This window comes from Mytilus trossulus, chromosome 1 (assembly GCF_036588685.1).
Source record: "Mytilus trossulus isolate FHL-02 chromosome 1, PNRI_Mtr1.1.1.hap1, whole genome shotgun sequence".
Lineage (NCBI taxonomy): Eukaryota > Metazoa > Mollusca > Bivalvia > Mytilida > Mytilidae > Mytilus > Mytilus trossulus.
Genome location: NC_086373.1, coordinates 12,323,530 through 12,555,760, shown reverse-complemented (window position 1 = coordinate 12,555,760; position 232,231 = coordinate 12,323,530). Strand labels below are relative to the sequence as shown.

The 232,231-nt window shown below is 31.5% G+C and overlaps 8 protein-coding genes and 2 long non-coding RNA genes across 11 annotated transcripts; 7 read left to right on the top strand and 3 right to left on the bottom strand.

The window, feature by feature from the left end:
• The first annotated feature begins 15,182 nt into the window (after positions 1-15,182).
• LOC134713523 (VWFA and cache domain-containing protein 1-like) lies at positions 15,183-49,365 on the top strand. The gene is made up of 23 exons (XM_063575196.1): positions 15,183-15,359; positions 15,828-15,890; positions 16,221-16,385; positions 18,332-18,540; positions 19,642-19,807; positions 20,783-21,011; positions 21,763-21,888; positions 23,747-23,820; positions 24,486-24,630; positions 24,918-25,197; positions 26,650-26,662; positions 29,365-29,545; positions 30,748-30,881; positions 31,417-31,583; positions 32,182-32,292; positions 33,168-33,266; positions 33,750-33,852; positions 34,193-34,288; positions 39,703-39,837; positions 41,810-41,913; positions 42,909-43,028; positions 44,931-45,064; positions 48,994-49,365. Exons 1-23 carry the CDS (start codon positions 15,219-15,221, stop codon positions 49,263-49,265), a joined length of 3,267 nt encoding a protein of 1,088 aa, XP_063431266.1. The 5' UTR covers positions 15,183-15,218; the 3' UTR covers positions 49,266-49,365.
• Positions 49,366-55,391: 6,026 nt separating this feature from the next.
• On the top strand, positions 55,392-108,693 carry LOC134715489 (VWFA and cache domain-containing protein 1-like). The gene is made up of 24 exons (XM_063577696.1): positions 55,392-55,479; positions 75,012-75,151; positions 75,666-75,728; positions 76,826-76,990; positions 78,057-78,265; positions 78,951-79,116; positions 79,546-79,774; positions 80,590-80,715; positions 82,458-82,531; positions 83,200-83,350; positions 85,438-85,717; positions 89,801-89,912; positions 91,160-91,331; positions 91,718-91,851; positions 95,388-95,554; positions 96,081-96,191; positions 96,515-96,622; positions 97,366-97,468; positions 98,221-98,316; positions 98,824-98,958; positions 102,765-102,868; positions 104,325-104,444; positions 106,714-106,847; positions 108,258-108,693. Exons 2-24 carry the CDS (start codon positions 75,014-75,016, stop codon positions 108,566-108,568), a joined length of 3,408 nt encoding a protein of 1,135 aa, XP_063433766.1. The 5' UTR covers positions 55,392-55,479; positions 75,012-75,013; the 3' UTR covers positions 108,569-108,693.
• An 8,245-nt stretch (positions 108,694-116,938) lies between these two features.
• Positions 116,939-119,204, bottom strand: LOC134715483 (uncharacterized). Its single transcript, XR_010106731.1, has 2 exons — positions 119,083-119,204; positions 116,939-118,067 (listed from the first exon to the last, which is right to left on the bottom strand). It is a non-coding gene; the product is annotated as an uncharacterized LOC134715483 (long non-coding RNA).
• A 2,514-nt stretch (positions 119,205-121,718) lies between these two features.
• Positions 121,719-126,401, top strand: LOC134712505 (uncharacterized). The gene is made up of 4 exons (XM_063574553.1): positions 121,719-121,965; positions 123,689-123,773; positions 124,948-125,074; positions 126,195-126,401. The coding sequence occupies exons 1-4, from the start codon at positions 121,719-121,721 to the stop codon at positions 126,291-126,293; spliced, it is 558 nt and encodes a 185-aa protein (XP_063430623.1). The 3' UTR covers positions 126,294-126,401.
• A 24,637-nt stretch (positions 126,402-151,038) lies between these two features.
• On the top strand, positions 151,039-153,169 carry LOC134706736 (uncharacterized). Its single transcript, XR_010105654.1, has 2 exons — positions 151,039-151,153; positions 152,815-153,169. It is a non-coding gene; the product is annotated as an uncharacterized LOC134706736 (long non-coding RNA).
• Positions 153,170-154,595: 1,426 nt separating this feature from the next.
• On the bottom strand, positions 154,596-167,210 carry LOC134715477 (NADH dehydrogenase [ubiquinone] 1 alpha subcomplex assembly factor 2-like). The gene is made up of 6 exons (XM_063577676.1): positions 167,023-167,210; positions 162,330-162,425; positions 156,788-156,828; positions 156,298-156,378; positions 155,952-156,006; positions 154,596-154,740 (listed from the first exon to the last, which is right to left on the bottom strand). Exons 1-6 carry the CDS (start codon positions 167,153-167,155, stop codon positions 154,685-154,687), a joined length of 462 nt encoding a protein of 153 aa, XP_063433746.1. The 5' UTR covers positions 167,156-167,210; the 3' UTR covers positions 154,596-154,684.
• LOC134711146 (uncharacterized) lies at positions 167,200-194,351 on the top strand. Its single transcript, XM_063571968.1, has 31 exons — positions 167,200-167,293; positions 168,246-168,302; positions 169,521-169,650; positions 170,535-170,640; positions 171,318-171,520; positions 172,107-172,272; positions 172,653-172,740; positions 173,416-173,536; positions 173,893-174,012; positions 174,462-174,609; positions 175,036-175,127; positions 176,453-176,704; positions 177,227-177,283; positions 177,754-177,828; positions 178,639-178,776; positions 179,154-179,252; positions 179,984-180,157; positions 180,351-180,491; positions 180,942-181,081; positions 182,504-182,628; positions 183,042-183,235; positions 183,953-184,064; positions 184,871-185,092; positions 185,763-185,856; positions 186,122-186,256; positions 188,314-188,357; positions 189,177-189,279; positions 189,511-190,768; positions 191,426-192,666; positions 193,098-193,152; positions 193,982-194,351. The coding sequence occupies exons 2-31, from the start codon at positions 168,267-168,269 to the stop codon at positions 194,098-194,100; spliced, it is 5,988 nt and encodes a 1,995-aa protein (XP_063428038.1). The 5' UTR covers positions 167,200-167,293; positions 168,246-168,266; the 3' UTR covers positions 194,101-194,351.
• A 1,915-nt stretch (positions 194,352-196,266) lies between these two features.
• LOC134715472 (ATP-dependent Clp protease proteolytic subunit-like) lies at positions 196,267-205,205 on the bottom strand. Its single transcript, XM_063577662.1, has 6 exons — positions 205,104-205,205; positions 203,192-203,362; positions 201,517-201,613; positions 200,813-201,000; positions 197,560-197,665; positions 196,267-196,633 (listed from the first exon to the last, which is right to left on the bottom strand). Exons 1-6 carry the CDS (start codon positions 205,125-205,127, stop codon positions 196,524-196,526), a joined length of 696 nt encoding a protein of 231 aa, XP_063433732.1. The 5' UTR covers positions 205,128-205,205; the 3' UTR covers positions 196,267-196,523.
• LOC134715462 (amyloid protein-binding protein 2-like) lies at positions 205,166-220,531 on the top strand. Of its 2 annotated transcripts, XM_063577651.1 has the most exons (10): positions 205,177-205,304; positions 207,415-207,456; positions 208,634-209,306; positions 209,796-210,485; positions 212,887-213,011; positions 216,576-216,681; positions 217,491-217,695; positions 218,344-218,524; positions 218,941-219,113; positions 219,901-220,531. In XM_063577651.1, exons 3-10 carry the CDS (start codon positions 208,659-208,661, stop codon positions 220,185-220,187), a joined length of 2,415 nt encoding a protein of 804 aa, XP_063433721.1. In that variant the 5' UTR covers positions 205,177-205,304; positions 207,415-207,456; positions 208,634-208,658; the 3' UTR covers positions 220,188-220,531. The 2 variants fall into 2 exon arrangements, with proteins under 2 accessions (XP_063433714.1, XP_063433721.1); XM_063577644.1 differs by lacking the exon at positions 207,415-207,456 and having other exon boundaries at positions 205,166-205,304; positions 219,901-220,528.
• A 4,617-nt stretch (positions 220,532-225,148) lies between these two features.
• On the top strand, positions 225,149-230,399 carry LOC134715453 (uncharacterized). Its single transcript, XM_063577634.1, has 5 exons — positions 225,149-225,271; positions 226,085-226,289; positions 226,860-227,040; positions 227,454-227,626; positions 228,715-230,399. The coding sequence occupies exons 2-5, from the start codon at positions 226,193-226,195 to the stop codon at positions 228,999-229,001; spliced, it is 738 nt and encodes a 245-aa protein (XP_063433704.1). The 5' UTR covers positions 225,149-225,271; positions 226,085-226,192; the 3' UTR covers positions 229,002-230,399.
• The last annotated feature ends 1,832 nt before the right edge of the window (positions 230,400-232,231 follow it).

Here is a 232,231-nt window from a genome sequence, read left to right as displayed (position 1 = left end):
AGGAAACAATAGTGTAACTTTACAATATAAAATATATTTAAGTTTAATGAGAGTATTGATGTTGATTTTATGATTAGCACATATTTTGGTTCACATTCTTCTCAATGAACATTTGAAATTTTGACACCAGTAAATGACGAAATATACATTTGAACATATTCAGGATGAATTTGATTGCTACTTAGTAAATTCATTTACATAATATACTTTTTCATATATTGTTCATCCACTTATTTGTTAGATTTAGTTCGATCTATGTGGTGTTGTTTTTTTAGAGTTTAGTTTCATTTTATTTCTTTAAATCGCAATAGGCAAACCCAACATCCATATTGTTGAAGGCAGTACTATTATTTATACAGTATGTCATTGCCTTTATACCGTAATATATCGGGGCTATGAAATTCTTATCGGTTTAAGACTATTGCACATTGGGTCACAAATTTATCTTATCTTCTTATCACACCATTTATTTATCCTTTTTAACATGATAGATATCCTTTTAGTACGCTGTTTACCGAATTTATCCTGATTTTTTTTAAGCCATACCTTTAGTAATAAACATAGGGAAGCAACCAAAAAACAATGGGCTTTTTATTAAGTCACTTGTATAAGGGATATAGTTAGAAGTTATTGTTTAAAAAAATGCTCTTAAATATATTAGAACAACATCAGCCAATCGAATTGCAAAAAATAATTTTAAATCAGGATTATTTAGGTTTTAGATATATATTACTCGGGATTCAGCCAAATTTTACAACTTGAATGAATTGCGACACAAAACAAAAACAAAAATTGAGGAGGTCGGATCCTTACATCAGGTCAAATACAAACTAATGAGATTTGTAGAAATTGAGCTTTGTCTTGCGAAATTATCAGTGCTGTAACATATTAATGCTCTTTTTAGACACCAAAAATCAAAACAAGCAAGGTAATCTATGTATAAATAACTGGCGATTATACAAAAACACAGAATAAATATCTATACCCAATTTTTCAAAACTTGTTCTATTATTTCATTGACTCACTATACTAAGGGTTAGAGCTAAATATAAAGAATAAGTTGTCAAAATTAACTGTTTTTAAAAAATGATTGTTGCAAGCACCTGTTTACTGACAATGTAATATTCCCGATATTTTAATTATCAGCCTAAAAAAAGAATAAAGAATTCAAAAGATGTCTATTCATGAGATAAACATTACATGAGTTTCCAAAAAAATGAATTATACGAGTAAATGCTTTAATAAGTTGATGTAGCTTGTATTTGTAATAAGTTTTAATAAAATACATGAATGATATTTTAAATGTTTTTAAATTTCGAGTTTCGATTTGCTAAGATGTTTAAAACATTTATTCAAGGCCATTTTCAAATTGAAATTTAGAAAGTAAAATAGCATTACAACCTTCAAAGGTGTTTTATTGATCATACGAAAATAAACTCATCATAGATACCAGGACTAAAATTAGTATTTACGCCAGACGCGCGTTTCGTCTACAAAAGACTCAGCAGTGACGCTCGAATGCAAAAAAGATTAAAAGACCAAATAAAATACGAAGTTGAAGAGCATTGAGAACCAAAATTCCTAAAAGTTTTGCCAAATACAGCTAAGGTAATCTAAGCCTGAGGTAGAAAAGCCTTAGTATTTCAAAAAATTCCATATTTGTAAACAGTAAATTTATAAATATAACCATATCAATGACAATTCATGTCAGCACAAAAAGTGCTGACTACTAGGCTTGAACGTATTGATTTATCTTATAATCATTGTTTTTTCTCTAGGGTTATTTTAATACTGAAGAAATAAAAATCAATATGTGTATTTCGTACTTTGTGTCGGTCTGTTTTCTTAACCGTTATTCGTATTACAGAAAATAAAACAAACATATTAATTGACTCACTGATTATCAGGTTGTCCGCACGGTTATAGTGTATTAAGCTTAGTGTCGATGGAACACACGAACCAATAAGAAAAAGGCTTTATACTTAGTCGAACAACTGCTATTTAACAATATTATTAGTATGCAGACAACCAGATAATCAAATTGATGGGGTTATATTTGCGTATTTTGCATGATAGAAACAAGTGTTTTCTTTGTTTCAATGGCAAAAGAGAATAGATCTTGATAAGTTCTGGTCAAACTTTTTAACGTCGGTTCATTCATTTTTATGTCGGTGATATTTCTCGGACAGTAGGACGACATATAAAACTTGTTTTCAAATCTATATTGTACCGCTAGATATAATAATCAGATAGCATTATAATGTCAAAGCTTTTCATGGAAGGAAATGACTTCGGACCATAAGTAAGTGGAAGCCGCATTCTATTCTGCATATGAAAATGCCTGTACAAAGATAGTAATATGACCCTTATGATCCATTCGGTTGATGTGTTCCAGCTTTTAATTCTGTCATTTTTGGTCTGTTTGTTTTATTCAGATATTGTTGTCAATAAAAAAGGGAATTTTATGTAACCGTCATACAAACGAGATATTTAATTCGCTATGAAACAAGGTTTATTCTACCACTTTCTACATAAGAAAATGCCTGTACCAAGACATGATTATGGCATTTGTTATCAACTCGTTTGATGTGTTTGAGCTTTTTATTTTTCCATATATGTCTGGGGTTTTTTGTTCACACATCGTGTCAGCATAATTTAATTGTATGCAACTGTCATATAATTGAGAGGTTAGCTAACTATTTTACTAGGTTTTTCTCACCATTTTTTACATTAAAAAAATGTCTGTACCAGGTCTGGAAAAAGACTGTTGTTATGTTTTCGTTTGCTGTCTTTTAGCGTTTAATAATGTTTGTTAGTTTTATTCACTCTTCTCTAGTAATAAACTATAACTTTATGCTCACTGTCATACAATTAACTAATCATAGATACCAGGATTGAAATTTTGTTTTTGCGCAAGACACGCGTTTCTTCTACAAAAGGCTCATCAGTGACGTTCGAAAAAACAAAAGTTAAAAAGGCCAAATAAAGTTCGAAGTGGAAGAGCATTGAGGATCAAAACTTTTAAATTAAAGTTTTGCCAAATACAGCTAAGGTAATGTATTAAAAATTTCAAATTTTGCCAATTATGTCTGTTTGTTTTTTTAACTATAGTTGTCAATACAATGGAAGTTTATGCGACTGCCATACAATTATAGAATAGGCTAGTTTTGATGCACCAACTTTAACATACAAAATGCCTATACCAAGTCCGGAGTATGACAGTGTTATCAATTCGTGTGGTGTGTTTAGTGAGATTTAAATTTGCCATTTAATAAAGGATTTAATGTTTTGAAATTTCCTCTTCGTTCGGTATTTTTCTTTTTATATGCAGATTAAGTTGAGTTTATTGTTTGAGACAACTATTAAAGTATATACATAAAGAATATAATGTGCACTTGTCTGCATTAGCATATAGCTAACATGATTTATTGGTCATTATAATCTAAATATACTACTGATTTTTTTCGGTATCAAGAGGTTTACAGAACCTTACTTCCTTATTTTGTACGGAATATATAAACGTTATTTCTTCTTTTATATCCTTCCATAAAGGAAATATTAATGGTTGAATAAACAGAATAAGAAATTAAGTTCTATTCATTTCGGTCAAGCATGTTGCTTGACCTTGGATAAGTGTTTAGTCATTTGCTTCTACGCATTTTACTGTGAATTAGAGGACATGTGGGGTTATACCAATGAGAAAGTAATCGATTGGTACGAAGTCAAAAGGTGTTGAATATTATCTCACATAATAGTTCTAGTGACAAAAAATTTATATCGCTTTATCAAAAGACAATCCATCAAACGGTCTGAAACTCGGATATCGATGAATGTCCGTCACAGTATATTTCATGCATTCTGTATAAGCATTACAAGACTTCTTCGTCTTGTACAATAACTCAATACAGTGAATATCCGCACGACAGATACAATAGGATTTTTATCTCCGATTGCTATTAAAGCAATTGTTTTTTCTATCATGTGTTCGTTCCAATACAATGACAGTTGTAAGTGTGTAAAACAAAATTCAATATGTGTTACCTACACATCAGCTGTTCGATGGTCGGTCATAGGGTGTGTACAATCGTCATCAAACCTATACAAAATGTTAATGCTGTAACAGGAAAATAAACATGTTAGTACTCATTACTGCATCATATTAATTTTGTATTTATTAAATCATATATTGACGTAAACGATTATCCTAAAAATAAGAAAATAAATACCATACAACAACATATATATTTTTGGTCCATTGAATTTTTATATTTACCTTACTTGTCACCGTACAACTTTGAAAAAAAGTATAATTATGTTCTAATTCATAACTTCAAATCAACATACACTATTTACAAAAATAAACTCAACACCTTTGTATGAGATCAGGTGGCCGGACAGTGTGCAGCGAAGCTTTAATTGTATTAAAGCCAAAATATTAAATGTCCATTTGTTACTGCCTGCTTGGGCCGCCGCAGGTAACGAAAACAAAAACCAATGTACAGAGATAAAGGCAATTTTCATTATGTACTCAAAGACATATGATGAATCAATTTAAAGAATCTGTTTTTTACACACATTATTCAAAATAAACAAAAATAACATAAGAAAAATACATCAAGTCGGGTGGGAGGGTGGGAAACTTTACTGCACCAAAAGCGAACCTCGAATGACAATACCTTAAATTCGCACAACCGCCAAAAGTATAGCACGAAGTATTTGACCTTTTTCAAATATTATGGTCAGTTCTAACTCGACCAATGAAAAACATTTAACATATTATATACTTTTCTTTGTACATCATAGTTCATCGAAGCGTTTTTTTCTATATCTTTCAAGCTCTAAATCACCATTTTTTTTTAATTTTAGGTAATATTACCATTAAGAGTTAGATGGAAAATGAACCTTCATGTTTTATTTATTTACGTGGAATTTTAAATTCTTCTTGAGTAATAAAATGTTGTTCACATTTTTGTTGTACACATTTTGATGTTTTTATGATAGCTTTATGACAGCAGTAAAAAAAAAGTGTTTTGTAAATATTTGAATAATTGAAACAAAATTCAATATAAAACCAAAATAGCATTTAGTAGGTGTATTGTGATGTTCAACTTTCCAGATTTTTCGGTATGTTGAATATTAACTTTCAAGAATGATTTACTTTACAAAAAGTTAGATGATACCAGGGCAGCAACTAAAACCAAAGGGACATTTTGAAATATAAGGTATACTATAATTTAAACTAAATATTACGTAAAAATATATTTTATGGTAAATCTTCCTTTGGAAAAATATACAGGGAAATATTTAGTCAACATGTTCAACAAAATAAAATTAACGATAACAATTCATGGTTGACGATTCGCGTTATTTACATTCTTAAATCGAGAATTTCATGGTACATTTGCTGATGGCAGAATTGTAACTTATACAAAATTCATACAGATCTTGTAAAAAATCCCTTTCCTACCTTTTAATAAAAATATATGTTTTTGATTTAAAAATTCAAATGCTGTATACTTCAACTTGTTCTCTCTGCCTAAGTCGATACGTGTCATATTTTAAACATGTGCCGTAGATTTAGAAATGTATTTTTCTTCTCAAAAATGTACTTTTTCATCCGATTTAAGCATATCATAAAATGTCCTTAAACTAAATGAGTAATAACTTTGATAATTGCAATTCAGTTTCATTATGCATTCATATGTCACTGGTGGTAAGCGGATGGTCGTAACTAAAAGTTACGACCATCCGGAGATGGGAGACAACTCTAGGGATAAGTTTTTCTTTTCCGATTTTCGTGCACTAAAAGGTTCATTTGAACCAAACCGCTTGTCTCGTACATACTATTCGGCAGTCCGGTGATATTCAAACCAAATTTGATGCATTAAAACATTCCAATTTTCGTAAAATAGTCATTCATAAATTCAAGCATGATGGTCGTAACTTTAAATGTGTGATGGTCGTAACTTCAACTATAGTATTTTTAATGATGGTCGTAACCGACACAAGATGGTCGTAACTTTGAAAGATGACCGTAACTCGAGTATTTAGACAAACTTGTATTAATGTATTTTAATTGTTAAGGTAATAAACTCAGATGTAATATATGATGTGCTACAAACAATATTATTTGTTACTCTGGTAATGATATGCAGAAATTTAGCTCGAGAATTATTAAACATACACATTTCTGATGGATTTCAAACGCTCATTTTTTAGGAGCAACAGTGAAAACTGATAAATGAAAATAAATAAATAAATAAATAATCTTTATTTCAAGCCGATGATCCCATTAGTTAAAACTAACCTTCCTGAGAGTCCTCAAAATAATAATAACATAGTTATAAGTACACACAGAATATAAAGTTATATTATACACAATATACAATTATTATTGAAATAATAATGAAAAGGCATATTAATTTGAACAATTGATGAAAAATGTGTAACATTTTGTTTTAAAAGATACAAGTGTATCACTCATTTTGATTTCATTTGGTAAACTGTTCCATATTTGAGAACCTGAATATGTAAATGTTTTGTTTAAAAAAAATGATTTTGGTTTTGGAAGATTTAATAGTTTTTTATCAGCTGAACGTAAGTTATAGTTTTGATTATCAGTAAAATGAAAATTTTCTTCTAAATAGTTAGGACCCATACCATTAATTGATTTAAGTACAAGTATTGCCTTTTGGTATTGAATTCGTTTTTCCACATTTAACCTGTGTAAACTATTAAACAATAAACGGGATGATGTCATTATGTCAGCTTCTACTATAACCCTAGCAGATTTCTTTAATAATTTATTAAGTTTATCTATTCCACTTTCACAACAACTTCCCCATATATTGCAACAATAATCAAATAATAGCAGAATATAAACATTAAAATAGATAATACGTATATGCATAGGTAAATATTTTCTTATCTTTTGTAATAAGTTGATTCTATTTGATATAGTAATTGACATTTTATCTTTTTGCTGACTCCAATTTAAGTTTTTGTCAATATATAAACCAAGTAGTTTTTCACAATCTACATTTTCTATTTGTTCATTTAAAATATTGATATCTAAACTGTTTCCAGTTAAACAAAGCCTTTGTTTTGAACCAATAATCATTGATTTACACTTTTTGGCATTTAATTTCATACAATTTTGCGAGCACCAGTTTTCAATTACATGAATATCATTTTGATAGTTAGAAGCTAATTGAATTACATCATTACCTTTACAATGTAATGTAGAATCGTCTGCATATAAATCTATTAATGAATGTTCTATATTAAGTGGCACGTAAATCATTGATATATAAAATAAATAACATAGGGCCCAGGATAGAACCTTGAGGTACAGCAGTTTTTCTGCATTTAGTATTAGACATGACGTTATTGACCTTAACTTGTTGGCTTCGTTCAAACAAGTATGACTTAAACCAGTCTAGTATACTATTAGAAACATTATAATATTCAATAAAATTACATGATTAACCAGATCAAAAGCTTTCTTTAAATCTAAAAATATAACTCCATTTATCTCTCCATTATCTTTTTCTGCTAACCATTCATCTACTTATTTAGTATATGCACTATTATACGAATGTTTAGTTCTGAAACCTGACTGTGTAGTATTAAGAAGGTCATTACTATGTAAAAATATGTTATAGATAATGCATATTTTAAGTTTTTTCTAGTTTTTTCTTGTCGTAGAACACACCGAGGGGTGTCAGGATTGATCAAATGAAAGACCGACCGGAGGGAGGTCTTTCTTTGAACAATCTTGACACCCCGAGGTGTGTTCTACGACAAGAAAAACCTTAAAATATGGATAATGCATTATCTGACTTATATACCGTCAAAAAATATTAATCTTATAAAGATTTGTAAAATTTAGTATCCTTTTTTACCGATAACACTAAAGTGGGATATTCCTTTCTAATGCGTTCAGATTTTAATACGCCCCGCGGCTCATTTAAAATGTGAAATAAAACTCACTAAATAATTAAGATATAAACCTTTTAAAAATTGTTATCCATACACAATAAAAATATTACTGTAACTGCACGAAGTAAGACACAAATGTATTGTTACCATCCGATAACGGTGTATGACAAATACAAGACGCATTGTAAGTAACTTATTGTACCACTTAGCTTATGGAAAAGGGGGAGGGGTATGTTTTATCGTTTCGTTTTGTTATGTTATTTCTATCGCGGAAAAGTTGTTATTTATTTAACCATTTTACTTGAATCGAATGAAAAATTCAGAAAGATTGTTTTTCGAATAGCAATACATTTTATTAAAAGATAATCAGGATAAAATTATATCCCCTTCGCACACGACCCTTTCGTGAGTTATGTTAATTTTATTCAATAGAATATAAGATTATTTTATTAGTTGATCATTTGATAGAGTAAAAGGTACACATAAATATTAAAAAGTTACGAACTGACACGAAGACGAATATAAATACATGTAGGTCACAGTATGATTTCCTATTCAGTGTGTATCGTTCTGAACATGCATGAAATATTTGCCACTGGACGTTAAGCAATCAACCTATTTAGATTTTCAAAATCTTACACATGTTAAATCTGGATTTATTTTATGAAAGTCTACATTAAAATTAATCTGACCTATATGATAATGTTTCTTTATTATAGCGGTAAATCAACAAAACTTCTCGTTATTTGTTTCTAAAATTAAATTGGGGGTCTACAATGACGTTTTCTTTTACATCTATCATCGGTTGTACTTTAGAAAATAAATTTCCAAATCGGCAACAAAAAACTATTAGACAAATAAAATTTTGAAGTAAATCATAGATTGCATGTTTATCAAGGAAAATAATGACCCTACACAGGTAATTAATTTATGCCTTGGAGCATATACCATTGAAACATGGTATCGTCCGGGTTGATTCTGAAAAAGAATGACCTGACGTTCTGAAAGAAAATAACTCCATATAGGTATATAAATACAAACTATTAGCTATATAATACGTTCTATAATTTTAGATAGACAAGGCTATTGGTCTATAATTATCAGGATTACAGGCACTGCCACTTTTAAAAATTGGGCATACTCTTGCAGTTTTAAAAATACTTGGAAATTTACCATATTTGATGCTTAGATATATGTCAAAGCTGGTAAAATGACATTGCTGCACATACTCAAAATATTTGGTCCGACATCATCTAAACCAGTTGCTTTCGACTTGTCAAGTTTTTTTAAATACATATTTACATCTAAAATACTCATTTCTGGTATAATGAATTTTTCACTACCCCTTTGTAACTTTTATTTTACAAATTTATTTAGTGCATCAATTTAATCAACTCGCATTAAGTCAAAAAGTATGTTAGGGTTGAGAATTGATATATTTTTTTCTGTACGTTAAGGCATTAAATTATTAAATGCACGTGTATTCCCTTATATTTGTTTTTAGTAATTTTTATTTACGACTTTTTTTTTTTATCTGTATCATGTCGGCAGATGAAATTATTAAACGTACAGTCTGAACAATCATTTATTGCAGCTCTTATGTCTTAGAGTCTTTGAGTCTTTGTTTACTCCTTGACTTTAAATTGTTATTGTCTTATAGACTATTGGCCTTCAAATATTCGTCTTTTGGTCGTTCATGAGGAAAAAGAATCCACAAATGCACTTCTGAGTCAGGGTTGAGTTCAATATCGTAGCTGCTACGTAGTGCTACGTAGATCTTGACGATTGAACATGCAGCTATAGGCTAGTTGTTACATAGATATTGATAGCAGCTACGTAGCCGCTACGATATTGAACTCAACCCAGGATTTTATTACGTGTTGTCGTTATTTTTTATCGATTACATAACAATTATATATTGCTGTATAGTATTGATATTAGTTCTAAGTATTGGTACGAAATGAAAACTGAATCCATGGTGTCGCAATAAACATTGTGTTAACCTCGAAAGTAGGAATATTGTTGATATATATTTTACACTGCTACATGCACTGAATTTAAGAGTAAAATAAAATACTTGTTTGTAGCCAGGATAATGTTACAAGGACTTAGGTCAAACTAAATGTACTGCGGCAATTATTACATACAAATCCCGGTATGCAGGTTGAAAATCATGTGTAAGTTATATGTTTACATTGTATGAAAGGCTACAAGCTACTCATGGACTTCGTCATTGGACATTACTGTGCACCTGATTATCAGCTTGATTTCACCAAACAACAATATGACGTCTAAGCATCCAGGCTAAAAATAAAGCGTATGTTCTTTAACTCAGGTACGGACCTGCGAATTCGCGGGTATGCTCTAGTCTCGATGACGACCTTCATAACCTATCAATATGTTGAGCTTATTTTGACTCCTTATTAATGCTTTTACGACTTAATGTATCATTCTTAAATTGAAGATTTAAAAAAAATCAACTAGTATGTACATCCTCAAAAAGTTTATGTTTTCAATAGATGCGAATTCCAAACGGAAAAAAAATTAGGATACTGCTATTTCATGTGATGTCCAATTTGTTAATTTGTTTCTTAAACTCATTTATTTTGTAATTAAAACAATTACATATATTTGATACATTTTGTGCTTTTTATTTCTAACAAAGAATTATCATAACCAGAACTGTGTTTCTTGTTTTAAAATTTATTCTCCACTTTTGAGAAATTTACATTGTTAATGAATTTAACCGCTTACATTAATTCAACTATTTGCCTCTTTATTAATTTTATACATTATATTTTAAGAATATATGACTGTTCATTTCATTTTGTATTGTTTCGTTCGATTCGTTTCAATTTTCTTCTTTACAGGTATCCCTCTCTCCATCTAATTTTTATTATTTGGTGAAAACAACTTCACAAATATATAATATGACATATTCATATAACAAAAGACACGTTTAGAACTTTTGACTGGTTCGGTTCAAGACATTTGAAAAAAATGGAATTTTAAATCGAACTTTAATCAAAATTCCTCAAAACTAATATTTGAAAACTTAAAATTTCTGAATTGATAAGTGTTACACGCATTGAAATTGCTTTATTTTACATTGTATGTAAAAAATGAAAAAAAATCTTCAGAAGTACATCATATAAAATACTAGTATGCATATAATAAAAGACACGTTTAAAACTCTTGACTTGCCTTATTCGGTCGTATTTAAAACAGAGTTACGACCATCACAAATTTAAGTTAAAAAATGTACGACCATCCTCAATATTTTGTTTTTTTAGTTACGACCATCATGCTTGAATTTTTGAATGACTATTTTACGGAAATTGGAATGTTTTAATGCATCAAATTTGGTGTAAATATCACCAAACTGTCGAATAGTATGTACGAGACAAGCGGTTTGGTTCAAATGAACCTTTCAGTGCACGAAAATCGGAAAAGAAAAACTTATGCCTAGAGTTGTCTCCTATCTCCGGATGGTCGTAACTTTTAGTTACGACCATCCGCTTACCACCAGTGATATGTGTATATAGAGGCATTTGTTCTATATCTTAAATGAAAGGTTTAATCAACTCACGGCCGATGCTCGGCTAACCGAGAGATAGGTCGGTTAATCTATATTGAGTATGCGGCTATATCGACGGTGGGTCTGTTAATCGGGTTGGCTATACGTCTGTTTAGAGTAAAACTCACAATTTAATGTCAAACTCTGTTAAATATCCAGATTTGTTGGCATATTATGAGAATCACATCAAAAAAAGAAAAGTGTCTGACAAAATGATATATATCATAAAACATTTTCCACCATTAAAAAAAATGCATAGCCTGCGCAATTTTAAGTAAAACGAAAAGGCGTCGCGCAAGTATGTGGTTTTTATGCTTGTACGTATAGCAATATTTTAGATAAAAGGCCAAAAACCATATTTAGATATGATTTAAAGGACACAAAGTAGTACTTTGGTTCTAAAAAATCAATTGTCGTTGATAAATATTTCATATTTGTTATATAAGTTGAGTTATACCACATATTAATGAATATTAGAGGAATACAGTCTGTTAATGGGTTGGACAATTTAAATCGTGTCAGTTAAGAGTTATTTAGCCACGACAATAGTCTTACTACCTTGAGTTTATATTTTCACATTGAAAAAAATGAGATGTACTTGTGACGAAAAAATTACAATACGGTGCAACAATATCCTTATAGAAAGAGCACTTTTTTTCTCTCTGCATTTCATTAAAAGGGTGTAACACTTCAAATTAGCGTTATATGGACTGATTGGCCGCTCGAATTCGCATGAATTTATTATTTACGCCAAGTTATCAATCAGCCTTATTTTTTTGTCTGTTCAAAATCTGTTACATCTTTGAATCTGTCATGTGTTGCAATGGAGCTGGTTAAATTCCATGCGTTTTCTTTGGAATACTAGTACTAAGGCTTTTCTACCTCAGGAATAGATTACCTTATGCCGGCGTCACACATTGGCGGATAGACCGGCGTGCACCAAACTTACAGAGAAAACTGACAAAGTCGGTATACGTTATTTGCACGCCATAAGAACGCTTAGCAATCGTTTTAACCGCGTTGCATAAGTTTGAAATACGTCGAAATACAAAGGTAAAATTAATAAAGAAAATGGGGAATGTGTCAAAACGACAACAACCCGACCATAGAACAGACAACAGACAAAGGCCACCGATGGTCTTCAATGTTGAGAAAAACTCCCGCACCCGTAGGCGTCCTTCAGCTGGCCCCTTAAAAATATGTATACTATACAGTGATAATGGACGTCATAATAAAGTCCGAATTATACACAAGATAAAATTAAAAATCATATAAGACTAAAAAAGGCCAGAGGCTCCTGACTTGGGACAGGCGCAAAATTGCGAAGGGGAAAAACATGTTTATGAGATATCAAACCTCCCCCTATACCTCTATCCTCTGAAGGAAAATAAATGCGCTTCATGAACGCTACAATCCGAGGAATTTTTTTTTATGCAGCATAAAAAGCATACAACGTTACGCCAACATACGTTTCTTGAACGCCGGATAAACGCTTAGCCTTAGGTACGCTTCTAGTACACCCAACACACGCTTAAATAATATTGGCAGCGTAAATGATTGTTAACACGCCGGAGCTATACGCTGATGTGTGACGCCGGTATTAGTTGTATTTCCTCAAAGCTTTTCAACTTTGTTTTTGTCCTTTTAAACATTTTTCGAGCATCACTGATGAATTTTTCGTAGACGAAACGCGTGTCTGGCGTAAATATAAGGCGCAAATATCAAATTTCAATCCTGGTATCTATGAGGAGTTTATTTTCGGTATGTATTTTCCTTTGTACCGAGTCATCATTCTTATTTTCTGCCGCCTAAGGAAATGTCTGTTGCAATTAAGTTCTAAACCGTGGTTCTAAACAAAAAATAGACATTAGTAAGTTTTTTTTATATTATTGTTGGGTGCTGATTTAATGTGTAACAACAATGCAAATTTATATTCCTGTAAATCACAATAAATGTATAATATTAATTTTATTTTTCGAGTAATGATGTATTCCTATGATATCGTAATTCATTTAGCCGACTCGCAGTCCGCAAATGTGCTTGTTTTTCTATCGAGTGACATTCAAGGTTGTGTAGAGAAAGGTTGTTGTTGAAAGGTTTTTGTCTATATTTGCTTGCTTTATAAACATATTTCAGTTCATTTGATAAAAAAAAAATCAAAACATTACGAAGTTTGTCTCTGATTTATGTACTTATTAACTATGTAAATGACAAATGGGTGCCATTCATATCAATGAAACAGAATCCACATGATATATGCGACCATTCTTTGATGAAATTAATATTACTTTGATTTTACACTTTTTAAAATCATTTCTATCAATTTTCAGATTTCATTGTCTAAACTTATGTTTCATTGTTCATGTTTTGTTTCCATTTATTCTAGCCACTAATCTTGAGCCTATGTCTTTATTCAGATAACATCCCATATAGCATTTAAATTATACTTGTAATGTCCTTCATAACTCTTAACAGACCAATTAACAGACCTAGTTTTATACATCCGACCCATTAACAGACCATATTTTTATCAAAAATTGATTTATGTCACAAAAAACAGTTTTTCGTGTAGATTTTTCACATATTGATGTTAATATGGTAAACACACATTATGCCAGTCTTTTTTCGATGTGCAAAGATTGCATGCAAGTAAATTCAACCAACTTGTCATTTTTGTGTACATTTTGTGTGTGTAAATGTGTATAAATTTACTGATGAGTAACTCGCCTTTTCATTTTATAGATCGTTTATTGAAGCTAGAAAAAAAAGAATTACACCACTGGATTCAGCACTCCAAATCATTTTGTCAGACATGAATAGTTTTTTATGATATAAATATAATTAAAAAGTTATACAATGAAACATAATGACCTTGCACTGATTTTCACTATAACACCTGATTAACAGACTTTAACCAACCCGATTAACAGACCCACCGCCGATATAGCCGCAAACTCAATATAGATTAACCGACCTATCTCTCGGTTAGCCGAGTGTCGGCCGTGCAACTGTAATAACCCAATACAATGTATTGTTTCCAGAAATTCAAACTTTCTATTTCAAATACTTACGTACCTTATATAATTCCTTCAAGCGAAAATGTTTTTTTAATAGACAAGAAGTGTGTTTGTTCACCAAACACATGTTCATGCGAAAAGCCGTGACAATTTTCTAAAGAAAAAACGAAATAGTAACTCGAAAAAACACAATGTCAACCAACACTTTGAGTTTCTATAGGATGATACCACTTAACAGGGTTCTCGCTAAGGCGAGTCCATGAGTCCTGGACTCATCAAAATCTGTCTGGACTCACCATTTTCAAAACTGGTGAGTCCACAGATGCATCAAGATTGAAATATTTTGTATAAACTGAACACAGTTAAACACAAATATCATCATTTTATAGCAAAAGTTTAAAAGTAATCTGAATAAAATGTCATTTCATTGCTCTGTTAGGCCATGGAGACTAAAATATTTCATTATATTGCAATAGAACATATTCTTCTTGCTGTTGGACTCACCACGGCCAAAAATGATGAGTACCTGGACTCGCCTTCAAAAATCCTTAGCGAGAACCCTGCCACTATATATAGTATTACGTAATATTGTTTTGAGTATAGATCGTCTTTTTGTTTTATCAAATACAGAAAATACATGGACCATTTTATTTAAAGTTTTAAAATCGACATTTCAATATAATATGAAAATCGAAATTGTGTTCATCCTGACAATACTAGTTGGATCACAGATTGGTGTAACAGCTGTGGATAGCATAGATGGAAAATTATTAGCAGACGAATTGCGAATGATCAAAAGAGAAATTGGTGTAAATGTTTTGCAGGTACTGTTACATACTATTACATATAAGAACGCCTTTATATATCCTATTATTGTCCGTTTGGTTTTTTTTTGTAACATGACGTGTTTTATTTGTGATTTTTTTCAAATTAGTGATCGTTGCATGACTAATGTAGTACACTGTTGATAAGCGGATGATGGTTACCGAAGTTACCATGATCCCAATATGGCGGAGGGGAATCCTATTAAGATGTTTTCTTTTTAATTTCTTTGTTTCACCATAAATTTGGCTAACATTACTCAGCTGTTGTTTGGTTATTGATATTTGAGTCTGTAAAATAATAAACTCAAACAGTTGTCCGTCACTGAGAAAATTGAACACAATGAAAATGCGTTGATGATGGTTACTCTTTTGATATTTTTAATCTCAATTCTAAATCTCAAAGATCTTTTCAGGTTGAAACACATTCAATTGTTTTATAATTAAATTTATGATTTTTTTCTCGAGTAGGAGCAGTTTGATAAATTTCCTTACGTACGAATATCAGACACTGGAAATGAAATACTAAAAAGAGTAAGTAGAATTGTATTCTCTTCTGAGTTGATAAGTAATGATACCTTTTTCATCTGTATATTGCAACTTAATGACTTTGCTGAATTTAAATAATATTCACAATATATGAACTTGTAATGTCTGATTTTTTTTCTCAATCTAGTTCATTCACTTATCATCCGTATTTAAATATACTTATTTATAAAAATGCTGTATCACATAACTAGTAATTGTAAATATTTGATACTTCGTGTGTCCTTTTTATACAATTGTATGACTGTTATCATACTAAAAAGAAATATATTATTAAAAAAAAAATTAAAAAAATCATTCCGAATTTAACTGTTTTAGATACAGTCCAATCTTGATTCTGCACTAGAAAGTTTAGACACAGTGTTAACAAATGTTAAGGATAAACTTGTGTCAGTTAACCAGGATTTTGATTCAATGGATCTTCCAAGTTGTTGTGATTTACTAGACAACACGCTAACATTTGCACTAAAGTTTCAGACAAAGGTAAGAAAAAAACCTAAATACAGCTGATTCCTCAAATGTCGTTGGTACCAAATCTCATGGATAGATAAAATATTGTATTTTCGTTTCCAGTCTACATTTTTAGACTCAAGACACGAAAATGTTTTGCTTTAAAAAAAATACCTGATTTTTTTTTTCTTCAATGGAAACACTTATATAACGTTATTGCCCACACGTACACAAACAAGTATATTGAGTTGCTTTTATTTTATATCGGAGTTTAAAAATAGATATAATTTACAAAAATGTAAAACGCTTCTTTGAAATGCCTTTGTGTTTTATAAAAAGAATATATCAGGGTGCCGGATGTCACATGTGGAGCAGAATCTTCTACCCGTCCTGAACACATGTAATCATCTCCTAATTAAGGAACGACTGTTATATGTTTCTGTCTATGACGAAATAACATAAAAATGGGGTGCACACTGAATAACACGCGTAGATGATTATTAAAAGTGTGCACCACATTTATCAGATTTTTTCGAAAAGTCAAAAACAATATTACAATCATTCTTTATAATTTAATTCTTAATTCCATTTGTAAGTAATATATTAAAAAAAACATCGTTGCGACGTCACAGTCAAATGACAAAATTATCTTTATGATTTGATAGACTAAAAACGTCCAGCCAATCAGAAGACCTGTTACATCCAAAATTAGGTTACTAGAGTATATATAATTGAACGATTTAAGGAGGCTCCAGGTATAAGATTTTCAAAAAAAAATCAAACATTAATTTTCCTTTACAAATTTTATTAATTACCTTTAGTAGTTACTACTTTATCTTATGGTACAAGAATTTTTAAAAAAAAATCAATACATGTTGGCCCCAGGTGACTTTAAAATTTAGATATCATTGAAAATGCTCCAAATTATCTCCCTTTGGTGCAAAAATGCCATTTTTTGGCTCTAAAAATGAAATATCTTTTTTAACTCATCGGTGACCTATATTTTTTATTGTTGTTTTTCAATAGGCTGTACATAAACTGAATAATTGTAAAATTTAACCAATTTCTGTAATTTAGTTCTTTTTTTATTTCGATATTACCAATATTTCTCCTATTAGTTCAACAGAAAAAAAGGACATTAACAAAAATGTATGCTTTTTTCGAAAGCAGATTGTGAGCGTAAACGCACGGTGACCCCATTTTTTTATTTCATATTTCCATTAGGTATAAGATAAAGTTGATTTATAGAAAAATATAGAAAAATCCTATATTAAATAAAAAAAATTGATTTAGACCCGCGAGCCCCCTTAACGTATTAATCAACAGAATTCAATAGTAAGATCATTTTGCTGTAGAATTTAAATTGTTTTCTGAAACATGTCGACAGAATTTTTGTTCTTAATGTACGAATTTACAATTTCAAGATTTAAACACGAAAAACTTAAGTACAGAAATGGTATTTTTATAGAATTACTTTGTAAATTTAAAAAAGAACATTGTAAATCCATTGTTGAGCCATGAAGTACATATGTATATATAACAATATCTTTTAGTTGTAAGCCTTTGTTTTGAAATCTTTACATTTTTTTTACTTATTGGATTCTTTTAACTGTTTCTTAAGTAAATCTCAAACACATTTTAAGGAGAATTCAAAACGGAGAGTCACTAATCGAATGGCTAAATAAAAATTTCAAACACATCAAACGAATGGATAACAACTGTCATATTCCTGACTTGGTACATGCATTTTATATGTAGAAAATGGTGGATGAAACCTGGTTTTAAAGCTAGCTTAATCTTTGCAAAAAAATCCATTATTGACAACGATGGGTGAATCAAACACACAGACATAATAGGGTTAAATGTCACATAGAGATACATTGTAAAAATTCAATCTACAATGACGTGCAGATCCAAGAAAAATATTTGAATACAACATATTGTGAAACCATAGTAATTTGCATTTTCTATATGTTCAGGTCAATTTCAATCAAGCATGTGTTACAACTCCCCTGATCAAAATTGATAACTTAAAATATCCTACCAGAGATATCAGTGCTATAATGAAGAAGAATTATGAAGACAACAAAAACGTCTTGTGGCAGCATTATTGTACTACAGAAGGTGTGTTTGTTTTATACCCTGCTACCAAGTTGAAAGACTGTGACAACTTTGATCCAAGATTTACGTAAGGTTTTTTTCCAAAACATCTTACAATTTGAAATGACTTTAACAAATATAGATTAGTAATATGAACAGATAGGGAAAGATATGGCCCTCATTTCAATAACATGAATATCTTCAATAATTCCAATTATTGAGATTTTGCTAAAACTGCGAATCGTAAAAAATGGTAGATACATTGTCCTAGTAGAATGTCATTCTTCAATATCAAATCAAAGATGTTAAAAGAAACAGAGGACGTAAATTTGGTAAAGTAGATATATGAATAGTTAAATTAGCACTACCTAGTTGACAAAATATCTTTGGGATTTTCAACAAATTTTAGCCTAGGAAACATAGAATGTGTGATATTTTTTTCCGGTATTGAAAACGAATGTTCGTAAAAATATTTGGTAGATGATTAAAGTTGATGTTACTGCCATTATAAAGTTACCGCCGTCTCCCCTTCGTTACTTTGATTTAAAAATCGCACAGTAAGAGTGAACAAATTGACATAATATTTCCTTTGCTTAAATTATTCAACAGGTATTACACAATTCACCACTCCATTATAATCTTATACTATATGACAAATTTTGACGTCAACAATGAAAAACCAGATCTAAATAGTTATCAAAGGTACTAGGATTATAATTTCATACGACAGACAGATAAGTCAGATATGAACTGCTCCTATATAAAAATGAGAATCAATTAAAAACAAAAAAACAAAACAAAACGACAATAGATATCTATGAACAAACGCACAAACGCAAAGAACAGATAAATTCATGAATGGAGAATTCATCATATCTGACAAAAACAAATGCTTAACTATATCATACATAGCAACAAAAAGAAAGCAACAGTCACATTCCTTTTGTATTAGAGTTATTCTTGGATCTGTTATATGACCGAACAATCCGATCCGATCTAGACATAATTGGTTAACAAATACAATGATTAGGGTTCAGTATGTTTATGTCTTTCATATGGCAACGCTTATCAAAGAAAGGACTTAACAAAAATTATAGGCAAAAAAATGCGGGGTACAACAAACTATTATTTGTCGTCTTCTACGTATCTATAATACATTGAATTTCTATATATTTCGACTTTTTTTAAGGACTCCATATGCTTCAACAGCCTCTCCCACAGACAAAGATGTCGTTGTTGTAATTGATACAAGTTCATCAATGAGACAAAATTCCGGAGTGCCACTCAAAACAAAAATCGTGATTGCTAAAGAAGCAGCAAACAATGTGATTCAGACACTTAAACCTAATGACAGAGTGAGTAAAAATTTAATATTGTAAATACTATCAAAAAAAAATTAGAATATCCTTTTTCTATTCTTTACCAACCTATGTCATTTATCACATTTCTGATACTTGGTCTATGTTTACATAATTTGACATATTATGAACTCGTCTGAAAACATCTTATGTTTTATATATGAGGGTTGCTTGTAAAGAGCCCTCCTGTCGTGGCATATAACATTTCTTGTTAAATAATTATATTTTATAAGCATTTTCTTGGATTAATTGTAATACAAAATAGAAATTTCGACATAAGAACCCTATGCTTCGGCTTGACTTAACTGTGATGTTGTTAATATGTTCTTTGTGGTCTTCGTGGTCTTGATTATTTGCGATAATGTAGCTTAGGAATTATGTTAATGCATCATTCATCAGAGTAGGTCCATGAAGCCTGAGGTCAAATTTGTGACTGTAAGGACATTGCATTTTTCAATATGAATCCCTATTTTACAATATTTTTCAAATTTTTACATTTTGTACAGGTTTCCTGGAAAATGTAACATTTGTTGTCCGAAAAAATTGTCAAATAGACAGAAGAATACAGTTTATTAAACATCAGTGTTAGTGATAGAGATAGTCATTCCGGAAAACTTAACTCTCTGACCTAAAAGATCGGATATATAAAAGTGTGGCTCCAAATGCAATTGCACACGAAGCCGAAATTAGTCCTCGTATCAGCCTTCCATATCCAACAAGCAAATATATCACACATGATTATTTTGATAAATTGATGTTATTTTCCGCAAAGTTATAAAACGTCTCCTAAAACGTATGAATACTAATTTATTTTCAAAGTGTCAATACAAAAGTCATTCTGTAGATCCATTTTTATTGTCACACGGTGACCTTCAAAACTTTAATTATATCATGAATGCACAATGTACAAATTGTATGTTTCAACACATTTCACTACATTGTTAATATATTGCATTTTGTACATGCTTTTAGATTGCAATTATTACATTTGACCAAGATGCATCTTCTCCTTCCGGAGATTCGTATCACCAATGTTATCAAAGACAGCTGTCATTTGCCACGAAAGAAAATACAGACAAACTGAAAAATTATATATTTTCTATAGACACTGGAAGTGCAGATTCTAACTTTGAACAGGCTCTAGTTGCTGCCTTTCAGTTTTACAATTCCTCGGTCGACACTTTAAAAGTTCAAAATAGAGGTAACCTTTTGCATAATAGATACTTACAGAAATATTAGTCTTCAAATTAATCTAAAATAGCGAATATGTATTGCAAAAACATAACATGATTTAAGACTGACTAATTCGTGTATGCCTGCTTGTATGCCTTTAACTTCAAAAATTAGTTGAGTATGTTGTCGAATTTTATTTTTGCGTTAAACTTTAAAGAAACGATACCCCAAACAGAAAAAAAACCTGATTTGTATTGTAAATAGAACTTGAAATTTTCAGTATTTTTTTTAATATACTTATTTATAATGGATTGGGAAACAAGTAATTGCAACTAATTGTTAATCTCTTGTCACATTGCGGGTGCGAGTGCTGCCTTGTAGCGGCATTAGTCTGATCCTTTTCGAAATCAACAAGGGTGTCTTTTACGTGCAACAGCTATGGCTCTCTCTTAACACGGGTCAGTCATTTATTTTACCCTTCTGACGGAACATCGTCGTTTCCAAATGTTAAGTAAATAATTAGACAAAAAGTGAGGGCACAAACGCTCTTCTCCTTTTTCAAAGTTATATCATACTTATTGTTATATTTTTTCCTGCAGAAAAGTAATCAAAATAAATTTCATAATTAAAATACAAAATTAAAACTCAGATATGTACCGATTAATGTTCGGCCAACAACATCGAACTAGAACCCAAACGTTATAAATGTACTGTTAAATAGTGAATTTTGAGCACTGGCATATATATCAAAGTCTTGTTAAAGTCATTATTCATTCTAGATCACGTTATTCTTTTCATCACCGATGGAAAATCGTCATCCAGTTGTGATCCTGTACAGGTTATCAGCACTGAAAATTCCAAACTTCAAAATAGAATTGCAATATTTACTTACCTGATTGGAGAAGGTAGTTTTATTTATTAGTTTATAGTTTTCCATTTTACATATGATAAAGATATGAAAAAAATTGATGTGTTCATTTTCTGCACATTTTCGGTTTTCAAAATATCTAAAAAAGGGTTCTCAATATTATAAAACTGCGATATATTTTCGACCTTCAAGCTGTTGAGTTTTGTTTTAAGGTAGCACGTGTTATATCATACAAAACAATAACATTCTTTATTGTCTTACAAATGGGAGGTTTTTCTAGTTATTAAACTAGATATAACCGACCATGTTCTTAGGGAAATGTTTGTATCAAGGCTGAATTTGCCTTAGTGTTAGGTAGTTATACCTTTTCTTATCACATAGATGATTATATAGAATAAAATAATAAGGAGATGGTATATGATTGTCAATGAGGCACCTCTCATCCAAACACCAAATTGACATACAAATTAGAAAATATAGTTCATTAGTAGAACTTCAACAATGAGCAAAACTCGTATCCCATAATAAGCTATAAAATGAGTCGACATATAAAATGAAAAACAGTTCAAACGATACAACTTAAAACAAATATGATAAAACACCAACACATTACATACATTGAATAACAGGTTTCTAGACTTGAGACCAGCTCATACAAACTGTGACAGGATTATACATTTTGCAGTCACCCCACCATGTCCTAACCTAGAACATTGATGTAACAGCACAGCGTAAGAACAAACTATAGACATAAGTTGAAAACGGATAAACGCATCAGACCGATACAAAAAATGTTATCTGTTATTCAATCGCGTTTAGTTGAAATTCAATTTTGCTATTTCAAATGACCATACTTAAACAAAATCTGCTGTTAATGCTGTAATAACAAATTATCGCTGACACATATTATGTTCATCAAAACATACAAACAAAATCAACTTGGTTTTAGTATGTAATGTTAAAAAAAAAAGTGACAATGGGAAGGGGAATGGGGAAATGTGTCAAAGAGACAACAACCCGACCAAAGAGCAGAAAACAGACGAAGGCTAACAATGGGTCTTCAACACACAGAAGAAATCACACACTTAGAGGTGAGCTATAGCTGGACCTTTTAACAGCAATATGTATTAGATAACTAAAAATAGACGTCATACAAAACTAATAAACATATAAATGCATGTTTTTGAATCTAAAATGTGTCTTCATAATTAAATGTTCAAAACTGATTATATTTCACAGATGCCTCACCCTTTTGACCGACAGATAATACTCACATTATTTTTTTTTGTTAATACAAAATCAAAATCAAGCTGCATGACTTCCGGGTCTCGCCTCGACAACTAGAGGGTTAATGTTGTACATGTACATTAATAGAAATTATCCTAATCGTTACCTGAATAGAGATAACATACTGATGATCGGTAAATACCCGTGAAAATCCCGCACCCGAAGGCAGGCTTCTACTTGCTTCTAAATAAAAATGTGCTCTAGTTCAGTGAACAAATACACATTTTGTAGGGACCAGCTAAAGCCCGTATCCAAGTTCGGGATTAACTTGCAGTGTTTAAGACCAATTGATGGCCTTCAGATGTGTTCTGCCTTTTGGTCGAGTTATGTCTCTTTGACACATTCCCCATTTTCATTCTCAATTTCATCTTATCTGTCTGCTTCAGTCGTCAAAATAATCACAATTCATATGTGTTTTAATCTATAACATGATGATAATAAGATCCAATTGACAGAAGTCATTTGAGAGAAGGACAAACAAAAAGAGACAAACAGTTTTTAAGAAAATCTGTTTTTCAAGATAGAATTACCAACACCTAGTATGATAAATAAAATGGTATAATATTGATTATTCATTAGTCTGTAATGTATAATATCAAACTTTTCAGATGAACAAGCAAAACTTCAGTTACAACATATGGCAAATCAGACCTTACATGTTCCATCCTATGGACCTAAACAAGTATGTTCGTATTACAATTGAAAAAGAAAAAGGCTTAAAAAAGATAAATTTGTAATGTCGTCTTTATCAAATCCTTTGAGTATGAACTTTTTTTACAATTTTATGCTCTTCAACTTTGTACTTGTTTGGCTTTATAAATATTTTGATTTGAGCGTCACTGATGAGTCTTATCTAGACGAAACGCGCGTCTGGTGTACTTAATTATAATCCTGGTACCTTTGATAACTAATGATGCCCCTACTTCTTTATGTACCACGTCATGAGCCAATTATACTACTGTTGTCATTTGCTGTTGTCGTTATATTTGGCTTTTTCTCTTGTCATACACCTGACTGTTGATTTTGTCGTTAACGTTTTTTTATTATTATTTTTGTAGTCGAACTCCGTACGATGACATTTACTTATTAATCTCCAAGTGATTTGAATTTTTGTAATAAGAGTCTTATAGATAATAATGCTACATCCCTGAATAATGTGCATATGTAAGTTGCAGTTTCTAATTTAACTGTTTGTGTTGGTGTTTTTTTTAGGTTCTGCATCCGTTTTCTCAAATCTTTGTTTTAGTTGTTGCTAAATGTCAGAAAAATCAAACACATGTTGTACGGACTATTACAAAAACATCAGATTTATAGTACATGTACCTTCAATTTAACATTTATTTTCAGGTAGGACATTTCGAACACTTTACTCTATCCACACAGAAGTTTCTTTCTGTCAAGTTGGCCACATTTTATGAACATCTGTCTACTGATGGCCAATCCGACCAGTCGACATTTACATCACCATACGTTGATCCATATTCTGGAATAGGTACGGTATATTCTTAATGAATTTTTATATGATCTTTTATTAGTGACTAAATAAAAGAAGACAGACCGAACAATTTTTCAATGACATTAATATTTCTGCTATGTTATAACAAGTTTATGAGTTAAGACATTATGGATTAAAAATGATGATTAAGTAGATATTTTTTTTATAAGTATAAAATAAACTGCATGATGAAAGCCTCGTTCATGTTGTTCCTTTGTAGGTTAAATTTGGCATATTTAAGACATGTTGAAAATATATCATGTCTAACCATTTTGATTTTACAGGATTGATAACATCTCTTTGTCGCACAGTTAAAGTTGCCACAGGGTTTCACGGAGTTATGTGCACTGATGTTAAAATAAGTGAACTACTGTCTGAAATAGAGTACTTCTCTGAAGAAGAATATTCCTACGGATTTATGATAGATGGAACTGGGAGAGTCGTTATGCATCCACTGTTACCAAATGCTGCGTTTGTCAGATCTAACGAAGATCCTGTACTAGTTGATATTAGTGTTCTTGAACGTGCACAAGAAGCTAATGCCGTTATTGAATCAATGAAAAGGTATAACTACCAGTTGTTTTTTTGTTACCAATAAAGGCAATATGTATTCATGATAAGGTCATTATATGCAGTTTTCTCTGAGTCTGCCTACTCTTAAATAGCTATTCTATAATTATTTTAAGCAGTCACACTTGCACCCCTAAAATTTGTATACCAGTCATATCTAAGAATCTTTGATAAACTTCTGTTTCATTCTCATTTGAAAGTTTATGCCAACGTTTTCGTTATCAATAGAAGGACTACTGTCTGAATGATTGATAACAACTTTCGAGAATTTGTTGAAGGAATCAGATGTTCCAGATCATTAATACATGTATGTGGACCGTACACGTACGGTCGGACTTTACTCGTACAGTCTGTAAAATTTTAAGAATTCGGTCGAGTTTATCAGATAGAAAATTACAGATCAACATATCTAAAATCTCGAATTAATATAATAAGTTCAGACGTAAATGAAATAACTTAATTTTAAAAACTTAACTTAACTTTTAAAAAAAGACACGGTGCTGTAATCTGTTAATCTCCTGTATTTAGTATATCAGTCATACATTAAATATAATTATACTAACTGAAACTGAAGTTATTGGAAAATGCAATTATAATGAAGGAGGAACTTTTATTTTTAATAATTATGAACTTTACTACAAAAACCGTCGCAGATCGATACTGGACTGAAATCATGAGAAAAAAATGTGTTGAACGCACAATGAGAAAACATGATATAAACGTGTCGAAAACAAATGTAGTTTTGTGTTACCATGAGAATACTATTTATTGGTAGGATCCTACCCTATCATTATATAGGGTTGATGATATAATTGGGAACATTAATATTGTGTACAAACTGACTTGTGATCATGAAGTTCAAGTATTGTTATGATATGGGTGGTATAGAACTTTTAAAGCACAAAATTGAAACTGAACATTAGAAAACAGAAGGATACATTAATTGAATGTTAAATTATACACTTTATTCATTTAACTGTAATAATATTAATATGTACAACTCAATAACAGATTTTGATAGATATCTTTTTTCCAGTTAATCTATTTTGTCCAAATACATATATAGTATAATAGCTCGTAATAGAGGTTTCTCAACATCTTACGAACGAACGAAAATCGCCTAAACTTGACGTAACTTGCCGTAACGAGAAAAGAGGGAGCAGTAATTTATCTTATAATTTTGGATTATCGGCTGAGATCTTCTTCCCTTTGAAATGTCTTTTACATGTAAAATATGCATGCTTGATTTTTTAAAACCATTTTGAATCAAAAACATATTATATTTATTTGATATTATATACTAGTAATATATAATATACAATTTACTGTTCAATCAACACAGTTGAAAGTCTTATTGATCTATAAATTTAAGTGAAGAATATTTAATCAAAGGACAGTAATTTTAAAAGAAATTTTAATAAACATGATGACAACATCACTATTTAGTATATGTGAAAAGGTAAATATAGATTCATGTATATGGATCGAAAGGGACAGGATTTTTTTTCTTAGCTAGAAGCTGATTAACGGTAAAAAGAAATTCGTGGACACGAGGTAAAATAAATCTAGGAGTGAACGCCTTTCGATTTAAATTTGAAAAGAAAACATTCCAATAAGTCCCGGGATAACTTCTTTGCCCCAACCACTAACATCCAAATGATGTCTTCTTATTGATATATTGTTATAAATTGGTAGACTTAACAAGAAAAGTAAAGGAAAATATTGAAATACATATTTTAACTTATATATACTGGGTTTTTTTTTGTTATGATGGCCTTTCTTATTCTATGTGTGTAGTATGTTTCCTCTATAGTATAATTATGAGTATATACATAAAAAAAAATCTTGTTTATTGTTTCCGTTAAGCTTCTATGGCATACTGTGCATATTCCTCTATTTTTCATATTTCTCATTATTCTTTTTAGTTAGGGGTGTAATATATAAAAATATATATTTTGATAATTATGAGACTACCAGTTGTGTAAAGGCTGTAGCACTCATACTTTCAACAAGAACACACACCATTCTATTTCTAACGAAAGATCGAGGACACCTTTGAATTTCTTTAACTGATTCCAAATAAATATTTGAAATAAAAAAGCTATGTTACGACATATCTATTCAAGATACTCTCCGATACGAAATAATGAAACTCATAGTAACTCAAACCGATTGGACCCATAGAAGGGACGTGTGGATATATGAAATATATTAAAGTTGTGTTATCTCGATCACTTATCAATCCTTTACCAAACGTTAATTCCGCAATGAAATGAATGGAATATTTGCCACTGGACGTTAAACACCAAACAATCAATCAAACAGTTGCAAACTAGATGTGTTGAATTTTTTAATCAAGGACATTATAAAAAAAACTTTTTGAATGGATAAGGGAGATAAATCGAACGCATGTGTACGACATGTCAACAAACGGAACTCAACGTAAGAAAACGAAACAGTCAACAACAGAAAATAAATTGAAACACGGATGTTTAATGACAGCAATAAAATGTAAGGTTGCAAAAAAGGATATTAAGTTGTTAACTGTTGTCTTTTAAACACACTGCAGTATTGGTAGACATTTATTATGGATTTTATTATAACAAAATTGCTGTTCCATAACGATACGTTCGTAGAGTTTCGTCCGTTCGTAAGATGTTGAGAAACCTCTAATAGACCGTATGAGCATACTGATCCGGACCGACCTTACGAGTAAACGTTTACGTTGCGGACCGTACGCCTACGTTCCAAAAACTCATACGGTCTGGAACATATACAACAAATCATATAAAAACAGTTAAAATAGTTTGATACAATGCGGAACATGACTGCAAGACAAAGACAGCTCTGATAGATAATACACAATCAAGGATTAAAATAAGTTTACTGGTGAAATGAGATAAAAAAAAAAAAAAACAGGTTTTTGTCGTTTAGGAATCTATATTTTTAAATTCTTACACAAAACCGTTAAGACCAGGTAAAAAAAATCTATTCACTAGGAGAGAAAAAAAGTAAGAGAATATTAATGGGTAACTTTGAACATGTATACTGTTTTGTTTTATTCTATCAAACAGTTGAAGGGATAACCTTAAATTATTTAGTATATGATCATAGAATAATTCTATCATAACAGTGGTGGTTCTGGATTTAAAAATTTCACCAAAGTGTTCACAAAGCCACGTTGAAAGCTTATTAATGACGGCAGCAAGGATGTTAGTCTAAATGCCAATTGTTTCTGGGGTCCAGTAAGTAAAGATATATTTTCTAAAGTAAAAAAGTAAGATATCGGGAAAATCTGAAAATACACTTAGTTATTTGTATTGAATAAATGATCGGAAATGACATATACTTAAGAATTGAATGCTTCTTTTTGTAAATTTATTGGGGTGTAAAAGCGTTTACCGAAGTACATTTTGTATGAAGCGCGGAAGCTCTTCATTCTAAAAATGTACGCACGGTCAACGCTTTTACAACCCTATAAAGTTACAAAAAGAAGCATTCAATACTTATAATTACATTTTATAGCTAGGATCATGAAAACACACTTTTTATCCAGTTTTATTTAATTCACCTGTGCACTTTATTGTGGAACCTCGTGTCATCATGCATGATAAGTGTTATTGTCTCTTGCAATTGTTTACGGAATAACATGTGATGTGCCGTTAGCCAATCAGAATAACGTATCATAATGAAACATACATCTAATGTAATTATATTCAAATAACAGCATGACACGTGCAATAATAAATAATACATGTAACCAACTGCTGTAGTTTCAAATTATGACCATTGCCAATTTAACAAAGTAAGACCTATCAAGAATTCATAAATCAACCGTCCTTAATAATCAATAAGAAAATAACTGGATTATATTTGAAGCTTGGTTTACGTAAAACTTATGTTTTAATGTCGCAAATTGAGTGTGCCTAGACAATCATAACAGACTGACGTCTTAGAAACCTTTTTTTGTATTTCTTCTTGCCGCCAAATTTTGTTTGAGAAAAGTTGAAGAAGAACGTTTCAAAAATACGTTTCGTGAAACTTATAATGTAGACAAAACACGCGTCGGCGTATTAAGTTATAAAATATATCATATGTTGTCTTGCTTTATATAAAATATCATATAAAAAGGTGACAAAAGATGAAATTATATGTATACAGGTACCTCGGAGTAACTTCTCTTTGTGTATTGTTCTTGTGGACGAATCGTACTCGGAAATCGACGAATCACAGTTCCCGCCCAGCAGCATAGATTTAAACAATCTGTTCATGTTTCATGATCGGAGTCTTTTGAGGGATGACTTTGAGAATTGTAAATTCTATAGAAGACGTGCTACACTAGGTATGTAACATGTTAAGTCAAAGCAAAGTCAAAAACATTCCTATCTTTGTGTTATGTAAGATATTTAATGTTTGGTGTAGCAAATACCTTTCTCAGACATTTAAAATCTCTCAAGCGAAGAATAACGAATTTTACAGTATATTCTTGTTGGGTTATATTTTATACTGAAAAGCACAGCTACTATTAGAATGTTGCTTCACAGCAATTGAAACTTAACAAGGGAAAAGTAAGATCATGTCTCTGCTGCCTTTTGGATTTTTATTTTTTACATTAATGATTTAAAATATATCAAAAGTACGTAAGTGTAAGTATTTCGTTTTATACAATGTTAAAAATCAGACATATAATGTCAATGATTTTCCTTGATCTGATACTTAAAGGACATTTACATGCAACGGTCAACCCATAACATTGGAAGCCTGTGTGGATGTATTAATATGCAGAAACGTTTGGAAAACACGACTAAAAGAGATGAAAATAAAAAAAAGTTAAACGCATCTTTGGTAAATTTACATGAGTGAGATTAACGTAGTTTCTTACTGATTTTTATGTTTTTAAGAGTGTTTTTGGAATGTAGGTATACATCATGAAGTAAAGTCTACTGGGCAGATGCCACCCATATGGAATACATTGGAACATTCCACCATTGTAACATATCGACATGGGCAATATCGAAGCAGCTATATAGATCTACATAGATTTTTCGGATCTTAGATTAGCTCTATAAAACAATGTACCACCATTTAGTACGTTTCTGCAAAATGCCATTTAGTCTTTAGATAATTTGTTATTTGGAGTTTCATAATTGAATAATTACATTAGATGTATGTTTCATTATAATACGTTATTCTGATTGGCTAACAGCACATCACAAGTTATTCCGTAAACAATTGCATGAGACAATAACATTTATCATGCATGATGACACGAGGTCCCACAATAAAGTGCACAGGCGAATTAAATAAAACTGAATAAAAATCGTGTTTTCATGATCCTAGTTTAAAAAATGTAATTATAAGTATTGAACGCTTCTTTTTGTAACTTTATAGGGTTGTAAAAGCGTTGACCGTGCGTACATTTTTAGAATGAAGCGCTTCCGCGTTTCATACAAAATGTACTTCGGTCAACGCTTTTACACCCCAATAAATTTACAAAAAGAAGCATTCAATTCTTAAATAACATCATTCAATTTGAACTTTCAGAGCACAGTTCTGTCAAGTTCACGCAGTCTGCTTTTCAGAATCCATTTCAATTTCTAGACAGTGATGAAACAGCTGAGGATGTCACCAAATATGCAAATTATATAACGTCAATGGGAAGTAACCCAGGGTTTAAGGTATATATTTATAGAAAATATGTGAATAATGATTATATAAAAGAAGAAGAGTTGGTATCATTGCTAATTAGACAACTTTCCACAAGAGACCAAATGTTATCAGTACGAAAACTATGGCATTGTCTAGCATTGAATCAAACTTTGTAGACACTAAATATCAAAATTATTGATGAAATGAATTGTCAGACTTTTTTTTGATAATTTTGACATACTATTAAATATGTTTTAGTAAAAAAAACGCTAGATAATGTTCGGATTCTAAACAATAATGTCCTATAGCACACAATATAGTATAAAATGTTAAATTAATTGTCGGACGAGCATGCGATAATAACCGACTTTTTGACTCTATAATTAATGTATAAGATAATGCTTTTCTATTTGTTTAACCGTCTTTATATCTTTATGATTTTATCGTAATATATACATTGCATTTCAAGAAAAAGAAATCTGTAAAAATAAATTATTTCAACAATAATACTATACGATTAATGTCTTAAACTTTACATTTAAGAAAGTTGTACTTCTTTCATAGCCAACTGTGCGCTCGTCTGTCTGGGCTACTTATAAAGCTGATCAGTTTTGGAAGCAAAACCCAGTCAGTTATGTGTCTTGGCGGTACATTGGTACAAAATCAGGAATCATGAGAACTTATCCGGGAATTCTGATGCATAAAAACTTTGACCATGAAAAGAGGCCTTGGTGAGAAGGATTTATTAATGACCTGTGCTTTGTATGTCGGAAATTATTTCGGATATAGTCATATTAAGCTTTAATCTAATATCATGAATAAAAACAATTAGTTAGCAATAAGAAAAATATATCAAATAATTCAATTATCGGTTAGTTCCCATAGAATCAATACTAAACCTTTAGATTGATTTTTTTTAAACGCACATATGCTGAAATAATAAACAAGCACATACTGTTGTTTAAACTTCGGACACTCGGGCATTATAGTCAGATTTCAGCAAAGCACTTTGGAAGCATTAAATTCATCAAGTTCAGTTTTCTTTTTGTTTGTAGGGAATTTTATTTATTTTATGTCATATTTCCTAATTGTTTTGTAAATTGTTTTTTGTCAGTATATTAACCAATGGAATTTAAACAAAATTTGTATTAAATTCATCAAGTTCAGTTTTCTTTTTGTTTGTAGGGAATTTATTAATTCATCAAGTTCAGTTTTCTTTTTGTTTGTAGGGAATTTTATTTATTTTATGTCATATTTCCTAATTGTTTTGTAAATTGTTTTTTGTCAGTATATTAACCAATGGAATTTAAACAAAATTTGAATTTTTAGGTGGCGCCAGGCTTTAGGACATCCGAACACTATGTATCTAACAACACCGTATGTAGATGGCTGGGGATCCGGTATAGTTCTGACATTTATACATACTTTACATAAAGCAAAGTAAATAGTGTTATTTTCTTCATGATATAAGTTTTATTTCAGTAAAGAAAAATGAAGAAGTTTTGTATCAAAGACGGAAACATCTGATGCTAGAAAAGAAAGATTAATATCGCCAAAAGAATTCATCAATTAGTATGTAAAAGATAGGTGAAAGATACCAGAGGCAATTTCAAACTCATGAGTTGAAAATAAACTGACAGTACCATGGCTAAAGAAGAAAAGGCAAACTGACAAACATTCAAACACAACATAAAAAAAACAAAAGACTGAATAACATCGATCCCACCTTAAAATGGAAGATATCGCAGGTGCTCCGGAAATGGTAAGCATATCTGGTTTCGCAGGTGTCATCTGTGTTGTTCATCATGTTAGTACAAAAACGGTTATAAGTCTAATTTGGTTGGTAACACTTGTAAAAAGGGGTTTGAATTGTACTATCGAAAATAGGAACATATCCGTTATTATCTGTGAAACGGGTATTTCATAACGGGCAAGTAATGGTTCTTTTTTCAATGTGAACAGCCAGTGATTTCTCATTTAATTTGAATCCAACGTCACTTATGAATCTTTTGTAGACAAAACACATATATCGTTGAGAAAATATCTCTGTTGCATCTAATCCTCGTGCAATGTTATGAATTTTACATCGTTAGGATGATAATTATAGTGCCACTTAATATTATTTTACCACCAGTAATAAAAAAAAGGTGACAGCAATCGAAAGTAATCGAACGAAACAAAGAAACTCGTTTGCAAAACATTATGTACAATGTATAAATCAGACATGAATTAGTATTACAATTATTTTTAAAAAGTAAATATTCTGTAAATTACATTTATTTGAAAACCCCAATTATTAAATTGATCTATTTTAGTTCCAGTGCGGTAACTGCCACTGTCGCTGCTGATTTTCCGTTACAGTATTTTAATTGGTTCATTAGTAAGATATATCCTTCCTGTGAAGACGGGAACAGGTAATCTAATATAATGCATTTGAAAGAAATTTGGAAAAATATTAGTGTAAATTAAGTTATTTCTTTGAACCGATAAAAATGATCTTTTGCAATCAGCATTATAAGTTTGGGAATTATTTATTACCTTTCATTTTTAAATTTATAGAGATCCAAAATTTATGTTATTTTGTGTAAATGGCGTTTTCCTTGACAAATTTGAAGATTTGAGGATACTTGTTTTGTATTGATGAATTGTTAAAGAAATTTAATATCAAAAAAAGAAATTTCTTCAAAAAAGTAACACTAAGATGTCTCAATCTCATTAAAAAACGTATAAAAATCCGACTTTTGTTGTGCTTTTGTGGCTTTAAACTCGAAAAGACAGCAGAGGTCATCTCTATCTCTTGCAGTAACACTTTTTTCAGCGTTGTCGTATTATCGGTCGATGCTTTCATACATGTTTGCCAATTCTTTCTTCAAGATTTTTCCATCGTTTCCTTTCAGCTGCATTATTTTAGACAATAGTGGATTTATCGTGATGCACCCGAGACTTAAAGACACTACAGATGAATCTGACTTTCATGAACCGAAACATATTACTGTCGAGGTATGCCTTGAATAAATGAACCGCTAAGGCATACTTGATGTTATTTGATAAACAGTTATTTGAAATCTAAATATGTAAAATATCCAGATAAATACTTCTGTATTTTCTAATGAGGGAAAATATACGATAATCATAAATATTTTTATCAGTACTGCATAATCTATAATTTCTATACAACATCATTTCTGATATCCCAATATTTCGTTATCTCTAGATTACAAAAAAACATGATATAAATCTCTTGCCCTTTCACTTTGTTACTTGAATTTCTTATAACCTAAAATGGCTTCATCAAAGAATTAACTCATCAAAACCATAAAAGGATATTATTATGTTGTAGGAACCTGGTTTTGCTGAAATACTGAAGAATAAATTAGTGCTGAATTTCAAAGAATGTCAAGATTTCTCTGAGAACACAAATCTTCGATCATATAGGGTAAACATAACATATTCTAATACTAACAACGAGATTTACCTGTGCCAATCTATTTTAGTTTTAGTCCACACTTTTCTATAGAAAGTTACAAACACAGCTTGTTTCCAAAAAAAGAAAATGCAAATTCAGTTCAATTTGAATAGATTTTCATCATGAATAGTTCAAGTTATTCTGTTGGTTTTAAAAAAAAAACTAGCGTGACTTCACAGATTTTTAGCCAAACAATTACAGAAATATCATTATATTTTTCCAAATCATTAAGCTGTTATTAGATTATGAATGAAAATCTTTTCTTATTTGGTAATTCGTTAACAGGCAAACGATATTGCTTAAATAAAAATTACACAAGGCAGAATACAGAGAGCATCATTTACATACTTGAAAAAAGCGTTTGGATTTTTAGAATAAAAGTGCATCTTGTAAGTTGTAAAACACCGTCTTAAAAATGTATTTGTTGTATCAGCTGTTGAATATATATCACATCTAATCTTAACCAAATGTTGAAACGGGAAAAAGTATTCTTGCACTTCCTGTTGAGCTTTTCTGGTTCAAAATATTCAAAATAAACACAGGGTAGGTAGAATTTTCGTCATTTTACTGAAAATCAATGATTTTTTAGTAAAATAGGAGAATGTCATGCCATAGATAAATGATAATTGTAGCTGATACGTCTCTTCTTGGTTCAAAATATATGAAATTGAAGTAAGAATCCCTTTTCCTTTTACGGATTATCATGTTTACTTTCTTTTAATCCGATAGAACTGCTATGATATTAATGACTTAGCAAGAAAATATGTCAATTATTTGTGGGGTTTTATGCTTTACACAATAACCACGTCTGTAAATTGCAAAAAACATATTTTGTAAGGCTAATCTTAGCAGAAAAATAAAAATTCTAAACGGTCGAGCTATAAAGGAATTGGTTGAGTTTTTCTGTCACAATGTTGAGACTTTCTGGTTACTTTGTGTCATAAAATATATTACTGTTAAAACATGGGCGCTGAGGTTTCAAAGTTCAAGTTAACTACGACTAGCAATCCAACACGCGTGCATTATTACTAAATACAGATAAAATTTGAAATAGCTATGTTAGAGTTTAATTCAACTAAATGTAATTAAAATGTAATTTATATTGTAAAAATAAAGTTATTTCCCAAAATGAACAAAGAAACTTTATCAGTGCGCGTTACCATTCTAGTTTGCCTGTTTACGGTTAACCTGATTTATGTTTTCTGTCTGTGGTAAGTTAAAATCTAAATACTGATACAATTTCAAGAATTGTCGATAGAGAAATGCATGCCTTACAAGTATAAATGAGGTTATTTTATAATATTTATTCATTAATATGATTTGGATGAATTCGATTCCTAACAGACAATTTTGACGAAAATGCGTACATTTATAGGTTTACTTTTTCGTACACATTATTTCAGGATGGGTTATAAATGTTGGTGATTATTGATTTGTGAGGAAAATATGTCAATTTTGTCATTATAATTATACTTATCACAACAACAAAAATTATGATTCGATAAAACTGCTTTGAAAGTACTATAAGTGACAAACAAACTTAAATAGTGTAATCACACGTGTTGTATTGAAATAATTCTAACTTACATTGATTGTTCACAACTGCATTCAGGACACATCCTTAATATTTAGTAATTTTCACCAACATTTATATTATACCCCGGTCCCCGTCACACTAGGCCATGATCGCACTACGATCTCTAAAAAAATAATGCTTTTGACAATCGTAATGCGACTTCACGGCCGACACTCGGCTAACCGAGAGATAGGTCGGTTAATTTAGATTGAGTATGCGGCTATATCGGCGGTTGGTCTGTTAATCAGGTTGGTTATACTTCTGTTAAGAGTAAAACTCACAATTTAATGTTAAACTCTGTTAAATATACAGATTTTTTGGCACATTATGAGAATCAGATCAAAAAAAGAAAAGTGTCTGACAAAATGATATCTATCATAGAACATTTTCCACCATTAAAAAATGCATAGCCTGCGCAATTTTAAGTAAAACGAAAAGGCGTCGCGCAAGTATGTGGTTTTTATGCTTGTACGCATAGCAATATTTCACATAAAAGGCCAAAAATCATTTTTAGATATGATTTAAAGGACACAAAGTAGTACTTTGGTTCTAAAAAATCAATTGTCATTGATGAATATTTCATAATTGTTATATAAGTTGAGTTATACCACATTTTAATGATTATTAGGGAAATACAGTCTGTTAATGGATTGGACAATTTAAATCGTGTCAGTTAAAAGTTATTTAGCCACGACAATAGTCTTACTACCTTGAGTGTATATTTTCATATTGAAAAAAATGAGATGTACTTATGACGAAAAAATTACAATACAGTATCCTTATAGAAAGAGCATTTTTATTTTAATATTTTTTTTGTCTGCATTTCATAAAAAGGGTGTGTCCCTTCAAATTAGCGTTATATGGACTGACTGGCCGCTCGAATGAGTTTATTATATACGCCAAGTTATCAATCAGCCTTATTTTTTGTCTGTTCAAAGTCTGTAACATCTATGAATCTGTCATGTGTTGCAATTCAGCTGGTTAAATTCCATGCGTTTTCTTTGGAATACTAAGGCTTTTCAACCTCAGGAATAGATTACCTTATGCCGGCGTCACACATTGGCGGATAGACCAGCGTGCACCAAACGTACAGAGAAAACTGAAAAAGTCGGTATATGTTAGTTGCACGCCATAGGAACGCTTAGCAATCGTTTAAAGCGCGTTGTATAAGTTTGAAGTACGTCGAAATACTAAGGTAAAATTGAGAAAGGAAATGCGGAATGTATCAAAGCGATAACAACCTTACCATAGAACAGGCAACAGACAAAGCCCACCAATGGGTCTTCAATGTAGAGAGAAACTCCCACACCCGTAGGCGTCCTTCAGCTGGCCCCTTAAAAAATATGCATACTAGTTCAGTGATAATGGACGTCATAATAAACTCCGAATTATACACAAGAAACTAAAATTAAAAATCATATAAGACTAAATAAAGGCAGCAGTAGTATACCGCTGTTCAAAACTCATAAATCCATGGACAAAAAACAAAATCGGGGTAACAAACTCAAACCGAGGGAAACGCATTAACAAAGCCCAGAGGCTCCTGACTTGGGACAGGCGCAAAATTGCGGAGGGGATAAACATGTTTATGAGGCATCAACCCTCCCCTAAACCTCTAGCCACTGAAGGAAAGTAAATACGCTTGATGAACGCTACAACTCGAGGAAATTTGTATGCAGCATAAAAAACATGCAATATACGCCAAAATATGTTTCTTGGCAGCGTACATGATTTTTAACACGCCGCAGCTATACTCTGATGTGTGACGCCGGTATTAGTTGTATTTCCTCAATGCTTTTCAACTTTGTTTTTTGCCATTTAAACATTTTTTTCGAGCGTCACTGAGGAGTTTTTCGTAGACAAAAAGCGTGTCTGACGTAAATATAAGGCGAAAATATCAAATTTCAATCCTGGTATCTATGAGGAGTTTATTTCCGGTATGTATTTTCCTTTGAACCGAGTCATCAATCTCATTTTCTGTCGCCTAAGGAAATGTCTGAACCAAATTCTAAACCGTGGTTCTAAACAAGAAATAGACATTAGTAAGGTTTTTTTTATATTAGATTAGGGTGCTGATTTAATGTGTAACAACAAGACAATTTTATATTCCTGTAAATCACAATAAATGCATACTATCAATTTTATTTTTCGAGTAATGATGTATTCCTATGATATCGTAAAGCATATAGCCGACTCGTAGTTTGCAAACGTGCTTGTTTTTCTATCGAGTGACCTTCGAGGTGGTGTAGAGAAAGGTTGATGTTGAACGGTTTGTTTATATTTGTTTGCCTAATAAACATATTTCAGTTCATTTGAAAAAAAATCAAAACATCACGAAGTGTATCTGTTATTTATGTACTTGTTAACTATGTAAATGACAAATTGTTGCCATTCATGAAACAGAATCCACATGATATATGCGACCATTATTTAATGAAATTAATATTACATTGATTTTACACTTTTTAAAATCATTTCTGTCAATTATAAGATTCCATTGTCTAAACTTATGTTTCATTGTTCATGTGTTGTTTTCATTTATTCTAGCCACTAATCTTGGACCTATATCTTTATTCAGATAACACCCCATATAGCAATTAAATTATACTTGTAATGTCCTTCATAATTCTTAACAGACCAATTAACAGACCGAGTTTTATACATCCGACCCATTAACGGACCAATTTTTATCAAAAATTAATTTATGTCAACAAAATACAGTTTTTCGTGTAGATTTTTCACATATTGATGTTAATATGATAAACAAACATAGTGCCAGTCTTTTTTCGATGTTCAAAAGATTGCATGCAAGTAAACTCAACCAACTTGTCATTTTTGTGTACATTTTGTGTGTGTAAAATGTGTATAAATTTACTGATGAATACTCGCCTTTTCATTTTATATATAGATCGTTTATTGAAGCTAGAAAAAAATAATTACACCACTGGAATCAGTACTCCAAATCATTTTGTCAGACATGAATTGTTTTTATGATATAAATATAATTAAAAAGTTATACAATGAAACATGCTGACCTTGCACTGATTTTCACGATAACACCTGATTAACACTTTAGCCAACCCGATTAACAGACCCACCGCCGATATAGCCGCATACTCAATATAGATTAACCGACCTATATCTCGGTTAGCTGAGTGTCGCCCGTGGACTTGTAATATGCCGAGAAATGGTAGGTGTGGAAAAGAATTATACGAAAAAAAATGTCAGAATAGAATGCCAATAACTTTGCCTGATCATGATTTAGAAGTTAATATTAAAAAGAAGCTGTGGTATGATTGCCAATAAGACAACTCTCCACAAGAGCCTAAAATGACACAGAAATTGACAACTATGATTAACCGTATGGACTTCAACAATGAGCAAAGCCCATACTGCATAGTCAGCTATAAAAGGCCCAGAAATGACAATATAAAACAATTGTAACGAGAAAACTAACGGCCGTATTTATATAAAAAAATAATAACGAAAAACAAAATTTTTATATTTAACACATAAACAAACGACACTCTCCTATTTTACAAAAAAGACGTATTGATTTTCATTAAATTGACGAAAAGTCGACTTACCCTGTGTTTATTTTGGATAATTTGAACCAGAAAAGCTCAACAGGAAGTGCCAGAATACTTTTTTCCGTTTCAACCGTTTGGTTGAGATAAGATGGTTTACCAGGCGTGTTACAAGTCATAACTAATTTCTCATATTTTTTTACGATCTAAAGATGACTCTCATATCTGTTAATGTTAATCCGTAAGAACATTCCAAAAATGCTTTACTTGATTATTTTAAGGTAACCATGCCATCAGGATTTTTGGGTGGATTGGATTTTAAGGATACGGATGACAAATTTGAGATAAGACCAGTTGCTGACAGTAACTTGTTTATTATAAGATTCAAGTCACGACCATCAAGCACATGTTCTTGTGTAAGTTTAGATAATAACCTTGATGGTATTATTTCACTGCACTGATGCTGAGGACAAAATATTAGAAATACTAAAACTGATAATTAAAGAGCAGATAAAACCAAAACGTACAAAAGGTATTACCAAACCTGGGCAATGAGCTTTGCAGGAGGGAGATACATTTCTAAGTTTAGACTGCATTTTGCATACTATGTGTACCTTTATATTGTGCGATTCAAATTTTTAATATCGTGTAAAGTTATTGAACATTGTATATTGCTGGCTCATCTTCATGTTCCACTAAAGAATTGTCCATTGACTAAAATTCTGTCCACAGTGAAAGAGGGTCTTCAGAAATACTGTGAAACTGTCTATTCGCGTAGTGGTATTAACCATATGTGGATTCCAAAAATTTCTAAATAACTTCTTGACAATTTTAAATCTTGGTCTTTTTCTGAAATAAGTTCTATCAAAACTTTTGATTTTTCAACCCTGTAAACCCCCATTCCCCATGTGAAATTAGAAAATCGCATATCAGATATAATCAACAACAGAAGAACCTGTGGTCAGTATGCTTGAGTTTCATATATATCAACATATTTGTTAAGTTTGGAGGTAGACTTTTCCAACAAATTTTCGGCATTCCTATTAGAACAAATTGTGCGCATCTTCTTTCCGACCTCTTTTTATTTCAAATGAATCAGAGTTCCTTCACACACTTGTCAAAACAAGAGGTTCAAAGAAGCCAGATTATTTAATTTCACTTTCAGATATATTGATGATGTTCTTTCCATAAACAATCCGAACTTTTCTGATTGGGTTCTATTAATATATCCCTAGAACTATAAATTAAAGAAACAACAAACACGGCTTCCTCCGCCTCATTTTTAGACTTATATCTCGAATTTTACTTACACAGTCATATCAGTACCAGAATCCATGGAAAAATCGATTTTAATTTGGAAATTATAAATTTTCCCCACCTTAGTAGCAATATACAAACTTCACCTGCATATTGGATATATATTTCCCAACTTATTCGATATTCAAGAGCTTGCAGCTTCTACTCAGACTTTGTAAAACGTCAACAGTGTCTGAGTAGAAAGATGATGAACAAGAGGTATGTCACAGAACGTATCGTCCTTTTTCTTAAAAAAGTTCATTGGAAGGTATTAAGACCTTGTCGATAAGTATTCCGTATCAACTTCACAAATAATACATGATGGTATTGTTGTATAGATTCTACGTACTGATGTTGTTTATTAACAACGTGTTATATCGTTCTTTTATTTGTCTTTGTTCTATTATTAATATTACTTTTACTGTTGGATTGTTTATATATATCAGTACTTTTGTTATTTAACTGTTTACCCTCATCTGGTTTAAACTTCCTTTACGAAAAATACTATTATTCCATATTGATGAAATTGTAGTGGGTTTTTCTATATGAATGGGATTTTGAACAAATAAGCATATTCACCTGCTGAAAAAGGATATTCACCGCGCAAAACGTCGCGTGCTTTTACGTGTATAATTTTGGTAAAAAAAAACGTTTGATGTACAATCGGTTTTGGTAAGTATTTTCTATAAAATTTATTTCTCTTGGAATATGGATAAAAATATTTACTGTCTTTTGTTTCGGTAAATATGTGGTTTAATTGACTTTTGAAAAACTGATATTCAGTTCTTCAAAAGTCAATAAAACCACACATTTACCTCATCAAAAGACAGTTATTGTATAATATTCTCTTGAAAAAAAAGTAGCTCTAACCATTCGAGGTTTAATAATAAGAATCGGACAAACATATTCTTTAGTTTTCTATGTTGTGTCATTTGTACTATTGTGTGTCTGTTTGTCTTTTTCATTTTTAGCCAAGGCGTTGTCAGTTTATTTTCGATTTATGTGTTTGACTGTCCGCTTGCTATCTTTCGTCACTCTTTAACATTGTTATTTCCAATTTGTTACACTTTGTTTTTACTTTTATAAATTTAGGATGGATCACAGTCACCGGATGTCGTTAAATGCCAAGGACCCTGTCAGTGTTTGTGTCATATACCAATTATCTATGACGTTTGCGCAAACAGATACAACACCGAGTATGTCCAAACTTCATTATTTGTTTTATATACTATGACGTAGAGAATCAAACAACAAATTCAAAATTCCCGAATTGTATTTCATATAGTATCGTTCACTCACAACCCTTCTTTTCACTATATATATTATTATATATGCAACATAAAGAGATCTCTGTGCGTGCTTTTGACAATTTAAAGAAATATATTAGTTATAAATCATAAATATTTAATTTATACTAAGCCTTTCTTTTAAAATGAAGGTTTATGGAGATAGTAAAATCACAAATTTAAAATAGACTCACAGAAACAAAAAGAAAAGTCCCTAATCAAATGGCAAAATCAAAAACGCAAACACATCAAACAAATGGATAAAAGCTGTTATATTCCTGACTAAGTCTAGGCATATTCTCATGTAGAAAATGGTGGACTAAACCTGGTTTTGTAGCTATCTAAACTACTCACTTGTATGATAGCCGCACAAAGTACAATTATATATTAAACGATGTGTGAACACAACCAAAAACATAATCGGTATGAATATAAAAAATAGAGGTACAGCAGTCAACATTGTGTTATTATATTTATAACTATAAAAACAAACAGATAAACAAACAAAGATTTATCATTGCACAATAACACAATGACAGGATGTTTTAGTACGGAGCATCGTCATATAAAACTAAAAAACACAAAAAGGCATGTATACAAAAATTTAATCCCAAAAAAACTCCGAGGAAATTTCAAAGTGAAAGTCTCTTATCAATGGCAAAATCAAATGATAAAACACATCAAAGAAATGGACAACAACTGTCATAGTCCTGACTTCGTACAGACAATTTCAAAGCAAATTAACAAAAATGAAAAATAAGAATACAACAATTATCAAAAAACAATGACGACATGTGTAAGAACAGAGCCAGAGAAAAAAGAAAAGAGAGAAGCATATATGATAACGATGACTTGTATTCTATAGTTGCATTAATTTGGTCAAAAAACTACATTTATGTTTTCAGATCAGCCAGTTCACCATGTAGTGCTAGAATTCCAGACACATCTGGTAAAAATGAGCCTGATGATACCGATGGACTGAAAGCATGCTATGCACCAATTTGTTATAAGAAGACGAACAAACAGTGAGATTTAGACATATGGAACATCACAGTATTATGCAATTCTATTACCGTATAGCGGCTTATATTCGCGAGGTGTTTTTTCACAGATAGAACAAGATGGCCAAATTAAGTTCCGCAAATGGTGAAGTTGAAATCTTCTCTTCTTAAATTTTACGAACGCCATCACGAGTTGGTTGACCGTTATGGAATAACCGTTTACCAAATGATATCGGATATGTTCCTTACGTCGAAACTACAATCCCCTTCATTTTCATGAAAGTGACCTACCGAATTAGACTATTTACCGGATTTGTTATCTCATAAACAACACGACGGATGCCACATGTGGAGCAGGATCTGCTGACCCTTCCGGAGACCTGAGATCACCCCTAGCTTTTGGTGGGATTCGTGTTGTTTATTCTTTAGTTTTCTATGTTGTGTCATGTGTACTATCGTTTGTCTGTTGTTTTTTTATTTTTACCCGTGGCGTTTTCAGTTTATTTTTTATTAATGAGTTTGACTGTCCCTCTGGTATCCTTTGACGCTTTTTGCACATGCAAATATATTGATAACCGTTTTGAGTCCGCCAAAATAATAACCGACAAAATATTTCATATACCTTATTCAATTCGATTATAATCGAGAAATTTTACACCGAAAATATACGGTATTACTTATACTATATCACTCTGGCAATCCAATTAAGACAGTTAAAAGGTCAAATCAAATTCGTAGAAGGCTAAATTGGATATGAAATCATGGAGCATGAAAAATGCTACAGAAATTGTGACAAGCACTGTTCAGGATATACAAGTCATAGTGTTTCAAACAGTTCAAACAGTAAGTTTACCGAAAATAAACGATACTTCATATCAGCAGAAACATTTGAGTTGGTCATAAACATGGCATTGAAAACAAAAAAAATGTTTTACTTAAATAATTCCAATGAAAAGGTTTCCAAGCGCCTATTATATGTCAAAAACGGTTCACCGTACGGATTTCAACAATGAGCAAAACCCATAGTCAGCTATAAAAGGTCCCAAAATGACAAAAAAAATCAACTGAACTTACGGCTTAATTTATGTAGTAAAAAGGAACGAAAAACAAATGTGTAACACCGACATCAACAAACGACAACCACTGAATTACAGGCTCCTGACTTAGGATAGGCACATACATTCAGAATGTGGCGAGGTTAGACATGTAAGCGTTATACCAGCCTTCCTCCTTACATGGGACAGTGGTGTAACAGTGCAACATAAGAAGACTATAAAAATCAACAATGTCGGTATTTTCTTGCCATTACTGCAGTATTTCAAGAAGTAATTTCTCTCCAGTTGTACCAGTACCAACTAACAACTTGAAATCAAACCTATGCTTGAGAGGATTTATAACATCAAATTTAAAATGTCGTGTTTTAAGCCAGTACCATCGTCGCAGTGACATAGTTTTTCGTTGGTCACCTTTTGAAAAAACTTACTTTGAATACAATTGTTAAGTACTCTCCTAGACTAAAATCAACATATTATACATACACTTTTCTTAGTTCATTATTGAAGAATGCATAGTTACATCTGTGTTTAGGGCGGGTGTAATGTGTGCATAGGGGCGAGTGTCTTTGTTTATATTTTCAACTCAATGACGTTTTACTATTTCATTTCTGTTATGCTGTCTAAAGATGGACAATGATTTGGTCGATTACTATCATAAACACTTTTATATTGCATTCTAAATTATCCTCATAGCGTATATTCATAAAGTATGGGGTTTCCTTATTGTTCAAGACCGTACAGTGATATTATAGTTGTTAACTGCTGTGTAATTTGTTTTCTTGTTGAGAGTTGGTTCATTCGCAATTATATATTCTTTTTTATATATTTATTTGAGGGAGAACGCTGTTAAATTATTTACATCTTATTTTAGGGACTGTTATAGCGAAGCTGAGTGCACGTGGTGCGAGTATACAGACCTTGGACAAAAAATTGCTACGCCTTGTTGTAGACTAAACGAAGATTGTTATTTTGGAAAAACAAAGCCTGATAAAAGAGATACATGTGGTAAGTGTTATATCTGATTTCGAAGAAGGCTATTCCGTTAAACGCTGACATCATAAAATTTGTATTCCTGGAACATAGGGAAAAAACACTTAGAAACACTTGGAACAATATGAGTTCAAAAAAGCAACTTCAAAATTATAATCAAGTGAGAAATGTAAACTTGGAAAAATACAAGGCTTTTAATTTCGTACACCAGACCCAACAGTGACGCTCATGTATCAACAGTTGAAAGTCGAACTGATTGTTAATGAGAGATCTTCACAATATAAACACACAATCAATTTAAAACGAACACATGTACAGCCTTCAACCACGATACAAAAGAATACGTACATAAGGATGATTTATACCTCTTTGTCGTATTTAGTATTGAAAAATTCAAGGCAGGCACAACCATCTTTTTTCCGACGTAGTCGGTATAGTTTCGGTTTGTGCTCTTTGAACTTGAGGACGCTTAACTATGGCAACAGGATACGCGAAAATCCTGTTTGTGATTGGACAAAATGCTGTCATGGTGGGTAATTTGGTTGTGTTTGAAAAAACGTCTCGAAAATTATGTCGTGATGGAAAGCGAGTGAAAAAACTATAAATATTTGAACTAGATCTTACAAAGATTTATATTTTTATCAAAATAATTGTTTCTCTAATAACTCTTTGCATCCATGACAGCTGTTTATTCGGGACAATTATATAATTTTTAATGTAAACTTTTTTGTACGAACGTACATGACTTTTAGAACGCACCTACGCATGTGAGATTTCCGCGGGGTTTTGGTGAATGCAAACAGAACGATACTTCTTATACTACCAATAGTTTCTAGCTTTGTTAACCATGAATTAAGTTAATGTAAACAGTAGTGTATTTGTTTCTTGTTATTTGCACTGTTTTTTTTGACAAATAAAATTTGTAGGTGTCATCACAATATTCTATAAATTATACTGCCTTAATATAACCAGAGTTAGCAAAGAATGTCTTGTAGTTACATTCAGATGGAGGTTTTATTAAAGAGGTCCTGCATCATACCAAAGCTTCATAAAATTCCGTACAAACAACGGTATATTGCTGGCTCATCTTCATGTTCCATTAAAGAATTGTCTATTAGATTGACTAAAATTCTGTCCGCAGTGAAAGAGGGTCTTCAGAAATACTGTGAAACTGTTTACTCGCGTAGTGGTATTAACCATATGTGGATTCTTAAAAATTCTAAAGAACTTCTAGACAATTTCAAATCTCGGTCTCTTTCTGAAATAAGTTACATCAAAACTTGATTTTTCAACCCTGTTTACCACCATTCCCCATGTAAAATTGAAAATTTGCCTAAAAGAAATTATCCACAATGCCTTTCAACATAAAAATGGTAGCATACGCTATAAATTTATTACTTTGGGATTTCATAAAGCATATTTCGTTAAAAGTGACAAACAAAAAGGTAAATCATGCTACACAGAAGAACAAGTAGTCAGTATGCTGGAGTTTCTTATCGACAACATATTTGTTGAGTTTGGAGGTAGACTTTTCCAACAAATTGTCGGCATTCCTATGGGAACAAACTGTGCGCCTCTTCTTGCCGACCTCTTCTTATTTTCATATGAATCGGAGTTCCTCCAGACACTTGTCAAAAACAAGAGGATCAAAGAAGCCAGATTATTTAATTTCACTTTCAGATATATTGATGATGTTCTTTCCTAAAACAATCCGAACTTTTCTGATTGGGTTCCATTAATATATCCCCCAGAACTCGAGATTAAAGAAACAACAGACACGGCTTCCTCCGCCTCGTTTTTAGACTTATATCTCGAATTTGACTTACACAGTCTTCTCAGTACCAGAATCTATGACAAACGAGACGATTTTAATTTCGGAATTATAAATTTCCCCCACCTTAGTAGCAATATACCAACTTCACCTGCATATGGGATATATATTTCCCAACTAATTCGATATTCAAGAGCTTGCAGCTCCTACTCAGACTTTGTAAAACGTCATCAGTGTCTGAGTAGAAAGTTGATGAACCAGGGGTATGTCAAAGAACGTCTCGTCCTTTTTCTAAAAAAGTTCATCGGAAGGTACCAAGACCTTGTTGATAAATATTCCGTATCAACTTCTCAAATAATACACGATGATCTTGATGTATAGATGCTGCGTACTGATGTTGTGTATCATCTTAACAACATGTTTTATTGTTCTTTTATTTGTTTTTGTTCTATTATTAAGATTACTTTTACTGTTGAATTGTTTAATAATCCATGTGTTCGTAGATAGTAGATGTTTTTGTGTCCTGTTAAATTAAAAGTTTTGGATTCTCATAAATTCTACTTTTGGACTAGTTTGAATCTCGGTCTATTTCTGTAATTTATTTTTACATACTTTTGATTTTTAACCCTGTATGTGTACATTGCCTATGTAAATTCTAAAATTGTTTGTATGCACATTGAACGACAAATTTATGTGACGTATATATTTTTTCTGACGTCAGACACTCAAATCAATCCATGTGTTCGTAGATAGTAAATGTTTTTGTGTCCTGTTAAATTGTTCCTTTTAAAAGTTTTGGATTCTCATAAATTCTATGTATAACTTTTGGACTAGTTTGAATCTCGGTCTATTTCTATAATTTATTCTTACATACTTTTGATTTTTTAACCCTGTATGCGTACATTGCCTATGTAAATTTTAAAATTGTTTGTATACACATTGAACGACAAATTTATGTGACGTATATAACTTTTCTGACGTCAGACACTCAAATCAATCCATGTGTTCGTAGATAGTAGATGTTTTTGTGTCCTGTTAAATTGTTCCTTTTAAAATTGTTATACGATGATGACTGATGTACCCATATTTTGACTATTTTATTAATTGTGACTGTTTATTTAACGCATCATGTAAATGTAGCGGAATTTGATGAGACTGTTATTAAAGTGAGAGGGTTAGCGCTATAGAACCAGGTTTAATCCACCCATTTCTACATTTGAAAATGCCTGTACCAAGTCAGGAATATGACAGTTCTTGTCCATTCGTTTTTGATGCGTTTTGTTTTTTGATTTTGCCATGTGATTATGGACTTTCCAAATTGATTTTCCTCTGAGTTCAGTATTTTTGTGATTTTACTTTTTAGTCATTGTGCTTCTGAAGGTTATCGAAATGATAGTTTTAAACATAATTATACTCAATTTAAATACGTCGGATATCTTTTTTAAAGATAGTTCTTGTTATTTTTAAGCCAACTCTAAAAAAAAATGATGATACACGAATGATCTGAAAATGTTTAAAGTAACAACCCTTCATCCAAATAACAATCTATAAAAGCAAACCATTATAGGCCAATGTACGGCCTTCAACACGGAGCCTTGACCAGAAGAGAAAAAAAAATCACGAAGAAAAATCTGAATATCAAGGCTTTAACATCATTGTGATAAAACAAACTAAAAAAGCTAACAAACACATACATTTGTTTCACAGATTTTTTTAATTCTAAAAAGGTTTTTTTTTCTGACGTTTTCTAATAGTCTCTTCAGCAAACTGTGGATATAAATGATTGGACAAGGTATAGCATCAATTGCAACTAGACCTGTGTATTAAAAGTAAAGCCCTTTAAACAATTGTATTAGTGATTTCGAGAACATAAATTGAAAATACAAAAGTATTATTTTTTTCTTCTACAACGAGCAATATGTCAAGTCATTCTGAAATAATCTTTTCTTCAACATTATTGAAAAAATGTATGTGCTTTTTAAATACTTCCATTAAAACAGGACAAAGACGCTGTTGAAACCTCTTATTCGTTCATAAAATGCCATATAAGCATAATCAATGTCCGTGTGGTATCGTTTTGTACACAATAAAAGATGCCATTAAAATGCTTATAACATTTTGAAACTGATTAATTTTTCGGAAAATTTAACTTTTTTTTCTTTATTTATTTCAGCGCCCCTTTCGACACCAACCCAAGCTAAAGGACATGATTCATATACAATAATTGGGATAGTAAGTGGATCAGGGGTTGCTGGAATAATACTAACTCTTATTGTGTTTGGTGGGGTAAAGTACTTTAAAATTTGTGGTAGAAAAGATGAAATAGATCCATATATAGATGCTATTGATGATCTGGAACTCCCCCAATACACAGAAAAGCAAGAAAGTAAAGGTTCAGAGTTTACGGGCAAGGCTAATCAAAACTTTTATAATGGCTTTAATTAATGATATATTCGCATATTGTAGCTTACATTAACCATTTAATACATGATGATGTGTATCTGATAATCGGGCACAAAACTGTAATACATCTATTTTTTTCATGTTAAACCTCTACAATTCCAATAAAATTATTATGACTGTTGTCTATTAGAATGAAAATAAAAGTTTCAAACATCTTAAATAGCAATAAATATTTCATCCAAATGATTAGTCAAATATGTCAGAAAGCACAGAAAAAAACGAATTATACAGTAACTAATAGCATGGTGCATTCAACTGTAATCAATCCTTATATTATATTGTAAAGCTAGATGTACTATTTTTGTCCTCTCTCTCTCTCTCTCTCTCTCTCTCTCTCTCTCTCTCTCTCTCTCTCTCTCTCTCTCTCTCTCTCTCTCTCTCTCTCTCAATATCAGAAATGAGATTTATATGTGATGTTTGATTCATGTTTAATATTCACCTTTTATACATTGTGACAGGATGAAGAGTTGTCTTATTGGCACTCATACCACATCTTCTTCTTCATATTATTACTTGTTTTTGTCTGATTGTATTATTGAGTACTGCAATTTTATGAGTATTTGACTTTAGTTAAAATGTGTTTTTTTTATGTCTGAATTGGTCTATTTAGTATTATGATTTGATAAGTATTTCACTTAAGATAAAACTGAAAGTGTCCAAGTAATAAACAATCGTTGCAATATAAGACTATATATGTATAATATTCTTTATGTTGTATGCTTTTTTGAAATGTACTATTATTTTAAAAATAAATACAGCACTTAGTATTATGTTGAATTAAATGTATGTGTTTTGTGTTGCTTAGCGTCATATGACAATCAAGTTTTCAGTATTATGTTTCAATATGTGGTTTGTTTTGCTTAGCGTCTTGATTCTTGATGAAATCTTACATTGAATTCAAACACATTATCTTATATTCTGCATAATTATCTACTTGAATGAAGGATGGGAATTTCGATAAACGGAAACTAGTAAATGAAGATATTAAAAAAAAGTTTAATTTGTTTGGCAATAAGTCTTCTTAATATCCCACCAAAAGTTTGTAGAAGATGTGTTTTACCTTTCCACGCTTCTTTCATGTATAAATAGATGGGTACTTGAGACCTTAGTTCAACCGAATTTATTCATCATACTTAAGACAAGGGTATATCCTACACTTTTCTTTTTTTTTTCTTTTTAAATCACCTGGCCCATTGAACCAAATGAGCTTTTATCATCACTTGCGTCCGTCGTCGGTCGTCCGTCGTCTGTTGTCTGTCGTCGGTCGTTAACTTTTACAAAAGTCGTCTCCTACTGGGCCAATTTAACCATACTTGGCCACAACCATCATTGCGGTATGTAGTTTAAAAAAATGTGTCCGATGACCCTGATTGCCAACACAGATGGCTGTCATGTCTAAAAATAGAACATAGGGGTACAATATAGACTTTGGCTTATATCTCTGAAACCAAGCATTTAGATCAAATCTGCCATTATGATTTTTTTATAAGGTCATCATATATCTGCCCTGCAATTTTCAGACAAATCGGACAACCCGTTGTTTGTTTGCTAACACCTGAATTGGTTTTTTTACTAAGAATATTTTGCAGTTTTTATTTATTATTTTGAATCATATCATAGATAGAGATAAACTGTAAACAGCAATAATACTGAGCAAAGTAAGATCAACAAACAAGTTACAATGACCAAAATGGTCAATTGTCTCCTTTAGGTGTCATTGTCCTTTATTGTAAAAAAAAAATTAACAAGATATTGTAAAAGAGTAGGTACAGTAAGACCCCTTTTTTTGCCCCAAAATATACAGTTTTACAAATTTGTTGAAATGTAAACGTAAGTTATTTATTGGAAAGTAGAATGCTTCTGCTTTATATTGGGCTGTTTTTGACAATACAAAAAAAATTAAGAATGGAAATGGGGAATGTATCAAAGAGATAACAACCCAACCATAGAAAAACAACAGCAGAAGGTCACCAACAGGTCTTCAATGTAACGAGAAATTCCCGCACCCGGAGGCGTCCTTCAGCTGGCCCCTAAACAAATATATACTAGTTCAGTGATAATGAACGCCATACTAATTTCCAAATTGTACACAAGAAACTAAAATTAAAATAGTACAAGACTAACAAAGACCAGAGGCTCCTGACTTGGGACAGGCTAAAAAATGCGGCGGTGTTAAACATGTTTATGAGATCTCAACCCTCCACCTATACCTCTAGCCAATGTAGAAAAGTAAACGCATAACAATACGTACATTTAAAATTCAATTCAAGAGAAGTCCGAGTCTGGTGTCAGAAGGTGTAACCAAAGAAAATAAGCAAAAAGACAATTATACATAAATAACAACAGACTACTAGCAGTTAACTGACATGCCAGGTCCAGACTTCAATTGAACTGATTGAAAGATTATGATTTCATCATATGAATATCAAGCACAATCCTTCCCGTTAGGGGTTTAGTATCATATCATCATAACATATATGAGGAGAACATAACCCGTATGCATATATACCGGGTATTAGCATCATTGAGTCATGCTAAATTACTGAAATCTTGAACATTTGAGTTAAATTCTAGACGGTTTCCGTCTTAAATGAAAGTGACCGAATTTGTGTTCATTCTTTATATTGAATTGTAAGTTGTATTTGATAATAATACATAACATATATAAAGGTTGAGGATGAACACGGATGTAGCCATTTTCATTTTTGACAAAAAAACATCTTAAAAGTGTCATTTTTTGGCATATTTGATTGATTTTTCATATTTATGTTTGAATCGGAGCGTTTTTAATGACTAAATCGGTTAAAATCTTTCACATAAACTAATTGAATCACTTGAATAGACTTAAGTGTTAAAAAGTATCCAAAATTTTTCGTCAGATGAACCTGTGATTTGAGGCCAACACCGGCCATTGTCGGACCTACTCCTTTTTTGTTATCTTCTCCTCTGAAACTATTTAAACAAATTAAACCACACTTGATAACAATCAGGATTAGGGTATGTAGTTTTAACAATGTGTCTTATGACCCCGCCATAGGGGTAACATGCAGTTTTGGGCTTACATCTCTGAAATAAGGTAGCACTCCACAGTTTGGCGTGTAGTTTCGCATTCTGATCCATGTCGATTTTTCAAATATAATAGTGTAAAATAAAATTAATTTTTGGATAGCTGAAGATTGAAATAGCCTTTATTGTGGGTTTGTAGGAATATCCAGATTATGTAATAAATGTAATATGGGCTGTTTTCTATATGACAGTCCATATTTTCATATCCCTACCAAATACTGGTCCGGCAATTATTGTAAAGTTTTTCCCAATTTTTTGTCGCACGAACTTTGCGATTAAATTTTACAATAAAAATGAAACGAAAGACACCCATTTTTTATTTTATCTGAAAATGTATCACTAAAAGGCATTGAAATTCTAGTCTGAATCAAATTTTTGGGGAATATGTGACATGTTTAACCCTCTTTTTGCAATATTCTATGGTAAATAAATACAGACTGTTGCCATGGATACACTAAAAAGGAATTATATTTCACCATTTTAACTTTTAAAAATCAAATGTATTGAAGATACTTATTACAAACATATGCACAGGTATCACACAAACAGTTTAGTTAGCTGAAAAAGAACATGATAAAACATTTTGTGGTTCAATTTTAATGTTTTTTTTTATCTAACTGTAGAGTGCATTTAGAGAAAATTTGACATTGTATAAAATTTCCATCATGAACTTTTCAGACGAATCAGACTAACCGTTGATGGGTTGCTCCCCTGAATTAGTAAACTAAGGAAACTTTGCAGTTTTTGGTTATTATCTTGAATATTATTATAGATAGAGATAAACTGTAAACAGCATGAATGTTCAGAAAAGTAAGATCTTAAAATAAGTCAACACGACCAAAATGTAAATTGGCCACCCTAAGGAGTTATTGCTCTTGAAAGACAAATTTAACTGTTTTCTTAAATGTTTTGTAATCTTTTTCAAAAGTTCTCCAGAAGCAACTGAGACAAATTTAACCAAACTTTGCCACAATCAGCATAAGGATATTTAGTTTTAAAATGTGACCAACTAGCATGACAGTCATGGCTAAAAATAGAACATAGGGGAAAATGCAGTTTTTGACTGATATCTATGAATCTAAAGCAAATTTAATGTAATAGCTGCGTTATTTCATGCACCAATTATAAATAAAAATATCAGGTGAGCGACATAGGCTCCTTGAACCTTCTATTTTTATCTCGTTATAGTTTCATTTTGTATTATAATAGATGAACCAATAAAGATTTTAAAATATCAAGCCGTAAACCTTACAACATACTTCGTGGAGTATGAGACAAGACTAATAATCTGTCAATTGTTTCCCAGACATAAATAAGCATCCCATCTACAAACAACTCATCAGTGACGCTCGAATAAAAAAATGTTAAAAATACCAAATGAAGTACGAAGGTTGAAGAACATTGAGGACCAAAAATTCTTAAGGTAGAAATGCATTAGTATTAAAAAAAAAGTTTTGTAAGCATTTGATTTATAACTATGAACATATCAATGATATCTGAAGATAAATCATTCATCTCTTCCCTATAAAGTAGACAGAATCTACACCTAACGTCTCCGTTCACCCTATTGACCGAAACATTTTCTTTCGTTTTATACTACTCAGCTTATAATGATACTATTCTCAGAGTGAAACTAATCGGCGTTGGTCTACTAACCTAAGCAGCATGAAGAATGTAACATTAGAAGCAGGATCATATTACCTTTCAAGCTTACATGAATTCAGCCCCGATGTGTTTTGAGTTTCATAAAGTTCAATGTTTAGTTTTCTGTCAATGTTTTATGTAGCCTTGTTTAATCCTTGTGTCGTTTGTTGTCATGGCGTTGGCAAGTTTTTTATATTTTGGAGTTTTGGATGTCTCCTTCGTTCGCCTTTCTTGAGTCGACACTTTTACAGTAACTATAATGACCTTGTTGACTGGTGCGATATATAAGTGTCCCAACTCACTAACAACATGGTATCGCAGGTATAGATCTTGAGTTACCAAAAAAGTTGTCTAATCGTTAATTTTATGTTTTTGTCCTATCCCCAATTGGAATATTCAACTTGTTGTGAACTGGCTCCTATTGGAGCTCATACAATTGCTTCTGTTTTATTTGTTACCTTGAATTGTCTTCTTGGTCGATTTATGAGATTTGTGTATCGATAAACCACATATAAATAATATTTATCAAGAAATGTAGACGGTCAATTTTATAACTAATTACATTATTTCTTCCCACTTGAGTATGTGCTGTAAGACTTGAATTTCTCAATGAAGAGTTAGGTGTAATCTTGTTTTTATAGTTTAGAGGTTTGTTTGAGTCAAGTTCATTCAAGGTTTAGTGGTTTACATGATCATACTTTTCATCATAATATATATAACTTTGAGATAATCACGATTGTAAAACAAGCAAAATTATAGTGTTTTTCGAATTTGAATCACATAGAAACGCAAAAAAGAATATCAATCAAAAATACAAGAATCTAAAAAGTTCTAAAACTTAAAACAGAAGTTTCAAAAAATATTAGATACCTATAAAAGAGAAGAAAAACAGACAATTCTAAAAGAACAAAATCGAACGAAAGTCACATATCAAATAGCAAGAAATAAGAACATCATGGTGTATCCTAACTCTTCTGTCAGCAACTGCATGTGTTAATAACAATGACTTTTAAAAATTGTAAAACTAAATATTTGATGTCAACAGAATTGGAAGATGTTGTTTGATTAAAGATCAAAATAGTATCTACTATTTAAACATTCGGTTAAAATCATAAATTCTTATTTATTAAATAACGTAAGAGCTTTTCTTCTATGTAAGGCAGTGAAATGTGTTGGTATAGTAGAAAAACCTATTCAATGAATCATGAGATACAAATTGTATATCATCAAAATCTTGGAAGGTAACAGTAGAGAAAATTTGGGTTTCCCTTGACAAATTCATTCCCTAAATAATCTTCACATGAATAGTCGGAAATATATCACATTACGTTAGCGTTTAACCTATAGAACTATTTTTTTTAAATTTACCCGTACTCTACTTTATATTTCGGTCCGATGCACATTTAAAGATTCTAAAAATAAGTTAACATAATTAGGATTTTGTATAATAAGTTTTGATCATTTACATTATTTGCAGTCACCCAAGGTAATTCAATTTTTCATTGAGATTTTTGAGATTGCTTTTAAAAATTATCAAAATATTCATGAGAATCTGTAATTTTTTTTAACCTTTAACCTACCAACTGTTTGAATGATGTAAACAAAATGTTTGGTACGCATTGGCGGGTCCGGGAATCAAAGGGTGTTTTTCGTTTTTATTGTTGTTTTCAATTGTCTATTCCTTTAACCTTTAGTACATTTCATGTTGTTCCGAGGTTGGAACCCACTTTTCAAAACTACCGTATCCGCGCTTGGATACGTGTATTATAATATGTGTATCCATAGCTTTTAACTTAGTTTATCTCTCTGAAGGTAGCTAGTCACCAGCAGATATCGAATGAGAATTTTCTCAAAACTTTCCCGTCTTAATGCAGGGACTGCAGATTGGTATAATGATCTAAATTGCAAGACAATTTTTATACACATAAAACTAAAAAAATCGAAAACCTATATCAATAAATCTTCGTTCATGCTGTACAACGTACTGGAATTTATTGGCAACTTTTTTTCATAAGTCAACAGCTTTCGATTTATAAAATTAACATAGCATATTTTCTGAATTATGTAATTGCTTTATTGCAGTGGTATCTGAATATTTAAATAGTCGAAAAGTACCGTGTTTAATACAATGTCACATGTCCTTTGCCTCATATTGCTATTGTTTAAAACGTGCTCTCAACATTTAAATTTAGGACAAACCTTTTTTTACAGATATAAAAAATCTTTTCTCATAATCAATTTCTCATTAAATAAAATTGAGAAAGAAAATGGTGATTGTGTCAAAGCGACAACCACCCGACCATAGAGCAGACAACATCATGCTTATATTTCTTATATACAAACTCATCATGAAAATGTACCTTGAAGGTAGATTATCTATATACTTTTTTACATATAAATTGTAAAAGCTTGAGATGAAAGATTAGCTTTTATATCTTATCATATGTGGAAGCCATATTCTGTAAAACAAACCTCAATGTTATTTTCTCTCATTGGATTGTTAGAGAGGAGCAATGCTCACCACTTAGGGAGTGTGGTTCTCGACCAACACCAACCCTTATTGTTAATTTTAAGTAGCTAATTTCAATATTATAAGGTTTATAATTAGTTACTTCTTTATTTTGCATATGTAAATGTGATTTCCTCATGTGTATCCTTGCATAAAGAAAATAACTGGGAGATAATATTCAAGTAAATGTTGTTTATTTCGGTCAAGCAACTGATAGCTTTTGTAATTGCTATAAAACCCTTAACTATTGTCTTAATACAGTGTCAAAGAATGAATGAGTTGAAAGTAAACTTACATGACTTTAGTTGCAGAAATGTAACATTTTTAACGGGAACTCTTAAACCAGCAGTTGTCTTTCTTCTATAAAACATTGATCTCACATGTGAGACGTAGAAAAGCCTAAGTTAATTTATAATTATGAACATATCAATGGTAATTCAAGATAAACCATTCATTTTTTCCCAATATAGCAGACAGATATTACAATGAATGTCTCCGTCAACCCTATTAACTGAAAGTTTTGCTTTCGTTTTATACTACTCAGCTTTAAATGATACTCTTCTCTGAATGAAACTAATCGGCGTTGGTCTACTAACCATAAGCAACATGAAGGATCTAACATTAGAAGCACGATCATCCTACCTATTCATAGTACCTATGATCAGCCCCGATGTGATATGAGTTTCATGTTGTTCCATGTTCAGTTTTCTTTCAGTGTTTTGTGTAGTCTTGTTCAATCCTTCTATCGTTTGTTGTCATGGCGTTGTCAATTTTTAGACTTTTGAGTTTTGAAGGTCCCCTTTGTTTGCCTTTCTTAAGTCGACAGTTTTACAGTCACTAGCATGACCTTGTTGACTGGTACGATTTATAGGTGCCCCAACTCATTAACGTTATTGCCTCTGTTTTACTTGTAACCTTGAATTGTCTTCTTAATCGATTGTTAAGATTTGTGCATCGATAAACCATATAAATAATATTTATCAAGAAATGTAGACGATCAATTGCATAACTGATGCTAGTATTTATTCCCACTCGAGTATGTGCTGTAAGACTTGAATTTCTCAATGAAGAGTTAGGGTGTAATCTTGTTTTTATAGTTTAGAGGTTTGTTTGGGTCAAGCCCATTCAAGGTTAAGAGGTTTACATGATCATACTTTTCATCATATTATATACTTTGAGCTGGTCATGATTGTAAAACAAGCAAAATTATAGTGATTTTAGAACTAGAAAAACATAGAAACGAAAAAAGAAGATCAAGGAAAAATACAAGAATCTTAAAATTCTAAAAATTAAAACAGAAGTTTTAAAAAATGTGCAATACCTATAAAAGAGAAGAAAAACACATTCCTATAAAAAAAAAGAACGAAAGTAAAAAAGCAAAAAATAAGAACATCATGTTGCATGTCCTTGCTTCTCTGTCAGCACCTGCATGTATTACAATGACTTTCAAAAATTGTAAAAATAAATATTTGATGTCAACGGATATGGAAGATGCTGTGTGATTAATGACCAAAATATTTACTTCTATTGAAAACATTATGTTTTAATTATAAATTCTTATTTATTGAATTACGTAAGAGGTTTTCTTCTATAGAAGGCAGTAAATGTGTTGATTTAATAGACAGACCTATTCAGTAAACCCAGAGATCTAAATTGTATGTCATCAAAACTATGGAAGGTTACAGTAGAGAGAGTTTGGGTTTTCCTTGACATATTCATTTCTGAAAGAATCTTGACAAAAATATCCGGAAAGATATCACATTACTATGGTGTTTAACCTATAGATTATTTAAATATACCCGACCTCTATATTATATTTCGGTCCGATGCACATTCAAAGATTCTAAAAATAAGTTAACATAATTGGGATTTTGTATAAAAAGTTTTGTTCATTTACATTATTTGCAGTCACCGAAGGTAAGTGATTTTTGTTTTGATTATGTAGAGCGCTGAATTCTCACTAAATTCATTGAAAAATATCAAAAGTTGGATTAAATTTACTACATATTAAAATTAACATTAATTTCTAGTTTGAAAGGTTGTTATTTAAGTAATTAGAGCGTATTCATATAATGATGGTGTTTCCTTCACACTGGGTAATAGATAAATGAACTATCTTAATTGCTTAGACATATTTCATGGATGGGTGTCCTTCTATTTCTGACAGTATAATGGTCGTGTTTGATTTTTCTCAAGTACAATTTGTGTGAAATATTCTTTTTGAATGGTGATTTTATATGGTAAAGGAACTGGTGTTCTGTTTTCTTAAAAAGTTTTTACACGTTGTCTCCAAATTGTGATTTTATTGTAGGTTTTCAATATTCTTTTTTTACCCTACCATCTATTTGAATGATGTTAACAAAATGTTTGATACGCATTGGCAGGTCCAGAAATCAAAGGGTGTTGACTCCCCTTTTTTCGTTTTTATTGCTGTTTTCAATAATCTATTTCTTTAACCATGTGCACGTTTCATGGTGTCCCGAGGCTGGTATCAACTTTTCAAAATGACCGCATCCGCGCTTGGATACGTTTATAATAAGATGTGTATCCATATCTTTTAACTTAGTTTGTCTCTCTGAGGGTAGCTAGTCTCCAGCAGATATCGAATGAGAAAACTTATTTTCTCAAAAATTTCACGTCTTAATACAGGGACTGTATTTTGTTATAATGATTTATTTTGCAAGAAAATTAATCAAATTCATACATTTAAAAACTGAAAAACAAAAATGAAGACCTAAATTAATCAATCTTCCTCATTGCTATAAAACACACTGAAATTTATTGGCAAAAAGCATTTGAAGCAATGATAACATATACAGTATCAAGCTGTTAATACGATTTGTATGTACTTTTTTCATAAATCAACAGCTTTTGATTTATAAAATTAACATAGCACATTTTCTGAATTATGTAACTGCTTTATCACAGTGGTATCTGAATGTTAAATAGCCGAAAAGTTTCGTATTTAATACAATGCCGCATGTCCTTTGTCTCATATTGCTACTGCTTAAAGCGGGCTATCAAAATTTAAATTTAGGACAAACCTATTTTTACAAAATTTTTAGATCTCATAATCTTTTTCTTATATTAATATTTTTATAAACAAACTCATCCTGACAATTTACCTCGGAGGTAGACTATCTATATACTTTTTTTTAACAAATGTACGCATTGTAAAAGCTTGAGATGAAAGCTGAGCTTTTACATCTTATCATATGTGAAAGCCATATTCTGTAAAACAAACTTCAATGTTATTTTCTCTCATTGTATTGTTAGAGAGGGCAATGCTCCTTAAAAAGTTAATAGAAGAATTTTCTAAATTTCAATTATTGTTTTGTCATAAACAAAAGGTGATAGAAACCATACGGATATTAAATCGCACAAGTCGAAAAAAAAGCTTACAACACTATGAGAGAAATAGCAATATACAAGTTACATATTCATAATAAAACATAGAATTCTAAAGTCTAAGCAACACGAAGCCCACTAAACATTTTGGTTATCGCATGTGCTCCGGAATGGTAATCAGATCCTGCTACACATGTGCCATCCGTTGTGTTGCTTATATTAGTTCAAACCCGATGATAAGTTTTTTTCGGGAGGTCATATTGCTGAATTTTGGTTACGACGATAGGAACAAATTCGTCGTCACCTGTGAAACAGATATTAAGAAACAGTAACTAGCATGTGATGGCATCCGTTAATTTGCGTAGGAATGAATTCAACCTCACCAATGTAGAAGTTTGTACGCGACAAATTGTAAGTAGCTAATTTTCAATATTATAAGGTTTATAATGTGTTACTTGTTTATTTTGCATAGGTAAATGGAATTCCCTCATTTGTATCCTGGCATAAAGGAAATAAACTGGTAGAAAATATTCAAATATGTTGTTCATTTCGGCCAAGCAACTGATAGATTTTGTAATTGCTATAACGTCCTAAACTATTGCCTTAAAACCGTATCATAAAATAAATAAGTTGAAAGCAAGCTTACATGACTTTAGTTGCAGAAATATAAAAAAAAATATATAACAAGAACTCTTAAATCGACAGTTGTCTTTCTTGTATAATATATTGATCTCACGTGTACACAATTTCAAAGCAGAAATACATAACGAACATTTTTGTTCTGTTTGAAACTATATATTAGCGAATTGACGCCCGATCATCCGAAAAGAATTCACAAACGCTTTAAACGAAAAACACTAATATGGTTATCCATAAAAACAAATCTTATAATCAAAAACTTTTAAAGCTGAACAAACGCATATGAAAGCGGAGTTTATACTTCTGTATTCAGGATATTTGTCAGACAAATATTTCGGAGTAAATGGTGTGGCTATTTTCATGATATCTGTACAACTGCTTAATTAATAAAAACCTACTCAACTCATAAACCAAATTTGTAAATCAGAAGGCCGATGTTTGTAAATTAGAAGGCGGATATTAGTGATCTTCACCTTCCTTATTATTCGGTATGTTGAAATGATTTAAAAAGAAAGCCGATACTAACAAGGCAATTAAATTTAATGTATATCATTCAAAAAATTGTATGTTGATCCAGCGCCAACTTTTAAATACGTAGTACACAAAGAAAATAGAATTCCTTGAAAAACCTTTTATAAGTTACCTCGTTTCTTGATAAAAAAAAAAAAAGAGGTAATGGACGAACGATGCTGTTAAGGATAGCAAAGTAGTGTGTGTTGCACTTACAGACTTGAATGACCAGGAGCTGAATTTTGAATCCTAAAAATGATAATATCAAAGAAATGAAAAAAAATAGTAGCTTAATTATTAATGAATACTAAACATGCTAAAGAAAATGTAAATACCTTCAATAAAACAAAAAAACTTTTTTTTAATATGAAACCAGAATAACGGCAACTGACGATATTCCTGACTAAACACTTATACATAATTATGTTGATTTGTTCAATTTTTATGTGAGCAATCCTCTACTAATGAAATCAGCACTTTATAACTTGCATGCGTCCGAAGCACTTTTCTGGATTAACCAGTGTCAGTAAAATAAGTAAAAACAAAACGTTTAAATTTTGTTTTCGTCCGAAGCGCTTTTCTGGATTTACTTTTATCAAGAACGCTTAAAGCCAAACTTTCGAAATCCGAAGATGTATAAGTAACGAAACCGTTGAAGAGCTATGTGTCAAAAATCCCCCAAAAAACAAATAGCCAAATAAATCTAAAACAAACTTTGCCTGATGGAGTTGAAACGGACAATTTTAGTAAAGTTTGTTAAATCATGTCAGTACCTAAGTACTGACTTCTGAGTTGATGATACCCTCGGGGACTGATAGTCCACCAGTAGAGGCATCAACCCAGTGGCGTGAAAACAAATGAAAACACGTTAAAAATTTCTTGCGTCCGAAGCGCTTTTCTGAAGTAACGTTCAATGCCAAATTTTTTAATGGCATCGATGTATAGGCACTGAAACTGTTAAAGAGACAAATCACATAAAAGGACGGATAAAAGTAAAAATAAAAGCCGACTTTTCATTTAAAGTCAACTTTGCCTGACGGATTTAAAACCCTAGTTTCCTAATCATTTTATATTTTTTAAGCGGACAAGTTTCATAGAGTTTTTATAAATAATGTCGTTATCGAAGTAATGATTACTGAGCAAATGATATCATCGAGACTAATAGTCCGATTGTCACTTGTAACAACAAAGAGCTGTTTAAAGAATGTGTTATTATCATCAAACAAAAATTTCGTACTAGTATTCTGCATATACTGCAACTACAGAATGTTTTAACACGACTAAACAAAAAAAGTACAAGTATAAAAAAAAAATATTCTCGGAACAACTTAAATACGACTGAGAATATTTCATTCGTTTTGTATGAAACATATTCTTTAAGTATGAAATAAAGTCAAAATAGTTAACGACTGGTATGTTGACTGACTAGGCATTAATGCTGAGTTATCATAAAGTGATAACGGAATGTAAGACTTAGGTCGACGTAGCAAAAACGGACGGATTGATGGCGGTCTGAATAAAGTAAAATGCTAATCTTATAAGAAAACGTTTGTTAAGGGAGTATGCTGCTCAGGTTGATGTAATTAGAATGCTTTAAAATGGCATAGAAAATAAAGATATAACACTTTTTAACATGTTTTCATGTTTAATTAAGAAATCCATGTCAAAATTTTTTTTTATCAAACAATCAGAAAAGGGAGGTAATTCTTCCCATTCTGACCAGCAAACTCCCTTAACAAAATAAAACTTAAAATATAGGTTGCCATGCACATGAAACATGTTTCATGGGTAACCTTTAACATATGTACCCGAGATCAAAAGTTTGGAATTCTAAGTTAGGGGCCTTATTATCATAAAGACAATCTAGAGCAGATGCCTTATAATGGTCCCTGCTCTCAATTGTGATTTTCATATCGATTTTAGACTTGCTTGTCGATCTAATTATATGAAAGTCAGTCTTTATCAATATAGTACTCGGAATCGGAGCTTTTCATAACTTGAAGATTGTATGTTGACCTCTAAATATTTGTTTGTATCGTCATTTTGATCTCTCACTTTACAGTTAATATCAGATATGTTCCTTATGTCGTAACTACAATCCCCTTCCCTTTTCACAAATGTGCCCTGCCGAAATTGACTACTTACCGGAATCGTAATAACATAAGCACATCTAGAGTAGGATTTGCTTACCCTTTTGGAGCACCTGATATCAACCCACGTTTTTGGCGGGGTTCGTATTGCTTAGTCTTTAGTTTTCTATGTTGTGTCTTACTTTCACTATTTGAAATCTTTAAAACAGCCAGTAGAAGGGTGTTTTGGGAAAAGGATAAAAATATAACGTATTAAAGAAAAACTTCTTTATGATTAACCAACAAGTTTTAAAATAGTTAAACTGATTAGATCCATACAATTCATCGAGACGAAGCGTTTGTCACCTGGCACGAATCTATAAAATCTAGATATTCTTAGATGATATCAAATTGATTATAAATACTTAAATAGATCGTCAAATTGTTATGTCTTATTAATAAAGCGTAAAATTAATTTTATAGTATTTAAGTAATCATATACCCATTTAGAAGAGTAATTCGGCTAGCGTAAAATTATTGTAATTTCGTTACTTTGTAGTTTTTTGCCATGTCATTTCATAGCTGTACGATTCATTCAGCTTACAATAAATTCACCAAAACAATAATTTAAAAAATCAAAGTTGTTAGACAAAACTTTTAATATAAAATGTGTGCTATACATGTACATATACAATGTAATTGTGACAAAATAGTATTCGTTTGTTAAAAGCATGAACTAATAGATTGTACAATAAATGTAAAGTGCATTTCTTAAATTCAAACGACATTGACCCAAATAAATCGAATTCTTCATAATATAATGACCATTTTTAATTTTCTGTCAACACATTTGTATTTAGCCACGCAATTTGACATACTTCCTTATAAAAGATGGAAAATCCATTACTAACTGGAAACATATGGAAATCACCTCAGTTTACAATGTTTACAAAGTAAAACCCAGGCTTCCAATGAAAGGGTATATTCAGATATAAAAAGAGGTATTTAAATAGTTAAAATTGGACTATGTCGGTATTTAAAAGTTTTGTTAGGATATTTATTTACATTTTTAAATTTTGATACAAGTGTTTAATTTCTTTGAAAGATTTTATTCGTTTGTATTTAAAAGAAATTGAATGAGATTGTCGAAACAATTTTATTTTCCTGAAATACACAGGTCACGCTCGATGAAATTAAAAAAAAATTAAAAAACGACTAAACGAAAGAATTGGAAACGTATGCAATTCAATCGTGGCAGAAAAAATCATTTATTATTGAATAAGCATAAAAAAATAGTTTTTAAAGAGGAAATATTTAAATACAGAAAAAGATATGACTTAAGTAGCTGCGTATTCTATGTTTATAAAGTCAATGAAACTATTGAATGGGAGTACATAATTTATAAGCATTTCTTTTGGGTGATGAAAAGGCATGTTTACCATTGAATAGTAATATTACTCTCTGGTGATGCTCTCCGGAAGCATGACTTATCTTGGATTAACAACTCTTTATTCAATGTATTCCCATGGAGCAAAGAAAATAGATATAGTCTCAAATGTAACATTCATTAGAATACCTTGTTATGAACGTAAAATTATTCTATTTTTACCAAATGACTTCCTTATATTTTTAGCGTTGTTCAGTTCTGCTTTGTTTATAATTGGTTAACCATACGAAATATTAGTATGTCTAATCATTGTCTTTTTAATTTAAGATAATAGTCCTGTTCGACTTGTTTATTCGGATGTCATGAGATAACAATTGTATCATATATCTATCACAGTTACATTGTTCCTAACTGTCATTCTGTTCAAAACAACACGAAAATCATCAATTTAGGTTAAATCTCTATCTTTTAGTACTTCAAATTAATTTTTGATTAACAATTGTTGAAATAAAGTAAAATGTTAGAGCAACAGACACATGAATTACCTAAAACTAATCGACACACTTCCTAGGTCAATCTTTCATTTTTAACAATTTCAAATTTATTAACTGCTTATTTAAGAAAATCAAATGTGTCCATGTCAGAACCAGCAACTACTGAGGTTAGGGAAAACAATCCAAAGCAGTGGTTTCAACACAAATAAAAATAAAAGTTTGTAAGTGTTTGCTTTTACAGAGATGTTGGTGGTTAACTTCAACTGTTTCCTGTCCTAGATACTAGTACATGTTTTGATAATTGATTTAATACTATTTGGAAACATTGAGTAGCGTCAAAAATTTAAATGTTTTTCAAACTGTTCTAGTCGTCAATTTCATGTTTAAACTGTCAATGTTGGCAGTACTTCCACATCCTTATTATGTACAGAGTTTGTAAACGATTTTTTTTTTTTTTTTTTGTACCGCTTCAATAAAGACTGTCATGACATTGAATACGCCTTTAGTTATTTTCTTTCATAACACACAATCGCCATCAGTCACATATTATCATAAATCAAAGGCAATATGGTCATACAATATGACATAAATCAAACGACACAAATGTCAAAAGACATCTAGGTGTTCGAATACGGTCTTCAAAAACAAAAGTTTGCCTAAAAATATGTCAGACGATGGTAGCATCAAGTTGTAACAAAAAATCCAACAACACTGTAATTCCCCAAATGAAAAAAAATAAAAACAAAAACATGAGTGTATTCGGACTGATTTGTCATCTCGTTTTGTCATAGAAAGCTTGAAGGTACTCGAAATCAATCTCAAAGTACTTTGCTTGTTGATATCAAATTATTCTGTGGCATTTATAAAATCGCTGGTTGTACTTCAGAACAGAATTTCAGCACATGCATTACAACCCGTGTAGTTAAATTCAAAAGATGATTTGATTTTTTTTTTTTAAATATATATAGTTCTTCATCAGCTTCAAAATGTAAAAACACAAAAATACTGAACTCCGAGGAAAATTGACAAAGGAAAGTCCTAAATCAAATGGCAAAATCAAACTTTCAAACACAACAAACGAATGGATAACAACTGTCATATTCCTGACTTGGTACAGGCATTTTTCTTTTGTAAAAAATGGTGGATTGAACCTGGTTTTATAGCTAGCTAAACCTCTCACTTGTATGACAAAAACCCATCTTTGCGATTTGATGAGTATCAGAGAAAACTATAAGACGCTTTGATTGAATATAACAGATTGAACAAAAAACATTTCGAGTAAGTTTTTAAAGTAATATCATAATGTTTCAGACGGAATGATATTTTCACAATAAAGTTAACAGGTTCAAAAATTTCTTTTACCAATATTACAGTTATTTGGAATTGAAACTATAATCAATGTAAAACTTAATTGAGGAAAAACAGCGCCGAATGATCAAGGCTAAAAACAAAAAAGGAAAACGTCAGGGCAGACAACAACCAACCATAACCTAAAGTAGCAGGTTCCTACATTAAGACAGAAACATACATAATATTGCAAAGTTATTCATGTTTGTTATCTTTCAACCCTCTTTAACTTTATCCCATCTAGTATGTACTAGTGCAACCATCGATTAAACATTAAAAGGAGCCTTATCGATTAGATTGGTATAAATGACACCAGGAAATGACAAAATAATTACAGGTTGAACTTCTAGAGGGGTTTGCTACTAAGGATTCCTACAACAGAAATAGGTGTCTTATATACCATGGATTAAGGCACTGAGGTCGTTGATACAAATTACAATAAAGAAACTGAAGGCGTCTATCAATGCCCATGCTACGTCAATCTAGACCCAAATGTTGCAAAACTTCTATCCTACCGCCATGACAAATATGTTGTTGTCCCCGCAGATAAAGCCCCAAAACAACATCGTTTTTGTTTGTTAAACTCATTACATCAACTGCTTGATAAACGAATTAGGTACTGACAATTCACTTGGAAACTCAACATATTGCTTTTTAACTGATTTTTATAGTTCGTTCTTATGCTGCACTGTTATACCACTGTCCCAGATTAGGGGAGGCTTGGGATCCCGCTAACATGTTTAACCCGCCACATATTTTATGTATGTGCCTGTTCCAAGTCAGGAGCCTGTAATTCAGTAGTTGTCGTTTGTTTATGTGTTATATATTAGTTTTTTGTTAATTTTTTTTACATAAATAAGGCCGTTAGTTTCCTCGTATGATTTGTTTTACATTGTCTTATCGGGGCCTTTTAAAGTTGACTATGCGGTATGAGCTTTGCTTATTGTTGAAGGCCGTACGGTGACCTATAGGTGTTAATGTCTGTGTCATTTTGGTCTTTTGTGGATAGTTGTCTCATTGGCAATCATACCACATCTTCTTTTTTATATATACCCTCACGACCCTAAACAAAGTGGAAATCCTGGATAATCATAGGTCTGTTCAATGTTCCTTTGGATTTCAACCAAAGATGAAGAACTGGATCTTTTATCACTGTATTGGATACCAGAACTACGTAAGTGTCCTTACAAACAACGGTATATTGCTGGATCTCAAAGTGCTCCACGAAACCTCTTTCTAAATTATTAACATCTATTTTATCAGCAAAGACGGGCTTCAAAGTTATTGTGAAACTGCCTATTCTAGAGGTGGCGTGAATCAGATGTGGATACTAAAAAATTCCAAAGGTCTTTTAGAGTACATACAATTTATCTCTTTCATATTGTAACAGTATTAAAACATTTGTCTTTTCAACTCTTAACACAAGTATTCCACATTCCAAACTAAAAGACAAATGAAAGATTTGGTATTCCTTTGCTTCCTAAAAAATCTTATCTTAGGGAGGGATAAATTCTACTTTGTAAAGGATCACTCTGATTCAAACAAAACATTCTCTGAAACTGATATTATCAAGATGCTTTATTTCTTGTTTGACAACATATTTGTTACGTTGGGAGGACGTGTTTTTCAACAGACTGTCGGCGTTTCCAACTGTGCCCCTCTACTTGCCGACTTTTTTATTATGAGGCTGACTTCATGCAGGAACTTCTTAGGAAGAAAGACAAGAAGTTAGCAATATTCTTTAACTCTACTTTCCGCTATATAGATGATGTCTTTCGCTAAATAAAATTTGGTGACTATGTGGAACGTATCTATCCCATCGAAGTATAGATAAAGGTACCAGATACAGTTAAGTCGGCCTCATATCTTGACTGACATCTAGAAATTAACAATGAGGGTCGGTTGAAAACAAAACTTTACGACAAAAGGGATGAATTCAGCTTTCCAATAGTAAACTTTCCATTTCTAAGTCGCAACATTCCAGAACCACCTGTATACGGGATATATATCTCCAAATTGATACGATACTCCCGAGCTTGCATTTCCTTTCATGATTTTCTTGATTGAGGGTTACTGCTCACAAGGAAGCTATTTAAGCAAGAGTTCCAAATGGTGAAGTTGGATCATCCCTTCGTAAATTTTACGAACGCCATCACGAGTTGGTTGACCGTTATGGAATAACCGTTTCCCAGATGATATCGGATATGTTCCTTACGTCGTAACTACAATCCCCTTCCCTTTCATGAATGTGACCTACCGAATTAGACTATTTACCGAATTTGTTATCACATAATCAACACGATGGGTGCCACGTGACGAGCAGGATCTGATTACCATTCCGAAACATATGAGATCACTCCTAGTTTTTGGTGGGAACGTGTTGTTTATTCTTTAGTTTTTCTATGTTGGGTCATGTGTTCATATAGTTTGTCTGGGTTTTTTTTCATTTTTAGCCATGGCGTTGTCAGTTTATTTTGGATATATGAGTTTGACTGTCCCTTTGGTATCTTTCGTCCCTCTTTTGTAAATAATTAAATGTAGCTTTAGGAAACATCAATGAAGTTGACAGCAGTGGATTCTAAATACAGCGGAAGATCCCAACGGGGTGTCATATCTAAAAAAAAAAAAAAAACGGCTTTGTATACCTTTGTATTTTCTAGTAGAAATAATGACTTCAAGTGTATATTTCAAAAAATTAAACTCAACTGAATGAATAATCAATGTCTTTATAAGAGCATTATCTGACAAACTTATGCACTCTGATTTTACTCAAATTTTAATATTTGATTTATAACACACTGCAGCCAAAATATAGAAAAAAAAATATGAGGCATGGGCTTAATAGTATGTTTCAAAAGTGTGTGTATTTCAGCCTTGACGCAATCTAATTTACCGATTAACCATCGATGACACCTGCCGACGGTCATTTAAATCAATATAAACATATCTATCGTTTAAATACATAGCGAACCCGTGCATCTTAGGTCTCTAGATTCTTATAATGTGAAAACATATGTATATCATTGTTTTTTCCTGTATTAGAACGAGTTGTTTTTGCTGATCAAATCAGACAATTACATGGTGTACCAATATTCAATGTTAACGCTCATTTTTTTAATAACTAAACACACCTTATTCATGCGTATTTAATCTCTAGCTAAGAGTTAAATTGAAAGTTACGTGAAAACGGAATCGTTGAGTTCGAATTATAAACTTACATGTGAATAAACTCATCATTTTAACACCGCCACATTATTTATGTATGTGCTTGTCCCAAGTCAGGAGTCTGTAATTCAGTGGTTGTCGTTTGTTTATGTGTTACGTATTTGTTTTTCGTTCATTTTTTTACATAAATAAGGCCGTTAGTTTTCTCGTTTGAATTGTTTTACATTGTCTTATCGGGGCCTTTTATTGGTGATTATGCGGTATGGGTTTGCTCATTGTTGAAGGCCGTATGCTGACCAATATATGTTCATGTTTGAGTAATTTTGGTCTTTTGTGGATATTTGTCTCATTGGCAATCATACCACATCTTTTTTTTATATATAGATACCAGGACTAAATTTTGTATATACACCAGACGCGCGTTTGTCTACAAAAAACTCATCAGTGATGCTCGAATCCAAAAATTTAAAAAGGCCAAACAAAGTACGAAGTTGAAGAGCATTGAGGACCGAAGTTCCTAAAAATTTTGCCAAATACAGCTAAGGTAATCTATGCCTGAGGTAGAAAAGCCTTAGTATTTCAAAAAAAATTAAATTTTGTAAACAGTGAATTATTCATCAGCGACGTTTCTATGCTTATTTTGAAAAATTATAATCAAATTGGCTGCTTAAAGCAAATGCATTCTTCACTGTTTTACCTTCAACAAATATTTGCTTATCCCTCGTAGCTTATAACGAGTTAGATAAATAGGAAAACGGTAATTACATATTTCGCCCAAAAAATTCTTATAATGATTTTTGTGGGATTTTTGTGAATTTAAATAGAAAAATCAAGATTTGAATGTTTAAAAAGCATATACACAGTATGGTATTCATTTTAAAACGGTTTTATATTCCACCAAATCTGTTTCAAAAAATAGGATGCATGCGTTGCCTCAAAAACTTTACAGGTCCCATTAATATTGAAACAGTAAAATCTTTAATCCTGAAATATTTTTCGATACTTTTTTCAGATCAATATCAAAGTATATAACTTTTGCAAAACTGTTTCGTTTCAAACAAGTATTAAAAATAATTTATCGTTCGAAAAACAAACAGACAGTTGTACAGTGACAAAAATTGTAAGAGGAAACAAATTGTAATGTCATACTCAGTCCATTATCTTAATTGTTTTGCAAGTTTTAAATTACATATGAATTGTAACCTTGAACCAGTTCTGTTTTTAGCACCTATACATAAACTTCCCTTCAAGTATTCAATACACGATTATTCTTTTCAATAGTTGTAGCGTTTAAATGTATCTTTTTGAATAATATTTTGACAAAAAAGTATAGATTTTTTTATTTTATTGTTCTATATTGAATGCCCTGATATCCGGTTACATCAGTGGTGTGTCAATCATTCACAGTTGTATTGATGGCATCTGCAAACATAGTTTTAGAATAAGTATGGAAACACGAACATCTTTGTTAAATAATGAAGAAAGCACGATGACCTGTTCTTTTTCACATTTCGTTTTTGTTTTTAATGGATGGTAATCTCCGTGTTATCTTATTACTTCTCCTCTAACATACTTTCAATTGTAACAATGTATCAAAGGTTTTATTTAACAATGTGATATTGATTCATAAAAGTGTTTACAAACGTAGAACAACTAGTAATTGTGCACCTGGTGTCGACGTTGGAACAGGGTCTTTAAAACAAAATAAGTTATTGGTATAAAATGTAAATATAGATTCTACCACTGTATCGAGAGTGATACGTTATTTATCCACTATAGACAGTTTGAATTCAAATATGAAACGCAAGACTCGACAAGCGTTTAAGATATTTAAAATTGAACTGTCGAGAGTGAATATATATCGTTTTGCACAAGTTTGGAAGGTGGAATGTGTGTATCGTTTGATATTTAAACGATAGGCAGACAAATTCAGTCCGTCATTTTATATTATCCGTAAAAAAAATGTGTTTCTTTTTTCATATCTAATCGAATTTTTTAAGCATCAAAAAAAGGCTTTAAGCAAAAATTTATATAGGTCAATTTACTAATTAAAGACTACAGTATAATACCGCTGTTTATTAAAAAGATGCGTAATGCTAACAATCGACACAACTATTTCTTTAGAGCATTATATGACTATGTACGGCCTTAAACAAAGAGCCAATTCAAGACAGGACTAATCGTACCTTATCTTTTTCTTTTGTGTACTTTTCTGTTCCTTGTATGTCTAGTTGTTTTTTAAGCCATTTCAATTGCTATCTTATAGTATTTTTAAATGTGAAGAAAGTTTCAAACACGTACCTTTGTTTGCTCTAGTCCTAAGTTAGGAATCTGTTGATCAGTAGTTGGCGTTTGTTGATGTGATTCAAAAGTTTTACTCGTTTCTCGTTTTTTATAAATTGGTTTGTTGGTTTTCCTGTTTGAAAAGTTTATATACTTGTCATTGTAAGGCCTTTATATCTTGTTGGTTGGAGTGAGCTACATCTCCGAGTTAAGGCCATACTATGATCTATAATATTTTACTTTTTTCAAATTGTGACTTTGATGGCGATTTGTGTTATTGACACTGATACCACAACTTTTTATATTTATGATGTGCAATCAATCTCATTACTGTTTGTCAAATTAAGAACAGTAATTAAGTTGGTGTGGTTCAAAAAACGTAAGAAGAAGTTTTGTGAGGTGATTTATAATTTATTATTGTGTTAGTCAGAAATAATTCCTTTGTTTTATAACAAGACAGAGCAAAGTTTTAAAAACAATACAATTAATAAGGCCAATACAATTCAGACGGTTTATCTCAAAGTATTTGACAGTTGATATGCATCTATAAATTACAGATATATTTAGATGATATCAGATAATTTATTTATATCTTTAAATTATGGCGTCTTATTGTTGGCGTACTGGTTTTGTATTTTAGTATAGAAACGCTTCTTGTAATTAAAATTAGGAAACTAACACATGGAATATTAGCAGCAAAAAAAGACAAGGGAAATCATTTAATATTTTAGAATATAGATTTCTTTGTAAAGAAAAAGGTACTTTTTGCTAAACCTCCACATATATCCAAGCGCACCTTTAAGTCTCACTTTGTATTTTGTACTTCCAGTGAGTGCTTTCTGCAGGTATAAGATGGATAATTATTCGGGAAGGAAGTACACTTCAAATCTTTAACTAGAGCGAGATTTTTGTTTATAAACAACTGTACAAGGGCAATGTTCTGAATGTGGAAGTTTCAAATTTCTTACTAAAAACTTCCTTGTTTAAGTTTTGGGTTGTATATTTCTATTTAGTTAAAAAAGGTTAATTACACGAAATATAACTGTGTCGATTCATTGGTCTTTTTTAGATTTAAATCTTTTTAAAAATAATAATGTTATTATGGTGTCACGAACAAATAATTTTCACACATTCATATTAATTTCTTTATTCCTTTTCCCATTCTTATTTACATAAAACAAAAACTCAAAACATGTGTTGGCATGTAAGGAGAACATAATTGGTGCTGTTTATATTTCTCTAAATAATAATATATCAAAGTTTTATTATCATAATTATTAGTTTTTAAAATTTATATAAACACATTAGTTATGAAGATGTTCCCTACTGCCGCCTCGTCCTATATATTTGTTTATCGAGTACCTCAATTATTCCACCACACCATTCACTCATCAGTGCATAAGTAATCATAGTGGCACAATGCTCCTATAGATTGAAAAAATATGTTTATTATCGTTTTTAAAATTGTTACACGAAGATGTCTGCTGTACCCATATTTTGACTATTTTATTTATTGTGTCTATTTAGTTAACGCATCATTTTAAATAAAACGGAATTTAAGGAGACTGTCATAAAAGAGAGAGGGTTAACGCTAAAAAACCAGGCTCAATCCACCATTTTCTACATTTGAAAATGCCTGTACCAAGTCAGGAATATGACAGTTCTTGTCCGTTCGTTTTTTGTGTGTTTTGTTATTTGGTTTTACCATGTGATTATGGACTTTCCGAATGGATTTTCAGTATTTTTGTGATTTTACTTTTTATCTGTATGAGAATATTTTTTAGTGGATCGGATCAGTTAATCAAATTATTTACCCCTGTTTCTCATTCAATGTTGATATTCTTTTCCTTATAATAATCTAAAACACACATTGCATGCGTTATTTATCTCTAGTTATGGGGTTAAACTGAAGTTCACATAAATACGGATTCAACGAGATCGAGTTATGCACTTGCAAGTGACTAATTCATCATCAATGTTTCTAAGGTTAATGTGACAACATTGAACTATACTGGCTGCTAAAATCGTATTATTATTTCATTATTCATTATTGTTTATGTGGTTTTTTTTTAAACATATCATACTTTTATATATATCTCGTAATGCCCCTTTAAAGTTTAGAGGCCGAAACCACATGCGTAATGTTTAGATATATATGCAGTTTATTTCGAATATTATAAAGTTAAGCTTTACCTTCAATATAAAAAGGCAATTGAGTACATGAAAACATTTCACAAAACTGTCTTTGAACAAAGCCATTTCTGATGATAATATTAAGACATGTCTTAGTCGTAAAAAGTAAAATCACAAAAAAATACTGAAATCCAAGAAAAATTCAAAACGGAAAGAACATAATCAAATAGAAAAATCAAAAGCTCAGACACATCAAACGAATGGATAACCACTGTCCTATTCCTGACTTGGTCCAGGCATTTTGTATTTTAAAAAATGGTGGATTGAACCTGGTTTTATAGCTAGCTAAACCTCTCATGTGTATAACAGTCGCATCATATTCCATAATATTGACAATGATGCGTAAATGGATTTACAAGGTGGTCGTAACTTAGGACATCTCTAAAAATGGTCATAAAGTTAGAACTAGATGAGAGGTTTCTTATGATCGTCTTAGGATAGATATATATTTTCCCGAATCGAATCGTTTTTTCGGCACTATTTGTGATCTGTTTTGAAAGTTGTCTGAAAGTTACTGAGTTGATCTCTTAACGGTATCCAAAACAGTTTGAAAAATCCTGATTCTGTGAAATTGGGAATATTGAAATGTCAATAGCAAGCTACATAGGATTAGAGAACGAAATTTTTCTCTCTGGTCAAATATTCTAGTGCAAAAGTGTGAGTCAGAAGTACCCAAAACAATAAAGACAACCAGTGATATCCAAATTATTTTTATATTAAGTCAATTCTATAGGGTACATTTATGCAGTGTAATTTTAATTACATTGCAATATTTTTTACGAGATAGTGGACATTTTTTTTATTAATTTATACAATCAAATACCATATTTCATATTTAAGGTAGAGGAATAAAAGTTTTAAAACAAAGTTTTTTTTACATAAATAAGGACGTTAGTTTTCTCTTTTGAATTGTTTTACATTGTCATTTCGGGGCCATTTAAAGCTGACTATGCGGTATGGGCTTTGCTCGTAGTTAAAGTCCGTAAGGTGACATATAGTTGTTAATTTGTGTCATTTTGGTCTCTTGCGGAGAGTTCTCTCTTTGGCAATAATACCACATCTTCTTTTTTATAGAGATGATGAAAAGTTTACTTATACTAGCAATACTTGTTGGACCACTTACTTCTGTGTCAGCTGTTGATAGTATAGATGGAAATTTGTTAGCCGAAGAATTGCGAAAGATAAAGAAAGGCATTGGTGTGGATTATTTGCAGGTAATAATTTATAACACGAACATATATACCCTATTTACTTCCTTCTGTTTGACTAAGTAATTATTATAACATTTAATTTTTTTTGCTCGTAATAGTTATGAACGACCATCACAAATAATAACAGTTGTCCTATAATATGTGTCATGCGATAATATATTATATTTATATATGATAAAAAAATCCGTTTTTCAGCATAATTTTAGGGTTTTCATTTCTATTTTATAATTAAAAATAATCGTTGTTGATTTAGGGACACATTTTACTGATTCGGGCATGTCTTTATTTTGGTAATACGTAAAGAGAGAGTAACACTTGTTCAGGTTCATATGCGTGTAATGTTCATAAGTGCATATGCCCTTTATGACAAGTTTCTTTTTACAGTTGCAATATGCTTTAAAACCGTGTTTACACCGCGGATTTCAACATTTTTGTATTTTTTCTTCCAGTCGAGGAAAAATGTTGATGTCTGTCAGATACTAATTATTAAATTAATGTTGGGTTTTTTTTCATGTAGGACGAATTTAATAAAATTCCTTACGTACAAATACCAGGCACTGGAAATGAAACATTGCAAAGAGTAAGTAATAATAAGTATGTTATATGGATCCCAAACAGAAAGTAAATCTAATGTATTTCTGAGTATTATAATTCGGCATTCGGATAAGTAATAATACGTATGCTGTGTGGATCCTAAATGTAAAGTAAATTGCTTTCACATATTTATGAGGGACTTCGTTTAAAATATGTTTGTGTATTTCTGATTTCTGAACATTCCAATAATAATTTGGCATTACTAAGATAACAAAGAAAAACTAAATATGTTCAAGAAGACACAATTAGAATTAGAAAAAAAGTATTTTAACATCAGTTTAAAAGTTGGAAGACATACAGAAACACTCGAACACATCAGTATAAATAAAGGCAACAGTAATATACCGCTGTTCTAAACTCATGAATCGATACAAAAAAAACAAATCCGGGTAACAAACAAAAACTGAGGGAAACGCATTAAATATAAGAGGAGAACAACGACACATTAAAATGTAACACACACAGAAACGAACTAAGCATTATACAAAATCCGATGAAAATAACAAATACAATATCAAAACTAAATACATGAATTTGGGATAGAAAAGTACCGTGACACGTCTTATAATAATGTGAATTCATACTCAAATATAAGAGGAAACAAACGACACAAAAAACACAACGTTAAAATGTACACACACACAGAAACGAACTAAGTCTATGATATTACAATGGCCAAATTCCTGACTTGGTACAGGACATTTAAAAAAATAATAATAATGGTTGGTTGGTTGAACCTGGTTTTGTGGCATGCCAAAACTCTCGCTTTAATGGCAATATAAATATAACATTAAAATGACAACACACCATTGCAGGACTATACATACAAATAAATAGTATAACATATTGGACAAAGAAACACACGAAGGCGAACTGATAATACCATTGCATATTACCAAAAACAACGAGAAATAAACACAAGTTTGTATAACACATTTTTTTTAGTTGTTTTAATTGCAGTTGAAGTTTAAAACATTATCAAAAAAGCAACAATTAGGCAACACTGATCAAAAAGAGTATGTCGTGTTCATAAAATATTTGATGCATTACACACATTTATACGGATCATTTTCTCTGTTTTAGATACAAACAAATTTAGATACCGCCCTGACCAATTTAAATAAGGTTTTAGATAGCGTGAAAGCAAAAATTGTGTCAGTTAATCAGGACAGTTCTTCAACGACTCTTCCGAATTGTTGTGATTTATCAGACGATAAATTTACGTACGCACTAGAGTTTCAGAAAAAGGTAAGTAAAAAATGTAAAAGAAAAATTATTTTCAGAAAAAATAACATTGTGCTTTGAATAAATATATTAGAGCATATTTTATAAAGCGAGGGCGACTGTAGTTTTCCGATGTTAAAATCACAAACATAGATAAGAACGATGGTGGTAATAACGTGAGTCCATTCATCCAAAAGGAATGGGACTTGGTACGTTGATATGGTTATCGTCGTTGGCTACACATGCCAAAAACATCGATGTTAATTCACTTTCAGTCAAAATGACACAATCGTTTCCTGGTTCTATAGGTGCGGTTCAAAGGTAAACAGGTCATTTATTTAACTGGAAAATGTCGTTCGCTTAAAAGGTCCTCTTCAGTTTTCAAATCAGAGATGAGAGACATTTCTCTTTAAAAGTTTCAGAGGTTTGCAGGTATGAGTTTATAACGTGAGGGTACACAAATTGAACCTATTTTGACAATTTTATTTACCTACGTTTATTTATGCTTCAGACAAAAGTTTTCATTATGTGTTTATTTTGTAGATGTATCATTATTTTCTATATGGTTTCACCAATTTAATTTTGAATCAATGTGGAATCATAGAAAAATTGGTCTGAACTGACCTCCAAACCACCAATGATTCTGTATTGAGGAGTACCCAAATTGCATCCATGCTTAAATTCGCATCGTGAAAAGTCGCATGTCAGAGCTTTTATTTAATGTTTTAAAATATTTTGAACAATTGGATATTAGTCCAAGCTTGCTCTTCATTTTTTAAGAAACGGATACTTGTAACATATTGAATTTGCAAATTTTAAAAAGATGACGTTTTGATGACGTCGCATGGCGACGTTTCCGTACATTCTGCTTTTTCAGTAAACACTTCATCTGTTGATAAATTATAATACTGTGAACGTTTTGTGTATATCTAAATAGTTTACCTATGTTGTAAGACGTGCATAGTATCAAAAAATTAATAAAAAGACAAATTCTTGCTAAATAAGTGCAATTTGGGTACTCGGGTGCAATTTGGGTACTCGGTGCAATTTGGGTACTGTAACGTTATATTTCGTATTTTATATATTTTAGGTAGATTTTAGTCAAGCATGTGTAACCATTTCTCCAATCAAAACAGATAACCTAAAATATCCGACCGATTTAATAAGTGATATAATGAAGAAGGATTACCAAGACAACAAGAATATATTGTGGCAGCATTACAGTACGAGAGAAGGTGTATTAGTCTTATATCCTGCTACGAAGTTGGATAACTGCAAGAACTTTGATCCAAGATTTACGTGAGAGTATTTTTTGAAACACCTTGCATTATTTTCACTTTTTCTTCATTGATTACTAGTATCTGAAATAAGGAGATACAAAGAAGGTCACTTAGACTATTTTGTGATTCCCATTTAAAACATAGTCTTCCAATCCCTTTCCAATGTGTGTATAGTTATGTAGCGAAGCCGTGATCATAACAAAAAAACTACTAATATCAAATGAGGTTCACTGGATATATATGATCCATGATGGGTTATCAGCTTATTTGCTACATTTAAAGGATGTCTTTTAAAAAAAGAAATCGGCATTTCAATGGGGACAAGTTGTGCATTTGCCAAATACTCATTTATTCTCAGAAAGCCTACGTCATTCAGGTATTACTAAGAAGGAATTAAAAGATGCTACAAAAAACACTTAACTTCATGTTCTGCTATGATGTCCGGTCATTCGAAAATATAAAGTTTGAAAACTATATTGAACGTATTTGTCTACATGAATTTAAAAATGAAACAGGCAACAGTTAAAACTGCCTTATATCTTGACTTACATCTAAAAATTGAGAGTAAGGGTCGGTTGCAATCTAGATAAAACGACAACTTTAAACACTTTACATTTCTATGAAACAATATTCCAGCATGTAGAGTATATTATATTATTTACAATCAATAATACATTCATAGCATCAATATTTCCTTTTTTCAGGACTCCATATGCTTCAACAGCTTCTCCTTCGGATAAAGATGTCGTGATTGTTATTGATACCAGTGCGTCAATGAGACAATCTTCTGCCGTCACACCAAAAACGAAAATTGTCATTGCTAAAGAAGCGGCAAATAATGTCATTCAGACTCTTAAGCCTAATGATAGGGTAAAATAAAAATTTTGTTCATTAACTACAGATATTTAAAATCATAGTATCATCATTCATGAAACAAATCGACAATCATGCATTTGAGAATGGAACTGTAAAATATATCAAAGAGACAGCTACCCGACCAAAGAGCAGAAAACAGTCCAAGGCCCCTTATCGGGTTTCAACAAAGCAAACAAGTCCTGCATCAGTAGGCGGGCTTCACCTTGCTCCTAAATAATGTGTACTAGTTCAGTGAAAAGTGACGTTACACTAAACTCCGAAACGTATTAATTCCAAAATTAGATAAAACATGCAAGACTTACAAATGTCTGATAATAAACGTTCAGTATTGTGCATTATTTAGATATATGGCATTTGCAAATGAGTATATTTCATCAGTAATCACTACATTCTACATGTACTGTATTGCATATCTATTTTCAGGTTGGATTGGTAACATTTAACCAAGATGCATTTTCTCCTTCCGGAAATTCATATCATTCATGTTATCACAGTGAGATGGCATTTGCTACAAAGGAAAATACAGACAAGCTTAAGGATTATGTCTTTTCCATAGACACTGGAAATGCAGTTTCAAACTTTGAAAAAGCTTTAGTTGCTGCTTTTAAGTTTTTCAATTCCTCAGATGAAGTTATTACAGTTCAAAATAGAGGTAACGTTTCAAACAAGTTACGTTTAAGAAAAATAAGTCAACCAATTGTGCATAAGCGCATAATAGTTGTAGTCAAGTCAACAGTAGTTTAGAATTTTAAACCTTCTAATATATCTCCCAAAATTCACAAAAATCATACCGAACTCCAAGGACATTTTTAAACAATTTTGTTAGTCTCGTACAATTGTAAAGGTACTACACATTATAACGCAGAACCAAAGACGAAACACTAAAATGATGTCAGTTATGGTTAATTTGCTATTCAATATAAAAAAAAGAATTAAAAAAATGATATATTTTTTTATATTAATTTATGATAAAGATCAACTCATACCTCCAAAAATACAACTAATAATGCGGAACATAGCAACAATACTTAATCCATAGCAAATTGCAAGAGCTCAAGTACGCGGCACAAAGGATGAAAACAAAAGCAGATGGGTAGATCTGTTAATAAGATACATAACATATAACAAAACTGACCACACGATATCATAATTTTGAGAATGTATAGATAAATGAAAATCAATATTATCGCTATTTTATGCTTTTTTCTTTGATCTTTTTTTGTGATATTTTTTCATCTCATGCTTCTCGCTTAAGATGAGAAATTATCGCTAGAAACTAAGCAGGCACGTGGCCTTGCTAACGAAATTGACATGAAATTGACAACGTCGTCATAGGTAAAATAGCGATAAACAAGGTATCATTGGTCATCTCAACTCGATTGCCTTTCTCGCTGGAGCCGGGATGATCAACGATAATCTATAAATATATGGTGGAGTCAAGTATCGCTAAGTTATTATATATTTTAGATCAAGTAATTCTTTTCGTCACCGACGGCAAATCGACATCCGGTATTGATCCTGTACAAGTAATCAGTACTGAAAATGCAAAACTTCAAAACAAAATTGCAATATTTACTTACCTGATTGGACAAGGTATGTTTATATTTATTTGTATTTAGGCTTGTTTATACCTATTCAGCAGTCTTAAAAGGGGGAAACATTTGAAAAATAAATGAGGAAAGACTTTTAGTCTGAAACGGTTATTTTGATATTCACATTATCTGCAAAATCTAACAAATAAATTATTCAGTGAAGTACAGTCATTAAGTTTATTTGCAATTCTCATTATCACAGCTGTATATCTTCAGTACTAGTGTAGATTCATCATCATGCGTTGGATACCAATTTTCGTGGATTTCGTGCATACTGAAGAACCGCGAATTTAATTGTTCAACGAATTACAAAGTTTCTAAGGTAGTGTATGCACACTTGTGTTTTTTCCTCAAACCACGAAAATTGGTTCCTAAGAAAACAAAATGAATCCACAGTATAGAGTATTCCTTTGCAATTAATTCAGAACTACTCAGTAGCTTATAAAGTATAGCGTTAAAGAACGTAGTCTGAACTGATCGTATTTGACAAACGCATAATTGTTTGAACAGTTCAAAAAATATCGAATTGGAAAAATTTGAAAATTGACCGAAAGACTGAAAATTAATTAATAATTTATTGTTCAGTCTGTCGATATCTCTTCAAACCGAGATGAATCGTAATGACAACATTTCCGCTTTGAACGTGCTTATGCATCTGTAAATGACCCAACATTCACAATAATCAGAATATAAATATCTGAATTGTTTTGTCGCATTTATCCTCTAGCAGAAAGGACAAACAACGTTTCTTTTTCCTTCGTATGACCATTAAGAACGTTCTGTTTTAATAAGGTTGCAGATTTCCTGAAACTGAATTAATAAATTTTTGGTGTCTTTTTGCATTTTACTAAGCATTGTGGAGCATAGTAAAACAAAGAACTTTAAAATGGACTCATGTAGTTCTGTCATTAATAATGAAGTATAGCAAACTATATAAGACTAAGAGTGCATTTCTTTCGAACACAAACAATATAAACGGCTAAGCGCACACATGTTTTGACATTTGTTTTAAACATACGTTTGCAAAGTTTACCTGAACAGGGAATGATTGTAAGTACTTCAGAATGGAAAGCAGATCCTGCTCGGACATAACACCCGTCGTGTTGCTATGTTAGTGCAAGCCATTATTTGTCTAATAAGGTTGTTCACAATTGAGAAAAAGAGGACAGATCTATTGATGCAATAGTTGACAAATATTCGTCCTCATCTATATCGTATAAATCGATATATAATCAATATGAAGGTGCTGCTGGAATGTCCTTATATAGAAAATGAAAAGTTCGCAATAAGGAAGCTGAAATTTTTACTTCTGTCGTAAAGTTTAGTTTTCAACCTACCATCGTTGTCAATTTCTGGATGTAGGTCAAGATGTAACCTCACTAGTTTGATAAATATAAAACAATATAAATCAATGTTGTATAAGCCAAACGGGATAGGTTTCGCTTGAATTAGTATCGCATTCGACTATATTCTGGTCTTTTGTTATTCTAGATGTATGGCTTTTTTCAGGCAATTAGTTGTGTAAAAGAGGGACGAAAGATACAAGAGGGACAGTCAAACTCATTAATCGAAAATAAACTGTAAATACCATTGCTTACAATGGAAAAAAAAACCAACAATAGTACACATGACACAACATAGAAAACTAACGAATAAGCTAAAGTTATTCAAATACATTTACCTATAGTGCTGCAAAGACTATATTCTAAGTCAGATAATAATAATTGAACATCTTTTTTTCAGATGAATTAGCCAAAATTCAGTTACAAAATATGTCAAGTCAGACCTTACATAACTCGTCCTATGGACCGAAGCAAGTATGTACTAATAACATTTAAAGTTATCAAAGAGAGAATAAGGAATAAACATTGGTAGGCAATAAACACATGCAACACCTGAAGAGCTGCCTGGTGTGTAAATAAACCGATTGTGTTAAATTTCTACCGTGGCATTTGAATAAAAGTCCAAATTTGTTTATCTTTTCGACGCCTGTGATTTCGCTATATTTAGACTTCTGATTCCCTCAGCTTCTGTTTAGTTTGGTTATTCAAAATCTATTTTGAATTGAAAAACCGACAAACAACTTTTGCACGAAAAGCCTTCACTAATATACCTTTCTGGATGTGCTCGATACCGAATTGCTGTGTCTTTTTCTTCTTGATATTTCAAAACTGTACATTTTGAGACCAAAAATATAACTTAAGGAAAGCAACACATTATAGATTAAATATTCAACTCAAATATTACATTATAAAACTATTGTCAAGAAAGTAAGGACCAAATAACTGCTATGAAACATTCCCGATTTCCATTCCAATTTTATTACTTGTGAAAATGCCGATGTGTACGTATAGTACAATTTTTTTATGTTTGCAAGCATACGACCAATATTTTTCATCCCTTTTCAACCTTCTTTTGAAACTCCAAATATCTATACGTTTTTTATTCATTAAACTTTTGCTTTAAATTATTAATTTTGTTTTAGATTGGACATTTCGAATACTTTGATTTTGCTGAATCCAAACAGAAGTTACTTTCTGTCAAATTGGCAACATTTTATGAACATTTACCTACTAGTGGCCAGTCTGATCAGTCAACCTTTACATCACCATATGTCGATCCCTTTTCCAAAATTGGTATGTACGAGTGGTAATGTTAAAATATGTTTTTTTTTATATCCTCTTAAGGGTAAAACAGGGATGAAAGATACCAGAGGGACAGTCAAACTCATAAATCGAAAATAAACTGACAACGCCTGGCTTTAATGAAAGAAGACAAACAGACAAACAATAGAAAACTTAAGAATAAGCAACACAAACCCCACCAAAAACTAGGGCTGATCTCAGGGTAATGTATACGTAGTCCAGCCATATTTCGTTTGTGTTTGGAACTCGTTGAACCGAAACTGAATATATAAAACAAAATATATATGGCATTTACACATCCAGCGATACAACTAATATATTGTGAATATGGCATTCAACCATATTTAATGTAATTTACAAAAAGCTGCATAATGTTAATTCTTTTAACTTCATATTGCGATATCTCAAAAATCTGAAATTCAAAAAAAGAAAAACAGCGGTAGGATTACGGTTAATGTTAGAATTAGCAAAAACAAAATAACGTGGAAACAAATCGTTCGAGATATCACAATTTAAAGTGAACATTTAATTCATTATAAATAACAATGAGTCATTCAATAATTTACAAAGGGGGTGTATACAAGAACAAAGGAAGCTGTTCTGTGGTTATTGTGAGGACGGAAAATCTATGTTAAAAGAAATTCAGAATGTGACAACGCTATACAGTGTGTTAATGTTTTCATTAATCAATCATCAATTTTCTATTTACTCATTTCTTTTAGCGGGGTATCAGTCGTGAGCAATAACTCTAGAAAAAAAATTCATCGATATTGAATCATGACCTTTAAATTATTATGTAGTTTCTACCATTATCAAAACGCCTCCAATTTTGATGAATGATCAAATATGTCTTTAATCGAACAAAAAGGTATTGGGTCATATATTAATATTCTAGGTAGTAAAAGAAAAGGTTTTGAGACTACAACGGTTGAAATCATATGAATTTTAAAAAGTCAAAAAATCTTATCACTAAGTTTGTGTTTGATTCAATGGTTCAGAGTACTAAGGTGTTGCTCACATTTTAGAACATGAATTTTTCTGTTAATGTATATACAATGGCATGTACTCAACAGTAGAGCTCTTTTACTCAAATGTCAGAAATCAAAAACTGACGAAAAAAGAAAATAGCCATCTTTTTATTGGCGTCGTTCTAATGACAAATATAAGTAGTAGTACTTCGATGTATTAACAAGTGTACGAAATATAAACAATAATGACATGAACACAAATTAAACTTATTTACTTCTATGAAAACTGATGAATGAAGGATTTTTTTCTTTCAAAACCGAAGTATAAACGAATCTTAAAAATAGGTAAATGTAGCTTACGTCACCTTTTTCTCAAATGCTAGCTTGGGTGTACTTTATACATCTATTATTTTTCTTCACTTAGATATACGTAACAAGCAATTTTCCACATTATAAACATGGACAAATTTTGTCAAAGTGACAATTGCAGTCCTGAATTTAAAACGAAAAACTGTCGCCAGATACATTTTGATTTTGATCATGGCTTGGTGTCTGTTTGTCATGACATATTCCTTACAAATCGTCGAATGTATGTAATATTTTAATGGTAAAATATTTCTAAACACTCACGGTAGTCCTTTAGATCAGGACTAGAAAATTCATTAAAACTGAATTTAAAACAAAAATATGAATCCTAGAAATTAAGTACCTAGACATCTTCCTATGATAAGTAAGATGTTGTTGTACTCTGCTTCATTAATAAATATCTATTTAAAGTCTCAGGAGTGCCTGTGCTTGCGCGGATAACTTTAAGATAGTTCAAAACGTTATATTCGAGCCAAAAGTTTGTGGAATAATGAAGACATTTTAAAATAATATCATCCTTTTTTCAATTACGAATTACTGTGGATTCATTATTATTCGTTGGATACCAATTTTCGTGGATTTTGTCAGTACAGGTAAACCACGAAATCAAAAGCTCAACGAATGACAAATTTGCTATAGGCTTATATGCAGATATCGGCAAAAACGACGAAATTAAATATCCACGAACATACAATTTTCCCCTTATCCACGAAAATAAATGAATTCACAGTATACTTGTTGTAGGATTGATTACTTCACTCTGTCGTACTGTTAAGGTAGTCTCGGGGTTTCATGGAGTAATGTGTACTGATGTAAAAATCAGTGAACTGTTGACTGAGATAGAATACTTCTCCGAAGAAGAATATTCCTATGGATTTATGATAGATGGAACTGGGAGAGTTTTGATGCATCCATTGTTACCCAATGCAGCTTTTGTGAAATCTTCTGAAGATCCGGTATTAGTTGATATAAGTGTTCTTGAACGTGCAGCAGAAGCACACTCCGTTATTGAATCCATGAAAAGGTATGCATTTCTTGTAATAAATAAGCGATAATATCAAATAGTTACAGCATATGCATAGTCTTTACTAGCGTTAAGTCTTGCTGAAGCATACACTTAGGAAGTCGATGACGCAATGAACATGTAACAAAACCGTGTGTTTCCCCCTAAACGTGTCATATTCCCCCAAAGGTGTCTATTTTGCCCAAAAAAAGTTCTTCAAAACACAAATTGCACAAATGGGTCCAATAAATGTTATTTAGTTTAGCGTGTTCATTTTTTATATGCCAAAATCGTCTCAAAACTTTCAGCGCTAAAATGTCGTCAAAGAAACACACGGCAATTAAATGATGGGGGACACGATAGAAGAAATATCAGGAGTAAAAGTGTAATTATTCGTATAGGCAAATTTCCAAATATGATACACTTTGCACAGTGACTTCTGCTTTCGAATAACTAGACAACATTTAAGAAAAATAATGGATCAATAAAAAATTATGTTAACTTGAAGCGGTTATATGAATTTTACTCTTAATATTTACATGCTTATTTAGAGAAAACAAAAACATTGCAATTCAATATAGTTTTATACAGTTTGTATCATCCTTAACAAAGTGAACTCCTTTATTCTTATACACTCCGGTGATGCCTAAATACTTTATAATGTATGAGGGTATTGATCGACTAGAAATTAGTTTCTGATGTTTTGGATTATAAGCCTGGACACGTTCGAAGGGATTGGGCACGATTGGGCATTCATAAACAGAACTCTTTTAAATAGAAATAGGAAGATGTGGTGTGAGTGCCAATGAGACAACTCTCCATCCAAATAACAATTTAAAAAGTAAACCATTATAGGTTAAATTACGGCCTTCAACACGGAGCCTTGGCTCACACCGAACAACAAGCTATAAAGGGCCCCAAAATTACTAGTGTAAAACCATTCAAACGGGCAAACCAAAATGACCATTTAGATTATTACTTGAACCTTCAAACACTGATACAAACATTATTATAAACAATTTATCGGTGTTCACACTTGGGTGTAAACAATTTAAGATGATTTATAGTGATGTTTCAACTTTCAGAATTATTTTTTATAGTTACCAATTTTTTTTATTATGAATATGTAATCTGACTTTTTACATGTCTTTCTAGTAAACAAATAGGGACCGGATATACGTCAATAAGACAATTTTACAAATACGAAAAACTCTTCATTTTCTGAGTTACAAGACCAAGAATACCTTTGTGATTAATAAAAGACGGACGAAAGATACCAAAGGGACAGTCAAACTCATAAAACTAAAACAAACTGACAAAGCCATAGCTAAAAATGAAAAAGACAAACAGAAAAACAATAGTACACATGACACAACATAGAAAACTAAAGAATAAACAACACGAACCTCACCAAAAACTAGGGGTGATCTCAGGTGCTCCGGAAGGGTAAGCAGATCCTGCTCCACATGTGGCACCCGTCGTGTTGCTTATGTGATTACAAATCCGGTAAATAGTCTAATTCGGAAGGTCAGATTCATGAAAGGGAAGGGGATTGTATTTACGACGTCAGGAACATATCCGATATAATTTGTGAAACGGTTATTCCATAACGGTCAACAAACTCGTGATGGCGTCCGTAAAATTTACGAAGGGATGATTTCAACTTCACCATTTGGTAAATCTCGGTTAAATAGCTTCCTTGTAAGCAGCAACGCTCTATCAAGAAAATCATGATAGGAAATGCAAGCACGGTAATATCGTATCAATTGGGAGATATATACCCCGTATGCAGGTACTACTGGAATGTTGCTACTTAGAAATGGAAAGTTCACAATTGGAAAGCTGAAATCATCTCTTTTGTCGTAAAGTTTTGTTTTCAACCGACCCTCATTGTCAATTTCTAGATGTAAGTCAAGAAACGAAGCCGACTTAACTGTATCTGTAGTATCCTTTATCTCTAGTTAGATGGGATAGATGCGTTCCACATAGTCACCAAATTTTGAATTGTTTAGTGAAAGAACATCATCTATATAGCGGAAAGTAGAGTTAAAGGATATTGCTAACTTCTTATCTTTCTTCCTTAGAAGTTCCTGCATGAAGTCAGCCTCATAATAATAAAGAAACAAGTCGGCAAGTAGAGGGGCACAGTTTGTTCCCATTGGAATGCCGACAGTCTGTTGAAAAACACGTCCTCCGAACGTAACAAATATGTTGTCAATCAAGAAATCAAACATCTTGATAATATCAGTTTCAGAGAATGTTTTGTTTGAATTAGAGTGATTCTTTACAAAGTAGGATTAATCCCTCCCTAAGACAAGATACTTGTATCTACGTTGGCCATTCTTTTTTAAGAAGCAAAGTTATACCAACTCTTTCAATTTGTCTTTTAGTTTGGAATGTTGAATACTTGTGTAAAGATAAGAAAAGTCAAATGTTTTAATACTGTTACAAGATGAAAGAGAGTTAGATTGTATGTACTCTTAAAGATCTGTGTAATTTTTAAGTATCCACATCTGATTCGCGCCACCTCTAGAATAGGCAGTTTCACAATAACTTTGATTGCTGATAAAATATATGTTAACAATTTAGAAAGAGGTTTTGTGGAGCACTTGGAAGACCCAGCAATATACCGTTGTTTGTAAGGACACGTATGTAGTTTAGGTATCCAATACAGTGATGGAAGATCCAGTTCTTCATCTTTTGTTGAAATTCCAAAGGAACATAGAACAGACCTATGGTTATACAGGATTTCCTCTTTGGTAAGTGTCGTGAGGGTATATGTTGAGTTTTCAAGTGAATTGTCAATACCTAATTCGTTTATCAGGCAGTTAAAGTAATGCCTTTTACACACAAAAACGATGTTATTTGGGGCTTTATCAGCGGGGAAAACAACATATTTGTCATGGAGGTCGGATAGGTATTTTGCAACATTTGGGTCTTTAAATATTGACGTAGCATGGGCATTGGTGGACCCATTCAGTTTCTGAATTCTGATTTGTATCAACGAACTCACTGGCTTAATCCATTCGGAAAGAGTGTCTACGTCTGCCTTCTCGCGCTTAGCCCATTGCCTGGCATAATCCTCGATTGAATCCATCAAAATTTTAAAGTTGTATTTCCAATTGATGGATTTAGGCTCACGATATTTCGGACCTTTCGATAACACATTTCGTAGAGAAGTGTTATTAACCATGTTAAGGTCATCGATAATAACGTGGCCAGCAGGATTATCTGTGAATTGGGAACTAGCACAAGTGCAATCAGGAGGTTTAGACTTGAAGTCGTCAATATTGAGATCCTACAAAACTCGTTTGTAATTGAAAATTTTAGTTGCAATAGGTTTGGTAGAGGTATGAGAAATTATTGTTACAGACTGGTCTTTGAAATAAGGAGGTATTTTCGATTGAACTAATTTATGATGAAGGATATTGCCTAGGTTGACGCCATCGAGACCTTTGTGGCAAAGGAAAGATTTAGAAAAGATCTTTTCTCTTTTTCATCTATTCCAATGCGAACTGGCTTTAAAAGTCTGTGACTTGCAATATCCGAAATTATAGCTCGAAGTTTGTATTGATTTGAATGAGGGTTTGTAACAGTGGATTCAAAACATAAATTAATTGAACAGAGAATGAAGTTTTGAAAGAGGTAATGAATAAAGTTTCGTGCAAATGTGATGAATACCTTACGGCTTTTGTATGAATGGCAGCAAGTCATTAATAGAGACATTATGTAGAGAAGGTGATGTATAATGACGACGAGCATGACTGCGTCCTCGTCGAGGAGTCGAGTTGAAAATATTCATCACATTCACCGAGTTACACGAAGGACTAGATAGAATACCTATACCATCAATTTTTTCATTGCAGCCATAAGGTGTTGCAGTTCCCAATTGTCTAATCTAGTAGTCTCCTTTAGTCTACGGAGAGTTGTTGAAAGATTAGGATTGTTAGAGCATATATCTGACCAAGAATACCCTTGCGATGAATAAAATATGCTCGCGTGTAAAGATAGCCATTAAGATTGCTTCGAATGTGTCTGAATGTACAATATCCGAATTATTCGACAAATATGTGAATAAAGGAAACCTCCCATTATATATTTCAGCGGCGGAGAAGGATCAAAAGTTTTTAATAAGTTCTTCATAAAGCCACGTGGAAAACTTCTAAATGACGGCAGTAAGGATGTAAATCTTAGAGCACATTTGTTTTGGGGCCCGGTGAGTTCAGACAACACATTTAGCAAAGTACTTTCAGATATTCCAGAATTTAGAATGCATATTAAACTTCTTTATTTTAATGTCTTTCACTTTAATCAGCAGGAATAGTCATTGTAATTATGAATAAGTATTAGCTTCACACACGAAAGCCCTAAAAAAATATGTTCCTTCAATGTGGTTTTGTAATAGTGAAACAGATTAATTAAATATGAAAACATTCGATTTGAACATGTCTAACCTCAAGGGAAAAATGTTTGTTAGTTCGTACAGTAGTCTTATCTAAAAAAAAAAAACGTACTGGAACATTGGAAGATATGATGCTAATGACATTTTGTTGAGGATTTGAAGCTGAAGTATTAATTGTATTTTGTCTCTTAAAATTGTTGAATAGATCAAACATTAACGTCATTACGAAATTCTATTTCTAAAGAATCTTGCTCGTGTTTTGCTCTTAAATCTTTATCTGGTCTTTTTCTACATGTCTGTTATAGTTTAAGCGAAGAAGTTTATACAACTTGGTATCTTTAAGATTTCTTGTATCCAAACCCTTTTTCTTCAAACATCGGTGAAAATATATTATTCGTTTTATCAATATTTGAAAACAAACAATCAGTTCAAAATGAAATCGTATCAACAATGTAAGGCATAATCAAAATAATATATAAAAATTGCACAATTGGTCAAAATTCAGAAATATAATAATTTACTTGTGTTTAAATGTCCTTATGGCAAAGAAATTGGCTCTTGTCTTACTATTAAATAAATGCACAGCTACTATATGACAAGGATAGTTTCTTGTTTCAGTTTTAAGTGCCAATCCGCCAAAGAATTAATCAGTAGTGAAAACATGGACTTATAAAAAAAAACGTTCAAGTTTACAATAATTTAAGTCCAGAATCTTTAATAGTTCCCAAATAAAACATGTTTTTTTCATTTTCCTGTTCTGGTATTTCCTTATATGATTTGGCTGAAATGCACTAGAAATTTACAATTAAGGGGAGCTTACTCCGTAATTTTGGATCATTCAGATCAAAAGTTAGAGAGAGACGGAGTAACGAATCAAAAGACCTACTAATTCCAACTGAGGATTCCTGATAGTCTGAAGAGATTGATTTTTTTCTTCAAGAAACACATTTCTTAAACAATACAAATGTATCAAACATGTATACATTAATACTTTTTCATAAACCCACAATGTATTGGTGCATAAAAAGAAGTAAAATGTGTTTGAAATATTTCTTTTGTAGATACCTCAGAGTAATTTTTCTTTGTGTATTGTTCTTGTGGAAGAATCGTACTTCGAAATCGACGAATCAAAGTTCAATACAGATAAAAGCAATGTCTTTATGTTCCATAATAGAAATCTTACGAGGGATAACTTTGAAAATTGTAAATTCTACAGAAGAAGAGCTACATTAGGTAAGTGCCCTAGCTGTTTGGTTTTTTTTTTACGCAGAAAACATATAGTATGTCTTTTTTAAGTAGATTTAATTTTAATTTTATATTACTATTATAAAAGTTTCAAAAATAAATATCCCTAGCTTGCACCGATTTTAATGAGCGATAATATGGTGGGGTTTTCAGTTTTTCAGTTGTTGAGTGTTGTTCCCATGTTGATTTATATATCTAATAAAAATTAAGCCTCAGATATAAAATTGATTAATAGATTTGAAATTCATTCATATAATTTCTCGTACATAAATGACAGTGCATCATAAGCCTCTGAAAGCTGGTTGGTATAATTATACATGTTTATTGAATGCTTATGTTTAAAACTGTAATATATTTTATTTCATACTTTTCAGCTCACAGTTCTGTAAAGTTCACACCGACTGCTTTTGAGAATCCATTTCAATTTATAGACAGAGATGAAACAGCCGAGGATGTCACGAAATATAAAAATTATATCACGTCGACATCAAGTAATCCAGGGTTTAAGGTATTTTATGATAGTGTTGATTTATAAATAACGATACCAGTAAAACAAGATGTTCAATTTCAAGACAACAATCCAGTCAATGATTGCATTAAAAAACACATACTCAGCTTATTTTATCTATGACAAAAGCTACCAGTGTCAAGTTTTGAATTGTTTTTACTAAATCCTGCTTTTTACAAATGTGTATATCTTTATACATTTTGTTCAAGTAAATCTATGCCAGAACCCTTATACTAGTTTAACCCGGCGATATTCTGTATATGCCTGTCCCAAGTCAGTGGTTGACGTCAGTTTATGCTTTTCAATATAAAAATGGTAGCATACGCTATAAAGTTATTATTTTGCAATACACATGTACCAAAAAAGTGAAACAAACTACACAGAGGAACAAGTGATCAGTATACTGGAACTTCTTATTTACAACATATTTGTTTAGATGTAGACTTTGTCAACAAATTGTCGACATTCCTATGGGAACAAACTGTGTTCCTCTCTTTTTGATCCGTTCTGTTTTATAAGAGCTGGAGTTCCTTCACAGGCATGTCAAAAACAAAAAGATAAAAAAGAAACCAAATGAATTTGTGTACATATGATGAGTTAATAGATATAGGAAGATGCGATATGAGTGCTAATGAGACAACACTCCATCCAAGTAACGATTTATAAAGGTATAAAAAAAAGAAGATGTGGTATGATTGCCAATGAGACAACTATCCACAAAAGACCAAAATGACACAAACATTAACAATTATAGGTCACCGTACGGCCTTCAACAATGAACAAAGCCCATACCGCACATAGTCACATATAAAAGGCCCCGATAAGACAATGTAAAACAATTCAAGCGAGAAAACTAACGGCCTCATTTATGAAAAAAAAAAAAAAAAAAATGAACGAAAAACAAATATGTAACACATGAACGAAAGACAACCACTGAATTACAGGCTCCTGACTTGGGACAGGCACATACATAAATAATGTGGTGGGGTTAAACATGTTAGCGGCATCCCAACCCTCCCCCTAATCTGGGACAGTGGTATTACAGTACAACATAAGAACGAACTATAAAAATCTTTTTAACTCATCTGATAGACAAAAAATAAAAGTGGAAGTGGCCGGGTACTTATACATCCCGAAACAAAAAGACACAATGAACAGATCTGAGAGTACTCGCTGTTATCTGACAGCTAGTTCAAAGCCCTTAACAACTAATAAAAAAATCATGCCTCTAAGACTGAGCAATCAATCCGTACACATCCAACATACAATGGATTTAGTGTTTAGTGTAAAGACGTCATAAACAGCCAGAGAAAAACATGACCTTGTGCAATGTCAAGTTACAGGTATCGACAGATTGTAGATCCACGAAAATGTATATGTATATAACATACTAGTAATATCTAGTTAGCTTTTAATCTACTTATAACACAGTCAATATTTATACCAATAAAAACAATATTCAATGATCTTATCACAGTGTTGAATAGGTAACCTTTAAAAATCAGTTTATTTAAAGGAGCAACAAGTTTACATGGATCATTTCTAAATTTCCGAGCACGATTAACAACATTTCTGTAAAAATGAGGATGTGCTATCCCGTTTGAAATAAGTTTTCTACAGGTACAACCAAACTTCAAAACCAAATCTTTATATCTATGGAAAAATTTAGTAAAGGTTTTAAGTAATTTATGGTAACGATATCCCTGGTTTAATAATTTACCAGTAATACATAGGTTGCGTTCGTTAAAATCAAAAACGTCACAACAGACACGGGCATAGCGAACAAGTTGTGAAATAGAAACACCGTAAGATGGTGCCAAAGGAACATCACCATCTAAAAATGGAAAATTAACAATAGGGAACGAAAAATCGTCTTTTTTGTCGTAAATTTTAGTGTGTAGTTTCCCGTTTAAAACCGAAATATCTAAATCCAGGAAAGGACAGTTATTACCGAATACATTTGATTTATTTAAAGTAAATTCCTTGGGGTAAATTTCAGCAGTATATTGAGAAAATTCTTTGATTATTTAACGAACAAGTATCATCAAGATAACGGTAAGTGTTCATTAGAGAAGAAGGCTTTAAATGAGTTGCAGCAAATATATCTACATTCAGCTTTACCAAACGACAATTTAATTAAATAGGAAAACTTTTGTTTAATAAGATAGTGTGGAAGTGTAGTGTAAAGAGAAGAAAAATCAAAACTATTAACAGAATCAAAAGGACCATCAAAAGCCCGCAATTTATCTAAAACATCCAAAGAATTTTTTACACTCCAAAAATGGTTTATACCACTATGTTCATATATTTTATTACAATAATTTATGATAAGCTCTTTAATAGTAGTTAATGAACTAGTTAAGAGCACTGACAGATTAGTTGTAGAACACTTACTAGAGGCCGAGATGAAACGATATTTAAATGGTTTTTTGTGTAGTTTAGGTAGCCAATACATAGTAGGGACCTTCAAATGTTCAGAAGAAGCCTTAAGCTTTGATGTGGTTGTGATATGCTTGTTTACTATATGACTCTCTGTGAAGCGGATGGACTAACATGTAGATGAATTTTAAATTTCATTCTTAAGAACGTCCGTGTAGTATTTACGTCATACCACAACCACATTGTTGGCTGCTTTGTCGGCAGGTACAAACACAAACCGCTTTGAAAGTATTTGAAGTTTATTTCTTATTCTGGAAATAGGTGTTTTATGTACTCTATTACTTACTTCTAAATTATTTTCAAAATGTGATATTCTCTTGTCTACCACATTCATACATTTATTTAAATAAGAATCAAGAGATTTTTTATCAGATTTTTCCCGTTTGCACCATTTTTTACAAAATGAGGAAAGAGCATCTTTGGTGACTTGACGACACTCTTTCCAATCTATTTTAGATGTATTATTATATTATTATTAAACCATTATAGGTCAAGGTACGGCCTTCAACACGGACCTTTGTCTCATACCGAACAGCAAGATATAAAGGGCCCCAAAAATACTAGTGTAACACCATTCAAACGGGAAAACCAATGGTCTAATCTTTAGAAAAATCTATGTAAGCCTTTTGCAATTGATTTCTTTAGTTAGTTCACAAGTTGTATTACTAAACCACTTTCCCAGGTTAGAGGAAGGTTGGGATTCCATTAAAATGTGTTACCCCGCTTAATTCTGTATATATGTGCTTATCCAAAGTTAGGGTCCTATAATCAGTGGTTGTTGTTTGTTGTTCTGTTACATATTTGATTTACGTTTAATTTTTTTTTTACATAAGATACACAGTTAAACAACAGCTCCTGAAAACTTTGAACAAAGCCTGAAAAGATCTTAATTAACTGCAAGAGACCTGCCTAAATATTTATGAGTTTACCGTAGTGGTAACGCCTGAATAGTTACAGAAAGTCTGAACATGACTTATTTTCAATACGCTGTTAAATGTAATTCAGTTACAAATGCTCGTTTCAGTTGAAAATATGTTTACTTTGATCGAAGTTTACCCTTTTAGAATTTATTAATAGTACTTTAAATGTGTTTACAGTCAACCGTTCGATCATCAGTTTGGGCTACTTATAAAGCAGAGCAGTTCTGGAAGGAACATCCAGCCACTTATGTATCATGGCGGTACATTGGTACAAAGTCAGGAATCATGAGGACATATCCGGGAATAGTGCTGCATAAAAACTTTGACCATGAAAAGAGACCTTGGTAAAAGAATAAAAAAAATACTAATTTTCGCTTTATAAATTAAAATCAGCTGACAATAACTTTTTATCTCAGATCATGACTTCCAAAAGGCGGTTGGTTGATATGGTAACAAAACAAGTGTTGTTAATCATTTTAATAAGCACATACTTTTACCAAATACTTTTTGACAAATATCGAATGACCACAATAATATTTACAGCATATCCTTCTCTATCACTAAAGCCAGTTAGAAACATAGAAAAAAGAATGTTTTTTATCACTGGTGTCGTTGATGTTAATGGATTCATATCCTTAAATGATTAAATAACTGCTTGTTAAATTGATATCAATATAGTTCGTTTCTATGGGTGTTGGCGTTTGTTTTTGTTGAATTTCAGTGTTTCTGTTGTTTCGTGTTTTTTTCTCTCTTATATTTGATGCGTTTTAGGTTGTTCTCCGTATTGTTTTCTCTCAATCGATTTATGACTTCTGAACAGCAGTTTGCTACTATAGCCTTTTTTAATCTTTTCAAAACATCCTATTTTAGGTGGCGTCAGGCTTTAGGACATCCAAACACTATGTATCTTACCACTCCGTATGTTGACGGCTGGGGATCTGGAATAGTGCTCACATTTATACATACATTACACAAAGCAGGGTAATTAGCATTATGGGTTAAAAAATCTTTTCGTGTTGCTGATGCCATGCTTTTCCTGTGGCTTTTAGTTTTTAATCTCAATACATAAAAGACAAAAACAGGAACAAAGAAGTAAGATTCATTTTATTTTTACAAATGATAAATATTCATTTAATCCATAACAATTAACCAATGTTTTTGTAACTCTTAGCCATCAAGAATGCCACGCGTTGAATGAAAATCTTGATTAAAAATCATAGGTTTTTCTAATTATGATCGTGAAGTATTAGTTTTCTTTCAAAATAGCATTTGTTAATAAATATCTATGCGTTAAAATCTTTTAGAACTGATGGACTTGGCGCAGTAACTGCCACAGTCGCTGCTGATTTCCCGTTACAGTACTTCAATTGGTTTATTAATAATATTTATCCCACATGTGATGACGGGAACAGGTAATATGTTATCATGAATTTATATCAAATATATTTGTTCAGTGATCAATGTGGTCCAAGGAAACGGAAGTTTATTTTCATCCCAAATTCCTTGTAAAATAACATCGTTATAAATCCTATCGTAGATACATGATTACTTGTATCTGAGACTAGTATAGTAGCCTCAGCTTGTATGAACATATGAAAAGTGATTATAAAATTCTTTTTTAAACATTTCTCCAAATTTACCATTTTTGAACTGGGTATTAAAATGGCAAACTACTCGTGTTATAACAAGCATGTCCTCATATTTGTAAAGAAAGCAACTAATAAATATGATTCGCCTGTGATCATTGAGTATAAAGTAATACATGTGTAATAAAAGTTGCAGGTGAACTAGTACGACCAGATCAGCAAGCTGTTGAACGTAGAAACTATGTAGATTATATATTGAAATTTAAGTTGAAAACAAAAAAAGACCAAATAATCACATACTGGTATGTTTGGACCATGTCAGTGTTTTCATAGTTACAAGAATGCAATTGAATACAAAATGTGCACTTTAAATTTAGTTATGTAAAGTTAACTATTAGCTAGAGGTATAGGGGAAGGGTTGCCGAGATATAATAAACATGTTTAACCCAACCGCATGTTTGCAATCGTTTTTTTATTCAGAAAAAGTTGGGTTAATTTTTGTTGTTGGCCTGCAGTTTATTGAGATTAACCTATACATATTCAAATATTCTTCCTTTTTTTCATTTCAGATGTATCATTTTAGATAATAGTGGATTTATTGTCATGCATCCAAGACTTAAGGACACGACAGATGAATCTGATTTCCTTGAACCTAAACATATTACTGTCGAGGTATTACTATTGCATACAGAAATCTGAAAAGAAAATGAACCATTACATCTGCTTTCAAACATCAGCAATCCCATCTTACATACTATGATGTCGTAGTATCTACTTAATTTATAAAATAACACCCATGCCCGCGTTTGTGTTGGGTAACTTTTAAATATACCATGTCAGTTAACTGCTAGTAGTCTGTTGTTATTTATGTATAATTGTCATTTTTTTTTCCTTTGGTTTATACATTTTCTGACATCAGACTCGGACTTCTCTTGAATTGAATTTTAAATGTACGTATTGTTATGCGATTATTCTACATTGGCTAGAGGTATAGGAGGAGAGTTGAGATCTCATGAACATGTTTAACCCCGCCGCATGTTTGCGCCTGTCCCAAGTCAGGAACATCTGGTCTGTGTTAGTCTCTTTGATACATTCCCCATTTCCCCATTTCCATTCTCAATTTTATTTATAAAATTAGGGAGAAAAGTGACTCAACGTATTTAACATCTTTCATTAGTTCTCCCATTATGAATGGAATGAGTTCGGAGTTTTGTTTTTTTAAGAACCCATACGTGAGCATTCCTGACTGTTCAAGGTTATAATAAAGTATATGATTAAAAATAATTGTTACTAGTTTCTTCTGTCTGTCGTCTTTGAACTCATTTTCAAATAATTATTTCGTGATAATCATTCATTCAAGTCTTCTTTCAGTTACATAATATATCAAAATATAAAATACTTATACCGAGTCTTGTTATTTGAAGGAACCTGGTATTGCAGACATGTTGACCTCTAAAGGAGTGCTGAATAGCAAAGAATGCCAAGATTTCTCCGTGAACACAAATCTTCGATCATATAGGGTAACACAATCTTATCTTAAAAACGGCAATATATTGTACATATATAATTACTTTTTGCAAGTATTTAAATCTTTGTACCTCAAATAGCTCAAAATGTATGTTTGAAAATGATAAAAAAAAACATTGGACCTGAACAAAACACGTTATATACAAATTGATTGTATTGACTGGAATACATTATATTATTGAATACACATTATAGTAAAAGCAAGTTAATTTATACTAATGATTTGAATTCAGATTTATGACTAATTGAGAACATTTCGAGGGCAAAATTTCAAGTTGTTTTGTAGCCACATCGGGTTAAGTGCATAGTAACTAAATAATCACTGGAAATGACTGCTCAATTAGTACGCACTTTCAATGCCTTTAATTATCAATAAACATGCTTTATTTCAATATATTACTTATAATAATGTATGTTTTGAAAAGACACGTTTATATTCTTATTTCGTGTTGAAATCTTGAAAGTATTGACATATTGAAAATCTTTTTTACTAATTATAGGTGACCATGCCATCGGGATTCTCGGGTGGATTGGACTTGAAGGATACGGACGATAAATTTGAGATAAGACCAGTTACTGACAGTAACTTGTTTATTATAAGATTCCAGTCGAAGCCATCAGGCAATTGTGTTTGTGTAAGTTAAGATAGAAACAAAAAACGGTAGCAATTCAACTGAACCAGATTCGCATTTGGATAATACCTGTCTTATCAGTCATGTTCGAGGCCAACTTATTTGAGAATTTACAAATAAATATGAGCTAATAGAACCGAATAGAGCAAAAAATATAGCCAATGCCGTTTAATGAATAACAGCTTTATATAAGGAAGATAAAATAATTTTCATAACAGCGTGGACACCCGCGATACTTCTGTTGGTTATAATACTGAATCATTTACCTTTAACTTATTTGTCACCCGCTTTCGATAACTGCGAGTTTACGATCACTCAGTCTGTCAGATGCCTTCTGATTGGGATTTAAAAAGAATACACGTGAAAAGTACATGCAGGTGCACGATAAGAAAACAAAGTTTACGTATTCAGCATTCAAATCAACACTTAAAGTTTTAGTCCTCTGCTAGTTTTGCGTATCATTTTATATAGGCGTTGAGAATCTTTGGAATCCCCACAGTTTAAATATCCATGACACGTATGATATGACAAGGCAGTGGCGGATTCAAAGGGGGGCGTAGAGGGCTTACGCCTCCCCCCCCCCTTTGCACGGACTTTTTTTTTTTTGGTGAAAATTTTTTTATCAGACTAGACTTCGTGAACATTGCCATTTCGCAAGTATCTAATTTGTATACGACAATTCTTTACTTATAAAGATATTTTTCGCTGGTATTAACTGATTGTCAAAGTCATGTGATTTGTTATGGCGGAGTTGATTAGTGCGTTGAAAAAACGGCACTCGGTCATTTTGAAATTCAAATTACAGTAATACACATTGCTTAGGCTGAGAATGTCACATGTGACAATCAGGAAACCTTCAAAGCGACACAGGATTGAGCAAGAACGTATTGACTTCAATTTCACTATCCGCCAAACAGAAATTAATAGTATATACTCTATAGACTATTACACTCTCATGAAAGAAAAAAAAATTCACAATATTATTTAACTACGAAAACATGTTTATTCCAAATGCCCCAGCTTATTTTATAAATAACAAAGTTGAATAATGATCCCAAGTCACCCCGCCGCATTTTTGCGCCTATCCAAGTCAGGAGCCTCTGACATTCGTTAGTCTTGTATTATTTTATTTTTAGTTTCTTGTGTACAATTTGGAAATTAGTATGGCGTTCATTATCACTGAACTAGTATATATTTGTTAAGGGGCCAGCTGATGGACGCCTCCGGGTGCGGGAATTTCTCGCTACATTGAAGACCTGTTCGTGACCTTCTGCTGGTCGGGTTGTTGTCTCTTTCGCACATTCCCCATTTCCATTATCAATTTTAGTATAAGCTCTAGAAAAATTACAAGTCTCAGGTACGAACCATTTGATTTGAGGAGGCAGTCTTAGATATTTGAAAGAGAAAAATTAAATTGACTCTGATTCTTGCCTTAAACAAAAATTCTGGCCGTATCTGGATTGAAAACTATAGTCTTGTCCACTTTTTTGCTATTAAAAACGAAAATTTCCAACAAAATTATTTAGCATGATATGAACATGATGAATAAAAAAGGGTGTAGTATTTTTTTTGTGGCCGGTCTTTGCATGTCTGACTGGAATGTCTGTTTCGCCGGACTTATTGAATACTTTTTTCAAGTCAAGACCAGACTGTAATCTGCCTGCTGGGTGTGACCTTTATGTCTCCATTTGTCGACCGTCATTCTAACTTCGTTGTCATTTCAGACACTTTCGTAATCTTTGGATTTGGAACCCCTAACTTTGTTTCTATAAGTTATGTTGGGTGAAACATATCAATCAAACATTTTGATAAAAACTGCTTGTTTGTCTGTTTTAACTCGTGTCAGTCGTATTGTAAATTTCATCGAATTTCCATGTCTATTTTTTACTGACAAGTCCTACAACAAATATATCAGTACATAGCTTTGGATCAATACTATTCTCTTATGAAAGACAATTAAGGAGGCTCGCGGGTATAAGATTTTTAAAAAAAATAAACTTTAATTTTTCATTACAAATTTTATTTACTGCCTTTAAGTAGTTGTTACTTTATCATATGATCCAAAAATCATTTCAAAAATTTAATTCATGGTGACCCCAGGTGACTTTTAAAATGTTGATATCACTGAAAAAGCTTCAAATTATCTCCCTTTGGTGCAAAAATGTCATTTTTTGGCATTAAAATTGAAATATTTTTTAACTCACCGGTGACCTATATTTTTTATTGCTGTTTTCGAATAAGCTGTACAAAAACTAAATAAATGTAAAATTTAAGCGATTTCTGTAATTTAGTTCTTTTTTTATTTCGATATTACCGATATTTCTCCTATTAGTTCAACAGAAAAAAAGGACATTAACAAAAATGTATGCTTCTTTCGAAGGCAGATTATGAGCGTAAATGAACGATGACCCCATTTTTTTATTTCATTTTTCTATTAAGAATAAGATAAAGTTTGTTTATAGAAAAATATAGAGAAATCCTATATTAAATAAAAAAAATATTTAGACCCGCGAGCCCCCTTAATAGGGAGAATATACAGCATAAACAATGTCCAACCCTTATACTTTACAGCAACTATAAAATATACATGCCCCAAGCCAGGAACTGTTTAAACAGTGCATATTACACTTATTTTATGTTTTTTAGCCAAAAAAAGGTCCAAAACATTTTTCGAAAATTTTCGCCCCCCTCCCCCCTTTCTAAAATCCTGGATCCGCCCCTGACAAGAGGGCGTTGCAGACCCAATTAATTGATAACCTCAGCGCGCCAAGAAATAGTCTTTTGTACACTGTTATAAAAATGATTCTATTTACTTTTTTATCAAACATATTGTAACAGCTAATCTTGATCAGTCAATACCCATATTTCCATTTGCATGGTGTTTCATTATTTGGCTCATAAACCTGTTAGCACTCTTTAGATTCAATGTGTTGCTATTATACACATACATAAAATTGTTTTGGCTTCATCTTTTACACTGATGAGCTTTTTGTAGACGAAATGCGCGTCTGGCGTACATAAAAAAATTAGTTCTGGTATCTATGATGAGTTTATTATATTGTTATACTTCTTATTAACGAACTCTAAGACATTAAGTATTAAAAAAAGGAAAGGTTCATTAAAACTTTGTCTGTTTGAACTGTTTGGTCAGTTTTAAACAGACATAGTTTTAATGAACCTTTCTTTTTTTTAATACTAGAGTTCGGTATTTTTGTAATACTTTTTTTAGCATACGGATTTTTCTCCCTTCCAAATTGTATGTATACAATTTATGGTTATACGTGTTTGGATGTTGATTTTGTAAAAAAATGTGTAAATTATAAACAATTGTCAGACAAGTGGGAGGTTAACCTAATTATAAAACAAGAATACCAACCACTTTCTTTGGAAAATGCCTTCACCTAGTCAAGTAAGTCACACTTGTTTTCCATTCGTTTGGGCGGTTCATTAACTCTCAGGTTTTATTGTTTTAGTTTATAAGGACGTCCTTTCTTTTACCATTGATTTTTGTAATATTTTGATGGCCATTTCCTTTTTAATTGACATCGAAGTTGGCTTCTTGTTTTGTTTTTGTTATACACTTTAGACTGCAAGCGTAATGCATTACATGAGCAGCAATGCAGTGGATAATAGTTTTGAAAATTAATAAACAAACAAAATGCGTCTTGTAAATCGTAATTTCAGGTCGTAACAGTAAGTGCAATTATAGTTTTATATGGTTTTAAAAGCATTGATCGTGCACTCAGTAAAATTAAGTAAAAAAAGAAAATTTTATATTTAGGTGAATATATTTTCTTTTATTCATTTAGTATGGATCAAAGTCCCCAGATGTAGTTGAGTGCGAGGATAGCTGCGACTGTTTGTGTCATATACCAATTACATATGACGTTTGCTCTAACAAATATAACACCGCGTAAGTTCATATAACTTAACTGCTATATATGATAAATTATATGATGCAGACATACCCAGATAATCATCACCATTTCACTATTCATAAAATGCGGCAATTGTTTAATTTGTTAATCAACTCCTTTTCATTCAACAATTATATTATGCAATTTTAAAAATTACTCTTTTAATTTTGTTATTTCAGAGCATTTTATTATATAGAGGCAGGCCGGGATCGACTGACACCTAGAATATCAAGAAACTCGCTATTTATTCAATAAACAAAACAATAATTACAATATAATTTCAAAGTACACCTTTTGAAGTCAAAATAAGTTGAAAACAATAATAAAATACTACAAACAATTCAAGTTAAATACGAAAAAATAACAATAATAATTACTGTTAAAATAAACCTCTGAATTAAAATATTAGTTACTTATAAACTTTTTTTTTTCCAAAAATAAGATTAAAAGAAAATAGTTTTAAATCTAAATTATTTTCAAAACTAATAGACTCACCTAGAATATCAAGAAACTCGCTATTAATATCATAGCGGCTTGATCAGTTTATATACTAAGTTCTGAATGTCCTAGTAACCCTTAACTGACTGTAACAAACAAAAGATTTGCTGACAAAGGCTGACCTTTGTCCGAACTCTTAAGATGCTCTATATAACTTTACTAGACATATATATAATTTGTCAACTGCTGAAGTCTCATTGTCCAGACAAGTTCAATAGTTTATAAAAGTGCTTATTTGACATATTTGAAGTATCCTACGCTTGAAAAATGTATAGAACATTTAAACAATAATTTCATATAAAATAGTTTACAGAGTAGAACTTATATACATTAACTAATAAACTATATGAAATAAAATAAACTGCATTTTTCTATTACAATACAACACGTATTTCATTTAAGTTTAATTTATTGAATGCAAACGTGTTAATCGTTAGTATCCAGGATAGTTTTACTTCATCATTTAAAAATGCCTTTTATACAAAGTATATAAAGTGCAAAGATCATATCTGGGCATTATCATATTGAGACTTTATTTCCATCATCAATTCAAGCAATACAATAAAATGTTTCCAGTAAGCTTGTTCATCTTAGAAAATATTTAAGTAACAGATAAACAAAAAATAGTCATTATTAAGAGATGGTATTGAAAAGAAAAATGTGTCTAAAAATGAATGAACCCATCATGACAGAAATGCACAATAAACAGGAAACCACAAGTACCATTAATTGATTAATGAAACCAACGATTGAGTGCGTCCGAAATCCTCTTTGGGATTGACCTTCATCATGAAAGCTCAAACTTTCATGTTAACATCTTTAGTATTATTATAGTTTCTTACTCCTAATGATTAAGTCTCCTTAAGATAGTAAAGTGAGTACGACCAAGATAACTCGTTTTTCGCATCTGTCGTTATGATGTATGCTTTATCCTTCTTGAAAAAAAAATTTCAGATCCGCTCCATCACCATGTAGTGCAAGAATCCCTGATACATCTGGTAAAAATCCCCCTGATAAAACTGATGGACTGGAAGCATGCTATACACCAACATGTCACGGGAAGACTTCAAAACAGTAAGAATGAGATATATGTTGTATTGTTTAAATGTATGTAGAAATGTTTTAATAACTTTAATCATACGACCTTGGCTTTCAATGGTGACAACTTAAGTCTGAAGTTCCTAATATTCAACAGCAACGATCGGTAGATATCCAAAGTAAGACAGGATCTGATCGCATTATTCATTTAGCAAATGGAAAATAAAAAGGGAAAGGGGAACGACTGTATATATATCAGGAGGACGGGTAAAAATTTTAAAACGAACCAAAATAACCGCAAAATGAAGTTTAGCAATATCAATCAACAATTTAATGTCAATTTCAAAATCTTAAAAATACCATCAAAGACCAAATTAAGACCGAGAGAATGTCAACCTTAATGTATACTTGAGGAAGAGAATCATAAAATTTGTTGTATGATCCATTGGAGACATCAGTAGGTATTCAAAGAATAATTGATGGATTCAGTACGATCATTTCGATTGGATATGTACAGTAAACTCATCATGGATATCGACATTTTAATTGTGTGGAGCTGTACTTATACTGTAAACCAACTTATGTTCGCGAGCGATTTATATTTCGCGACTTTTGCGAGTATAAATATATTGCGAATATAAATCTTCGCGAATAAGTAAATCTTATTAAACTACAACAAGAAAATAAGAAAATCACGAATTTCAAAAGCCGTAAAATGGACTAGAATTGGTATAACGCAAAATTATTATATGGGGAAATATGTTAGTTTACAGAAGATCCTGTCATTGTGTTATTGTTCTATGATAATTTTTGTATTCTTGTCTTTTATTTTATGTCTATATACCTTTATGTGTTTCTTTGATACATATGACGTGACTTTGTAATTATACATCTCGTCATTGTGTTATTATGCTATTATACATTTTTTTATACTTGTCATTCAGTTTTGCTAATGGGCTTGGTCTATTTGCCTTTTATGCTTCTTTGTTACATATTTATTTGTTTTTATAGTGAACAATATTATAACACCATTTTGACTGCTGTGTCCCTATTTTTGACATTTTCATCAATTATGTCTTGGGTTTTTTTATGAATACACATCGTTGTCAATATAATGGATATTTGATGCGACTGTCATACAAGTGAGTGGTTTAGCTAGCTATAAAGCCAGGTGTAGTCCAACATTATAGGTGATGTTTGATGTGTTTGGGCTTTTGATTTTGCCATTTGATTACGGACTTTACGTTTTGAATTTTCCTCGGACTTCAGTATTTTTGTGATTTTACTTTTTGTCTTAAAACACTCATAAGTAATGCCCAAATCAAAATCGTAAAAAAGCAAAATAAAGTACGAAGTTGGAGAGTCTTCCGAAACGTTTGCCAAGTAAAAAAAAGGAATTCCTAGGGTAAAAAAACCTTTAGAATCACAATGTATTAAACTTGGAACAATGCACTTTAATTCAAAATTCTTGACAATCTTTTAAACAAATAAGCAGTCTTCATTAATCACCAAAGACAAGTGTTTCTACCATTACAAGCACCTAGTCTATCCCAGTAACTAAATAACAGTTATCAATTAAAAATAAATTCCCTTCTGAACAAAATATTAAGTTATGGCTCAAATTATATAGATACAGTTTTAAAGGATAAAATTGAGAATAAAAATGAGGAAGGTGTCAAAAGGACAACAACCCGACCAAAAAGCAGGGAACAACCGAACGCTGTACTGTTAATGCTGACAACTAATATTGCACATCAAAACTAGCACAAACAATTCGTTTAGACGTGAAAATAGCATGACAATGTAAAGGTCTTTTGTCTGATTCTTTGTTTTATTCGTTCCAGTGATAAACACGAGTACAAAAGGTATAAAAAAAAATCTATCCTCACCACATGTGTATATGTATGTTACAGACGTCGGTGTTTATTTTTATTCTTATGTTTAATTTTCTTTTTCGATTAGCGGATTTAGTTTTGATTGTGGCTCAGTGATTGTCTGTGATAACTCAATTACTTGCAAAATACAGGAGATGGACATGGGTTTTGGTGAAGGCTGCATACTAAACATAAATGGGTGTGAATTGGACAAATATGTGTTTTGGGGAGATTCCCGATTTTACTCAAATAAATGTTTCATAATACGTTTATTGACACTGTCTACAAATGGATAAAAATGGCTACTACACAACTCGTATAGTGGATTTGAAATCATTTGTGGCCATTAACAAATAAAGCATTCATATTCTCGTTATATTATTAGCTATTGATGAAGTCGTTATTTTCAAGTTATTTACATCTTATTTTAGAGACTGCTATAGCGAAGCTGAGTGCACGTGGTGCGAGTATACAGACATTGGACAACAAATTGCTACGCCATGTTGTAGACTGAAAGAAGATTGCTACTTTGGTAAAACAACACAAAAAAATAGAGATACATGTGGTAAGTGATATCAATATCGAACTGACTTAAAAGAATATCGGTTCCTTTTAATTTTATTCAAAATTTTGAACTCAAAACAAAATCAAACTTAAACCTTTTCAATGCGTTGAAGGCATTTTATTTTAATCATAGCACGGGAGAGGGAAAAAATGCTGACGAAACAGTTTTATAAATAGTATATTCTAAATATTTTAATCAACCTTAGTTGAGCCGTGTGATCTCAACTATCATAAGAAATATTTCAACATGAAAAAAGTAAAATAACAAAAAATACCGAACGCCGAAAAGTCTCTTATCAAAAATCAAAAGACCGAAATAAATCTAACGAATGGATGACAATATCTGCATGTTACTCAATTACGGTTGATCTCAACAATTAGTATCAACCCAAAATAATCTCATCATAGATACGAGGATTGAAATTTTTTATTTGCGCTTACAAAATCCCGCAAAATGACGCTCGATTAAAAAGTAAAAAGGGACAAAATAAATACGAAGTTGAAGAGCATTGATAATCGAAAGTTCTTAACATTTTGCCAAATACAGCTAAGGTTATCTATTCCTGAGGTAGATCTATTTAAAAAAAAATCAAATTTGTAAACAGTTAATCTATAATAATGACCATATCAAAGATAATATAAAAAAAAGAAGATGTAGTATTATTGCCAATGAGACAACTATCCACAAAATAATGGCAAAACAAATGTCTTTACTTCTGGCCGGACGATACCCACGGACAATGATCCATTTTTGTTTGTTAACTGGAATATTGTGTTCGAACTTATTACGATAAATCGTCTAACACTTGCATCGGACGTATACAATTTTGTAAAAAAAACATATATTCAATTCATTTATTTTTTTTAATTTCATTTTTTTATTTATTCTATTATTTATACTCATATTATTCGTTTTTCTAAATGAAAATGTGTGCCTTGTCTACAGCGGGCTAGAAGGTGAACAGTTAACTGGTAAAATATTTCCTAATGTCTATTACGCGACATAAAACATATTATGCTAGTACAGTTGATACAAATAATTCTCTCTAAAATACCAAAATTATAATAATACTTTTCAAAACAATACGTTTTCATCGGTAAAGCCTTCTATATAGGAAATGAACATATGAAGAAAACAACACTTCTGTTCTTTTATAATTTGTTTTCTCTAATGAGCATTGACAGATCGGGTGAAATTAAATAATAAACAACCTGTAGATTTGTATAAATGAAACTGAACCAGTGAGCAGATCGTGCCGCAACGCATTTTGTTCTTACCATGTGTAGAATGTATGCGAGATATTATTGTAGTTTACAAATCAACCCACACAAAATTACTCTGGCTTTATCATATATTTATACCTAACCATTTAAAAAGGAAATATAAGTTCAAGGTTAATATTTTTTGCAGCACCGATATCTACCAAGCCCCCTAGCTCAGGCGAAAGCTCAGGCGAAGGCGAAGAAGGTAAAACTGGTTGGATAGTTGGTGGATCTGTGGTAGCTGGAATAGTACTTACTTTGATTGTGTTTGGTGGTGTAAAGTATTACAGACATTGTGAAACAGAAGATCAAGTAGATCCATATATAGATGCTGTTCCTGATCGTGGTGAACTTCCTCAATACACAGAAAGAGAAGAATGCACCGGTGCAGAATCACCAGACAAATTCAGTGATAGGGCTGATCAAAATTTTTACAGTCAGTCAAATAAAGGATTTTAATGAGATAAACAATACATTATAATTAACAATCACAATATTTAAAAGTATGTACTTGTCCTTATTGTTCACAGCTGTCATTCAGTTTAACTAGAAATATTATTTTAAATGAAGAAGCACGGTTGTCATGTCTTGAGATTAGGTTCAGAAAATTCGGGAATCGATAAGTGAATGAAATTTTCAGCTTTAAAATCTTTAAAAAATAATCTATTATCACAAGTCAGAATACAATATAAAAAAAACCATGTCAGGCAAAATATTTGAACATGTGAATAACGACGATTATCAATTTACGTACAAAGATGAGCCCAGTGACTTCATTCATACATGTAAACTTAAAGTAAATAAGAACATTAAGCGTAGAGAAGTCCAAAATGTTCAATAATTTTGATCATGCGTCTTTTTCAAAAAGCTTTTTTTAAGTTTTAAAGTATTAACATTTAAAAAAGTACACCAATTGCCGAATAAACTTTCTTACTTTATACTTTTTTATATCTGTTTTATAATATCTCATAAAAAAATAACATCTTTTATAGTTTTGAATAGATAAAATGTATATTGCTGTTTACGCTCTATACTCGCATGACTTTATGAAAGTAAGAAAAATACAATATACTTTATTCCGATTGCCTAGCAAACATTTTTGAAAGTGTAGTTTTTTAATAAGCTGCATTTATACGTGTTTTAACAACAAAAAAAATAGCATAAACTTAATCTGAGATGCGCGTTACGGAATTTAAGATCTAAAATTAAAAAATAGATTGATTTAAATATGACTGACATGAAAAACTTCAACGGAGACAAAAAAAAAACCAACCAATATCTAACAAATCGACTAAATATATGATATATATGTATATTCGTGACAAAAGTTGCACTGGTTTGTAATACAATAAATTCTATCTATACTATCAAAACGTGACAAATTATTCTACATAGGGTCTTTCCATTTTTACCTGTCAAAACAATAATGGTATACTATTTATTAGGGCTTTTGATCATCATTTTTCTATTTATGACAAATACTTGCGATTTATGACAGATAAGACACTTTCAATAACAGAAAAAAACTTGCAACACAAGACCTACAAATAAGGCGGCATGGTCGAAATCGTCAGTAGACTGTTCACCTTGTTAACGATTTTTACCAATTTCTCTGTGTTTGCCTGTCATTAAGATAGATAAATTCTTTTAAAAGTAAACATGACCAGCAAGACAATATGTGCATAAAGGTCAGCATACTTGAAAAAAAAAATTATTGTCTTATTATAGGAGTTATGGCCTTAAAATTACGAATTACACACTTTAAAATATCAGTAATACAAGTGCAACAAAATGACATGTCCGAATTATATTCTAATCTGTACTGTTGGTAAGTGTCCATTGTTAAAGATGCAGAGACCTATGTGAACGTCAAAGGTTCTTTAAGGTATTTAGTTCCTTCGTGTAATAGACTTATGTATTATTTAAACACAGAATGTTGTTCCTTTCCATTGTTATGTACCGCATTTTATATTTATGTAGTTACTTTGATCTATTTTTTTATATGACCATTGAACATTAACCAAACAAAATTCAAATAATGATGTACTTTGCTATAAAAAATTTATAATTTTTAACGTGATATACTTGTGCTATTATATTGTAAAGATGAACTTTTCTAATCACTTTGCGTCTGTCGTCCTGTCGTAGTCGTCCATCGCGTCAGTTAAATATTACAAAAATCTTTTCCTCTCCAATTACTTTAAACAAACTTTACCATAATCATCATTAATGTATCTAGTTTGAAAAATGTGTTCTTTGATCTCGCTCGCAAATCAAGATAGCTCACATGACTCAAAACGAACATGAGGCAAAATTCAAGTTTTTTCTACTATTTTGAAAACCGTTATGAATAGATTAAGTTGTACAAAGCAGAAATGTTCAGAATGTTGAGTTTGCGTTTCATCTGTAACTGTAACAGATAGAGAGAAGCTGTAAATGCAAAAATGATCAAGACGTGTGCTACAAATAAGCATAATGGTTTCAAATCGTCAGTCGACTCCTAATTAGAGTTATGGCCCTTTGATGTCAATGTTTTATCAAATGTTTGCGTTTTGCCTTTGACTTAAAAATTATAATTGACAGACAGAGATTTAAATAGGCAAAAATAATCAGACAAGATCTACAATTAATACATTGTACAATATGGTCCACATTGTTCAGTGACTCCTTATTGTAGTTATTGCCCTTTAACGACGAATTTTATCTATTGTTTTTGCGTGGTGCCTTATATGATACAAATTATAATATATATAAACTTACATAAGCAAAATTATAAACAAAAGATCTACTAACAAGTCAAATTTTGCCGATATAGTTAGTAGACTGTCACTCTTCATTGCAGTAATTGCCCTTAATCTGATTTTGTACCCTTTCTTGTGTCTTGAGCAAAACTAAAGGAGGTAGAAAGAAACTAAAGGGATAAAATGATCAGAAACACAAGGTCAACAAAATAAAGATTTTTGTGTTGAAGTCTTTCTCGTCTACAATGTTGGAGAGGATCCTTTGCTGATTATGCATATAGACAAAGATTTGCGACACAGGTTCTTTAGAGCCTCTAGTTATGTTGTGTGTACTTTCATTATTTGTGTAAGTAGTTTCAATTTATGAGATTATATCATTGTTTTTTCTTTGTATGATGTACATTTTTTATTTATATTGGGTATTTTATTACCGATAACATATATATTAACTTTGTTATGTTGAACAGATACTGTCTTGTGTGCAGATCTTTATCAATATATATACGTGTTAACTTTATGATGATAATTTAACTTTTTTAACATTGATATATAAATGTACAAGGGTCTTTTCATTTAAGATTTAAGTGATTAATAAAAATTGAAAAAAAGAAATAGAGAATGTGTCAAATAGTGTTTTAAGTTGATAAAATGGAAATATGAAAATTGGTACAGGACATTTTAAGAAACAAATGGTGGTTCGAATCTGGTTTTGTGACATGCCAAGCCTTCCGCTTTTATGGCAATGTTAAATATAATTAAAATGACAACATTGCTTGACAGGGCTACAAGACACATAAATGGGAGAACATATAGGTCAAATAAACACACGAATGGCCGTTACATGATGTCGCATTAAACATTTCGTAAGATTATTTTGATAAAATCAAATGTACATGTATGTATATCGTTTCTTTTTACAATATATCTACTATGAACTATTTTAATCTTTTAAAGAGATATGCGACTACAGTTACATGTGCATATTGTGTAATAAATAATAAAACTGTAGTTGTTTTTTTCTGTGCCATTTCGTCTCGTGTGAAGAGTTGTGTCAGTGGCAATCAATTTTTAGAATCTCACAAAAATATAAGAGGATACTACAAAGACGTTACAATGTCAAAATAAATCGACAAAAACAACACATGGTTCATAGATGATGAAACAAAAACCAACAAAACTGTTCACAGAAAATAGTTGGATATCAAAAAATAAAATGACTCTAGACATACATGTGATAATGTGGCGGTATGATTCTAATTACTTCAAATCTCAACCTTTTCCTTTCAATCTCGATCAGGGAACTACCACTAAAAGTATAAATTTTTCTTTTGGTTTCTGATGACAAGTAGTGTCATTGGCAATCATAACATATCTCCCTTTTTATTGGAAATAGGTACAAAAGATGCCGTTAAGGAAGATAAACAGGAGTGCAAACGCAGAGATGGCTCAGCTGCTTTTACATCGGAAGGTACCAAGACCTTGTGGATAAATATTCCGTGTCAACTTCACAAATAATGCATGATGGTCTTGATGTAAAGATTCTGCGTACTGATTTTGTTTATCATTTTAACAACGTGTTTTATTGTTCTTTCGTTTGTCTTTGTTCTATTATTAATATTACTTTTACTGTTGGATTGTTTTATGCAATATCCATTTAACGTGGCTCGGTACTTATACATCCCGTCAATGTGTTTGTATTATTTTTCATTTTGTGCTGGTGTGTTTTGTATATGCGACTTTTTGTATTTCTTTGGTTCTGATAGCGTGACTCTCTGCTTTGGAGGATCCCGTCAGGATGATATTATTCTATTTTGTGTCATTATGGTATATTTCTATTATGAATTACAAAATACGTTGAACCATAAACGTCAAAATTATTCAAATGCGTAGTGAAATTTGCAATTTGTGGATTCTTAACGATTCTATATAACTTTTGGAATGTTTTAAATCTCGGTCTGTTTCTGAAATTTATTCTTGCATACATCTATTTTATAACCCTGTGTGCTGGCATTGCCTTTGTTGAGTTTTAAAATGTACGTATGTACATTGAACGACGGATGAATGTGACGCATAAAACTTTCTGACGTCGGACACGTGTTCGTAGATAGATATTTTTGTGTTCTGTTAAATTGTTCCTTTTAAAATTGTTATACGATGATGACTGCTGTACCCATGTTTTGACTATTTCATTTATTGTGTCTGTTTATTTAACGCATCATTGTAAATATAACGGAATTCGTGTATTTAGTTTTGGTGTTATATTTGTTACTCGCATCGGATTTTGTCTAATACTTAGTTCGTTTCTGTGTGTGTTACATTTTAATGTTGTGTTATCATTTTCTTGTATTTAATGCGTTTCCCTCGGTTTTGGTTTATGGCCCGGATTTGTTTTTGTCTATCGATTTATGAGTTTGGAACATCGGTATACTACTGTTGCCTTAATTATGGACTTTCAGAATTTATTTCCCTCTAAGTTCAGTATCTTTTTTATTTTACTTTTTACTAATTTTGATTAAATTATGTAGAGAGTCTTAGAAAAAAGAATAGACAACAAGTATAACATAAAATTAACGTTATCATTGATTCGCGTAAATAAGGTATATGTTAGATCAGTTGTTATGCTCATCCAAACTAGTTATCATTATGCGTAAATGTATTAACAAGTAGCAATGTAGTGATAAATCACATTGATCAATTCTATATACGATTTTTTTTTTTTTAATCTGTACATAAGTGGTCTTCCAACGATCTTATTAAATGGTAGGAAATCTACAAATAAGGAAGATAAACAGGAGTACAAAAATAGAATAAGAAAATAGTAAATTGAAATCGAATATGATTTTCGATAGAGCCGAATTACGAATGGCGTGTAAAAAAGGTATACGCCAAAATTAAGAAAAAAATGCATTTTCTTTTTCTCTATGATCATACGAACATAAGAATTTTCTAGTTGATAATGCGTAAACAACGTAAGTAGCAACATGGGAAGAGAAACGTACTGTTCAGTTAAAATAAAGCAAAGTAGCATCTGATATACAAGAGTAATAGTTTAAGTATGGTATACCATGAGCTATTAGTAGCTCATCTTGTATACCGAGTGTTAAATTTATAATATTGTTTCTAATATAGATGCTCTATTCGTGCCTCCGAAATGTGTACTTGTTAGAACCTTAATCTGCACAAATGGCCGACATTGTGTTTCGTTTTTTTCTACATTACATAAATGAATACGATAGAACAGATAAAGAAGAAAATATTGAAATACATATGAAATCACATACATTTGTCTCAGAAATTGTACAAAGCTATATAGGAAAAAAAATCTGAAACAAATGCCAGTGTATATAATATATTAATTTTGATTACTTTATCCAAGCGATGGTATATAGGTATTTCATTTATATATATATAAACAACAAGTATAACATGGTAGGAATTCAAGAGTTAATCTAAAAAATGAGGGTACTTTCTCTAAAAATGAGGGTGCTTTTTATATGGCCTTCCAAATACCGTTTCGATCCCTAACATCACTGAAGAGACATTATTTGTCGAAATCCGGATATGGTGTACTAAAGAAATATTGACACCGAATGTTTGTGGCACAACATCCTGTCCACAAGTTAAAAATTTTTTTTCTTTTTCTGTGACGTATTAAATTTATAATAAGATCCATTTTGTTACAACCTGTGATCAATTTTATTTGGCAATCGCCAATGGCAGTCAGCAGGGTTAAAGAACATCAGTTGTTCGACCTGTTAGTCAAATGCGTTTTGTTTAAATATACTTTTTCACTCTTTTGGTCGTTTGGAAAATGTTGTTTGTGCTGTTTTTAGACCCTTCTACAACGAAATTTGTTTGACATGCACACGTATAAAAATTGCGGTTTTTATCCAACGCAGTCATAGGTTTGAACGTAGTTTTCAATTTAGACTCGTTTATATATATATATATATATATATATATGTACCGGATATTTTTATTTTTATTTGTATCTTTTTTGTTACCAAAACATTTTTTTTTTGGTAAATCAAACTTTAAATTCATAATTTTGTTATTCTTTCGAATGGCAGAACCCTGCTTGGCAGTACCGGTATACCGAATGATAAAACAATATAAACATTATAAACGTATATGCAAAATTTAGTCCTGGTATCTATGATGAGTTTATTTCCATGTCCACACTGTTTCGTACCTCAATGTACGAATCTCTTCAACTGGAGGAAAGTTTAAATGCAGCTCCAGCATCTCAAGATATTGTGTCGATCTCTTTATAGCGCCATTTCTTTATACTTTTAAATGTCAAATCTCCCTAAAGATCTTGCTTTACAGTGATCATGCTATCATCAGACAGGTAAAGTTCACGTTCTTCACTCATGATTAAAATACTTGTAGAATCTGATCAGTGATTTTTTTTCTCGACGAATAAAAGCGCGAGAACTGAATAACTCAAGGCCGTAAGCGTGTAAAATATTAATGCGCCAAAATTAAGAAATTCATTTAAGTAGTTCCGTTAATTCAAATTTAAGGACTTTTGGATAACCTTTGCAATTTAGCATATGTAAAACAAAATATGACCGGAGTGTAAAATGCTCTGGTTTGAATGCTTTTGATAAATACGTGCGTTTGATTTACTTCTGTTGAAAGTAATTTCTGTTCGACACTCTACACTGACTTCTACACCTCGACGCATTTATTTTTAAAGAAGTTTACTTTAATGAGATGACTGTTCCTTTGAAAAATCTGATAAATATTTGTTTGCTGTAGCTCATTTAAAACCCGCTTCTGTAAATGCTACATAACCTTCTAGAACGGTGGTGAAATGAAAGTTTTCTATTACAACCTGTTTGCAAGTACATCAACAGGTACTCCTAAGGGAACAAATACTAAAGCGGCACTTTTATAGCAGGATTGTTCCTGCATTGATATGAAACACTGATTTTGTTCAAAGTAAGAAATGATGTAATTGCTTAATTTAGAAATACACAGTTACCTTAATGATGTTTTTGCTCTAAATAATTAAGAATAATCTGCAAAGAATCATGCTGCGAAAGTTTACAATATGGAACATACGTTGACAAAGGTAAAATTAACAGCTATCGTATAAGCTCTTTTTTAGACTTGGATATTTGGTTTTCAACAAAAAAATCCAGACTAAACAAAGTTCAAGACATAAGAAGATATTTGTTGTTCTATATAGCTATTTTTTCATTTTTGTTTTACTATAATTTCTCTTCTGACCGTATGTTCATTTGCTGTGATTGTATTTGAGGTGTTTTAACTTTTATGTTTCAAAAAGGTTATATATGTATAACTAGTTAGTTATTAAATTAGGTAATTCGTTAAAATTATTTCTAAGAAAAATAGCTAGATCATTTCATTGAAACAAATATTTGGTCATAAAGTTTGACAGAACCTGTAGAATTATGATTCAAACAAGAGGCTATAGAGATTCTCTAGATAAATAAATTTAAAAAATTTACCATTTTGATTACATACACAAATCTTATTGTGTAGTCCGTATATTTTGTTTTGATCAATTAAAAATACATATTTATTAGTATAATTTTATTAATACATATGGTCCTATACAACGTGTCGGTGTAGTCACACTATTTTTGACGTATTTACACTAAATTCGTTATATGTGTACTGATTGTTACTTTATTCAAGAGACCCTAATTTATTTATTAGTTTCTTTTGACTTTGAATTAGCTATATTAACTTCAAGTACAGTGTACTCATAGACGGGAAATATGTGTTTTTTTGTCGTTAGTTTAAATTGTTCCCGTACGAATTTTCGATGGTTTTTATCTGCATATCTTTTTTTCGTTTATTGTTTTGTTATGAATCAGGTTATTGTTGTTTTTTTCTTCGTTTGAATTGTTTCAAATTGAGTCTTATTGTGCCTTTTATAGCCTAAGTAAACAGTAGGAAGATTTCTATTGTGAAAGGCCACACTAAAAACTTCCATTTTCTATCAATAAACGTGTTGGTATCGAACCCTTTCCTCAGTTGAAAGCATTTGAAGGATTTTTCTTTGAGAACATCATGAGGTCATATTTTTAAATTTGCTGCACATAGATCTTCATATAGTTAACTTTTTTTTATTGAAAGTTACTTTGAAATGATTGAAAGTACATAATATAATGCAATCAACACATTTAAAAAAAAATGTTCATCGATGAGCGTGTCAAAAAAAACTTTTTAAATAATTTTCAAAAATATTTTTTTAATTAATTATTCCCCATAACATCCTTGTCTAAGGATAGGATATTGATGGTAAACTTTTTTCTTCTAATAGACACAATACTATTTTAAACCTGATCTGCTGATCAAAGAAATCAATACGAGAGAGGTATTGCCAATTTCTCCTGAATTTGATCTAAAAGATTGTATTAAAGGACGTCTACAACCAAAACAAATTGTTTACTTCGCAATACTATACACATTTTTACTTTCATCAAAATGTGGGTTTGATTAAGAACGTCCTTTTTATTATTTTTTGATAAATTCAGGGAAAATTAACTATTCGAGTTTTCCTCAGAGGAGAACCATTTTATTTTTTGGAGGGCAGGACGTTTATACCAGCTGGAATATAGTTATTTCTTTGCCTGATTTTTGCCTTCACAAGCCACATTTGTTTTTCAATTTCGCAAAAACTGTTTATGCAGAGTATTCATTTTCTTTATGATAAATGAAAACGTCTGAATATTCGTTACCATATTCCTCCTGCCCTCACCGAAATTCCCACCAAAATTCGAGTGGTCATCCCCTTACCTCTCTAAACATATATTCTATTTAATTTATACAATATGTGATAAAACATGGTCCAGACTGCACTGTTAAGAAAAGCGTAAACACATTCAACGGCAATCAAGTGTTATGGATTATCTAAAAAGTTAAATGAAAACAGAACATGAAGCAAACGTTTCCGTATTGTCTTACACCATGATATAATATACATCACATCACTATATCGACTTGATGTCTCTTGTGCAGATTCAGATCACTGGAGGTAAAGGCGAAAGATGGTGATCCATTACTATCCAAACTTTTTCATGGTATAGCTTACAGGAATTGCAAATCGTCTTTTTGCAGTCGTTACACCAATAAACTGCTCCATTGCGTTCAATACATAACTGACATAAAACATTTTTCGGAAAAGAAGTAAATTTCAGGATGCGTTCAGTGTATTCCTTCGTTACTATCTTCATTGCCTTAAAAAATGAATAAACAGTAGAATAATAATAACACATTTAAAATTAGCCAGGCTGACAATTTCTAATAAAAAGAAAACGTATAAACAAATATATTTTCCAAATTTACTGTAACTGCATACTGTAAAATAGATTAGTTATTTAGATTTAAGTGCAATGAGAACTATAATTGTTTTTTCTAGTCGTTTCAAGAACGTAAAAAATAATTTTAAAATTAAAGTGAACCTAAAAAGAATTTAAGGAATCGAATTGTTATTCCTAAAAATAAAAAAAAAGTGCAATAAAAAATGATAATACCTATAATGCAGTCATATTAATGTATCTTTACTTTTTCATCTTTCTGATATCGATATTATTTTCAGATAAATTAGTGTTATACTGGACTAATATCGCATATTGAAAATACTTATACGTTTTTGGAAAAATTTTCGACCAATAATTTTGTACACACAATTATGAAAGGGGTTTCGAAACGATGTTTCGTTGACATCGTTAAAAGTTTGTCTACGCCATATTTTGACCCCCTCCCTAACTTAACCTTAATATTCCGAATTAGCCAGAAGAGACCGTTCAGCACATTGAAGCGGAGTTTTGGCGTTTTTTATACATGTATGTGTGACCGTTTGTCATTTGATCCGTACACAAACTACGAGTACCTATCTAGGTCCTCTCAAACTATATTTGAATTCGAAATACAAAAATCGGAGATAATTTATTTCACAGATCACGGGTTAAAATGTGTTATTTCAATTTACAACGAAATAATATATTTTGCGAGAACGATCATTACGATTCATGACAACGTATCATATATTTGGACGACCTCTATGGACAAATGAATTTTAAGACACAAGAGGGTCATTAAAATCAAAGCTGTAGAAGTTCTTAACAATGATACTTTTAACATTTTTAAACAAAACCATTATTGGTCCACTTAGTATAGTAGAGTAAGAACAACTATTGAAAGACAAGACAGATTTACCACTGTACAGTAACAATCATAAAATAGACTTACCAATAGTGTTCTCTTTAAAATCCACAGTTTTGAACTGGCAAAGAATTACAGAATTCCTAATATTATACACTTGTCTGTTTCTGTTTTTAATGGGAATTTCCTGTTAACAGTATGACACATGTCTAAACATAGTATCATACATTAAGATCATAATGCCATTTAAAGTGTACATTGCAAAATTCTAAATATAAATGTATTATGGTAAATTTTCACGCAAATTTTCATTAATAGGCAATATAAATAGCAAAAGTTTAAAAATAAACCACAGAAATCAAATTCCGGTAAATATCTATTGGATTGCATTTTCATAGTTAATCCGAAAGTCAGAAAGACAGGTAAGTTATACTTTTAATCTTTTGCAAATGATTCGAAATGATGAAAACAATAATTTATTATATTAACAAATCAACAATTTAAATCACTGATGTTGCATTAGATGCTTCTATCTATAGGCATCTTATTCTTAATTTATCAATAATATAGGGTTATTGCATGAATATTGGAGAATATTGTCCCGAGTAGAATTTTATATTGCACGAGCTTGCGAGTGCAATATATGTTCTACTTTTTATTGTACATATGATATCAATATAATATTTGAAAGTAAAAACTACTTCAAAACTACGTATTTGGCACAACTTTTTGGAATTTTGTATCCTCTATGCTCTTCACCTTTGTATTTGTTTGGGTTATAAATATTTCGATATGAGCGTCACTGGTGAGTCATATGTAGACGAAACGCGCGTCTGACGTACTAAATTATAATCCTGGTACCTTTGATAACTATTTAAACTAAGATTTTGTCGTTGATGACGTCATGAATTTTAAAGATATTGCAGTAGTGCAATATTGGAATTTATTGCACGCTAACTTTTGGTTACTGTCTGCGGGAAATATTATATTGCTATGCAATAATATAGTATTATTGCACTAAAGACTGAGGAATTGTGTCCCGAATTTTATAATATACAAATATAGGGCACATTTTATTAGCAGCCTCTTTAATTATAATTATAATCATTTCCTACAACAGTTTTATGCCTGCTATGAAACAAAGCCAACTTGTTTATATTTCTTTTTCTTGCATGCAAAAATCATCTTACTCGGAATTTCTCTAGTGGTGGGGATTCAATGGTTTATTTGGTCCAATGCAACATAGCAATTCCATGGAAAGGAATGAACAGCTGGTCTTTAAATTAACTGAAATGATTTCCTTCATCAATAGAACTTTGTTTTTATTGAAAATCACATGAACTGATTTCAGGCAAGATTTGAATATAGAGGTTTACATATCGAGGTGAAATTGAAGATCACGTGAGATACGTAACCATACGTTTGAATTTAAATACATGCGATGTAGATATGAGACCTAACTGACACAGACATTTAACAACTATAGCTAGATCACCGTGCGGTTATCAATAATGACAAAGCCCATATCGCATAGTCAGTTATAAAAGGACATATATAGAATAATTCATACGAGAAAAATAACGGCCTTATGTATGTACAAATGAAACGAAACCCAAATATGTAACACATTAACAAACAACACCACTGAATAACAGACTCCTGATTTGAAACATGCACATTCATACATACAGAATGTGGCGGGGTTAAACATGTAAGCGGAATCCCAGCAAACCCCACCTAACCCCTGAAAGCGTGAAATTGTTCTCAAAAGAACATGCACTAAATTCTTTTTTTTGTCAGTCTGTATATTTCTAATGACTTAATTTCAATTTTCATTTCTCAGTGGTAACAAAAAGAAAATCAACAACTTTTTACTTATTAAAACGTGGCAATGGCTTATAGGTAACATTCAAAGAAGACAAAATTCTCAAAACAATAATGTATGCGCTTCTAGTTTCGCATCAAGACATTCGTGCAACGTCCAAAATTTCGAAATGTTTGATTGTCTGAGGGAAATCGCCTACTAATTTTTCTATTCAAAAAGCAGTACAGGAAGCATAAAAGACAATGAAACTAATAACTTAAAGTCATAGTTTGGTGAAAAAAATAAACAAAAGATGTGTTGCGTTTTCTAAGTCCGTCAGTTTATATAAATTATCACGTTTTAGTAACTGTGTGTGGAATGAATGGAGAAGTTAAATACGTTTCGTCATATAACGTCTTTCATAAAGGCACAGTGTATAGATCCAAATAGTAATCAGGAATTTACCGTCAATTATGGGTTGCAGAAATGGGCTTCATGTATTAAAAAGCATGCCAATCATTGCGATACCTGTAAAGAACAGGGACCAGCTATAGGTTATTGTAGGGACTGCAAAGGATTTATCGATGAATCGTGTTATCATTATCATCAAACAATAAATACCTGGCTTAACCATGATATTGTCAGGTTTGGAAACACGTTTAGAATAAGCGAGTTTATGCCAAGATTTGTATGTAAAGGTCACACCAGACTTGCCGAATCGTATTGTGTTAATTGCAAATATGTGGTTTGCCAGAAATACGTCAAACGTCACCAAAAAAGGAATCATTGTCTGAATTCATTAAAATATCTCTGTCTGGTGATAGAAGCCTTCAATTGTTCGAAGAGTATAGCTAAGGATTTGATCAAGCAAATTCCAAAAAATAGTGCTACAGAAAATCTGAAAACGTATTTATGTACAATGATCCGTTTGGTTGACGTAACGCTTGGAATTATTCCTGAATCTTCAAGCATCGCAGAATTGACAAAATTTCAGAGAACCGGTGCCTCTAACAGAACTTACGCAGAATGTAAAGATGTTTTGTGGAAGTTACTGGAGCTGAATGAAGATCTTCTGAAAAACTCACAATATTCACTTTCACCAGAAACAGTAGATGAGCAACAAGAAATTTTTGACAAAATAAAAAGAGATGAAAACCAAGGAGAAGGTAAGATTTAAATTCTTGTATGTTGTATATAAGCCAGTTTGAGTATTTTTTCATCATGCGCGTCTTGATTGTAAAGGCTTTAGGTACAAATGGCCCAAAATTAAACTTTGTTTGATTTAAAAAAAAAGAATGGTCTAAATTTTGTTCCAAATTGAACTTAGTTTCATTTTGTAAAGACATGAATAAATGGCGTTAATTGGCTATGTTTTAATTTTCTTTATTTTTTTTTTGGATTGATTCTTATAATTGGTTCAAATAGGGGTCCTAGTTTAAACTTTGTTTGATTTGATAAAATAAAATGATGATTTTACTGATGCTCTTGAATGTTTAACAAGCAAACAGTATTTTAACTGGTTCATCGATCACATTTAAGTCCAAAGACTACAAAATAAGTGTGATTTAAAAAAAAAATATAATTTTTGGAGGATTCTGTGGTAAGCTGAATTTAAGGATTAAATAATTGTTTTAGTATTTCAAAAATTCTAAATTTTGTTACCAGTAAATTTTTAATTATGAACATATCAATGATAACTCAAGTCAAATCAGAAGTGCTGACTACTGGGCTAGTGATACCGTCGGGGAAATAAATCTACACCAGCAGAGGCATCGACTCTAGTGGTTGTCAATAAACTCATCATAGATACCAGGATTGAAAATTCATATATACGCTAGACGCGCGTTTCGTCTTTAAAAGACTCACCTGTGACGCTAGTATCAAAATATGCTGAATAAGTCAAATTAAGTACGAAGTGTAAAAGCATTGAGGACCAAAAGTTCCCAAAAGTTTTGCCAAATACAGCTAAGGTAATCTATTCCTGAATTAGAAAAGCCTTAGTATTTCAAAAATTCAAAATTTTGTGTACAGTTAATTTATAATTATGAACATATCAATGATAACTCAAGTCAACACAGAAGTGCTGACTTCTAGGCTGGTGATACCCTCGGGGAAATAAATCTACACCAGCAGTTGCATCGACCCAGTGGATGTAAATAAGCTCATCATAGATAACAGGATTGAAATTTCATATATACGCCAGACGCGTATTTATTAGATATTTTGAATGATATTCACACTCGTTATTATCTAATCATAGAAATATAATTGGAAAAAAGAATGAAGGTATAAATTGACCAAATAGAAAAAAATTCACGTATGAATTAGTACAATCATCAAACTTTTTTGTTTGTTTTTGATTTTAACAACAAAATGACTTTGTGGCGTACTTTGAATTGCTGAATACAACCATGTATTTAGATTTTGAATTACAGGCTCTGTTGAAAAATTTTGATTCGAGCGTCACTGATAAGTTTTTGTAGACGAAACGAAAATATAAAAATATCCTGGAATATATGATGAGTTTATTCATGATAAGGTCAACAAGGGTCCTTACTTAAAAGTTTGTATGATTTCATCAACATTTGATTTCGTTTGGTTCTTTGATATGCTGCTACAAATCATGTACTAAGATTTTTGATATTTGACCATAAAAGGAAAATGTCCAATTTCAATTGTTTTAGTTCTTTTACCACATTCATTTTGTGTTAGTAATCAGATGTCAATGAAACTTTCTAATGGCGATTGCATCAATGTCACTAAAAATCTTCATATCACATGTACCTTAGTTTATTCTTATCTTTACAATGTCACTAAAATCTTAAGTTTATTCTTATCTTCACTGTCAGAAGTCATTATTATTCATTTAGCTGTGCATTTTTATTTCAGCTTGTGCAGCTTACAAAGTTACTTTTCTAGAAGCTGAAAACATCGAAGATGATTCGAATTCATTTTCCACTACAGACAGCTCAATGTAGGTATTTTTGTAAAATCTAAAAGTACAATGTAATTTATAAAGTGAATGATACTGAATATAGTGGTCATGTCGTATGTATCCGGAATAACTTGATTATATATAATTGAGGAGTTAATGATGTCATTTTGATGAGAGAAAAAACTGTATTAAAATCCCTCGTAAAAAAAAGATATATCGTGTCAATTGGTATGTCTTGCTATGATGACATCGGAGCACCCAAGATCATCACAAGTTTGAGTTATCTAAATAAAGAAAAGCGGACCGAGAAGTTAATACTTTTAAAATAATGCGTCTGAGGAGAAAATGTAAAAAAAATGGATAAAGTGAAATAACAAAGATAAAGGAAATGTTATCGTCAATTTATTATGTCAAGCAGGTTCTTAATAGTTATCAAAGTTATCAAAATTATAATTTAGTAGGCCAGACGCGCGTTTCGTCTACATAAGACTCATTATTGAAGCTCATATCAAAATAGTAATAAAGCCAAACAAATACAAACTTTAAGAGCAGTGAGGATCCAAAATTCCAAAATGTTGTGCCAAATACGACTAAGGTAATCTATGCCTGGGAGAAGTAAATCCTAAGTTTTGTGGACAGGAAATTTATAGAAATGACCACATAATTGATATTTATGTCAACATCGAAGTTCTGCCTACAAGGCTGGTGATATCCTCGGGGACGAAACGTCCCCCATAAGAGGCATCGACCCAGTATTGTCAATAGTTTTCAAAGTTACCAGGATTATAATTTAGTAGGCCAGATACGCGTTTCGTCTACATAAGACTCATCAGTGACGCTCATATCAAAATAGTTATAAAGCCAAACAAATACAAAGTTGAAGAACATTGAAGATCCAAAATTCCAAATAGTTGTGCCAAATATGGCTAAGGTTATCTATGCCTGTGATAAGAGAATTTAAAGTTTTTCGAAAAATTCAAAGTTTTGTAAACAGGAAATTTATAAAATGACCACATAATTGATATTCATGTCAACACCGAAGTGCTGACTACTGGCGATTATTGCTTTGGTTTACATGAACTAGCTTAACATGCTGCGTTTGAAAATAAGAAGCCTTTGGTGTTTTTTAATGCAATTAATTGGTATGTGGTTGTGTTGGACCAAGTTTACTAAGATATAAAGCAATTTATAAGGCTTTTTTCTATTTTAACAGAAGACTCGAACAAAACCCAATTAGTTTTGGTTCACTTCAACATGTTCAGAGCACAGAATTCGGACCCTATATGATGGATCAGACCAGTTTCTCATCAGGAGAACTTTTTCCAAGCCAGATACAGGAGGTAGTTAAATATTTTGCCTAAAATTTGTTTGTTTTATAATCCCATACTAATGGTTTGATCTTTTCCATATGCATGCGTTTTATTTTCTGCAATATCAAATGACATTGATTAAAGCTGTAGCTTTTGCCTTAGGCTTGCATGGAGAGTAGCCTAGGCGGCCGGGCCATAACCCTTGTGTAGCGGAAGTCAGACTCATCATTTTTAGGCTATTGTTTAGGAAATTTATATTGTTTTCCTGATTATTTTCAAAAAAAGTTTTTTTTTTAAATACTGTCTACAGACAAAGAAGAGAGCACATTAAATAATAGCTCTTTCATAATTATCATTAATGAAAGCCTTCGATGTTAAATTTGAATGATTGTGAAATTTTAAGCCATTTTGCTGGTGAGCTAGCAATCTATACTTCATTTGTATGGCAATATATTGATACATAGCAAAGCTTTCTATTTAAAAGTCATGTTAGCATAAACATCTACTTATGTTCAATTTGGATTTGCTGGCTTGTAGAAGAAATTCATTTTAAAATTTTAAAATCAATCAATGCTTGTCCTTTTTAACCTTTCTTTATTTGAGCGTTACTGATGAGTCTTTTAAAAAGAAATGCGCGTCTGGCGCGGATACAAAATTTAAATTCGGTTTTCTATGATGAGTTTATTCTTAATATATTATGTATATAGGTCGGCAAAAGTTCTTCTATCGTTAATTACTTTTGAAATCAATCATCGACACATGACGATCAATATGTTACCCATGGACTCATTCCCATTTTGTTTTGTTTCCTTCTATTGTCATTTCAAAATTTCGGTAAGGTTACTCATCACCCTTTCCTGTTTCGGAAGATATATCACTTGCTTAAAGTTCTGTGTCTCCATCTTTTTTCAATGAGAACAAAGTCCAGTTATCTTTGTCTCATTTAAAATATCTTATTGTTATGTCTATATCACTACAAATCATTCCCTCCTAAAAAAATAAAAAGTCAAAGATACTCAAACTATTCTTAAAGTATTGCATTTCTTATCGAAATGAGTTTTTAAAATGTTAAGTCGTATTTTGTTTTTCAATTCCTCACGCATTTCCTACTTTCTGCGATTGTCCATCAACATCCAATTATTTATTTCAGCCAGATGAAGAAACCGCCGAGAAACAATTAGAAGGAGATATCTCTGTCTTGCAAACTGCGACTCAGTCATTATACTTTCAAGACTTACACCCTGAGTAAATCCAGGTCAAAATAAAGCATACGAATAAAAGTTATACTTAAAGATTTTAGGGCGAAGAAATTAATTTGCCATGAAGTATTTCATTTTGATGTGATGCATCAAATTGACTGTGGTAAAGTATTTACTTTTTTTAACATATCATAAAAATTTACCATTAGAGAGAATGATGCCAGATCACATGAATCTGTTAATACAAATGAATGTGGTAACAATTACTCTAACAATTCAGACTTAAGATTGATGTTGTTTTTGACCAATACGGTACACACGTTAAGAGTATGCCGTCGACAAAAATATTTCCAATAATCTTGTCAAATAATGCGTTTGTCAACATATAGAATGAATGGACGAATAAATTAAACCGCAAATGGACGTACGATTTTTTTATATTCTGAAAACTGTGTATCGCATATCAGACAAATTCTAAAATTGCTATGTTAACTAGAGGAAGCGGTTGTCATCGTCTAAATGAATGCGAACACTAAAATTAATATACAACTGTAGCGAGAGAAATTCCAGTGTAAAGACATTCATGTGCATGCAAAGTAATTGAAAATGCAGACTCACAGACTGAGTTTGTAGTCGGTGATTAAAATTGAATAAATATATTCGCCGAACAGCATGTTTTAAGAATTCCGTTTTCTTTTGAAATGCTATACTAAGTATATAAAATTCGTACGTTAATGTACTATGTTTTCAAACCAATTATGACATTAGAGGAAACACCGTTTTATTACGGTGCTAAGTCGCCACGTTGTTCTCGAAAGGGAGAATGAGACTTATCATCGACATCCCCACAATATAAGAGCAAAACGTTTGTGAAAGTCTGTGAAAAAAATGATGATCATATTCTTTCTCGAGATCGCTTGACAGATGATGGAAGATTTAAACGACTTTGACTGGCTATATAGTCCTTGCACGGTCGGCTAGCTTTATCGCAACCCTGTTGTTGGATGTTATTCAGGGCAATAGCATACAGACCGAAAAAAAAAAGACTTTCTACCATTTTAGTATTTAATCGACTCGACGCTATGTTACGCTGCTTGCCAACACAGATCATATTGGGACATGGATAGTATTTTCTATGCAATATATCAACGTGCCGAAAAGCCGATTTGATATAGCTATAGTGTTATCTCATTTTAAAAAGGAAACTAAAAGTATGCATGTAAAAGAGGTTTTATGTAAATATGTGGAAAACCATTTAACTGAGAAAAATATGATTCTAATGCAATTTGTATGTAACAATTTTTTTCATTGGCTAAAAGTTGCCGTCAAATCCACAGTTGGCCAGGCGTAACTAAGGATGGACCCGCCATTTTGAATTGTTGAATCAACAAATGTTCGATTACTTCTATATGATCGACAATAAAACACCACGTACCTCGAATTCGCCGTTTTAATGTAATTTTATCCGAATTTGAATCGTACCGGTAACGTATTAATCTCCAGTTTGTAAGTTTTCATTTGTATGACGTCACGTTTAGCCATGACGTTTTTGCGCCAAAATCGTTCATGAAGTTTCGCGGATTTTTTTTATTTGTCAAATTTAGACCTTTTTTCAAGTTTTATTGTATTATTTCTTTTTGTAATGCATAAGAATCGGAATAACAGTACTGTAGTTGACGGTGGCAACTCTTCAACTACAGTACTGTTATTCCTTAATTTGAAGTTGTAGTTTAAGTTGTTTAACCTATAGAAATAAGATGTTTGGCTTTCTAATTATAGAGAGATTGGTTAATACAGGAATCGGAATCGTCCCTACTTGATTGTTAAAGACACTATAAATGTGATGGACAATGTATATCGTATCATTAGTTTTTGACTTTTTATTCAAGAACTTTATAAGCATTAATGTTTCACGTTATATTATAGAACTTTGTTTATAGTTTTTTACTTTTTATTCTAGAACTTAAATGTAGTTTTTGACTTGTCATTCTATGAATTTATTTCCAATTGTAAGCAATGTCAGGTGATATTGACAGTAGACGATATACTCTCAAAACTTTAAGCATAGAAGTTTGTATACGACCTCCAAATTAAATATATTTTAACCTATAATGTTATGAAGTCGTCGAAGACATCTGATTTCCAGACAAGAACTTTGAAATCAGTGTATGAATCTCAATAGAATTGTTCTATAAGGTTCACTGCCAGAAAAGAAAAGTTGTGATTCATTTATGGATAGTATGACTTAATTGTTTTTGAATTAGTGTTAAAATCGGCGTTGTTCTTATTTCAGAAGTATTACTTGTGTAAGAATCTCTATGAAATTGTACTATTGATTTTGAGACCGACACTGTTTAGGAATTCGTAGATAAAAATGGACAAACAAACTAGGATTCTATGGTCTACGAACAATAATTTAAGTGTAAGATTGTAGATATCTATGAATTTGTACTAGAAGTTTCCATACCAAGACAGGTTGGGATTGATTTTAAAGGTTACGGCTCTAACCGTTAAGGAAAGGGACCAGAAACCATACTTTTCTTATATTGTGTATAAATTTCTTATTTATTCATGGTTTAGGTTAAAGCCTTGAATTCTTGGGGTTCTTTTCTATACTATGTTACATTGTTCATTGATTGTCGGTCCTGTTTTCAAATTAGTTTAAATTAAGGTCATTCTGGTTTAGCATTAAACTAGGTTTTATTTTAACAAACATTGAATTCTTTTATATGCTGAATCTATTTAATGTTCTTTGATGCGCTGAATTTAACAGTGAATTCAGATTTTGGACTGAGGGTTCCGTTATTAAATGGATCTACATTAAGTTCCAACGGGTTCATCTTCAGTGTGTAGAATCTAACCGTGTATATAATTTTTGATTCTGAAGTCTGTTTTTAAACTGGTTCACAACAAAATGAAATCTGTGTTTGATTTAGAAAAAATAAAAATCTTTGGGTTCTTAGATTTGTGTAACCTAACCGTGTTTTTAGATTTTTTAATTTGGGACCTGTGGTCAAATAAGTCAACGTTACAGTTTAATAAGTTCAAAATTGATTTTTTTTTTTTTTTGTATTGGCAAATTGCTTTCTTTACGACATACACGAATACAACATTTGAATTTTAGGAGTTATGTGATATGTAGCTTCTAACCATATAACTAGATTTGCTGTAATGAACCATAATTGGTTAATGTTGCTCCAATCGGGGTTTAAAATTTTATTTTCAAAATCACTTCAAAAATATATATCGGGTTCTTACATGTGCTGAATCTAACCGTGAACTTATATTTTGAATTTTGGACCCCGTTGTCGAATTGGTTCATATTGAAATCAAATGGGATAAAAAATTAACCTATTCTACTTTCATTAAAAATAGACTTATATTGTTTCTTTGATATGTGGATCCTAACAAAAATATTACAACACAACGTTTCATTTCATGTAATTGAACAGTTCAATTAGAATTAATATAATTATGAAGGACATTGGACCAAAATAGTTAAGTATCCAATATCAAAATGCTTAGTTCTTTTAATACATTCATTTTGTGTCAGAAACTATGCTAAAAAAAAAGATATAATCAGAATCTACATTCAGAGCTAAAAGATTATCAGAATTTGCTAGTAAGGTCACAACTGAATTCAACATTAAAAAGAGATACAGCATCACTTCATTTCTCTGTCTCTATATTTGTTATTTATATATTTATAAATGACGATAGCCTTTGTACCTTCGTAATACTACTTCATTTACAGGTGAAATGAATGTTTTTTTCAAGCTATTGTCAAAAACCTACTGAATTTTTAGTAGTTTGACGATTAAGGCATATACTATTTCAATGTGTTGAACATGTATTGAATTAATAGCTGCAAAAGCATCTGGCGAACTGCGATCGGTCTTAATGGAACGATTAAGGAACCCGATATCGTTTTGATTCCACTGTGATTCGTAACGAAAATTTGACAAGTTATTTTTCATTTAATCAAAGTGTCAAAAAAAATAGGATAGTCATGTTTTAAGAAGAAGAAAAAAACACCAATATTTTTGCTGCATATTTAAATATGATACAAGTGAGAACAAATAGTCGTCTAACGTAATGTATAAGACAAATTTCATTTAAACAAAAAAGATGATTTACGCGTTCAAAAAAACTTGCTGAAAATGTCGCTGGTGGTAAAGGTCGGTATGTCGATCTGCTGCAAGAAAATTTGTCTATACCATTCCAACATAATATTTTTCTACAAAATTTAAAATATGGATTCCAATTACAGATTCTGAATTTGAATCAAAGAAAATACGATTGAATACGGTCGGTGAAATTTGGACCCAAACACTCAGTCTTGATTTAAACAAAAAAATATTAAATATTTATAAAGATATATAATAGTTCAATTTGACATAGAGTCAAAAATGGGACCAATTCATTTATAATACATTCATGCATATTTATTAAGTAAATGTACGCGTTTGTATATTGTATAGTAGATTAATCCAGAACGTTTGCAAATGTAACTCATTGCAAAATTATCATAAATGTAAGTTTGATGTGTAAACCAATGTACAGTAAATGTTATTCTTCAATGGATACGAGAATGGATGAAGAGTTGTTAACACAGAATTGTATATATTTTATCGAATTTTACATGTTAGTTTGTATTTTTTAATGAATTGTGATGCTATGGTGTTCCTTAAGGTAGCACAATACATAGAATTTTTTACTTCCAATCACTCACATTTGAAATGCTGTAACTTTCTTATGAATGCACAGAAAATAATAAAAGAGGTACATATAGATAGATAAAAGATTAATCTTTTAAATGAATGTAATTTTTTTATAATGCAATCATTATGTAATCAATTATTATGTAATTAGTGGCAAAATCAGGGTAAGGTCACTTGAATGAATTTAGCTCTTTCATCTCTTTAACTATACAGAAAATTTTAACGAAATCATAATCAACACATCATGGGCTTCAAAAGGGTGTCTCAGATTGTCTCTATGGTATTCTATTCTCTCATAAATCTCCAATTAGTAAAACATCCTAACCACATAAAAGAAGATAATGTTTAATTAGGTGTAAAATTTGTTCTATACATTCTATCTGAAATCTGAGACACCCTTTTGTAGATAATGGCCATAGGAACAACATATTATAAAATCAAGCCTCTAGGGATACCTATGCAGAAGCTAATTTCATTTGAAAGTGGAAATTTGGTGAAAAATATTTTAGACACCGTTAACATTATAATTGGTTACATAATTGTTGCATAATGCTAACATTGCATTAATTTGAAAGAGTAATCTGTCAGCTATCCAAAACTACCACTTTTATAAATTTTCAAGCATTATTGTGAAAGTTACAGCATTTTAAAACTTGGTAGTTGGAGATATAAAATCTTTGTATTGTGCTACCTTAAATCTATCTTCACTACAGATACACTTGACCTGAGGTCTATTTCTTGAAGATATTGTAGGACTAGGGTATGTCTTAGTGTCAATAGAATATGGTGTACTGTACTCCTTTTAATTTTTTATTACCAGTAATAAAAAAAGAATCTGTATTATCTAAAAGATGCACATGATTTGCCCTTGAATTCTGTAATTTGATATGTTCAACTCGAATCGATCAACATGTAGCTAACATCTACTTAATTCTTAGTTTAAACAGTATTTATTAATGAAAAATTACAACAATCAAATATTACAACACAATGATTCATTTCATGTTATTAGAAATTTTAATTAGAATTATCATAAATATTGTATTGGTTGCTGAAATGTGGTGTGGTTTTGTATCAAATGTTATATAATTTTACATATATATATTTATACGTCAATGAATGAGACATTAGCAAAGACAGCGAGAAGAACGCTTAAATGAGTATTATTAGACTTGTTGAGGTAGATCGTGTGTCTTCCGTCATCTTGAATTGTAAAATTGTAGAAAAAACAATCTATTTTAGATCTTAAAGAAATGTTTTGAGAGAAGAGTGTAATACGTTTGTAAAAGTTTCCATCTTTAAAAATAGAATAATGCGTTAATTATATTTTACGACTGTTTTTAAGAACTACAATTATTAAGTTCATTATTTGTTTTTAACTTTGCCATATAAAGAAGGATAACTCATGAATTGTAACTTTTATACATGTGTTATGAGTTTACCTATTTTGTTTTGTAGTACGAAACCGAGTCCCGAGACCCCATTTTTTCTGACAGCTAAAAAAAGAGTAATTTACGAAAAAAAATTATCTTAACATTCTATTGCTTTTTTATCTTTATCTCACAAAATTTGGTTTTCCATGTATAATCTATACAATTTATGAATTTTTGCACAATCTGTTTCTCCCCAAAAAGTACGATGATCCACACTTTTTATTATATTTTTAAAAAAAATAGACACGATAAAAAAAAACTCCATTCTTGGAAAATTTTTAAAAAAATTATATATTTTAATGTTTTTAATTAATACCTTCTATCTACACTAATCACATAATTCAGCAAATATAGAACAAAATGTTTAGAAATATGGAACAAGGTTGTTGCATTATTTCAAACGCTGTATCAAATTTCAACACAAATGCAGTAAATGAAATGGTTCATTGTAAAAAAAGAAAGTAACACATTATTAATGTGATGAGAATTTGTGAAAGTTTGTCAAATTAAGATATTGATCAATTATGCAGAGTGAAAGTAGTCATTAGGTTTATAGTTCAGACAGTTTTCTTTTAAAATGGACTTTTCATTTTTGAAGTTTCAGTATCTTTTATGTCAGTTTAAAACTAGATAAATATGTACACACATTTACATAATAAACGTAAATTTTGTAGACTACTATAGACAATGTATGATAGCATTCTTTTGTACATACTGTATATTAGCTTTTGGATTTGATAGATTCTTTACCATATATTTTTTATGTGAATACATACTTATATTTGAGTTTCCAAAATATAATGAAATCCAGAAAAAGTAGATAAAATTGAATGTGCATTCTATAAATGACTTATTAAGAAAGTATATAGTTACGATACTGTTGCAAGGTCATTAAAAATCGCATATTTATATCAATTCACTTGCAGGTTCTTTGCATCGGAAACAAACACGTTTATTCTAAAACCAGTTGTTGGCATGATACGGGCTATGTTCTTCTCAAATAAATTATGGTGGTATAATACTAAACCCCTAACGGGATGGATTGTGCTTGATTATATTAATATGATGAAGACATTATCTTTCAATCAGTTTAATTGAGCTCTGGTGCTGGCATATCAGTAACTGCTAGCAGTACTTTGTTAATGTACGTATCATTGTCATTTTGTTAAGTGTCTTTTGTTACCTATTCTAACATCGGACACGATCTTTGTTTTACTGTTCGTATTGGTGTGTGTTTGTTTTGTTCTACATTGGTTTCAGGTATAGGGAAGAATTGAGATCTCAAAACAACATGTTTAACCCCGACGCATTTTTGTCCCTGTCCCAAGTAAAGAAACCTCTGGCCCTGGTTAATAATGCTTGATTTTTCATTTTAGTTTCACTTATATATATCGGAGTTTTGTATGACAGTTGTTGTCCGTTCGTTTGATGTCCTTTATCATTTTATTTTGTAATTTGAATAGGGACTTTCCGTTTTGAATTTTCCTCCGAGTTCAGTAACTTTGTGATTTTACTTTTTTTCAATTATCACTGACCTTATATACATTTTTGTCGAACCCTCGACTTCAGTCGAGACAGCGATCCTAAATTCCATCGGCGTCCACAAATATTCACTCTGTGATTAAGTTTTTGAAATTTTAATAACTTTCTTAAACTAATCTTGGTTTGTTCCAAACTTTGACAGAAACATGTTTGTGATTATAGTATCCAGAAGTTAATTTTGTAAAAATAAAATTCCATTTTTTTCAGTATTTTACTTTTAAATGGACTTAGATTTTCTGCCAGGAAACAACACATTCACTCTGTGGTTAAACTTTTTAAAATTTAAAAACTTTCTTATACTATTTTGGATTGGTACCAAACGTGAACAAAAGCATGTTATGTTTATAATCAAAAGCTAGTATCTAGAAGGAAATTTTGTATAAAAAAATAAATCCATTTTTTTCGTATTTTCCTTTCAAATGGACTTAGATTTTCTGCGAGAAGGTAACACATTCACTCTGTGGTTAAACTTCTTAAACTTAGAATAACTTTCTTAGACAATTTTGGATTTGTACCAATCTTGGACAGAAGCTTGTTTATGATCAAATGCTAGTATCTAGAAAAAAGTTTTGGTTTTTTCCAGTCAACATTATATTCAGTCTGCAGTCATAGTTTTAAAACATTTATTGGAACTTTTACAATCAAAAGATGGTATCAAGAGGAATATTTTTATTGATTCATTTCCTCATATTTATTGAGACTGCGATTAAAAAAAAGAGTAGGCAAGACACTGGGTTCCTTACGAATTTTTTATTTAGATGCCACCTGTAGCACGTCTCCAGGTGCGGGATTGTGTGGCTGCTTTGAAGACCTATTGGTGGCTGTTATCTGCTTTTTGGTTGGGTTGCTGTCTCTTTGACACATTCCTTATTTTCGTTCTCAATTATTACAAAGTGCGAATAACTTTTGGGGTTTTTCAAAAAGTAATTAAATGAACTAATATTAAAATATTTGTTAATAATCGTTTTTACCTGTATAAGAATGATTTTTGTTTTTTGAATTGAATGAGTCAAATTTACCTCTATTTCAATTCCAACGTTGACATTCTTTTCCTTTAAATAACTATCACATAGAACACATGCGTTATCCATCGCTAGCTAAGGATTAAGATTGAAGTTCATATGAATACGGATTCAAAAAGGTCAAATTATTCACAGAGTGAATAATTCATTATTAATGTTTCTTTGCTTGACTTGACAAAATTGAACCATAGTGGTTGCTAAAAGCGAATTATTATTTCACTATTATACTTTCATTAGTGAATACTGATTGAACAAAACAAAATATATTCTAGATCTTTTATATATCTCGTTGCTAGTGCCCCTTTAATAGAATGTTTTCTTATCCATTTTTACGATAACTTTTTTTTATATATTTTGCACAAATAGAAAATGAAAAGGTTTTTTTTCTTGAAGATAGCATAAAAAGTTATCGAGAATTCTTAATATGTATATCCTTTGTGAAGAAATTAAACACCGTCTATAATATAAGTATTAAAACACAAGTTTTATATTTATTTTTATTTATTTAATTTTTTTTGGGGGGGGGATGGGGGCAGTTGTAGCTTGTTTTTTCTATCTTTCTTTCTTTTAGACAAAAAAGACATCGTCGTTTTGGGGAAAGTAAACCTATTCATACAAGCAGAAGAAGTAAACTTTTGCAATTTCCTTGTCATGACGTGTGTCATTTGGGATTTGCGTTTTAAAATAATTAAAGTTCTTGTTTGATCGGCATTTAGTGTCAGTTCCTTTATTATCAAAAATAGTAATCATACTGTTCTAGTGTTTCCAGGATCTTTAGATGTTTCAGAAAAGGGAAATATTTGTCAGCAGTCAAAGACCGAACCAACTGTGTCGAATGCTTTTCTATGTACACACAGGATAGTTGTTTGCATCACGATAAGTTATTCAAGAGGACTATTGAACATAAGCGAAAGAGGTAAACGATCAATATGTATATATAACCAGAATATTTTGTTAATTTGTAGTTATAAAAGACTGCTGTGAACATTTTCAAAAGCATCAGTAAGTGTTTTTGACCTGTATTGCCATAATTCTGGTAAATGAGATCAATTAAAGATTTATATTTGGAGTTAAATTATATCTATATAACATTTGTATATGTGTGCATTTTAGTCTAATAATAAATTTTATATATATCAATAACATGTTTTGATTTTACTTTAGTATACACTAGAATCCTTATAGAATACTAAATATGAATGAACAAATGAAGCAGAAAATAATCAAAAACGTTTAACTCAAACCCAATTCTCAAAATCCTCACTTTTTTTGACCGAAATGGTCAGTTGACCCCTTTAGTAGTTATTGCCCTTTATAGTAAATTTTTAACAATTTTTCGTAAATCTTAGTAATCTTTTACAAAAATCTTCTTCTCTGATACTACGGGGCCAAATCAAACCAAACTTGGCCACAATCATCATTTGGGTATCTAGTTTAAAAAATGTGTGGCGTGACCTGGTCAACCAACCAAAATGGCCGCCACGGTTAAAAATAGAACATAGGGGTAAAATTCAGTTTTTGGCTAATAACTCAAAAACCAAAGCATTTAAAGTAAATCTGACATGAAGTAAAATTATTTATCAGGTCAAAATCTATCTGTCCTGAAATTTTCAGATGAATCGGACAACCCGTTGTTGGGAGCTGTCCCTGAACTGTTAATTTTAAGAAAATGTTGCTGTTTTTGGTTATTATCTTGAATATTATTATAGATAGAGATAAACTGCAAAAAACGATACATGTTGGCAAAGTAAGATCTACAAATGTTTTTTGAGTTATAAGCCTAAAACTTAATTTTACCCCTGATATTTGTTGTCATTCTTTGCCAAGAATGATACAAACATTATGTTATTATTCACTGATGCTATAATATTTGTATATGTAAATTATATAAGTTGTATTGCTTCTGAATAAAAAGACCCCTGTGTTCTATTTTTAGCCGTGGCGGCCATCTTAGTTGGTTGGCTGGGTCACGTCGCACATTTTTTAAACTAGATACCCCAATGATGATTGTTGCCAAGCCTGGTTTAATTTGGACCGGTAGTTTCAGAGGAGAAGATTTTTGTAAAAGATTACTAAGATTTACGAAAAATGGTTAAAAATTAACTATAAAGGGCAATAACTCCTAAAGGAGTCAACTGACCATTTCAACATTCTTATTTGTAAACCTTACTTTGCTAAACATTATTGCTTTTTACAGTTTATCTCTATCTATAATAATATTCAAGATAAAAACAAAAAACAAAAAAAAATCCTTAAAATTACCAATTCAGGGGAAGCAACTCAACAACAGATTGTCCGATTCATCTGAAAATTTCAGGGCAGATAGATCTTGACCTGATAAACAATTTAATCCTGTCAGATTTACTCTAAATGCTTTGGTTTTTGGGTTATAAGCCCAAAACTGAATTTTAAAGTGTGGTTTAATTTGGCCTAGTAGTTTCAGATGAGAAGATTTTTGTAAAAGATTACTAAGATTTGTGAACTAGAGGCTCTAAAGAGCCTGTGTCGCTCACCTTGGTATATGTGAATATTAAACAAAGGACACAAATGGATTTATGACAAAATTGTGTTTTGATGATGGTCATGTGTTTGTACATCTTACTTTACTGGACATTTTTGCTGCTTACAATTATGTCTATCTAAAATGAACTTGGCCTAGTAGTTTGAGTGGAAAATGTTAGTAAACATTTACAAATTTTATGAAAATTGTTAAAAATTGACTATAAAGGACAATAACTCCTTAGGGGTCAACTGACCATTTCCGTCGTCTTGACTTATTAGTAAATTTTACTTTGCTGAACATTATTGCTGTTTTCAGTTTATCTCTATCTATAATAATATTCAAGATAACCAAAAACAGCAAAATTTCCCTAAAATTACCAATTCAGGGGCAGCAACCCAACAATGGGTTGTGGGATTCATCTGAAAATAACAGGGCAGATAGAATTTCACCTGATTAATAATTTCACCCCATGTCAGATTTGCTCTAAATGCTTTGGTTTTTGAGTTAGAAGCCAAAAACTGCATTTTACCCCTATATTCTATTTTTAGCCATGGCGGCCATCTTGGTTGAGTGGCCGGCGTCACGCCACACATTTTTTAAACTACATACCTCAAAGATGATTGTGGCCAAATTTGGATTGATTTGGCTCACTGAGTAGTTTCAGAGGAGAAGATTTTTGTAACAGATTACTAAGATTTACGAAAAATGGTTAAAAATTGACTAAAAAGGGCAATAACTCCTTAAGGGCACAACCGAACATTCTGGTCATGTTGACTTATTTGAAGATCTTACTTTGCTGAACATTATTGCTGTTTTCAGTTTATCTCTATTTATAATAATATTCAAAATAACCAAAAACAGCAAAATTTCCCTAAAACTACAAATTCAGGGGCAGCAATCCAACAAAGGGTTGTTGGACTCATCTGAAAATTTCAGGGCAGGTATATTTTAACCTGATTAACAATTTTATCCCATGTCCAAAGTGATAGGAAAAGCTTAAAACAAAAAACGGATATGTCAGAAAAAAATAAAAATCACAAAAAAATATTGAACTCCGAGGAAAATTCAAAACAGAGAGTCCATTATCAAATGGCAATTTCAAAAGCTCAAACACATCAAACGAATGGATAACAACTGTCATATTCCTGACTTGGTACAGTCATTTTCTTATGTAGAAATGGTAATTTGAACCTCTGACAACCACTGACAACCACTGATTTACAAGATTCAGCCTTATGACAAACACATTAGTTGTGTGGTCAACCATCCCCCTAATCCGGGACACAAGTGCCTTAACGCCTGAGCTTAAAGCTAATAAAAGAACTACTAGTAAATATACAGTATATGAAAAGACCTGATGTATTTGATTGACAAAAAGAAAAATAGAACATAAAAAAAGACGCACAGACTGATCTACGAGTGGTAGTTCATAGACAATTCCACCTAAAATAATGGAAAGGTGAACTATGTTCTCTTTAAAACTAACGTATTACCGGGTTAATTATAAAATTCACAAAACGTTAAAAACAGTCTGAGAAAAGGATGAAATATATAAGTAGATGTATATATTGTTTCGACCTGGTGCAGGACCATGTATTACTGTCTTGTAATATGCAATACTAATTAGGTTATTTTTTAATTCATCAAAATCACAATTAGTGTCAGTGACCAATGAAAATAATATAGAATCGTCGGTGCAATTATCTAGAAAATCTGACTTAATCATCCAGAATGTAAATCAAGTCGGTGTTTATTTTTTTTACATATAAAATTGAGAATGGAAATAGGGAATGTGTCAAAGAGACAACAACCCGACCATAGAACAGACAACAACAGAAGGTAACCAACGGTTCTTTTTCAATGCAGCGAGAAATTCTCGCACCCGGAGACGTCCTTCAGCTAGCCCATGAACAAATATATATATTATATACTAGTTCAGTGAAAATGAACGCCATACTAAACCCCAAATAGTAAATGTCGTATTTCAAGCTGATTGATGATAGGCCTCCTATAAATACTGAGCAAACGGTAGTTGTAACATTTACAATCAAACTACACGGCTTTTAGCTCACTTGACACAAGGGAGCCAATTAAGTGAGCTTTTCTCATCACTTAGCGTCTGTCGTCTCATAAAAAAAAATTCTCTTCTGAAACTTGGCCTAAATCATCTCTTATGTATCTGGTAAAAGAAATGTACCTGGTGACCCTGCATATTAACAAAAATGACCACCATGGTTAAAATAGAACATGGGGTAAAATGCAGTTTATGTTTATTCTTTAGTTTTCTATGTTGTGTCATGTGTACTATTGTTTTTCTGTTTGTCTTTTTCATTTTTAGCCATGGCGTTGTCAGTTTGTTTTAGATTTATGAGTTTGAATGTCCCTTTGGTATCTTTCGTCTCTCTTTTATGCTTATATCTCTGAAACTAATGCATTTAAAGGATATATATGACATGGAATGAAAATGGTCATCATGTCAAGATCTATCTGTCTTTATTTTTTCACACACATCAGACAACCTGTTGATGGATTGCCCTGGATTTGTAATTTTAAAGAAATTTTGACGTTTTGGGTTCTAATATTGAATATCATAATATACGTAATTTTTTGTAATCTTTTACAAAAATCTTTAACTCTAAAACAACGTGGCTAAGTTTATATATAGATGTATATAGATAACTTTATAACATGTTTAAACAGCAAGAATGTTCAGTAAAGTAAGATCTACAATTAATTCACCATCTCCTAAACAGAGAATTTTGTCATGAATTATATTCCTGTCTTTAATGTTGTAGAATGGTCCTTTTTTAATATGCACTGCAGCATATAGACAAAGGTGCGCGACATAGTGCACAATGTTAAACAATGTTAGTTTCAGTTACACTCCCTGTTGCTGCTACTGATGGGTAAAATACATGTTAATGCAACTGCTATTGGACATCATCAGCCAAGTAGTCAGCATTGTCTGACTAGAAATATCATTGATATAATTATTTTCTGTAAAAGTATTGTTTATTAAAGGTTGAATTATTCGAGTACTTAAATTTGTCTACCCTCAGAAAAAAATTTGCCTTAGCCGTCGTTATTTACACAAATGTTAAGTGTTTTTGGTTTAAAAGCTCTTCAACTTCGTATTTTATTCAGTCAGCCTTCTTTTTTGTTTCTTTATTCAAGCTAAGCTAGGCCATTGACAAGTCTTAATAAGCTCATCATTTGTATTCAGATATCGCAGATCAAATTTATTCGTTCTTTGTGTAATCATACGTTTTTTGATTGAGTTAAGTCTGCTAATTGATATTTTATCGTATGTTTTTATATGTTGTGATGTTATGCTATTGTTTCAGAAAAAGGGAGAAGGTTTGGGCCCATTAAAACGTTTAATCCCGCTGCAAATGTTTGCACCTGTCCTAAGTCAGGAATCTGATGTACAGTAGTTGTCGTTTGTTTATGTAATATATACGTGTTTCTCGTTTCTCGTTTTGTTTATATAGATTAGACCGTTGGTTTTCCCGTTTGAATGGTTTTACACTAGTAATTTTGGGGCCCTTTATAGCTTGTTGTTCGGTGTGAGACAAGGCTCCGTGTTGAAGGCCGTACTTTAACCTATAATGGTTTAATTTTTAAATTGTTATTTGGATGGAGAGTTGTCTCATTGGCACTCACACCACATCTTCCTATATCTATCATCATACATACCAGAATTTTTATTTTGTATTTGTGGTAGACGCGCTTTTCGTCTACAACAGAGTCATCAGTGACGCTCAAATCAAAAGAAAAGTTAATAGGGTCAAATAAATTACGGAGTTGACGAGCATTGAGGACCAAAATTTCTTAAAAGTTTAAGCTAAGGTAATCTATTCATTAGGTAAAAAAGACTAAGTATTTCGAAAATTCAAAGATTTGTTCGACCCAGTGGATAAACTAATCATGGATAAAATTGAGAAAGGAAATGGGGAATGTGTCACAGAGACAACAACCCGACCATCGAGCAGACAACAGCCAAAGGCCACCAATGGGTCTTCAATGTACGTCCTTCAGCTGGCCCCTTAAAAAATATGTATACTAGTACAGTGATTAATGGACGTCATACTAAACTCCGAATTATACACAGGAAACTAAAATTAAAAATCATACAAGACTAACGAAAGCCAGAGGCTTCAGACTTGGGACAGGCGCAAAATTGCGGCAGGGTGAAATATGTTTATGAGATCTCAACCCCCCCCCCCCCCCCCTTTATACCTCTAGCCCATGTAGAAAGGTAAAAGCATAACAATACGCACATTAAAATTCAGTTCAAGAGAAGTCCGAGTCCGATGTCAGAAGATGTAACGAAAGAAAATAAATAAAATAACAATAATACATAAATAACAACAGACTACTAGCAGTTAACTGACATGCCAGCTCCAGACCTCAATTAAACTGATTGAAAGATTATGTATTCATCATATGAATATCAGGCATATTCCCTCCCGTTAGGGGTTTAGTATCATTCTATCATAAAATATATGAGGAGAATATAACCCGTGTCATGCCAACAACTGTTTTTTTTTAAATAATTGTGTTTAGTTCCGATGCAAAAAACCCATAAGTGAATCAATAGTAAAGCCAAAATAGCCAATCTTTAATGACCTGACAACAGTATCGTAACTATATCCCTTCTTAAAGGTTTAGATACCAGGATTACATTTTTATATTTGCACCAGACGCGCGTTCAGTCTACAAAAGACTCATCAATGATGCTCGAATAAAAAAAAATTAAAAGGGCCAAATAAGTACAAGGTTGAAGAGGCATTGAGGACCTAAAATTTCAAAAAAAGTTTTGCAAAATACAGCTCTTGTAATCTATTCCTGAGGTAGAAAATCCTCAGTATTTCAAAAATTCAAAGTTTTGTAGACAGTTAATTTATAAGTATGACCATATATACCAATGATAATCCATGTCAACACAGGATTGCTGACTTCTGGGCTGGAGATACCCTCTGTGAATTAACTACATCATCAATGGCATAGATCTAGTGGATGTAAATAAACAACTTGAAATCTTAGATACCAGGATTAAAATTTTATATTTGCGCAAGACGCACGTTTCGTCTTCAAAAGAATCATAAGTGACGCTCGAATTAAAAAAATATTGAAAAGGCCAATTAAGTACGAGGTTGAAGAGGCATTGAGGACCCAAAATTTCAAAAAAAAATATTGCCAAATACAGCTAGAAAAAGTAGAAAAGCCTAAGTATTTCAAAAATTCAAAGTTTTGTAAACAGTTAATTCATAATTATGACCATACCAATAATAATTCATGTCAATGCAGAAGTGCGAACTACTGGGCTGGTGATACCCTCAGGGAATTAAAACTCCACCAGTAGTGGTATCGACCCAGTGGGTGTAAATAAACTAATCATATATACCAGCAAGTACGTATATAAGTTATACGTCCTTGATACCAGGAATAAACTTTTAAATTTGCGCCAGACGCGCGTTCAGTCTACAAAAGTCTACACAAGACTCATCAGTGATGCTCGAATAAAAAAATAATTAAAAAAGCCAATTAAGTACGAGGTTGAAGAGCATTGAGGACCCAAAATTTAAAAAAAACAGTTTTGCCAAATACAGCTAAGGTAATCTATTCCCGAGGTAGAAAATCCTCAATATTTCAAAAATTCAAAGTTTTGTAAACAGTTAATTTATAAGTGTGACCACACCAATGATAATTCATGTCAATGCAGAAGTGCTGACGTGACTGGGCTGGCGATACCCTCTGAGAATTAAAACTACATCAGCAATGGCATCAATCCAGTGGATGTAAACAAACCAATCATAGATACCAGGATTGAAATTTGATATTTGTGTCAGACACACGTTTCGCTCGAATAAAAAAAGGTGGAAAATGCCAAATTAAGTACGAAATTGAAAAGCATTGCCGCCGGGAGGACCCAAATTGTTTGGTTTGATTAAACGCGCACGCTATTACATATGTACCAAATAATAAACCTGGACAGTTATATTTAATGAGTTTTGATGACGATTAGGTCGATGTTTTAAGTAACTTAAAGTTCCCTTTTGGTACATTAACACAATATAATAAGGGAATAATAGTAGAATTCTCAAATATTCAAAGCAAACCCGTCATCAAGGTAACAGAAAGTCAAGGACGTATATTAGTTATACGTCATTGAGAAAGTGTAATCAAAGGAGTAGGTCCGCCAAGGACGTATAACTAACATATAATATCTAATATACGTCCTTGGGTCCGGTAAGGGCCTGGTATTGGCCTCAAATTTCAAGTTCATCTGACGAAAGATTTTGTTTACTTTTTTATACACACTTAAATGTCTATTTCAATTGATTCAATTATTTTTTGTGAAAGATTTTATCTGATTCACTCATTAAAAACGCCCCGATTCTAGCTTATATATAAAAAAATCTATCAAATATGCCATAAACTGTCACTTTTCATGTTTTTTGTCAAAAATGAAAGTGGTCGCATTCGTGTTCATCCTCGGCCTTTATATATGTTTTGTATTATCATTAAACACAACTTACATATAGAATGGAAACCGTCTAAAATTAACTAAAATCAGTGCTGAAATTGTGAAGATTTCGGTAATTTAGCATGACGTAATGATGCAAGTACCCGATATATGTGCATTGTAATGCAGTCAAAAACAGCCATATTTATGTAGCAGAGGCATTATACCTTCCAAAAAATAACTAAAAGTTTACATTTAAACAATTTTGTAAAGCTGCTATATTTTGGGCCAAAAAGGGGTCTTACTGAACCTACTCCTTTGCCGTCAATAAAATTGTTCTTTATCCTGTCCCAAGTCAGGAGCCTTCAGTTGACTGGTTGTCTTTTTTTTCTTTTCTTTTTTTCAAGTGTTGCTTCTCATATGTGTTTGTCGTTTTTAGGTATTCCAAAAACTTTCTAGTCAGTATAGTCGGACAAAATAAGAACAAGAAAAAAACATACCCCTCCTCCCTCCAGCCTTTTGTAGTCAATAGTCATTACCTAAACATATTCTATCTGAACTGACTTTATTTTAGACAAAACTATATGTAGAACATAGTCTTGGTATAAACCTGGCCTTTAAGGTAGCGCGTTCCTCATTAAAATATGATATGTTGTATGTCGATCTGTCTGATTTCAGTAATGGACCGTTCTTTTTTTTGTCAGGGTGTAATTTAGGATTCTTAAAGTCGATATGAAAATATGTTTGTGTCTACAGTCAAATGTATAATATTGTCAGCAGAGTTGCAACAACAGATCTACTTGATTTTACTATTTTTGCTGGTATGACTCCATCTATATGACTCCCACTCTGCCGCAGTCCAGTTGATTTTTAGCAGTTACATTTCCTTATCACTGAGTGTTTTGGGGCTTATTTCTAATAAAGCCATAAAAAACTATTTTAGTTTTGAAATCAGTATTGAAAAACCCTACATATCACTAATATTATAACGTACTTACAAGTGTTAATACGGAAGAAGTCGCCTTAAATTTCTTTGAAAAATCTAGAGAACTCATGACAAATGCAGGATTTAATTTGAGAACATGGAAGTCAAATAGCAATCAACTTAGCAACGAAGCTACAAAGGCAAACGTACTTGATACGGATAGCGAGACGAAAATTCTTGGGATGCGTTGGGATGCGAAGTCAGACATATTGAAATTTGCGAAATTAAATGAAGATCGTATAGATATCGATAATTCACAAGCGACAAAGAGAGAAATATTGAGTAAATCATCGTCAATTTACGACCCACTCGGAATTCTTGGACCAGTGACCGTAAGAGCTAAGCTACTGGTACAAACATTATGGAAAGAAGGATACGATTGGGACCAGGTGTTGCCTAGCAACATAGTTAAATCATGGTATGAAATTTTAGATGACATCCGAGATGTAACAGTTAATACGAATTTCGTCTTTAAAATCATTTGGAAGATTTGTTCAGAATCGTGTGCTAGAAATTAAAGAAACGACACAAATTTACGACTGGAAATACGTACCAACAGAATCAAATCCAGCCGACCTTCAAACTCGAGGAATATCATCAATGCAATGCAAAGAATCGACTTTGTGGATGCAAGGACCGTCATGGATATCAGATGAGAACAGTTGGCCTACATTGACCCCACAAGTTAAACAAGAGACTCTTTTGTTAACGACAACAGATGACAGCGAAAAGATGAAAGCGTGTGTATTAAATTAATTACGAAAGATGAAATTGACCGCGCAACTCGTACATGGATTACAGATATTCAAAATGAAAAAATCAGTAATGAAAAGCAGCAACTCGCAAACCCGTCACATGACAAGAATCTACCGTTAGTAAGACAACTGCGCTTGTTCATAGATACAGAAGGTGTCATTCGATGCGCCGGACGCATACACAATTCACAGTTAGACGACTCCGCGAAGTTTCCAGTGTTACTACCGAAGAAAAATTTAGGGACTTAGTTATATTGAACGCGCACCTGCAGATGTTACACTCTGGTGCTGGACAGACAATTACGCAAATCCACCAATCATATTGGATACCTTCCATTAGACAATGCGTTAACCACATCGTACAGAAATGTGTAAAGTGCCGAAAAGTTACCGGAAAAGCATTTCCACAGCAAATTTCGCCTCCGCTACCAAAGGATAGAGTCACCGATATGATACCGTTTACGACAACTGGTGTTGATTTCGCTGGACCACTATTCGTTAAAGATAATGGACTTGTTACAAAATCGTATATTTGCCTATTCACATGTGCTTGTATTCGTGCCGTACACCTAGAACTTGTTACAGATATGACAATCGAATCATTCAAATTAGCGTTTAGGCGATTCGTTAGTAGGAGAGGAATTCCGAGTACTGTGTATTCCGATAATGCACCAACCTTTGTTTCCGCCTCACATGACATTCCGAAGGAAATGAACATTCAAATTAATTAAGAAATAATTCTTTCATGCCATGCTCTATGCTCATTTTAACATGGGTAGGCATTACATTTGTTAATATCTTAATACCGAGCGTTAGCGAGGTATTAAATGTTTACAAATATAATGCCTAGCCATGTTAAAATGAGCATAAAGCATGGCATGATATATAGAATTATTTCGATTCTAATAGGAATATTTTGAACTTTGTACTTCGAAGCGGACCTATAGTAGACGCTCGAAACGTCGCCATTTTGATTGATGAACAAAAACGTTATAGAAAAATCAATCAGTTTATTAATAAAAAAAAGAACAGAAAAATTGTAACTTACTTTTAGAATGTTTTTATTTAATTTCCTAGCGAGCAACACCAACAAAAATGTCCATTTGGATCTCTGGTGTTGTTTAAAAATTCATCTGACGTTGCAATTTCAATTGTTACGTCAATCACGTGCAGCCCATGTTCTATTCGTATTAGAACATGGCTTTGTACCCAAAGCTAAAGAAGCACGTCATATTAGAATTGGAAATTTATACCGAAAGCAGCACCGTGGTACGGTGGATGGTGGGAGAGACTAGTTGAAATTACGAAAACAACATTGAAAAAAGTGCTCGGAAAATCAAAAGTAAATTCTGACGTATTACGAACAACTTTGATAGAAATTGAGCGTGTTATTCAACGATCGTCCGATTACGTATGTATCGTCCGACATCCGAGATCCAGATCGAGCCGCTTACGCCGTCACATCTGCTACAGGGAAGAACATTATCACAAGAGAACAATTCTGATTCAGAGGACAATAATTTTAATTTAGATTTCACAGAGGCAAACAAACGTACGTTTTAATCATAAAGGTAGCTTTGATTGAACACTTTGCAAAACGATGGAGAATGGAATACCTCACTGGATTAAGAGAATTTCATCGCGTCGCGGGAGACAAAAGCGCACATGTGAAAATCGGTTCCGTCGTACAAATCATGGACAATTCACCGAGAATGATGTGGAAACTAGCAGTTATAGAAGATTTGATCACCGGGAAGGATGGAGTCGTAAGAGCAGTCAAACTACGTACACCAAATGGACTGATTACCACGAGACCAATTGTGAAACTGGTGCCACTGGAAATATGAACTTTAATTGTTAAAAGTGTTTTTTCAATACCCTTTTTAATGAACAATACATGAACAGTAATTGCATTTTGTGGCCCCAAGAATGTTGTGAATTAGTTATAGTAACTTTATACTCTTTTATTTGTTTAACGTTTTCCGCCATTTACGTAACAATAGGCCCGCAACGTCGTCACTTGCCGACGTCTCTCTTGTATATCATAGACTAGTAAAGCATACGAAACAATAAATAAATTTGGTGTTTTTACTGTGTTTTGATTGGTTAAAATTATTAGTTTTATTTTCAATGTTGTTAATTTTGATAACGACACGCCCACTCTGACGTTGTGTATTCATACGCAAACATGTGTGTACATTGTTATTGTTAATATAAACTATATAAAAAGTTCTTTGAGCCTTATTTTTGATAGAAATTTAATGAATGGCAATAATATATTTCTTCTTCCAATACAGTGCAGTCCTCTAATTGAGTATTATCGCACTATTGCCCATGCTGGGTGTGACAACAAAGGTGCAAGAAAATATTTACAGGTGCAAGTTAAAAACAGTCTGATGGTGCGATTAAGGAATACTGCAGCTCAGTACCCCCTGCTTGAAAGCATCTAGTGAGGTACTGTCCACCAAAGGTTGTGGGAGGCTGTTCCATATCCTTATGCTGTCTGGGAAGAAGGAATGCCTGTAGGTTGAAGTTCTGGCATAAGGTACAAGAAATCGTGTTGTGTGTCCTCTTGCTACGGATGATGTAGAGTGTAGCTCTAGCGTTGGTATTGCTACGAGGCCATTTACTATCCTGTACATCATTACTGCTTTGCAGTTGGCCCTCCTCTCGGCTAGTGGTTGCCACTTTAGAGTTTTTAGCATTGATGTTACACTGCTGGTTTGTTGGTAGTTGTTCAATACAAACCGGGCTGATCTTCTTTGCACACTTTCTAATTTCTGAATGTTAAGGTTGGTGAACGGGTCCCAGACTGAGCATGCATACTCAAGCAGTGGTCTTACTAGCGTTGTATAGCATACAGCCTTGGTTTGTTGGGGACAGTGCTGAAGATTTCTTTGGATGAAGGCCCTGGTTGAATTAGCCTTTTTAGCTATACTCTCTATGTGAGTGTTCCAGTTAATAGTTTTATGTATCGTGACGCCTAGATATTTTGCCGAGTCAACCAGTTCTAAATTGTGACCATGAATGTTGTAGCTTGTTAGATGTGGTTTGCGCTTGTTGGTAACGCGTAGCAGTTGGCATTTGCTGGGGTGGAATTCCATTTGCCAATCAGATTCCCATCTGAGCAAGTTGTTCATGTCTTCTTGTAATAACTGCGAGTCTGCATCATTTTGGATCTTTCTGTACAGTACACAGTCATCAGCGAATAGGCGGACTGTTGATGACTGAACATAGTCCGGTAGGTCATTGATGAACAGAAGGAACATGAGTGGTCCAAGTACGCTCCCCTGTGGTACCCCTGATTGGACTGGTGCAGTGTGAGATGTTTTACCATCCACAACGACTCTCTGATTTCTGGAGCTGAGGAAGTCCCTGATCCATTGGAGTGTTGGCCCACTTATCCCATAGTACTCTGCTTTGTACAAAAGTCTCTCGTGAGGGACTTTATCGAATGCCTTAGAAAAATCTAGCAAGATAAGGTCAATCTGTTCACCGAGATCTATGTTTTTGGCCAGGTCCTGTATTGTGAGGATAAGTTGTGACTCGCAGGAACGGTTCTTTCTGAATCCATGTTGAGCGTCGTTCAGAATGCCGTGTATATCAAGATGTTTTGCAATACTACTGCATATTATGTGCTCTAGGATCTTGCATGTGACTACAGTCAATGAAACTGGACGGTAGTTACTGGCACGTGATTTATCTCCTTTCTTGAAAATAGGAACAACGAAGGCTTCTTTCCATTCAGGTGGTATGGTGCCTTGATTTATTGACGCTTGAAAGAAAGTGGTAAATGTTTCTGCTAGATATGGTGCAAGCTCTTTGAGAAGTCTTGTCGGGATCTCATCTGGCCCAGCTGCTTTGTGGATGTTCAAGTTGCTGAGCAGTTTTTGTACACCATTTTCAGTAACATGTATTTTGTTCATTGTTGGATGTGGACTCTTTCCTTTATTCGGTATGGTTTTAATATCCTCACTGGTGTTGAATACAGATGAAAATTGGTCATTCAGAATGTTTGCCTTCTTTTCACTTTCTGAGTAAGTGAGTCCATCTGTATCTTTGAGAGGTGAAACTCCAACAGATTCGCATTTCTTACTTTTAATAAATCCCCAGAATCTTTTAGGGTTTGCTGATAGTTCAGGATTAATGATGTCATTAATGTAGTCTCTGTAAGCCTTCCTACATTCTTTCTGTGTTGCGGCTTTTAAACGATGGTATCTGTCAAGATCAGATTTTTTCTTGGTCTTTCTTGCTTTTTCAAAGCTCCTCTTTTTCTGTCTTGTGAGTTTTTTTATTTTCTGGTTAATCCAGGGTTGATTGAATCTTGAGGATGACATTTTTGATGGTACTGTCTGTTCAAGTATGGTAAGTAAGCTGGTTTTGATAAATTCCCACATTTCAGTTATAGGACTCTCCAGGTTAAATTTCTCCTTAAAGTCTGCATTTAATTTCATAGCCTTTTCAACTTGTTCTTTGGCATCCGCCTTTTTCCAAATAAATATTTTTCTCTTTACAGGTTTGTTGATTTTAGCTGTTATATCAGTGTCGATGAATACAATGTCATGGTCACCAATGCCTGGTAATGGTTCGCATCGATTCACCAATGAAGGCCGATTTGTTAGAAATAGGTCTAATGTGTGGTTTTTTCTTGTTGGAAAAGTGACTATCTGTTCCAGGTGGTTGTCTTGTACTAGGTCGAGGAAAGTACTGTTTATTCGTATTGGATTTTGATGGTCCGTGATAGATTGTGTTTTCCAGCATATATCGGGTAGATTTATATCACCCCCAAGCCAAACAACTGATGATCTGTTTTTTCTTATCAAGTTGTCTACTGTAAGTTTAATTTTCTCCATGTAGTTAATGTCACTGCTAGGTGGTCTGTAAATACTACCAATAATGAGCGATTTGTTGTTATGAAGTGATATTTTTATAAATATCGACTCAGTGTCATTTTCAATGTCTACAAGCTCACTGATGTAGTCTGATTTAACGGCTACAAGAACTCCCCCATAGCCATCCCATCTATCCTTCCTGTATACAGTGTACCCGTCAGGGAAGATCTCAGAGCTACTGATGTCATTACGTAGCCAAGTCTCTGAATTTATTGAACCATAAAACTAATTTTTGACTCAAGTTCACATTTTACATAATCCAAATTCAAATTCAAAATAGATAATAGCCATTCATTTATTGTAGACGCTTTTGTGTTTACTATTATCGATTCGATACGTCCAAAACAGTAGTATTATTTTATCATTAAAATCAGAGACATATAATACAATTATATGTCTCTGTTAAAATCAAATCGGGGTATAAAACTAGGGTTCTCGATACTACGGTCATGATTGTTTGCCGGAATATAACCATGAATGCACCGTCGTAGAATAAAATTATAGACAACATAACACTTCCTGTAATAAAAAAAAAAGACATTTCGAAGCCGAAACAGAAGTCTAAAATCACTGGAACACTTAAAATAAGTAAGGAGTTCGACAATTTATAATTAAAATATCTGATAAACGCGTCCAATGTACCAGATGTATAAAGCTAGGAGTCCTCTTTGTCCATGCTTTTTGCTTCTTCTTTCATTTTGCACCAGTTTACTCACTACACTGTCACTTCACATTTGATATACAATTTTAGCTGTTTAGGTTAGACCTTAGGGTTCATTTATGTGTATGATTATGACTTAGCATATCTCTATAAAAGTTGGTACCCCTGAAGTGAAAGAAGGCACGATGCTGCCTGTCAGGAATTTCTGGTGAGCTCTTGGGACTTGGACACAGGCACTTGTTTCTATCCATTGGAAGAACAACTATCAACCATGTCAACGTATATTTACTCATAAATATACGTTGATAGTGGTTCTTCCAATGGATAGAAACAAGTGCCTGTGGACTTGGAGATAAAATATTTTATTACAAATTTCATTTGTATAGTGTTGACTATAGAGTCATCTATTAACATGTCATAGGCAGGGTTTCCCCTGGGTCTATAATTTTTTTCGCCACCTCTTTTGCCAAAACAATATATTTTTCGCCACTTTATCATTTTTTTCGCCAAGTAACACAAATATATATTTTTTTTCAAATTTTCCTTTTTTCCAGCCCCCACCCCCCTCCCCTAAAATAGGAAGTGTTTTTTTACAACAAAACGAAGCATCTTATCACTTGGAATTGATCGCTCGTGTAAGGTGTAGTCATAACATTGAAGGGTTACTCTCATGCCAACTTTTTGAATAGATTTCTTCATAACGACAGTTTTCTTTTCTAAACCATCGTAAATAAGTAAAACAATATGCTTGAAACACGTGTGTAACAGAAACGACTTTGAAGTTCCCATTCAAATCAATGACCTAAATGAAAGTTAAATGATAAAGTTTTAAATCCGAGACCGTTCTTGCTTTTGAACATTTTTCGTCATAACAACAATTTTCTTTTCTGGACAATCATTAAAAGAAGGAGAGGAAGCGTAAAAAATTTGCTTCAAACACGTGCGTCGCAAAGTGGTTAATAAATCCCTTTTGTGACATGTGACAGAAGCCATTCAACAATATCATTTTGTCATATCATACAATCAACACCTTTATTAATTAGTCCTTTGATGTCGATAGCTATGAATGCAATCAGCTGATTATTGTTTTTCTGTCTAAATCTTAACGGGTTCAAGGTGAATTCTGAGTATTGTCTGATCGGTAAAGTCAGAGAAACCCGACAAAAAGTAAATAAACAAGATGGCTGAAAATAAATCGTTATATATTTTCTTTCGCCAAATTCTTTCGCCAATGACGAATTTTAATCGCCACAATTTAAATTTTTTCGCACCGACCGCCAGCGGAAACCCTGGTCATAGGCATTGATAGTCCAAATAATTATGACGTCTGGCACAAGGCTATTTTATTTTTCTGGGATCGCCTTCCTACGATGTCATAGGAAGGCGTCCCAGATAAAAAATTAACATAGCCTTGCCAGACGTCATAATAATTTGGACTAAGGCATTGACAGTAGTACATTTGTACACTACAATAAGTTAAATCAACACAAGGAAATGTACTATAAAAAATACATGTATATATAAATTTTTAGCTGCATGATGGAATATAGTTGTTACCAATAATGATTTATTTCTTCTTTTATTTTAGGTATAAAGAATCATGTTTGATTGGGACTGGAGAGAGACATTAGTTGACATTTTAAAGTATGCTGCAAAAAATCCTTGGGACTTTGTGTTCTATGTTCTGCTGTGTTTGTCTCCATTGTTTTTAATAAGTGCAATTTTAGCCTACAATCTTGCAAAGCAGATAGAGGCAAAAGAAAAAGAACAAAAAAGGAAAGCTAGAAGAGATAAAAATATTGCAAAGGCTAAAAAGAAAACTGAAAAGGCAGATTGAGACTAACTGTTATTTTATCAGGGACATTTTATATCATTTCTTCATTTTATATGGTACATTTTGTATGTATATTTATATTATTAATAAATTATCATGATTTTGTTCACTAAGTGTCTCTTGTATAGTCAAATGAATTAGAAGATTTTATTCAATGAACATAACCACAAAGTCACATTCAAATGGTGCTTTTACTTTCTATAAAAATCTGCACATTATAAAGACTAAAGTACATTATTATCTCTCAGCTCAAAGGGATTATTGACTGGGAACTTTTTCGCATTATTTGATGTATGTTGTCGTTGTTGTCATCCCTTATTCTTTACAAACATCTCCTCTGAAACTACAGGGCCACAATCAGCATTGGGGTATCTAGCTTATATAAATTGTGTCCAGGGACCTGACCCCACCTGCAAACCAACATGGCTGACATGGTTAAAAATAAAACATATAGGCCTTAGGGGGTGCAAGTTAACTCTTTTATCTTGGAAGCTATACTCAAAACCATCTGACAACTCTTTATTGCAGTTAATATCTGTTCACTACCAATTTTTGTTAAGCCTGTACTTATGTCGCATAGGGATTGTGATACAGAGGAGACAACAGCGTTTAATAACTACGTGAAAGCTTTATATTTTAGAAGGTGGAAGAGCTGGATGCTTCATTCTTTGATTTATAGATGCCTTATGTTATGAAGTTTTTGTCTGTCATATTTCTATTGTCCTTGGCCTCATTTTCTTGGCTCAGATGCACATGATTACTTTAAAAAGTTCAGATTTTTTGTAATGTTAATTTCTCTCTTATTATGAGTTATAGAAAAACTATATTTAGTATGTAATATAAGAAGATGATGTATAAGTGCCAAGGAGACAGCTCTCCATCCACGTCACAATATGTAATGGTAATCCATAAGTCAACACAGATCCTTGGCTCACACCAAGCAGCAAGCTATAAAGGGCCAAATAATTACTAGTGTTAAAACATTTAAACAGGAAAATCAACGGACTAGTCTTTATAAAAACGAGAAACACTTATCTGTTTTATCTTGGCTATATGATGGCAGCCTCTTGTTTTAGAAAATTGTTTACAATGCTGCTGCTGACAAAGTTATGAACTACAAAAAACATATCGAAAACTATATTCTGTAAAGATATTTGCAGAAACAAAATATACCATTTATTCAAAAATCACAAAATGTGCACACAGATAGAGGTGCAAATCTTCAATTTTCTAGTAAGGCTTTAGTGTTTTTGAGTGGAAAATGATAGGAGCACTTGATTCCACATATTTCATCAAGGATTCTGCTAAAAATACCTTAAATGTTTGCCATCAGGAAAATCATGACATTTACAATTGTGTACAAAATCAAGGGTTCATATTCATTTGTATACAAAATCAAGGTACTTTGCTATGGAATGTATGAAGGTTAAACCTTATTCCTTTTATTCAAATCAATGTTTAACAATTGTTTAAGATTCTATGGCAGAATATTTGATAACCAGAATGATATAAAGAATATTTAACAGAAGCTTGGATAACAATAAAAAACAGTTTTATTCTTAATCATATGTACATCATATTTAAAACAAGAGAATACATTTAGTCTAATCATATTTGTCCTTCATCATCTCTTCATACGTCCTGGCTGGGTGTCATATTCTTCATAAACAGGAAACTTATCTGGAAGAAGAAAAGTTTTAATTTTCAAATTTAAGCATGCATAATAGTTGTATTGATTTTATATAATGTTGTTCAAATAACATCTCTATTGCCAACTCTTTTCAATCTTTTATTTTGAAAAGCTCTTTACTCTAGTCATATAAAATTTACTATTGCTTCTGAAAAAAATATTGCTAAACACTGATACTTTAGTTTATATGCCATATAACATCAATTTTTATAACTGTTATACAAACAAATATATTTACACAGCTTAAACTACTTTTGAAAATGATAAGGTTACATAAGAAAAACATCAGATTTGAATTTGATCTTGAAGTCTTCATTTTTTTTTTAATTCTTATTTTGAAACTTTAACCTTAAATTTTACATTCACAAGACTATAAAACTTTACTTGAGTTACCAAGAATTGAAGTACGATCGTCAGAGGTTCATAATTATTACTCATTTTTTTTTTACAGGGACCTAGGAATTACCACGACTCAAGATGAGACATCTGAGTTTATGAACATATGCAATTTCATTAGTTTTTAGACCTAAATATAAATCTTTGTACTATGGGTTTTCATGCTATTTAGAATGGTTTGTGAAGTCACAATTTCGGTTAAAAAGGCATGCATTATTGCATAGTACAAATTTGTATGACGTTCAAAAACAAATGATCTGACTATAGCATGGGGGAGATATAGCATTAGGCTAGCCTATACCTGTCCATTATTTAAATCAGCTTTAACCATTTGTGCCAAAGTGGTATGGTATCATATATTGTTGATGTATTAAATTAGATTTAAGATGAAAGAATCCATCAATCATTTTATTTGAATGACACATTTGGATTTTTTCAGAGAATTTATAAAGAGAGTATTGTTTTGTGATAATAAAAATGTAAAATGATAAATTTTGAATAATTGTTGTTTTGTATGAAGATATGGTCAATTGGATTTGATAATTTATCAGATGACAAATTTGAATAAAATGAAAGGATTCAAATAATTGTTGAAATCTTCATCTTGGATGATGACAGGAAAATAGGATACGTCTCAAGATAGTCATCAATACAATGTCAGTTTTAAAATGTTGGACATCCCTGTCTCCAATCTATAAGCCAAACTCATATGAGGCAAAAATAAAAAGTTGAGAACTGATTTCACCATAGTATACATCTGTATAAATAAATTCATTTAAATTTGCCTATTCTAAAAGAATCGTACTTGATTTTCCTTGTATTGACTTTGTTACACCATCCCCTTCTGGATTTTCTGATTCCTGAAAAAGAAAAACACTTATAATAACTATGATTTATGAAGTCCCATCAATCTATTCTTTACACTGCTTGCAGTATATCTAAATATATTAAGATCTATTAAGGGGACGTAACAAGTCAATTAAATAGCAATTCAAACTAAAAAAGCCAAAAAAAGCATTTTACAATGTTAATATTTGCAGCTGTAAAGCTGAAATTTAATGTAAGTTTGAAATTTTCTCTTAATAAGTATTTCAATCTAAGAAAAATGTATTGAAAATAGTACTAAGCAGTAGAAAAGACTAATTGATTACCTTTAGCAATTGATCCTTCATTTCAATTTCTTTAGCTCTGTGTTGGGTTCTCATCATCAGTACATAATTTCTATCAATTTCCTTTTAAATTAATAAAAAGGTAAAAATTAAGCTAATATCATATTGAATGTTCAAAACAAAACTAAACTTCTTAATATGATGTAATGGAATGCAGACTATATGGATAGGTAGTTACACTTATTACTCTGATTATATTCATTTAGAATGCATCAGCTTCATGAGACTGTCACAGTATCAATAAGTCAAGATTTAATCAAGTATACATCTTTAATATATCCTTTGGATGCAATTTTTTTATAATTTTCCAACATTATCAATCTAGAAGTAACAGCTTGTGTCAAAGTCACTATGCTTTATTTAAAAAAAAAAGTATAAACAGTCATGTTTTAATGACTTGTATTAAGTAAGTAAATTACTGTAATATTTGTAGTGTCAGCACAAAAAGACAATGAGATCTTGATATATTTACCTCTTGTGTTGGTGGCTCTTTTCGTGTAAACCGTAGCCATGCTACAAATAAAAAAAAAAGTTTATGCTGACTTAAATAACAAATAGATTTTGAACATAGTATAATTTAATTGAGTTTTAACCTATTCTATACAAAATGTATAATCCCTACAAAATCAAATAAACCAATTATAGTTTAAACATGACAAAAGGAGTAGGAATGATAACATGGATCAATAACTTATGGCTAAAAATATTCTTATAAACATAATTCACATACATTATAAAAAAGAAGATGTGGTATGAATGCCAATGAGACAACTATCCACAAAAGACCAAAATGACACAGACATTGACGACTATAGGTCACCGTACAGCCTTCAACAATGAGCAAAGCCCATACTGCATAGTCAGCTAAAAAAAGGCCCTGATAAGACAATGTAAAACAATTCAAACGAGAAAACTAACAGCCTTATTTATATAAAAAAAATTAACGAAAAACAAATATGTAACACATAAAACAAACGACAACCACTGAATTTACAGGCTCCTGACTTGGGACAGGCACATACATAAATAATGTGGCGGGGTTAAACATGTTAGCGGGATCCCAACCCTCCCCCTAACCTGTGACAGTGGTATAACAGTACAACATAAGAATGAACTATAAAAATCAGTTGAAAAAGGCTGAACTCATCAGATGGACAAAAATACAAGTGGACGTGGCCAGGTACTTATACATCCCGACACTAAGAGACACAATGAACAGATCTGAGAGTACTCACAGTTATCTGACAGCTAGTTCAAAGCAACTAACAACTAATAAAACCAGATGCTCCGCAGGGCGTAGCTTTATACGACCGCAGAGGTTGAACCCTGAACGGTTGGGGCAAGTATGGACACAACATTCAAGCTGGATTCAGCTCTAAATTTGGATTGTGATTTAATAGTTGACACAGCATAGGTTTCTGACACAGAATAAATGTGTTCTAATGAACTTAAAATTTTTGTTTTCTCTTAAGAGCAATTCAATATGCTGTTGAATATTAATCCTCTCAAAAAAATGTTTGAAGAAATTTTCTTTTTATTTATGAAATTTCAAATGAGAAAAATTGAACCCAATTTTTTAATCACATCCCCCTTTCCCTTATTCCAAAACTAATCTCAATTAAAATATTCTAATGGAGTTTGCAACAATAACTACTCATTTAAATACATCATAAAATATTAAGACGTAAAAAAAACTGCTTGTTATCACTGAATGGTAAAGATTATTTAAATTTATCAGTTGGTAGTAAAAAGTGAATATACATTGTATATTGTGTATAACAAAGATTTAAGTTGATTCTGGACAAAGAAAGATAACTCCAATTAAAAAAAAAATCTTGCAATAAGATATTTCTTGCTTACTATTCTGGACAAAGAAAGATAACTCTAATTAAAAAAAAATTTGCTATTTCACAATATTGTGAAATTATATATTTCTTGCCATTGCACAATACTGTGCAATTAAAAAGACTTGCTATTGCACAATACTTAATATAATAATTTTAGATCCTGATTTGGACCAACTTGAAAACTGGGCCCATAATCAAAAATCTAAGTACATGTTTGGATTCAGCATATCAAAGAGGCCCAAGAATTTAATTTTTGTTAATATCAAACTTAGTTTAATTTTGGACCCTTTGGACCTTAATGCAGGCCAATTTGAAAACGGGACCAAAAATGAAGAATCTACATACACAGTTAGATTTGGCATATCAAAGAACCCCATTTATTCAATTTTTGATGAAATCAAAAGAAGTTTAATTTTGGACCTAGATTTGGACCAACTTGAAAACTGGGCCAATAATCAAGAATCTAAGTACATTTTTAGATTCAACATATCAAAGAACCCAACCGATTCATTTTTTGTCAAAATCAAAATAAGTTAAATTTTGGACCCTTTGGACCTTAATGTAGACCAATTTGAAAACATGACCAAAAGTTAAAAATCTACATACACAGTTAGATTCGGCATATCAAAGAACCCCAATTATTCAATTTTGATGAAATCAAACAAAGTTTAATTTTGGACCCTTTGGGCCCCTTTTTCTTAACTGTTGGGACCAAAACTTCCAAAATCAATACAAACCTTTCTTTTGTGGTCATAAACATTGTGTTTAAATTTCTTTGATTTCTATTTACTTAAACTAAAGTTATTGTGCAAAAATTTGTAAGGGTACTTTTGCTGTAAATCGCAGGCTCAACAAAAATGAGGAAAAAACTCAATAGATTTATTCCTTTTGATACAATCTTCTGATTGTAAGAAGCTTCTGTAAAAAATTGGTTAAAATCCAGGATAGTTTATGAATCTAATAAATGTTTAAAAACAACTGCAGACTGTGTATGTATGTATGGTTAACTGGAAGAAAATGTAAGTTCATTTAAAAGTAAAATACGGAAAACATGGATTTATTTTTTTACAAAATTGACTTCTGGATACTATTTTATGATCATTATTAAGCTTCTGTCCAAGTTTGATACAAACCCAGGATAGCTTAAGAAAGTTATTAAAATTTTAAAAACTTTAACCACAGAGTGAATTAAATGTTTCCCAGTAGAAAAACTATGTCCATTTAAAAGTAAAATATGGAAAAAATAGAATTTTATTTTTACAAAATTTTCTTCTGGATACTATATTATGATCATGAACAAGCTTCTGTCCAAGTTTGGTAAAAAACCCAGGATAGTTTAAGAAAGTTATTAAAATTTTAAAAACTTTAACCACAGAGTGAATGTAATGTTTCCCCGCAGAAAAACTAAGTCCATTCAAAAGTAAAATATGGAAAAAATGGATTTATTTTTTTACAAAATTTACGTCTGGATACTATCTTATGATCATAAACAAGCTTCTGTCCAAGTTTGGTAGAAATCATGTATAGTTTAAGAAAGTTTTAAAATTTTATAAACTTTAACCACAGAGTGAATGTAATGTTTCCCCGCAGAAAAACTAAGTCCATTCAAAAGTAAAATATGGAAAAAATGGATTTATTTTTTTACAAAATTTACGTCTGGATACTATCTTATGATCATAAACAAGCTTCTGTCCAAGTTTGGTAGAAATCATGTATAGTTTAAGAAAGTTATTAAAATTTCAAAAACTTTAAGCACAGAGTGAATATTTGTGGACGCCGCCGCCGCCGCCGACGACGGAATGTAGGATCGCTTAGTCTCGCTTTTTCGACTAAAGTCGAAGGCTCGACAAAAACCAAGAATAATGCTTATTTGTGCCCTTTTTTGGCCCCTAATTCCTAAACTGTTGAAACCATAACTCCCAAAATCAATCCCAACCTTTCTTTTGTGGTCATAAACATTGTGTTTAAATTTCATTGATTTCTATTTACTTAAACTAAAGTTATTGTCCAAAAACCAAGAATAATGCTTATTTGTGCCCTTTTTTGGCCCCTAATTCCTAAACTGTTGAAACCAAAACTCCCAAAATCAATACCAACCTTTCTTTTGTGGTCATAAACCTTGTGTCAAAATTTCATAGATTTCTATAAACTTAAACTAAAGTTATAGTGCGAAAACCAAGAAAATGCTTAATTGGGCCCTTTTTGGCCCCTAATTCCTAAAATGTTGGGACCAAAACTCCCAAAATCAATACCAACCTTCCTTTTATGGTCATAAACCTTGTGTTAAAATTTCATAGATTTCTATTCACTTTTACTAAAGTTAGAGTGCCAAAACTAAAAGTATTCGGACGACGACGACAACGACGACGCAGATGACGACACCAACGTGATAGCAATATACGACGAAATTTTTTTCAAAATTTGCGGTCGTATAAAAATGAGGAATCTACATACACAGTTAGATTTGGCATATCAAAGAACCCCATTTATTCAATTTTTGATGAAATCAAACAAAGTTTAATTTTGGACCATGATTTGGACCAACTTGAAAACTGGGCTGATAATCAAGAATCTAAGTACATTTTTAGATTCAGCATATCAAAGTACCCAACCGATTCATTTTTTGTCAAAATCAAACGAAGTTTAATTTTGGACCCTTTGGACCTTAATGTAGACCAATTTGAAAATGGGACCAAAAGTTAAAAATCTACATACACAGTTAGATTCGGCATATCAAAGAACCCCAATTATTCAATTTTGATGAAATCAAACAAAGTTTAATTTTGGACCTTTTGGGCCCCTTATTCCTAAACTGTTGGGACCAAAACTCCCAAAATCATTACCAACCTTCCTTTTATGGTCATAAACCTTGTGTTTAAATTTCATAGATTTCTATTTACTTATACTAAAGTTATGGTGCGAAAACCAAGAAAATGTTTATTTGGGTCCCTTTTTGGCCCCTAATTCCTAAACTGTTGGGACCTAAACTCCCAAAATCAATACCAACCTTCCTTTTGTGGTCATAAACATTGTGTTTAAATTACATTATTTTCTATTTACTTAAACTAAAGTTATTGTGCGAAAACCAAGAATAATGCTTATTTGGGCCCTTTTTTGGCCCTTAATTCCTACACTGTTGAAACCAAAACTCCCAAAATCAATACCAACCTTTCTTTTGTGGTCATAAACCTTGTGTCAAAATTTCATAGATTTCTATTAACTTAAACTAAAGTTATAGTGCGAAAACCAAGAAAATGCTTATTTGGGCCCTTTTTGGCCCCTAAATCCTAAAATGTTGGGACCAAAACTCCCAAAATCAATACCAACCTTCCTTTTGTGGTCATAAACCTTGTGATAAAATTTTATAGATTTATATTCACTTTTACTAAAGTTAGAGTGCGAAAACTAAAAGTATTCGGACGACGACGACGACGACGACGACGCCAACGTGATAGCAATATACGACGAAAAATTTTTCAAAATTTGCGGTCGTATAAAAATCATGCATCTAAGACTAACCTATCAATCCGTACACATCCAACATACAATGGATTTAGTGTAAAGACATCATAAACAGCCTGAGAAAAACATGACCTTGTGCAATGCCAAGTAACAGCTATCGACAGATTGTAGATCCATGAATATGTATATGTATATAACATACTAGTAATATTATTTTGTTAGCTTTTAATTTACTGATAACAAAATCAATATTTATACCAATAAAAAAAAAATTCAATAATCTTATTACAGTGTTGAATAGGTAACCTTTTGGAAGAAGTTTATTTAAAGGAGCGACAAGTTTAGATGGAGCATTTCTAAATTTCCTGGCACGGTTAATGTATATATATATATATATGCCATTAAAAACCCACTCAGTAATGGGAGTTTCCCATTTGGTTTCATTTCAATAAAGCCATTTTTTTTTAAAGCAGCAAAGATGACAGTTCTTTTTTTTCAACCCTCTCTCTCAATTAATACTGGCACAGCCCTTTAATTGAAAAGTATATAAAATATAGAAATAGAGTAACCTACTAGTATGAAATGTATGTGTTTACAATGTTTTATCTTAGAATATCTATAGCAATGGAACATAATTTAGATAAAAAAAGTCATTCATGATTTTTATGATTGCCATCTTCTTTTCTTAAATACTTCATATATTACAGGTCCATTCTGTAGGGATATCAGAAAGGGTATCATCTGATCCAACTTTCTCTTTTGCCTCCACCCATCTTCTTCCTCTCCCAAACTTTGCTTTGTCTGCAAGGGAAAAGTAAAATAAAGACTCCGACGTAACATATATATACACAGTTTTAGTATGCATCCAGCAAGATGACAAAATTATTCTTCAATCTCCAGGATATCTGTTTATCATGAGAATAAAAGGGATATAACCATCCTAATGCATTTTGAAGTTGTACATTTATAACTACAATCATTTTATTTTTTACCAATATGTGTGAAATATCTTAGGCCCAGGAAAAATTATTTTGTTGTACTTTTCTGTTGAAAAATAAATGCAAATTAACCAATCCCACCCATTTTTCTCAAAAAGATTTTTACAGTGAAGTGCACTAATTACATGAATTATAAGACAAATTATATCAAAATTAACAAGAGTGTCTCACCTTCTTTACTAATCATTGATACATGTATTATGTTGATAGTCCTAAATATAAAGCTTTAAATTACAACTCACATAATCTTAACATTACCCAAGATAACTAAAAATTGACCAATGAACCATGAAAATGAGGTTAAAGTCAGATGAACAATGCCAGATAGACATGTACAGCTAACAATTTTTCCATACATCAAATATAGTTCACCTATTGTCATGATTGTTTAATAGTTAAGGAAAAACAGACCAAAAAACAAAATCTTAATACCGAGCAATGAACCTTAAAAATGAGGTCATGGTCAAACAAGTGAAACTGTGAGCTACTGCTCACTGATGATACCCCCGCCGCAAGTGGATAATATTAATAGTGTAAAAATATGCAAGTGTTCGGTAAACAGGAAGTTGTCGAGTGATCAATCTGAAAACGCATCACAAGGTATAGCTGACTTATATAAATCCTGAAACCAAATTTCAGAAATCCTTGTATTGTAGTTCCTGAGAAAAATGTGACGAAAATTTTCAACTTGGCTATCATGTGTAAAATCATACAAGTGTTCGGTAAACAGGAAGTTGTCGAGTGATGAATGTGAAAACACATCACACGGTATAGCTGACTTATATAAATCCTGAAACCAAATTTCAGAAATCCTTGTATTGTAGATCCTGAGAAAAATGTGACGAAAATTTTCAACTTGGCTATCATGTGTAAAATCATACAAGTGTTTGGTAAACAGGAAGTTGTCAAGTGATCAATCTGAAAACGCATCACACGGTATAGCTGACTTAGATAAACCCTGAAACCAAATTTCAGAAATCCTTGTATTGTAGTTCCTGAAAAAAATGTGACGAAAATTTTCAACTTGGCTATCATGTGTAAAATCATACAAGTGTTCGGTAAACAGGAAGTTGTCAAGTGATGAATCTGAAAACGCATCACACGGTATAGCTGACTTATATAAATCCTGAAACCAAATTTCAGAAATCCTTGTATTGTAGTTCCTGAGAAAAATGTGACGAAAATTTTCAACTTGGCTATCATGTGTAAACTCATACAAGTGTTCCGTAAACAGGAAGTTGTCGAGTGATGAATCTGAAAACTCATCACAAGGTATAGCTGACTTATATAAACCCTGCAACCAAATTTCAGAAATCCTTGTATTGTAGTTCCTGAGAAAAATGTGACGAAAATTTTCAACTTGGCTATCATGTGTAAAATCATACAAGTGTTTGGTAAACAGGAAGTTGTCAAGTGATCAATCTGAAAACGCATCACGCGGTATAGCTGACTTAGATAAACCCTGAAACCAAATTTCAGAAATCCTTGTATTGTAGTTCCTGAAAAAAATGTGACGAAAGTTTCATGGGACGGACTGACTGACAGACGGACTGATGTTCTGACGGACGGACGGACTGACAGACAGAGGTAAAACAGTATACCCCCCCTTTTTTAAAGCGGGGTTATAATAAAACCTGCGCAACTGACATAAAGATCATAAAATATTTCCATACACCAAATATAGTCGCCCTATGGAAGTATAAGAATAGATAAGAAGATCAAAACTCAAAACTTAACTTTGACTACTGAACCATGAAAATAAGGTCAAGGTCATTTGACATCTGCCAGCTAGACATGTACACCTTACAATCATTCCATACAACAAATATAGTCTTGTATACGAAATATAACGTCCACCATATTGTTTTCAACAAGAAGTTTGCATACTGTACTTTTAGTAAGATATACAAAACGATTTTCTGAAGATTGTGTGTACCTTTATTAATTATGAATACCTCAAACCTTATAATTGTATGCTGTTACACTAACTTAACACAGTATAACATGTACTATGACAAAATCTTGTTATCTGAATATATTAGTTTGATTTTGTGAGATTATGTTGTTCTTGTATTTCTCAGGAAATTGTGGTACTCCTGCCTTACAGTTATGACTAATATTAAATCTCAGAGGTCATTACATGCGTCCTCAAGCCACTATAGCACTTACTCAGTCAACATATATTTGTTCCGCCTAACAGAAGTTCCAATGAAAAGTTTGTTATAAACATTGTCATAATATCTATTCCTGTTGGAACAAATATTCTATACCATTTATTCCGTTAGGAACATATATACTGTAATATTCATCAGGCGCGTAGCTACCTTTACGTCAAAACGCCCAGGCCTACACTTGAATTTTCGTAAAAAAAAGTATTTTAATCTCAATAAATTAAAAAGATCTGATTTAAAAGCACATCAGTCTTGTAAATCTTTCTTCAAAAGCTTGCAATTGCTAATAAAAGTGACGAAATTTACTTTTTATCAAATAGAACCCTATTATATATTTCTTCATTGTCTGCCAGTCAAAGTCTGAATCTACTGGGAAGTCATCTTACCTTTCTTTTGTTTAAAGCAATGTATAATCATCTGAGATTCGATATGTGCTTTGAATTTACGCCGAGCATGTGATTATGACGCATAGAAAAGAAATAGTGAATCTATATTTTGTCGGCGGCGTCAACGTTTAGGTTCAATATGTGGTGAAATTGTTTTTAATATCAGCAATTTTGTCAAACCTTCATGAAATTTTACGAAAGTTAGCAGAAGTTTTTTTTATTCTCAAAAGAGTACCCAGAGCATAATGATGAGTTCATATTTTTAATTTCCCTGTATTTAACTAAAAAGGAATTTCTTTATGCAGTTGACAAGTAGATATACAGTCTGTGGTTCAAGTTTAAGGGGGCTCGCGGGTCTAAATCATTTTTTTTATTTAATATAGGATTTCTCTATATTTTTCTATAAATTAACTTTATCTTATACCTAATGGAAAAATGAAATAAAAAAATGGGGTCACCGTGCATTTACGCTCACAATCTGCCTTCGAAAAAAGATTACTTTTTTGTGAATGTCCTTTTTTTCTGTTGAACTAATAGGAGAAATATTGGTTATATCGAAATTAAAAAAGAACTAAATTACAGAAATTGTTTAAATTTTACAATTATTCAGTTTATGTACAGCCTTTTCGAAAACAACAATAAAAAATATAGGTCACCGATGAGTAAAAAAAGATATTTTAAAAAATGGCATTTTTGCACCAAAGGGAGATAATTTGGAGCTTTTTCAATGATATCTAAATTTTAACAGTCACCTGGGGCCAACATGTATTGATTTTTTTTGGAACATTATTGTACCATAAGATAAAGTTACAACTACTTGAGGTAATTAATAAAATTTGTAAAGAAAAATGAATGTTTGATTTTTTTCTGAAAATCTTATACCCGCGAGCCTCCTTAATACACTACAATTACTTTATCAAACCTCCATCAAATTTTATGAAACATTGGCAAAAGCTTTTTTGTGATTTATGTCTAAAGCAACATTTTGAGAGTATTGTTTATTCATTTTTCAATTGACATACAGACTTATATTTTAGCAATTAACAGAACCCTTTTCGAATTTTCATAATGCACCTAAACATCTATGCAAATTAATCATTTCATATCCATTAATGAAATTTGCATAAAAAGGGGTTTTGGTCCAGTTATTGCGTTACCACACGGTTCCTTTTAAACATAGTTCAAAGTTACTGGTTTGAATATTTTCTCTTAACACCAATGACAAATAGATTCCAGATCAACACAATGAATACATTAAACATAAAAGATTGAAAAAATAGTCTCTTTTCAACTCGCTACATGTATTGATAAGTTTTTAATGACAGAAATGGGCCTCCCCCTCCTCGAACCGGCCGTATTATCATCTGGATCCGATTGGGGCTCTTAAAGTGAAACCCCTCGCTTAGGTTGGGGCGTACACTTAAAAATTGCCTAGCTACGCCACTGTTCATGCCTGTGGAAATAATATTCCAGCTAGCTAGAATATACATTTTCCTTTCAGAACTTTTATCATGAAGGAACTTCTATTCAGTGACAACTTGTCTCTGAAAAAAAATATACCCAAGTGAAATTTAAACAAAAAAACATATTTAAATTCATTATATATATGTGTAAGTATTTTTTTGAGACAAGACTTGTCAAGTGCCTGTGGAGGTCATGCACATAAATGATTAGTCCAAATAATGATGACGTCTTGAAAGGCTATTATAATTTTTTCCTTTGACGCCTTACTTGCTTCAAAGAAAAAAATTATTATAGCCTTTCAAGACGTCATAATTATTTGGAGAAATAAATGATCATCTTTTCACTTTTGACTGTTTCAATTTTAAAGAGGGAAAAAGACCTGCGGGCAATTCGAAGTATTTGTTTCCAAGATGATCTTCTCCTTTCGAACTGGTTACTTGTGTTGGATTTTTACGCCAAGACTGTCTCACTAAATTAAATATTCGTGATGTTATGCCTGTACTTTTTGACATGTTTGCAATGTCTTTACGGATTTTGTCCGTACTTGTTCCAACTGTTACAAGTTTTGGGATAACCAATGACCAGAAAACCTGGCAGACGACTTAACCCACTGAAAGAACCTTAGAACTTAAGAAATCAACACACTAGAAGTAAAACCTCCCTATAATTCAGGGCTTATACACTTTTTCAAATAAAGAGGAGTGGTTCAAAATAAAGACGGTCACTTTTCTATTAGAAAGAAAAGAGAATCATTTTTAAAAATATGAAATAAAAGTCAAAGATAACTTTTTTTTACAAAATTTGGTATGAACTATACAATAAGTTTATGAGTGTTTAAGAAATAAAAAATATTTCACATGTAAAATTGTACAATATGATTGAAGTAAAATAAACATTAGAAAATCAGTGGTGGATCCAGAACTTTTTATAAGTTTGACCATAAGAGGGGGGCTGCTAGATAAATAATAAATAAATAAGCTTTATTTAGAGTTGGCAAGGTATATAAAAGACAAACACAAGATCTAATGAGCTTTTAACCGACATAAAAGTTAGACTAGTGCCTAGTAGGGGTAGTGCTACAGTCATGCTTCAGTGATTCCCTTTTAAAATCAACCAGATTTGATTTTACCCAGAAAAGGTGTGGGCCTGGATCTGCCTATGGAGCAAGGACATATTATGTAACTAACTTCTAATAATATCAAAATCCTTCATTAGAATAAAAGTAATATATGAGGGTGGAGTGTGGTAAAGTGGTCTCAGTTCAGTATGAATTTTAGTGGAGGACTCTGAGGGTAGTTATTTTTTGTTAATGTTGCCTCTTATTATAACACATGCAATATGCTAGCTGCGGAACCGTAGCTCTTAGGTCCTTATGTTATTTTTTGACTATTTGCGGACCATATGGTCCGCAAAATCAAAAAAAAAATAAAAAGGACCAAAAGAGTTACGGTTCCGCAGCTAGCAATATGCTATAGAATATATGTTTTTCTCTGATTTATAGGTTTGCATATATAATACATGATAAAATATTGGTTTGAACTAGTTATGGTTTACATGTCTTATCAATTAACATTAAACTTTCTTTTTGATATTTTTTTATAGGAAAAGAGATGAAGAAAAGCCATGGTTAAATATCTTGGTTTAGATTACTTGAAATTGGTAAATTTATTTACAAGCATCAGTTGACAGTTATATCCATCCAAATAGTACAAATTTTTTGCAACAACAGAATTGGAAAGGGTCTGTGTATCCATCATCATTTGTTAACATCCCCTTCATGCCCTTAGTTTTAAGCTTGTCACCATTATTTATTAAAATTGATATTTTAATTGTATACTAGATCAGATCAAAATGATCTAGTTAAGTCTAAGGATAATGTGTATTTTTAATACTAGTTTTAAGTTTTTTATGCCCCACCTACAATAGTAGAGGGGCATTATGTTTTCTGGTCTGTGCCTCTGTTCATCCGTCTGTGCGTCCGTGCGTCCTTTCGCTTCAGGTTAAAGTTTTTGGTCAAGAAAGTTTTTTAAAGAAGTTGAAGTCCAATCAACTTGAAACTTAGTACACATGTTCCCCATGATATGACCTTTCTGATTTTAATGCCAAATTATAGTTTTGACACCAATTTTATGGTCCACTGAACATAGAAAATGATAGTGAGAAGTTCAGGTTAAAGTTTTTGGTCAAGGCAGTTTTTGATGAAGTTAAAGTCCAATCAACTTGAAACTTAGTACACATGTTTCCTATGATATGATCTTTCTAATTTTAATTCAAAATTAAAGTTTTGACCCCAATTTCACGGTCTACTGAACATAGAAAATGATAGTGCGAGTGGGGCAGCCATGTACTATGGACACATTCTTGTTTTTATATATATATATTATTTTATATTAAACTGATATATATAATATATTTTTACATATATATTTACATGTACACTCAATCCTTGAACTCAAATCATATTTGGCACATAATATACACCAGTATTTTGTCTTGTAGACGTGTGTACCATGCATAACTACCATTAATTTGTTGTATTATTCATTTATTTGTCTTTTATACTCTTTTCCAAAGTTTCGTACACATAATCAAATCATGATATATCTATTTACACATTTAACTTTATCTATTGCCTAGAACACTGTATATTTGTAAGTTGTAACCCTATATAATCATGTTGAGATTATATCTTCCGACGAAACAAATATCAAGTAAAGTCCAAAGAAAGAGACGATTAATATCTTCAGGTCAATATACAACCTTTTATTCTAATAAAATGTAAAAGAATTTGTATGTTAATAAACTTCTTAAACAGACACATATATACTTATTTAAAGAAAGTAACAGATATTTTTTTATTTTATAATTTTTTAATAGGCTGTCAATCGTAAACAAGAGTTCCTCAATAAGGCTCTCATAGCTGTACCAGAACATCTAGAAGTAATAGATCTGTACACTCATAAAGGCAGTTTTGAAGATGAAAGATACAGGAACCCATGGAAAAGGGGTAATTTTATGTTAAGTTGTTTTTTTTTAGATAATGAACAAAGAAGAGAGAACATACTCAGAATTTTTGTACAATAGATATTCATTGTTTTTCATGGCTGAGAAGATAAATCAATCTGCTTCACCCAGCCAGGAAAAGTTTATTCAATAAAAAAACAGTTTAAGTTAATCTTATGAAGAGAAGCAGTAAACTTGTTGCACAAGCATAACTGATCATTTGTTAATTATTTAAGACCAGTGATGGGAGATAACTCTCGTTAATTTAGACCACTGCTATAGAATTTTTATTTATTTTCAATTTGAGCAAAGAAATTTACAAATATACATGCAGTAGTGAAAGTAAATGTAAAATGTGATTACTGTAACGGGGAAAACTTCGGTTTTGATTTGTCTAAAGTAAACCTCTGATACATATCTCAAAAGGCATCTGTGCTATTTCTTTTAAACTTGTTGGAGAGGAGAATAAAGTAAGTATGTTCTGCAAAATGGCCTTGCACATTTGGGAAATCTTTAAAAAGATAATGGACAAAAGACCACATAAATCAATAAGGAATTTTGTTTCAGGCTGAAATTAATGAAAAAAAAGTTTGCTTTCATCCATATCGGTAGGTTATAAATTAAATTGATCCATTTCAATCAGGTTTTTTTCCAAAGTTATTTGATTTAAAAAAAAATTATATTCATTGTATGAGAAAATAACTAATGGGTAAACAAGTAAATATGAATAATTCATCCTCTGAAAGAAGAGTAATAATAATTTATCAAAATTATGGAAGAATAATGAATTTTCAATTCTGAACTGCAATGTTAAACTGGTATAATGCTAAAAATATCAATTAAGATATGATAAATAAGATTCATGATCTTGATTGTTTTAAATTTCAGCTTCTTATGACAGAAAATTTCTTAGTGAAGAAAGATGCAAAAGCTCTTGTTTTGAGGCTGCAATACCTGAAATAAAAATTGGAAAAGCTGTTGAAAAGTTTGATAGGTATTTATAAAAGTTTCATAATACTGATATCTGATTATCTCTTATAATGCAAGGTATGCAAGATTATGCCACTAAGCCCACCCTACTTTTTAGCCATTAATTGAAAAGCAGTAGTACATCTCATAATTGTTTTTTTTGTTTCTTAAAATCCCTATAGCATAACCCTATTTGCATTACTATATTCAGGCTTGTAAAGTACTGGTACATTCTCCACACCTCCCTTTTCACCACAAAAAAACATGAAAAAAACTTTATGCAACTGCTAAAAAATGTGAAATGTCAAAATGAAACTCTGGTAATTTCAAATCGTGTATGATCCTTTGGGTATTTTCATAGAAAAAACTGTTTTCTATCATAAAGTTGAGATTGTTTGTAAATGATTTTTGAACACTCCAAGAGTATTAGACTAAGTTAAAATCAGAAATGAACACCTGGGGAAAGTTGTATTACATTTTAACTGGGATTTCATGTAGCACATGTTCAGTTTTGAAGAAAAGAGGAATATACAATATTTGTTTCATTGAATTAGTCTATGCAATAATAATATCAATAATTGTTTGAAACATTGATGATAAATGCAAACATTATATTTAACAATTGGTACAAGTATAAAGTATAACTATATGTAAGATGACAATCTTCCACCTTTATTGAAGTGATTTTATTACATTTAACAGCACCAGTGATACTGAGGATGAAGACCTAGGATATTTTAATTTGGAAGATTTTGTTCCAAGCTTAGAATCTGATGACTATGATATCAATTCAAATAAAAATGAAACATTGTTCCCAAAGTGTGATGCAGAGGGTTACAGCAAACATGACAAGAAAAACAAAAATCTTTTCAATGAAGTACATCAAAAGGACAACGTACATGATGGTTTGTATACAATTTAGTATGCATTTATAAATCATGTTATCCTTTCTAATATGTAACTGACTAAAAAATATAGATCTTTAATGTATAGGGTAAAGGACAATAAAGCAGTAAACATTGGGTTTCGTTATTGCAACTTCTGTGTTTGTGTTTCACTCCACATATATAATTAATACATAAAAAAAACTCAGACCCAATTGCAATGTGTTACTTGAAATCAAACTATGCAACTAATATCAGAAATCTAAGAGAACTAAGGTCTACCCCTTCATACTTGCAAAAAGCAATCAATGACACAATTCTGTTGGATTTAGATTTTTCTGTCCTTATCTCTTATCAAAAAGTGGAGTTTATCAGCTTGAGTTAATTTAGATATAATAGGTAAATGGATATAAATGCATGAAATGATGGCATAGTCATTTTTACAATTGACAAACTCTTAAGTGAAAATACTTTTATAAGATATAAGAAGTTCAATAATTGTTTCAAATACTTAAAAAATGTTAGACTATACTTGCATTTTATGAACTATTAAAAAGTAAATTAATTAAAAATCGGTGATTGCTATTTATTTGAAATTCTATTGCAGATACATCTTTCAAATTAGAAGAAACTTTGACAGAAGATGTATTTAAACTGTTGAAGAGTAATCTCCCTTCATTGAAATCTCTGACTGGTAGATTACATCAAAATCAAGTTAAAGATCCCCTGACAAGAAAAGATGCTTGTAATATTCAGACTACAGACAATTTAAGGTAAATGTTTAAAAAAAAAAGTGATTTGTCCTGAAAAATTTATTTAAATTTAATCCCATAAATGATTTAAGGAGTTCTGGAATCACAATAAAGTTGTCTTAATTTTTTATACTTCCAAATATAACTCTGTTTTCAAGTTTCTTACAATTTCCTCCCTATTTTACATTTTTTGTAACTTCATTTTTCTGTTAAACATGCCTGTAGTCTTGTAGTGGGCTAACATTGCTGAAATGAGATTTAGGGTTTGATTCAATGCCTGATGAATCAAAATCATTTAATAGTAAGGTCATAGAGTGTTTATCCTCAAGTCTCTTTAAAAAAAACTCAAGATATAAAATGTTTAAATTCTTTAAATTCATTCGATTATTTTTTTAAATCAGGCTAGGTACACCTATAACCACAAAGATAAATGTTGCTGATTGTTTGAAAGAGGAATTTGTCAGAGTTGCAGTGGCTACAGATGATGAAGTGAGTATAGATAATCTATTATAATAAGGCTAATTTATTAACATATATCAGGTTGTTTTCATGTTTTGTTCATGGACTTGACCTTTCAAAGGGGCAATTTATTTTTTTCCATGTTCATTGTTTACATTTCATTTATTTATACATTACATATTGACATATTACTCAGTTCCTGTACAAAGGCAAGAATTGATATTAGGTCTGGAACTGTCAAACTGTATAATGTTCAGCAGTAATCTATAAGCAATTTTAAGCCACATTTGTGATAGCCACCTAAGAATGTTGGTAGATTTATAAGAACAAGTTTGGAATACTTGTTACTTGACTGACATGCAGTTTCCTATTATTTCCACATCCACTCTGTATTAATTGAAAACTTTAATACATATATTTGTAAAATTCCCAGCTAATATATAAAGTTTTCATTTAATTTTGTCAACAAAAGTTATAAAATTGAGAATGGAAATTATCAATGTATATTTATTGATCAAGAGGTAACAGAACATCTTGTTACATTAAGAATGTCAATAAGTAAAATATTTAGTTATTCCCTTTCATTTTGTGGTTTTCAAAACAGTCAATATGTTTTTGTTGAAAATGTCTGAAACATGATCTAAATCATATATTATGTTTTAAAATGCTAGAAAAGCAATCATATAAACAGATCATTTATTTCAGATGCTTATTGAGGAAACTTTGTCACCATTTTCCTCACCTAAAGAGGAGAAAATGCCAGATGAAAATTCACTGTTGAAAGATCTTGAAGAAATTTCACATAATGATCTGCATAATGAATTAGGTACTAAGACTTGATTGGTCTAACAAAGATAATTGTTTCAATTTTGAAAAGTACATATCATTATTTTTTAATCAGAACTTTTAAGATGATTTTCCTTTTGCGAAAATTGAGTCTGACTATATATTGCAAAAATAAAAGCCTGCATTTCAAATTTTAATTACATTACATGTATTTGCATGCAGCATTTACTGAAATTTTAATAATTCATATCCCATATTTGTCTTTTCTGCAATAGATGCAATAAAATATGGAAGTAAAACTTTCAGAGTTTACAGGTTATTATAATTAAATTTTTCGTGCCAACATCAAACTACAATGAATTATATGTAAATGTTATATTGTCTTGTTTATTTCAGAATCTGGTGAGATACCTCTTCCAGTTGTTTCATCAGATATAGTCATGAGTGAAGAAAAACTCATGAAAGAAAAAAGGGAAACAAATAAAGAAGAACTTTTCTTAGAAATGAATAAGATAGGTAAGGTTTTGATAATTGTCTGGTAAGAAGAACAATGCATATAATTTATTACAAAACTGTTTTCACAAACAAACAAGAAACTGCACATAATACTAGATCTTGGTCAATATGAAAAATGCCCATTTGAAACTGTGATGAATCAAATCAGAAACTGAATTTTATATTGTTATCTTGTCATCATAAAATTTCTTCAGAGTAGTTTCAGTATAGGAAGTAATTTTGATTTTATTGCAAAAAAATTGAAAATTTATCATTAAATATTTAAAACAGTAATATAGCTTATAAAAGATAAACTTACTAATTATGAATTGTCACAAATTTTGAACCCAATTATTCTCAATGAATAGGAAAATGGGTATCTAATTTTTATATGTTCATGATGTTTGAAAGTTCACAACTATTGCCATAGTTTTATAATCAATTATTTCACCAATAATATTCCTTTTTAGGAGATACAGGTGAAGATTTTGAACAGAAAGCATTGTTGGATAGTCCACTTATCATAAACAAATGTAGCATAGATGCTGACAATTTACAGATACAGTCATTACTTCATACCTTACCTAAGCTTCAGGTTCATGAAAGTGATATACTTGGGTATGTATTTCAATATTTCAATATTGTTTTCTTCTATTTATGAATGTTAGAGGTGATAACCTTCATTTGATATGCTTTAATAACAAAATTTTGTGAAGCCAAATACAAAAATAAAAAAAATACTGTGAGCTTCAAAGCCATCTTATTCGAATCCTTCTTGTTAGTTGATACAGACAGAGCTCCTATGTATACTAATTAAATTCTTATATGATTTTCATATCTACAAAAACTTGAATATTCTTGGTCATTTTCTTAGTCGATTTACCATGTTGCCTTTACAAAAATCTTCTATTGTTAGCTTGTAAATGATGTGTAAATTTCACTGTGCTTAATGTTTATGCAGTCATAGATTTTTTTTAACTCATCATCAACTTATAAAGTTAGTTTGCTTTACTTAGATATTTCATGTTTTATTGTTTTTTTTAGGTTCCTTACACCAGCTGAGATTGATCTAATTAAAGGAAGAATATGGCAGAAAGAGAAATACTTCAGTGATATTTTATCCATGATAATTGCAGGTAATTTATTTTTAGAGAATATAACATCTTTTACTTGGACACTTCCTTATTTTACATGGATTAAAATTGGCTCTTTCTTTTAAATAAGAAAGCTTTAATTGCTCTAGCTTTTTCTTTTGTTTTTTTTCTAGAATGATATATAATGACCTATAAAGAATTCTTTTAAACAAGAGAATCTTCCTAATAAATCGAATGTGTAATCATTCATTGGGTACAAATATCAAGACTTGAAAACCAGTATAGGCATTTGTGTAAATGAAAGATTTTCGGGCAAAAATGCACAAAACATTCAATTCCAGCATTGCTGAATCAATCCTTAGATTTAATTGATAACTTCATAAATAGTGTATTACAACTTGTTTTAAAGATTTTTTTTTCAGAAAAAATGAGATATTTGAACATTTTTATCAGGAAAAAAATTGTACAGACTCCAACTGAAAATAACACTAATACATGCTTCAGTTGCCTATAATTGCTTGAATCCACTTCATTTGAACTCTTGTGGATAGTTGTCTCATTGACAATTATGCCACATCTTCTTATTTCTATATAAACTAATACAATGTATATATAACTGATATTTTCATAGAAAATATTGTATTATCTTATTTTAAGTACACTTATTTGCCGCAGTGTGATATTGGAAAAATGCATGAGAAAATTGCAGAGGTAACTTTCTTTAATATATTTTTTTTATACGAATTACGATTTAATTGCAAAAGTCAAAAGTGTGTGATTAATTTTTATAATTTGCCTAAATTTTTTTTTTAAATGATCAAATAAAGTAGCCAAACATTTAATGATAATTAACTTACATCATTGATTAGAGTGGGTGAAGATCAAAATCTCTCAACCGATAATTTATTCGGGTATTGATATGACATTGACAGGTGAACACTACTCAGTGGCCATGCAGGTGTCTAATTGACCGGATTAACTTGTTTGTTTATATAATAGTATTATATATGGACTAATGATTACAAATGAGAAGGCCGGTTTTATGAGGTGATATTTTATTGATTTTGATTACACAAATACACAAATAAGGCCGGTATCCGGTTTAAAGGGGTGGCCGGTTTTATAAGGTTACCTGACCGTTTATTTACATACACGCCGGCCGGGACTTGTGGTTTAGGCCGGTATGAAGGGAGAACCGGTATTAAGAGGGACCGGTTTAGAGAAGTTTCACTGTATATATAACTGATATTTTCATAGAAAATATTGTATTATCTTATTTTAAGTACACTTATTTGCCGCAGTGTGATATTGGAAAAATGCATGAGAAAATTGCAGAGGTAACTTTCTTTAATATATTTTTTTTATAGAACCAGAAATCCAAGTTTCTGTAGTTTCTAGTATGTCTCTTCAAACCGTCATTCAACAACAAAACTTAGTGAAAGAGGACCATATTGGTGATGCAGAATTGTCACTAAGCTGGGATCCAGTTGGCAAAAATGTTGTTAACATAAAGGAACCATGTAGCACCACTGAGAAAATTGATTTAGCAGTGAAAGAAAATTTTAGTTCTGAAGTATATGCAATTAATTTTGAGAAGCTTCAGTACTCTGATATGCATTGTATGTATGTTTTATATTATATGCTTCAAGGAAAACAAAGCATTTTTAACTTACATAAATGTTGTTTCAAGATATGCATGTAATAGTTATCAACCTAGTGAAGTGTCGTAATGGAACAGGTTCTAACATTTAGCAATTGCAAATCTTTAATGGTAGTATTGAAGATATGTTTGGTTAGTGAGCATCTTTCAGATCTTTTCTAAATACTTTTTGTAATTTGTAAAAGGCTTCCAAAATTGTTCAATTCAATTTTGAATTAATTTGAGGATTTTGGTCCAATAAGAAGCCATGTTTTTTGGTTGGTTAATAAGCTATCTGGGAAGTTGATGAAAACAGCTTTCAAACTATACTTATAAGTGTGAGTAGTCAGTAATTGAAAAATATTTAAGCTTCAAAAGTACCATGATTTATTGTACTATTTTGTTGAACTGACTTATGTGATATAAGGAGAGGTTTTCATTAGATGTATGTTTTAATATTGTATTTAGAATTAAATTCGATTTATATTTCAATATATTTTAGGTGAGAAGGATGATGTCATTGTATTGTCCAATACCAACACCATATCCAATATGAAAAGTAGGTATAATCATCCAGAATCATTTTCCAAGTTAAAACAGGTGAAATTTGATCAAAAAGCTTGTGCTTAGTAAAAGTGTTGCATAAAAGTTTATCCTGGTATCATGGGTTACTTTTTCCCCCATTTTTGTCTCGTTAGAAGGGGAGATCATTTACTATTTTCTTCCTTTTCTCCAGGGAATAAAAATTAACATCACTTTCGTTTTATACCCAATACAAAAAAAAAGTTTCAGAGGATAAAGTTTTTGTGGATGTTGTATATCTATATATGAGAATGATTTTAAGTTGCAGGTATTTTTAAAATTGATGTACCAAATACACATAAAAAAATATGACTTTTTCAAATTACATAAAATAGTTTTTTAGACACTTGTTTATTTGTCCAAATGTTTTTTATGTGTGATAGAGACTTAATATCTTGAAATATATGTGTTCTTATATACAAGATTATGAAGTCTTGTTTATTTTAGATAATAAAGAAGCTCAATTAGAATCTGTAGAAAATCTGCCAATGATTGTTTCTACCAATGAAACTGTGAAAGGAGGTAAACATTTGCTGTTTTTTTCCTCACCTGACTGAACCTTTCTTGTATCAAAGTTTTTTTGTAAGAATTAAGTTCAATTTAACCATGAAAGGTATTGAAACTTACATTGGGAGGCGACTTTCCTGATATGGAACTTGCGCCCTCAACTTACATTATGCATGTGGAACTCATTTTAAGATGAGGTAAAGCTACCTGAATAGAGCTAATGATTTCAACAGGATGTCACACACGTGTAAACAGATTAGTAAAATGCTCATATTTGATGTAGTTAAACATGCTATTCTGCAATTATTGGTCAACACTTCTTCAGCTAGGAGTTATGGTCCTATAACACTTAATTCATATCTTTCTAATATGTCATATTTGGTGTGCAGCTTAACATGAGTTTTAATGTATGAGTGAATATTGGATCTATCATTAATCTGCTTTCTGTTTGCTGTTACTTTTGAATTTTTCAATAGGTTGAATGAACATTAAGAAATTTGTCAGACATTTCTCCAATACAAGGGAACTCCATATTTTGCAGGAGCTCAGCCGTGATGATTTGTAATGTGTGTGCAGTTTTCAAATCTGTAAGACACATAATTTTTTGAAAATTGAATTACAAGTTGTGTAGGCTGAGCAAGACATCACATGTATTATCTTTGTTTCAATGTTATCTTATAATTATAAAGAGGACCAATTGTCTGGGGCTTTTTTTCAATCTGAATTATTTTTAAAAAAGATATAATATTCCTAAAATAGTGGAGTGCTTATAACTTGTTAGAAATGAATAATGAAATCTTATTCACAAGAGAAAATTTGTTTTAGACACAGTGATGCAAAAAGTAGTCTCTGCAAATGAAGAAGACTTTGGTTTCAGTCAAATGGATGATTTCTTTACTCTACGCATTGGAGCAAAACCACAGACACAGAAAAATGCTATTATTTCAACCAGGAACAAAGGAGGTATTTCAAACATTTTATTAATACAAAAGAAAAAACTAGAAAATATTGAAAAAAGACAAAAAATATTAAGCGATTTTGCAAGTGCTATAATGTATTATAATTTATATTGTCTGCATCTGGTCTGAAACAGATTCATTTGACTTATAATTCGTTTAGTTCTCACATGATTTTAGAATTCAGGATAGTAATTTACCAATTTTCATTTGTGTTATCTTATGGTATGGGAATTACTTCATGATTGGTATGCATTGTATTCTAGGTCGATTTGACTATTTATAGCAAGATTTTAGCACAACTGAAAATTGTAAGTTTGTACTTTAATCATACATTTTCATGATAAAAACAATCTATATTAAATTTGGGTTATTCTGATTTAGATGCTTCAAAATCCAAACCTGAAAGTGAATGTATAGATAGGAAAAGACCAGTAGATAACAACAAGATATGGTCTGATATTATAACTGTTCAACTGGGAGGTATATAAAGTCAACTTGTTCTATTCTGGTTTGTATTTTTATTGTTTTTACTTATTTACTCATTTGTTTTATATTTATTTTATTGTCTGTTAATTTTATTTTTTATTTCAATTGATTTCAAGTTGATTAACATCTTTTTTATTTATTTGTTACATTGAATATAATTTCTTTTTAATGCACTTTTGTGATTTTGATATCCCTTAGCTCTTAAATGCACAGTGTGAGCTTTTACTATCATTTACTGTAATAGGGCTCTTCACGGTTAGTTCGCCCATATTAGATGGGGCAGATTTTTTAGAAAGAGGTGGAAATAGTTTGAAAGCATGGGAAATCATATGTCTGTTTCCAAGCAACTGCTCTGTTTTAATGATGTTTTCCCGTATTTTTCACACCATTTTTATCTCCATTATGAAAATATACTCCCTATCCAATATGGCCGAACAAACTGTGAAGAGCCCCATTATCTACCATTCTTGCCCTTTATCCTGGGTGTTTGTAAAAGTTTTACATTCTACTTTAATTTAACTTAGCAGATTTATCATAATTTATATAAAAAAAAAAAAGTTGACAGATATGTCACTAAAATAAAGATAGTTCTTCCTCTGAGTTTACAATGCTAGATAAACTTAATGCAAATTCAGATACTTTAAGGGAAATAATTTTCTAGTAAGGATTTGATACTGTAATAATATTCGTTCAGGTAAATGAATTTTTAATGACATTTTTTTCAGGTAAATTTGAAAGTATAGTAAGTGCTATTGATGAAAAGATCTGTTACCTACTTACATCTTTGAAGACTGCTGGTGATGATTTACAGAACCAAGATTCCTCATCCTTAAATACAGATTATACAAGATTTTTATTGAAGCAAAAGGAGAAACAGATGGCAGATTCTAAAGACACAGGTACATTTATTAATACTGTGAAAGGATAATTTACAGTTGCATTTTTGTTAAGCTATAAATGACGAGAATTGATATCCAACAAATATTAATGAATCCATAGTATCTATGTTATTTGAACTCTGTTGGATAGATGTCTTAACTGCAATCATAACACATCTTCTTATTTTTATATGGTTTATAAATACATTTTCAGAACATTTAAAAGAGACCTATAGGACAACTGTGTGCTTACATGCTTTGTCTGGAGCAAGAGATATTTTAATAAATTACTGTTTAGAGTCAGCAATAGCTCACCTACAAGCTGCTGAAGATAAATACAAGTCATACTTGACAGGTATGTTGACTTCTGACCATCTAAATATTGAAGTGAGTGGGGATTAATTGTAACTATGTTAATGGATATTAAAGCACAAACTACTCTTCTTTAAGCAGATACATTTGAGCTGACAGACCTGCATTTAAAATAAAAGGAAATTTTCTTGTTTTTTTAGTTTATTAAATTTTTCAAAATACATGAAGCTGTGCAAACTATTGATTGTTTATGATAAAATAATAAGTTTTCATTTAGGGACAATTAAATGTGTTGAAAAAAAGTCCAGAATTATTTACCTAGCTGTTTTATTGAAATGTCGATTTTTCTTCGGGTAGAGATGTGGTCATTCGAATATATCTTCAACTCCTTTTCATAATTTTAATGATGGGAAAATTATATCATCTTTATTCTTTACACATTATACTTCATACAATTAAACTATCAAAAAATGTGCATATCTTTTTTTTGCAGGTGGAGTAGAAGACATCAGACAGAAATTGTTCCAACTGAGTTGTAATTTTCAACAAAATAACATATATCATCCAAAAATTATTGCAACATGTAAAGAAGTAGAAAAAAGTTTCCAGTTTAGAAATAATACTGAGAAAAAGGTATAATAAATCTTCAGCATTTAAGGAAAGATAAATGTGGTGACAACAATGTTAATTATGATAAACTCCAAGACACTTCTTCTCTTTCCTTTAAGATAACCGTAATTATATCCCGCTCCAAAGGAGTGGGTATAATAGTAAAACTCGTGTCAATCGGTCTAACTCATTTCTGTCACATTTTTTTTCAACAACTATAACTACAACTTTCACCTAGATTATCAGTTATGTTTATGTTCTACTTCCTGTTTGCCGAAAAAAAATTATGCCCCATAATTCTGGGCATTATTTTCTGGTCTGTGCATTCGTTTGTTCGTCTGTTCATTCCTTCCTCCATTGTCTGGTCCTTGTGTCCTGCTCCAGGTTTAAGTCTTTAGTTGAGGTAGTTTTTGTTAAGTTGAAGTCCAATCAACTTGAAAAGAGATTTTCCCCCATTTACACTATCCACTGAACATAGAAAATGATAGTGTGGATGGGGCATCTGTGTGCTATGGACACATTCATGTTTTAGGCTAGTGCAAGTCTTCCCTCTTGATTAATGGCACCAATAAGCTATGACTTCTTACTCAGCTCATTCGTTGTTTAACATTAGTTTGCTGAAAAAAAATCTTTACAATGTCATGCACATATATACAATGTTTGTTACATTTATTCTACAACATCAATAAGGCTATATTTAGTAAGCAATTGCTACATCTTCTTTGTATGGAGACTGATTAAAATGAGACCCATTAGACAATACACCTTATCCCTATTTGGAAATCTCCGCTGGTTGACCAGTGAATTTGTGCCGCTTAAACTATTGCATCACACAATAATTACTTTTCCATTGTGGTGTCATATATTTTGTATTATGACATCAAAATTTAACAGGAACCTTGGTGATGTCCAGTAATGGCAGACAAATTTAAATTTATACTAAAATTTTCAGGATTTAGTTTGTTCAATACATGTACTAGTAAAGGGTGACAAATGAATAATATTGGGTATGGAGTTCTTAGTAAATATGAGATATCTGTACACATGCCACACAACTTATATCTCATTTCAGGCTCAAAAGAAGTTAGCTTATATCTGTTCTTTCCAAACCTTGCATGGCAATAGACATTCACCATTATTTCATTATACCAATCATGGGCCCTTGTCGGGCAAGATACAAAAATATCATCATACAATGATAATATATTTGTTATGTAGATTTCCAGTTACATGGGGATTGGGGACTAAGTTGTTTCTTAGTAATTAAACATATTGATATACAAACATGTAATGCATAAGTTTTTGTATTACAAATAAATTGTAATGGGCATATTTGCCTTTCATGTCAGTTTAAAAGTTTATTGTCTTCTATTATGAATCTAGATATTGTAACAGCAGAGAGACTTCTTGATTAAAAAATATACTCTCTAAGATATTTATTTTCAGGTTTTGATTGTTGTGAAAAGAAAGATTCCCAGTTTTCTGAAGGTGCTTGAGAAAGTGATTTGTCACTGTTCATTGGTTAAGTTAAAGATTCAAGAAGAATCACAGAAAGAAAACATTGTAGCAAGGTAGAGTAACTAAATTTAAATATTTACAATGTGACATTTAGTTTAATATTAGGATATTAGTCATAACTGTATAACCATCAATCTCAGTACAATGCACATACTGTAAATTAGAGACTATTGTGCACATTTACATGTATTATTCAGAATTTTGAAGAATGACATAATGCAACTTTAATTATTGCAATGTGAGGAAAAGCTTCAGACAGATATACATGGTATCAGAATGTTACAGCTTACAATCCAGTGGCAGTGTTAACTATTTTGAGGTTAGGAACAACAATCATTATAGTAATAAAGCTCCTTTGTAAAAAAAATATGGTTAGGTTACCATGATTCAAAGACACATTATAGTACTTTGAAATTGAAATATACAAATTTAAGCTATATTAATTTGGACTTTTCTTTTATTTCAGCTTTAAAGATTGTAATTGCATGATAATACCCAGTAACCTGCTAGATAAACACTTCCCTTGGGCTATGATAAACCTTGTTATTGAATATGAATATGACAAGCATGCAACTCTCGTAACAATTTGTGAAACACAAAACATTAAATTAGTTTCACTCAAGATTAAACTTAGTTCCTCTGGAACCAGTTCTCAACCAGGTGCAGTAATCCTATATAATTTTGTTGAAATTCATGACTGTTAATTAAATTTCGTAAGAAATACTTTAAATACTGTTTTAAAATAAAACAAATTGTCTTCATTACTACAAACAAGCTTAGAAATAATCATGCATTAACTTTTTTAAATGAACCAGAGATTATGCTTGTTTTTCAGTTTGAATATATATGTAAAAACATCAAACATGTCAAAAAGGATAAGACACAATTTTAGTTTTCACTATCTTAGATTGTCTTTACCTTATGAACAACATTATTCTATTAGAAATCATAGCACTATAATAATTGTTTCAAATAAAAATTAACCTGAAGTATACAACAATGAGCCAGCAATTTAACAACAAAGAAAATACAGAAAAGCCAAGAATGTTCTTACATGTTACATTACGAAATAGTCTTGCGGTTCAAAAACACAAATTTGTAAAAAAAAAGTGTTTTATGGTAAAAAATTTTCAAAGCTGAACATTTTGAGATCTGAGCTCTATTTACTATTTGCTTTATTCCAATAAAAAAAAATATCTTTATGCTTCAATTTCATGAGAAATTAGAAAAGATCTTTCATTACATAGGCTACATTAAACCAGAATATATGTTTTATAATCTTTATTTAAACATCAGATTTGACTAAATTTCAGACGTATGTAATTTGATTGAAAAAGTTTTGAAAATGATCTAAATATCACAGTGCATTCATTTCAGAAGTAAACATTCAGAAAACTCTTTCTAGATGTAAGGAATTGCAGCAAATGACAATACTGGGTTCATCAAAACTAACATCTTGTGGGGATATTCTTCCTTTGTTGGAAACAAGGTAACTTAAATAGACCATTTGTCTATAATATAAGTAAATTATAATTTTTAATTTTTTTTCTTAATATTGAATTATCATTTAGGTATAGTTTTTCAATACTAAAAAAGGTTAAATGTGAACAAACACATCACAGAAACCAGCATTACCTCAGAGAGATACCTTGTGTATTAAAGACTCGACAGTGACGCTCACATCATATAAAAGGTTAAAAAGGTCTGATAAGTACGAGGTTGAAGAGCATTGAGGACCAAAAATTCATAAAAGTTTTGCCAAATACAGCTAAGGTAATCTGTTCCTGAGGTGTTTAAAAAATTCAAATTTTGGAAACAGTTTATAGACTGTTATGAAAACAACTGCATGTATAGTGAAAAGACACGTTAAAAATACATGTATAAGCAAAACAACCTTGGGTGGGACAATGTATAAGGTCAATTTGATAGAACTGTCAAAGGTTAATTCAATGAATAAGGGATGCTATATGATATCCTAAAACTTTTAACCTCACTTGTATGAATTGATAGTGCCCTCAAAATTTTGATTATTGTTAAAGTGCACTTTTTAAAGTAAAACTGTTCTGTTCTGTTGACCTAGCTGAAAGCACAGAAATAATATTAAGTTTATAACTCACAGCTTTAAGGGTTAACAAACCAAAAAATTTAAGTAAATAAATGCTACTTTGAAAACAATACTGGTATTGCTTTCTGTGTTTTCTGTCACATGTGTACTCTAATACCCAATCTAATTTAAATATTAAGTTTTAGTTGTTAAATTTTTTCTTTATGAATTAGTTATTTTTTTTTTTACAGATACAACCTTATAGTGATAGAACGAAACTACAGTATGTTTGATGGAACATTATATTTTCCTGATATTGACATAGATGAGAAAGCCTGTATTGTGCTACATTCTCTGACAGATATGGCTGATGGAAACAACTTAGAACCTTTTCTTAAGAAAATTATCTCCCTTAGTCTTAAATACACAAAATGTTGGATTTTGTTGTTAAACTTGTCAAAATCTGGGAAAAGGTGAGAAGTTTTTAAAATAATTTCTAACATCATTTCTTGAAATGGTCATAACAGTCTTTTATTTAGTTTTGTTACATTCTTTGAACATTCTTTTTTCTGATCTGCATTAATTGCTAGTAAAACATTCATGCCAATTGAAATGATTTTGTCTCCAAAATGTTCCTGACAATCATTAGAACTTAAAAATTTCAAATTTTTGGAAACAGTTTATAGACTCTTATGAACACAACTGCATGTATAGTGAAAAGACACGTTAAAAATACATGTATAAGCAAAACAAGCTTGGGTGAGACAATGTATTCCCAAACCATCAAACTTTAGATCATCGTTACTTGAGTGCTTTAAGCTTTATATTTATATTTTTTGATATATATATCAACTGTAACAAATTCAATTATAATGTGAACTGTAAAATAAGAATCCTCTGTAATGTCTTAACATTTTTTATATTATTTTGTTTGGAGGCTTTTTGATAATATCTGCCTCATAGTATTGAAAGTTGCAAGACAATTAATGATAATTAACAATTTGAAGCTAAAAGCAATTGTGCATACTAGTTTAAAAATTCATTAAAACATGTTTCCATAAATACTGGATTACAGTACTTTCAGCATGTTAATTCCTGTTAATTTGGTAAACTAATGTTAAATGATTTTCTGACTAATTTCAGTTTCCCTTATGCTGGGAAATGTGTCAGCAATTTGTTTAAGCTGCAAGCAAGTCTTGGAAATTATGTCAGCAAACATGATTCATTTGAAACAAAGGTTTGTTATTATTTAAGCCATCTACTATGGTACTAATTTAGGATTTTTAGAAACATTTAATATAGTATTTTGAAAATCATATTTGAATATACATAACTTGCAGAATTCAAATGAAATATAAGGGAATATACATGTAAATGCAGAAATGAATAGGATTATGCATAAATTCTATTAAGAATATCAATAATTAATACTGTGAATGAATGAAGCTTTATGCTAATCTATAGTCTGAATTAACTGAAGTAAAACTTGTATACCTTTGTAGGTTTTGACCTGTTGTAGTGCAGAAGATATATGCTCAAATATCAGGAAAATTTGTGACATGGAGAGAAAAAACTCAGAAGTATGGAACAAAGAGGAATGGGCAGATGGCAGTTGGCTGCATGAATATTTTACAAATGTAATTTCTGCTTAGTTCAAACTAATTTCATTTTTATTAGCTCACCTGGCCCGAAGGGCCAAGTGAGCTTTTCCCATCACTTTGCGTCCGGCGTCCGGCTTCGTCCGTCGTCGTTGTTAACTTTTATAAAAATCTTCTCCTCTGAAACTACTGGGCCAAATTGAACCAAACTTGGCCACAATCATCATTGGGGTATCTAGTTTAAAAAATGTGTGGCGTGACCCGGTCAACCAACCAAGATGGCCGCCACGGCTAAAAATAGAACATAGGGGTAAAATGCAGTTTTTGGCTTATAACTCAAAAACCAAAGGATTTAGAGGAAATCTGACATGGGGTAAAAATGTTTATCAGGTCAAGATCTATCTGCTCTGAAATTTTCAGATGAATCGGTCAACCTGTTGTTGGGTTGCTGCCCCTGAATTGGTAATTTTAAGGAAATTTTGCAGTTTTTGGTTATTATCTTGAATATTATTATAGATAGAGATAAACTGTAAACAGCAATAATGTTCAGCACAGTTAGATATACAAATAAGTCATCATGACCGAAATGGTCAGTTAACCCGTTAAGGAGTTATTGTCCTTTATAGTCAATTTTTAACCATTTTCTTAAATTAAAGTAATCTTTTACAAAAATCTTCTCCTCTGAAACTACTGGGCCAAATTCAATCAAACTTGGCCACAATTGTTATTGGGGTATCTAGTGCAAAATATTTGTCCGGTGACCCGGTCCACCAAACAAAATGGACGCCACGGCCAAAAATAGAACATAGGGGTAAAATACTGTTTTTGGCTTATAACTCAAAAATCAAAGCATTTAGAGCTAATTTGACATGGGGTACAATTGTTTATCAGATCAAGATCTATCTGCCCTGAAATTTCCATACGAATTAGACAACCCTTTGTTGGGTTGCTGCCCCTGAATTGGAAATTTAAAGGAAATCTTGCTGTTTTTTGGTTATTATCTTGAATATTATTATAGATAGAGATAAACTGTAAACAGCAATAATGTTTAGCAAAGTAGGATTTACAAATAAGTCAACATGACCGAAATGGTCAGTTGACCCCTTTAGGAGTTATTGCCCTTATAGTCAATTTTTAACCATTTTTCGTAAATCTTACTCATCTTTTACAAAAATCTTCTCCTATGAAACTACTAGGCCAAATTAATCCAGACTTGGCAACAATCATCTTTGGGGTATCTAGTTTAAAAAATGTGTCCGGTGACCTGACTATCAAATCAAGATGGCCGCCACAGCTAAAAATAGAACATAGGGGTAAAATGCAGTTTTTGGCTTATAACTCAAAAACCAAAGCATTTAGAGTAAATCCGACATGGGGTAAAATTGTTTATCAGATGAAGATCTATCTGCCCTACAATTTTCAGATAAATCTGACAACCCATTGTTGGGTTGCTGCCCCTTTTAAGGTAATTTTAAGGAAATTTTGCTGTTTTTGGTTATTATCTTGAATATTATTATAGAAAGAGATAAACTGTAAACAGCAATTATGTTCAGCAAAGTAAGATTTACAATTAAGTCAACATGACCGAAATGGTCAATTGACCCCCTAAGGAGTTATTGTCCTTTATAGTCAATTTTTAATAATTTTCATAAAATTTGTAAATTTTTATCAACATTTTCCACTGAAACTACTGGGCCAAGTTCATTATAGATAGAGATAAATGTTAGCAGCAAGACTGTTTAGTAAAGTAAGATTTACAAACACATCACCATCACCAAAACACAATTTTGTCATGAATCCATCTGCTTCCTTTGTTTAATATTCACATAGACCAAGGTGAGCGACACAGGCTCTTTGGAGCCTCTAGTTTTAAAATAATGCCCCATTTTTACATTCCTAAATTAACATCTGAATTAAAATAATCTAGTCTTTTGTACTTTTTTTATGTTTACCTAACTAGAGTTATTGCCCTAAGGCCTTGATTAGCTTAGTACTTATAAATTTTGATGATCTGAAAAAGTTATAGATGAAATGATGTTTCTCTTGATTCTATACATGTATATGTTGTAACTGTACTATTGTTTTTATTTTTGCAGGAAGAAAGGTTTCTGTTATCTATTCCTTGTCTGAACTCAATAAGGTAAGCTTCCTTTGGTTAAAACAGACTAATACACTTCAACAATTTCTGTAACTTATAAAAATTAATACTAAACTAGTATACATTTTTATATAGGGGTCAGCTGAAGCCCACCTCTGGGTGCAGGATTTTCTCGCTTTGTTGCAGACCTTCAGCAGTTTTCTACTTATTGGTTGGGTTGTTGTCTATAAATATATTTACAAGTATTAATATGACAACAGATATACAATGGAACAATCAAGATATAACAATAGATCAGACAGTGGATGTATATCTAGTAAACATTCATTTTGTCAAAAAAGAAATTGGCTGAGTTGAATTATCATTAAAATGTTGGATTTCTTACAAATTATGCCACATAATACAATAGTTGTACTACGGTCACCTTTCATATATGTAAACATACCAGATGACACGTTTGCAATCATCATAGAATATTATTACATATTAACTTTAACACATTTTAAACTTATCAAGATCATTATCAATTGCATTGTTCAGAATGAGTGCATAATGTGACAACTTAAATTTAAATTATAGGGGCGGATCCAGCCATTTTCAAAAGGGGGATTCTAATAATATTTTCCCATTCAAATGCATTGATCGTCCAAAAAGGGGAGGGGGCAGTCAACCCCCTTAGGATCCGCCACTGAATTACTGCAAAAAAACATAAATACAGTCACATAATGATATTGTAAACATGTAATAATTTATTGTACATTTTGTCTAAAATGGTTATTTTATATTTAATAACCATTTATAGATTACTGTTCAGTTGTTTGAACTTGTGCTTTTAATTTCTCCATAATTTATATATTACAGTTGCCAAGTTATTCTGAAGAAAATGACTTTGAAAGAATTAATGTCATATTCAAAAGACAATCTGATGAAAACTCTACCTATGTTTCCACAGAGGATAGCAGAAGTGAGTTTAAATTGCTTAAATATCTTTGAAAATGAGAACAGTACCCTACATGAAATAATCAAATACCTGATGTAGTTTCTTTGAAAATGTTTAAATAACAATTTGCTTATAGTTCATAGTATTTGTTGAGATGCATATTTGCTTGTTTAATTAAATAATAAGAAGACTTGTTAACTGAGGGCCCATATCTTTGACATTCCAAAGGTAAATATCAATGATCTATTTTTTCAGATGTTATATTCCATAATACATAGTAACCTGGGACTAAATTCAGAACGTCAAAGTAAGACAATACAGTCTACTCAAAATCAAACACTAAACAGTTTTTCTGAGAATGATCAAAACAACATCATTACTATTGACGAGGATTCAGATGACCAATATATTGATACTACAGAATGTCATTATAAAGAGCCTGTGTCTGCCAATAGCAAGTATTTTGGATATCCAGAGAATACATTAAAACCACCAGTTATAAGTGGTATAAAATACTCTGACCCAAAACAAATTGGAAAGTCAAAATCAAACATACCAGTAGATGTGAGAGAGCATTCTGATACAAATAACCCTGGTAGGAAAAGGAATCACAATTCTTCTCATTTACAACTGGAACAAGTTCTAAAGACTAAAAATAGAATGCAATTTAATGGTTCTATAGAGGTAGAACCTAGTACATATGAAATGTGTCAAAATGGATTTGAAAGTCATCGATTTAGATTTCCTAGTGGAGATCAGGATACACAGGGTACAGAGGACTCTTTATCACAGTCATCAGTAAAATTAAATGAATATCAAAAGGCTGAAATGGAAGGAAATGAACATTGGCTTAAAAGACTGGAAATAGAGAAAGATGATTGTCCAGATGATAGTAATTTGACAAATAATGGAAGTCATCCTCAACTATTTGTTGCTGAGCCTATAAATGACTGTATTGACTTAACATATGCAAAATCAAATGCTCAAAGAACAGCTTCACCAGAAACCATCGGACCTCAATATGGAAGACAAAATGTTAAAGGGAGAAACAAAGTAAAGCAAACACAAAATGACCAGTATGGTAGAAGTATTGTATGTCCATCCATACAGCCTGTAACACCAAGTAGGAGATGTGCTTTTAAAGACATCAGCAAAGCTAGTAATGATGAGAAAAATCCAAATATGTATTCTCAAAGTGATATTCCTCATTCTGCATTAAGTCAGAATAAAGGACATAGAGAGAGTAGTCAATCCTTTAAATATAACCAAAACAGACAAGTCAATTCAGAAGAGAGGATTTCTATGACCGATAATTGTCAAGATGAAATTTCTGAAAAGAATTCTGGAACAAGAAATTTTACTGTTGATCTCACAGAAACAACAAGAAAAATTCTGAAACAAGCATATGAATCTCCAAGATTTGGTGTTTGTCCAACAAGACCTTTATCACAGAGAATCAGTGTTGGTTTAGCACAGCCGCAGAGAAGGGAAACAAATACTAATCCGCCATATGGTGAGTTATTTTATAAGTTTATGAATTCAGCTTCAGGCTAAATTAAATAAAAACCACTATCACAATATTAAATCAAAGAATTAATATTTACTGTGGTTTAATTGATTTGTTACCAATTTTCTTTGATGCTATGGGGAAACCAAGAACTTAAATGTTCATTTAGATTTAGCTTGTCTATAGGCTTTTATTCAAATATTTGTAAAATCACTATCAAATATCCATATAAAATATACAATTTGTCCTTATCCACAAAAATATTGGATCCCACAAAATAATTGAATCTTCTGTAAAATGGTATGTACATGGGGACATTTATTTGAAATTTTTATTTTTATGCCCCACCTACGATAGTAGAGGGGCATTATGTTTTCTGGTCTGTACGTCCGTTTGTATGTCAGTCTGTTCCTTTCGTCCGTCTGTCCTGCTTCAGGTTAAAGTTTTTGATGAAGTTGAAGCCCAATCAACTTGAAACTTAGTATACATGTTCCCTTTGAAAAGATCATTCTAATTTTAATGTCAAATTAGAGAATTAATACAATTTCACAGTCAACTAAACATAGAAAATGATAGTGCGAGTGGGGCATCCGTGTACTGTGGACACATTCTTGTTTTATTTATATTTTAGTGTTTCATGTAAATTTACTTTTTATTTTTTAGCAGAGGAAGAAAGAGGATCCCAACAATCTGACAGAATTATTCCAGTTTCTACACAAAGTAACCAGGAGAGTTTACATGAAAGCAGCCACAGACCCATTAAATCATTTAGTAATCCAAACTTTTCACTAGTAAGACCAAATAACCAGAAAAGATGTAAATCAGAGGAAAGGTTGCAAAGAGGTATAGATCAAGAATTGGTTGATGGTTCTTCAGTAGATGTTTCCTATAACAGTCTTGAGATAGTCAGACCTATGGATACTATGAGGAATAATAGTAACAATAGAATAGGACAGACATCAAGAAGCTCCAGAGAAATGGAAAATCCAAGGTTTGATCAACCTGTTGAAATATATAATCAACTGAAAAACATGAATAGCAACAGACAGACTCCACAAAAATTAAATCACTCTCTTGGACCTGTCAAAGTAGATAATCAATGGATAAACATAAATAACGGTAGAAAGACTCCACAAAAGTTTGATCCCTCTCTGAGACTTGTCAAAGTTGATAATCAAGGGACGAACATGAATAACGGAAGAAGGACTCCACAAAAGTTTGATCCCTCTCTGAGACCTGAAGTTGATAATCAATGGACAGACACGAAAAGCGGTAGAAAGACTCCACAAAAGTTTGATCGTTCTCTGGGACATGTGGAAGTTGAAACTCAATGGACAAACATGAATAATGGTAGAAAGACTCCACAAAAGTTTGATCATTCTCTTAGACCCATCGAAGTTGAAACTCAATGGACAAACATGAATAATGGTAGAAAGACTCCACAAAAGTTTGATCGTTCTCTTAGACCCATTGAAGTTGAAACTCAATGGACAAACATGAATAACGGTAGAAAGACTCCACAAAAGTTTGATCGTTCTCTGAGACCTGTCGAAGTTGATGATCAACTGAAAATCATAAAAAGCATTATGCAGACCCCAAAAGAGTTTGATCGTTGTCTTAGACCTGTTGAAGTTGATAAACAATGGTCAAACATGAACAATGGTAGAAAGACTCCACAAAAGTTTGACCATTCTGCTAGACATGGTGAAGTGGATAATATGAATAGTGGCAGACAGAATCCGAAGAATTTTTATCATGATGATGAGTATTGTGAAAACAACAATCATATGCATCAGTCTCCTTTAGATAGAAGGACAAGAGATAATATATATAGGACACCAAATACACAACGAGAGTGGGAAAACTATGACTCGCCACCAATGGATTTGGAATATCTAGATGATGTAAGCAGGGTTGAAGTAATAATTTTACCCACATATTCATTTACATAAGTATCAAATGGCAAATATTCTATTATAGTTCAATCAACAACACAAAGTTTAAAAAGTACAAAAATCTTAAATCAAAATGATTATCTAAATTGTTACGCTTGTAAACTTTTTTATAACAGCATTTGGCATTCAAGTTACATCAGTTTACAGTTTTATGTATTATGGTCTGCAAAGACAGAGTTTGGGGTTATTAAGGAAGCAGGGGCAGATCCAGCCTTTTTTTAAAGTTCCAACTAAAGGCATTGATCATCCAAAAAAAAGGGGGTTGCTAAAACTACAACTTCTTAACTATTGGAATGACACAGTTTTTCTTTATATAACCAAAATATTTTAAGAGGTAGAAACAGGTCAATCCAAAATATTACATCTTTACTTCTTTTCAGGTATCAAATGAAGACCAGGAAAATTACAATAATGTTAGTTGTGATCAAAGAAAAGGTATGTTTATACATAGAGGACCTCTATTTTTATATGTGAGGGGCCTCGATGTCCAAGTGGTCTTAGCCAGTCAACACTGAGGTTGTGACATTGTTTATAACAAAGATTCCAGTGGAACTTTTGTTAGTTGGAACAAATATATGTTGACAGTGAGTTTGAAACTGGCTTGTGCAGGTGCAATTGACTCTAATACTAATTGACTAGGATTGTCTGTTTTCCTACCAAAGGTTAATGGTATTCTTTGAACATTCTGCCTTCTTCCACCTATAAAAACTGACCGCCATGTCTTTCTCTGCGGGTGGGGGAGGGGATGGCACTTCCTATATACTAGGTGATAGGAAGTGATGCTGGAATAGGTCAATAAAGTTCCATAACCTTTTCGTCTGCCATCTTTCTTGGTGTTCTTGTCTGTTTTTATCAACCAACTTTTCTCTTTTGACCCTTTGGTATTTTACTTTTATATAATGCACCACACGAAACCCCAAAAATATGGGAAAAGGTTACATTTTTTCCTACCTTGGCTTATATATGAAAAGGTATACATTTTAAAAATCTAAACTTTATGAAAAGGGTTAGGTTACCAGTGGCACCCCTATCAATTAAGTATTGAAGTAACCCCCTTCCCCCACCCCTTATATTCAACCAGCTGTTAATAACATACAGGTTATATAACTGGTTGAGGAAAAGTTTTTTTCTTTGAGACAGAAGAGATAGGACTTTAAGTTATTTATCTTTTTGAAACAGTTATCTTATATACCAGTAATGGGTATATTTTTTCAGTAAGCCATGATTTTCAATGCATTTTTATAAATCTGTATTTTATTTTCAGTTATGAGCAACAGGTTAATTCTAACAAATAATGGATCAACTCCAAATAAAAAGAGGAAACTAGCTTATGCCAAACAACATGGAGTAAGAGGTGGACAAACCAAACTTATCTTTAAATAACAATTTTTACATATATTGTTGCATATTCAGATTTCTATATCATGTATATATCTATATAAATAACTGTTAGATTCTTAATAAGAGGTTATTTGTTCTTTGTTGATATACTATTAAAATACAAATTATTTATTTTGGTTGCACTAGTTAAATTTTTTATACATTGCTTATACATAGTGGAAATCTGTCTGATACAGCTTTCTTTACCAGAAGACCTTAATGCTTTACATTTCAGAAGTTACTATAATGCATTATGCTCCATTGTCCATGAATTCATTCACCTCGATTCAGTGAATAAAACTATTTTTTATCACAAAATTGTTTTCACCTAAGCAATAGATCAAATACTGTAAATTCAGATTCAATTATTGTAATGTTTTTATTATTGCGAAAAAAAGTGATATAGTTATAATAGCAATAATTTAAACTTGCATTTTGAAATTATTTAGTGTTATTCTGACATGAACTTCATTTTCATGATTTATTGGTAGATGTTAGGTTTTGTGGTTAGGTCCATTTTAAGATGCTTTAAGCAAAAGGTCAAGCATAATTGATGTATGGAATGATAGCGAAGTTTACATGATCAGCTCATGTGCTTCGACTGACCTTGACCTCATTTTAATTGATCATTGATAATGTTAATTTATTGTGATACCTGCAATTAAACCTTTATCAAAGACATTTTAGTGTGTGCACTTAAGTGTATATTTTTAATCATTTCTGCTCATCTTGTTCAATGGGTAATGTCAGCTGTTTCCATAACTTTGTGGTGGTTGTTTTTTTAAACCATAGTACAATTATGAAATAAAAATCTACTTGTCACTTTACTGTCCTCAATAATAACATAATAAAGACATAACTGTTTGTTTTGAGATTCTTTTGAATACCGTACCACAAAGTAAAACATTCAAAACATGAAACAGTGTTTAACCTTTAACCAAAAACCCTTTAGCACACAGAATTCTGGATAGGGATTGACAGTGATATACATGTTTGTGAGCTCTCAACATGAGACAATGGTGTAACAGCATAATATTAAACCAAACAGTAAATAAATTGAAAAGGCTTCAACTCAAGATGATTTTGATCTGCAAAAAAATCCAATACACAAGTTACAAAATGAAAGAGACCATCAAATAGCACACTTAAAGAAGTTTAAAATTAAAATTTATAAAATGCTGTGCTTTCCCGTAAAAGTTTAAAGCACATAAGCTAGGGAATATAAATACTAATAAAGGAACCAAAGGAAAATAACATTGTACTCGGAAAGAGGAATATTGACTTTTGTTATTTTAAGTATGAAGTTTCCATTGTTAGAGATACTAAATCAAAAATTGAATGGCAATCTCAAGAAATCTGTTGTCTTTGTTTAAACATGCACTTATAAATCAAATTCATTATGCAGAGGATTGAAAATACTTCCAAAAGATTGGAAATTCTTTTAACAATCTACTTGTTTAATTCTTCTATACTAGGAACAATTTAAAAATAAATGAAGAATGTTTCCCTGTGCCATATTTTTCAATTTACAAAGGGTTAGGTCTTTACAACTGCACCCAAATAAGCAGTTGGTCTGTGTTTGGTGATTGTGAGTATTGTGAATAAGTTTCATAACATTTTGATGAGGCAAAAAAGTTGACGAGCGGGAACAGCGAATTTTGCAATTTTTTCAATTATAAAGGCACATCATCATCATGATACCTGTACAGTGAAAGTGATGTCACCTAAATTCAAACTTCATCTGAGTTTGATGGTAAGAAGCATTGTGTATAAGTTCATACATTTGGTTGAGGCAAAATAAAGTGAGAATGTGGAAACTTCTAAATTTGCCAAGTTTTTCATTTATAAAGGGACATAACTCAAGAACAGTACAAATTCCACAAATTCAACCTTTATTAGTGTTTGATGGGATGTACATAAGCACAAGGGTTAAACTTATTGCCCCCTCAACCACGGAAGGAGCTTGAAAACCTACAGTGATCAATAAAATAACTTATTTCATATTTATTTATAGTCTTCAATTGACATGATATGGTTTTCATCAGATTTTAACAACTCATTGAAATGTAGACTTAAGTTTCTCAGATTAAAAAGGACATTCAACTACCCTTTGCAGCTGATCCACAAATTGATAAGGTATTCAATGACAAATTAAAATGACAAAATATATAATGCTTGAAATAAAAATTTTAATATAAGATATTCTAACAATTTGTATCAACAATAAATTCAAAATAAATATAAGGTTCAACTTTTAAATGCACCTTGTTTTTTAACTTCTTGGGAATGGGTTCATTTTCTGCATAAAAAAAAACATTTGAAATTTCTATATGTATGCATTCCTTCATCATAAATTTATTCCAATGCATATACATCACAGAAGATGACTGTCTTTATCTGTCAACATTTTAATAGTGTTCATCATATCATGAATTTAATGATTTTTCTGCTGGAGGCTTTTCTATGACTTCATCTATTAATCCAAATGCTTTAGCTTCTATTGGGCTCATATACTTGTCTCTTTCTAATAAATTTTCTGCAAAGAAAAACCACATAACAATGATGCTAATATTACAATACCTGTTAACTAGTCAATATTGTAATTTCCATAGTTTGATAATAATGTATTGGTTGGCCTCATAGATTGAATCGACTCCATTGACTTGTTATACCTATGCACAGATATGTTGACAATAAAGACAACAACACTCATGTTTTTACCGCATAGTATCCGTTTATTGGGTCTTCATGTTTCGCCTAGTAGATAGGCATCATCAGGACAATTGTACAAAGTAATATGACAGTGAAGTATGAATATAGTAGATAGGCACAAGGTGTTGGTTCACTCGTATTTTTATTTTTTTCTATGCACATATAGTAAGGGTGAGAAGTAAGTAAGAGCCCTACTTGCACTTTTTTATGGAAGGCAAACAAACAAATTACAGTGTAACCTGCCTTATCCAACACTAGAGTATTCCAACATCCTGCTTTAATCTATACATTTTCATGGTCTCAAAATAAAAACTATCCTTGCAGAAAACCCCTGAGTATTCTGACACTATGCTAAATCCGACAATTTCTTCTGGTCCCCCAGTGTGTCAGATAACACAGGCTACACTGTATGTACACTTAGGTAAACAAACCATATGTTTATGCTTTATTTCTTATGCACTTCTAAAAATATTGAATTGACTTCTACAGCTCCTTTGGTAAAATTTCTTATTGTTGAACCATTTGTTTTGTTAAAGGAAAAAGAAATTTCAACTGGGTTGGATTTTGAAAGTACTGAAAATAATGAAGATGTAAACTAAAAATCAAGTCACAGTTATGAAATATCTTGATATCAGCTAGGGCTTAAAGTGGGATAAATCAAGTAGTAACATAAAAAAATCAAAATTGTACTGTCCTACATCACCATTTATTTTGCTACCTGCATGTATATATATATATAACAATTCCTACCTATTTCACTGAGTGGTCTCTTGGTATGTCTTACATACAGGTCATTAACTTGTCTCTTCATTTTCAGCATCTCTTCTGCTTTTATCTGAATATCAGTAACTGAACCCTGAAAAAATACAATAAAATATCATAATATGAAACATCACACAATTGCAGAAGCTGGGACAACATCCCTAATGCGCCTCGAAATGAGGAACTCAAAAGTCATGTGTAAAGAAAAAATCTCTGTGTAGTGATATTGGACATGTTTCTATTTTTAACAAATGACTGAACTTAATTATTTGTGGTGATTAGGAAAGTAGAGGAACATAGAATAAATGTGTAAAAACTATGGAGCTTTTGAATGTGTTCAAAGTATTAAATTTTCAAAGAACTTATTGTGTTAAAAAGGGGATATTATACCACAATAAGCCGCATCACAAAAGGATGTTCGGGGTTTGCTAATTTACTGAAAAAGTAATCTCACTTTGTACCCTGAAAATTTAACCACATGTGAAAATGTCACAGCTTCGAAACGAGCTATCATACATATCCAAGTTTACGATATGGACTGACCTACAGAAAAAAACGTTACCATTACCGCCTATGTAACCAGATGCTCCGCAGGGCGTAGCTTTATACGACCGCAGAGGTTGAACCCTGAACGGTTGGGGCAAGTATGGACACAACATTCAAGCTGGATTCAGCTCTAAATTTGGATTGTGATTAAAAATTTGACACAGCATAGGTTTCTGACACAGAATGAATGTGTTCTAATGAACTTAAAATTTTTGTTTTCTCTTAGAGCAATTCACTATGCTGTTGAATATTAATCCTCTCAAAAAATGTTTGAAGAAATTTTCTTTTTATTTATGAAATTTCAAATGAGAAAAATTGAACCCAATTTTTTAATCAAATCCCCCTTTCCCTTATTCCAAAACTAATCTCAATTAAAATATTCTAATGGAGTTTGCAACAATAAATACTCATTTAAATATATCATAAAATATTAAGATGTAAAAAAACTGCGTGTTATCACTGAATGGTAAAGATTATTTAAATTTATCAGTTGGTAGTAAAAAGTGAATATACATTGTATATTGTATATAACAAAGATTTAAGTTGATTCTGGACAAAGAAAGATAACTCCAATTAAAACAAGCATGGACACAACATTCAAGCTGGATTCAGCTCTAAATTTGGATTGTGATTAAATAGTTGACACAGCATAGGTTTCTGACACAGAATGAATGTGTTCTAATGAACTTAAATTTTTTGTTTTCTCTTAGAGCAATTCACTATGCTGTTCAATATTAATCCTCTCAAAAAAATGTTTGAAGAAATTTTCTTTTTATTTATGAAATTTCAAATGAGAAAAATTGAACCCAATTTTTTAATCACATCCCCCTTTCCCTTATTCCAAAACTAATCTCAATTAAAATATTCTAATGGAGTTTGCAACAATAACTACTCATTTAAATACATCATAAAATATTAAGATGTAAAAAAACTGCTTGTTATCACTGAATGGTAAAGATTATTTAAATTTATCACTTGGTAGTAAAAAGTGAATATACATTGTATATTGTATATATCAAAGATTTAAGTTGATTCTGGACAAAGAAAGATAACTCCAATTAAAAAAAAATCTTGCAATAAGATATTTCTTGCTTACTATTTTGGACAAAGAAAGATAACTCTAATTAAAAAAAATTTTGCTATTTCACAATATTGTGAAATAAGATATTTCTTGCCATTGCACAATACTGAGCAATTGAAAAGACTTGCTATTCCACAATACTTAATATAATAATTTTAGATCCTGATTTGAACCAACTTGAAAACTGGGCCCATAATCAAAAATCTAAGTACATGTTTAGATTCAGCATATCAAAGAGGCCCAAGAATTTAATTTTTGTTAAAATGAAACTTAGTTTAATTTTGGACTCTTTGGACCTTAATGTAGGCCAATTTGAAAACGGGACCAAAAATGAAGAATCTACATACACAGTTAGATTTGGCATATCAAAGAACCCCATTTATTCAATTTTTGATGAAATCAAAAAAGTTTAATTTTGGACCCCGATTTGGGCCAACTTGAAAACTGGGCCAATAATAAAAAATCTAAGTTCATTTTTAGATTCAGCATATCAAAGAACCCCAAGGATTCAATTTTTGTTAAAATCAAACTAAGTTTAATTTTGGACCCTTTGGACCTTAATGTAGACCAATTTGAAAACGGGACCAAAAGTTAAGAATCTACATACACAGTTAGATTCGGCATATCAAAGAACCCCAATTATTCAATTTTGATGAAATCAAACAAAGTTTAATTTTGGACCCTTTGGGCCCCTTTTTCCTAAACTGTTGGGACCAAAACTCCCAAAATCTATACCAACTTTCCTTTTATGGTCATTAACCTTGTGTTTAAATTTCATAGATTTCTATTTAATTATACTAACGTTATGGTGCGAAAATCAAGAAAAATGCTTATTTGGGTCCCATTTTGGCCCCTAATTCCTAAACTGTTGGGACCTTAACTCCCAAAATCAATACCAATCTTCCTTTTGTGGTCATAAACATTATGTTTGAATTTCATTGATTTCTATTTACTTAAACTAAAGTTATTGTGTGAAAACCCAGAATAATGCTTATTTGGGCCCTTTTTTGGCCCCTAATTCCTAAACTGTTGAAACCAAAACTCCCAAAATCAATCCCAACCTTTCTTTTGTGGTCATCAACCTTGTGTCAAAATTTCATAGATTTTTATTAAGTTAAACTAAAGTTATAGTGCGAAAACCAAGAAAATGCTTATTTGGGCCCTTTTTGGCCCCTAATTCCTAAAATGTTGGGACCAAAACTCCCAAAATCAATACCAACCTTCCTTTTATGGTCATAAACCTTGTGTTAAAATTTCATAGATTTCTATTCACTTTTACTAAAGTTAGAGTGCGAAAACTAAAAGTATTCGGACGACGACGACGACCCCAACGTGATAGCAATATACGACGAAAATTTTTTCAAAATTTGCGGTCGTATAAAAACAATTAAAGATATTGAGCCAGCTGCCAACATCTTTTCAAATCGATAATTCTTCTATATATTGTTTTGACTCCTTGACATTTTGCTCTATATTTCGTTAATTCATAACAATCCCCTAAGTCAATCATCACTTTATAATAATGTTTAAAACATGTGGGATCTATTTCATAAGGACCAGATTTCAAAGTGACCTTGTACACTTATAAAATTACTGATGCATTGTTGGACCTACCCCTGCAGATCCGCTAGGCTGATGGATCATAATTCTAGAGTTGGGTAATGCACGTCTCATTCCCTCAGTACCAGCTGTTAGCAATAATGATGCTGCACTACAGGCCTGTCCTATGCACCATGTTGAAATAGGGGTATCAATGTATTGCATCGTGTCGTATATAGCCAATCCTGCTGTCACCACACCACCTACAGAGATATTTAAAGTATATTATATGACAGTGAATTACAAATTATATTTTAAAATACAGAATGCAATAGACAAAGACTTTGAAATATTACTATTTAATATGGTACCAAAATTATCCATATTACTTTCATGGTAGAGGCAAACACACAACGAACATATCTAGCAATACATAATAGAGAAAAATGGAAAAAAGATTATACATACATATAAAGAAGTGATGTGAAAATTTAAGTTATATGCCAGATAAATCATTAAATCCCTACAAAATCAAAAGGATAAGAGACTGCATTGACCATCTGAATTTATACTTAATACCATCAAGATCATAATAAAGCCAAAGTTTAACTGGGTTCCCTGACTGGTTTCAGGATGCCAACTTAAGGCAATACCTCACATGACAAATTAGCTAAATAAAATGCTTAATAAATCTATTTCTTGAATTACAATTCTGATACAGAGATTACATATAACATTTCTAATGTAAAATATGAAGCCTTCAAGCAAGTGAAACTAACCTGGACTATTTATATAAAGATTTATAGGATCTCGCCAGCTTTCTGACTGAAGATAAAGCAACTGAGCTATAACAATACTGGACATCTGATCATCAATCTGTAAAAAATAAAACTATAATATGTATTACTATAATTAATGAAGCATTTTTATAGCTTTGGTTTTATATATCTAGTGTTAAAAATACTAAAAGTATTCAAAATTTAATAAAATATGTATTAATCTTTATACTTAGTAAAAATATTATTAAGGTAAAAATTTACTGCCATTAAGATATGCATTAATTATCATCAATATACATTTGTACATGTTATATTAAATAGACCAATTTAAAAGCTGACACCACCTCCCCAACTTTAAAAAAAAAAAAATATACAACGGACATCTTGTTTCAACTGTTCTAGTTTTTAAAGAAATCAAAATACACATGTATCTTAACCAGGTGCTTCGGCAGGGCGCAGCTTAATACAACCGCTGAGGTCGAACACTGAACAGTTTGGGCAAGTATGGACACAACATTCAAGCTTGATCTGAATTTGAATTGTGATCAAACTTTTGACAAAATATGGGTTTCTTACACAATAAAAATGTCAAGATTTTACAAATTTATTGCACAATATTGTGCAATTAACATGATTAAAGATTTCTTCTTCAAACTTTTCAAAAAATTTGAGAAATTTGGAGAGAAAAATTTGAAAACTACTACCACCCCTCTTTTTTTTTTGCAATTAGTCCAAAACCTGACATTTCTTTATACATAATTTAAAAGTAGTGTTAGGGGGGGAATCAGAACATACCCAACATTGTATGTTAAATGTTTTTGAATTACCTCCCTTGCACTGCTTTTAAATTGTCTTAATTGTCCATTGACCAGAAAAGCCTAGTTTTCCCCCTTTTTTTGCCCCTAATTCCAAAACATTTTGAGCCATATAACCATCAACAGTCAATACTAACTATCCCTCCATGGTATGGAAACTTGTGGTATAATTTCAGAGAGATTCATACATTTGTATTTAAATTTATACTATGATATTTTATTTGTATATGTCTCTGTACCATTGTACTTTGGTTTATGAGAATAAAGATATATATATTTATCGCTATTTTGTGCGTTTTTCCTTTGATCTTTTTTTGTGATAATTTTCATATCATGCTTCTCGCTTGAGATGGAAAATTTATCGCTAGAAACTAAGGAGGCCACGTGGCGTTGCTAAAGAAATTGACATAGGTCATAGGTAAAATAGCGATAAACAGATTATCATTGGTCATCTCAACTCGATTGCTTTTCTCACTTTCGCTGTACCAGCTCTAGCGAGAAAATCAATCTCGTTGAGATGATCAACGATAATCTATAAATATACACTCAATCACAAGTTATTGTTTGAAAACTACAAAAACAAGCCCTTTTTGGCCCCTTATTCCAAAACTATTGGGACCATAACCCCCAAAATCAATCTCAACCTTCCTTTACAATGGTATTCTAATGGTGATCCATTCACTAAAACTAAAGTAATTGTTCGGAAACTAAATGCGTTTTTGGACGACATGATACCATTATATGACGCAAAAAATGTCTGTGGTCGTATAAAAAGAATATTTATTTCACTTCTGTTTTTAATTTATCATGTGTATGCTAATATAATTGAATAAATGACTAAAGTAGAATTAAACAGGTACCTGTCCATTTATACATATGATTCTCTCTAATAGTAACCGTGAAAATATATCCATGACTCTTTCTCTATCAGTTGATTTCCCCCCTATTACTGAAGGCACCACAATAGTATATGGGCGACATGGTGATTTATGAAGCAGCCTTTTGATGCAATGCCCATGCTTGAACAATCTCTGAAAAATATAATGAATAACTTGAAATATTAAACACAAGCAATTGCAAAACGATAAATATTTGATTTAAAAATATATGTTTATATACACAATTTCTCAGACATTACTTTATATCAATAGGGTTGCTTTGCATAAAATTAGGCACAAATAACATGAATAATTTGTTATCTCTGTAACAAATATTTATGACGTCGGAATAGGACTTCTCTTAAACTGAGTTTAACTGTGCGTTTTGTGCGTTTGTTTTTTCTACATTGGCTAGAGGTACAAAATGTACATGTATATGGGAGGTTTGAGATCTCATAAACATGTTTCAACCCCGCCACAATTTTGCGCCTGTCCCAAGTGAGGAGCCTCTGGCCTTTGTTAGTCTTGTATGATTTTTAATTTTGGTTTCTTGTGTATATTTCGGAGTTTTGTATGACTTCCATTACCACTATTCAGAACTAGTACATATTTGTTAAGGGGCCAGCTGAAGGACCCCTTCTGGTGCGGTAGTTTCTCGCTGCATTGAAGACCCATTGGTGGCCTTCAGCTGCTCTATGGTTGGGTTGTTGTCTCTTTGAGACATTCCCCATTTCCATTCTCAATTTAATGAAAACGTATGCATCATATTTAAAGAAAACTTTTTACATGTACAAATGTATCTATCCTGAATATAAAACCGTGAAAACATTTGGATTAAATCTCAGCATACACAATTACTAAAAGCCTTATGCTAAGCTTCATCACACTAGGGTACAGACCAACTTATAGTTGCTTGCTTGGTGTCCAGTGGCAATTATTTCATGCATAATCAAGATGAGAAATTATTTAAGATTATAACAAAAAGTGAGTGTTGTAAAATAATAGTTAGATGCCTGGCATGAAAGATGGGAAATTTGAAATGCCAATGAAACAAAAGACATGTTGGATATCATAGAAGATATATTCCCTGTACAACAAGGCATCTATGAACCACTAAAAGAACTGTTGCATTATGATTCTTTAAAGTAAGAAGAGCTTTAAATTTACCCTTGATCTCTTTGGACTTTACATGATGCATTTGCTGTAATGTCATAAGCCTGATAAGACAGGACTGTAAATGCATGCATCCCACACAGCCAAAGAGATGTCCCACTTTTAGCAAGGGTTTTATTAGAGGAAGATGAAGGTTACCAGATTTTTATACCCCAGTTACCCTTGTCCTTGGAGAGAGTCTCATTGGGGGGTTCCAATCTTGGATCCCGTTTACTGTTTTGTCAGATTCCCCTACCCCGCTTACACAATTACGTAAGTAATTCACATTTTTTTGTAATTTTTCGTGTCCCGCTAGACTTCATTTCACAGCACAATGATTTGACTTTCACATGTCACGGTTACAAAAAATCGGCAATCCCGCATCACGCTTAGACCCCAATGTCAACGAGACCCACCTTGGAGTTTGTCCTGTAATTTTATTTTTTAGTCAAAAGTGACAAAGGGAAGATAAATCAGTATAGGAGAGATGCTGTCATTACGGAGTCAATTTTGTTACCCACCAAGTTGCAATCTCTGGGATTATTTTGATAGTAATCAAGAGTTATTGTTATAAAACTAAAAGAGGACACAGCTGATATAATTTCACTTTAATTATTCAGGTCGTAAGTAAGATCAGGCTAAGATTGGACGGACTTATAAGTCAATATCATCTGCCATAATGATATTTGCAAATCATTGAACAAGAATCCCTCCACCCTTTGGCCTTAAAAAGTATTTAAACCTCGCAGTGTCTAAAGAGCATCATTTTCAGCGTTGCCGTTGCACAACTACGTTCTTCAACCGGAAATGCTCGCTTGTAATTCTACTTCTTGCGAAAGGCGAGTAAAACACAAACACCTGCAACTCTCCATTTCGTCAATATTACATGAATTTTACTATGAAATGACAACATGATCAGAAGAAACACGTTTATTTTAGAACAGTAAGTATTTGAACAATGTTATTGAATATGTATATGGTAAAAATCAATCTATGAAGGATAAAGAAGATTGTCAGATGCACGTTGCTAGGGAAGCATTTTTGAACATAGGTTGGAAAAGCTTAATTAAGCTAGTGGAACACTTGTCTATTGATTCGTGCAAGGTAGTTTAATTTCAGTTCCTCTTTTTAGTCTTCCAAATTAATAACATATGATACTACAATAGTTTTATGATATTTGTCAGGAAAGGAAAGGAGGCCTAGCTATATATATATATAGGCTAGCTACTCCTAATCCGGGTCTGTTCGCGCCCATTCATGTTCGCACCCACTCATGTTCGCCCCCTTTCACTTTCGCACCCAAAGTCCGTTCGCACCCTACATGTTCGCGCCCAATTTTAATTGGTTTTCAGTTTAATAACTTGTTTTTGTTGTCTCAAAATAAAGTGAGACAGCATTTTTTATTGTGTTGAATAAATCTTAATTATGTTTTGGATAGTGTATTGATAAAAAAAAATATTCCTTTCTAAATAAATTGGGATTCTGACAACGTTTTATTTTGTGTTGAACAACTCTTAATCATGTTTTGGTTTGTGTATTGCTATAACTTTGTTTCATTGACTTGTTTCAAAATGGAGTGAGATTCTGACTATGTTTTTTTTTTGTGTGTTGAAAAAATGTTCATCATCTTTGATCATGTTTTGGTTATGATAGTGTATAGATATAGGAAGATGTGGTGTGAGTGCCAATGAGACAACTCTCCATCCAAATAACAATTTAAAAGGTAAACCATTATAGGTTAAAGTATGGCCTTCAACACGGAGCCTTGGCTCACACCGAACAACAAGCGCTATAAAGGGCCCCAAAATTACTAGTGTAAAACCATTCAAACGGGAAAATCAACGGTCTAATCTATATAAACAAAACGAGAAACGAGAAACACGTATATATTACATAATCAAACGACAACTTCTGTACATCAGATTCCTGACTTAGGACAGGTGCAAACATTTGCAACGGGATTAAATGTTTTAATGGATCCAAACCTTCTCCCTTTTTCTAAAACAATAGCATAACATCACAACATAGAAAAACATACGATAAAATATCAATTGGCAGACTTAACTCAATCAAAAAACGTATGATTACACAATGAACGAATAAATTTGATCTGCGATATCTGAGTACAAATGCACAGTTAATAAAATATTAGAGACAAACATTATGGCTATATTTTATTGTTTTAGATCAAAGGGACCAAATTAAGCTGTTAAAAACAATTATCTTTTATTTGTGTTTTTCATTTAAAATCTTCAATCTTTTACTCATACCAAGCTATAAATATATTCAGTATTTACACGAAAGCAATTAAAAACAACAATCATGATTTTCCAATTATTCAACTGGAATTTGAATTAAAATTGGGCGCGAACTTGTAGAGTGCGAACAGACCTTGGGTGAGAACGTGCGAGGTGCGAAAGTATATTGGGCGCGAACGGACCTGATACCAGCTACTTCATGCCCATGGTATCTGGGTGGAAGAAAGTCCTAATAACATCTAATAATAATAACAGATTCTGCCTGATGTGGTAACACTCCCTGTTAAATATTGAACCTCATGAATATGTTACCGACACATCTCCATTAATCCTGATAGGGAGTGTACATGGATTCCACTGAACCCTCGCAGCTCTAGAGGGGTTCTTCGGATAACGGAAGAATTTACCTGTAAATACATACATTTGTACATACATAAAAGCTGCTTATTAATTCTGCCTATACTCATAACGTTTGCTGGATACTTTCACCTGAGGCTGAACAAATTCAACCTATGATGAACTTAGCCTATAACAAACTCAGCTTACCATTCTTTATATTTAAAAAAAATTACAAAATAGAGTACATTTTGTTTAGGGGCCAGCTGAAGCCTGCCAACCAGGTGCAGGATTTTTTTTCACTGTGTTGAAGACCCATTGGTGGCTTTCAGCTGCTTTCTGCTCTTTTGTTGGTTAAAAGTTGTCTCTTTGACATATTCCACATTTCCATTCTCAATTTATAATGGTAGTCAATATTATACTAAGTAAAATCATTTAGTTGACAAACTTTTTTTCCAGATTTGCTTTTTAACAGTACTAATTCTATTACATAGAAAGGAGGTAAATTTGGTTGCTGTGCATTTTGTTTGAGTTCAGAGTTAGAATTCATAAAGTTTCTCAATGTAATATGGAATATCCCTCAAATTGTAAAATGGCTAACTCATGTTGATGAGTTTAGTAGTTAGAAAATGAGTTCAGGGAGTTCCATATTGAGATCTTTTATAAAACCACAACAGCTGATTTCTTAATTAATTTTTGATGAATTATAATCACTTTATTTTATTTTCTTATTTATCTCCCTTGTTTCATTTCTAAAATTTGTTATCCCTATGTTCACCTGTTGATCAATATTACTTTACTTTGTCAATTGGTCAGTTTCACAGTTACTTTAATAAAAGGTTGACTTACTATAGTTAAAATTCAGAATCATTGTAAGGTTCTTCTGATTTTTTTCACTACATATTTACATTTTAAATCATATTTGTAGATATGCAAATCATATAAACACTATTAGAATACATAAAAAAAAGAATGAGTTAATTTGCAACAAGCTTGTTATGACCAATCAAAATAGTCTGAAGAAAGCGCAGGACTAAAATATTGAAATTTCTCACAGAAAACAATACAATGTCAGTTAAATCTTTGTGTTGGGAGTGTAAAAACAGGATTCCTTTCTTCACACACAGATTAATTAACTTCCAAGGAACCCTGTTCATTGCATGTTTTCTCACTTATTATAAATAATTTGGTCATATATATGTAACCTTTCATTTTCAAATGCACAAATGGTTTAAGTTCTCTCTGAATTGAAGTTTAGCTTTAGTTGTGTAAACTATATTGTATATTGTGTTTCTAACTTCCAGATAAGAAAAAAGGCAAACCCTTATGTAACACTTGCACATACACTATTTATAAGTGGTTTTGTTTTTTTGTTATACGTTTTTTTTGCATATAAATTTTGAAATTAAAAATAAGGACACATTTTTTACTGATGTGAATACGAATGACACTAAAAAAAATAAAGATATATATTCTAAGATCAATATTGCATTTTCCACTGTTTAGCAAATAAGCCACACCCCTCTGAACAGTAAAGGGGACTGTAAGATTTGGATAATTAGATTTACTGCTGGAACATATTGTTACTTTATGATCTCTTTTTATCTTGACACACATTATGACATGTATATATACTTTTTATTTTGCTGACCAAATCATACAATTAATTTCATTTTAGGCCTAAAGTAGAGGAACCAGTAGTCATGTCAGGAATAGATAGACAGAACATTATGAGGCTGAGGATCAACAGGATCGCCATAGTCCAGGAGCTGAGGGTGGAGTACATTCTTAACTACCTCAAAGATTGTGGTGTCATCAATGAAGATGACCAAAGAAAAATTGACATGGGTACAACACCTTCAGATAAAGCTAGAAGACTAGTTGATTTACTTCCATCAAAAACTCATATTCAAGATTGGTATCAGAGCTTTAGAGAAGCATTACTGAACCCTGAAGGGGGTCCAGAGGTCAAGAAAAGATGTAAAGCTATGGTTGAATTTCTTGATAACACAGTCATACATAGACCAACATCCCAGAACTCTCGCTTCAGTGGATCAGATGCCTCTTCTATGAAATTACCACATTACGAACCATTACCAATGATTCATGACAAGGAACCAAGAAAGAGCATTCCACAAAATGTCTTGAATTTAGAGAGTGAGAGACATAAAGGGACTGTCATGGCTGCTAAAGAAGACTATACAGCAGAGAAAGGAGTAAGAGATGTAGTACCAGAGAGAGAGGATAAAATGATTCCTTGGAGCAGTGATCAGATGGACTCCATGACACTAGTGAAAGGATTCTTCCAACAATGGGTTACCACACCAGATAACTTTAGATCATTAATACAGGTAAGATGTTATTAAAAGTACAGTTACATACAGATATATAGTTTCAAGAAGGAATTTCTCATTTGATTAAAAAAAAAATGCATCTTCTTTAAAGGCTGTAGTTTATAAAGGTGATAGTATATACTGTAAATTCAGAAATTATTGCAATCATTTATTATTGCGATTTTGTCATTTTAGACGTAAATGCAATTATGGTTTTTACAAATTTGAGGAAAATCCTGTTAAATTCATATTAAGTATTTTAAAATATGAGTTTAAATTATTACGTTTACAACTCAGTCGCATTTTTCGCAATAATAAAAACCTTGCATTAATTTCTGAATTTACAGTATTCTTATGCAGCTTTGATTAATTGCAATTTAAAATAAATCTTAATTTGTCAGACAGAGATACAAAAATGCCTTTCGTTAACCACACATATTTATCCAAAATCTTTGTACAGGTACATGTATCTTCACCAATTACTACCAAATTATAAATATTTTACAGGTACCAGAAGATCATTTCAAAAGGTTGCAGGAGTCATCTGCTCCAGAAGATAAAGAACAGCTTGCTGCAGAAACAAAAACGTTGGAAAAAATGAAAAAATTAGAACTTGTTACAGTAATGGCTAGGAGAAAACTTCTGCCTGAAGGTTTTGAACTGTGTATGTGTGATGTTGTTCATGAAGTTCTCTTTGATAAGGACAATTATCACTTTTACTTTAAATATTTGAAAAATTTAGAACTTTCTGATGTGAATTTAATGGTAGATGTTGTTAGTTCCTTTGCTTCTATTATGAATAACATGGAGCCAACCAAGGGAGGAGTAAACATGGAACAAGCTGTGAAGTTGGGATTTAATCTGATAGATTTTGTAGCTGAGTATGGTTATTTTACTCAGGCAGAGGTGATTATGACAGTATTGTTGATGGTTCTTAACAAATCACAAAACATGGACACATGGATGGCAAAATATAGAGGTTTGGTTAAACTGATGCATTTCCGCAATATGAACTATGATTTTCAGGGAGTTCAGATGGCCTACAATTTATCCAATGAATTAATGTGGAAAATAGACATGATGTCATTTGGTCAGGATCTAGTTGATAAAGGAGAATACTTTATTGAGTTGAGCACTTTAATGTTGGAATATGGCTCAGCAAACGCTTCATTTGGTTATATACAAAAGGCAATGAAGGTATATATAACTTAACCTGTAAGAAAATAGTTTTCAAAATTTATGGATTTGCAGGGATCTCCATGGATAAAATTGAACGACGGAGGAACGTTCACCATCATATACCGTATCTACGCCGTACTGTGTAGCACAATCGAGAGTATTTCATCCCTCCACATAAGGATAGGTGAACATGCTAATTCATTGCTTATTTAAATTATATTTATTTGAATTTTCATTATAAATACTATATAGAAGTATATATATTTTCAATAATTGCCGTTTGTAACGTTTCAAAGGCTAAGCCCTAATGCCCCCTCCCATTCCCTTAGTCGAGAATGACCAATAGCTATCACGAAGGTCCCCATGTAGTTTTCTTGCTATTTTTGGTAATTGTTATGGGGGTTAAAAATCATGTGGAGCTTATTTTTCACAGACACTGTCAAATTCAGAAGTCATGAACCCATTACCAGTATGGCTGGTTTGCAGCAATGACAAAACGAGTTGACGGGTTATGTAAAAGGTTAAAAAGATTTGTAAAGCAAACGTTGTCAAATGAAAAGGTTTTTAATGACTTTATCTAGCAAATCGATGCTATGCAACATGCATCTTTCGAGTCTGAATAGAAACCGGAAACGCGGATGTATCAATTTGATTGTTAAGTACGAAATAAATTCGGAATTAGGATACGATATTTCTTTACAGGAAATATTAAAAGTTTTTACTTTTTAACTTTTAAAGTAATTCTATATTATCGTTACAATACAGAAGTACTCCAGTTATTTGCGATGAAATAATAATTACTGTTTTACGTCTTATTTTGTACTTCTTACAAAGGGGGATGCTGATTGTGTAAGTCAAAATAAAAGCATGTGTTCGACTTGTTAAACTTTGTAACTGGATTATTAATTTATTTATTTAATCTGAATTATCATAAGCATTTGCGGAAACTTAGTTAAATAATTCGACAAATGAATCGTCTATCGTCAGATAATATTCTCCTGTCTGGTTTGTTGGTCTACCTGTACAAATGAACAAGCTCAGATCAGCTCAGGTACAAGTGATTAGCGATCTTAATCTGGATATCCCTCAGGCGTTAGAACTGTATTGGATTATACCAGCGACATGAATTATATGTCTCTGATTATACCAAGGATTTGTATAGTTATACAAATCCTTGATTATACTATAAAAAAAAAGCCTGAGGGTTATACAATTACATGCATTTGATTATAATTGCTAAAAAAATGGTGTCAGTCTATAAAAAAGATCACAGTTTTGAACGATGGCGGAAGACAATTGAACGATGGCGCAAGACATTTGAACGATGGCAGGGCGCCATCGTTAAACAGGCCATGGAGATCCCTGGATTTGGAATAACGACAGTTTATCTCATAGGGCTGCTTTTATGTAATGATAGAAAATGTTACTGTAAAAAGATATATATTTTAGTATAGGAAAGGGGAGATAACTCAAAGAATTAATGTGGATAAAATTCTTAGGAATCATTAATTCTATAAAGAATATACTTACATTTCTGTTTTATTTTATAATTACTTAGGAATACATGAACAGTGAAGAGGTAACATACAAGGATATCCAGTAGTTTTTTTTTCATTTTTTACTTTTGCATGATTTATTGTTAACAAATTTTGTTTTGGATACAACACATTCAGAAAAATCACATAACCAAACAAATTGGTACACAATCTGTATGTATTCAAATGTATCCCTTTTAAAACTTACCTTAAATGTCATAATTGTATGAGTAAAAATGCTGGCACATATTTTGTACAATATTACCCGTACCTGCATTTCTTTGAGTTTATATGATTCAGTTTATTAAAATATTTTTTTCCTTTTAAGTTGCATGTGCTATATTTAGCTTAGCCACTGACTCCCATTTGACCAGATATATAAAGTATATTTATATATAAAGGGTTGTGAACTTAGTTACAGAATCAATTCTATAGATTATATATATAACAATACATTACATTTTTGTAACAATACATGTATCTATGCATGATTACTACTGCATTGAAGGAAAACACTTTATATAAAAACCTAGGCACTAGATTCTGTTTGACTATTCAACCAGATGCATTAAGTATAGTATACATGCAGTCACTCAATTTTTTTATTTTTACAGTAAAATACTTTAAAATTAGATAAAAATGATGATCCATGTATTGGTGCATAATACTGAATTGAAGAAACATCACTCTAAATAAAAAAACTAAAGATTAAAAAAATGTTCAATTGTACCTCATATTGTGCTAATGGAATTTTAGATTCCAATCACAAAAGCTCTAATTCAAAGTGAAAGAAACACATTTTGCACAACACATATAATATATAGACTAACAAAAAAGTATTGTAAAGCAATAAGATTCTAAATAATTATATTATACATTGATAGGAAGTGAAAACTGAGGATCCCGCTAACATTGTCCATGCCTTGTGTCAAGCTGTTATGGTTTACTCTGCCAAGTGGAGCATTAAAAGAGCAGAAACACTGGCTGTAGAAGCTGTGCAACAGGCAAAGTAAGTCCATATATGTTTGTCAAAATATTTAAAGAAAGGTATGTGGAAAACTTTTTATTTAGGAATTATAATCTGTTGAATTATGGTTTCAATAAAAAATTTCAATTACAGTTCAAATTGCGAAACTGGTATGGTACTTCCCCCTGAATTTATTGCAAACCTGTAAGGGTCATTTTCAAGACGTTTTTGAATGAAACAGAAAATAAAAATGATCAAGGGTTATTTGAGGCGTTTACAATATGTTGGTTGGCTTCTAAACAGAAAACTAACTTATAAAAAATTTTAAGTTGCTGAAGATTTTAATTTTACAATGTGAAAAATATGCAAGGAGAACATTACTAACCCAAACCTAAATTCTTTTGGATTTAAACGGATAGTAGCTACGATATTCATTAAAATTACTTTTTAGCTCACCTGGCCCGAAGGGCCAAGTGAGCTTTTCTCATCACTTGGCGTCCGGCGTCCGTCGTCGTCCTGCGTTAACTTTTACAAAAATCTTCTCCTCTGAAACTACTGGGCCAAATTTAACCAAACTTGGCCACAATCATCATTGGGGTATCTAGTTTAAAAATTGTGTCCGGTGACCCCGCCAACTAACCAAGATGGCCGCCATGGCTATAAATAGAACATAGGGGTAAAATGCAGTTTTTGGCTTATAACTCAAAAACCAAAGCATTTAGGGCAAATCTGACATGGGGTTATATTGTGAATCAGGTTAAGATCTATCTGCCCTGAAATTTTCAGATGAATCTGACATTCCGTTGTTAGGTTGCTGCCCCTGAATTGGTAATTTTAAGGAAATTTTGTTGTTTTTGGTTATTATCTTGAATATTATTTCAGATATAGATAAACTGTAGAAAGCAATAATGTTCAGCAAAGTAAGATCTACAAATAAGTCAACATGACCAAAATGATCAGTTGACCACTTTAGGAGTTATTGCCCTTTATAGTCAATTTTTAACCATTTTTCGTAAATCTTAGTAATCTTTTAGAAAAATTTTCTCCTCTGAAACTGCTGGGCCAAATGATTTGAAACTTGGCCACAATCATCATTGGGGTATCTAGTTTAAAAATTGTGTCCGGTGACCACGCCAACTAACCAAGATGACCGCCATGGCTATAAATAGAACATAGGGGTAAAATGCAGTTTTTGGCTTATAACTCAAAAACCAAAGCATTTAGAGCAAATCTGACATTGGGTAAAATTGTTATTCAGGTGAAGATCTATCTGCCCTGAAATTTTCAGATGAATTGGACAACCTGTTTTTGGGTTGCGGCCCCTGAATTGGTAATTTTAAGGAAATTTTGCTGTTTTTGGTTATTATATTGAATATTATTATAGATATAGGTAAACTGTAAACAGCAATAATGTTCAGCAAGGTCAGATTTACAAATAAGTCAACATGACCAAAATGGTCAGTTGACCTCTTTAGGAGTTATTGCCCTTTAAAGTCAATTTTAAACCATTTTTCGTAAATTTTATATATCTTTTACTAAAATCTTCTTCTCTGAAACTGCTGTGCCAAATTGATCCAAACTTGGCCACAATCATCTTTGGGGTTTCTTGTTTAAAAAATGTGTCCGGTGACCTGGCCATCAAACCAAGATGGCCGCCACGGCTAAAAATAGAACATAGGGGTAAAATGCAGTTTTTGGCTTATAACTCAAAAACCAAATAATTTAGAGAAAATCTGACATGAAGTAAAATTGTTAATCAGGTCAAGATCTATCTGCCCTGAAATTTTCAGATGAATTGGACAACCTGTTTTTGGGTTGCGGCCCCTGAATTGGTAATTTTAAGGAAATTTGGCTGTTTTATATTGAATATTATTATAGATATAGGTAAACTGTAAACAGCAATAATGTTCAGCAAAGTAAGATCTACAAATAAGTCAACATGAACGAAATGGTCAATTGACCCCTGTAGGAGTTATTGACCTTTGTAGTCAATTTTCAATCTGCTTCCTTTGTTTAATATTCACATAGACCAAGGTGAGCGACACAGGCTCTTTAGAGCCTCTAGTTTAATCTATATGCCGGATGTTGTACAAAAAGACTAATAAATATGATTAAAATAACTCCTTGTTACTTTCCATTTATCATTTAGAAGCTTTTTAACGTTTAACATCTACATTTATTTCTTGTCTATAGATAATAATTCGATGTTCAGCCCAACCCTTATTCATATGACCTATGTTGATCTGAACTCTTCAGTTCCCAATGCGCAATCGCACATTGTGCCCCGAAGGGAAACTTGTCGCACAGGGGAATGTTATTGTGGAAATGGTACGTGAATTTACAGTTTTACTTTCTGCGAGAAAAGAAACAAAAAAGAGGTGCAGTCAAATTATTGTTAATTAAAAAAAAAAGCGGCGATGAGATCGGTAATTAAAACCACTCAAACCAACTGCAACGCAGGGTAAGTCAAACAGAAGTAGCCGACGGTTTGTGTAACTTGTTTACATTACTTAAAAATTCCAAATCATATGAAAATAAATCGCAACGTGTTAATTATTGTCAAAAATATGTCAATAAATTTACGTGCAGGAATCTCACACCTTAGAAGAAATTAGAAATCAACTTCCTACAATTTAGTATTATTCTCCATGTGTATCCTTCATGGAGGCCTCTATTCTACACACAAACACGTGTGTATGTTATCGGCATGGTTTGGTAATACAAATGTAATAACAAGTGTATAATATCGCCATTGTTTGAGAATCTTGGGTTGGAATTATATGCTGGTTTTTGTAATATTATTTATTTACATAATTTGATAAATGGCGTCAAATATGTACATATGATATAAAGTAATTATCAAATACGTAAGAAAACAAAAAGCACGTGTTCATATCTATTTATATCTTGGATAGCTCACTTGCTGTGTCGGCAAAGTTCGGGAAGTAAACCCGATGCATAATTAATGAGATGAATAGGCACCCAACACGATAATGACGATATGAATTATCAATTATTAACACTTCTGTAGTTTATAAAAACATTCTAGCGATCTTATTGTTTATTTTTAGTCCATATCTTTGATTTTTGCAGCTTAAAAACTTGTTCAAAATTTTGTCAAAATCGTAGCTACTATCCCTTTAAGTAAAGCTATGTTCATAATTTATGTAATTTTGGTTCAAGAAATTCTCCAATGTAAAATTTAAAAAAACATGAAAAAAGTTGCAACAAGTACATGTTAGGCTGAATAACATTTTTGTTATAAGGAAATGTTTTAAAGTGTTGAAATATGTTTTAATTGATTTTTATAGATTAAATAGGTATTACTTTATGAATTCCATGGTTTGGTGGTTATTTTATAGCACAAATATACTATTTAAAGAAACTATTAAAAAATGGCAAAATCAACAAAAATTGGCAGAAAACATTTTATGGTGTAATCATTTCTTGTTTGTCATATTTAATTGAGTATGAACTTATAATTACCATGAAGTAAAACCAAGTCGTAACATTTGAATTACAGTTTTTACATTATATATTAAAGACAAGTGTATCATATTTTAAAATTTGTTGACATGATGTTTAATGTCTGGTATATCTTTACAGGGAACACTTTGGCTGTAGACATCCACTGTACATCAAAGCCTTGCTTCACTTTTGTCATTTCTCTAGTGAATTTAAACAAGACCAACCAGGTGTAGACGTGGCTAAGGTAAGACAAGTTTTGTTAACTCTAAGAAATATCATTACCCTAAAACTGGAATTATGGCAAAAATGTGCTGTTTTTGAAAATCATGAAATTTTAAATTAACTAACATTGTCAATAATTAGAATATCATTTATGAAGAAGAGGCCTTTTTGATATATTTATACACTGCTTTAAAAAAAAAAGTGGGATATACTGTTCTACCTCTGTATGTCCATTGGTCAGTCCTTCAGTCCTTCTTTCCATCCCATTAATATTTTTTGTTGCATCTTTCTCAGGAACTACAATACAAGGATTTTTCAAATTTGGTTTCAGGGGTTAAATAAGTCAGCTAAACTGTGTGATGTTCAGATTCATCACTCAACAACTTCTTGTTTATCGAACACTTGTATCATTTAACACATGATAGCCATGTTAAAATTTTTTGTCACATTTTTGTTCAAGAACTACAATACAACCATTTCTGAAATTTGGTTTCAGGATTTATATCAGTCAGGTTAACATGTGATGGGTTTCAGATTCATCACTCAACAACTTTCTGTTTACTGAACACTTGTATCATTTATACATTAAAAATTATCCATTTGCAGCAGGGGTATCATCAGTGAGCAGTAGCTCCAAATTTAACTTGTTAACAATACTTTAATTAAACTATGCGGGTAGAACAATTTCAAAACAAATATAGTATTACAGATAATATTGAACAGAATATTTTAACTTAATGATTATGATAAATTAATTTCATACCAAAATAAATATAGATGAGTCTGAGTAAAGGCACATTGTAAAATAATTCAAATTTACCTAATTTGTAGCATACATTGGATACAGCTAAGATAGTCTATGGTTGTGAGACCATTCAGCTCGCTCTGGCTCACAGAGCTCTAGCTAAAGCATTACTTGTAGTACAGAAGTTTGATAACATGGATTACTATCACCATGCTACAGAAGCTCTGAGGATGGCAAGAGGTCTACTGCCTGACAAACATCCAATGTTACATCTTTTTTTACACACATCAGGTAAATATTACAAACGAAAAGATTTAGCACAGTTAATTGCTTAGTGAGTTTTACTGGTATTTGACTATTACCTTGCATTGTTTCGAAATATAAAATTTATTTGTACAAGACTTAATAGAAGGTAAACTTTGCATCATGTTTTGAGCAAAGAACAATAAAAATTTATATTTCAATGTTCTCTTACAAGTATTTTAGGTGAAAAGCAGAAATGGAATTGGAAGCAGATGACATTAAACTTTATGAATTTCTATTCTTTTTTTTTACATTATATAAATAAAGACGCTTTGGAAAAACACAATTAACCTCACAAACAATAATCGGTCAGTGACTGTTTATTACAAATAAATAATTACAGACAATGCAATTTGACTTTGCTGATAGCAGATAGTTACAGTAATTCATGAAATATCAATACTTTGTTGTAAAGGAAATTTGGCTGTTATGTTAGTAACAGTTTAAAGTAATTGTTTTATCAAATGAAAAGTCAGTGGGGTGAAATTTGTTGTAAATATATAGTAGAAAGAGACCAAAATTGTCACAAATGTACTTAAGAGATAAACCTAAAATAAAAACATTAACTAATTACTGTAGGCAGTACTACAACCATAACTTTGTTATAATATTTAAACATATTAATTATTTTCATAGCTTCAGCTTTACAATGGAAAGCTCTACATTCCTCTAAAGACCTACAGAATTCAACACTACGACTAGCAGAAACACAGGCCATTGATGCTTTAGAAATTGTGGCTATTCATTACTCAGAAATTAGTTTATGTACAGCTAGAATGTGTGTACTGCTCGGTCAAATAAAATCAAAAATGGACATGTATGTATATTGTTTTCTTTCCTTATATTGAAATTGACCAACACCATGAGATTGAAATTTTTCTAATTTTTCAATAAGATATCAATTTGAATAAATAAGATTACAATTGTTTAAGTTTTAAAACAGACCTATCTAAACAAGTTTACATATTTTTCATGAAAGATTTATCCATAAACTTAATTAATATTTCTTTACAATTTCATGAAGTTATAATCCATTTGTTAGGGGTATTTCATGAGATTGTCAAAATAATTAAAGATTTGAATTGAAAAATATCTACAGATGTTCAAAATGCAAATAGTCTCCCCTTCTATTTTTATTTTTTTCACATGAAAATATTTTTTGTATTGTATGAGACAATTTTGATACAATAAATACAAGAGGTAAGAAACAGTTTCTGCATTTTTTTCCTACAGGGTAGAAGAGGCGGATGAACTACTACATAGAGCTATCATCTACATGAAGCTTTGTCAACCAGAGAACAGCAATTATCTCCTCTTGGCAATGGCTACACTAGCAACATTACACAAAATCTTCAATAAACCAAAGGAAGCTGTTAATTTGTTCAGTCATGTTGTTACACATGTTGGTAAGTTGTACTTTAAAGCTATGTTAACCATATTATCACAGAGATTCTGTTTGTTAGTTTTTATGTTAAAGACTAAATTTTCTTCAGGTTTATCAAACATTATAGCTTTAAATACTCTATGACCTATTTAGGAGGCTCAAAGGTACAAAAATTTAGCCACATTTTCATTTTCATTACATATTTTATATATTACACTATTAGTTGTTACTTTATGACATGATGCAATAATTAACCAAAACATAAATTTTGTTTGGCCCCAGATGACTTTTAAAATGTTTATATCATTGAAAAAGCTCCAAATTATCTCCCTTTGATAACAAATGCCATTTATTTGCATAGAAATTGAAATATCTCTTTTAACTCATCAGTGACCTTTATTTTTTATTATTCTTTTAAAAAAAGCTGCACTTAAATTAAACTTGTAAAATTTATTCTATTTCTGTACTTTATTTCTGTTTTTATTTCTATACATGTATTACCTTTTTTTCTCCTATTAGTTCAACAGAAAAAAAGTATCTTAACAAAAATATATGGGTCTTTCGAAAGGCAAATTGTAAGCTTAAATGAAGGGTGACCCCATATTTTTATTTTATTTACATTAAGTGTAGGATAAATAGATATAGGAAGATGTGGTATGAGTGCCAATTAGACAACTCTCCATCCGAATAACAATAAATAAAAGTAAACCAAAGTTTATTTATAGAAAAAATAGCAAAATCCTATATTTTAAAGAAAGTTTGATTTATACATATAAGCCCCCTGAATTGAATGATATTTTTCATTTCAGATTCATCTGGTGTATACCTGAAGTGGGTCCATGTTTGTTATGATCACCTGATCAACACACTACAGTCTCTGAATCAGAACAAAGAAGCTGATGAGTTCCAGATTCAGCTGTCCCAATGGCTACGGGACAATCCTGTATACGACAAACAGATCACAATGGAAGATCTAACTGCCAAACCAGAACCTTTCTCAAAATTCTTAGATAACTTCAATGTTTGGGAAAAACGTACCAAAAAAGTTTTGGACTTTGCCAAGAAGGTGGTGGCAGCTGGAGAAGTCAAGTCATAGTTTGATTTGTATTTACAGCCTAATTAGCTGTGAATAACTTCTGTGATCCTCTATGAAATGATCTGTTTAAATGATATTTTTATTGTATGTTTTGGCATCTCGTCCATCATTTGTGTCAAACTTCTTTAAAATGTGATATTTATGGTTTATATATTTATGATACTATAGATATTAAAACAATTAATTGATTGTGCACCAAATTATTCTGTTTTTTCTTGATTGATTTCATATAATTGATAAGAAATATATTCAGATTCAAAGTTTTCTACCTACACACAAACTCATGATAACAATCATATTTTCCACTCTGACATATTTCTAGAAGAAAAATTAGCATAATATTTTAATTCATCATTAATTTTTAGCTCACCTGGCCTAAAAGGCCATGTGAGCTTTTCTCATCACTTGGCGTCCGTCGTCGTCGTCTGTCGTCGTTAACAATTTTTCAAACATCTTCTCCTCTGAAACTGCTGAATGGATTTGAATGAAACTTAGCATGATTGTTCCTTAGTATATCCTGCACAAAATGTGCGCTTCGAGTTTTGATCCGTCAAAAAACATGGCCGCCGTTACTTAAAATAGAACATAGGGGTCAAATGCAGTTTTTGGCTTATATCTCAAAAACAAAAGCATTTAGTTCCAGATTCAGCTGTCCCAATGGCTACGGGACAAGGTGAGCGATTCAGGCTCTTGAGAGCCTCTTGTTTTTATACACATGCAATTTCACAAGACTATAATTAATATTTTCTCTTACACTAGAATTATAGTCTCAGCTATCGAGGGAACTATAATATGAGATATGAACATTAAGGAATTTAGTTTTCATCTGAATTACAAACCATAGTTTTGAAATACTATGATTGAATTATACTGGGAGTGAATGTAGTGTCTTATATAGATAAAGTCATATCTATTCTTTATCTTTTTTTCTATTGCTCACATATTTTCATATATAGTTAGTAACTTCATTTCCATATCTTGGTCATTATAAAAGAAATAAATATTGATGACTGAAATATTTTGTAGATATTCTATTGGTATAAGATGCCAGTACTAGCGTTAGTACATTGTAGTATTAGTGGAAAGCATTCTGTGATATACATATATATTCTATGATATTTTGATAAATCATTGTCAGTTTGTTGGTATTGTATGGGTTTTGTTTTATTTTCACTTACTGATAATTTGATTTCAAGTTAAATTGTAAATATGATTTAATTACTGTTCATATATTGATGATAAGGATTGATAATAACCATGCAGTTACAATCTATATATAAATATGTCTTCACATTGGTTATGTTATAATTGATTATGCTTTATAATTGGTCAAATTTGGAAGTTCACTGTGACAAGCTTTATACTGCCAAATATTAAGGGTACTACGTAGTATCAATATCAAGGTCAGATTTAGAATCACTGCATTATATAATTGCACCTATATATATTGATATATATACTTTTAAATGTATTTTATTAATTTCACATGCAGGACTTAATTATAATGATTGTATTAGTTTGGTATTCTTTCCCTGTACCTGATAGTTTAAACAACAAACAGCTTTTCAATTTATGTTGGTTTTAACAGTTAAAAGTATAGGTGAATTGAAACAAGCAGTTACAGTGTAATATTCTTGTATCAAAATTCAGCTAAAATTGTATTACTTTAAACACACTATCATTGAAAATGTAACTGTGTATTTATGTAATTTACTAAAATAAAGTAAAGAAATACAATGATTTGATGTTTTTGAGTTGGTTATTGACTGAAATTATTTTTTAAGAACTAAATGTATTAATGTTAGATTTTAAAGGAATATTGTTAAGATGTGCAGGATCAATCTCATATGATAAAAGAAGAGCAGCCAAAATATCAAAGTAACAGTGCTTTACATGATGTTCATCATCTTTACATGGGCTGAAAGTCCTCAAAATAAACTCCAAGAGCTTACACATTGTGGCAAGGTCAAAATAGTTATAGGGTCATTAAAAGGAATAATCTGATATTAATTGATATTAGTTTAATTTTTATTACTAAGTAAAATTACAAAAATACTGAACTCTGAGGAAAATTCAAAATGGAAAGTCCCTAATCAAATGGCAAAATCAAATGACAAAAGACATACAATGAATGGACAATAACTGTCATATACCTGACTTTACATTTTACTTAGGATAGGATACTCATTCCTGTAAATTTACTCCAATGTAATGATTGTTATTCCTAAAAATCCTTCTAAATTAAGAAATAAATTCCTCTCATGCAAAACTCTGATTCCTTTATCTGGATTTATTTATACTTTTGTTCCTTTTTGGTTAATCAGCTCTTCAGCATTTGTATAAGTTTGGGTTTTTCAAATATTTTGGCCTCCCATACTACACTGAAGATATATTTTTAAATGCACACTTGATGCAGTAAATTTGATCCATTAACATGACTAACTTATACATGTACGGTTTATTCTCTCTGATTTTAATTCAAATATGAAAAATTTGGAAATTTTCTACTCATAGATGATAGAAAGATGTGGTATGAGTGCCAAAAAGACAACTCTTCATCCAAGTCACAATGCGTAACAGTAAACCCTTATAGCTCAAAGAACATAGAGTATTGGCTCACACCAACAGCAAGCTATAAAGGGCCCCAATTACTAGTGTTAAACCCTTAAAGGTTGCATTTCTGTTAATATTGACAATGCAATTTCCCATAGGAACTCCTTTTACGGCTAAAACTGTACAACTTTTACTATGAAGTCTTGAAAATAAATCTTATCCTAGATTCGAAAGTTCATATGCACCACAATTTTTTTCATAGGTGAAAATATAGGGCTGTGCGGCATATTTTCAAGGTTTATATGCCCTGAACTTCTCAGAGTTTAAATAACACTAATTTTCTTAACTACCCCTACCTTGAATAATAGGTTATTACAGATTTCAATGTAAACAATATGCACATGTTTATTTACTGGTAAAATTCCCAAGTTATGTCTCTGAGATGAAAATATTCAAGATCTCCCCAAAAGAGGCGTGTTTTGAGAAACAGCTGTATTCACAAAGTGCAACCTAAAACAGGAAAACCAAAGAACTAATCTATATAAAAAATATGAAAAGAGAAACATTTATGGAATACATGACCTGGGTGTTAGCAACTATTGGTTGCCTTAAAGCCTTCAATAATGAGAAAACCCTTACTGTATTGTCAGCTATAAAAGGTTCTTATATGATATATCATGGCTGTTTTATATTGAATATTATTATAGATATAGGTAAACTGTAAACAGCAATAATGTTCAGCAAAGTAAGATCTACAAATAAGTCAACATGAACGAAATGGTCAATTGACCCCTGTAGGAGTTATTGACCTTTGTAGTCAATTTTCAATCTGCTTCCTTTGTTTAATATTCACATAGACCAAGGTGAGCGACACAGGCTCTTTAGAGCCTCTAGTTTAATCTATATGCCGGATGTTGTACAAAAAGACTAATAAATATGATTAAAATAACTCCTTGTTACTTTCCATTTATCATTTAGAAGCTTTTTAACGTTTAACATCTACATTTATTTCTTGTCTATAGATAATAATTCGATGTTCAGCCCAACCCTTATTCATATGACCTATGTTGATCTGAACTCTTCAGTTCCCAATGCGCAATCGCACATTGTGCCCCGAAGGGAAACTTGTCGCACAGGGGAATGTTATTGTGGAAATGGTACGTGAATTTACAGTTTTACTTTCTGCGAGAAAAGAAACAAAAAAGAGGTGCAGTCAAATTATTGTTAATTAAAAAAAAAAGCGGCGATGAGATCGGTAATTAAAACCACTCAAACCAACTGCAACGCAGGGTAAGTCAAACAGAAGTAGCCGACGGTTTGTGTAACTTGTTTACATTACTTAAAAATTCCAAATCATATGAAAATAAATCGCAACGTGTTAATTATTGTCAAAAATATGTCAATAAATTTACGTGCAGGAATCTCACACCTTAGAAGAAATTAGAAATCAACTTCCTACAATTTAGTATTATTCTCCATGTGTATCCTTCATGGAGGCCTCTATTCTACACACAAACACGTGTGTATGTTATCGGCATGGTTTGGTAATACAAATGTAATAACAAGTGTATAATATCGCCATTGTTTTAGAATCTTGGGTTGGAATTATATGCCGGTTTTTGTAATATTATTTATTTACATAATTTGATAAATTGCGTCTAATATGTACGTTTGATATAAAGTAATTATCAAATACGTAAGAAAACAAAAAGCACGTGTTCATATCTATTTATATCTTGGATAGCTCACTTGCTGTGTCGGCAAAGTTCGGGAAGTAAACCCGATGCATAATTAATGAGATGAATAGGCATGCAACACGATATGAATTATCAATTATTAACACTTCTGTAGTTTAAAAAACATTCTAGCGATCTTATTGTTTATTTTTAGTCCATATCTTTGATTTTTGCAGCTTAAAAACTTGTTCAAAATTTTGTCAAAATCGTAGCTACTATCCCTTTAAGTAAAGCTATGTTCATAATTTATGTAATTTTGGTTCAAGAAATTCTCCAATGTAAAATTTAAAAAAACATGAAAAAAGTTGCAACAAGTACATGTTAGGCTGAATAACATTTTTGTTATAAGGAAATGTTTTAAAGTGTTGAAATATGTTTTAATTAATTTTTATAGATTAAATAGGTATTACTTTATGAATTCCATGGTTTGGTGGTTATTTTATAGCACAAATATACTATTTAAAGAAACTATTAAAAAATGGCAGAATCAACAAAAATTGGCAGAAAACATTTTATGGTGTAATCATTTCTTGTTTGTCATATTTAATTGAGTATGAACTTATAATTACCATGAAGTAAAACCAAGTCGTAACATTTGAATTACAGTTTTTACATTATATATTAAAGACAAGTGTATCATATTTTAAAATTTGTTGACATGATGTTTAATGTCTGGTATATCTTTACAGGGAACACTTTGGCTGTAGACATCCACTGTACATCAAAGCCTTGCTTCACTTTTGTCATTTCTCTAGTGAATTTAAACAAGACCAACCAGGTGTAGACGTGGCTAAGGTAAGACAAGTTTTGTTAACTCTAAGAAATATCATTACCCTAAAACTGGAATTATGGCAAAAATGTGCTGTTTTTGAAAATCATGAAATTTTAAATTAACTAACATTGTCAATAATTAGAATATCATTTATGAAGAAAAGGCCTTTTTGATATATTTATACACTGCTTTAAAAAAAAAAGTGGGATATACTGTTTTACCTCTGTATGTCCATTGGTCAGTCCTTCAGTCCTTCTTTCCATCCCATTAATATTTTTTGTTGCATCTTTCTCAGGAACTACAATACAAGGATTTTTCAAATTTGGTTTCAGGGGTTAAATAAGTCAGCTAAACTGTGTGATGCGTTTTCAGATTCATCACTCAACAACTTCTTGTTTAGCGAACACTTGTATCATTTAACACATGATAGCCATGTTAAAAAATTTTGTCACATTTTTGTTCAAGAACTACAATACAACCATTTCTGAAATTTGGTTTCAGGATTTATATCAGTCAGGTTAACATGTGATGGGTTTCAGATTCATCACTCAACAACTTTCTGTTTACTGAACACTTGTATCATTTATACTTTTAAAATTATCCATTTGCAGCAGGGGTATCATCAGTGAGCAGTAGCTCCAAATTTAACTTGTTAACAATACTTTAATTAAACTATGCGGGTAGAACAATTTCAAAACAAATATAGTATTACAGATAATATTGAACAGAATATTTTAACTTAATGATTATGATAAATTAATTTCATACCAAAATAAATATAGATGAGTCTGAGTAAAGGCACATTGTAAAATAATTCAAATTTACCTAATTTGTAGCATACATTGGATACAGCTAAGATAGTCTATGGTTGTGAGACCATTCAGCTCGCTCTGGCTCACAGAGCTCTAGCTAAAGCATTACTTGTAGTACAGAAGTTTGATAACATGGATTACTATCACCATGCTACAGAAGCTCTGAGGATGGCAAGAGGTCTACTGCCTGACAAACATCCAATGTTACATCTATTTTTACACACATCAGGTAAATATTACAAACTAAAAGATTTAGCACAGTTAATTGCTTAGTGAGTTTTACTGGTATTTGACTATTACCTTACATTGTTTCGAAATATAAAATTTATTTGTACAAGACTTAATAGAAGGTAAACTTTGCATCATGTTTTGAGCAAAGAACAATGAAAATTTATATTTCAATGTTCTCTTTATATTTCAACTCTTACAAGTATTTTAGGTGAAAAGCAAGAATGGAATTAGAAGCAGATGACATTAAACTTTATGAATTTGTATCCTTTTTTTTGGACATCATATTTATAAATAGATAAAACGCTTTGGAAAAACACACTTAACCTCACAAACAATAATTGGTCAGTGACTGTTTATTACAAATAAATAATTACAGACAATGCAATTTGACTGTGCTGATATCAGATAGTTGCAGTAATTCGTAAAATAGTTGAAAGAGAGACAAAAAATGTCACAAATGTACTTACTTGAGCGATAAACCTAAAATAAAAACATTAACTAATTACTGTAGGCAGTACTACAACCATAACTTTGTTATAATATTTAAACATATATATCATATTTATAGCTTCAGCATTACAATGGAAAGCTCTACATTCTTCTAAGGACCTACAGAATTCCACACTACGACTAGCAGAAACACAGGCCATTGATGCTTTAGAAATTGTGGCTATCCATTACTCAGAAATTAGTTTATGTACAGCTAGAATGTGTGTGCTGCTCGGTCAAATAAAATCAAAAATGGACATGTATGTATATTGTTTTCTTTCCTTATATTGAAATTGACCAACACCATGAGATTGGAATTTTTCTAATTTTTCAATAAGATATCAATTTGAATAAATAAGATTACAATTGTTTAAGTTTTAAAACAGACCTATCTAAACAAGTTTACATATTTTTCATGAAAGATTTATCCATAAACTTAATTAATATTTCTTTACAATTTCATGAAGTTATAATCCATTTGTTGGGGTTATTTCATGAGATTGTCAAATTAATTAAAGATTTGAATTGAAAAATATCTACAGATGTTCAAAGTGCAAATGGTCTCCCCTTCTATTTTTCTTTAACATGAAAATATTTTTTTGTATTCTATGGGACAATTTTGATACAATAAATATAAATGGTAAGAAACACTATCTGCATTTTTTTCCAACAGGGTAGAAGAGGCTGATGAACTACTACATAGAGCTATCATCTACATGAAGCTTTGTCAACCAGAAAACAGCAATTATCTCCTCTTGGCAATGGCTACACTAGCAACATTACACAAAATCTTCAATAAACCAAAGGAAGCTGTTAATTTATTCAGTCATGTTGTTACACATGTTGGTAAGTTGTACTTTAAAGCTCCGTTAATCATATTATCACAGGCATCCTGTTTGTTAGTTTTTATGTAAAAGACTAAATTTACTTCAGGTTTATCAAACATGATAGCTTTAAATACTCAATGACCTATTAAGGAGGTTCAAAGGTACAAAAAATTCAGCAAAAATTTAAACAATTTTTTTTTTCATTACATATGATATCTATGATGAGTTTATTTACAACCACTGGATCGATGCCACTGCTGGTGGAGATTAATTTCCCCGAGGGCATCACAAGCCCAGTAGTCAGCACTTTTTGTGCTGACATGAATTATCATAGTTATGGTTATATTTATAAATTTACTGTTTACAAATTTTTTAATTTTTTGAAATACTAAGGATTTTCTACCTCAGGCATAGATTACCTTAGCTGTATTTGGCAAAACTTTTAGGAATTTTCGTCCTCAATGCTCTTCAACTTCGTACTTTATTTGGCCATTTTAACTGTTTTGGATTCGAGCGTCACTGATGAGTCTTTTGTAGACGAAACGCGCGTCTGGCGTATATACTAAATTTAGTCCTGATATCTATGATGAGTTTATTTATATATTACACTATTAGTTTTTACTTTATGACATGATGCAATAATTAACCAAAAATAAATTTTGTTTTGACCCCAGTTGACTTTTAAAATGTTTTTATCATTGAAAAAGCTCCAAATTATCTCCCTTTGATAAAAAAAAAAAAAAATTTGCATAGAAATTGAAATATCTCTTTTAACGCATCGATGACATTTATTTTTTATAATTCTTTTTAAAAAAAGCTGTACTTAAACTAAACTATTGTAAAATTTAAGCTATTTCGGTAATTTAGTTCTTTTTTTATTTCCATACATGTATTACCTTTTTTTCTCCTATTAGTTCAACAGAAAAAAAGTATCTTAACAAAAATGTATGCTTCTTTCGAAAGGCAAATTGTAAGCTTAAATGAAGGGTGACCCCATATTTAAACCAAAGTTAATTTATAGAAAAAAAATAGCAAAATCCTATATTTTAAAGAAAGTTTGATTTATACCCATGAGTCCCCTTAATTAAATGATATTTTTCATTTCAGATTCATCTGGTGTATACCTGAAGTGGGTCCATGTTTGTTATGATCACCTGATTAACACTTTACAGTCCCTGAATCAGAACAAAGAAGCTGACGAGTTCCAGATTCAGCTGTCACAGTGGCTACGAGACAATCCTGTATACGACAAACAGATCACAATGGAAGATCTAACTGCCAAACCAGAACCTTTCTCAAAATTCTTAGATAACTTCAATGTTTGGGAAAAACGTACCAAAAAAGTTTTGGACTTTGCTAAGAAGGTGGTGGCAGCTGGAGAAGTCAAGTCATAGTTTGATTTGTATTTACAGCCTAGTTGGCTGTGTATAACTTCTGTGTTCCTCTATGTAATGATCTGTTTAAATGATATTTTCATTGTATGTTTTGGCATCTCGTCAATCATTTGTGTCAAACTTCTTTAAAATGTGATATTGATGGTTTATATATGTATGATACTATAGATATAAAAACAATTAATTGATTGTGCACCAAATTATTCTGTTTTTTCTTGATTGATTTCGTATAATTGATAAGAAATATATTCAGATTCATAAGTTTTCTACCTTTACACAAACTCATGATAAAAATCATATTTTCTACTCTGAGATATTTCTAGAAGAAAAAATAGCATAATATTTTTAATTCATCATTAATTTTTTTTTTATACATATATGCAATTTCGCAAGACTATAATTATTCTTTTCTCTTACAATAGCATTATAGTCTCAGCTATCCAGGGAACTATAAGATGAGATATGAAAATTAAGGAATTTAGTTTTCATCTGAATTACAAACCATAGTTTGGAAATATTATGAGTGATTTATACTGTAGTGTCTTAAATCGATAAAGTCATATCTATTCTTTATCTTTTTTTCTATTGCTCACATATTTTCATATATAGTTTGTAACTTCATTTCCATATCTTGGTCATTATAAAAGAGAGAAATATTGATGACTGAAATATTTTGTAGATATTCTATTGGTATAAGATGCCAGTACTAACGTTAGTACATTGTAGTATTAGTGGAAAGCATTCTGTGATATACATATATATTCTATGATATTTTGATAAATCATTTTCAGTTTGTTGGTATTGTATGGGTTTTGTTTTATTTTCACTTACTGATATTTTGATTTCAAGTTGAATTGTAAATATGATTTAATTGCTGTTCATGTATTGATGATTAGTATTGATAATAACCATGCAGTTAAAATCTATATATAAATATGTCTTCACATTGGTTATGTTATAATTGATTATGTTTTATAATGATACCAATAACAGGTTGGTCAAATTTGGAAATTCACTGTGACAAGCTTTATACTGCCAAATATTAAGGGTATTATGAAGTATCAATATCAAGGTCAGATTTAGAATCACTGTATTATATAATTGCACCTTCTGATATATATACTTTAAATGTATTTTATTAATTTCACATGCAGGACTTTTATGATTGTATTAGTTTGGTATTCTTTCCCTGTACCTGATAGTTTAAACGACAAACAGCTTTTCAATTTATGTTGGTTTTAACAGTTAAAAGTATAGGTGAATTGAAACAAGCAGTTACAGTGTAATATTCTTGTATCAAAATTCAGCTAAAATTGTATTACTTTAAACACACTATCATTGAAAATGTAACTGTGTATTTATGTAATTTACTAAAATAAAGGTAAAGAAATACAATGATATGATGTTTTTGAGTTGGTTATTGACTGAAATTATTTTTTAAGAACTAAATGTATTAATGTTAGATTTTAAAGGAATATTGTTTAGATGTGCAGGATCAATCTCATATGATAAAAGAAGAGCAGCCAAAATATCAAAGTAACAGTGCTTTACATGATGTTCATCATCTTTACATGGGCTGAAAGTCCTCAAAATAAACTCCAAGAGCTTACACATTGTGGCAAGGTCAAAATAGTTATAGGGTCATTAAAAGGAATAATCTGATATTAATTGATATTAGTTTAATTTTTATTAAAAAGTAAAATTACAAAAATACTGAACTCTGAGGAAAATTCAAAATGGAAAGTCCCTAATCAAATGGCACAATCAAATGACAAAAGACATACAATGAATGGACAATAACTGTCATATACCTGACTTTACATTTTACTTAGGATAGGATACTCATTCCTGTAAATTTACTCCAATGTAATGATTCTTATTCATAAAAATCCTTCTAAATTAAGAAAAAAAATCCTCTCATGCAAAACTCTGATTCCTTTATCTGGATTTATTTATACTTTTGTTCCTTTTTGGTTAATCAGCTCTTCAGCATTTGTATAAGTTTGGGTTTTTCAAATATTTTGGCCTCCCATACTACACTGAAGATATATTTTTAAATGCACACTTGATGCAGTAAATTTGATCCATTAACATGACATGATCCATTATACATGTACGGTTTATTCTCTCTGATTTTAATTCAAATATGAAAAATTTGGAAATTTTCTACTCATAGATATAGAAAGATGTGGTATGAGTGCCAAAAAGACAACTCTTCATCCAAGTCAAAATGTGTAACAGTAAACCCTTATAGCTCAAAGAACATAGAGTATTGGCTCACACCAACAGCAAGCTATAAAGGGCCTCAATTACTAGTGTTAAACCATTAAAGGTTGCATTTCTGTTAATATTGACAATGCAATTTCCCATAGGAACTCCTTTTACGGCTAAAACTGTACAACTTTTACTATGAAGTCTTGAAAATAAATCTTATCCTAGATTCAAAAGTTCATATGCACCACAATTTTTTTCAAAGGTGAAAATATAGGGCTGTGCTGCATATTTTCAAGGTTTATATGCCCTGAACTTCTCAGAGTTTAAACTAACACTAATTTTCTTAACTACCCCTACCTTGAATAATAGGTTATTACAGATTTCAATGTAAACAATATGCACATGTTTATTTACTGGTAAAATTCCCAAGTTATGTCTCTGAGATGAGAATATTCAAGATCTCCCCAAAAGAGGCGTGTTTTGAGAAACAGCTGTATTTACAAAGTGCAACCTAAAACAGGAAAACCAAAGAACTAATCTATATAAAAAATAGGAAAAGAGAAACATTTATGGAATACATGACCTGGGTGTTAGCAACTATTGGTTGCCTTAAAGCCTTCAACAATGAGAAAACCCTTACTGTATGGAATACATGACCTGGGTGTTAGCAACTATTGGTTGCCTTAAAGCCTTCAACAATGAGAAAACCCTTACTGTATTGTCAGCTATAAAAGGTTCTTATAGGATATATCACAGAGGAGTGACAAAGCTCCTTCTTCAAGTTGCTAGAAGTTCATTACCAGATTTGTTCAAGCTGTATTATATTATCTACATTATTAAAGTTTGAAACTGTCCAAGGATATGCTGTAATTATCAGTCATAAACAGGTATAACAACTATTAATTTTTACAAAGTACAAATATGGAATCATGGGTACAAACTACTATCTCAAAACATAAAGTTGTTACTAGTTATTCAAAAGTAAGGTCAAAGATACCAAAGCTACATTCAAACTC

Coding starts and splice junctions, on each gene's coding strand:
- LOC134715477 (XM_063577676.1), bottom strand. CDS start 167,155: ATGTCAAAAAGTACAGGCATAACATCACGAATATTTAATTTAGTGAGA. Junction 156,829..162,329: donor TATCCCTACAGAATGGACCT/GTAATATATGAA, acceptor TTTTATTTGTAG/CATGGCTACGGTTTACACGA. Junction 156,007..156,297: donor TGAAGGATCAATTGCTAAAG/GTAATCAATTAG, acceptor TTTCTTTTTCAG/GAATCAGAAAATCCAGAAGG.
- LOC134715453 (XM_063577634.1), top strand. CDS start 226,193: ATGGATTACTATCACCATGCTACAGAAGCTCTGAGGATGGCAAGAGGT. Junction 226,290..226,859: donor TCTATTTTTACACACATCAG/GTAAATATTACA, acceptor TCATATTTATAG/CTTCAGCATTACAATGGAAA. Junction 227,627..228,714: donor TCATGTTGTTACACATGTTG/GTAAGTTGTACT, acceptor TTTTCATTTCAG/ATTCATCTGGTGTATACCTG.
- LOC134715489 (XM_063577696.1), top strand. CDS start 75,014: ATGATGAAAAGTTTACTTATACTAGCAATACTTGTTGGACCACTTACT. Junction 79,775..80,589: donor TATTACAGTTCAAAATAGAG/GTAACGTTTCAA, acceptor TATATATTTTAG/ATCAAGTAATTCTTTTCGTC. Junction 96,623..97,365: donor ACATGTGATGACGGGAACAG/GTAATATGTTAT, acceptor TTTTCATTTCAG/ATGTATCATTTTAGATAATA.
- LOC134713523 (XM_063575196.1), top strand. CDS start 15,219: ATGAAAATCGAAATTGTGTTCATCCTGACAATACTAGTTGGATCACAG. Junction 33,267..33,749: donor TCCTGTGAAGACGGGAACAG/GTAATCTAATAT, acceptor GTTTCCTTTCAG/CTGCATTATTTTAGACAATA. Junction 45,065..48,993: donor TGATAAAAGAGATACATGTG/GTAAGTGTTATA, acceptor TATTTATTTCAG/CGCCCCTTTCGACACCAACC.
- LOC134712505 (XM_063574553.1), top strand. CDS start 121,719: ATGATCCGTTTGGTTGACGTAACGCTTGGAATTATTCCTGAATCTTCA. Junction 121,966..123,688: donor AGATGAAAACCAAGGAGAAG/GTAAGATTTAAA, acceptor TTTTTATTTCAG/CTTGTGCAGCTTACAAAGTT. Junction 125,075..126,194: donor TTCCAAGCCAGATACAGGAG/GTAGTTAAATAT, acceptor TATTTATTTCAG/CCAGATGAAGAAACCGCCGA.
- LOC134715472 (XM_063577662.1), bottom strand. CDS start 205,127: ATGATGCTCTTTAGACACTGCGAG. Junction 203,363..205,103: donor TGCTCTTTAGACACTGCGAG/GTTTAAATACTT, acceptor TATATTTTTCAG/AGATTGTTCAAGCATGGGCA. Junction 197,666..200,812: donor AGCCTAGCGGATCTGCAGGG/GTAGGTCCAACA, acceptor GTATTTTTTCAG/GGTTCAGTTACTGATATTCA.
- LOC134711146 (XM_063571968.1), top strand. CDS start 168,267: ATGGTTAAATATCTTGGTTTAGATTACTTGAAATTG. Junction 169,651..170,534: donor CAGGAACCCATGGAAAAGGG/GTAATTTTATGT, acceptor TTTAAATTTCAG/CTTCTTATGACAGAAAATTT. Junction 180,492..180,941: donor ATACAAGTCATACTTGACAG/GTATGTTGACTT, acceptor TTTTTTTTGCAG/GTGGAGTAGAAGACATCAGA.
- LOC134715462 (XM_063577644.1), top strand. CDS start 205,273: ATGATCAGAAGAAACACGTTTATTTTAGAACA. Junction 218,525..218,940: donor ATAAAATCAAAAATGGACAT/GTATGTATATTG, acceptor TTTTTCCTACAG/GGTAGAAGAGGCGGATGAAC. Junction 219,114..219,900: donor TCATGTTGTTACACATGTTG/GTAAGTTGTACT, acceptor TTTTCATTTCAG/ATTCATCTGGTGTATACCTG.